This window comes from Paramormyrops kingsleyae, chromosome 13 (assembly GCF_048594095.1).
Source record: "Paramormyrops kingsleyae isolate MSU_618 chromosome 13, PKINGS_0.4, whole genome shotgun sequence".
Classification (NCBI taxonomy): Eukaryota; Metazoa; Chordata; class Actinopteri; order Osteoglossiformes; family Mormyridae; genus Paramormyrops; species Paramormyrops kingsleyae.
In genome coordinates this window covers 23,132,588-23,420,945 of record NC_132809.1, presented here as the reverse complement: position 1 = coordinate 23,420,945, position 288,358 = coordinate 23,132,588, and the positions used below count along the sequence as shown (strand labels likewise).

General features: G+C 43.3%; 9 protein-coding genes and 2 non-coding genes across 22 annotated transcripts; 4 read left to right on the top strand and 7 right to left on the bottom strand.

Moving 5' to 3' along the window:
• Nucleotides 1-1,918: 1,918 nt before the first annotated feature.
• kti12 (KTI12 chromatin associated homolog) lies at nt 1,919-10,322 on the bottom strand. 2 transcript variants are annotated; one of them, XM_023811142.1, is made up of 9 exons: nt 10,109-10,322; nt 8,301-8,352; nt 5,789-5,841; nt 4,275-4,330; nt 4,062-4,141; nt 3,556-3,715; nt 3,403-3,465; nt 3,117-3,185; nt 1,919-2,406 (listed from the first exon to the last, which is right to left on the bottom strand). In XM_023811142.1, exons 1-9 carry the CDS (start codon nt 10,257-10,259, stop codon nt 2,263-2,265), a joined length of 828 nt encoding a protein of 275 aa, XP_023666910.1. In that variant the 5' UTR covers nt 10,260-10,322; the 3' UTR covers nt 1,919-2,262. The 2 variants fall into 2 exon arrangements, with proteins under 2 accessions (XP_023666910.1, XP_072554516.1); XM_072698415.1 differs by lacking the exon at nt 8,301-8,352 and having other exon boundaries at nt 2,404-3,185; nt 10,109-10,309.
• A 9,681-nt stretch (nt 10,323-20,003) lies between these two features.
• On the bottom strand, nt 20,004-21,894 carry sec11a (SEC11 homolog A, signal peptidase complex subunit). The gene is given in 5 exon segments (XM_072698694.1): nt 20,004-20,054; nt 20,167-20,220; nt 20,356-20,509; nt 20,594-20,701; nt 21,727-21,894. Coding segments are annotated over 5 exon segments (417 nt in total). The 5' UTR covers nt 21,777-21,894.
• A 582-nt stretch (nt 21,895-22,476) lies between these two features.
• znf592 (zinc finger protein 592) lies at nt 22,477-34,558 on the bottom strand. Its single transcript, XM_023811202.2, has 9 exons — nt 33,656-34,558; nt 29,714-32,013; nt 29,280-29,458; nt 28,993-29,166; nt 28,676-28,835; nt 28,275-28,550; nt 27,015-27,127; nt 24,673-24,811; nt 22,477-24,533 (listed from the first exon to the last, which is right to left on the bottom strand). Exons 2-9 carry the CDS (start codon nt 31,991-31,993, stop codon nt 24,018-24,020), a joined length of 3,837 nt encoding a protein of 1,278 aa, XP_023666970.2. The 5' UTR covers nt 31,994-32,013; nt 33,656-34,558; the 3' UTR covers nt 22,477-24,017.
• A 13,397-nt stretch (nt 34,559-47,955) lies between these two features.
• On the bottom strand, nt 47,956-65,822 carry alpk3a (alpha-kinase 3a). 4 transcript variants are annotated; one of them, XM_072698411.1, is made up of 14 exons: nt 65,725-65,822; nt 65,251-65,524; nt 62,677-62,798; nt 62,255-62,372; nt 59,927-61,088; nt 54,032-55,739; nt 53,777-53,924; nt 52,841-52,968; nt 52,723-52,758; nt 52,337-52,611; nt 51,369-51,457; nt 50,912-51,129; nt 50,782-50,830; nt 47,956-49,835 (listed from the first exon to the last, which is right to left on the bottom strand). In XM_072698411.1, exons 2-14 carry the CDS (start codon nt 65,385-65,387, stop codon nt 49,502-49,504), a joined length of 4,524 nt encoding a protein of 1,507 aa, XP_072554512.1. In that variant the 5' UTR covers nt 65,388-65,524; nt 65,725-65,822; the 3' UTR covers nt 47,956-49,501. The 4 variants fall into 4 exon arrangements, with proteins under 4 accessions (XP_072554512.1, XP_072554513.1, XP_072554515.1 ...); XM_072698412.1 differs by having other exon boundaries at nt 65,251-65,489; nt 65,725-65,809; XM_072698414.1 differs by lacking the exons at nt 62,677-62,798; nt 65,725-65,822 and having other exon boundaries at nt 65,251-65,387.
• Nucleotides 65,823-67,096: 1,274 nt separating this feature from the next.
• Nucleotides 67,097-84,794, top strand: malt3 (MALT paracaspase 3). 2 transcript variants are annotated; one of them, XM_023811212.2, is made up of 16 exons: nt 67,097-67,185; nt 67,333-67,376; nt 68,356-68,442; nt 68,545-68,669; nt 69,380-69,521; nt 69,719-69,894; nt 71,573-71,663; nt 72,427-72,462; nt 72,740-72,943; nt 74,977-75,154; nt 75,284-75,358; nt 75,584-75,711; nt 77,574-77,723; nt 78,384-78,538; nt 83,244-83,360; nt 83,456-84,794. In XM_023811212.2, the coding sequence occupies exons 3-16, from the start codon at nt 68,391-68,393 to the stop codon at nt 83,786-83,788; spliced, it is 1,962 nt and encodes a 653-aa protein (XP_023666980.2). In that variant the 5' UTR covers nt 67,097-67,185; nt 67,333-67,376; nt 68,356-68,390; the 3' UTR covers nt 83,789-84,794. The 2 variants fall into 2 exon arrangements, with proteins under 2 accessions (XP_023666980.2, XP_023666981.2); XM_023811213.2 differs by lacking the exon at nt 67,333-67,376 and having other exon boundaries at nt 67,148-67,285.
• Nucleotides 84,795-85,171: 377 nt separating this feature from the next.
• On the top strand, nt 85,172-85,243 carry trnah-gug (transfer RNA histidin (anticodon GUG)). Its single transcript has one exon. It is a non-coding gene; the product is annotated as a tRNA-His (tRNA).
• A 692-nt stretch (nt 85,244-85,935) lies between these two features.
• On the top strand, nt 85,936-86,007 carry trnah-gug (transfer RNA histidin (anticodon GUG)). Its single transcript has one exon. It is a non-coding gene; the product is annotated as a tRNA-His (tRNA).
• A 3,106-nt stretch (nt 86,008-89,113) lies between these two features.
• frmd5a (FERM domain containing 5a) lies at nt 89,114-182,121 on the top strand. Of its 4 annotated transcripts, none has more exons than XM_023811138.2 (14): nt 89,114-89,468; nt 157,120-157,224; nt 161,134-161,176; nt 161,459-161,537; nt 166,232-166,329; nt 167,692-167,815; nt 171,474-171,561; nt 172,278-172,366; nt 172,800-172,863; nt 173,121-173,212; nt 174,126-174,200; nt 174,703-174,771; nt 175,357-175,463; nt 177,207-182,121. In XM_023811138.2, exons 1-14 carry the CDS (start codon nt 89,367-89,369, stop codon nt 177,788-177,790), a joined length of 1,719 nt encoding a protein of 572 aa, XP_023666906.1. In that variant the 5' UTR covers nt 89,114-89,366; the 3' UTR covers nt 177,791-182,121. The 4 variants fall into 4 exon arrangements, with proteins under 4 accessions (XP_023666906.1, XP_023666904.1, XP_023666905.1 ...); XM_023811136.2 differs by having other exon boundaries at nt 173,085-173,212; XM_023811137.2 differs by having other exon boundaries at nt 171,474-171,573.
• Nucleotides 182,122-185,990: 3,869 nt separating this feature from the next.
• Nucleotides 185,991-196,386, bottom strand: blm (BLM RecQ like helicase). Of its 2 annotated transcripts, XM_023811146.2 has the most exons (23): nt 196,297-196,386; nt 195,868-196,008; nt 195,319-195,379; nt 194,616-195,231; nt 194,381-194,507; nt 194,120-194,229; nt 193,842-193,974; nt 193,028-193,749; nt 192,762-192,938; nt 192,390-192,508; nt 192,149-192,262; nt 191,933-192,031; nt 190,802-190,950; nt 190,591-190,697; nt 190,351-190,511; nt 189,544-189,739; nt 189,193-189,383; nt 188,956-189,100; nt 188,656-188,855; nt 188,193-188,388; nt 187,978-188,100; nt 186,805-187,021; nt 185,991-186,311 (listed from the first exon to the last, which is right to left on the bottom strand). In XM_023811146.2, exons 2-23 carry the CDS (start codon nt 195,957-195,959, stop codon nt 186,125-186,127), a joined length of 4,242 nt encoding a protein of 1,413 aa, XP_023666914.2. In that variant the 5' UTR covers nt 195,960-196,008; nt 196,297-196,386; the 3' UTR covers nt 185,991-186,124. The 2 variants fall into 2 exon arrangements, with proteins under 2 accessions (XP_023666914.2, XP_023666913.2); XM_023811145.2 differs by having other exon boundaries at nt 194,616-195,379.
• A 320-nt stretch (nt 196,387-196,706) lies between these two features.
• On the bottom strand, nt 196,707-201,435 carry ctsh (cathepsin H). Its single transcript, XM_023811140.2, has 12 exons — nt 201,271-201,435; nt 200,696-200,727; nt 200,140-200,245; nt 199,984-200,054; nt 199,548-199,652; nt 199,259-199,345; nt 198,305-198,360; nt 198,130-198,211; nt 197,917-197,985; nt 197,710-197,816; nt 197,318-197,443; nt 196,707-197,150 (listed from the first exon to the last, which is right to left on the bottom strand). The coding sequence occupies exons 1-12, from the start codon at nt 201,341-201,343 to the stop codon at nt 197,075-197,077; spliced, it is 990 nt and encodes a 329-aa protein (XP_023666908.1). The 5' UTR covers nt 201,344-201,435; the 3' UTR covers nt 196,707-197,074.
• A 1,025-nt stretch (nt 201,436-202,460) lies between these two features.
• On the bottom strand, nt 202,461-232,876 carry rasgrf1 (Ras protein specific guanine nucleotide releasing factor 1). 3 transcript variants are annotated; one of them, XR_002838195.2, is made up of 28 exons: nt 232,270-232,876; nt 224,668-224,774; nt 221,193-221,340; nt 220,028-220,120; nt 219,502-219,755; nt 219,302-219,381; nt 218,749-218,942; nt 218,068-218,177; nt 217,773-217,891; nt 216,528-216,688; nt 215,258-215,321; nt 215,001-215,143; nt 214,374-214,456; nt 213,403-213,654; nt 212,481-212,851; nt 212,195-212,314; nt 209,650-209,820; nt 209,449-209,555; nt 209,240-209,352; nt 209,013-209,073; nt 208,665-208,768; nt 207,993-208,077; nt 206,765-206,962; nt 205,980-206,059; nt 205,865-205,902; nt 205,647-205,764; nt 205,444-205,512; nt 204,959-205,026 (listed from the first exon to the last, which is right to left on the bottom strand). XR_002838195.2 is itself a non-coding variant. In XM_023811248.2 (27 exons), exons 1-27 carry the CDS (start codon nt 232,543-232,545, stop codon nt 204,934-204,936), a joined length of 3,774 nt encoding a protein of 1,257 aa, XP_023667016.1. In that variant the 5' UTR covers nt 232,546-232,874; the 3' UTR covers nt 202,461-204,933. The 3 variants fall into 3 exon arrangements, 2 of the variants coding, with proteins under 2 accessions (XP_023667016.1, XP_023667017.1); XM_023811248.2 differs by lacking the exon at nt 205,865-205,902 and having other exon boundaries at nt 202,461-205,026; nt 232,270-232,874; XM_023811249.2 differs by lacking the exon at nt 205,865-205,902 and having other exon boundaries at nt 202,461-205,026; nt 213,403-213,651; nt 232,270-232,874.
• Nucleotides 232,877-288,358: the final 55,482 nt, after the last annotated feature.

The window sequence follows — 288,358 nt, the reverse complement described above, 5'->3', positions numbered from 1 at the left end:
TAGTATAGTGAGGAATTAGGGTTAGGAGTTAGGGTTAGGGATGAAAACTTCTGACCTTGTATTTTCACTGGGGATGTGGGGAGGAACGTTAGAGCGTTGCTGGACATCAGTACATCCAGTACATCGAAGGGTTTGCTGATATGGCCTCATGTCAGAAACAGTGTTACCTAACCTGCTGATATCCAGGACAAATTCCAAATTTAACGAAAACCTTTCTTACACGAGCCCTGTAGTCTATCCCTGCCAGAAGGAGTTAAAAAAAAAGTATTTTCAGTAGCAGAGTGAACAATTCATCCACTATCTCGAGCTCTCGACTGTCTCTAACCATGAGGACTGATAGGTTTGTGTTCCTAAGTGCTGTCTGACAGGGCATTCCAGGCAGGGTCTGTGGTGAATGCAGTTTCTTCATCAACTCTGATGTGCAGGCTGGGTTTGGCTGGTAACCCATATTTTGGGGGCTCATCTGGCTCTGACATGACAGAAACCTATCACTGGAAAATTATTACTGAAAATACCCTGAAAGATTTCTTGCATTATTAGTACATATGTGGCAAAACTTAAAGTGCTTTGCTGATAATCGAAGCAGTGCACAATCTCAGTTGTCCTGCTTTGATTCTTCTATACAAAAATGTTAACAGGTCATTCTGAAATGTAGTATTTGCTGAATCAGATTTGAAAACTGGAATCTTGAAAGGTAGGGGAACACTGACTATGATGTGAATAGAATGTTTAAAAACAAAATGCCAATCAAACCACTCAACAGCCTTTTTCCATCTGCCACAGTGGTGATAACATGTTATGGGGCTACTTGTCAGCTCCAGGGACTTTTCAGGATGATGAGAAAAGAAGAGGCCAACTTTACAATCATGTCTGAAGAATGTGTTTCAATCTGCTATACAACACCCCCCCCCCTTAAAGAGAACCCCAGGCAGCACAGGGCGTTAGGGAGGTAAACTCACTGGAAAGGATTCCAGTCCATTGCAGCACATGTATCACTACATAATACAGTTTACATTATATGTACATTTTGCTGTATTTGTTCAATGAAATATCAAATATGTTCAAACTAAATACAAACATGCATTGTGTGGTTCAACGGGTTAGGATTCTGTGCCTGTGACCACAAGGTTGCTGGTTCAAAGCCCAGGGGCAGCAGAGTAATTTCACTGCAGGCCCCCTGAGTAAGGCCCTTAAATCCCAACTGCTCCAGTGACTGGCTGCCCTCCTTTCTTAGTTGTATATAGCTTTCAATTAAACATTTAGTAAATTAAATGCTTTGTCTACAGACTGGATTCAACCAATTAATATATTTTAATAAAAAGGCCGGTGTATGGCTCAGTGCTTGTAAACCGAAGGTAATGGATCAAATCCTGTGACTGGCAGAGTTACGTTACCGTTGAGCGTGGCCCTCAACCCCAACTGCGGCAGGGACACCGTTTGATCCTATTCTCTGATCCTTATTTGTAAGTCACTTTGGACAAAGGTATCTGCTGCATAAGTAAACAGAGGAAGGTATTCTGATGGTAGTTTCTAGCATATAAAATTATTCAGTTCATTTCAAAAAGTTTCACTAAGTTCGAAGTTCTCTTATAAAACATTAACTTTTGGAGTGTGGACTTTTTCACCCCCCCAAGATGCACTTCACTTCAATCATTTTGATTCTCTATCAGTTTCGAAGTCAAGAGGGGGAGGTTTAAAAAAGTATGATGAGAGAGACACAGGGTGCATAAAAGGTCTTGGGAATCATGAACCCCAGTAAATCTAAACAGAGCTAAGCCCAGTAATCTGCCTGCATTTATGTAAGCATATATGTATCAAAATATGCTGGCTAAAGACCCTAAAGAAACCTATTTCATAATTGACACGTAGAAACTACGCACATTATACTTCCGCAGGTCTAATGAGCTTTTACACCAGGTAGATTCCAAACAACCTTTTAATACTTTACAATTCAGGCAATAGGGCAATTTATAATAGTAAAAAAAATAATAATTTATCTAATAAAATAAATACCTGACACAAAAGTTGGCAAATGTGATTATGCAAATTTGTGCCATTTAACAATTATCAGTAATTGTATCAAAGTAACTTATAAAATTGCCAAAAATCTAGATGCAGCATAAGGAAAACTCCATGACCAATAGAGACTGATCCTTTAAGGGAGACCGTATGTGGATACGGCAGTAAAACTAAGGGAAGTGGCAGTAAATGAAAAGGAGCATTAAAACTGCCTTAAAAAGGAGGCCCGCTGGGAGAGAGGCGTCAGCACGTGCTTTTGTTCAGGTACTGCACAAACATGTTGGCGATCAGGCCCTTGTCTTCAGTCGGATGCATCTTGGAGTAGCTGATGAACTGGCGCCGCAGCTTGCGCAGCTCTGCCATGCCGAGACTCCGGGTTGTCTGCACGTGCGCATGGGTTAAGGGAACGGCGCTCGGCACGAGAGGCTAACTTGGATCCTACAGGGACCTTATCGCAAACCTTTCCCCATGAAGACAAGGCTTATGCTGGCCATGTACCTCAAACAAAACCGATGTCATTTTAGCAATATCGCCATGGTGATCACCGTTTCAGCACACTTACTGTACAGGGTCCCCAAGGTGAACTTTATGGTTTGTTTATGGTCCACCCGCTGTCCATGCCAAGCTGGCATAATGTGACGCCACAGGGCTGGTGAGCAGGACTAAATTACACAGCTACATGCAAGTGTGCACCACACTACACTTGAAATATTGTACATTTGTACAAGCATTTCTGTTAACAGTAAATGCCATAAACGTGTAATGTTTGCCATGGAATGAGTGCATTTCTTGAGTGTGCAAAGGAGTATTGTGTAAACTGTTCGCTTCTCTGTCTGTCCCACTGCTCGCCAATGTGTTCGATTTCGTTTTCTCTGGACGTCGTGTGAAGTGCATGGCCACCTTTAGAACAGAGACGTATGTACATGGTAATCTAGCATACTGCCTGCTTTTAAAAGCATGCATTACAAATGAAACTGCCAGCCGCACACGCCGTGAGGGTAAAGTTTTGAGTCAGGAAGCACAACTCTTCCAGCAACAGGTGAAATGGCCCGAAATAAACAGGTAAGCTGAATGCACCCACACACCCAGAAGGATATCTTTTCAGAAGCTGCAGGCACTGCGATCACATCTCCAGGGACCGATGTCTTCTGTGCGTTTAGGATAGCCTGGTAGGAAGGCAAGTTCAAATGTGGGCAACATTTACAGACCTCAGACAATAGGAATATTCTAAGTGCTGGGGGTAAATAAGTATGAAATGATTACTTCTGGGAGCAAATAAAACATTTACTTAAGTCATATACAAATTGGCACGATAAAAGAACAGAAGGTGCCCTGAAAAAAGGTATATTGATAAAAGGAAAATAAGATGAAAAAACAGCCTACCGTCAGTATGTCTTGAGTAACTTTGTCCAACTCATGCAAGAAGTTTGTGGAAGACAGAGGTTGCTGTGGTTGGCGACAGTGGAGGACAGAGTGAGTAACGAACACAGAGAATCAACGTTTGCATGTGCACACAGGTGTACAGACATCCCTCACACTCTGTGTCGACTGATTTGGGGGCGGGGCCTTCCTATGGAAGATTGCATCTGAAATGGCTTCAAACGGCAGGCTGTCGTCATGCTGGACCGTGAAAAGGGGGCTGTCCCAGCGGTTCCGAGAGTCTGGGGCCTCGAACCTCATCACGAGGGCATCCAAGCTACAGATTCACACAGTCCAACATGAACATCTGAAACTGGCTCGCTCAACAGAGACAGCTAGAGTGGAAGACTGGAGCAGATATGCATTAATGATAGTATTAATTGCAGGTTCCCAAGTAATTCTCACAAGGGAAAGTCCATTTTAATGGGGATGAAGAGAGCTTTATCAGGAAGCAAGGCAAATAAAATTAAAGCATTTAATTTACACTCAGTTTGAACGCTGTACAGGATCTTATGGTAAGTTGCATTACAGTCATGTTTGAAAGTTTTCATATTTACGCATTTTTAACCCAATGTCAACATGATAAACAAAAAGGCCAGCAGAAAACAGGAAGCACAGCGTACATTTCCTGGGCATACCGCTCCTCAGGGCCTCTGCTCGCGTTCCACTGGGCACTAATCTCCGGTGATGTCAGACAGTAAACCTGAATGCGTTCATGTTCGCCAATAAAAAGATGAAGACGTTAAATCAGAGCAGAAGCCAAGGTTGACACAGAATGACGCATGAACAAATACAACTGAAAGAAAAAAGCTAAAACACAGAAGTTGTTCACCTACCAGACAATGAGGTGTTTGAGCATGTTTGATAAGGCAGAACAGCTCATATCTGTAACCTGGAAGTAAAACATCAGTTTAGCTCTAGCAGCATCTCCACACTGATTCCTGAATGGTATCACATCATTTCCTGCCCAGGGGGACAACAGAGTTTTACTTCCCTAAATCTATCGGGAGCTTTAGCTTCTTCTTCTAGGGGTGGGCCGATCCACATTTTTTAGTTTCAATCCGATTCTGATACAAGAGTTCTTTTTACTTTAATATTTTAATATATTATATACACATACTTTATATTAAATATTTTAAATTAGTAAATAAAGACGAAAAAATGTATGCAAAAAAATATTTAATTGGGTTATTAGAAGCATACATAACGTACTGCTCCACCTCGTTGCTTGAAGCGTTTTTGAGGTATTTGCAGTTCAATCCGAATATCTTCCAGGAAAGTAACCTCTAGTAGCTAATGCTTTAAATTCCTCACAATTTTTCTCCCACAGGCAACAGTTTGATACGATAGCAGCTCATGTACCCTCATGTATCAGAAGCTGTATCGAGTGCGGAAAACAGCCGAAGCTCGTGAAACCCGAATCATCCATTGCGTTCGCATTATTCCGTGGGATTTTCCACTAAATGCTACTCCCACCTGTCAAAACTGTGTTTTTAGAATGATTGCGAATCGCTGTGCTACGAGTTGCTGTTAAAAGTGGAAAATACTTTGATCGCCACCCTCTTGTCTGACGTTCTCAGCAAAGGGTATGAGTATGACATCATAGCAGGGAGAAATCACTGCGCTCACACCCGCTGAGTAGCAAAAAACACGAGTAGCAGCATTAGCGTTTAGCTCGAATGCCGCAAAAACACATTTAACATGAGAAAGAGCTGTAAAAAGTGCGATTGTACAAATCGATTTAACATGAAATTGGAGCTCTCTTTTTACAGACTGCTGAAAACTAAATAAGTCAGTATAGGACGTAGACTGGTCACATATGGCTAATACCCGATCCCTCGAATAAGTCTGGATCGGCGCCAATACCGATCCAAATATCATATCGGTGCATCTCTACTTTCCGCTGTCATCCTCTGGCTCACATTTGTGCTGTGGTGCAAAAGGTCCTTATCAGACCTTTGTCAAGTAATTTGGGACAATTGTGCTCAGGAGGTCATGATGTAAAAATCAGATAAGACTGAAGGAAATACGCACATAACAAAATAGTTTATGATATGAGAAGGGAGTTCTTAAATATTATTTTAATGTTTTACAAACTTAAGGGGATTAAACTTCCCTTAATGGGATGAGAGTCATCTATGATTTATGGGCCTTATAATGATTCGCCTATCTTCAATCGGCTTATGCTTGTTATAGCTGTGGGCAGAATAATGATATCTAACGTAAATTAATTATACAGCTGTAAAGAAAACAATATTATGACAACAACAGACAGACAAATGACGTTCAATGTAATACGTTAGGATAGTCACACAGCATGCTGAATATATATGCTTATGTCAAAGTTTACCTTTAATGTAATTCATGGAATCCAAGATGATGACATCATCTTTATTGACCGTCCTAGTAACAGACAAACAAAGAAGCAAAAGCGCTCAAAATGCAATCAATACATCACCCAGGAGTTATTCAAGTTGCCTACTGATAATAAATACAAATAATACATTTACATTTATTTACTTAGACAGGTAATTGATAACAAACATTCTACTGTCAAGCAGTCAACTTAGAGTGAAGTTCTGGGAGGATAATACTCTAGTGACTGACCAATAATAATGCAAGATAATTTTGGGAAAACAGCAATGTGAATACTGCGGAACACCTTAAATTAGAGAGCACCGATTGACTGGCCAGGGACCGAAATCAGCCGATTTTCAGTGTGCTGGGCCCAGACTGGAGGCTGGCCGGTCAAGTCTCAAGTATTTCAGATATCAAACCGGTCCATTTTATGCATGCACCAAACGTCAAGCGCAGAGTCGCACAGGCAATAGCCTCACAGTCTCGTGCACATTTACATCCACGAGAAAAACGTCATTAGCATGGAAGTTCTTCACTTTGAGTGAAGACGACACAAAGACTGCAATCTGTAACACAGGTAAAGCCAAAGTAATTCATGAGGGAACCACCACAAAAACGTGGTGAAACATCAGAGGTGAACTTTAAACTGATTCTTAAACATATACTACATAATTTTGAAAAAGAATAATCATTAAAATTGCAAAGCTAGTTAAGGTTTTTTCCTAAGAAAAAGTATAAATGTTTTAATGAAATTTTAACCCCCTACGCTGTAATGTCCGCATGAAAGGTATGAAAAAGCCTGATCTTGATCTAGCTTACTAGCGATGTAAGAACTGTATGCGCATAACGGAGAACAGGAATTGGAATTGGCAAATATTGGGATTGGCAGGTCACGCTTGCAAAAATTGCAGTCTTTGCACCTCTCCCTTAAATCAGAAATGCTAGACATAAAAATATCCCCCTAGAGAGACTCCCAAAGGGAACAAAGTCTAAGTGCAATTTACAGAGACAAAAAGCATCCAGTAGTGTCAAGAAAACATTTACATTTAGATTTATCTTGCGGATATTTTTATCTAAAGCAACGTGCAGGTGAGAACGCAGGATTAGCCAGTCCCTGGATCAATTGGGATTAAGGGTTAGTCTGGGGGAAAAAATAATCCTCAAAAATTATGTGAGGCTAAAACCAATAACAACATTCAATAAATCAGTAAATATTTTATCATGATTTTTTCCCCCAAATTGGTCAATATCGATAATTATCATGATATGATTCATAAATCGATATATTCAACAATTCATTAATTCTTTCCTATGAGGATCCATTTATGCTTAAAGTTCCCTTAGGATTCACCCTAAACAGACAAATTGAATGGAAGGCAAACTGAAATCTAACTTTAATAAACAAATCATATAATAATATTTTTTTGTCGTCGATAGTATGGTTTTGCTGGGCTTTCTCTCTGACTGCCTCACTGCTCATTACAGGGGACGGGTTAAACATGGCTGTGTCCCATTTTGAATCACTACTCGATGCGACTGAAAGTTACAACAATCACTGCTGATGTCTCTGACTGTACGTGCTTGCATTCTGAATGATGTACTTCGCAGTATTTCCAGCTTCGGTTGGCACAAGATTTCGGCAGAGATTACAACACACAGAGCAAGTCTCACTGGCTTCTTTAAATTGCCAAAGTACGGCCACACCACTACCGTACCGCCTTTTTACCTGGTTTATCCACAATCTCTCCACATTAAAATGATGTTGTGGCTGCTGCGCTTTCTTCACCAACAAGTTTCGTCTGAGGAGCCGCTCATCTCTTCCATGACGTTCACTTACAGTACAAACCTATAGCATGTACTGTACTCCGCTAACTCAAGCAACCTTGCCGTTTGTTGTGCATAGGTTGTCTCTAAACACTGTGACTGGTGGCAGACCACGTTATTTTAGCTGACAAAACTCCGCCACACGCATTCTTCCTAGCGTTTCCAAACTCTCTTATGGATTTCTCATGGACTGAATTTTACTGCACACTTTCGTTTCGGATTTTGCTGGATTCCCCTTATTAGACAGGTTGCTTTGGACTAACCTGCTCTCCCAGTGAGTTTCCCTGTTGTTTTGACAGCTTTGTCTTTTGTCTGCCTGCCTGTTCTATTGCATTCTCTTATTTGTTCAATGAATGCCCTGAGTTTTTACGGCTGTGTCTGCACTTGTGCTCCATTTCTGGTCCTGACAAGCTGCCACAGAGGAAGTGACGTCATTAAACTGGGCCTTAAAATATATCAAACTTTTATTGAGCATTTGTTATATTGATGTTGAAGAAAATGATATTATAAAAATGATATATAAAATGATTATTGCTCAGCACCAACATTAATATTTAGGCAGCACATAGGTGTCATCAGCAATCAATAGCAAACCAATCGTCAACCCTTTCTACTCTAAATCAAAGGAAAACTAGTGACCTTGTACATTTAGCATCCTAAAAGCAAAAAGACAAACACACCTCTCTACTTCAGCTCTTAAAGACGCCCTCAGACTTTTTTCCATTTGGGAGTCTGCCAAGAAACACAATTTTAAAAGGTCATTATTAACAGTGATGAGTAATTGTGCAAACACTTACTGTAAACTGGAATGTTACTGTAAAAGTACACTGGTAAGTAGTTCTCTGTAGAAAATATTAAACAAAAACTTAAAATCTTTATACAACTTGTATAATTTTGCATGTTTTTTCAAAATATTAAATTTTCGTGCAATATCAAATTTTTTTTTGTTTAAATTAGAATGAGCAAGCTGCTTGCTTGTATGTATCCAGCTGCCCATCTATCTATCCATCAAGGGCCCAAGAGCGAAATCACTCTACCCACAGTTCCATCATCCATTATCCAAATATTCAGGTTTCACAGCCAGTCAAGCTGTATGATCACAGGGTCATTCCATTTTATAACCCAAGAAACGGCCTTTACATCTTTTCTGTCTTCTTAGTTTTCTCAGGAGAGCACAAGGAAAATGTCATTCATGTATGTAATCGGAGCAACACCTGAACATGCAAACAGGAGTAAAGATCGGCTGTAAGGTGGCCTGCCTGGACTTCACCTTGCAAGACAAGGGAGATATTCTCTGATAAGTCCCCCAAACACTTCAGGTAGAGTATTTTTACTCTACAGAGCCTCATAACTCCTACAACTGGACAGCACATAAAGAGTACTTTCTTCCCAATTCAGTGAATTTTTTTTTTTTTTAACTACTCCTACCACATGCCATTTTTTTGGGGTTCGATAATAGCATTTTTTAATAATATGTACGGTTTTAGGGTTCTTATCACATGAAAGGGACCAAGTAATAGATCAAGGTTTTACATAAGCCACATGTGCAAGTAGTGCTCATACATATGTACTGTAAATTATAAAAAAAAACCTGGCTTGTTATACCAGGCTTTCAATGTTTTTAATAACCCAAATAGTAAAAAAAAAAAAATGCAGTTTAAGGGATGAACTTTGACCTCGAAGAAAGAAACTTAAATTTATGCAAAAGTTAAATAAGGCATGAAAAAACAACTCTTTCTGAGCTTTCCAAAGAGCTACAGCAGACCAGGATGACCAGACAATCCATGTCAGGAGGGTCACTATGAGCTACGACATGGTTTGTAGTCATTTCAATTAAAAGGACCTGGATTTCACATAAGCCCTGATTGGTTAGTCTCTGAAAATCATGCTTGTGTCAATAATTTACATGTGAAACAGCAGGATGATACTTTTAATCAAGGAAACAAAACTAGAAAAAGTACAAGACGAGCCAAACAATTCAGCCGAGCACAGGAGACGTTCAGTTAAAGTAGTTTGTAAAACCTGTCCTGAAGTAGCCCATAGTGTCCCTCCTGACGTGGATTAGGTGATCGCCCTACAGCAGACCCATGTTGCTGTATATATAACAGTATATATAAAAAGTTGGTGCCTCTTCCTGTCCGCGGTGCAGAAAATGCGTTATATCTCAAATGTATTTTTTTTAATAAACAATAAACATTTTTGAGCTTTGGAATTTATGTATAATTCACATGCCAGATATCTTCAAAATGAAAAATGTAATGACACCACATTTAATTCCTACAGATATGGCAACAGATGCGACAAACTGGTACCTGCTCTAGTTGTTCTTTTCTTTTTCGCAAAAGGAGTTCTGGTACTATCTGGTTTATGTATCGACTGCCACATAAGTGATCTCGAAATCATAATTTGTGACTCGTCCTATATGTTAAAGAGGTTTGAGTTTGGAGACACACGCTAAATGCTGCTAGCATGTACTCAGAAGTCTCACCTGCATATGCGGTGTTCTTGGCCATTCCCACAGTTTCGTCCCCAACTACAATCACCTTTCTTTCGGTACATCTTAGAAAATATTCCTTTAATTCCTTCGTTCTACGGCTTTTGCCACTACTGGGGAAACCACACATCACAATTAACGGCATGTTCCACTTTTGCCATGAGATGCAGCTTTGGAAATAGAGTCCTGACTACAGTGAACCGGAAGTGAAAAACGATTGGTTACGCATAATACGTAGAATGACGTTCGCAAGCTTATATTAACGTATTCGGCGTTGTCCTTACGAATGGAATGTCTCCTGGAATTTTCCTTGGGATATAAAGCTGCGTTCCTCGTTTTAGAATTCTTTATATACGCCACCGTTATTGCTTGTTTATATTTTTCATGTGCAGTGCTTGAAGTGGGCCAGTACTCACACCGGGAACCTTTTCTGCATACCGGCAGCGCTCATAATCTACCGGCACTGAATAGCAGGAGAAGTACTGGCACCCGTTTTTCCAACTTAAAGCATTGTTCATGCGAAAATTGAAAATCTTGGGTTTTTTCCCCCAAATTTGTGTAGAAGATTGTATTCCATTAAACAACATTTAACACATCAGAGTGGCTATTTTGTTTCAGAATAATCAATGGCATACAGAGGATTATTAAAACAGTAAAAACAATATGAGAAAGACAACTCACAGAAGATACGTTTAAATGGAACTTCTGTGCTACTGAGACGACTGGAATCGCATTAAGGCTACTTGTCCTGTTCGCACAGCGTAACGATGGGATTCAAACTTCGACAAGCCCCTGTGTGGCTGCATAATTTGTCTTGATTGTACCACGCCCCCCGGACACACACAGACAAATATTACGCGTTTAATTAATTTTATTTGCTAGCGTCATATTCTGTACAGGCACACAATGTGTTCACATTATTTTTCATATTTCTAAAGGTAGCGCACAGTTCTTTCCCCTCACCTGAACCCCCGTGCAATTCATTCGTACCCCACTAGGGGGCTGTGCTCCCCAGTTTGAATAACTCCGGCACAGAGGTTGTATTTGAGTTTGATGATTAATATATCACTCGCTCCACAGTCTAGTCGGCGAGGCATTTTCTTTATTGACGTACTACTTGTAGTACATGTGGTCATAATGAAATGCTACCGACAGAAAGTTTATTAACATGACGTTTCAATGATAAAGCAGGTAATGTAAGATAAAATGTGAAACAATAATCAGACTGGTGCTGATGTCACTTTCTTCTGCTCCTTAAGTAATTTTCCAATATCTTCGTCAATGAGTCTGCTTCCTGCAAAATAAACACAGCAGTGGAAACCAATTTTGCGGCAGTTCATTTCTTGAGGCAATTATACAGTTTCACACAATGATCAGAAAGGGATCTTTATCAGTTGTATTGCTACATACAGCGTAAACTGGTTTAGGGTCTTTTTTGTTGGTACAGTATCTTGTAGCTTATCGTAAAATTAGGTAATTGCTCTCAGACATTTTATCACATTATTATCATTTAACTGAAACGGTCACACAGCTTTCTTTGTATCTCTTATTTGTTGATATAATGCTTGTAGTAACGTGCTGGAAAATACAAATGCATAATTATAACCCACTATTCTATAACAAATCTGGAATTACAACAGACGCACTCCCGCGGCTTTGACTTCCATATGCTTTACTAGAACTCTTAATATAATAATACAATTCTTTAAATATTAATAGTAATTCGATTTACAAAAACCAATGCATGGGCATTTTCACACTGAATTATACCACAGCATTTCAATTGTAGGCCTATAAATGAGTTCACTCACCGGTTCATTGTTATCAATTTTCTCCCCAGGCTCCTGCAGATGGTCCTGCACGGCAACTTTGATCATCTGCTCTACAATGAACTCCCTCCAGTCCTGCGCCTTTTGCTCGGGCATTAGAGCTACCCGAATTGCGTTCAGCGCCAGCTTATTTGGAGACTCAAGCGATGAGCTGTCCACAGCATTTTTCTTTCCCATGAAATGACCTAATAGATAGATAAAATATCAGTAAGCTTCACAGGCAGTAAAAGTACATGCGAAAGTAAAAACAGATATGCCCGTCCAGTACTACGCCCATACCTCGTTTATATTCTCACTTCTGTAAACATATTCTTGCGCATCAGACAGTTTTGTTAAATGGACAAGTGTTCCCTAAATGGTGGGATTAATTAGTTTGCCTAATACGACAATAATAGCCTACATCTAGTTGCTCATTAATTTCAATACGATCGTCCTTTGTAAAGGCAGAAGGAGACGCATTTTGTTTCGAACGGTGACAGGAGATGTATTGCCTCACCTGTCGCCCACAGATTTCCTCTTGGATTTACTTTGATTTTTGACACCCTGTTTCTCAGTTCTGTCAAATCAAGACTCACTGAACTGGTCACAGAAATATAAGAGAAAACGATGAAATAAGTGAGGAATCCGAACTGAAGGATATGTCTCCACGCAGTTTCTGCCATCTTTCCAAAATGTGCCTGTCGAATTTCCCCCCTATTTTCTATGACCCCTGGATATTTCTCCTATGTAGAGACCGAAGTTCTCTCCTCCAGACCTTCAGAGTCGCTTGCTGTTTCATATCTGCATATCTACCCATGTATTTATATGTGGCTGGGGGCGGGGGGGGGACGGGGGTGGGGTGGGGGGTGGAGGGCTTCTGAAATAAAGTCATAAGTTTGGACGCCCGGAATTGATCTACATAAAGCATGAGGTTATTGTACATGAATTACAAGCTTATTATTATTATTATTATTAGTAGTAGTAGTAGTAGTAGTAGTATAGTAGTAGTAGATGGATGAGCAAAAATTCCCACAGACACAATCCTAAAACTTGCAGAAAGCCTTCCCAGAACAGTGGCAGCTGTTATAGCTGCAAAGGGGGACCAACTCCATATTGATGCCTATGGATTTAGAATGGGATGTCATAAAAGTTCCTGTAGGTGTAATGGCCAGGTGTCCCGATACTTTTGTCTATGTGTGTGCGTGGTTAGATCAGGCAGAGGATGTGCTGTTGAGAGGCAAATAGACTTTTCTTTCTCATTCTATCTCTTTGTTGCTCCAGGTCATTTTAAAACTGATTTTATATATATATAATTACTTCCTACTAATAAATCAAGGGGAAATTAAGGGTAAACAAAACATAGTAGATGCTTTTAAGACACATTTCATTAATGCAGGAATTATTACTCAATCCAGTCTTCCAGTAGATTCTGGGGATAGTGCAGTTATCAATTCTAACTGTTCTGCGAACTTTAACTTTTCTACGATTCCTGCCTCCCAAGTTCACAATGCCTTATTAACCTGGATTGCAAAAAGGCTGCTGGTCCAGATGAGATTGAGCCTTATTTTTTAAAGATAGCGGCAGATCTGATTGCTGGTCCTATTGCCTCTGTTTTTAATTGTGGTCTCTGTAGTGGGTTAATCTCTGGCTCCTGGAAGTCAGCCTTTGTCCTTCCACTATTAAAAGGAAGTGATCCCTCCTCTTTGGATAATTATCGCCCCATTTCCAGATTGTCAGTCACAGCCAAATTATTTGAATCTTTTGTTAATGACCAACTTAAAGCATTTTTATCTGATAATATTTTATGTCATACTCAGTCTGGGTTTAGACAGGGCCACAGTACCATAACTGCAATAACTAATGTTACAAATGATATAATTACTGCTTTGGATAACAAAAAATCATGCGCTGCTCTTTTTATAGATTTAACAAAAGCATTTGACACTGTTGATTATGCTTGTCTTTTGCGAAGATTGCAGAGTATAGGATTACGTGACACTATTGGACTGGTTCTCCAATTACTTGACTGGGAGAACACAGTGTGTAGCTATAGATAACTGTAACTCTACCTCACAAATAGTAAAAACTGGTGTGCCTCAAGGTTCTATTTTAGGACCTGTTTTATTCTCTATTTATATAAACAATATTAGTTTAGGGTTAGAACCAGCAAAAATACACTCATATGCTGATGATACAATTCTGTAAGCTATATGAGATGGTGGAGTGGACATCATTACATCTTAGAAGGAAAATGCATTGCCTGGTTTTTATTGCAAAGGCTTTAATGGGCAGATTACCTCAGTACATATGTAGTTTGCTGACATTCCGCACTAATACAAACAGAACCCGTTCATCAGTTAAACTTCTCCTTCAACCTCCCACCACATGCAGAGAACTGAGGAAATCCACCTTTTGTTCTTATGCACCACATGAGTGGAATATATTACGAAATATATAGAATTTAGACTCCTTGCCTTCTCTGAATGTGTTTGAAAATCTCTTAAACTCTGAGCTTAAAGAACAGTGTCATTGTTTCATATAAATTAATTTTATTCTACGTGTTTTGGAGAGTATGAGTATTTGTATGTGTTTTAGTCTGTGTTCATATTAATCATCTCTGTATGTATGTATATGAAACTTTTGTCTTATTTTTCTTATCTGCTGCCATATTGGCCAGGACTTCCTGGAAGAAATATTGTATCTCAATGGAACCTTCCTGGTAAAACAAAGGATAAATAAACAAAAAACAAACAAAAAAAAAATAATAATAATAATAAACAAAATATATATATATATATATATAATTGTGTGTATGTGTGTGTGTGTAGTTCAGTCTGTAGTGGAATATTGTTGCCAAATGAATTGTTATGGGGCTGGCCCACCTGGTTTTATGGCGCCACACCTACACGATGATTTCTGGCTGTGCTATAGGTGTAAAAAGGCTTGTGCCCTGTGCTCCACTGGCATATGCTCCAGGCCCCATTCCATCCTAAACAGGATAAGCGGGTGCAAGACGAATGAGCCACCGCACTGCTCATAATAACAACAATAAACCTTTTAATTGAATCCAGCATGAGCTGTAGAGATGAGCTGTTAGAGATAAGTGGCTGGAAGATATTTGAGGCTTAATGAGGTGTAAGATGGAAGTGGTTCCGGACTCAATATAACAGTGTTTCAGTCCCTGAAGAGACCTTACTGCTACAATGTATCCCATTTCAATTACCAAAGGCGGTAGAGATACAGCAAGGGGACTCGGTTAAAACTTTTAACAATAAAATCCAATAATTCAATGGCAAATGAAGCAGACCTACATTTTTGGTCGCTATTCATTTTCAGGTAGGCCTATTCATTCCCGTTACATTTAGATTTCTGTGTGTGACATTTCTATGAGCTGATTTTGATGTGCTTTTCTTTCCCACAGGTCTAGTAATATAGTGTGATGCAGCGTTCTCGATTCACGCTGCTAGTCCACAATAGAGCCAAAGTGCTCCGTGTACTTTGCCTGTAATTGTGATATTTTAACAGTCCCAATAATTTTTAAATATAATTTACTGTAGTTTACTTTATTATGCTTGTCGAAAAATAAGGTTTCTTATTAAACGAGATTTCTTTTCGGGATATAGGATTGAGAAGGTTAAGGCTGATTAAATCCATAGATGCAGTAGCTATAGTGCATAAATCTCCTGTTTATATTTCTGTGTTATTAAATTTTTGAATGAATGAACATTTATATAGTGCTTTTACTGAACCAATGGGGAGCCACTTCAACCGTCACCACTGTGTAGCCCTCACCTGGATGATGCGACACCAACCATTCTGCACCAGTACGTTCACCACACAGTAGCTAAGGTGCTGAAGGGACAGACCCTAAGCCAGTCATTAGTTCACCAGTTAGATATAGGGGATGATTATGAGGCCAGATTTGAAAGGGCCACAGCGGGCAATTTTAGCCAGGACATCGGGCTACCACACCTACTCTTTCAAAGGATGCCCAGGGACCTTTTATCACCTCAGAGAGTCAGGACCTCGGTTTTACGCTTCATCCGAAGGGTGGCACCATTTTTACAGCACAGTGTCCCCTTCACTGCACTGAGGCACTGGGATCCACACAGACCACAGGATGGGCCGACCTGCCACCCACACTGCCACCTCTTCCAGCTGCAGCCCAGCTTTCCCAGTTAGTCTGCCATTTACAGTATGTACTGGCCAGACCCAAACCTGTTTAGCTTCAGATGGAATACCCAGTCTGAAACTGCAGGTGGTATGGCTGCTAGCAAATAGAATGGAATTTTTATAGCACACTCTGGCATGGTCTTATTCAATTTTTTTCTTCTTTGGCTGTTATCTTATTATTATCATCATCATTATTTTGTCATCATTTGTTCAGCACTTACATGTTAAACGCCTCATTGCTACACTTACCTATGAAATACCTACTTTACCACTTGTTGTCACTGTATTATTGTTTGTTTGTTTGTTCCTTTATTTATTTATCTTTTTGCTTGCTTTTTGGGTTGATTTTATTATTGTTTTTTCTCTTTCTTTTGTTCTATCTTTCCTTTCCACAATTTGATGAGACCTTGTTGTATGTCTTTGACCCTTTGTTAAAAAGAAAGAAAGAAAGAAATGCAGTACAGTCTAGACATTGTTAATGTTGTAATGACTATTATAGCTGGCTGGTTTTAATGGACAATCTACAAAGGCTTCGTTACTCCTGTGTTCCAATGGCACATTGTGTAAACTAGTGCTGAGTTATTTTAAAAGACTAATTCATCTTTAGATAATCCTTGTGCAATTATGTTAGCACAGCTGAAGACCATTGTACTTGTGGAAGAAATAATGCTCATTTTCTTTGGGCCGCTTGGGTATCTGGAGTATCAGCATTTCCGCACTTGATTATGGTCTCAGAACGGCCAGAAAGAGTGAACTTTCTTCGGAAACTCATCTACTGATTTGAGAAATGATAGCTATTTCTCGTGAGAAATCGGAACGCCATTCTAATACTGAGGAAACTGAATGTGTGCTCTACTCCCTTCACAGAACAGCACAGACACGCTCTAAATAGGACAGAAAGAGAAGTGGGAGGCTTTGGTATGCAGGGGGTTATGATCATCAGAGGAGCTCAGTTTGCAGCTCTATTAACCTCCCGCCACCCATTTTCTATACCTGCTTGTCCTATGCAGGGTTTCCGGGTCTGGAGTCTGTCTCAGAAACTATAGGCACAAGGCAAGAAACAACTCAGGACAGGGCAGCAAGTTCTGCCAACCCATCACAGGGCACACACAACATTAATAATTTAGAATCTTCAAGTTGCCTTAGCATGTTCTGGATATGGAGTGGGGGGCCTGGCAGGGACACGCAAACTTCACATGTAGAGCCACAGCAGATACTCAAACGCTGCCCCCGGTGGTGGGAGGCAACAATGCCACAATGTGCCACCGTGCTTTATTATTTGTCAACCAGCAGCCACAGAACATCAGATTCTGGTCTTCTAAGAAGTGTTTCAAAGAAGAAAGCCATATCTGAGACAGGAAAGGATCAAAATGAGTAAAGGACACAGACATTGGACAGAGGATGATTGGGCAAAAAAAAAGTGTTATAAAATCTAAGTTTGAGGTGTTTGGATCAGATAGAAGAACATTTGTGAGACACAGGACAAATGAAAAGATGCTGGAGGAATGTTTGATGCCATCTGTCAAGCATGTTGGAGGAAATATGATGGTGGTGGGGGGGCAGGATATTTGTACGGTGTGACAGGAATCCTACAATTCCACCGTACAACAGTGACCAAAGCTCTGCTCCAAATTATGCAAAACCTTTTTGGGGGAGAAGCAGTAAGCTGGTTTTCGGTCTGTAATAGACGAGCCAGAATAGTCACCGGAGACCAACCCTATTGAGCTATTGTGGGAGCAGCTTGACTGTACAAATACCCATCAAGTCAATCCAACTGGTGGGAGGTGTTTTAGAAAACATGGAGTGAATTTTCTGCAGATTACCTAAAAAAATCAACAGTGGGAATGTCAGAGGTCTGCAAAGCTATCAATGCTGCAAATGAAGGATTCTTTGATGAAAGCAAATTTGAAGCACATAATTAATTCAAGCGAAAAACCATTATTTCTAACCTTATCAATATCTTGATATTTTCCATTCATTTTGTAACTTATCTGATGAATGAAAGTGTTTCATGGAAAACGTGAAATATTCTGAGTGATACCAAACTTCTGAGAGGTAGGGTCTCTCTGTGTAATGTTTACCCTGCGTTGTTTGTCTCCCCTGTTCATAGCCAAGTCACCCTACTAATCCACAAAAGCTTGGTTCACAGTATAGCTACTGTGACATGTTTAATTCAGCAATATCATTCTGACAGCTAAAATGACACATTTTAAATCAAATGCAAAATAGCTATAAAATATAGTTCCTGCAGATATCCAAAACAAATCAACTGTAGAAGAAACGTTCATCTAGTATAGCACTTTGTGCATCCATGTAATACACACATCCATCCATCCATCCATCCAGGGCCCAGATCCTGTCCCGTGTAATACAGTAACTGTTTATAAACAAACCTTCCCAAAGATACAGTAAACACCCATAGGGAAGCTGGCTGAGTTACATTTGACCAAGTGAGTTCTACATTCGAGTTTATTTTGTAATGCTAGCTGCAGCTTTGCCAGATTTCTATGCTTATCTTATGCTTGTAAAACATAATGAAAATTTTGTGCGTTGCCTAAGGCCTTCTGACAAGGCTTGTCCTTTCCAGCTATTGGCAGGTCAGTCCTGCATCTGACCTCTGTTCATATTTACCAAAGATATGCCTCCTGGGGTGTATGGGTCTCCAAACATATAACGGCACTGCAGAATAAGCTGCTGATCACTTGCGCAATCTCAAAAACACTCCCAATTAGCTATTCATTTTAGCCATACAATTCCTTTCCAGTTATTCTATTCATCTTCTAATATTCCTGCTCAGGGTTGGGGGGGGGGGGGACAATATGTTAGTCAGGATCTAATGCACATACAGACGTAATCAAACGCTAAGGGCAATCTACATGTCCTGGGACTGCAAACCAGGAAACCCAAAGGAAAGCCACGTAACATGAGGAGCACAAGCACTCCAGAGACACAGAGGAGGGACTCGAACCGCTAGGCCTGGAGGTGCGAGGCAACAGTATTACCATCTGGGCCACAATCATATTTATCTTTTTTCACTATATACCGTCTGTGTTACTTAATATGCCAGTTGACATTATCGTCTGATGTAGCTGCTCACTGTTACGCTACACGCACTTGATGTGGCGCGTGTTTAAAAATGTATAACGGGTGGCTTGGGGTGCATTTACCCGCTTATACCACGGTCACTACACATTTGTACCTAAAGACATTATTGTTACATTTACGAGCTAAAAATGGATTTATTAGTAAAACTACTTCTTCTGCCAATGATTAGCTGCAACGCAAGTCACTGTCATTCATTTGAAATTTGTCCGTCGCTAAGACCCTAAGCCAGTCATTACTTCCAAATTGCCTGTTGCTAAGGCCAATGGCCAATTCCAAAGCGTTACAATAGAGAAAAGTTCAGAAATGCTGGGGGTAAGATCTCTACACAAAATTACCACTGAAATCTCCCTGGATGATCTTATGCATTTCAGCTCCTAAATGTGAAGATAATGTCCTGTGACACAAACATATATGACAAATGCGTTGCAACTGTGGTTTTATTTTTTATGTGTTCAAAAACGTATAATGCATGGCTTGTCTGGCATTGACCCTTTACTTAAATAGACTTGAAGATTATAGTAGCACGTTGATTTATTACCGTGAAATTTGCTTGGCTGGCACTGCATGTGCATTTATAGAAAATGAATTAACACTCTTCAGACCAATCAGAGGTAGTCAATGTAGTTTAAAACAATCATTAATGGGCAGGACCTGACACCATTTATGAATGTTAAAGTCTAATTTCTCCTATTATCACTGACCAATAAGTGCAACAGTAGCAAGTACAAAGAGCAAATGTTCCAATTTGTAACCCCTCCTGGATTATAGAAGAATGCAGTAAAGCCTGGTGTTTTCCCAGTTGTTCAGTCACGATGTACCAGCACGAAAAGGCCCAGCAGGAAGAGGACGGCATACTGAGGACAGGAAACAATCAACTTTACAACTCCACAGTTTATGCTAAGGCGACATGTATTACGTCAGTACAACATGTATTCAGAATTGTTGTTCGAATGGAGAAAATTTTACCTTGAATTTTGGACAATCATTCATTAGAATTGTAACAATACCTATGTGTGGATTCTCACAATACTCATAACTCGCTGGATCTTGCCTAATTAATCAGGCCTGACTAATTATTATTATTTTTAATTTTTTTTGGGGGGGGTCACATCCTGGAATCGCCCCTGCTGCTGTACATTCCTGTGATGTCCGGACTTAATTCTCGTGAATTTTGAGCACTCCCTTAACTATAGGGGTTTCCCTCCCCTCGATCCTGAAGACCACGGTTTCTCCAGCTCTGATGGGACTTTCCGTGTTGTTGGTCAGGAACAGGTCGTCTCCATGATGGAAGGCTGGCTCCACGCTCCCACTGCCAACAAAATACATTTACGCACAGACCTAAATTAATACCAAACATGTTATTTGTGGGGAGGATATGGAATTAAATACTGACCTGAGAACAACAACTGAGCTCTCAGTGCCAGTTACAACCATCAAGCCTTTCAAGATCATAATTGCAGAGGATACAATCACACTAAAGTTCAGTACCTGGTAATAAAGCCGAAATTCAAATACAGACAAGTTATCAGTAGAAACACAACAGCAACCCGCTACAGACAGGATCGTAATAACCAGCTTTAGATTTAGATCGGTATTTAATTGTTTGAATCTATAACATTTGAGAGAATCAGACTTAGAATAAATAAATTATGACTTTAATTGAGCGATTAAAGAGAAGTTATTAAAATGTCTGAATACACATGTCTGCGTGATTGGTTGCAAATAGCTTAATATCGTTACAATAAACTAGCCATCTCTCTAACAGCGTTAAATATTAAATATTCAACATTCATTTGACATTAAAAAATAAGGAACTATTACGCGATTCAACCATTTTAGTGGATGATGTCAATCCAACTGTGCAGTATAGAGACTACTCTGCGTATTTTTGAAATACTCCTGTACACACATGAAGCATTGTCTTTATGCGGTACAGCGCTGGCTTGACAACATGAGGTGACATGGTTAGGGAGCATAATAGAATAATGTACATGTATATGTCATTAATTCTGAAAAAATGTACAAGAGAAAACAATTGTACAAGACTAGCCTTGAGACACATGAAGCAGAGAAGTCTTTTATAATTTATATTACAAAACTATTAGGCCTATAACTCTGAACTATTAGCTAAATTAAACGCTAATTAACACAATAGTCGACTTACCAACCCAATATTTGCTCATTTTGTGCATATTAAGTAAGTTATTTTGGTTCTTGGTACATTTGACATAAATTCAGAGCACCATCCAAAGGTGACATATGCCATTTTAAAAATATATATCATCCTATATTCGTGCATGAATGAGACTAGTTAACTTACGACTTTAGTGATTTTATTGTTAGCGATGCTACACCATGAGCTGATGGTCGTTAATAGACGTTTCCAGTTATGCATCATTCCACATTTACTTCTTTTCGGCGGTGCAGCTCCCCGCACTGTACGCTCCGACCTTCCCGGAAAACAGCGCCAAATGAGCCAGCTGAACACCCCAAGCACACCGCTTAACTAAGTTAATTACCCATACCTGGCGCTTTTGTATCCGCGGCGCATCGTCCAGGAGACCCAAGGACAGCATGGTCGGTGTCTGCCGGGACCAGACAGCGCTGAGCCCCGACAAAGTGAGCGTGCGGGGGAGGGTGCAGACCGAGCTGCCGGTGCTTGCACGCCGGATACACTTTATTAACTCTATTTCGCTCGTCGGCACAGACAGAAATACACCGATTCGATATTGCAAAGATACCTATATTTAGAAACAGATTAAATGCGTGTTCCTTGCCATTCGGGACTAATGGTCTGGTTTCCAGTTGTCTTCTAGGGACCTATGCTAGGCGTCTTAAAAATCAGGTCAAAGGTGCGCGTATCAGCGAAATGTGTTAGCTGGCTAAAATAGTCTCTCTCCAAGTTGAGCGTTTGTACTTTTTCCATGTGAAACCAATTTATGGACGCTAAAATACAGACTATACACAAATATGATCCTTTTTAATACCTGCTAATGATGGATAGATTTTCCTGCTGCCAATTTCATGGCAAAACGCAGATTAACTGATATCACCTGATTAAAAAGAATTAGCCGAAAACTTTATGTACAAGGTTGAATCCGCAAAAAATTACGGTGCTCAGGCTTCCACAAACAAGGTAATACAATGAGCTTTTAAAAAATAGCCCACTAATAAATCATTTTAGCAGCAATACCTCAATATCGCTTTCAGTTATAGAAAAGGCAATGGAAAATGGTTAACAATTCATAATAAAGAAATACTATCTTGCCCACACAATCCAGACATACGCATTTTATTTGAAATAATCAAAAGTAAACATAACAGCAAGGCACAAAGGCCAATACCGGTTAAATAGATGTGTAATGGCTTGGGAAAAATAAACCCTGATATAGACATGTGAAATTTATTAGCTATGTACATGGGGTTTGCCTGTACCAGAACTTTCATACTACCACACATTATCAAAAAGTACAAAGTTGCTCTGAATAGAGGCTGTATCAAAAAACACTGATATTTAAAGGAGTATAATTTCTGTTCAAGATATCTTAAATTAGCCACTCTTCAGTAAACTGGGGAGGACTTAAGGAAAATAACATTTACTACAAACATGAAAAGGAATACGTGTCATACAGCTTTTAAATGGAAATTTCACATGGAAAGAAGTCAATATGACTAGATAAATCTCCAAAGTAAATTTATAAAATTGAGTAATATGGGAGATAATATATTAAGGAAAATCATTCCTTTTAAAATGTAGCAGTACAATAGTTAATTATCTGCAAAAACCTCATTCAAGAGTCTCCACAGTTCAGGTGAGGTGGAAATGATTTTTGTTCTCACCAACGATAGCTCATCACACACCCACCCCAATCATAACCATTTCATTTTTTTTGATCTCCTTTTACAAATGACAACGGACATTTAAAATGACAATATTAGTTTATAACTGCCGCATCCTGATTATATTCAGCTTATCAGTGAAATAAGCAAACAATTCCCCAAAGTACCCACTGCATGCTTCATAGCTGTCACGCAACTTCCCACACATTAAATATTTAATTTGCGTAAACACGTGAAACAGACCTGTGATATACAATTTCAATTGTATGCTAAATATTCAGACATCAGTCAAGTCCATGTCAAAATTAAAAGTAAACATTTGTTACAGATGTGTTATGCAATCCATACACAATCACCTTGCAGGGGAAGTGAGACTTCGGTTCAAAGGATGGTTCACTGAATTACCGTTAAAATTAAAACAGCCACACATTCTTTTTGGTATGGAACAGATATTAAAATACATTTCCTTTGATCGCCAATGGAGGGATATGCAAAGAAATTGCTACTTTGGGATGCAGATAATCGCCAAATCTGCAATACTGCTTACATTTCCAATGGGTGAACACATTCAGCTCCAAGTCTGCAAGAGCACCGTCTGAGTGACTGGGCACATTTAGAACCAGCCATTATCCTTAACGTGGTTTTCAGCTCAACCAAAATCACTGGGTCTATCTAGTCTTTATCATCTAACAGTCTTGTGTGTCCAAGAGGGAAAAATGACCTAACATGTCAACAACGACCCAACTGGACGAAGTTCGAAATGTATCTATATTTGGTGTAGGTGTTTGCGGCTAAAGTAAGTGATTTGTGATTTGTAGCGTGGCAGAATACATGTAGAAGAATAAGGCAAATTCCACTGAGGTACAAGAGTTTAAAGCCGCTGTGATGCTGATTGAGCATTTTGAGGGTCCTCATCCTCCCAGGACGCAGGGGCAATAGCAGCTTTTTTGGGGGGAGGGGGGGATCGGTGTTTACCATCATTGCTCAGGGACCGCCTTTGGGTGCGAGGTGCTGTGAGTCTGCATGTGGGAGCTGTAAGCAGATTCACAGCCAAAGGCCTCGCTGCAGGTGTCACAATGAAACCTCTTAGGTTCCTCAGCTAAAGAGGAGCCACCTTGTCCAGCATGGAGGGGATCGACCTCTTCGTCACTGGCCTGAGGTGATGACTCCTGCTCCCTTTCCTCCTCATCCTCCTCTTCTTCTTCTTCCTCCTCATCCTGCTGCAGTTCCTCCTCTGGCTCCTTAATCTTATGGACAATGAGGAGGTGCCTGCTGAGGGCCAGCGGGGAGGTAAAGCACAGGCCGCAGTGTGAGCACTGGGGGGTGCTGTCATCGGCCTTGTGCTGAGGTATGTGCTCCTGGAAGCGTCCACTGTCCTCTGTGGTGAAGCCACACTTGGAGCAGCGGAACTGGGGTGTGGGCCTCTTGGCGGGGGGGGTGTCGGGTGCCCCCACAATCAGGGCTTCATCGGAAGGTCTCTTCACCACAGGACCCTGTGCATGGGTGTAGAGGCATTATGCACAATTCAGCCTGCATCACGCCTTTGTAAGCTGACAATTTACAACAGTGGCAGTTAAAAAGAAAAAGGCGGGGGGGGGGGGCAATGACACGTCACAATTTTCCGGTCACTACCTCTCCAGAGGCTTTCCTGTTCTCAGGGGCTGCCTGTAGCATCTGGCTGAAGTCGGGGTTTTTAATGCCGTGCATCAGGCTGATGTGATTCTTCAGCATGAAGTGTTTGGTAAAAGTCATCGTCTTGTCTGTGCAGTACCTTCAATAGGAAGAGCACACAGAGGAGAGAATGTATATAAAATACAGGGCACTAAAAATCGACTTCCGTAAATGCAGCTACTCCCGTATCCTACTCGTGAGCATAGCTCCACTGCACGAACAGCACGTGCTCCAAAAAGCAAGAGGTTTCAGCTTCAATGTCACAATGAGGAAAACATAACACTTCACTTAATTCCTTTCTAATTATGTAATTACCTGCACTCTGGATACTTAAAAAAAGTACTACAATATTTCAATGTTAAAGCACAGTATTCAAGTCATTAGATCTGGCTCAGAGACAAGCACAGTACATGTTCAGTTACAGTGATAATGATGATTAAGCTAGCATGTTGAAAAACTAAGCTGGATTGAAGTTTAAAAAAAACTTCATGTACAAAATAAACCAGTATGATAGCAAGCTAGCAATTACTAAACAATATAAAAATTAGGTCTGCGTGATGAATTGTGTGCATCTCAGTAATCACATGGCATTTATCGACATTGCTTTGTGTCTGTTGACAACTCACAACTAGGGCTGCAAGGATTCATTGGGTAACAACTCGATTGCAAAAAATCCGATGCAAATTCTTTGCTTCGATGTTTCGTTTAATCCACGCGACTATGTACCGCTCAGTGATCACCGTGTTTCACTCGGAGGATCATTACTGTCGCAGTGTGCTTACGCTGTATTACGTGTAGCAGAGCGGTAGAAGAAAACAGTGGCAAAACTCCCATTGGGACCCCTTGTGAAAAATGCCGGAGAAATTTCCGGCAGACTTCTGGGTCTTGGGGATGGTAAATAGTTCAAACGTTGACATTCGCGGCATTGAATCATGTTCATTTCCATTGCTTACCAAGCACTTTAAGTGGTATGTTGATAAAATATTTTTAAAAAACATTTAATACGTTAGGTGTTATTAATATACAAAATATGTTTTTATATGTGGTCAGCATTAGCTGTTAAGTTTATCATAATTAACAGAAGGTAGCTTAGCGGCTATCGAGGCTAATGTTCCCATTACACTGATGATTTTGTCAGCTGCTACAGATGCAAGGTAACTTCATATATTGTTGTTCTAGTTATCAGCGGTTTCATGATCAGTTAGTTGCACTACTACCACGTTAATAAACCTGATTAAAATATCAGTTTACAGCTCTCCGCCAGTCACATGGTTCAGTGTGCTCACTACCAAATTTAAGCTATTTCACCATAAATTATTTTGTGGCGATTTGTAAAAAAATTTTACAAATTACCCCCCCAAAGCTGTAAACCTAGGGGAAACACTGAACACATTACTGAGAAATGTAGCTTTCTGCAAATGACTGCAACTTTGGGGCACTCTCATCCATGAGGAAATTGTTACAACAGAATGTACAATCCCTGTGTCCACTTCACATAGCGATTTCGTGTCTGGCCATTGTACCCCTGAACATCATCTCTTGTAGCACTAAGTTTCCATCCAAACATGCCTACACAAATTCCATCATAATGCATGGCTTAATTTTTGTACAACTAAAACTACTTAACTGTGGACCACAAATGATTCATTCCACATGCAACATCTAACTAACATCACCCACACACCACTGGTTACATTTACATATGGAAGAATTTCGTTATGGCACAAAATCGGCTTTTAAGGTTAATACTGAAGTGAGGTTAAATTTCCAGCATCTTGATAAACTATTTTAGTTTGTGATGTGAGATTTAATTGCCGGCTATAGCAGAATTAACTTGAGCTGGATGTTTTCTTGAAAATTGGAAATGCAAATAGATAGCAATTCTGGATTTATGCTGCACAATGTGTCAATGTATACATCTCAGTGAAGATAAATGTATCCTTTGAAGGTAATCGTTTAATAACACCATTAAACAATGCATATGTATCAGGGTTGGGGCCATTCTGGAATGCATTCATCAATTCCAATCCAAATCAGGAAATGGAACTGGAGTTGGGGTTGGAAAAAAATGAAGGGGAACAGAACGGGAATTGAATTCAAATATCAGGGGGATTTAAATTCCAACTATGTATAATATTCCATATATTCCAGATATGTATAAACCCTGAAGTAACGTAAATAATGCATTTACTGTGGAATCTAAACATTCCATTGGTAGAGAACGAAATGTTTTTTTTCCAAGCAGACAGCACTTGCTCAGAGTAGCCAAGGGAAAAACTGGATTGTAAAAAGCTGCAACTAACCAGCAGGTGAAGGTTCTCTTCTTCCCGCCATGGTCGTTGCGAATGTGTCTCCTGAGACTTGTAGTGGAATTAAAGGACCTCTCGCAATTCCGGCAAGGATATCTCTTCACTGACTGCAGACAATGAACAACAGAGATCAGCATCTGGATTGAATATATGGTAGTTATATTAAACATTAACAACAGAACAACTGAAACAGTGTTTTCTGTTTTTCCAACAGCTATTTATTTATTTATTTATTATATATATATATATATATATATATATATATATATATATATATATATATATATATATATATATATCATACTGCGAGACCATTACTTGTCAGGATTCTGTTCACAAATCCACGAGTGTTAAATTGCAGAACTTGAATTATCAATCTAAGAGTCTCTTCAGTCATGCTCAAAAGCAGAACCAGATAAGCTACGACCACATCCCATGCAGCTATCGAAATATCTAGAAACACAGTAAGCCGAGTTCTCTTTAGGGCAACATGAACAAGCCATATCGTAGTGAATAAAAGTCCATTTTTCCACTAATGTCAAAAGATTTGTTGTTAACAGACCATCTCCCATGAATTCTCCTATTGCTGTAATGCACATACCCCATTTGCCATTCCCCATACCTGCATTGACCTCCAATATGCCAGCTACAATAATTAATTTTGAGTACTGATAGAAACAGCAGAGAATAACCAGGAATTTAACTGACCTCAAACAATGGCTTCCAGCTTTTACTAAACCCATCTGCACTAAACAACTTAAGCTTTCTTTCAGTGCCCTACTTAAAAACATGGAGGCTGTTACTATCAAAACATGCAGCCACTCTCTCCACAGTAAGTGATGCCAAAAGCGAGGCTTCAAAACCATCAGTGAGTGAGGCTACCATGCACCATCAATCGCAGTGGTTTAACCAACTTCCCATTGGTTATTAATTCGGTATTCAGTGAGCTAAACTGAGTAATAAGAGACAGGCCTCCCACTGTGGGTGTCAAATCCTCAGCTCCTCCATCACTTCACGTGGTCATGACAGAGGCAGCAAATGCCAGCCTGACATGCTCTAAGGTAGCATTACACAGAAGGATAAACTTCAATTCACAGGGAGAGAATGTCATCCTCTCATTAATCCCAATCTTCTGTAATTCAATTCCTGTCTATGCGACAATGTAACACTCAGCTTAGTCTAAGATGACATTAGCTTTAAAAAGAAATAATGATCAGGGTGCAGTCCAATGCTGGATGGTGCTGCTCGCCTTACCCTCCCATGGCTGGTCTTCATGTGAGACAGATAGGCATCGCGATCAGGAAGCCACTGCAGACACTCTCCACAGGTCAAGCCTGCATTCTTCAGATTGGTCTGACTTGGCTTTTGGGAAGCTGGGTCCTTCTGGTCATCTGAGGCCACACATCGGAGAAGCCGGCTTGTCGGCGGCCGACTGGGGGTCAGCGACGTGCCCTGCGGGTGCGGTGAAGGCTCTTCAGACAGTTTGGCACTTTCATCCACAGCTGCCCTGAGGACACTCCTGTGGACTCCCTGAAATGCAGAGGAGGACTGTGACACTACAGCAGGCATAAGTTCAGCCAACAAAGCAGCTTGAAATACAGCTTAGAGAACAGAATGTTAAACATCTACCAGGCCTTAAAAACGGGGTCTCCAACCTTGAAATGTTGCATTAGCATTTGCTTCTGTGTGAAGACCACTGGACACTCAGGGCACTTGAAGACACAGGTAGTGAGCTTTTTGCTGCTCTGCTGGAAGTGTTGGAAGAGCAACTGCTTCTTCTTAAAAACCATTTCACAGGAGCACCTATAGATCATTCTAGAGAATCAAACATATCAAACAAAATCACTCTGACAGACTGAGACAACGTGCAATAAGAATTCAAATATGTGGATATTCAACAATTTCATTTTTGTACTCCAAAAAAAGATTCAGCCATCATGGAAAATAAAGATACTCTGGGAGTCAAACTCACTGCGGAGACACACTACTGTCGTCATGTTTGTTTTTGACGTGTGTCAGGCAGCCATCTGAAGACTTGAAGGCGACCGGACAGAGAGAGCACTTATAGAAAATCTCACAGTGTTTCTCCATAATGTGGCTCTTTTGAACATGAAAGGACAAGTGAAACATATCACAGTGTGAGCACCTAGGAGAACAAAAGAAGACCAAGGGGCTTTATTATTAATAAGGCATAGCGAGTAATGCTGCAGCATCACGCGAAGCCCCAACACACCGACCCCAGGCTGCTCATTCACATACTTGTTGCCGATCTTGCGTGCATAGTGGAGGCAGTTCTCCTTGATGTGTTTCTGGATGTCCGTGGAGTGGCTGACTGCTCCGCACTCGGGGCAGCAGTATGGGGACTTGTGTGTGTGGATGCGCTGGTGAGCCCTGTAGCTGCACTTGTTGGGCAGTGTCATCATGCACAGCTTACAGACCTGAAAGACAGGAGCAGAAATTAAAGGGGGGGACACTTCATGATACCAATAAAGACTCGAACACTCAAACTTATAGCTAACTGGTACGAAACAAAAGACTTTCAACCTCAGTCCCTCAACCAATAACCAAAGTCTTGACAAAGGCTACAAGAATAAGACAATACCTCATTTTGGCCTATAGTTCTTCGAGAACTGAAATTGACAGTGACCTTCATATTAGTTCTGATATGACGATAAGACGACAAGATACTTTACCAGTCTCTCCATTTCTTCGGAAAGTCTCTGGAAATGACCTGCCAGTGACCTGTCATCTGACATCTGCTTGTTGCATTCCAGACACTTGAGTCCATGCGGTATCACTTTGTCTGGATATAAAGGCATGGCTGGTGCGTTCTTTGCTGGGCCTGGGAAGACCTGGGACCCCACAGGCACTGGTGGCATGGCCACAGTGGGGGTGGGCACAGCCAGGGAGAACATCTGGTCGGCGGCAACGGGCTTCATGAAGAGCTGAGTACACTGCATGATAGCGCCCTGACTCTTGTGCTGCCGGGCGTGGGCCAGCAGACTGCACTTGTTGAAGAAGACGAGTGTCTTGGCGCAGTGCATGCATGCCACCTCGATGTGCACACTCCTCCTGCTGTAATGCTGAGCCAAACTGGCCTCCAGACAGAAGGCGTCCCCACACTCCAGGCACCGGTGGCCCCGAGCCGGCAGGCTTATCTGAGACTCTGGAGGGGGGTTCAGGTTGGGCACATACGTCGGTATGGGATTGGAGGCGTTCAGAAGTCTGTTCAGGGTCCCCACAGCACCGCAGGAAATGGTGGTGCCCAGCGCGGGGGCGGGGCTTTTGACCTGGTGCACGAGCGGAACCGTGCTGCACACCATGGACCCGGGAAGCTGGGGCGGCCGTGGCGTGGTAGATCTGGCCGTAACCGACGCTGCAACGCTATGAGGGACCAAGTTTAGATTGGCCAAGTGTACCGCTTTGGGGAGGAAATTGGTGTTGGGGGGCTTCATAGATCTGACAGAGACCCCCTTTTGCTGCTGCAATGTCTTTACAACCCTCAGGTTAGAGCTGTTAGTTTTCTGTGAAGAGGTGCCTGAATGTGCCTTGACCCTCTTCTTTGAGCTGCAATCTGATGTGATGGGAATAACCTTTGAGGGCTGGGACACAAGTGCTGTGGATTTGTCAAATGTTTTATTCCTTCCATTTTCGAAGACAATGTCATTCACTGTATGATGTGACAGGTGCAGCGGAGACGCTTTGGTCGGTGGCTCTTCGACAGCGGTGATCTGCGGGGGAGAGGAACCGGTTGGAGACTGGAGTTCATCCAGCTCTGAATCAGGCAACACGCTTGTCACTGTTCGCTTTATTTGCCCAGATGAGGTTTTAATAGTCTTTATCCGAACTCTCGGAATTGCTGGGGGCGAACCTGTAGTCACAGAGGGGGATGCTTTACCACTGCTGTCACTGCAGATGCTCATCGGACTGTCTGGAGGCTTGATAAACCTCTTTACGACCTCCAGTGGACTCCGAGGGCTCTTCGGAGATTTGGGCACTTTTGGGCTTTCTTTCATGGACACTAACGGATCTCTAGAGTTTACATCATCTTTAGAATCTTCCATGACCTTCCTGGAATTCAAAGCCACAAGTGCTGCAAGGCAGGATGACAGTTTGGAGCTTGAACTTTTGATGCATTGCTGGGATAAGCCAATACTGGACTCCAAAGGAAAATAATTTTGAGTCTCTCCGAGATTGTCACCATGAAGGTCACCCATAGGTAACACCGGACTGCTAAAGCTAGATTGTTCAACATGGCCATCATTAGAGCAAACAGAATTTTCCTCTGAGTAGGACTGTTCTGTTTTGCAAAATTCCCTGTTTCTGTCCGTGATATTACAAATTTCGCTCCCAGCAACTAATTTACGGCACATGCTGGTCCCATGCAATTTTCTTTGACTGTCCAACATGGACTGCTCTTCTGACCCAAATACAGAGCCAGAGGGAAAATAGGGCCTCTCGTCTTGTTTTGGACGTCCAACAATCCCATCTGCTGGGATATCCTCAGGTTCTGGACTTGAGATAGGACTAAATTGGGTGAAGGATGCCCCACAAGGCTGATGGGGTGCCATTGGCAAATCCGGGCAGTCACCTGAACGATCTCCATTTACAAAAGTGGTCTCAAACTTCCCGTAATTTCCGTGTACCATGTGATGGGAATCTAGGATGGTTCCTGAGCCCCGAAATCCATTCTGCAGGAGGTGTCCAAGGTGGACCCCTTCTCTCTCTGTGCCAGATTCGCATGACTCCTGACGACTGGTGTTCTTCACTATCACACTGACAGCAGGAACATCAGGGGCCTGGGCAATATTGTGGGTGGAGATGTCTTCCAAGCAGATCCCTACAGATTTTGGCTGGCCCTCACATTCATCGTGGTTGTCTGGGATGGCTTCCTTAGCATCCAACCCAGTGGCATCAGGGATATCAAAAGCAGCCAAAAGATCATCAAAATCTGGGGTCTTCATGTCACCCATGTTCGAAAACGTAGAAAAACCTGAAAGAAACAAACAGTTTTTATAATCATAAATGTGCAGAACACCCAAACTAGAAGACGCATGCAAAATTGAACCGCATGCATTTCTTTTTTTGTTTATTTAATGATGACGGCAATGATGACAGCATAAGCAAAGATTGCTTTAAGGTGTTATTTAAAAATAAGTGAAAGCTGGGAGTGTTAGAAAAAATTACTAGAAATGCAATCACACTTTTCCAGCAGCAAAAACAGAAGATAAACTTCACAAATTCTATAAAATGCAAAATGATTAGGGTGCCCATCAGACTCAAAGCTAACATCTACCAATATACTGTGCACCCGATACCTTTTACTTACATCACTTCCCCTAATCCCTGAATGGTGTACACAGGTACTACCATCTGTTACATTAACATTATCATGACCCTTCTCATGCTTTCACTCTGCAAGATCAAAATAATATGATTAAAAACAGGCAGCTCAACGGTCAGTTTGGGAGGTTAGTTATAACAATTTCAATTTTAACAATTAAATTTATATCGTCTGATTTGAGTTTTTGAAAAACTGCCAATCAGTGCATCCAAAGTTACATTTAAAGATTTTAAAACATTGTTAAACGGTTAACCTATACTAACTGCTTCCCCTGACCACTGGCACCGGCTAATATGTGCACTACAGTTGGCTACTGAACTATTTCAATGCTTGTAAACACTGGTCACATGACCAAGGCTGACTTCCATAACACAAATATTTAGGAAACCCAGAGATCATGCCACAGATCTAAGGCATCAGAGCAGCATTAAGCTTTACCTGGCGCTGTGAGATATCCCCTAAATAATCCAACTTGCTGGTTAACATTCTTAAAACCTGGAGTTTTATCCAGGAATATCCCAGTTTTTGTCAACATATTCATAAGAGGCTCGAACCAAAAATACCCAAATTTGGAGTCGGCTAAACAAGCATTAATTTCAGACCGCGTTAAACAGGCACAGAGATTGTGAAACATTGGCACGAAACTTACCAACAGTATTGTTTTTTTCTTTACTCTTTTGTTAATCTGAATAATCATAACTTTTTACTAAAAGTACGACAGATTTTTCATTCAATAAGGAAACTGCATAACTAGAAAAATTAATCTATGAAAATTAAAACGCTCAATTTATTCCAGTGGGACATGACATTTTATGAATTTATAATGTCCAGAAAGAATTTGCTAAAAATATAATTACCTTACTTATTCCCTGAACTATTAATTTACGTATTTATATTTGCATTGATTTTATTTTAACGTGTTAAGTTACTACCTTCGTCTTTATTACGGATTACCGATTACCTACTAAACATGATAATTGAATATTATATTCCAAATTTCCAAAGACCGATTTACGGCACTTAAGACCCATAATACTTTTATCAGGGCTCAATCGACATGCCACTGACCTGTAATCACATAAAGCTCACAGGGGTCATGAGGAATTATGGCTTACGGAGATAGGTAAAATTAAAAGACCTCCGACTGAAAGTTTATATATAACTTTGTAAACAAATCGCAACACCGGACGTCTAAGATATTAAATGGATAACGGATTTATACATAAGCAAGATATACATCTCAGGAGCTACACGTGTGTGTGACAACACAGAAAACAAAAGCATTATTTACCATTTGGGTTCCGTATATTCACCGTGGCGGCTCCTTAAGGGTAGGCGATTTCATGGCTAACTACTTTTTGACGTTTACGTCCAGAGGAAACGTGGAAGCCTGGCGCCAGGTTTCACCGCGTTTATAACTCAGATGGAGCGACGGGACACTTTTCCGGACATTTTCTCCACTGTTCCGCCAACCTCTCGCTTAAATAAAAAATGTTTTAGGGCGAACGATGCTAATAAGACGCTGGTATGTCCCCACTTTCGCCAGCAAGCGCCTCGTCGGCAACCAGTTGGTTGTAATTCAACTATCCAGTATAAAACGCATTTCTTTCTCTCCCCCCAAATGAGATAAATTAAATTTTGTACGAATACAATACTAAATGCGTCACTGCTCCAAAGGTAGCAGATATTTTAACCTGCAGGCAGGGTGGCCTGCCACCTGAGCTATCGGCAGTTATAGCAGGTAGCTTATACTTAGTGTTACTGGCATCTCACACACGCGTATTTACATGGAGTAACGTTTAAACTTTTATTAGCCACCTAGCACAGCTTTAAGTCGGTAAATTTAATTACAAGTCCACCGACACTCGGCTAACGTTAGAAAACAACGTTAGCTAGCTAACATCCCCTTCCCCGAGGCCCGGCCTTTCTCGGCCGGGTGTTTCTTGTGCTTAGCAAACCGTTTTTCTTAACTGGATGCAGACGGTTTGAACACAACGCACCCGGTAATGCCGGATACCGCAAACAACCCCAGCTAGGACTAAAAACTCGCCGACCAGCAACGCCAGCCGTTGCGACCGACCCACGCAGCCGAGAAGAGTATAGGCGCCAGTAACATAGCCGCAGCTTGGGTCCAGGCTCGCCCGTCTGCAAACCGCTTCCTGTGCGGGCGGCCGCGCGACTGCCTCCCGTCAGGACCCCGCTCCCTCAGCGCCGTATGGGCACATTACTGCAAAAAATATATATAAATGTAAATCACAATGCGGTGCATGTGCCTCTTGTGCATGTCAGGTATAAGTATAAGGGTCAGTAGGGAGCGTTGTTTCAGTACGGTGTATCAGTAAATTGTCTTAATATGTTAATTGCTAGGGATGTCCGACGTACTGCCTGATTATAAAAAGGTAAGCGCTGTTAAAATAAAGAAACGACACCCGCAGTTCTTTTGTCTTGTGTATTACTTAGAACGTATGTGTTATTACAGACTGTGTTATGTGTAGCTGTCCAATAACGACGGCTGCGGCTATTTCGTTAACGCACGTTTGTCGGACGTGGTGTCCTTTAAACTACTGCTGCGCATTGTAAATTAGTTTTTGTTTGTTTAGAATGCCTGAAATACCAGGTTTACGTTTTTAGCTGGACAGTACACAGTCACTAGTAGAGTGAGCCAAACTGCGCTCGCTGTTCTCAATCTAGGAGGATGGATACAATGCATCGAGTGGTATAAAATTACAAGGAAAAAAAACCTTACCCAAGAGTGAGTAGGTGTGTGCGTGCGAAACTGTATCTATCTAGATCAGCAGTTCAGCATTAACTGAAAAGTGTGTTTGATCACTGTAATTATTTATATCGAGGCCATGTCTAGAATTCTGTAGTGCATCCGTTATGAACACAGCATAATTTATTAGAGAGGAATGTGTGACAAAATTTAAGAAGATTGACAGGTAAGGCTAAGAGCTGTGTTCAGATCAACAATGTAATCTTTAATAAGCACGCCTGGGGCATTTTGCCAAATTTTGGGAGGAAACCCACACAATACTGCGGAAGCATGCGCACTCAACACACGCAGAGTAAGGCCCGACCTCACAACGGTGATGCTGGGAGATAGCAACGTTACTGACTTAGCCACATCGCTCCCTAAATGCTGTTACTGTGCTACAAAAGTAATCATTACACACCTGAAACAAATTTGTCAACATGACACCATACGGTATTGAAATAGTTATGCATCGGCTATATCTGTCTATCATGTTCACTTATGCATACTTGTCAACATTGCAAAATACCGGAGTTTTTTTTTTTTTGAGTGTGTGTGTGTGTGTGTGTGGGGGGGGGGGGTTATTAAGTACTGTAAGTAATAAATGATAATAAGCAGGATCATGCGGAGTTTAATTAATGGAATGGGAAAATCCTAATTCAGTTAAGTAGTAATTATTTTACCATACACCAGCTCAGGAAAATGAACTGTATGAATAGCCATCATGCATAATAACATAGTAGTAATATGTCATTTAATTAGAATATTGATCTTTATAATAGAGTATCCTGAAATGCATTCTAACCCTAACCCTAACGCTGCTTTGTGCCCTTGAGCTGGGGACCAGCAGGTCTGACGTGTTGCGGCTCTCTCTTGCTTTCTCCACTTCCTCCTATCACCTCTCCTCTGTTACTATTGCTGTTCACTTTTTCCTTCCTGTTTGTCAAAATTGGCAGCATCCGTTCAAGCTAAAATGGTGGAATGACTTTAAATTGACCTTTGTGGCCATGTATTTGTGATTTCAATCATAACGGTAAACGAATATAATTACTAAACAATCTTCTACAGCTTCAGAATTTTTTATCATTATTTTAAGACACGTTTGATGGGAATGGACGGGAAAATGTGCTACACCGTAAGAATGACCTACATGTAACCTTCATTTGAAGAGGCTGGAGCTGAACCTACAGCCCTTGAGGTGGGCGGTTATAACACTAACCACTAAGCTACTGCCCTGTCTGGCTGGTACCGCTATTTAAACATCTCAGAGCATCTCAATGTATTCTAACTGGAATTATCTCTCACACGTCCATTACACATATAAATTATGGTTTTTAATTCTACTTTAATCACATTTTAAATTTAACATGGACAAGTATAATGTATAAACGCACAACCTTTTCCGTTCTGTATGAATCTCATTTATGTGGTCTCTCAGTCACTCAGTAAATCTTGTATGTGGAGAAAGATAAGAAAATGTTTGATTTTCACTTTGTCCTTTCTCACTGTTATGGAAATGACAATGTGGTTTAGTGGGTTAATTTTTACTTATACAAAACATTAATGCAGATTTTGGTACAAATGACTTGATGGGATGATAGGGTTTCTTTGTTAAATGTTAAATGTTTGTTAAATCCTAACTCTACATCAGTGGGGCTCCAGTTGAGAGGGTAAGTAACTTTAAGTACCTTGGGGTTCAGCTCACAGAAGACCTCACCTGGTTCACGCACATTCATGGACAGATTACTAAGGCAAGGCAACGCCTTTATCATTTGAGGCAACTAAGGAGGTATAAGGGTTCTTCTATGATCCTCAAGACCTTCTACACAGGTGCTGTGGGATTCAAACCACTATGCATGAAGGTGGTTCACTCACTATGCAAGTCCAGGAACGTATCTATAGGGGGCAGTGTGAAAGAATATACACATGGTTACACAACCAAGGCAAGAAGCTAGCATTGGTCCTACTGTCTTGTGTTTCTAGAACGAAGTGGAAATTAATCCAAAGTATCACATTGGTCATGTAGTATGAATGTACATACTCAGAAATGCACAACCCCAGCCACACAAAAGCCATAGAAATTGACAACCTGGCAGGTTGAAGGTATCTGCCTCGTTCTTTAGACAGTCTCGTCAAAATATCAGATGAGCCCTAAGATTTTAACAAACGTGTTACTGATATTATCTGGATTTGGCTGCAAATGGTGCTCAGTCACTTAAGCATGTTTTCAATCGGACTTATTCTGATAAGTTTTACACTGATACATTCATGCATCAGCTTTATTTGCTGTGACCCCAGAAACAGTTCAAATTATTAATTGTTTCTAGATTGCACTTGCTTTAGTGGGTTAATTTAAATGGCAGGATCTGTTTACTTGTTTGTAGCAGGAATATTTTAAGGTGGGGGTTTCAACCCTTATTAATTAAACTAAGAACTTAGGACTGGGTGGGGTCTTTTATATTTCTTCAGGGGGGAGAATATTTTTTAATTCATCCATATAACCATGTTTAAACTAGTTCCACCGCTCCACATACAAGTACCAAAAAACACAAGACAACCTACAAAGAATAGTCAGAGTAAAATGAAATGGATGCACAAAAAAATGATGGCTGACGTCAGCTGGGCTCCCGAGACAAACGGTATTTACACATATACCGAGTTTTGGGAAAACTGGCAGACGAGCATCTTAGAGAATAATTCACTTTTTCTAAGGACAAACAGAACATTAATAGCTGTCCTATACGTGTTAATGTCCGCTGTTTGGTAATCATCATCTGATCATCTAATCTGGAGACAAAAAGGGTGGACATTTTTTTCGTTGCGATGTTTTGGAACTATAAAACCCATATGCTGTGACTTGTAATATCAGTCACAATTTGTCAATTTGTTTATGAAATGCTTGTAATAGCCACAATATTTCCAATCTTAATAGTGCCGTATCTTCAATCAAATTGTGATAGAATCCATTCGTGACTTGTGTTGTTTTATAAAACAATCTAATTCTTAGCCAAACCCACAGCAGAACCCTGCAAAATGGATTCCATAAACACATCGAAACGTACATATTAATAATTAAACTAAAATAATAATTATAATAATTGAGTGCTAATAAATAATATTAAAAAAAAAAAACATTTCCCCTATAAATGATCTGTTCTTTTCCTTATATGACTTGTTTGCCACCTGAAGATAATGCCTCGGGTTTATGGACCTTGCCAGCACGCTATCATTTTGCAGCGGACAAAGGGCGCCTCATCACCGCGTTTTATCGCACACGCAGACGCCGCTTTCGGCTTTTAGTGGACCTGATATTAAAAAGTTGCTGAAATGCCATCTGCCCCTGAGGTAATTGTAAAGGCTCAACATGCTTTTCACACCGTCGGTTTGACTGGTCAGACTGCACCTCCGAATCCATTTATGAACGGTCTCTCACAAATCGTTTGTGATATCTTATTAACAGAAATGTAGTAAGACATTTGCACGGCCATCATTTGGTCTTGGTTGGTATTTGTTAAGGTGACTCGGCAAACGGCGGTCTTTTGTATTATAGAATCGTTTGTCCTGATAAGTAGCTGTAAATGTTACTTAATTTGACACAGAATCAATTCATTTTTAATGTCGGATACCAAAATCTGCATGGTCTTTCAGTTAATAGCCTACTTGATACATGGCCTTGCAAACAGATTTTTAAACGGGAGCTATGCATCGTCGTTATGATGAGAAACACAGTTGGCGTCATAGTTATGATTATTTGTAATTTTTTGTGTTTATACGGTTGTGTATACGTGGACTTACGGATTGTAGGCTATGTAAACTATGTGGTGGCATATGGTGGTGCAGTGATTAGCACTGTGGTCTCACACCTCTAGGACCAGGGTCCATGGCTCGGTGTGGGGACTGTTCGCCCGCCCCCCCAGTCCAAAAACATGTTGAGGGTAACTGCAGTTTTCCAAATGGTGAGTGAGCCCTGCAGTTGGGTGGCACCCCATCCTGGGTTGTTCCCTGCTTTGTACTTGTAAGTTCCAAACCCCTGTGACTCTGCACAGGACAAGCGGTTGTTGAAAATGGATGAATACCTGAATATTTTCTAGCAGTTTTAAAACCTCACAGCAGCAGTCTTTTTAAAGAAAACGGAACAGGCTAACCCAGGAAATTTTGTGTCCCGAGGAAATATTTAGTTCTAATGGTCACCTGACTTTAATTTCTATTTTGATTATGTTGCTAGCCAACCCCTACGCTCCACAGAGGCTGGCTTTAATTAGAGACTGTCCACACATGCGGGGTCTTGGTGTGACTCTTTATTTCCTGAGCATGATAATTGACGTGGATGGAAACCCTTCACACTCCAGTCATTCGTGTCCACATAAACGACATTGTTAGCACTCATCTCAGCACGCGTGTGGTAACAGCCCTGATCAGTGTGCCGCAGCAGATCTGGAATTTAAGACTTTAGGGGTTTGATGAAAACATTTCATTCATGCACTGTGTTAAGGGAAGTAGCCGAGAGACACGTATTTAACTGTGGAATATACATTTAAAAAGTATTTGATGCATTCTGATCTTCTGAAGTGATAAAAATTTGCCAAAATTTAGTGAGACAGCTACATACTCATTTCATGTATTTCAAAGCCTGGCCACGTAATATAATGAATCATCATGCAGTGTTCCATAGCCATTTATTAATCAAAGCAGGATACAGATGTCATAAACAGATAATTAGCCCGAAGAAGTGTGACTGGGCAGAATTAAAAAGACGAAGTCAAGAAACAGGCAGTAGGTGAACAAAAGGTAGCGATCAGTTGTAACTATAGTGAGGGGACAGACAATAATGAGACTTCGGTAAAGCAGTAAAGCAAATTAAAGCAGGTAGTCTTGAGGTTTTTTCCCCCACATATGCAGTATCACGTGACTAATGACTTCGGAAGTGTCCTGGTTTTTTGCATTTGGCGAGATTGATTGTGATGTAATTTGTACTACATACAACGCCTTTGTATTCATTATGGCAAATTACTCTGGAATGAGTATATTTAAGTTGAATTCTCGGAATAAGACGATTGAATATTAGTACAGCAGGTAACAGTTACATACTGCCTTTACATAAACCTTTGTGAACTACTAAAAGCATATTAAATACTGATCTCATGTTTGTTCATCATTGTTCTTCATGACACCTATTTCATCTCTAGTAGCCACAATATTTGTTCATAATTTATGCTTCAGTAATGAGTCATTAAAAAGTATTTGTGCCCCGTCAAGTAATTATAGCCCAAATAAGGCTCCCTTTTGCTACTTAAAAATGGCCGTAACTCGTTAATAAAAAAAAACTTTGAAATTTGTTTATAATTGTCTATCAATGATTTACAAAGCTTACAAAATTTGATTGTAAACCATTCATAAGAGTAGTCTTATTATAAAGTGGTACTGTGTTACCATATTGAAATATGCTATTATGTAGAAAGACATAATTAATTTCATTGTTAATTGGTTGTTGTTGCTTTATTATTTATTATTATAGTTGGTCCCATTTAGTGGTTTACTGGGAGAATTCTAACCTGATATGTGAAGCCACTGTTTGTTTCCCTTGTATTAAGTCACTTTGGATAAATGCATCTTCCAAATGAATCTAAATTATTATTATATATTTATAATATTCTTATATTATTATATTATCATTAATGAACACCCAAAATGGCATTTTTATAACTCATAACAAAAAGAGATTAACACTTTAGTTATTGAAACACTAAATTTCAATATTTTATAAGAGTATATTTAGGATGATCCAGTTAAACCCTACTGTCATACCAGCAACATCATTCATTCAATGCAAACACAAAGACTTCATCGTCAGATTGTTCAAACCATTGCTGCACATTTTAAAACTAATGGACTAAGTCAGTGTTTCTCACTGCAGTCGTCAGGGAGCCCCAGATTGCCCACATTTTTGCTCCCTCCTATAGCTCCCGGTACTCTGGAGGTCCTCGTTTGAGAAACAATGCACTAAGTGTCTCTTTAGGTTTGAAAAAAGGCTTGAAGCGTTGAAATACAATATGGGCAATGCCTCAAAAGCTTCACCAGCCCATCACTAATTGTAATAATAAGGTGCTGAGTTCAGTAGAACGTGGCATTCAAAATACCTCACAAAGAACTGAGTCAAACAGCCTGTATTTAACTGCTCAAACAGGAAATGTAACACGGGTGGATACAACTGGTAAGGATGACTGGTGAAGGGTAACTGGATCTGTTGATGACCGAGCTGGATCCTGAATAGAGACTTGGACTGGGACCCAGACACTTAAAGAAAAGCGTTTTAAGGATCCACCCACCCACCCATCCATCTATTATTCATTTACCCTTCAGCTACTTCCCTCTGGTCCAGGTTGTGGGAAAGAGAATACCTTTTCAGACACAAGTAAAATTTTGTTGTTACTTATCATCTATGTACTTCGGACTGAATTTCCGGCACTTTTCCACTGGCGTATGGGAACCGGCGCGTACCGCGAAGAGAGACTATAGTTACAGCATGGCTGGTTCCAGCTCGCTCCAGTTTTCTGACATAAAACCCAAGAGACGCATATGTACTGTCCACATGGTGCACGTCACGGTTTACTACGTGCATTTTTTTCTTTTTTTGTTGTTTGTTCCGTAAGATCTCGCAAATGTTTATCTTTTTTTCTCCCGTGTCCCCTCCCGGGGTCCGTAAATTTCCGCTAGCACGTCTGTGTGAATCGCGGTGTTAGCATCAAACGCATTGGCTTAGGTAAATTTGCATTACGAATCCATTCCGTTTAGTTGTTCTGTGGTACTTTTTAAGTAGGAGGTTGGACTTTTTTTACGTTTCGAGTTGTCGGGAATGCATCAAAACACGGCGATGTGAGAAACCACTAATAATTAATGATATACAGAATATGTCGTTTTTTCCTTCTGATAATCCATGTGTATCTTCGCAGGCCAGCTTTCAACCAATCTGATGGTGGTGACGCAACCAGCTGGGTTTGGTGACTCTTTTACTAACAGGCCCAGATCAGCTAGGGTACCGTTCAGTACATAGTGGCAGTGGAAAAACCTCATTGGTAAATTAAGGTGTAAAGGTTATAAGCCAAGAGATAGATATACTTTTATAGGCTTTATAATTGTCATTCCAATAGAGAGAGAGAGTATATGAAATAATAATACATTCTCTGTACGCTGGTAGCGAGTAACTTGCAGTCTGTGAACAAAGCCCAGTTTAACAACAAAACACAAGAGTATACTTGATGTATTGTTTGAACAGATCATCTCTCTCTTTTTGTTTCAAGGCTAACAAGAAAACCCAGGTCTTTGTAGAAGTGTCTGCGTGTTCATTTTGTGAAATTCATTTTATGGAGGTGTTTCCCCTGATTTCAAAACGCATCTGGTGTGCAAAAAATCCTTTGTGTCGAAAAAGGAAGTTTAATTTACACCAGACCTGATGCTAATAGAATACACGAGTGAGGCAGAAGGGTGCATTGTCAAGTTCTGTGAGGGTGAGTATGAATTGGAGTTTCGTGGGTTTGTAGGCTGCAAAAGAAAAGCTAGATTATGAAACATGGGTGGGGTGAGTTAGAGGAAATAATTTGCAACATATTAAGAACCGTCGAAGATTATTGTATTGAATACAGGCTTCCCTTTAACGGACATTCTGTCCTTCTGTAATGAGAGGGTTTGAGGACAATTAAGAAAGCTGCATAAGTGTCATGTGCTTCTGAGGGCCAGTTCCTATGATGGATTCACACAGTATTTGCTCACACCTTTCTGCTGCTCTGACAGCCAATCCCAGCCCTCTACCGAACCTGCACCGTGGGGGGGAGGCGGCTGCTGGCCCTGCAGCCCCAATTAGCACCCCGTTCACAACAGCGCCACCAGATGACTTATCTCTCAAAAAATAACCCAAGTCACATATTTAAAGGCTGGGCGATGGGATGTGGCGTGTGCAGGCTTAGGGACGCCCACTCTGTCCTGCTGCCCGTCTGTGACAGCACACACACACATGCTCCGATTGCATTTTCCGCAGAAATCCTTGGCTCCTCCAAGATGCCACATTTTTCTGCCGTCCACCAAATTGACCCTTGTAGCTTGTACAGTGATTAGCAGACATCTTGGTTACATAATGCAGAAAATTATATAATAAAATGCCCAAAATATAAAACTAATACCCACGATTCACAGTTGTGTGGTTCAAATGTTAGGGAGTGATGAAAGGCTGAAAGTTAATTTTCATCATGTTATAAAACCGTACGCGTTATTGATTGAGAGCTTATTAAATGCAGGCGTAACCCTTTGTCGAAGAGACTGCAGATTCAGTTTGGAGGGTTTCCAAGACAGGATGAGGAATATCAAGAAGTACAACAATACTAAGAAAGAAGAAAGTTCATCAAAAAAAAAATCTCTGGCTGGAAATGCACTGAGAATTGACAAGTCATGAATAAAAGTTTGAATCGCCCTTAAGGTTTCTGTCATCAGGGGAAGGGGAAGACAGACAGTATCCAGAGATGGCAAGGAAGAAGGAAGGAGCAGAGGTCAAGATAATCTGTATTCAGATATAGAACATGCAAGCATCTGAATTCCGAAGCAGATAGAATTGCTTTGCATATAATATTGTGGTTTTACAGTTTTTGTTAGCTTCTGAAAATTAAAAACATAACATGGTAAATGGGAATAAAATGACAGATTCTTTTCCCCAACTGATCTCAACATGTTAGTCATTAGCTAAATCCTCGCCTTGATCTGGATAATATTGGATCTCATTTTAATTGCAGTTTACTTGATCTAATTTCAATATTGAGGTACTGGGGCAGTGTGTGGCTCAGCGGGCTAAGCCTCACTGCCTGTGATTGGGTCACTGCCGGCTTTGGCAAACGAGTCACCTGTCTGTGGGCCCTTGAGCAGGGTCCCCAACCCTAAACTATAGGTGCTATTGTTGGTGGCTGCCCTTCACTGCCAAGCTTATGTGTGTCATGGAGAGCAAGACAGGGTAAGCAAAAAGAGAATTTCCCCACAGCAATCAATAAAGTGTCATTATTATTGTCTCATCATAATATAATCATTATTCAAATAAGTTCATTTTAAAAACTGAATCAACTGATACTAAAGAAAGACTGAAAAATCAAGTGAAACCACTTTTTAAAATGTTTTATGTCACTAACTTAAATTATTTTATTCTGTGTTCAAATTGAGGTGATTAGTGCTTCAGTATTACTAATTTATGACTCTCAATGGCATGAATGCAAATGAATATTGGCTGGTTTTAAAATGCTTCACTGCGGAGTGAAGACACTGCAGTCTTTACGGCACTGTAGTCAGACGTCATTAGTTTCACTCTGTAGACTTGAGTTTCGCTTTTTAAATGACATGTTCTAGAAGCTTCGGGTCGTCATGGTTTCAGTAAAGAATAAAACTCGCATTCGTCAGATATGCTAAATTTACTTAGTTTCACACTCTTTAAACTTTTGTATTTCATCTTCGTATGAGATTGTATTTGTCATGTCGTTGCAAGCGGTTGAAATTCATATCAAATTCATAACATTGATCCAGATTTACGTAAACATGGAGTCATACCTAGCAGTTTTCGAGCCCTGAACCTCAACAAAATCACTCATAGTCCAGATCGTCAGATTGTAAAATAATATTGTTATTAAAGGAACCGTCTGGGCTACAGAATGGCTTCTGATCGTCATAACTCAAACCCTGAATCTTTAAACTGAAATTATTTGGCTTGCATTCTACTAGTTAAATGTGATTTTGCGTCATGCACGCAAACGTAACGCCGCGCTAAATGTGGCTGCGTTGCAGATGTTCCTGCGGTAGCTCTGAGGGCGGCGCTGTTGCGGCATTTGTGGGGTTCGCAGGTTTCCCCCGAGTCTCTGCGGTTTCCTCCCGCAGTACAAAGACATTCGTTGAGGAACTGGCCAAGGCTTTTTAAAAGAGAGTTGTATAGCGCTGACACCTAGTGGGAAAAAAGTACTGTAGAAGTTAAAATGCGTGAACAAAGCCTTAAATAAAAGTTCTAGGCTCCTGACAAAATGTCACTTTACATTTTACGTATTTAATATCCCCTGCCAAGCGATGTTCCAGGGTATCCATAACCCTCTGAAGGCCCAGAGTTACTTTAATAAACTTTATTGATTCTAGCGGGAAATGTAATTTACGCTTCGGGTAAAAAAAAATAAAAGTAAAATGTATAATTTGGTCTTGTTGTCATCATTATTAAGAAGTTTTTAATAATCTTCAACCAGCCAAATTTGTCTCTTTTTAACAGATAGCATTGTGTGTTTCATAACTCATAAGTGTTCTATTCTTTATTTTAACACTGCTTTATCCGCAATGAAAGTAAAGTTTTAATAATATTTTATCAAATATTGATAATATTGTGCTGATCAGCTAGCTGGGGTGCTAATAAACATCTGTAATCTGTCTCTGCAGGAGCATAAAGTCCACACATGCCAAAAAACCACTACCATCGTCCCAGTGCCCGAAAAGCAAGCAGTCACATGTCTGAACGATTATCGTCCTGTTGCTCTAACACCGATTGCTATGAACTGCTTTGAGAGGCTTGTTCTCGCGCACATCAAGGCCAGAATTCCCACTGATCTGGACAGCTATCAGTTTGCTTACTGGGGAAACAGGTCAACAGAAGATGCAATTTCAGTCGCACTTCACGCTACCCTGTCTCATCTGGAGCATCCCGACACATACGCCAGAATGTTATTTATTGACTTCAGCTCCGCCTTTAACTCAATAATCCCTCACAAACTGATTACCAAGCTCACCAACCTGGGGCTAACCACCACTCTCTGCTCATGGATTCTGAACTTTCTCACCAACAGACCACAAAATGTCAGGGTGGGAAACCGCATATCATCCACTCTCACACTGAGCACAGGAGCACCACAGGGCTGTGTCCTCAGCCCAGCCCTTTTCACCCGATTCACACACGACTGCACACCCATCCGCACCTCCAACACCATAATGAAATTTGCAGATGACACCACGGTAGTGGGACTGATAACAGGAGACGATGAGACCTACTACAGGGAGGAAGTGCAACACTTGGCACAGTGGTGCTCAGACAGCAACCCTGTCTTGAATACATCCAAGACAAAGGAGATTGTTATGGACTTTCTTCCCAATCAGCTCCTTGTTAAGTTCTACAGGAGCACAACAGAGAGCATTCTCTGCTGCGGTGCTACAGTGTGGTACTCCAGCTGCATGGCAGAGAACCGGAGAGACTTGGAACGGATAGTTAAGATTGCGCAGAGGATCGTGGGTCTCAAGCTCCCTGATCTGAACAATGCCAACTATGTAGGAAGGCTAGCAACATCATCAAGGACCCCACCCACTCGGGTTACAAACTGTTTGCCCCCCTCCCATCGGGCAAAAGATTCAGGACCATCAAGTCACGAACAAACAGACTGAGGAACAGCTTTTTCCTGAGAGCAGCGGCCTCCGTCACGCCCCTTCCCACTACAGAACACTGACCATTAAGTCACTTCCACACCTCTGTATTGCTGCTGATAAGCACTTGGTCACTTTAAATCACACTGACTTATAAATACCTAAATCTGTAAATAATTTAAGACTTTTTCATCCAGCATACTGTAGACTGCACTAGGTAATATATTTTTTCTATTGTATTTTACCAATAATTACATTAGGTTTATTTATATTTATACCACGTCTATGAGACTGTATTTCATATTAATGTGGTACATTAATGTACCTCTTTGCTGCTGAGCCGTAAGCTGCCAAACAAATTTCATTGTATTTCTGAGACAATGACAATAAAGTCTCTTATTCTTATCCTTAATCCTAGTAAAATGTTCACTCTGGATTAAAAAGTACACATTTGATGGAAAGTAATGTAATATGACAGACAGAGACTGGACACAGATCAAAACTGGAGTTATTGTTGTCATTACTGGAGTTTCCAGACTTTAAATACACAATGAGTTAAAATATACATTATACAAAATTCTCAAAATAAATCTTAAATCCAATGTTTAATAGTTAGTTAGTCTTTTAGGCAATTAATACAAATGAGACATTTTAAGTTATCTGCCTGTCCAGTATTTAGTTATTTTGTAATATATCATCAAGCTGTATCATGGTAGCTATATCATCAATAAGATGAGGGCATTGTCCTGTGTCATGTTTTTTTCCCCAGCTGTCACTCTCTGTTGCACCAGATCACATAATAGAGAAATTGGGAAGTTGATGAGCAGGAAAGAGACCTTCTATCTTCGCAAGAAAAACGACACACCTACAGGGGCTGCAGTTCCTTTGTACAGAGTACCTTACAATGGCCTACCTGTTTAAACTATCTGCTCTTTTTTTAGCAGAATTTCATCACCTATGAGTCATAACAATGGGTTCACACAAGGCCCTGTTAAGGAGAAGCATTTCTAAGTACAGACGTCAGACTGAGGCACATCTGTTTAATGCCCATTTCCGCTCACTGTTCAGTCTCTTTCCGTTCCTTTTTTCCCATTCTACTCTCACTCCTTGCAACCTGTGGGCTGCGTTGCAGACAGACCAAGTCCCATCACAGCCTACTGGTTAATAAATGATTTATCTTTACCGTTCGTTTAAATATTTAAAATTACAGCAGTTCATCACAATCAGGATCTTGGGGAAACATGGAGCCTATCACAGACAGCATGGGAACAAAGCAGAAGTACACCCTCAAAGGGATCTATTACAATAAGTGACTATTCCTTATAATTAGTATATAATAAACAATTGAATCAGTGAGTACTGAGTATAATGAGACATTTGCCAGGTTTAAAAGAATAACCAGTTTTATGTTACACACACAGTCCCTCTATGGTTAAAATATTTTATTTTCTGTTTATCGTTATCTATATTTAAGAACTGAGTTCTTATATTTAGAAAATAAGAGCATGTTTATGGTAGTTCAATGTTTTCAATAAAGAGATAAAAACAATGGAAATGAAAAATGTATCATTATTTTCGTATCAGAAATGATGCTTACACAAAACATTATTCATTTTTAAGACATTTGCTATATTGCCACAGTTTCACAAATGACAAGTTGGTATGTACAAGATTACAGAAAGAGGCAACAATGTTCATTTCCACAGAGGACAGGAAAGTCAGTCCTGACCCCACACACTCACCCAGACAAATAACAAGCAGCTGTAACACCTGCCACAAACACCAGGCCTGAACTATCCCCCCAGTCTATACATTCAGGAGAAAACTTCATGGTGACTTCAATGTTACTAACTCAGTGCCATGAAAGTGCACATTTAAGGGTTTACATGCCATTATGGGACAGTTATTTAATTTCCCCATTGTTTTTATTGTACAGCAAAAAAAAAATCAAAAATACTAAATTTTAAAATGCTTTGAGTTTGGTGCAAAACAAAACAAAAACAGTTTTAACTAGACAAGCTTTTAAAACATTAAAGATTTTTCCAAACATTTCCATTGCTATACAGTATGTTCAGTGGTCCTGCAGTAGAACCACATAATCATGACAATTTTAAATGCAGTTTTTTACAGGACAAATTTCATTAATCAAAGGAAACTTTAAATCCCTATTTATGATTAAATCTAAATCAATCAGATTTCTGTTCATTTCCATCTATCCTGCTTATCCTGGAAAGGATTATGGCTGCTTTCTTTTGATAGTAGGAATTCAATTAACATGGAAATGGGAGCAGTTAGAAAATCAAAATGTCACATGAGAAAAGCACAACATTTTTTACAGGAAAAGAGAAACTTCCATGTCAGGTCATTTAGTCCTGAGCATAAATTTCCAGCATGCACCTGGTCTGACATTGAGAACTCTTCATTAAAGATTATCTTCAATTAGCAGTTGACTCAACCGGAGACCAACAAACAAAAGAAAATGGTCGCTATTAATGTCCTAGTACTGTCACAGACAATCAAAAGTCTTGGAATTACTATTACTGTATTGTGTCATATTCTGTTCTTTATGTGACTTCTAAATGTTTTTACACTTTACCTAGATATACAGGTTTATAGTACACTGAAGGGTTTCTTCTAAACATCTTTCTTTCGGTTACAAGAGCGTCATCTCTCCCAGACTTAAATCAATTTTGATGCCATTTGATACCAGGTTTGTGTCCTTTTCCAATATGCCATCTGCTACTCAACACCACAGTCTAGTTTCAGCTGTCGATGAGATGGCCTCTTTCATTACACGCTCTAACATTCGGTATTTGCCTAATTTTCTCCAGTTAAAGGCAGCCAAAGGCTGACCCCCCTCCCAGCTCACAACCATCTTCCATTAATGAATAAAAGGCCAATGTGTGAAAAATCCAGTCCAGTAAACAGTTCAGTCTGTGCTGGGTTCTTATCTGAGAGATCAGTGATGCTGCATTACTCGTCTTGCGTTGCCTCTGCTGTTATCTGTTTAGTGGCTTTTCCCTCCCCTGATTCCCCCGCTTTCCTCACCACCTTTGGGCTAGAGGTACTCTTCCTGGCGGTCTGGGGGCTATGTGAGCCTTTTCTCTGCTGCTGGGGGCTTGACGTGCCCCCCATCTTGCGAGCGATAAGGGGGCTTCTGGAGGGCTTTGCCTTGGCAGACTGCTGCACGGACTCCATGGAGCGGAGGGTCCTTAGGCCGAGAAGGCCGCAGTAGTAGTTACACTGGTGTAAGGAGGGGAACTGCTCAAACACCTGCGGGGAAGCCTCCTCCGACAGGCCCTGGTACCTGCAACACAATGCCATCCTTTAGGGCAGGGATGGCGAACCTGGTCCATGGAGAGCCGCTGTGGATGCGGGTCTTTGGGATGGCCTCTCAATCAGCCAATAGTAAAGCAGTGGTTCTCAACTCCAGTCCTGGGGACCTTCTGTTATTGGATGACTGAGAGGCCGTCCCAAAGATCCGCACCCACAGCGGCTCTCTATGGATCAGGTTCGCCACCCCTGCTTTAGGGGCTTATCGATTCTCTCCCAGAGCAAACAGAGAATTAAATAAACAGTCCTCTGAAAATGCCTGGAATACCTCTGCAATTGCTGACAATAATGGTGATAATACACTATGATTGTTCATTATTGTCCCATTACAAATATTTGACACAAAATTATATCTTAACTACAGTATACAGATGTTTCCCCTATAACGGGGGTCCCCAACATGTTACACACGTGTGACCATTGCACTTTGAGCCTTTCTAAGGCGCACGTTTAAAACTCACAAGAAGCAGTACAATTTAAATCTGACAAAACTCAGAAAGAAAATCTGACAAACTGTGCTCAATAACCCTGTGTTAATGACATCGAAGACACAGATGTCCCTCCCCTTTCCAGCAGACAACCAATGGGAAATCATCTGTCAATAACACAGATCATTTTTTTAAGCTGATCTGGATATAAGATGTTTTTTTCCTAAAATGTGAAGCATGTAATATGATATAACATGCCAGTAGAACAAGACCACTTTCATTTTTTTCAATGTAGCACTTGAATGAAAACAAGTTGGACACCCCACAGTGAAACATTGTGTTGATTTTTTTTTCCTGAAGACGTAAGAAAATGTGCGCCATATCATCCAAAATCTCAAAAGTGTGCCAATGATAAATAATAATAATAATAATAATAATAATAATAATAATAATAAATGAATAAATAAAATCTGTATTAAAAACAAGATTTACCCCCTTGATTTGGTGGCCACAGAAACATTTGTGATCTTCATATCAACACCTGCAACATAAAATACAGAGATTTTAGCCAATGGGAGAGGTGCCCTGAGGCGAGCGTCTCGGGGCGATCAGCCTGTTCTACCTTCCAGTTGGGTGACCAGCAGGTTGCCGCTGGTCCACTGGTGGATCCAGTGCTGAAAGGCACAACACTTCTGCTCCGTCTCGGACGAGTTTCTCATCACAAGCCTCCCGGCGCTGTCCTGTCGGCAGTATCTCACGTACGTGCCCTGGAGGTCGGTCTCCACTGTGGCGTAGGGAACCATGTTGCCAGGCCGATACATTAGATACACAGGATTCACTCTGCACAGGTGCAAACAGGCAGAAGAGCATCAATTTCAGGACCTAACTGAACTGTATAACAGCAATAAAAATTAAATTGTGAATTAAATGACTCTGCTTACTGTTTCAGGTTAAAACTTGGTATTTATCCTTAATTATTATTATTAGTTAGCTTTATCATTGTTTTTTTAAATTTGAGTCCATGATGCAAAAACTTGTATCACCATTATTTGCACCACTGGCATTGTGATCATACTCACTCCAACGAGGGGCCGAAGCTCTCTTTCGTTCTTGCCTCTGCGGCGAATATTTTGCAATACTCTCGCATCGTGTTCTGTATTTTACACTCCTGAGAGGGAGAGAGGGCTGACGTTCACCCAGGCTTGAGATAAGATAAGGCAGCCGGCCCAGGCTTTCCCTTTCTACGGATCTCTCCATGTGGTACGGTTGAACACAGGCGGACCCCTCGCACGCTAAGAGGTCATGTTAGCCAAGATATCCACCAGATTTTACAGAAGACTTTGCATAGTGGCGTATAACAATAATGGCTTCCTGAGCCTAAACAGCAATAATTACCTTCACCGACATCAACTGAGTTCTGCATGAACACTTACTCTGTTCCATCTTGATAGCCAGCTCATTTTCACACTTTGTTTTAAACCAGTTATCATCTCCTCCACGTCCCCTAAATCCAATTCTGACACATGTAGAATACAAAGACTCAACACTGAGCTCAAGGCCACAGCTAACACTCGCAAAATCAAAGATTCAAACCTTGTATGAGAAGCTTATGGGATCCAGAGGTGAATTGATCAGACCACTGACTATCATATATAGTCAGTTATATACAGTGAGGTACATACAGTAAAAGTTTTATCTTTATCTTGTGTTGTCTCTTAAATCACACAGTAAATGAACTGCTGGGCTCAATTTGTTTATGCAGTTTAAAACAACATCCTGATCACTTTCATATTTAAAGACCGTGATCCCAAGCCTTTTTTTAGCTTCCTGTCTTTTAAAAGCTATTAAAAGGTGCAGTGCAGATGATGACATGTTGACTGATCCACACACCAAGAAAGAAGAAATGCCAATTTTAGCACCGTAATTAATCTATACTCACTCCTACTTCATTAAAAATCATGAATATAATTCATCAATCAGATGCAGATGGAGGTCCCCCTTACTGTGCAGGGCTCTCATAACTCGGATCGTATTCCGTGACGCTGACCTGCTTCGTGATCTCCATGTTCCTCTCCGTCAGGGCACTCTCCTCCTGGCTCCCGTAAGCGATGGGGTTGCGTACTTTGAGCATGCAGGTGGTCCCTGACACAAAGATGGGCTCCAGGCCATAAATGGCCTTCACCCGGCTGGTCTTGCGACCGCAGCCTTCGCCCACATGGGACTCCTCACTCATGATGCGCCCAAATAGCTTGGCACCCCAGCACCCGGCGTCTGCCAGGCCTCTGGCGAACAGTAATGGGGTCATTTCCACCTCCTCTCCAACTGCAGTAGACATGAGACAACACAACCTCAGGGCGCAGATAGAGTAACAATGTCCCGTTTGACCTGGGTTTACTGTTTGGAAAAAACTTCAGGACAAGAAAATCTGTTTACCTTCTACATCTTGCCTGAAGAAGAACTGAGACAGTACTGTAATAAGCAAGAGACAGTCAAATTAACCTCTGTACGTCAAAACAAGAAGCACATGCTGAATGGACTGAGGAAGTCGTACTATCTGCGCTGAGCAGGTAGTCCGTGGAGTCGCTCCCGTACTCGTTCTTTATGGAGCAGCCATACACACCACAGTCCCAACTGTTCACCTGCACAATGGCCAGTGCCAGGGGCCTCTCGTCACCTGCACTGGGGAATCAAGATGAGAGAACCAGTCATGTTCCAGTAAGATTCAGCATGCTACCCATTCCTGTCCTCCAGGGGTCGCTGGCGCACAGGAGCCCACCGTGAGCATGAGCTTTTAGCTGACACAGCAGCCGACAGAACAGATTTAGATATTAACTAGAGCCGCCAGGCTGGGATGGTGCAATCAAGCAGCATTGGCTTACATGGCCTGGGTATGTACCTCTCAGTGTCACCGATGTGGGTTTCATAATCACATGGCCAAGGGTTTGCAAGCTGCAAATAACTGTGAAACACCAAGAGCCTGGGGATACGCTTAAAGCTTACTGCAAAGTTTTCGATGCTGTAATAGCCTCTATCACGTGCCTTATAATATTATTCAATTCAATTTGATTTGATTTGATTTCACAACATGACATCGGCTCAAAGCGCTTTACATTATCCCCGCCCGAAGCCCCCAGTGAGCAAGCCAGAGATGACAGTAGTAAGGAAAAACTCCCTAGAAGGAGGAAACCTTGGGAGGAACCAGACTCAAAGGGGGAGCCCATCCTCCAGGGGGCAGCAGAGGAAATAAATGACTGCATTGTTGCATGATGTGACAATGCAGGTTGCAAGCATCATTTGAAAAAAATCAATCTAGTGGAGAAATAAAACACAGATGATCCGTGATGAAATGAACACAGACACACACACACACACCCTCCACGAGTGAAATGTTGCCCAAATTGTTTGGGAGCTATTGATGAGCATGCTGACTCTACAGCTGGGGCAGTTTTATTGTGGGTGTAGGTCTTTTGGTCGCTTCAGTTATTACCTCCTCTTCACCTCTATGATCTCCACTTCATCTCTGTACCACTTAATAGTGGAGTCACTGAGCACATTGAAGAACTGGCACCAAAGCTTCAGGTGTCCCGAGGCATCAGAATAGAGCTCTCCTCTAATCTTGCGGATAACCTGTGGAGCTGTCATGAAAGAGACGAACTTTCCGTTTAGCATGACTTTCAGTTCCTCTTTCCTTACAGGTAAAAGTTTGCCATTAAGTGCTAAAAGCAACCACTTAAAAAATTACCTTTGAAGGGGTTTAGCTTCTCCTTCTCTGCTGGTTTGGTATCAGTCTTGGGAGTTTCAGTTTCCCTGAGTGTCTCCTCGTGGTTTTTGGGTACCTCAAGGGTGCTTTTCCTGCGACTCAGGAAAGGGGAGCGCCTCTCAGTTGGAGGAGTGTTCAGGGTGGATCCTCTGCGAGTTTGGGGAGGTGACCTGCAGGAGGGCTCCTGCTCCTTCTTCCCTGGGGCCTCGTGCTCTTCTGCCCCGCCAGGGTCCTCTCCTTTAGCTTTGTGGGCAAAGATCTTCCTACGTGCCCCAGATGCGAGTTCCTCTGGGGTGGCTGATGGGATGCCGCCCAGACTGTCCCTCCTCCTCATCTTCGGGCTGCTCTCGCAGGACGGGATGGTGGATGGGGTCTGTGATGGCTCCGTGCTTTCCAGTGAGATGCTGTCAACCTGAATTGCAGGGACCGTTGTAAAATCTGGAGTCCCCAGATCATCAGCTCTCTGAGAAGCAAATCGTCGCAAAGTTGTGGGACTCAACAGAGGTGTTTTGAGGTTGGTAGGACTGAGCACTTCAACTGAAGGCTTATCTGTATGGTGTTCATCAAAAACAGACCTCGAGTCCACGGTAGCTTCTTGGGGTACTTTCGCATTGTCTGGAGCCAGTGGAAGTTTGCTGTGGAACTCATCTTTTGCATCTATAATCTTCTCAGTATTATGTGGCAGTGTTGAAGTTGTTAAGGTAGAGCGACTCACATTACTGGGGTCAGAGTTAGCACTACTGGGCAAAACAGAATCTTCGAAGAAGACATTTATAAAAGGCACATTATTGCTGGTGCGTGTCTCAAGCAGCTTTTTATCTTCCATTCCGTCTTTCTCACCTTGCCGTGTTATTTCTGGTTTGTCTTCATTTGATAGTGAAGGTGCTACATCATTCCGCATGTTCTGTAGGTTGGGAGCAACACCAGGGGCCACTGGAGCAACCAGTACATGACTCTCCTTTGCCACCAGCTCAGAAACCTCCCTCTCCTGTAAATGGGATTGATCTGCATCCTTAGCTGTCAACGGCTTGTTTTTGGTTTCCATCACAACGTCTACCTTTGGAACAATCACAGACAATTCTGCTTGAGGTGCTTCAGGTATAAATAGTTCAAGGTTAGGAGAGACTGCATTTAGATTATCACTTTCATGAATAACTTTAATCTGGATTCCTGTGTCTTTCACCTCATTTTGGATGACTTCTTCTACATCTTGCTGAATCTGAGGTTTCAGCTGCAAAAATACTGGTGTCTGAATAAAGTATCTAGTGCCCGGTTCATCACTATTGATGACAGTTTCCTTCATTTCCATCTCATTCTTCCCATCCCCAATGGAGCCAGCATCTCCACGGGTTTCAGACATATTATTTGCATTTTTGTCTAGACCCTCGTTAATATGAAAGTCGTCCCTGTCAAGAAGATCCAAGGTCACACGGTTATTTACAAGATCAGTCTTCAGTGGCTCTGCTGTTGGCTCAAAATTATCTGCCACTTCTTTGAAATACACTGGCGTGCTCTCTGTCTGCTCACTCAAGGCTGACAGACCAACCCCACGCGATTTGTCCGTTTCCATCTCTTGGATTGTGGCCCACTTTCCTGCTGGAGTGACCTCTTGCATCACTTGCATGGCCAGTTCCATCTCACTGGCCACATGTGTGTCGTGCCCCTCTGTCTGCAATGGGTCATCTAGAACCTTGAGGCACAAACAAACAGTATGTACTAGAACACTGTAAAACACTGTAAACAAATAAATACATTGCACACATTGATGGTGTCATTTGATTTAAAACTTCTTGTTTTTCGGCTGGACAGACGCATGTTGAGGCTAAAGTTAGTAGCTGCATATCATACACATAAACAAACACAGTGCTTGCTAATCACAGGCATTTGAACATCATAAGTATAATTTTATTAGTGTCGGATGGCATTATTTTATGAAATGCTAGTTGAAGAACAGTATATATAGTCAAACATTATATAATGGTCCTAGGATATTTAGTATGTTTGGCAGTTTTGACAAGTGTTTAGTTTGGGTGATTACGTCGGGGATTGTGTTTAGGTCGAGGGATTGTGGGGGCCAGATCCTCTGTCACTCCATCTCTTTCCTTGTTCACAGGATAATACTACATAACCTCAAGATGTGCTTAAGATCATTATCTTGTTGAAAAATTAATAATTTCCAGACTTTTCACTGGTACCAAGGGAAAAATACCAATAATAACAGAATGTATGTACAGAACAAACACCTTGTTATTTCATTTGAGTTTGTTTTCAAGGTTTTGGTACGCTGCTGTTTCGCAACAGATTGATTAATGGAAACAAAATGGAAAAACTTTAATATTTATGACCTGTCATATGCAGATCACATACTGCTCTTGACATCTGATGCACATATTAAAGATGTCACTGGAAAAGCTGTTCTCAAGTATCACAATATCTTTTAAAAGCATTCTCAGTTCCTGCGCTCGCTGAAGTCATACATCTCTCGCACAATCAGAAATAGTGCGGCAAGACGAGCTAAAAATAGCCAGTTTACACTGTTACACGATTACCGGCAGACATCTCTGAGTGATTCAGTCTATTGCTGCTTCCTCTCTGTATGAATCTTAACAGCTGTACAGTTACTGAGGGAGTCAGGAATCTCTGTCATGGGTGAAGAAGCAGGGGCCCCGTCTGACCTTTGACCCCTTCATGTCATCTCAGTTACTGACAACTCACTATCTACCTCTAATTGTGCCATCTGCCCATCTGCTGAAGCTCAGAGGCATCAGAGCTTCTGTGAGAGGTCTGCAGACCTCTTGATGCCGGTGTTCACTAGATTCACAGACATAGAAGACGTCAAAGCCTAAAGAGGCAAAATGGAGATTGTGGCCCTATATATAGTGCAATGACTGTCCTTTTCCACCTTGGCCCCTGACGCCGAGAGCCGCTGCAGCTGGTCACGCTGGCAGGATGGAACCAGGCTGGTGCTGAGCCAGGTGCTTGGACAGCATGTGCACCTTCTTGCCTGTGTCTGAGGTGTGTTCCTATGCTGCTGATGGCACTCAGCAAAAATTTCTTGTGATGAAACAGCAGCCCCCCCCCCCTACCCCCCGTCCCTAGCATGTGATCAATCATGCACAGAAATGGGGGGGGGATCATTTTTAAGAGATATCTTATCATTCGTAGTCTGAACCTTAAGAAAATGACAAAATACCAGCAATCCAAACTGATTTATACGTCATAAATTTCAGTTTGTCCAGCTGCACTTTGTTACTGGAGGAATGCAGATTAATCACTTTGTTCCAGAAAGCAAAACCTCTGCTAGGGACCACAAGATTTTAAAGTAGCAGTTTCTTTAACCAAAATAACACCTGCTTCCCCTGCTGTTCTTGATCTTGAGTTGTCGAGAAAACACTCAACACCCAAACATGTGGCAGAAATCTAAAATCTTCACCAGGCATTTGACTTTAACTTCTGATTCATGCGATAACATAGATATACTTTAACCAGATATGAGAAAAAGCTGACTTAGATAGCAATTAATATACGCCCGCCGGACTAGTTTGAACTGGATTCAGCAACATTCTGCAGTGATGCTCACTCTCTGTCTTTGCGGTATAAGATTATTAATGGAGTTGAACATGGAAGAAGATGCTGAAACGAATACAGGAATTTCATGGGAGGAAAGAGGCAGCTTCCCGCATCAATCAGTCTCCGTTTTGCAGAAGTTAGATGTTCACATGCATATATGCACAGCGAAGATGTAGTTCCACCCACCACGTGGCCACAGGGATCGACCTGTTGCAGTTCCCCATTAAAGGGAAAACCGCAGGGGGGGGGGGGGGGGGGTCACGGCACAGGTGTGAGCTCTGTCAGAATTTAAGAATCGAACCTAGAGGCTGTCATCAGACCGAAACTCAAACATACCAGCATCGCGACACAAACTGCAGGAGGAAACTGTTACCACATCTACTATTACTGAAAAGATCACACTCACAACCTTTGTGCAAAACAGGAAGCACTTTTACAAGCTGAACCGCCACTAGCATTTTTCGGATAACATCGAATTCAAAACAAAAGCATTTGTTTATATGTGTATTATTTATTATGTCGATTCACTCAAGTCAGTATTTCTCAACCCGGTCCTCGGGAAACCCCCAGACTGTCCACATTTTTGCTCCCTCCCAGCTCCCATAGCTCCCATAAACATGGACTTTCTGGTGGTCCCCGAGCACTAGGTTGAGAAACACTGCTCTAAATGTGACTCAGTGTGGAGCACTGCAGTCCTACACCTCAAGGGCCGGCGGTTTGAATCCCATTTTCACTCTGTGGGCTGTAGCATGTTCTCCCCATGAGTTTTCCAACCATTTATTCCATATTAGCCATAGGATGTGAATGTTCCCCACGTCTACCAACCGGTAGCAGGATAAGTGGTTTGAAAGTGGACAGATGGATGTTTCTCTCAAATTTTTATATGTAAAGTATAATAATGATCAGGGCATGCAGATAATGTATGATTACAAACAAAGCTAGTTAACGAACGTCCTCATATCTTCATTATTTCTATTAATCAAATAGATGATAATGTTTAAAATAGGATAGATACATTTGTACTAATATATCTCAGCCTTTTATTCTTTTATATTATTAATTAGGAAACCAACAAACAGAATAAATTTGCATTCAGATTAACTTCATATTAAGACTGGAGTCCTCATCCAATGCTTTCAGCTGTCTGGATCGCCAATGGATTTATATATTACTCTAGTTAATTAATTATAAGGTCATCTGAATATAAATGGCAACCAGGACCAGGAAACTGGTATTTACTTATTTTTCCCATGACATATGGAGTTGGTATGTACTCAATGGTCTGTATTTACCATATTAACTGAAGTATTTGCTCCCTAGGAAGTTCCCCTCCTGCAATTTGGGAAAGCAGCATTTTTTTAGCCATTGACATTAGCTCTTTATATTAATGTATGGGACCTTGACATTGACAGCAGTAACCATAAGAGGCACCAATTCACACTGACCCTCATTATGGTCAGACTGAGACCAGCCCAGCATTTGGACAGAGGTCTATTTTAAGGTATCAAAGTCAAGATTAGGGAATGTCTCCACTACACTGACTAAAACCACGCTACACTGACCAATGATCCCTCGGATCATTTAAGATAGGATCAACACTCAGGTGTGACGGATACCAAAATCACAGTGGATGCCCAAGTAAAAAAAAAAAACAGGCCGGATTCTCCCTCCGTATTCTGAGCTATCCATAGAACTCTGCTTCTTCTGCTGTCCTCATTTCTCAGCAATTCCTGCCCAGATCTTTTGAGCAATATATCTAGATCAGCGGTGGCCAGTCTTACCCACAAAGGGCCAGTGTGTGTGCAGGTTTTTGATATAAACTTTAGGTCACCTGTTCCAAACCAGGTGTGAGGAGTCTTCAGTCAATCAGTCTTCTAATTAGTAATCTAATTAGGGATTTGAAGTGAAAACAAGCATATATACAGCGACCCTTTTGGGTAGGATTGGCCGCCCGTGATCTAAATGGAATGAATCCAATGCAATGAATCATTTAAAAGTCATATGTATCGGGTTTTCATGCTAGTCATAAGTATCTGGTATGTCCCAGCATTAGCCTTGCGAATTCATGTTAACATGTTTGTTTGCAAATAAACGGCTGGAGCTTGCGTGTACTTGAGTTTGGGTTGTATGATATGTGCTGCTGGTGTAACTATGTGTTGTTGTCAGTTGGAGCTTGTGTCACATGGTGGCGTTCCACAGACGCAGATTTCTATAAATACCCTCCAAGTGCCCATCATGTTTCTTTTCCTAACTAGAGTTGGAGATAAAACTCCTGAGCTCAGGCAAAAAAAAACACAGCATGCTCACCGTAGATTCCTGCAATGGCTGAGGGACAGGATCTGGCATGATGATTTCGTCCTTCACGGACGCCATAATTTTGTCCTGTTCGTTCTCCCACTGGGTTGAGGTGGCCTGGTTCTCAGAAAGTATTTGTGTAGATTCCTCCCTACTCATGAGTCCTTGCATGAGGCCATGTGGGACATCAGGGCAGACGGCCTTTGAGGTCGATTGGGTCACATGTGTGTCAGTTGGCTGATGTTCCATCTCTTCCGGCTCCACCAATTCCCCATCCTCCGCAACCTGGTTAGAGTCCACTGGGATGCCAACTGGCAGGGAATCAGTACCCGGGGGCAATGGGCCAGCAGTGCCATCCTGCACTACGTCTTCAGCGTTCTTCTTACCACGAAAGAAAATGTCCCTCAAAGAGAAGAAGACCGAGGTAAGAGGAGACTGTGTGTTGTGCTGTTCCGGCTCCTTACTGGTCGCCCTGCCCTTTGCTGGTGAGCTGTTAGAGCTCGATGGCAGCTGCCCCACACCCTCCCGTCTCTCTTTGCTCCTCTTCAGTGTCTCCTCTGGTGACACCTGAGCCTGCTGGGACTCAGCAGCCAGATACTGGGACAGACTCATTCCTCCATCTCTAGGTTCTTTCTCGGGTCCAGATCCTGGTGCTGATTTCTGGAAGGTGGTCTCGCTGGCTGTCCCGTTAGTAGTTTTGATTTTTTTTTTGGCCAGGGGCTCTTTGATTGGGCTGCCCATGTTCCGGAAGAACTGGCCACCTTCCTCCTTCCTCGCATCACTGGGCACGTCCACTGGGGTATTTCCAGCTGTAGCGGGATACCCATTGGGTATCTCTGCCTCCACAACCGGACCCCCTGTGCCTTCGGGCTCCGCTGGCACACCTGCCTTTCGGGGCAGGGGGGGCACCCCAGGGTGCACCTCTCCTGGGGAGCGGCGTTTCCTCTGCACGCGCTCAGGGCTGCCCACCCTCGGCGGGACCTTCTCCCCCCTCAGCCGACTCTCCTCCCTCTCTCTACGCTTGGCCTCAGCCTTCTGTTTCAGCTTGTTGAAGAAGCGCTGGTGGATGCAGTATTCGTTCATGGAGCCCACCTCCAGCACCCCCGAGCAGGACACGATGCCCTTGGAGTTCCTGGCTGAGGCCTGGTATATGGCTGCGTCCTCCTCAGTGCAGCTGGACGAAAAAGTACAGTAAAGCAAGCAGATCATCTCAGGACTGTATGTTTGTTTAGGAAGTTTTACAATGCCAATGGATTCATACAATACAGAAGTTTCTCAATTTAGGGGGGGGAGGAGCTGTGCCTATTTTAAACACCCCTCACTGAGAAATAAAATGCATAAAAATGGAATAACTACGCAATTCATGTGTTTTTGACTCACTCAGCAGAATTTAAACAGAATGGGGGGATACATGATGTTTTAGAATGGTATATAATGAGAACTGACTATCCATCCATCCATCCATCCATTTTCTAATCCCGCTTGTCCTATTCAGGGTCATGGGTGTCCTGAGCCTACTCCAGATGAGGCGCCAACCAGAGGTGGAAAGTTCTGGTCCAGATAGTACAAATCCAGATCATGGTTTTCTGTCAACCAACCACTTGAGTACTACACTAAACTGGTTGGTTGAAACAAAACCTTGGTCTGGATTTGTACTTTCCGGACCTGAACATTCCAGCCATGGCGCCAACCCACCACCTGGCACACTCACACTCCATTCCACACCTAACATCTGAATATAGTTATTGTAATTATTATTATCTTTTTGGTAACGCTTTACATTAGCTGCACCTTCATAATGCATTCATAGAACATTCAGTGTGCCTTCATAATGCATTCATAATGGATTCACAGAACATTCAAAAGCAACATGTAAGTATACCTTAACATCCATAGCGTTTGTTTCTAATGCATATTACAAGAACAACAACAAATGTATTTGTTATCACAACATTATATCGTCTCAAAGCACTTAACTGCATCCCCACCCAAAGCCCCCAGTGAGTAAGCCATAGGCGACAGTGGCAAGGAATAACTCCCTAGAAGGAAGAAACCTTGGGAGGGACAAGACTCAAAGGGGGAGCCCATCCTCCAGGGGCTGGCAGGGACATTAAAGCTGTTAATGTATGTTAGGATGGTAAGGTGTACTTATATGCTGCTTATGAACATGCTTTAAATGCATTATAAAGGTATATGAAGGTGCAGTTAATATAAAGTGTTACCAAAAATAGTGTATAATGAAAACTGAGTACATTTATTGCTATTATTATCTGTCTTTTCCCACTGTCAATAATATATGAATTCTTCATTAGAATCTTTCATAGCCAAGCCTGGACTTACTTGTAGATGTGGAGAGTGTGGGTTTTCCCATGGCGGAATATCTCATATTTGGGAAGGCCGCAATATCGGTCCAGCTCCATGTCATCTTTGTACCATGTGAGCTCGGGGACTGGGTAGCCTGAGAGAGAGACAATGTGGATGGCATATTAACAATAGCTACTGCTGCTGTGGGTAAACCGAATCTGCATTTATAATATAAATGCAGCACATAATTATGATACATAGCGGCGTAGTATGTTCACATATTTGCTAAAAAAAATACATACAGGATCTTTATCTTTAAAATAAGTGTTGTTTAAACTCCACACAGCTTTAGATGTTAGAAAGTCAGCTTCGAAACACACATGCAGGTGTATATGTCTGAAATAATACAAGCAAGGATTCAGTCAGTTGCCGTATTCACATTCGCATTGAAGCTTAACCTGAGATGACACAGGTGAACTTCACGTTGGCAGTCTCTGACACTGCCCTGGATTTTAAGGTGGTCTCAAACAAGGGCTGCGTCTCCTCAGTCAGATGGGACATCACACTGGACAATGTACTCCTGCAGAACCCAGGAAGATCCACCTTAAATACTTTTGTTACAGCACGCCTTGTCAACTATGAAGAAGTACTGGATGAAAATTATTTTAAGATATTACCAAATCACTACTGTGATGGAAAAATTAAATCCAACTTGCCACAGTCTGTTGACATATTTACTATTATTAAAATTCAAATGTATATGAATTATATATGCCCACAACAAGCCCGCAATTTTAATTAACTAGCTATTAATGTTTAAGGAAATGCAGTTTTGAGAAGTATGAACCGAAACAACTGTAATCACTGGGCAGCACAGTGACTTCACACCTCCGAAGGCTGATTTATACGACTGCATAGAATCTACGCTGTCGTTACGGCATCAGTACGGCATACCCACGTGCCCTGTGCCATAGTCTGACGGGCATCTCCCCAGAAATTTAACTACACAGCACGGCAATGTAGACAGCGCACAAGTATAAATGCTTGCAGGGGCGTTGGCTACTTACTGTACATAGGCCATGGCGTAAGCTCTGCGTAGGCCCGACATGGCAGTATAAATCAGCCGTAAGGTTGGTGGTTTGAATCCCAGCCCGCTCTGTTTATGGAGTCAGCATGTTCTGCCTGTGTCGTGCAGGATTCCTCCAAGTAATTCAGTCTCCTCCCGCAGCCCAAAGACATGCAATTAGGCTAATAGGTGTCTCTAAATTGCCCATAGTGTGTGAAGGATGAATCAGAACTGTTTAGTTTTTATTGACAGGGGTAACTGAAGTAGCACATAATACAAATACAACCGTGGAAAAAATGTAGAGACCACAGCTCAGTTTTTTGTTTTTCTCATTTCGCAATTTATGGCCTGCTTCACCTTATTCTTGTGTGCTGCTGTCTTAGAAATTTCGAACCTGGAAGCAACCTGCTGCTCAGTGTAGCTTCTGCCAGCAGAACAATGATTAAAATAGGATCTAAAAATGCAGATTTGTTTAAAAGAATAGAGTGGTCTCTTAATTTTATTCATGGCTGTAAGTGCTCAAGGAAGATCACAAGCGATAAATGTGTTTGTAAATATTGTCTTCATACATTCACAATACCAACATTTCGTAATATTGATCCTCATCCTTATCTAGTAAAGCATGACACAGAGCTTGGCTCTTATCCAAGTGATCATAGGGAAGATAGCAGCCGATTCCCTGCATGGATGCAGACTCTCACACACCGGGGGCAATTCAGAGACTCGGGTTCACCTATATCACATTTTTTTTTGCTCTGCGGGGAGGAAGCTCACACAACCACAGGGTCGCGTATAGACTCCACGGGCATAGGGCTGGGAGTCACATGCACTACCTCAGAGGCGAGAGGCGATCACCACGCCGCCACGATGTAGTCAGAATGTCTTAATTTTTTTAATATTTAGAAAAAAATTCATTGACCTCAGAACAGCTGGAAGGATGTTTTAGCGTTTTATGTCTGAAGACAGAATTCCTTTGATTATATCAGCCATGCAAAAAAAGGATAAAACTGATTTCTAAAATAATCTGGTATAATGTGCCCTATATAGGCACTGGTGTATGACAGCATAACGCAAATTGTTTTCAGTATTAAATCACCACACGATATAGCAATTTTCACACTTTATGTATACTAGTTTTGGGAAATATTCAACTAGTTAACTATAACTTACATGCGAATGATAAAAGGGGCTTTTTTGGTACAAAAGTAATATAAACCTAAAATTCTAGATTTAACCTATAACCAGTGGTGAAGACAGCAAGATCCAACATCAACGACCCAGTCAATTCTGTTGCGATCCTGACCCGGTGGGCGGGGCGCACCCAGGATCACGGGGTCTGCACGCATACATATGTGTTCATACGTGCACATACAGTGACTATGGAGTCCATTTCACAGGATTACGTAGAGGAATCCCATGCAAACGACGTAATCTACAAGCTCCTGCAAACAACCAACTAGGACATATCAACTCAGCCTTCTGAGACACGATATTATACACGCGGTTCTTTGTCTAAAACTAATATAATACGATTTTTAAATGCAGTTAGCCTGTGGAGGGCTACAATTCTCATGAAATTACATTTTGCTTTTAAACTTTTAACTTTTGCGCTGGAGAGTATTTGGTAACTGTACTTCCAAAAGCTAATTTTAGTGTGATACTGTTTATTTTTAACCAGATGCTCTTCATGGCCAGTTTTTAAACCAACCAATAAGCTTCTGCTAACGACGGTGATTCACCTTTTATGCAGTTCTTCGTAGGAACAGTATTAAATTTAGGGACTCAGTGGAATTATGTGATCACAGACAGCCCATGCCAAAATTACTATTTGAAAATATTATTATTTTAAAAAGTTAACTCTAACCAAATGTTTTTGATTACATATATCCTATTGATATTTAAATAAACGTCGCTTCAGCTTGGTCTCATCGTTATAATTAACCTAGAAAGTGAGGGGAGGCTCTACCGATTCTCGGGTCTGACGTTAATCAGGTAGTTCCTGTTGTCCGCCCTGATAGCCGGGACCATCGCATCCTCTTCATTCTCGCTGCCGCTCCTCCCGTTCAAAGAGAAGGAGCGGCCGATAGGTCTCCTGGAGCTCATGGTGCCCTGGATCAGCCTCTCGCACGGATCACAGTTTAGGGCAGAAACTCAAGCCTCTCGGTGCTGCGGCTCACCGCCTCCGTGATGCGCCGAAACTAAGTCCTATTACAAAAACGGCGTCCGTATTACAATTGTTGCTGAAAAAAAGAACACGTGTCTAGTCATACAAAGTACAAGTAACATACATATACTGTTACCGAAACAAACAAATCTCTTGAAAATAAGGAGTCTTGTTTTCAGAATTTCCATCATCCACGTAACTTGAATAACTTTGCTCTGAACTAATTCGTTTATTTTACACCACGTTTTCTTGCGTTTTTTTTGTTGTTAAACTTACCAATCGTATGTTTCTTACTGTCCTTTGGAGAGGCTGATATTCCGAGGGGGTTCGCAATTATCAATCAAACATGTGCACACGCTCCCCCAAGAGCTGACCCTATTTATAGGAGGCCCATAAATAGACACAAGACCATATCACATTCTACACTACTTGCCTCATACCAGTGTCCTCACTAGGGAGAACTCAAAGGAATGGACAGAAAGCCAAAAAAAAAAAAGTAAATTCATATAGGCCTACGCATCAAAATAAAATTATTGTGCATAATCAGGAAGTGACAACTTAAAAATAACATCGATATATATTTGTATGCTGGTATTTTTCTTTTTTTTACTGCTGTTTGTTTATGGGTGTTGTTTGGTTGTGGGCTTTCAAACTAAAGGCGCTGCTGATGAAAAGACCTGTCATAACAAATGTTTTGAAAGGATCTTGTTAATTAGGCCTGGATTCTGCCCTTGAAAATCCACTTATAAACGCAATAAGTTCTACTCTAATAAGTCTACTGTCACCTTGGTTTGCTTGACAAACATAAAATTTCTTTAGTTACACGCTGCCCTCGAAAAGGACGGGCAATGGTTGCACAGAACGAACCCTGTCACACCTTTTTATGGGCCTATAAGTTGTTTTTTTTGTAAAATATTAATTAGTGGGCTTATATTTTTATGAATCAAATTATATCCAATTGTCCAATTAAACGATCATTTAAAAGAAACACAAGAAACGTAAAATTATTCTTTGAAGAAATAACTTTTTTTTCTGAAATTTATAACAAAACATTTTTCTTTTGCAAGCGAAACACGTACTGCTCTTGGACTTGTAGTTTCTGCTATAAAGCATCAAGTTTTCATGTCAAGATTGTCATCTTCATAACAAGAACAAATGTTAATAAATAATTCATAAATAGGCAAATAAACAAATGAATAAATTAGCAAATGAACATATATATGTATATAAAGACATATTTAGATAGATAGATAGATAGATAGATAGATAGATAGATAGATAGATAGATAGATAGATAGTCGTAGTCTGATTTTGTAATCCTTATATAATACAGATGCCACCAGGAATAACAAGAATCCTGGTTGACGTTCAGGAAAAAATGATCTGAAGACTTTTCGCCTCATTTTAACTGGTGAAATCATGCCCTGAATCATAATACAGGACACATCAATGTTTTCTATACTAAACCGTTTAACGAAGTACTACTGTTTTAGAGAAAGCGTCTCGAATATAAATATGACACATGAAATAAAACACTGAGTCTTGTTCCACGTTTCTTTGTGAGTTTTGGTATAACAAAAATATAACTTTTTGGCACCAATATACAAGATGATACGGTAATAGGAGTGGTTACACATGGTTTCCGGAAAGGGGAGGTTTTTTTTTGGGTGAGAGAAGAGATTTGTGTTAGTTGTTGGTTGTTCTATAACCAACTGTACTGGAAGTTTCAGTAGAAAGGTAAATTAATTTCACCTGAATATACTGCCGTATAGTAGCGCAGACGTAACAGTAATGCTTTTAATAATGTCTCCTTGTGTGCTGTGGCGTCTTGCAGCTGGTATGTATTGAGAAAAATATTTACCAAGTTTGTTTCTGACTGTGCAGGTGTACTTCGCTAACTTTCTAACTTTCAACGTCAGACGTGTGAAGTAAGTAGAAGTCGAATAATAAAATTGTTACCTGCTGCGTGTGTCTTTTTTAGGGTTGTTCAGTGTTGTTTCGTTTGCTGTCTGCGGGATTTAGTATCTATCATATTCCACTGAACATATAGGGTATTTATTGGTAATGAGAATAAAGCCGAAAATCTATAACATTTAAAATGTTTTGTTAAATTTCGTTGAATTCAATTTTGGGTTTGATGTTAGTAATGTAATATTTGGTTGTAAAGATACATTGTATACATCTATAAACCCTATTATAATATTTATATATTGGATATAAAATGGTTATATGATTATAAATACTAGCAACGCACTTATGTATTTTTATTTGTGTGTGTTACTATTATATAATGATATTTAAGCTTTTTTGAGTATATAAATGAGTCATAAAATTTTAATTTTAAATTTAGCTATTCAATATTCCATAGAAAATGGCATAAAAGTTTGAAAGTTAAATGATCTGCACAGCTGAGTGAGGGAACTCATTAACCCAAGGTGACACATATCTGAGTACAGCGAGAGAGCTGTTGGGCTTTTGTGAATAGAAAGTCTCTATTGTCTGCGTGTGACTGTGTTGTTGGGCAACAAGACCAAAGAAGATACAAGTCAAAGTCTGACTGTAGATGGGGAACCGTCAAGTCTTCAGCATTCAGATATCAATATTAAATATGAGTTGTGTACATTACAGTATGTGTAAAGGCATCTGTAACAAAATGCAGAAGAAGAAAGGATATTTTCATGAAGTGTCATGTTTGTTTGTGTGATGCAATTTTGGAATGTAATTTATGAAAAAATGCTGAGTGAAGGATTTTTCACATAAAAGGATGTTTCTGTGATGGTAACCATGGAACACTGTGGAAAGTACAGTATGTCACATAAACCCAAATATTGCCTTTCTAACTGTACAGTTGAGTGAGTGTGTAGTTTGTGCTGTAAATGCATTGCATATATTTCTTTGTTTTGACAGGTGGCACAATGTAGTGACATCTGAGGCTGGTGTTCATGGTCCAGTGTCTCTCATTCCACAGCAAAGTGCTGAAAATCATGATAAATGGTAGGCATTCCTCCATAATAATCTGTGCACTGAGCGTTTCAACTAATACAAAAGGAAACCCAATGCAGATGAATATTGTCCTCCTTTACCGTCTTTTGGCAGAAATTGTGATAGTTCAGCAGCCCCTGTCCGTGTGTGTCCCATACAATTACACGGTCACTCTGAGTGTTCGGGCTGTGGGACTGGACCCATTACAGTACCAGTGGTTCCAGTCTGAAGAGGAAGTGGTGAGTTACCAAAAAAATTCTGCAATAGTCATAAGCCTGGAACGCACCAAGCCGATCTTTGGCCTTTGGAAGCTGTTGGGGTGGCCGTGAGAGTCGGTGACTGCCCATCGTGCCCGCATGAGCGGCATGGTCGCCGTGAGAGTCGGTGACTGAACATCGTGCCCGCGTGAGCCGCATGGTCGGACACAGTTGGTCACAGTTGGCACTGTTTTGCCCGACTTAGCATGTTGAATTAGCATCAGAGCTAGTAGGAGAAACTGAGCTCTCTGATTGGGCTGTATGTCAACCACCACTTCTAGGCATGCTTATGTGTTCCAGTAGAGATTTTCACAATCAACAGATGCCGACCAGTCATCGGTATTGGTTGGTGTTAGCGTTTTGCCATCGGCTTGATGTGTACCCAGATTTTTATGCGTGACATTCATTAATCATCATGCAGAATATATCAATGCTCTTTCTCATCTATCTGTCAGTGGCTTTTCCCTGGTCAGGGTCGTATTCCAGGTAGCTTAGGGCACCAATCAGGGGTAGATCCCAGATGGCATGCCAGTCCCTCATATGGCACACACATGCTTACACATGCACACACATACACACAATCTGGGCAGTTTAGAGAAGCATAATGCACTGTACTGGTTGTTGGGAGCCTAACCCTGACTTGCTGTCTCTTTGCAAGTGGAGAACTTAATGGCTTGGGCTGTTTTTCCAAGGTTCCCGGTGGTACAAGGTCAGATTTGGTCATCAGCGCTCACAGGAAGCAGTACTTCGTGTGCCGAATCAACGACCAGCAGAACAACTTCGTGTTCAGCAACTGGGTGAAAGTGAAGGTGTTAAAGGCTGAAGTTTCTCCAGGTATTGATCCTGGATCTTGGTGTTCCAAGCGAGTTTTTCTTAAAGCTGAGAACAGTAACAAGGCATCGCATAAACATTTGTTTTTATGTTGGTCTGTCCAGTCAAAGACCAAACCAGGTTTCATTTAAAATGTTAAAGTCTGTAGGGTTCTTTGATCATGCTGATCTCTCAGTATCTGTGTGACACCTCTTCCACAGGCCTTCATGCATCGTGGCGGGGGGAACCCCATATCGCTCTGCAGCCTGAGTCGCAGAGGGTCCAACGCAGGGGCCGCGTCACACTGCAGTGCTGGGCTTTCGGGATCCCAGCTCCGCAGTTACAGTGGTACCACAATGGGCTGTTAATGCCGGGAGCGACAGCTGAGACCCTGGAGGTAAGACTGCTTTGGTCGGGAGATCCTGCCGGAGAGACTGCAGTAGCACGTGGAGGAGCAGCATTTGAGGTGTGAAGTAATGAAGTGCAAGTACTTCATTACTGTACTTAAGTAGGTTTTTTTTCCTGGATTTGTTCTTAACTCTTGCATCTTCTCCTTTCACTTCGCCCTTCACTATATTTCTGAGTCAAATAATGACTTTTAGTCCAGTATAGTCTGCATGAGATCATTGTTTCTCATTTAATTAAAAACCTTACAGTAGGGCTGCACGATTCTGGGCGAATCACGATTTGTTTCTGTTTTACTCAGGAGTATATCACTTTCTTTTATTGTTTTGCATTGCATATTCTCTTTATGGAGATGGAACAAACAATATGTAGAGAGAGACAATATATATCGATTAATATACTTATATTTCAGAGTTAGCACCACCAGAGGTAAAGACACAACTACTAATGTAATGGAGATGACAGCATTGGACAATCAGCCATTTTCTATAGTGTAGGAGGAGGATTTTCTTCAGCTCAATCACAGCTTATAAGGCGTCTAAAAATACCAGCCTGCGAAATGTTTATAATTCCTTATTAAATCTGGCGTGTAGATCGATCTTGAACTTTCTAGAGAATAAAAATGTCACTCTGCTTATCTGCACCAGCAAGCTTGACACATTCAACTGCTTTTCCGGAATAAAAAGAAAATATTCGCTTATCCTCTTGCAGTTCAGTTTTGCTTATTGTGATGCACTGTAACTTGCACAACATTGTTATATTCAAACTTGTCTTTAATGCATTTAAAAGGATAAGTTGTTTTTTTGTAAGGTAAATAGATTTGAAAGAATTTTACTTTTTACTTTTGATATTTCAAAAACAAGGCATTTGCTACTTTTGGTAAATTACTGGATAATTTACTTGAGTAATATTTTGGTGGAGTGTCTGTAATTTTACTTATGTATGGAAATTGAGTAAATTGAGAAATTGGACGGGTATAGATGTCACTGAGATGGTGCAGGTGAGACTGATGTAGGATGGGGAAGGACGTCACTGAGACTACATGTGAGACGTAGGTTGAGGTTCAAAGTCATTGGGACGGTACAGGTGAAACTGGTGTAGCATGGGGATGGATGTCAATGAGACGGTCTAGGTGAGCATGGTGTAGGTTGGGGATGGACGTCAATCAGACGGTACAAGTGAGACTGATGTAGAATGAGGAGGGACGTCAATCAGATGGTACAGGTGAGCATGGTGTAGGTTGGGATTCAAAGCCATTGAGACGGTACAGGTGAGACTGGTGTAGAACAACAGAGACATCACTGAAGCTGTACAGGTGACATTGATGTAGGATGGGGATGGACGTCAATGAGACCATTTTGCATTATTAATCAGACAAAATAAGCTGCATCAAATCAAGAGTGACATTTTCAAATTCTCTAACTGGTTTTAGTTGCTGTTGTATTATTGTTTACGTTTTTGTTGTTTTGCTTGTTGTTAGGTGGTAATGATAGTAATAATTTAAGAATTAGGTAGTCCAATAGAATATCCAATTATCTAATGTCCAGGTGAGTTTGATGCTAAAGATATGTAGTATGTATAGTAGCAGTATATGTGAAATATTATAATTCACTAAATTTGTTACTGAGCAAATCCTTGTATTTTATTGTAATGTATTTTTTTGCTTGCAGATTGAAAACGCAGATGAAGAGCATGCAGGGTCTTACCTCTGCTGTGCATCAAATGTCCTTGGAGAGAAGTGGACAGAGTCAGCTGAGATAGGTAGGAAATGTGCAGGATATCTGGTCAGTTTGGGGCCCAGTGACATCATGGGGGAACCCGAGTATGTGTGGCCCCCGACCGCACGGCTACCTTGAGGGGGCCCCCTGGTCGTGGTTTGACTGGCTGATTCTCTGGTGGATTATGTTCCTGGGAACGTATTTGGGGCTGGAATAGCAGATGACTGACCCCACATTTGTCGGAGGGAGGAAAGAAACTCTCTGGCTTGCCATTTTGTTTCCTTAATTGGGGGAACTTATTTTAAAATGGGCAAAAAGCCAAGCATGCATATTTAGTCCCCTTTTGCTAGGAGCAGCTGAGGACAGCAGTCAGTCCATTAAACTGACCTTTTCTGCGAAGAATTAAGAGCAAAGCTGTTGTGAAAACGTTTACGCTGCGTACATCACGTGATGTGTTGTTTTTTTATAATGCCATTTAATGGGTATTTCCACCAGAAGCCATGAGGGTACTTTCCCTTTAAGGTCTTGCAGTATCAGGGAACACTGGAATAGTTTATTCAGATCTGTGAATATTTGCACAGCAGGGTGATGCAAAGTGAAAACGGCACTTAAAATATGTACTTCCCCAATTTCAGCCTTATATTATTTTGTACTCTGTCAAGTACATGCAATACAGATTTACTAGAGTCACGCCACAGCTGATCACTTTCTCCAGGTTATTGGTCAAAATCACTGGTTTCTGAAAAGAGGTAAATAGTTACACTGTGAAGTTTGACCGGATGTTTCTCTCATTTATTGTCCCTTAGTGCTTCCTGAAAACATCACCTTAAAGAGACTCGCTGGTAAGTTAGCTGCTATTAGTGGCCTAAATTTCATACAGGAAAAGTGACAGTGCAATATATATTCAGTGTGTGTATATATATATATAAAATATTTATTTCCCCCTCCATTAGTCACTGCATAGCTATAGTCTGATGCAAGATTTAATAATTATTCCCATCTGCCATCTGTATTGTTCCACATTTTTTGTTGGTTAAAGGCCAGTCTTGGATAAAGATTTGAATTAGACGTTGCGTAGGGTCTAGGTAACCTGGTTGCCCTTATTCTTACCTACTGTAGCGACTGACAAAGTGGCTTTGCTGATCGGCAACCTAAACTACCAGCACCATCCTGTGCTGATGGCCCCCGTGGTGGATGTGCACGAGCTGTCCAACCTCCTGCGGGGGCTTGGCTTCAGGGTGGTGTCTCTGCTGGACCTCACCAAGGCCGAGATGCTGGCGTCCATCGAGAAGTTCCTGCAGCTGCTGGACAGGGGGGTATACGGTACGTTTTAACGACAGGACGCAAACGGAGCCTTTCCCACTGCACAGGAAGTAATGCATTTGTCAAGAAGGCAAGCCGATTCATTGATGTAGATTTGTTTTTTTTTTGTTTGGTTTGTTTGTTAAGGGTTGTGAAACCTTTTCTCACCTCCTGTAATAGTAGCAGTTCTGTTGTGATGTCACATACAGGGAAATGTCAAAACTTCCTTTTGCCATTCTTGTTGGTATAATACTTCTGTGATTTTAAAGGCATGAATCAGCTGGTATGTACTGCAGTGTTAGCACTGGCACTGTGTCAGTCTGGGACCCCCCCCCCCCCCCCATTCCCTGAGAAAGGGCACAGCCTTTATCATGCCTGTTTAAAATGGCAGTTTTTGCCATTAAAGATTATTTCACTTGTGTTCAGAGAAATAGTGGCAGTTCCTTTTAATGAGAAATCAGTTTGGTTGGATTCCATGAATTTTTTGCAGTAGCTCTCTGTGTGGGAGACTTCTTTCGAGGCTTTTGGTGAGTTTGGCGACCAAAAATGGAAAATATAAGTGAGAAGAAAAAAGCACCAGACTGCTTCTGTCATGTGCTTGCTAAAAAATGCTGAATATACTGAATTTTGTGTGTGTGTGTGTGTGTGTGTGTGTGAGAGAGAGAGGGGGGAGGGGAGAGATATATTCTTTCACAATATCAGTTCCTACTCTTGTAGTAATCTTTACATAATACAAAGTAACAGGTTTTGAGACAAACCCTCCATTATTATTTATAGCGCCTTTCACAACAGAGTCACCCCAAGGCGCTGTACATGGGTGTGCTGATACAACATCATTAAGAGAGAATCATACAAAAACAGGGAAAAGGAAAGACAAAGAAATGAGAGATCATAAAGTAAAATGAAGCCACCAGTTGTTACAGATCATACTAAGAGCATTTCTACTCCTGGTGTTTCGTCTGTGAAAATAAAGCCCATTGACTGTATTTTCCCTTTTGAAAACATGGGGACACACTGAAATGAATACGATGCGAACAGACATATCAATATATCAGCATATAGCTATCAGAGAGATCCTTTGGATGCTTGTGCCTTAGGGTCAGTGGAATACCAGTAAGATCCAGATATATGGCAGACCCTAAGTGAGTGTCTCCAATTAGTGAAAACGTTTTGGTTTGAAAATGTCCGTAACAGAGCTTCTGCAATACATGCCGATGTGACATGACCATAAATAGTTCTTGTCATTTCCTCTGAGTCAGTAGCTCACTAAATCGCTACTACAGAGTGATTCTGCTTTGATACGGTTGCACGCTACTGAGCTCTTCTGACTGGCTGTTCTCGGGGCTTGTGCTATGCAGCAGAGCTGAACTGATTGGCTCTTTTAGGTCCTTTGCTCTGCCGCAGTACCATTCTAAAGCAGTTATGAGCAAACATACCTGTTTTTTGTGTAATCCGGCAGTGACGTCAAACAAAATGTCAGAACTGAAAGCATGATTTAGAAATAAAAGGTAATGTATATGTGACTATATTTGTGTTTTCTATCATCAGGTAATTGCGCAATAAGAATGCAGCACTTTGCATTGAAGTTGCACAGTATCCTGTGTAATTATTACTGAATATTAAATATTTCTGGAAAAGAATTGCAAATTCAAAATTCTTCCCTTATGATACTAATCTTGGCTTTAAAAATGGCAGCACTCCCTCCCAGGAGTAACCCCCCCCCGCCCCTCGATGGGCATATTTACCGCATTGTTAACTGCATATTACATGATTGGTTTTATTACATTTCTGAATCATGAGCTGAACTTAATAGATGCTGGGATTGGCTCCAGCTTCCCTGTGACCCAGATGGATAAAGCAGTATAGATAATGGATGGATGGAGCTGAACTTAATAATTAATGACGACTGTTATTCTGACACACGGAAATAAAAGGAGACGGGCTTCAAAATGACAGTGACATGCAGATGTCCGGGCCTTTGTGGTTATTTTGTGTGCATCTGTGTTTCAACACTTCAACCAACCTTCCTCCACCGATATGCCCCCCCCCCCCAGCCCTCTTCTACTACGCAGGGCATGGGTACGAGTGCTCGGGGAGAAATTACTTGGTGCCCATTGATGCCCCGCAGCCGTACCGCCCTGAGAACTGCATCAGCGTGCAGCGGGTGATGCGGCGCATGCAGGAGAAGCACACGGCACTCAACGTGGTCCTGCTGGACACCTGCAGGAAGTGGTACGTGGCGCTGTCCGCAGAGCGTTTCCAGCCGCCGCCACTGACGTGACCACCCCCTTTGATTAACTCCCAGTCCTCGTCTTATTGGTAACTGTGGCATGTGTCTGACAGGCATTTTGGTTTTCTCAGGTATAACCAGCACTGTGTCCCATCAGAAATTAAGTCCCTTGACCCTTTGGGCAACACTGTGTATGGATTTGCCACGTGAGTGAAAGGAGGGGAAGTGATGCCTTGGATATGCTTTGGGAGACAATTTCATGGGGGGGTGGAGCTTTGGCCAGGTGGGCCGCTACATACGTTATATATATATATATATATATATATATATATATATATATATATATATATATATATATGGTCAGCTACTAAATATTAGAGGGGGTGTGAGGCTCACAAGAGGGAGGTATTAGATGTGTGCTCTGCTTCCAGGTGCGAGGGTGCAGAGGCATTCGAGGTGCAGGACGGCAGCCGGAGCACAGGAGTGTTCACCAAGTACCTGAACATGAACATCCTGCGTCCTGAGAAGATCACGCGTGTCCTGGAGCGGGTGTCCGAGGGTCAGTCTCCTCATCCGGCCTTCTGTACTCACGAAGCTGAACCCGCCCGCCCATCTCGGGGGCAACCTGTGCGTCTGTAAGCTGGGCGACACGCACGATCGCAGCGCGATAGGGGGAAGCACAGCAATGATAGTGGCCTGCCTTCGTCGTCTGCGTTCTCTTTGACCTGTCCTGCCGTTTACGCGGTATGTTAATTCCCCTCCGTATCACGGTTTACAGGGGTGACTCCAGGGTTATTTGTGGAACTTGTGTTTTATGATTTCCTTTTTTTGCCGGATGTTTACATTTTAAAATTGTTATACCACTGTTTAGGCACTGTGTTTTTTTCATTTTTACTTTCTCTGTGGGTGTCATCCATTTTTACAGCCGGCTCCTTATCGGGGGCTACCCAGGTTTAGTGTCCGCAGCAGTTAACAGGGCAGTTAGGGTGGGACAGCAGGAGGTCATGGACTGTGTGTGTTTTTGGATCTGCTTTGGCAGTTGGAGTGGAGTGACTGGTCTTGGCTCGTCCATCCTTATGGAGGTGCGAGACTGGCGGGTTGGGAGAAGATTTTGTTGCTGTTTTCTGAGTCTCTATGGTTACGTGGCTGCATGCCGGGAACAGGGGCGTTGTGACCTCATCTCCTGGTTATTCACACCCCCCATCCTCCTTGCTGTTGAAACCCGAGCCCCCGCGTCCCAGGGACAGCTGCTCTCGCTCACTCCATGGTCGCCACACGGGGGCCACGGACCGGGCACCGGGCACAGCTCAGAGCACGGTGCAGTGCCAAGGACGCGGCCCGCGTGGGCATCCGGAACCTGAACCTCCATTCCGGAGCCGCTCCCAGGTCCAGATGCTTCAACGATGATTAAAAGGCCAAGGTTCCCCCAAGCCGCACTTACCTCTGACGTTAACGAGTTCGTAAGAGAAAACGCCGGTGTTCAGGCTCCTCGTTTATCAGGCTGCTCGGCACACATTTTTTCTAGAGCTTAACACACAATAGTACGTTTTATCTTATCCAGATTCATATTGCACTGATATAAGCTCTACAGCCCTTCCGGATTCCAGCCGTTTCTCTGTTGCAAGCTGCTTGACCAGTTTGCTCGTCCCTTATGATGCCTATAATTATTCCATTCATTTTTTTTTTTTCTTTGTCAAGAGAGCCGCAAGATTCCGAAGATTTTTTTTTCCCTTTTTTGGCCAAAGTTACATCACCCTACATGATTGTATTATTTAAATGTTTATTTAAAGAGAGTAAAACTAGCGCAATCTTTTAGCGTTCATGGTAAAATGAGAAACTCATCGCTGGGCACTTGCCTGTCAGTACACTTTGTGAACTCGGAGGAGCTGTGTCCTTAAAATGAGGCCTGAATGGAGAGAGGTTGCTGGGTGTCCATTGTGGTGCACTGTGGGACAACCCTGCTGCTCTGTCAGAGCCGATCCCACCCGGGGAAATGTACCCATGGGGGGGGGGGAGCTGCTTCTCAGTTTGCTTAAAATATCTGTAAACCAGGGAGTAGATTTTCCACTGAGCTGCTTGTCATCTTTCAAAATGACAAATGTGACTCAAGCAAGAGGATCCTGTATCATTAAGGAAATATACTTTATTTTTTTCCCATTTTTTTAGAGGTCAAACAGATTAACATTTCACTGTCTAAGGAAGTGTGCTTAGATGTCAAGTGTGGTTTGCAGTTACTTCTGCCCCCTGAGCCCCCGTGTCATGGATGACCGTGTGTTTGAGGTGAGCCACAGGGGAACGCTCAGGCTTAACTACGAATCAGGAAGGAAGCATCTCCACCACCTCCCCCCACTAGTGACGCCCACATCGTGTTCCTCCACAGCACCGCGGACGATGACGTAATCGCTGTCCCTCCTCCTCCAGATCTGGGTAGGGACCCCCTGGTAACTGGGAAGCAGGTGATGGAGATCCGCCACACGCTGAAGGACCCACGCTCGCTGGCGGACCCCATCAGCGCCGCGGGGCACACGGGCGAGCTGCTTCTGCGGGACCTGTGCTGGAAGCAGGCCAACGGTGGGTCTGTGGGTCTTCAGCCCCGGGGGAGCTTCCCGACCCGGGCTGGGCTTGGCGTCGAAGCTGTGGTTCCTGTAGCCCTGAACTGGCGAGTAGCTTAGGCTGAGAAAGTCTCAGCCTAAGCTGTGTGTCTGTCACTATTATGCCCCCCCCCTTGGTAGACCACTTAACCACATGCTTTGTTTACTAAGCACAAACCCTGAGAAGCTTGTAAAAAGTCAAAACGACCGCCGCCAACTCCATGCCCTAAATGATGACCCGGGAGATTCCCAGGACTGGGGATTATAGAGTCCGCTTCAAATGAAAGGTTGAAGAGCACCACCCCTTCTAAGGGCCCTGATCAGACACCCCCACATTACACTTTGATCTTGAACCGAGGTATATGCAGCGATTTCTGGGTTGAGTCATGGTGAAAGTTGTGGGAGGAGGGCCAGCATGGAAATGGGGGCATTTGGCATGACAGGGAATTTTCATTTATTTTTATTTGTATGTAGAAATTGATTTTTAAGACCATGCACTCGGCTGGTGGACTTGGAAGTGTCACCTGTACAGAGGGAGACCCAGCGAGCCGTTTGGATGAACCCGAAATCTCCTCCGTTTGCCTGCTTATCACCTCAATGTTGACCTCTGATGGTCGTGCCGTGGTCTCGTCCTCCTCAGATTTACCAGCCCAGCGTTTAGTGAGCTTCCCATGTGGCGCAGTGGTGGAGCTCAGCTTCTCTGCACTCTTCTCCAACGTCCTGGTGGTGTTCGCCACGGTGAAGGACACTGGATCCCAGGCCCAAGACTGCTCCGTTGCCCTGAGAAGTTCCCCTGTAAGTGCAGCTCTGCTGTCCACTTCCTGTTGTGAGTCAAAGCAGGAGAAACATGTAGAAGAAACAACAATATGTTGTGATTATAACCCTAGATGTTGCTCCCTGTGCTTGCAGTGTTGCTTTGACCAAGCTCATGTGTTTTTCATGAGCTTCACAGTCAGTATGAAAAGCCAGATAGGAGATTAAGTTTTGATATTTCAGAAAGTGCATTTTCCCAGCTCTTCTGCTTCTGCTGTGGCCCACATCATTGCGGTTTGCTTGGCAGTAAACAAGCAGACATGGTCACTAAGAAGCACTCAGTTCACATACACAGAAATTTTTACCTCCACTGTCTGACCTCTAACCTGTCTTGTATGATCATGTAATAAGTGTGACAAAGTGAATGACACAATTACATTAATAACAAATGATGAAATTATCCCTTTTGCAAATGGTGCAACAGTCAGTTTTAAAAGCCGGTAGGACCAGATCATTTATACAAGGTGTCCTATTGGGCATAATGGGCTGACCCACCTTCCTTTAGTTGTATTGTCTCTCTTTGAGCTCCCTTTGTCATGTTTATCATCTTCCTGGCTATTTAACTAAGGCTTTTGTATTGAAATCTAATCTTAAAAACATTTTGATTATTTTGACTGTTTGTAACAATTTATAATAATGTATGAAGTTTAAACCTTGTTATTTGTTCAGTCCATTTCGGTGTCCTGTTTTCCGCCATGAATATAGCTCTGATTGCTGGCATGGCGATAAAAGTCAATGTAACTAATCTCAGCTGTTTGGTGGCAATATTCTGAGATTCGGGTTAATTCTGCGCTGCTTTGCTCTGATTCTCCTGTGCTGTGGCATTGATATCTGCAGACCTGGGCTTCAATTTGAGTTTCTTTTCTTCTTTTTCAGTACTTGTGTAGCTTTTAGGGGTTTTGGCTTTTTTTAAGGAATGAAGAACTGCCCGATTATCTTCAAAAAACCTTTTTGAATGGCATGTCTTTGAAGTTTGGTATAAGAGCCATGCTGGTTTAGGTTGCTGTGGATGTAGTAATTGATAACCAGCTCCTTCCAGTAGAAGAGCAGCTCCAGTCCATTACACAGCCTCTTCTCCTCTGTGTCTGGCAGGACACCACACCTGCGCAGCTCCTGCACATTTATATGCAGTATAAATACAAGGAAGCCCAAATATATAAAATTTTAACTCCTTATTTCGAGAAAGTTACATGCAGTTGTTTTAAAACACAAGTTTATGCAGTGTGTGACATTAATACTTCCAAGCACGTGTAATTGACTGTGTAATCTTTAATATATATATATATATATATATATATATATATATATATATATATATATATATATATATATATATAACATTAAATATAGTAACTATATAAAGTAAAGCTGAAAACTTTCTCAGCAGCACTGATATAGAAAAGGAAAACGAAAGCAGGATATTGCTCAACGCTATGGTTAAACTGTTAAAAACATCAGATAATGCTATCATTTCCTCCTGCATACTGACCCCTAGCGGAGAGATAAATGTACAACAGTTTGGCGATGACGGTGATTTAAAAAGTTAAGTTATTGTGGTTGTTCCAAAACAAACACAAAGGCAGGACGAGATTATTCAGAACCTGTACTGTCCTGTACACAGACACCCCACACATGTGGTAGAGCATGATTCTCAACCTGCAGCATCTATATAGTAAAGCAGAAAAATTTGCAAAACTGGCCAGCTCCCTCAAATACAACATCATGCCCACTACAATTTGACAATTGAAAATAATGTGATTGACGTATTTAAAATCAGAAACATTCTAACATTTAATTTTAACTATGAAATATAATTGTCAGCTTACATTTTATGATTTACTTATTCTTAATGAGGAACTTGGCAGCCTCCTTTTAATAACTTTGGTGTAAATGCCTACATTTTCTAAATGCCTCTAACTTTGAGAGCAGTTCATTGCACAGGACACACACAGCTTGCGCTCACCATGTCTAACCGTGTAGGTAAATCCATAGTTGCGAAAATGTGGGTCTTATGTCAGTTATATTGGAGGGACGTTCCCCTGGGCCGGTGCTGCTGGGGCTGGAGGCGGCTTGCCAGTAGAACTTAAAAAAAATTGTCCATTTTCCTAATTGTGCTAGCTAATGTTGTCAGTGGGACCAACATGCAAGAGCTTAGCAGAGCAATCAAGTGTGCAGTGCATTCTGCAGTCAATGCCAGTCAACGCATACCGAATGAGTCTGGCTTGGGATGCCAGTGCATTGAAATTAAACATCTGCGGATCGGTTTGTATGACAGTAAGTTAGTAAGTAAGTAAATAAGTGCTTTATAAATACAGTTTTTTCTCAGACAAAAGTGCTGTACAAGTCAAATACAGTAAAAAAAAACTGTACAGTTCATGTACAATGACATCTACAGTATGGATTTAAAAAAAAAAAAACTTGTTTAAATAAAGTTTTACGGCTACAGTTACAAGAATCATCTGTATCAGCTGCACGGACAAAAGGAAAAGGATGATTCCAATTCCTCGGGGCAAGAGACTGGAAGGCATGACACCACGAGTCTTTAACCTGGTGTGTGGAACAACTAACAGCCCTTCTGAGATCTGAGCACTTGAGCGGTTTTATAATTTAGTGTGAGTGGTTGAGTATTCAATAGTTTTGCGCTAACCAACTGCAGATTCGTTTTATATTGGTTAAATTGGGGGAACCGGGATCGGCATTTAGGAAATGGCTATTTAAGAAATGTTTGGATTTCCAACTCGTGACCCTTTCAGAACTTGCCACGACCCAAATTTAGTTTGCGACCCATGAGTTGAGAAACAATGTGGTAGAGCTTGCGGGCCCTGATGGACTACAAGACTGGACCTGACAATCTTCCCAGTTCCCGGGGAAAGTGCATCCCAGTTGGCAGATGTCCTTATAGACATCTTCAACATTTTCTTGAGTCATGTTGTTCTTTCATCCCTCAAAACAGCCAAAAGAAAAAGTCATCAATATCAGCACTAAACAGCTACTGTCCTGTGGTACTTACACTTGTCATCTCTAAGTGCTTTGAAGGACTGGTCATGATCCAGATCAAAGGCTGCCTCCCCACCTGATTATACTGCCTCCAGTTTGCCTACTGTTGCAGCCGGTCCACAGAGAACCCCATGTCCAGTGCGTTCCAACTAGCACTGACCCAGCAGGACCACAAGAACAATTACGTCAGAATGCCCTTCATAGACTTTAGCTCAGCATTCAACATTGTTGACACACAGAAGCTCATCAGAAATCTGGACACACTTGGTCTCAACGAATCTCTCTAACTGGATACAGGACTTTCTAACTCATAGACAACGGTCTGTCCCCAGAACAGGATTTACAGAGTCCTCCTCAAATGAAAGCTTGAATGGTGACAGGATATCCAGACCTCCCACACTCAGCACCGCTGCCCCGCGGGGACGTGTCATCAGCCCACTGCTATTTACCCCGCTGACACATGACCGCTCCACTGCTCAAGGCTTCAGGAAGTTCAGCATAGCACACACTGTTCATCGATGGCTCCACTGTGGAAGTACTAAAAGGCGCCAAGTTCCTCAGGGCATATATATGCAGATGACCTCACACGAACCAGCTATATTACCTACCAGACCAAGAAGGCACACTTCCTCTGTCACCTGCACTTCCTCCTTCGATTGAGAAGAGAATGTCTCCTTCCTCCAGTTCTCATAGCTTTCTGCAGAGGAACCATAAGCAGCTACATCACCATCTGGTACAGGAACCACCAAGCCTCAGACTGCAACACCTTCCAGTGAGGAAGCAGAGAAGGTCATTGGACCCTCTCTACCCACTGTCATGGACATATACAACAAACGCAGCAGCAACAGGGGCCTTTCAATCACACATGACCCGTCAAACCGCCTGCTCACCCCCTTTCATCTGGAAGAAGGTTCCGGAGCATTCGGTCCACCATCACCAAGCTCGCGGCAGTGATTCCTCCAGGCTATCAGGCTCCCTTCTACCCAAAAAATGCTGATACAGAAAAGTCTCCACCTGCATATTAGCACTGCAATGTGGTGATTTTTTTTGGATTATTTTTGTTTTATATATATTTTGCACTGAGTACTGTCTTGCACTTCCGTTTTCTAGTACTAATTGCATGGGATCATCCTTGTTGTTGTGTGCTCTTGTGTGATTTTATTATTTTTTAGTATCCCACAGTGTTTGTTGTTCAGCTGTTCTTTATTCTAGCTGCCAACGCTCTGGACAATCACTTTTTCCTTTCATGCGTGAAATGACAGTGAAGTGATTTGACTTGAATAATTGAAAACCATTAGTTTACTGTAGTAAAGCATCCCATTTTAAATCATCTGCTTACAGTATATGAACACATAATTAGCCTGATATAGGGGGGAAGAACCTCAGACTGCTCATGGGTCCAAATGAAATAATTGGTCTTATTTTGGCAAGCATTTCAAAACCAGCGGCATCCTGCATAACGATGACACTGCCCATCACATGAATACCCCTTGTTAATATATTTCTTTTTGTATTTCTGCACAGCCTTACTTGTCTTGGCACTTTGTCTTGAGTTTTGTGTTGTGTGTTTGTATCTGCACTCTTTATGTTCCTTTGCTGATGCATGCAAACAAATGCACACCGTGACCAATACAGTAAGTCGTTCTAAGTGGGATTTTAACGCTTCCTGCTGCTTTTGTGCTCACTGCAGGCACTGGAGGATATCTTCTCCATCGCTGGGTGGTCTGATGAAATGAACACTCTGCTGCTAACCAATACTGACGCTCCAGACTGCTGCCTGCGGTTGTGTGGCCTGCAGAAGCTCCAGGTGCGTAAGGAGACGTCTGCACACCCCTAATGCTTTCTGGTTCGGCTGGGTGTTTTTTTTTATTATTATTATTATTTGTTTTCTCCTTTTCACAGAAACCCCTGATGCTCACCGTGGAGCTGCACTACTCTCGCGTCAGGCAGCACCAACGGCTCACGGAGAGCAGGCAGCAGAACATAGGGCGCCCCCTGGTGGCCCGCTGCGAGTTGTATAAGAGGACAGTGGCGGAGGGGGCTGCAGCAGCGGCGGCGGTGGGCACCGTGCACACAGACTACAGGCCACGGCCCCGCCCACCATCATCACAGCCCTGTCGGCCTTCCACCCGGAAGGCGGAGAATGCTGTGACTAGGCCCGCTCAGAGTTCCTCCCCCAGGGACAATGAGCCAGAGGAAAATGATGAAAGTGAACCGTTGGGCTGGGCCCTCTGAAAGACGCTCAGGCATAGGGTCTGTACTGGAACCCTGTGTCAGTTCACTAAATACAAGGTTCATGTGCCACCTGGAAACCTTCTTCTTTATCTCCTCAAGAAACACCAGCACATTCAAAGTTGCTCATTGAGATACTCTTTTTGTCACTGAAATATGACTGTCAAGCTTCCCCCCCATGATTCTTATTTAAATCATTCCATTTAAAATTGAAATTAAATTATTTAGAGTAGTAACTTTTCTCAGATGTTTGTAATCTACATAAAATGTCTGCCCTTATAACACTGCTGTTATATGTGAATATAATCAGTTGTGTGTATATATATATTAGTGACTGATTTAATCATAGTATTTCATAGCTTGAACTGTGACTTAATCACAAATGTTTACAGAGATGTATCCTAGTTGGAGAGCCTTTATATGCACTTAATCGCAATGTTTGACAACTAATCTTAAACTTTTGTATGCCATTATTATCTGTAGCTAATTGCATACAATGATTTTAAACAAATTAGGTAGTAGGCAGTGTGCTATATTAAAGTGCGCCAACTGAAAAGTTTTTTTTTTTTTTTTTCGACGAGGATTTTTTGTGCCGTAGAGCTGGCCAGTTAACTTGAATCGGTCCACCGTAATATTAAGCCACAGAAATGGGTAAAAATGTATATGGCTTTAAAAAAAATTTTAAGTATCAGCTAAGCAACTACGAATGCAAAATACTTCATTGATATAAGTAATCCACTCAGTCTGTTCTCAATATATTTAGCATGTTTACTAAGGTCTACTCTGTGAAATGAGTATGATTTCAGAGAAACTCTAATGATCAGCTTACCTACCTTATTTCAATTCCATTTTGTGCACTCATCTCAGTGTTTTGTCTGAGATTTCAGCTGGATTTTTTTATTATTTCGGTATTGTAATATTTAGTGTTCGCATCTCAATGCAGAATGTATTTTTAAAATATTTGTTAGCTTTTCTTTGCAAAAATAAAAAGCCGTTTGCTCTTTCTAAAGTATCACTCATTTCTTTTTCTCTGTTCACCACCTCAGTAAAATACCATGCAGCTAGGTACTCAAATGACTCCGGTCCGCAGCCATACCGAAGCGCTATTTAACCTCCTCCCCCCCCCCCAGTTCACCGAAGCAGCACCTTGACTTTGCGACGTCGCTGATGGAATTGAAATCGTGGTAGACTTCTGTGCAATTCGAAGGAGGAGCCCTCTTTTCGAAAAAGCTGAATTATATGAGCAAATCAATACGAGCTTCGTAGTATTTCTTAATATCAATGAATTAAAAAATATAATTAATGATTTCATAAGTAAATCAAAATGTAACCCATGATGTCTTCAGCTGCAAAAAGAGCGCAGCTGCTCGCAAGCCTATGTAGCTCGCCGTGATCGTATAGTGGTTAGTACTCTGCGTTGTGGCCGCAGCAACCTCGGTTCGAATCCGAGTCACGGCATTGTGGAACAATGTCACGGCAATAGGCTTCATTTTAGTTTCTGAGATGTGTAAATTTAAGATTTCTTTCATAAGCATTTTAAATGAATAGTATAATTTAAGTTACAGTTCTTTTTTTCTAAACTGGACACTTGATGGCTCAGACCTTTTCTTATGCATTTGTGTTAATTTTCCACTAGAGCTTCAGTACATTACCAATCCCCCAACACTGTCAAAACTGAACAAAGTAGCTTAGGTGGGGTGCAGACTGGCTCTATATTTTTCTTAACGATTTCACACAAACCGGAAAAGTGCAACTCTGTATTTGTGAACTTATATATTCCCAGTATAATGGATTAATTGTAGTTTATTTGGTAGCATTTCATAGTGTAATTGCTTTTACTAATTGCATTAGTACTGTACAAAGTCAGAGATGCGATGTTTGATAGATTATCCCGCTCCCCCAACCTTCATCTATCAGGGGGCCGACCTGAGGTCACCCCCTCCCCCGCGCATCTTGTACTTCCGAGAGTCAATCTGCATAGCTCACAAACTATTTTCAGGGCCCAAACGGTGACACTGACGTGACATGCAAATGAGCGATAGAAAACCGATTACACCGATATCATTTCGATATCACCCAGTAAGATGCCCTGGTGGGCTGTTGCCTATGTCACCCTCACCCTGTGGCTGTTTGTTGTGCCTATGTAGCTCGCCGTGATCGTATAGTGGTTAGTACTCTGCGTTGTGGCCGCAGCAACCTCGGTTCGAATCCGAGTCACGGCATTGTGGGACAATGTCACGGCAATAGGCTTAGTTTTGTGTTCACATGGTTCAGTAGGTCAAGATGCTGTGATCTGATGACCAGCAGAGTTGCATCACAATTGTGCACCTGGATCAAGGCCCTAAACCTCCAAATGGTCCATGAACTTACAGGGTCTAATGCAACTGAAAGTATGACAGGTAATCAGTGCTGCTGAAACCCCCAAAATCTATTTGCCAGGAGTATCTGCTTACACCATATTTATCCAAATGATGCGTAGTGCCTACACTAGTGGACACTTGATTTAACAGTATTTTAGTCAAATGTGCAATGATATTACTGACCACTGTGTCCGTGGAGAAGCACAGCCAAGTTTAATTTATGCTTCGAAGGACAGGAGTCAGGTCACTATTAGTTATAAAATCCAGTATTTTGCACAAAAACATAGACCGAGAAGTGCTGTGACATGTTGCTATGACATGTGCAAAAGGAAAATGTTAATGAACTAACTAAACGTGAAAAATTTTATAGCTTTGTGTGCAAAGAAAGAAAGAATTACAAAGCATCTTAAAAATCTGGATCTATCTTTTTATATTTCAAAGGTAAATCTAGCAGTAAAGGGTTATTAGTTCTTTACCAACAGACCTTTGAGGTACATTTCCAGGTATACGTTTATTTATATAATTAGTATATTTATATACTGTTACTAGTATTCCCAAAGATTTAATGTCAATTTGGTAACATTTTACTTGAGGGGGCACAAATATAGTATAGTACACTCTTACTTAATGAATTAATTAGCCAGAAACTAAGTTTTAGTTACATACTGATCCCATGCTCGTTCACCATTAATCAATCATCACTGTTCATGTGTTTCATGCAGTTACTACATGTGCTCATGAGTTCTTCTTTAGTAGTAACTTAGTTACCAAGTTACTTGTGTCCCTTAAAGTAAAGTGTTACCTTCAATTTTGAAAAATTCACTGATTTTCACATGGAACCCCTAGTCATTTTCGTAGTTTAAACCGTTACATTCACAATGTGATTAGGAGATGACACGTCCCGTTGCCCTTGTAGACTTTGTAGAAGAGAGGGGTCAAATTTCAGATCTCAAGGGTCCTGTGCTAAACTCAATGACTACATTTGTTCTTGTGACTTGAGTCTAAACTGGCGCCTCTTTATGTTCTTTGAATGTTCTTATGTCGTACCTCTGGCCCTTGAATAGTCTTATTAGATTACTACTTTGTTAATAGTTGTATGTGTCATTATTTTGCAGCTGTTGGGTCGCTCCTGATTCAGTACTGCTTACACCTGAACCTGGGCATTCAATCTAACCTCAGCCTAGCTGTGCTTAGGCATAGCTGACTCCTTGACAGGATTAATGTTTGCAATGTGCGATTTGACTCACTTCACCGTCACTTTGGACAAAAATGTCTGCTAAATATGTAAATGTAAATGTGTCCAGTCATTCATTTGGATTTCAGGTGAACTGCTAATGAATAATTAATTCGCCAGAGGACTTCCAGATTCAATATTCTTTATTTCCCTTTGGTACATCAACACATAGGAAATCTTACTTGCACCATGCAGCAACGTTTAACAGAATTAGACAACATAAAACAAAGGCAATCTCAAAACATCAATCAAGAATACATAATATCGGACTCTTTCCCGTGTAAAAGGCAGCTCTTTCATCTTATGGTTCCAAAGCTTACAATATTACGTCTGTCAGTAACAAAGACTTGTTTCAAAGGGAAAAAATATCCCTATAAACTAAGGTATATGTATGGAGAAAGAGTACATTTAACCGTACCAGTTCTGTAATATATTTGTAGTAGTAGGAACTCCGCGTTAAATGTTACTCGTCCTGCTTGTATAGAGCTCTGGGATCCTTTATCACGAAGCGATATTTGTTGGTTACCTAGATAACTTGTCGGATTGAAGGTACCCTAGCCGAGGCTACCTTAAATCCGACAACCCAAAAATCGATCTTCGCCATCCAGGCCCAAGCAGGATAAACGCTGGCTTCCCTTTATCGTTTATCTTACGTCAGCTATACTGAAGAGAAACCAGGTAGATGCATTTACAGCACGAAGGCCACAGGGGGCGCTCGATCCCGTTGTAAGGAGATGCAATGAACATATTTCTGATCAGCCAGTAGCACTGGCTACTCTGCCGCCTCCTTCATGTTAAGGAGTACTATTTATTTTACTATTTATTTTTCTGTGCTGTTAGTATCAAGGAAAACCACTGCGTAAGCAGTTCTAGTGCAAAATGGGTATAACCCTAATTTGATATTTATTCATGATTTAACTGTTTTAAAAATAAGGAGTGAGTGGTGCATCCCTGTGTGTGGGACGTGGGACTGGCATCCTGTCAAGGATGTACCTGTGCTGACCGAGTTATGCTGCAGGTGACCCTGACCCAGGATAAGCGTTTGGGGGGGAAAAAAAAACAAGCATTTAGAAGGGATGTGTGAGAGTATACGAAAGTATATATCAAAGTCTAATAAAAATGCACAAATGCAAAAAAAAAAATTCTGAAATGCCATAAAATTCTCCATTAAACTGTAATTTTATTTTGGAGTGGTGTTATACGCCCATTTCGTTATATGCAGTTTTTACGCAAACAGAGAAACTGTTAAGTGTCGTTCAGTGTCATCGAATGAACGTCTGAAGTCCGCGGCGCAGCACTGCGCCTCCTCTGCGACACGCGGCCGCGTTTGAGCCGCAGAAAACGTTCCGGCGTCCGTATCAAAACACGCTTCATACAAGCTTAACGCGATGTAAAAATGTATTATCCTAAAGGACATAAAAAATACATTAACATAACCTGTAAAATAATCACCGATTTGAAGAATGGGGAAAACATGCACTTATGACACAATACCGCAATTTCGGTTCGTTGTCTCAAACATCTTTCATGAAATCGGGATGACGGAGAAGGGCTCCAAAACATCTACGGCCAATCCCCACTCCTATAGGCGCAAATGAGCCCAAAAGGGGGAAATATGCTAAATTCCGTGTTGTTGGTTAAAATGTCTTTTTGAGAAGCCCAGCCTTCTCGGGTTTCGCCTACGTCATCGTGCGCCCCTATCCCCGCCCACTTTTTTTAAGTAACAAGCGATGAATGGTGAAAGGTGCCATGCAGCTACGATACAGTGGCCAGCCTTGGGATGGGGGCATGACAGGCTTGTGATACAGCACAGTCACCTAGGAAGCAGCATGTCCGCATCCACCTGGTAGCGATGCTCAAACCTTGCGCCTCAGTCCCCCTTCAGCCCGGTGGCCGAAGAAGCTGATCAATGTGACATTACTTTCTATGGTGTGCGCTCGGCTTATTGTTCTGGTCCCAGACGCAGACCCAGCAATCGTGTGAGAAGATGTTGAGTCGTCTGATGAGCGGCAGCATCAGGAACCTGGAAAGAGAATGCAATTGTACCGTGAGGCTTCTGGACGATACGGAATATACCTGCACGATCCAGGTCAGTCGCTGTGCACGTACTTACCAAGCAGCTTCTGTATGCATTTGCTGCAACAAATATCTCCTAGTTAAAAACGGTGGAATTGTTTGTTGGTTATGCGCCGACCCGAATCCCCCAAAAATTCAACTTGCGTCGACAACACAGGATCGTTCATTGATAATTACGGGGACAGTTGGCCGCGCTGTATTTCATTGTTGTGATATTTTATTCGTTTAGTTTTTATACTTACATGGGGCCTTTTACAAAGGGTGCATGAACATTTTTGTCGAGGGGAATGATTTGTAAGTATTTGTGGCTTAAGACCCGGGAGCCTTTTAAAGCCACAAAACAAATTAGCTGCACAGTTGATGGGGAATTTAAATTTACAGCCTTGTACACGGTGAAATCCCCAAACAAGGAAGAGATAATTACGAATTTAGTAGCCTGTGTAACTTGCACCGGCTGCCGAAAACAGTTAGTTCTCGTCAAATGTATGAATAAATAAGGACCGGGCACTTCTCGGCTGCTGAAGCATGTTCAAGTTGTCTTGCATAAATCAGATAAACATCTGATCCGATCGTATTGACTGGTCACATGAGAGAAATAATGTAACGTGTACCTGCACAGAGGTCTACATTTATACATGCGATGGTTTTAGTTTTTTTTCCCTATTCAGTCTTTCCACGGGCAATTAAACATATGTATGCATACTTGCAGGACATTTTCTGTCCCTGAAAGGTTTGACCTTGTCGGATTTTCCCATCAGAAAGTGCCCACTGTATTGTTCGTAACAATTAATAATTGCAGTGATTCCAACTGAAAGCGAGCTCATTTACCGCCGTCGACAGGCGCGCCGCTGTGCGCGGTTTATTGCTCAGGTTCGTCCCTTGATGGTCTGTCACAATCCGAGTCCTGAAAACACATTATTTTTCAGGAAAAGGGATAGTTAGTTTACATTTACAAGGAAACTAGATCCCAGGCGGCGCATAGGGACAGGCTCGTGGGCTTATTGCTATTCAACAGGCATCCCAAAGTGCCTCTATTAAGATTCATTCTGCTGGCTGTGCGCATGCAGTGACTCCTCTGAAGGGCAGTACGGCAGCAGAGCGCCGGTGCGCCTCCGGCTCGGTTCGGCTCAGCCCTGCTGTGTTTGACTACATCTCATTATTTTCATATGATATAGCCTACTTATACATTTAAGGAGCACCCTCAACATTTTTTACAAATACAAGTAAGAGTGTTCACTCACGCAGTGCCCAATTTCATTTTCTAATGGCATAATAATTGCGCGCCGTCAGGCGAGCGTGGTCTTGGTTATACCTTACTTACCGGGGGCTGTTTCTGGGTAGTGTGTTTAAATGTTGTGATTTATATTTTTTCTTAATTTATTTGTAATGGAGGTATTCAGCAGCATGTATTTTCTCATAATATTCAGTCACTGAGCAGACAAGATTGACAGAACGAGAGATGAGGAGAGAAAGCTCTAGAGGAAGACATTCTGGGGTATTCCACAGACCTCATAATATGAGAGCTGTTATGTACTCTTGTGACATTGTGCCGTGCTGTTATGATGGTCCCATGAATGGTATCGAAAATTATCGAGTAAAATCCCAATTTCCCAGTGGGATTCAATCTGCTGAATTCCCATTCCAGGAATCTGTAAGTAACCCAATATAAGACAAATTTTGACGATGATTTTCTTACATTTTCACAAAGAAACAATCAATATTTTATTGATTCTTTAGTTTTATTCAGCCCAATATATTTTCAATCTAACTAAGATGCTTTTAATAGGTACCTAAGCAACCCCAAAATGCTGTTAAAGAATTGGGGGGGAATCCTGTGGTATCTGTAGATAGGTTGTAGGGAAAGGGGTGTGGTGAGGCGTTTAAGGACAGGGGCTGTTAACCTCAAGGTTGTTGGTTCAGTTCCCCCACTGTACCCTGCCGTATCATTAGTGATTAAGGTCCTTAACATAATATCTGGTTGTATTGATGCCAGAGCATTACGAATCAGCTTGGATGATAGTGTCCTCATTGGTCGGCTTGGGAGACAGGAGTATTTTGCACGAATGAGAGGGTTTTTTTTGGAGGAATATGTACATATGTTCACAATCGGTGTGGATGTCAAGACTGGCCAGGGCAGGTTTAACCCCCAGTTATGGAATGTTATGCAGTTATCAAGTGTTTGTGTTGGTAGGATCTTACTAATGCTATCACTACACATAACAACAGTGGTAAGAGAAAATATGACTGCAGAAAAACTGCTTAACAATAAGTGCTGTGCTGTATTGCATCCTTTTTGTGATCTGTGGAGGGCTGTTCATTTATCATCCGTTTATGCAGTTTGCATGAATAATCACAGCTGGTTTCAGGTTTCTGGGGTTGCTTACAGAACTGGCAATCGCTAAATGTGCGCTGAGGCATTTTGGTGAATGAGAAAACGCGGAAGTCATTGGATGCAAGCAGCAGCAGCACTAAGGTGAACAGATTTAATGAGATTCCTTTCATTCGCAGTGTCGCTTTGTTCGCACTGCTCTGAACGAGAGGGCAGGGGCTGATCTGAATCCATTACAATCAGGTGTTTTTTTTTTTTTATCTGTACATTTTGATTATATGGGTGGTGCAGGTCTTGACCGCTTTCTTTGTTTTTGCTTTTAGCTGTGAATGATCCTCCACCATTTTGACAGTGCCTTGATGTGTCCCCCTTGGGGCGGCGCTCACTTGTGCTTTTCGCATTAATTCTGCCTTTCTTGTGCTCCTTTGAGGCAAACGTGTTTTCCAGAGATGCGCCCGAATCTGCATAAACGACACAAAGCTGGGTAGTTGTACACAGGGAATTATGTGGCTGGATGAGTGGCCCAGCACCCCCCTGTGGTTAGTGTTGTTGAAATAGCCTGTAGGGCATCATCAGGATGAGGTCCTGTGCGGCCGGGCACAGCAGCAGCAGCGGGAACAACGTTCTCCTGTCTGGGAGGATGACGTCATGGAAGCAGAGAGAGCCAGTCTGCAACCGATGCAGTCTGGAGCAATGACTGGGTTTATTTTGGCCACACCCCTTTCAGGTGCTGACTGGTGATTGGTCTGTTTGATCAACGTCAACATCAATAGGGAACAGCAGCTCACAATCCACAGTCACAGACATGCACATTGAATTTTTTTTTAATGCTGATATTCCGCCAGAAAATGTCCACCAGGGTTTTAGGCCTTTAGATGAAAAGTAGAACTAGGTCATTTTTTTTTTCCTATGCTGTATTTTGTTGCCACTAACTGCCGGCCATTCCCTGTAGGATCTCCTTTCCATGCTGTTAAGCGCTTTTTCACCTGGCTCCACGTTCCAACCGTCTGCACTGATCCATGATTTGTAAGATCGAGGAACCCACAGCCTGTGGTGTTGGCCTGTGTCATGATCATAATAATGATTACGGCGATGATTATCATCATGATCATCATGTAGCAAATGCAGCACAGCCAAACAGAGAACGAACCCTCATTGTCTTTTTAGTCATAATGAAACTGAAGCGAGGGCTTTCGACACAAATAATCACGCTGTTTGTTCTTCTTTGTGACATGATTGGCTCTCAGTGATTTTGGAGTGGGGATTACGCGCCTCTGCTTTCCTCGGGAAGGTTGATTATTAAAACGGCCGGGTGTATCTCCCAGATGCATTTATCTCCCAGATGCAAGCCACGCCTCACTCAGCACGGACTCCGCCTACCTGCAGGAGACCCCGCCCCTCTGCATCGGTGGTCGCGTTGTCTTCACTTTCAGGAAGTTTGCTTCCCTGGACGGCCTGATCTTCTAAGCCAGTATGGTGTCCCTCTCTGCTGTCACTGTCACTGCGCAGTGCAGTTAGATTCATGTCACTGCTTTCCTGGCTGTGTGTTTTTTTTTTTGGGCTCTTTGGATTGCTGGCCAGTGATGTGGCGCCCCCCAGTGTGTCTCTTAGGAATGGACTTTGTGAAGGAAAGTGGACTGTGGTGACTGGATCTGTGCCATGCCTGGGTCATGCCTGTGCCATGCCTGTGCCATGCCTGTTTTCAGTTCCTTCACCCTTATGGCAGGATTACGCAAACAGGTTGTATGGTCATTTCCTTCCCAGAATGCTGTGGGGCCGTATCTTTGCTCTCTACAGTACACATACTATGGGATTGCCCAATACTGCCTCGCCACTATGTTTCACTGCACACTGTATGAGCTCATGGTGCTATAGTCATATCATTCATATTCTGTTTTTAATGCTTCCTGTGGAATTATGGGATAGGGTCATGTGCTAAACAGCTTTGGGTCTGATGCTTGTGTAATGACAGTTTGTCATACCGCGTGTGTGGTTTGGGGGCAGCGTTCTGATGAGGAGCACAGAGCTATAGGACAGCTCCTCTTCTATAAAAAAAGCCTTTAGCATGTTAGCTTAGCAGCATCATATCCCATGGGTTACCATTTTATACTTTGCATTTGTTTATATTCATTTCAGGTGCACTTCCCTGACCCCTGGGACTGAGTTAGAGGTTCGTGTTTCTGCTGACCCTGACTGTCCTCGTGTGAGTTCCCACCCGGGTGGGAGTGAGCTTCGCCGGCTGATAATGAACCTGAAGGCCTGATCCCTAAAGCGGGCTCACGGTCTAATTTGGTCCTCGGGCGATGCATTATTCAGAGCGAGCCACCGGCTGGGTCGTCCCGAGCGGGACCGCACGCGGAGATGCTGCAGTGCGCGGCGCAGAACGCAGCTGAAGTTCCGGGGGAAATCGGCATCAGCTCAGGTTAGCATCTGATAGGTGGCGCGCATCACTACCCCCCCTGCCGAGGCTGATGGGGGTGCTACGCCGGCTGGGCCTGGTGGAACCGTCACCTAGCGTGCTCAGAAAGTCAGGTTCCGGGGGGAGCGGTCGCGGAGCTGCCTAATAATGTGCTTTTTGAGACGGCCGCCCTGCTACCGGAACCAATGCTAAGATGGATTTTGGTTGTCTCCCATTTCTCATGAAATGTCTCCTAGTCGGAATGAAATGGCACTAGAGAAGCCTCTGTTGTGGATTTCTTTTTGAACAGGTGTCGCCATCCCAGATATCCCAGAGTGCCTGGATCATTTTAAGGAGATTCGTTTAAGGAGCGGTCAAGTTGCAGAGACCCGGCCAGAAAAAGATGAACCTTTAGCCGAAACTGATCCCAATGCGCAAAAATGCGTTAATCTGTGGCCTGAAATATTATCATCAGAAATGAGATATGGACCCGTATTTAATTAAAGCATTTCACCTCATCAGGAATAAGTGTGATGCAAATACAGCCAGTATTATGGTTGTGTGGCTGTGGGTATATGTCAGCTGTATTTTACTTTAGTGATATATTATACTAAGCATGCAAACGAGATCTCATTGTGAGCAGGAAGATTAAGCTCATTTAATCTTTGTGGGATTTCTCTCCAAAAATAAATCCTGTCAATCTAAGGTTATAATTGCTCACATTTAAAATATCATTAATCTCTCAGACTGACTGATTGGTACATTCTATAAAGAGTGCAAGTGCGTAGTACACATGTAACAATCACATTAGTGATTTTGCAGTCAGAGACTTGATTAATTAGGATTAAGTATGTTTTATCTGTGATCTACTAAATATTTTCTTCTGAGGCTTTAGGGGGAAATTTTAAACAATCCTCCCCTAATGAAATGCGAACAAATCTGTCCCAGAAAGATTTGATTCACTGAGGAAGGAAATTAATTTACAGGTCCCTGAGGGTCATTTTTAAAAACACACAATTTACCTGCATTTTTTGTTGCACATTTTAAAGCCAAGCCTTTCATGCGTACCGTATAATCCTGTACAGTCAGATCTTTATACATGCAGCTGTTCGCAGTTACGGTAGGGCACTCATCTTTCCCAAGAGCGATGGAATGAGAGACAGTATCGTCATGGACTTTCACAGAAAAGTGGGACTGTAATTTTTTTAGAGCTTACTCCTTTAAAAGGTACTTTTTTCTCTCATTATACTGAAACCTCCTTTACACTTTCTTTTAAGGTGCTCATACATTTTTCGCATCACTTACTTGGAATCCTGATGGGATATGAGAAGGCAGAGGTTGGTCCCACTGCCCCTAGGTGCAAAGCGTCTCCTAGGTGACTAGCAATGGGGGCTGGGGGTGGGGGGGGGGTGATTCAAATATGGGAAAGGGTAAGAGGAGGAGGGGGAGGTGACAGCTGATCACACAGACTAAGATCACATTTGTACCGTTGCCACAGTGACTTCCTGGAGACGTTGCAAACATTTAGTGTCGACCTGGATTTACACGTCCTATACAACTAAGACGTGTAGAAGCTGGAAGATTCAGTCGCTAGTGTATTATGGGAAGGAGAGCATGATTCACAAGACGCCTTCCGATTCTGACCGTTTGGGTTTTTTTTTTGCTGTCTATATTGACACTTTTTGACTGTAACATTGCTTTGTGCCGCACCTCCTGGTTTCCTGCTCCCTGAGCCGTACCCAGAGTTTAACTTCATCTGAGGCAACAAGGCCTCAGCTTTTTCCTTTTACTGCCACTGTTTTTGTTTAGAAAGTAACTGGCTCCTAGTACTGAATAGTGTCTGTGGCCTACGAATGAAACGGCCGCACCTCGGCGGCGGTCATGTGCTCCCAGGCGGCGTTTCGATTGGCTGAGACCTGAGAGTGGGCAGCATTTGGAAACCGGTGATTTGTGTGCGGAGCAGCCGTGAATTTGGTCACTGTTGAGTCCTTTGTGTCTAGTTTAAATGGATGCCCATTTGGAAAGCGACTGTAAGACCTGCTCCCTCAGGCACAGTGTGGGTCTCGTGTAACGCAGCAGCAGCACCTTATAGTTGGTAAAGCCTTTTACATGATAATCTTTTGTTCTTCTAACCCACAAATGACTATGGTGAATTTTATACATTTAGTATATTTCTCACTTTTTCCCCTTCTCCTGTTTAAGCCCAATGAGGCACTGGCTTCCCATACGGCTGGGGGGGTGGTTGTGTAATCGCTGGCCAAGATGGCCGACCCTGGCTTCACCTGTCCGGCTGGGCTGCAGTGAGGAGCAGCTGCCGTGCGGACTGCAGTGTGTCTGGGCTGCGTGCCGCCAGCCTGCGCCGGGTTCTGCGGGGTGCTGTGCTCTTACTGCCACACGCAAAGCTCGCGCCACTGCAGCAGAGCCGTTGCTGAACAGCTATTCGGTGCGGGGAAGTTTCCGCGGAGCACAGCGGTGAGGCTCCCGGCGGGCTGTGCGCGTCCCCGTGCAGTGTACGCAGTGGTCAGCCCCCTGACTCCCCTCACCTCTCCTGTCTGCACACACAGAAGATTAGACGGGTGTTGATCAAGCACTGATGAGCGTTTACTGGTCACCATGGGAGAAAACATGGAAGGGTGTTAAACTGCTTTTGCCTTCAGAAAGAAGTCATCTAACGTGAAGCTTTTCTTAGTGTCACCTCTCTGTTTCATCATCTTTGCATGTGTACTAATTGCCATTTATATAGACATTTATGTAATTTTTCAGGGGATAAACCCTTAAATGTACCAAAGGTGTTTTGTGCCAGATCATGCACTTATGGGTATAAGATAATAATAATAATTATTAATAATAATAATAATAATAACCTTTAAAAACAAGATAAGACGTCCTTTATCTATCCCAGGGGGCCACGTTGTATCAGCTTGATGAGGTAAGAAATAATTTATGTACAAAGGATGACCTGCTCAACATCGGACAAATGATCTTTCAGAATTATTCCTTGAAAATAGATGTCCAAACATCGTCTAGTTTACCATGCCTTGGGAAAGTGTGCATCCCCATTGATTATATCTTGTTTTGCTATGTTCGAGTCAAGTATAAAATATGGAAAGGGATTGTTTTTCATCCATCCATACTTTCGCCGCTTGCCCTGGTCAGGGTCGTGTAACCCTGCCTGGTGCTTAGTGCTGCTTGGGATGGGTTCTAGGTCCCACATGACCTTGACAAGGATAAACAACCGGACAACTGATGGGTAGATAAGAAATTAAAACAAAAAGCACTGGAAGGTCACCAGTTGAAATCCTGTGGCCGGCAGAGTGATGTCACCATTGGTCCCTTGAGCAAGTCGCTCCAGGGACAGTGACTGAGCCTGTCCTCTGTTATGTTGCTTTGGATCAAAAGTGTCTTATAAAATATAACGATGAGTAAAAGATCAAGAATCTAGAAAAGTTAAAATGTTGAAAAGAATAAAAAGCCGGACTGCAGTATTGAAATATTACTAAAGCTTGTAAACGAATACAAGTCAGTCTGCTGTAAGAAACTGGCCCAGACACTTGACATGCATCTGTCCAAAATGAGCATCCTACTGAGAATGTTCATACGGTAACCAGTAGGGCAGTTACAACACTGACAGAGCTGATTAACCGATGCGAGAATCTCTATCTCGAGATGAGCAGACTCTGCAGTACCACATGGACTCGTGACTCCTTTAGGAAGGCGGCTTTGTGGTGTAACTGATTTCAAGCTCTATACAAAGATCTATGTTTGGAACAAAGCAAACACAGCTAATCGCCAAGGTAACGGCGTGCACTCAAGCATGGGGGATGTACCCCTTCCTGGGGGTATTTATCAGCAGGAAGTACTGGGAGGTGCGACATCAGTGCGGTCAAACTGAGACAAATGCTGAAGGAGAAACCAGTTTATTCTATGTGAGATCTATGTTTGAGCATCATGTACCAACAGTGTGATGATTTAGTGACTGAAAACATTTTTGCCCCTTGTTCATGTTCTGGATGACTTCTGAACTTGAAGGTTCTTCTGAACTTCAGAAGGTTGTGATTTTCCCTCCCAGAAGTGTGTGTGTGAGGTTTGCTTGTTCCCTGTGTGTGTGCGCGTGTGTGTGGTTTGGTTGTTCCCTGTGTGTGTGTGTGTGTGTGTGTGTGTGTGTGAGGTTTGCTTGTTCCCTGTGTGTGTGTGTGTGTGTGTGTGTGTGAGGTTTGCTTGTTCCCTGTGTGTGTGTGTGTGTGTGTGCGTGTGAGGTTTGCTTTTTCCCTGTGTGTTCCCCTGTGTGTTCCCTGTGTGTTCCCTGTGTGTGTGTGTGTGTGTGTGGTTTGGTTGTTCCCTGTGTGTGTGTGTGTGTGTGAGGTTTGCTTGTTCCCTGTGTGTGTGTGTGTGTGTGTGTGTGTGTGTGAGGTTTGCTTGTTCCCTGTGTGTGTGTGTGTGTGCGTGTGAGGTTTGCTTTTTCCCTGTGTGTTCCCCTGTGTGTTCCCTGTGTGTTCCCTGTGTGTGTGTGTGTGTGGTTTGCTTGTTCCCTGTGTGTGTGTGTGTGTGCGTGTGTGAGGTTTGCTTGTTCCCTGTGTGTGTGTGTGTGCGTGTGTGTGTGAGGTTTGCTTGTTCCCTGTGTGTTCCCCTGTGTGTTCCCCTGTGTGTTCCCCTCTGTTCTTATTGGAGGAAACCGGAGTCCCTGGAATCTCAGGGCATATACGGGTGGATGGATGTGAATGTGTGAGCGAGGGTTTGCCGTGACTTTTATCCCTTCCAGTTCTCTCCTGGCCCGCGCTGGGGATGCTGGGATAGGCCCAGGGCTCCATGTGAGACCGCATGAGCTTAAGGGCTGGAAAATAGATTAATTTATTATGAAGGTATAAAAACCCCTTTATGCATTACTTCATGAATTTTAAGGTGTGACTGAACAAAATGTGAAAACCTACAGGGTGGGGGCAGTAGGATGTGGAGGGGTGGTTGTAAGGTGGTATCATACGACAAAATATAGCAGCAGAGTGATCAGCATTATAAACTGACTTTTGTACAATTTACAGTGTACAGTTTGTGGCTGTCACAGAAAGGCAATATTGCTGCTTTGCTTCTGTTGAGTGTATCGCATGTTCAGACACACGGAAGATGCAACCGAACAACCCTTAAATTTACACTCTCTTTACATGGAAACCTCAAGATACTTATGACGGTGCAGAGTTACTTGTTTAGTTTGCAGCAGGCACTCGCGCCTAGTCGGATCCTCGACTTTGCTTTCTGCTTCACTTGTCCGTCGCTTTTGAACTCTAACCCTTGATTTAAACAAATCAGCTAAATTCCAGTGCATACTTGAACTAAGTTAACTTGCGTAAATGAGGAAAACGTCCAGTTAAATTCTGAAGCACTGAGGCATAATTACACAAAAGCCGATGCCTCAGAAAGGCAGGTAAATTAGGCCAAGACATCACATTGATCTTTTTTTCATCACCCCCAGATTTTCTCATTTAACTTTGGAGTTTAACCCATTTAACTTTTTAGCTTGTAGGGTATTTGTGAGCCATCAGGGATGTAGCCTAATTTTTGTCATGGTACCATATAATATGAAAAGGAAATATAAGAACTAAGAAGAAATATTAAACAATGTCTTCCGGTTAATGTGAAATGTTTATACAACCAGCTAGCAAACGGCAACCGCAGAGCTAACTGCATATTTATAACTGCAATATTGTAAAATATTTAATATTTATAGTATTTTCACAAGATCGTCTAATCACACACGTAAAATATATTTCTGTGCTGACTAGAAGTTGAGTAATACCAAGTTAAAGTAATATCAAGTAGACTTAATTATAATATATGGTATACAGGGCTGCACTTAACTGGTACACAAGTACGCATTTGCCGTATAAAGTGTCACTCATGGCAGTTTCTTGTGATTGCAGCGCAAATGCGGAATTATTTTATGTTCATTTGCGTTGTTATGACAAGAAATGATTATTTTAACCTTTATACCGCAAAAGAAGTACAAATTAGCTACATAAAGGTTAAAATGCACAGTGAATGCACATAAAATAGATACACATTTGCGCTTCTGTGCCTGGAACTCACCGTGCGTATTGCTTTATAGGGTGGATGCGTACTTGCGTACCAGTTATGTGAACCCCTGACTATGTACATAGACAATAAATAGGCAAAGGAAGCTGAGGCTGCCACACTGGTAGAGCATACCAACTGGATGGATATCAGGCCACCATACTGGAGAAGCATATCAACTGGATGGATATCAGGCCACCTTACTGGAGAAGTGTATCAACTGGATGGATATCAGGCCACCATACTGGAGAAGCATACCAACTGGATGGATATCAGGCCACCACACTGGAGAAGCATACCAACTGGATGGATATCAGGCCACCATACTGGAGAAGCATACCAACTGGATGGATATCAGGCCACCATACTGGAGGAGCGTACCAACTGGATGGATATCAGGCCACCATACTGGAGAAGCGTATCAACTGGATGGATATCAGGCCACCACACTGGTAGAGCATACCAACTGGATGGATATCAGGCCACCATACTGGAGGAGCGTACCTACTGGATGGGTATCAGTGTATGTAGTATTTCTGTACCCATGATGCATGCAAAAATCCACAGTGACAGATACAACAACTTTGCCAGTTTTCAGTATTTCTGATTCTGCGTGTCTTTTGTGATCCATCCATTTACTTTCCATATCTCCTTAACTGCTAGAAGGTTATGTTGACAAACTCAGTGCATGCGATGCCCCTCTCGATGCTGGCATCGCTCACTGGAGCAAAGACAGCTGCTGCGGTCCTTGCCTCACACAGCCTGTAACTCCTAAGCACTTGGTGGACCGGGGGGACCTTTTAGCTGCAGACTGCTAAGGTACTGCGCCAAATTTAGCATTGACCCTTCCCGGTGAGATCGCATATTCTGCCTCAGATTTTTGGGCAGATCCAGACAACGCCGACCCGCGTCACGGTTTTGGGATTCATCTAGCCCAGCTCTTCTAGTGGCTAAGTGAATTTTGCCCACTGTCAATAAAGCAGCGGTTTCATGGTTTCTGGGCAAGATCCAGTGCCTTGTTCACCGGGGCCGAGCTAAATATTGGCTGGGGGTGTCCAGCGCCACTCTAACCTGAGGTATAGCCACCCCATTGGCCACCCAAATATTATTATTGTTTCATAACAATAAGCGTAATTTCTGTAGTTAGTATAATTGTTAATTTTATCAAATTTATTTAAATTTTTCACCCTTGTGCTGTCATCAGTGCTATATATAACTCCTAACTGAACATCGTTGTATGTCTCTGACATGAATGGCACCTGCCAGCAGACCATTGATTACATTTCCCTAGTCGCTGGTGTCGGGGCACTTGAACATCTTCCCCTTTCTCCCCCCTGTTTCCGCACTATAATGAGATCAAACAACTGATAAAAATCAAGATGAAACATTCAATAATAATAAAAAAAGAATCTGTATTTTGGAATCGATCCTCACAACCTTATTGCGTAACTCAGCCTGACTCCAGTTTGACTGCAACAAATGAATGTGGGCCTATATCACAAAGCCAGATTTCTTGCTTAGCCAGATAACTTTGAGGCTAAGTAACTCTGACTTTCCGATATCACAACACTGGTTTATTTCTTAGCAGGATACCTCACCCTGGTAACTACATGCATAACCTGCTCTGGAGTAGGTTAGATTTCAGGGTCACGGATCTCAAACAGTGCCCGAACCAAACAGCCACGGCGTTGCTTTTCGTCATTATTGTACTTCAGAATTCTTCATATTTTACTATGATTCTCTGTTCCACTTCATTGAAATACTTAGTCCTGTTGTGAACAAAGTTTATGTGATTGGCTGATCGTTGGGCACGGCACGCTATTGTGTTTCAGTAAAAAACCCTGGCTTGACACATTGCTGATTGTCAGTGATGACATTTTAGAATTTTTGGAGATTTCTTTCAGCATCTTGCGGTCGGTTCTGGGGCTAAACTTGCTAGGGCGGCCTGACCTGGCCGTGCTGGCAGTTATTTTCAATGTTCTCCACTTGTAAATTATTTTCCGGACGGTGGAATGGCCGATTCCAACCTCTCTTGAGATCTTTTTATATCCTTCCCAGACTCATATACATCTATAAGCTACTTTCTGAAGGCCTCAACAATCAAGAGGGCCAGACTAAATGTCTGTGATTTAAAGAAAGTCAGCACCCTCCCAAAAAGCTCTGTAACAATGTTCTAATCATTTTCACCTGATGTGGTGCATTTGAATCTAATTAGGCTTTGTAAACAGTAATGCAGGGGTCTCCAACTCCGGTCCTGGAGAGCTACCGTCCAGTAGGTTTTCTATCCTACCCGGCTTCTGATGAGCCACACCTGTTCTCAGGTAAATACCAGGAGCAGGTGTGGCTCATCAGAAGCCAAGTGGGACAGAAAACCTACTGGATAGTAGCTCTCCAGGACCGGAGTTGGAGACCCCTGCAGTAATGGATGTGAGGGTGTCCTAACTTTTTCTCAGTAGAAATTGGTATCTTAGTTAATTCACTTATTTAATAAAAGAAATTTGTTTCTTGCTTTGGCAAAAATGAGGCAATTACATCACCTTTATCTACAAATATAATTTTAAAGATGATTTAATATTGAAATGCTGATATTTTTTAATAACAAACTAAAAATTTGTGCTTTACAATTCGTCCTAATTTGACTGTAGTATCATACTGTTACTTATGTATTAAACCACAAACTAAATCGTAGTTACATACTGATCTCATCATTAATGAATCATGATGCATCTTTTATCTCAAGCAGTTACTATATTTGTTACTTTATCTGCTATTTTTGTAAACCTTTGTTAACTACTGAAGGAACTAATGAAGGAACAAATAATTAACAACACAAGTGAAATACTGATGTCGTATTTGTTCATCATTAATGAATTGTGACATCTTTTCTGAAGTAGCTATAACTTGTTCATAATTTGTACTTCAGTAGTAAATTAGTTATTACTAAGTATTTGTGCCCCGTTGGGTGAAGTGTTACCTAATCTACTAACATTATCGTGAATGCATAAGAACTTGGGAAGGATCGCTGTGAAATAAATTAAATATTAGTTCTGTTTGCAAGTGGTCACTGCAAGCAAATTATTTATTTTCTGCTTTCAAATAATTCTTCTGTTGGCTGTTGTGATAAATCAGTTCCATGATTCAGATAGCTTTTTTTGTCGGTATTAAAAATAATACCTTTGGGATTTTAAAGTACCGGCGTGTTCAGTGATACAGTCATACTGCCCAAGCCTAGTGTGAATGACCAAAACCGAACAGTGGATGAAGAGGAGCCTGTCCAGTGACAGGAAAACGATAATGATCTATCAGGATTTTGTGAGAGAAAACAAATTACTAGCAGCTGTTGTACTATATTGTACCACTTATTTTATATGTAAAGCCACACTGTGGGTTTCCATGCAGTGGTAGCCACTGGGTGACTCTGAAACTGGTTTCCAGTTACTGCTGTATTCCCTCTGTACTTCATTGCTTGCTTAGCACCAGGCACAGACCATAACTTGAAGCCATCCCTGGGTTTTACAAAATGTGGAATTCCAGTTGCTTCCAGTCAGTGTTGATGCTCATTGGCTACTGGAGAACGGACGGCATGTTGTCATTGGTCACTGGAATCAGGATGGTGCTTCTAAGAAGAGAGAGACAGATCAGCTGTCCGTCACCTGTCTCGTCTGAGGCTCCTCATGTGCATGTGTGTGTTGTGTTGCCCTGTTGACTTTCGAATAAAGAGCGTTTGATTCCCGTGACACTGTTGCCGGGGCCTTCCTCTCCGTGATCACCAGCCTCTCCGTGATCACCAGCTTCTCCGTGATCACCAGCCTCTCCGTGATCACCAGCTTCTCCGTGATCACCAGCCTCTCCGTGATCACCAGCTTCTCCGTGATCACCAGCCTCTCCGTGATCACCAGCCTCTCTGCGATTCATCACTCCCGTTCCTCCCCGCTCCCTCCTCAGGGCCTGGCTGTGGAGTTAAGCTCTCGGCCCCGGGGTCGCGTCCCTACAGCAGGCCGGCGACAAGCGCCACCTGGAGATCGTTTCCCGGGAGACGGCGGATGGCAGCGCAGGGAACGGGCGGCCTGGGTCTGTGGATGTAAACGAGTCGTCCGCGTGATGGACCGCTTAACGAGGTGTGAGGGGCCCGGGAAAGAGACCCCCCCAGGAGGAAGTGGTGAGACGTGAAGCCAGCAGGTGTGGCGGGAGCCCATGTTTGGGGAGGCATGACTGAGGCCGCCGCGCAGCCAGGTGGCTGATTACCTCCGGAATGTGCCGGATGGTTTCCTGACGTGTAATCATGCATTCCGGGGTTTCTGTGCTGTTCCTGTGTCTCGGTGTTCAGTGGTAGTCGGTCTGCGTTCGGCTGCTGTGGCCGCAGTCCCTGGGCTTTCGTTTGTTAGCTGTATCGCTTCAATCACTGGTGTGCAGAGAGTTAGTGCCCCTGGCTGCTTCCTCTTGAGAGCGGGCTGCCCCCCCCCCCACCACAACCAACACCGGAGCAGCGTTGCCAGCCCCCCCCCCCCCGAGTAGAGCAAACCGGGCTGCTTCTCCAGCACTGGCCTTCACTGTGGTCGACTGCTTCCTGCACCCCTGGGCCTAGCAGATGGGCTCTGCCCATCCCCACAGCGCAGAAACAAAAACCCAGAAACGGCCACGGCCACCAAGCCGGGGAGTGAGTGTCTCGTTACTGGAGGGGATAAATGTGTGTGAATGTCAACCACCGAGCCAGTTCAGGGGGTGAATAGGGCTGCGTTTATGGGGCAGGCCACTGTCACACAGGACGGGCTTCTTGTGTGGGACTAAGTGTCGCTCCTGCTGCTGTTGAAGGGCTTGCCTTCTTCCTGAAGTCTCGCTGGTGTGATTCCACAGCTCTGGGTTTACTGGAGCACTTTCAGATCATACTCCCCCTTCACACTACACCAGTAGGACCCTTGCAGCACTTGAATTCGAGATTAGCGTGTGTCCTTATCATCCGCGCTAGCTGCTACCTCGTTTAAGTGCTAATTAGACGAATGAAGTCATCATAAGGGGTTTGCGTGAACCCCAGGAGACGTGAATGGCTGTGGACAAACAGCTTGTTCAATGGAGCCAGACCAGGAGGTGTGACGAGGGTTTCAAGGAGGTGTGACAAAGACTTTCCCCCTCCCTGAAACGGCAGCATGTCTGCCGGCCCGCTCCTCCTCAGCGCCTCCTTTCATCATACCTCTCCTTCCACTCCTCCTCTGTCCCATCGTGACTCTGCACACTCCACCTTCCTGCCCCCCATGTGGCTTCTCCTTCCTAATGGAGATGCAGGTCTTTGTCAACACAGATGGAAGAAAAGGTGATGTTTCCTGCAGGAGCATGTGGGAGGAGGGGGGGAGTTGTGTTTGGAGCCGCTGCTCATCGTCCTCATCGTCCTCATCGTCGCGTGCAAAGAGACTTTTTACTGATCTTTTGTTTTTGTGTTCTGATTCTGGAAAAGAGCTAAAGCGGTTCTTGTATAGTGGATTGCTTGTGGGAATTTTACTTGCACAAAAATGTTCTGAGGGGAGTACAAAAAAAATGATTAATTCAAAGATATAACCAATCAGATTGTAGAGGAAGCAGGACATCTGATTGGTTAGTCCCACCTCCCCCAGTCACTTGGACCCGCCTCCTCTACAATCTGATTAGTGATTTCTCTGAATCATTTTTCTTTCTGCCCTCAGAACATTTTTATGTTACTAAAACTCCCATGAGCTAGGTGAGTAGCTTAAAATGAGATTAGTTTGATTAATCAAGTCTTATTCTGAAGCTAATATATTTTTCCTAGAGTAATGTACGAGTTGGGAATCAGATATTAGGGAAGCAGGGGTGAATGGAATAGTTTGCATTCATGCATCTGTATGCCTCTGTGTCATCTTGTGTGACTGGATGGCTTACCTTATTTGTCCATAAATATTATTAATCAATGACATTCTTCTAGTGTTTGGTGAACCTTGATCGTGATTGGGCGTGGGGCCGATGCAAATTCTGACCTTCCCAATGGGCTGCGTGTAGCAGTCGTCGTGTCAGTCTTGGGTCTCTGATGTTCTCTTGAGGGAGGCAGTTAGGAGGAAGTTCGGTCGCAGACAGAGAGTGGACTCAGCGCGGCGTTTGAAACTCACACCATGAAAGGGATTCTCCACCGAAACCGCAGACTACCGTCTGTGCGCCAAATGAAAAGGCAGAGGCTTGAAGCTGATGAATATTTCATTGTTTATTTGCTTTGCCTTTACTCTAAGTGACTGGCACAGACGACACTTATACTCATTTACGCAGCCGAATATTTGCATAACGGTTTCGCCTGACTGCTTTTCTGCTGTGTGAAATTAGGATTTGAGCCCAACACCTCCTGGTCCCCTTGCTTCCCTTCTCGACTGCTGCTGAGGATCTTTTCAGTGGGATCAGAGGCTGCTCGTCCACCACACTGACCACACTCTTCTTTGTGTAAGAGGAGATTATTTCCCTCTGTACTGTGGCCCTGGGGAGACTTCGAGTGTCTGGTCTACGGGTGTGTACAGGCTGCAGGCCCCTCGTGGTGATTGGATGGAGAGTTTCTCAGCACGCCACCCCCCCCGTGTAGCGCCACTTCTCACGTTCAGCTCTGGCAAAGCGGCTTGGGTGGAGCGAGCTCACCGTGACTCACCAAAGACCCCCCCCCTCCTACCCCCCGCTGTGCTGTAAGCAATGAATCAAAGCCCATATGAGGATTGGATGTGGGGGTGGTGGTGGGGGGGGTGTTGTAAGCAGCTGGTGCCTATTGGCCATGCATACAGCCGGGGGGGGGGTCCTCATTGTTTGGAATGGCTGATTTGGGCTGGGGTGTGTCCTGGTCTGGCTCTGTCAGGCTTGGGGATAACCAGCGCCCACATTTATCTCCCTACGCAAATTCATCGCTGCATAACAATAGAATCTGGCCCTAAAATGGGGGGGGGGGTGGTTCGAAACACCAGCCGGTTCCCCTCCGCGTCCTGCTGTCCCCCCCCAGCGTCATTGTGCTCGGAGACGGGGGGACGTCACAAAAGCCCTGAGCTTACGCTGTGTTTCAGCTAATGAATGTAAAGCAGCAGAACGCGCGGAAGTGAGGAAGTGAGGCCGCTCAGCTCTGCCTCTTTGTTATTCCTTATTGTCTCCGCTAGACTGGCTCCCCTAATGATGATGGGAGAATAACGTTTATTTTGTCCCACACATTAGATGGGGTAACGCTCAGAAAACGTGCTCGGCGTGCCTAATGGGATCTGCGGGTGGGGGTGGTGATTCAGCGCGCGTTCATTAACTACTTCATCACCTTACCTGTTCGCTCAGTTGTGTTTGTGTCAGGATGGGTGAGGCTGCCCCCCCCGCCCCCCCACACACACGGCCCTCCGGCAGTATCCAGGAAGCTGATGTCCTTCCAGGTTCGTCACCCGTCATCCGTGTCGTTGGACACTGAAAGGCACCGGTAATGGTGTAGGTGAAACATGCACTCTATACCGGCTTTGTTGAGACCCTTCTTCCACTGCCGTGTGTGTGTGCATGTGTCTATGTGTGTGTGTGTGTGTATGTGTGTGTCTGTGTGTGTGTGTGTGTGTCTGTGTGTGTGTGTGTGTGTGTGTGTTATGCACTGAACATGCAGTTGTGACACTGTGTGCTGTGTGTCACACAGGGGGAGCTTACGGCTCATGCATGCATGTGGGGTTGAGGGGGGGGGAGGGGGGGGTCCTGTGCTTGACACTCACAAAACCGGCAGCTGTTCATCCCTCTAACCCCCCCCCCCGCCGGTGAGGCGCTCTGCATCTTAGCAGAAACGGACGTATTTGCTGCTATTTATATTGCTGTACCCGTACGTGCTGCCGGTACTATGGCTGTCCTCGTTCCCTGTTCGCGACTTGCACTGTCCTCTTCTGCCACATCGTCCGGGTTGAGGAGTCGGAGCGGCGATTAAAAAGCGCTGCGGGGGATGAGTAGGTTGGGGCCATGGTGTGGGGGGTGGGGGGTTGAGGGAAAGCGACTTTGGTTAGTCCTGACACACCTGGGCCCAGCGTTGGACTTTGTCTCTGAGCAGGCCATCCAGTCAGCCAGTGGACACTCAGCTATCTTGGGGTAGAATGTGACCCCACCAAAAGGGGGCGCTATGACCCAAAATTTCCACAGCTGTGTGGCAAGGAGACACAAAGAAGGACGTGTGCTTCACTCTGGAGGGAGGGCTGAGAAACGCCCTTTTCCCTCATCTCTATCTGTGTGATTCTGAAGGACTGAGCTCCGTGGATCCTGGGTGTTACAGCCGACATGATTCCCGCGACAGAACTGAGACTGAAAGTGAAGTACGGCGTGTCACTCCACATTTCTGTCCAATTTGGTGCAGACTTGGCAGTTTTTCGTGCTGAGAGGTGCCTGAAAATAGCAATGTCACGAGGGCCCGTATGGAGAGAGTTAAATAAGGAAAAGGAGTCATTGTGTCAGACTTGGGCTCTAGTGTTGTCCAGCTGTTTGCCGTGAAGGGGGGGGGGGGGGGCACAGGGCATTATTCATCCATCTGGCTGCCCAGCCAACTTCCATCTGATTGTCCCGGTCAAGGTCTCAGGGACGCATCATGTTGGCTTAAAAAGTTACGGTCTGCTTCCTTTGACTTGCACTGTTTCTTTATTTATATGGTCAGTCTTCTTTAACTGTTGATGATCCAGTTTGACAGGAGGCTCATTAAGAGAGGCCTGGGGGTCTGCTTTTCCGTCACGGAGTCGCCCCCCTGTGCTGGGGGAGCGTGGTTTAGATTCGGGGGGTGGTGTGATGGGTGGTCATTCCTGGGGGAGTGTGCTGTGCTCCCATTGAAGCCGGGGTGTCAGCAGATGGCGGGAGAATGGGTGTCCACTGGGGGCACGGTCAACAGCAGCGGGAAAGGGAGTCCTCATAGAGCCTCCGGACGGGCTACGGTGTGTGTGTGTGTGTGTGTGTGTGTGTGTGTGTGTGCGTCATGTATATATTACCCTGTGGGGATTTGAGGTCCCCACAATGTCATAAAAACCTCTTATTTTGACCATTTTTTCAGTCCCCACAAGGGGGCATTCAGTTTTATAACAGTGTGTGACTGTAGTCAAAAAAACTAAAAATACCAAATCTGTATGTCGTACTTTGTTTGGTTACTTGTGGTTAAGGTGAGGGCTGGGTTGGGGTTAAGGTTGTCGTTGGTGGGATTAGAGTTTTCCTCATAGAAATGAATAGAGAGTCCCCACAAAGATATAATTACAAATCTATGTGTGTGTGTGTGTGTGTGTGTGTGAGAGAGAGAGAGAGAGAGAGAAGTCTTTTTTTGCTCAGTCACCCTAACAAACGATCCCTTCTGATGATGTGCAGGAATAGCGTGATGCCTTTCCTTAGGACATCCAGGGGAGCCCCCTCCGGCCCATTAAAATCCCGTGTGCAGAAGCCCCTCGGCCCCTTTCTGCTCCCACACCCTGCTGCTGCTCTCTTCTGCTCATTATAAGGGGCGTGGCCAGTTGACGTTGACATCAAATCCAGTATCTTTACCGGATTTCAGTTCTATGGCAATATGACAATAACTTCTTAGTTTTAAGTATTGTATTAAAATTCTGCTATTCTCTGGACATTTAATTCACTTAATTATGCTTCTGGTCCTTTTGTGTTCTGTGTTGTTATTGATGTGATGGAAGACCAGCCATTTTTGAGTAGACTGCCCCATCGGTTTGAGTCATCATACGGTGGGTGCAGCATTGATCAGTTATTTACTCCATCCTTCAAGCCAGTATAAAGGTTTTTGCTTTTGAAATGTATTTCAATGTCTGGAGCATTCTGCAGAGCATCCGTAGTACGTTTTGAAGAAGCTGGCCATGTCGATGTGAGGGTTTTAAAGCCTCTTACGGGTGGGATTTTTGTTCACTGTTAATCACTGAATGCTTTACTATGCGTCCCCATTGGCTTAAAGCAGCCAGTCACTGACAGTGTGCATCACTCCCATCTGCCGAGGGTCTCAAAGCCTCTTACACTGGAGATTTTCCAGCCTTTTAGCCGTCCTTCTACCGGCCGACCAAAGGGGGCGCCGCTGATTCGTTATTGCTGGGCTCATTCCCGATGCTGTGACCAGGTTCAAAGCAGCCTCACCACGGTGTTATCTTCTGCTGAACGCTGAGTCAGCCTTCCCCCAGGCTCGTCCCACGGCACGACTGACGAGCTGTTAACTGGGATGGAGATGCCCGCAGCACCTGGTATCTCCGCAGCTACCTAATACTGATCCTGGAATGAACAGAAATCCCAGTGTTGAAGGGAATGAGAAATGCATTCTATCTGTAATGGATCTATGATAACAGTTTGTATGCAAAAGGATTATGATGGATTATACTTTATAAATTTATCATCAAAAGCGATACATATGAAGATGTGGTGTTTTGCAACCTATCACTGGGGCTCAATAGACAGCAGATGACATTAAACGTTTGCAAAGAAGCTGAATTACAGACAGATCATTTGCGTAGCACTGAAGCAGCTGTTGGTTTGCCTGTAAGGTTTGCTGTATCGTGCGGCAGGTCTTACGGTCCGTTAGGGCTCAAACCCGCGTGACCTTGATGTTCGCCATCATATATATTGGGGATTGGTGGATCTCAGGTTCTCTTTATTCACTGGAAGGTTCTTGATGTCACCTCATGTGGAAGCATCCAGGAGACTGAGGGAGGGGAGCATGAAGCAAGTAAGGGGCCTGAAATAGCAGATTGGAAATATTTTTCTATGATGGACTGGTTGCACACTTGGGTGTCCCCTGCCTTCAGCCCTGTGCTCCTGGCTCACTGAGTCTCTCTTCTGGTCAGGATGGACGGATGGATAAATGAATAAAAGGTACTTTTCAGGGACAGTTGAGGCTAGCCTTTGCATGACTGGTCATCTGCTTTAGTTTTCTTTCTTATTTATTTATAATTACTTCTTGGTGACCGTTGTCAGCTGACACGGTCGACCTGGGTTCCTCCGTTAGTATGGAAAAGAGCGCCCCCTGGTGGGCGCCGAGGTGATGGCTTCTCCAGCACGCTGGTCTACGGCTGAGCCTCTCCAGTGAGCTGGGAGCACTGCGACCTTCAGCTCTGCATGCTGCCGATGCCACGTGAAGGGCTCTCTCTCAGACTGTAGCCTACATGCTGGTATGGGACCAGGCTCTACAAACAACGGTCCCAGATCTGAGGTGTAGTTGACCTCTGATGTCACTGGGATCTCATCATCGTTTGCCATGACACCATGAAATGTTAGCAGGCTAGCAGCACATCTACGTCGTACCACTGCAGTCAGTCTTGTATTATTTTTCTCTCCTGCTGTATAATGATTGTTGGTATCCAATGCACTGCATTTACATAAATGGACATAGATTAATAAATACGTAATAGTAGGTAAAGCATGTTTCACAGCAGTGATCACAGCGGTGCAGGAACGTGGGATGTGCGGAGGCTCATTCCGGATGTCCCCAAAGGCTTCTTTCAGGTATCTTTCTCTTCCTCCTGTGCCAGCCACTGAAACAGCTGTCACCCAAGATATCAGATCATCAGATCATTCATTTCTATAATGGGGCTTTAAAATGTATTTTTGCCTGATAGTAACTGTCTCAAAAAGATGTACAGTTACGGACCTATTACTGTTAGCCTCTGTGCTTGATACGGGCAAGAATCCCCTTTTAAAGTGCTTTTAGTTTGTTTAACGTTTTCACAATGATTGTGAAGATCCAATTAAATAGTAAAATCTGATATAAAGGAAGTTGTCAAGAAGCACTTTGGGATCACTCTGTTGTGAAAGGCACTATATAAAAATAAGTTGAATTGAATTGAAAGGAGGTAGAGTTGGATCGCAGATTTAGTGCTTTTGTTCATCTTTATATCCTGCAAGGGGGGGTATGTTTGCTGTTGTGACATGATTTGTTCTTCTTGTGTTATAAATCATTCTGATTTCCTTTCATAGTTTCATCTGAGAAAACCTGATGAATTATAAATGTGTTCCGATGTCGTTGCCTCTTTAGGGGTGTATTACATTGTGTCTCTGAAGCTAAATCACATGTTTTTGCTCAGTATTGTTTCTATGGAGTCCAAAATTTCCACATCCAAGCGGAAGGTAAAGGTGTTTCAGTGACCTGACCTTGTTTGCTTTTCTCCTCCTCAGTCATTTTTGTTAAATTTCTCACAGATGCCCCACACTGTCTATGTCTCTCTCCCCCCCCCCCCCCCACCTGCTCGATGAATTTCACCCACCCAGTTGACTATCGCAGTCCTTGTTAGGTGCCTAGCTGGCAAATATGGAGAAGTCAGGTAATAATGCTAATGGATGTTCCCAGGCCCACATATGAGCTGGGAGACCCGGGAGGAGAGTCACTTCACTAACAGCTGCTTGCCTGTATGTTGTAGGTCTGTGTCAGCTCTGATACGGGGAGCTCTTGTTTTGGAAAGTAAACTGTCAAATGTGTGTGTGGAGCTTTTAAGAGTTGGGCTTGCAAACTTAGAAACTTCGTAATTTATGTCCCAATACTTAAACTGCAGGAGCAGATGGCACCATCTAATATTGATAAAGATTTGGACCCAGTTATCAGTTAAACTTGTTGGCTTTGGTATGATAGGAGTTTCAGTAGTTTAACCTAATTGCTAGTTTTATATACAACAACGAATGATGATGTCTCTTGCATTTTACAATTGCATGTCCATTTCGGATTGCAGGAGACCAGAACCAAGAACAGTTTCTAAGGGGTCCTGAGCAGGTATTTTACGGGTACTTATCTTACGGGTACTTATCTAGTGAAAGCCTAGTTTGCTATGTTGTGCTTTTCTCCCCCCTCGTCCTTTAAGTGCATCACCTGCTTCCAGATGTTGGAGTTGGACACTCCTTTTGGGTTTCTGCGCTGTAATGACTGCCTTAACCATGTACAGTGAAACTGTAGTCAATTAGGGGACTAATGCCATGAATTTCTCAGAGAAACAGGAATATTAGTTCATGATAAAGAAACAAGGGAGTTTTGGTTTAATGTTTAAGGGTAGAAACTATAGTGGAAACATGCTTAATGTGCGATTTTTGATGAAATGCATTATTCTGAGTATTTGCCATGCAATCAAGTCCGGTGCATGTTACAGATACCATCAAGTAGAAAGCGGTCATTGGAAAATATCTGAAGGATTCATTAATATCTGATTTTCTAACACAGTTGCACCAACAAAATGTGGTTATCAAACTTTTCTAATGACTTATTTTCACTGGAAAAGTCTTCAAATTTATATTTGCACTGGCAGTTTAACGTATAAGAACCTGTCTGCCTTATGTTTTAGACGAAATTCTGCCTCAAAACCCTGCTTCAGGTCTTTCCACACGTCTATTGACTTGAAAACTGACTCAGCTGTTCCTCCCTCCTGATCCATTCTGGGGTGGTTTTCTGGAACATGTGGAACTTGCTGGACTGTTGTCACGCAGCAGCACCCGTTCTTGGTGTCATTCTTCATTTGTCCTCTAGCGTATTGTGAGTCACTCGGATTTTACAGTTCCACCAGTCGCCTCGAGTGTTTCGCTGTATGTGACGTTTAATAATACCATTATTTTGGTGGTAAGAGAGCATTTTCAGAAAATGTGCTTAGAATAAATCTATTTTAGACTCATCCATAAACATAGTAACCTTCCAGAAAACTGCAGCATCATCCTGTTGGTTTTTGCAAACTTAAGAGAAGTATGTTTTCCTCCTGGATGACCTCACATGACTGCCATCATGAATCAGCTTGAATCGTCTTCTGCAGGTATTAAGTTGGACAGTCGACTACATGACGGGGATCCTTGTTGCTGAATTTAAAGCTCATTCCCGTTTGTAGTAACCATACACACTATCCTCCGTTTGTGTCTCCCAGATGGATTGGACTGCAAAATCCCAATAAAACGAATATATAGGGCTTTTATGGCTGATGAACTTTGCAGCTCTGAAGATTAGATTTTGGGATGTTGTATTTCACTAAACCACAAAGAGAGGGCAAGACTCACAAAAATTCAAATTTTGGCTTATTGGCTCTGACTAATTAACTTGATACCCAAGTATTAATTCGCCTGAATATCTGAGTTAATTCATTGCAATTCCTTTTTACTGCTCCTTTTTTATCCTGTTACGTGCAAGTCGGCTAAACAGCTTTGTGTATATAAATGGTGCTGAACCTCTAATCTGATGCTGGGTCAGAGGGACCCCGGCCTCTTTCTAAGAAAGAGCAGAGGACCCTGCATGGGGATGCCAGTGAGATCTGCTACAGGCACATGTTCGGGTTCACGGAGAAACGTCAGCCCACGCGGACACACCCCTATGCACAAGGCTGGGAGCAAAAACGTGGACTGGGGGGTCCCTAAGGCCCGGGTTGGCAAAAGCTGATCTAGGGAGAGACTAGCCTGACTTTCTGAGCCAAGGTTACCTGGAGGAAAAGACAGCAGAGAATCAGCATGAGGAAGCCTTGTTTGGACCCTTGCTCAGTATTGTTGTGTTTTTGTTATTTAATCACTGTAGGGCTTGTGTTTAGTTTTGATTTCTCTTTAAAATTGTCACTCTCTCCGCATCTCTCGTGTGAGGAAGCCTCAGTGCTGTTTCTGAAGCTGTACAGCGCATTTCAGCAGATCCTCTACTTCATGCAACATACTGCAGGTGGCGCCGTCTCCTGTCCCGCTACGGGGCCTGTTTGTGTTCCGCTGTACGTGGCTCCGATTTTACACGTAAGTCTGGAGAAGAATGAAAAAGGAAACGATTCTCATCACTCCGTAAGCAGCATTCCTCTTAATTGCTGTATTTCAGATCAGCTTAGTTGCAGACAAGTGGAAAAACACTTTCGGTTGTGCCTTTTCTCAGTTTCGCTTGACACCTTGGCTTCGTAACACCTCGTAGTACTGCTGCATTTTTTTGGGATGTAATTGCCAAATGGCAGCTGTAGATAGAGATAATAAGGATTACGTGTAGAATCTGTGAAGGACCCATTCAGATTCTCATAATGAGGGGGGCTGTCAGGTATCTCCTGCCGGGACTGTTGGCATTCCCATCATGCACTGCGTCGTGGCAACAGAGTGTGAAGGTGTGGCTACACCATAGCTTGTAGGAATGTGATCTACATGTGCCTTTGCTGAATGGATGTGTGTGGCTTCATAACTAAAGAGGAAATTTTCAAAACTCAGTTAATCAACAAGATCTGTAAATAGGATAAGTATGTAAGTTAGTACCATGTTTATGGAGCTAGTGAGTTTTGCAAATATAATCAAAGTTCTTTGTTGGGTTACATGAGGACTGCACAAGTTTTTTGGTTACTGACACTGTAATATATGATGAGGAAGCCTGACTTTAGGTCACTGGTGATCTCATCACAAAACAACCAAAACAGGACTGGGTGAATTTTGCAAATTCGCTCTTCAATTAAGAACAAAGTTGCTGAAGTAGCCCTTCCCTGGAATCCATAACGAGCCAGTGTGTCTGAGGAAACCATTGTGGCCCTGGGTTTGAAGGCAGCATGTAGCTGAAGGTCCTCCCTATGGGTGCTGGATCCCTTGTTGGTGGGTTGGTGCTCAGTGTTCAGGTGTCTTCAGAGACGGAGTCCCTGCACATTGCTCATTGCAGTGTTTGGGTGGGGGGGGTTATGCTTTAAAATGGGTGTAAATGTATGTAAAGAGGAAACTTAATTGGAATTATAAGCACAACAGGTGTAGACTGTGGAACACATGCTATTACAAACTGTGTCACAACTGTGGAATAGGATCTCACTGGCTGAGTAAGTTGTTTTCTTTCTCTGACTTTATAGGCTGCAAAAACACATTTTTTAAATTATGCTACTGATTGTTTACCTGTCCTCTATTTGTCACCGTCTCTGATTGGGATTAGCAGAGGGCGCCCTATCTTAAGGGTCGCGTAAAACGCTGCAATCTATCTCCGTGGCGACGGCGTTTCTCGGGGGACCTGCCGCAATCTTCCATTTTCTGTAATCCCCTGCAAGCCTGCGCTCTGGCTCCGTGGCTAATTCCTGAGCAACGAGGGGGAGGAAATGCCATCTGAGAATGAGAGCCGCACAAACACAGCCATTCGCCAGTGGTATTACAGACAGCGATATCACAGCTGTGTTAATTGCATAATATCAAGGGTAATTAACTTTGGGAATATGAGCAGAGTTGCTTTACTTTTTGTTGCAGGCTAAAAAGCAGTAGCCGTGTTACACAAAGTATTGATTTTCTCAGACAGGACACTGTGTTCTTAATGCATTTAATTAATATTTGGGTAACACTTTACTTGACAGGGTACAATACATAATATAATAATATGTTATTACTTGTGTATTAATTAACCACAAAGTCTTTGTTACTTACTGATGTCATGTAAACACATCATTAAGGAATTGTGATTGCATGTTTAATCTCAAGCAGTTACTATATTTACTATATCTTAATTCTGTAAACCTTTGTGAACTACTTAAGGAACCACTGAAGGAGCAAGTAATGAATAACACAAGTGAAATACTTATCCCACGTTTGTTCATCATTAATGAATCTTGACGCATCTTTTATCTAAAGTTGCAACTATGTTTGTCCATGATTTGTTTATGATTTGCATTTCAGTAGTAATTTAGTAAGTTATTAAGCATTTGTGCCCAATCAAGTGTTAACAATATTTGTTCTTGAAGAATTTATAGAATTTTTCTGTTTTTGTGTAAATGGGCTGATGAAAATTAACTAAAAGTTATCCATCCATCCATCCCTCCCTCCCTCCCTCCATCCATCCATCCATCACTGCTGATCCAGTCCAGGGTGATAGATGTGCTATTTTGAATGGCCAGTTCATTGTAGGACAAGTTTTACATTGATTTCTTTTTACATTTCATTAACAGCAGCACTGAGGTCAATAACAAATATGTTCTATAATTTCATTTCTGTGTATTGATCATGAACAGTGAGTGGCCCACCTGTGGTGTTAAAAATACTTACGACCGAGGTGGAATGATCGTCTTGTACACTTTGTCACCACTAATTACTGATGCAGCAAAATCCATTTGTGGAGCCATTTTTTCCAGTCAAAGCCTAGAAGATAATATCCAGTAAAGAAGGAGTCATCTGAGTACAGTGGCTGCCAGCCGCTGTCTGGTGCTACTCTCCTCATGTGCTGTGAGCACAGCGCCTCATGGTGGAGCGCTTCAGTCCCTGCAGTGGCTTCATGTACTTGGCTTGAGTGGTCAGTGCCTCCTGATCACTAAAGTAACATGCATGTCATAACGTGAGCATCAGTGAATGGTGTTAGGTTGACCACTCTCATTGGAGGACGTAAACGCTTATTCGCTGGTGCATGACGTTCATATGATATCATCACTGGTGCTGGAACGGGCCCAGCTCCAGCTCTGGGACTTTCTGGATGGGCCGGGGCCGGGTGTCCAGGTTCAAGAAGCCCATGGTAAAGAACATGGCTTGCTTTCTATTTACAATAATAAAGGAAATCTGTGATTGGTTGACGTTTACCCAGCCTTGCGGTGGGGCAGGCTCATGATTGGGTGGGCCAGACCTGCCCTGACGCCCCCGTTGAGCTTGGCCTGATTCTGAAAGTATGTCAGCATGATACAATTTATGGGATTTATGAAAAATTCTAAAGATGGAACAAGGAGAAGGTACCAGATCCCTATGTGTGGTCCTCTCTGCTCAAATAATTCATGAATAATACTTCACCTCGTACATCAGGTCTTAATGGAAGGTACAGGATGGAAAATGTTCCTGGTTAGACATTTCTGAGATTATTAAAAGCCTGCAAGACACCCAGGTGAGGAGGTGTAGGTGCACCGGTGACTGGGGGTGATGACAGAAGCCTGGACTGTGAGATTTTCAGAGACAATATTCATGTATAATCAAGCTATATGCACCACATAAGCAGTTTGTACTGGTTTACATGTGCTTCTGGTGAATCAGTCATCCAGATGAAGTAATAATCAAATACAGAAGCTTCTCTACCTACGAACTTTCAACTTGCGAACTTTCACACATACGAACGAAGAGGACTGTAAGTCCAAATTGTGTTCATTTGGACTTACTGGTTTTATTTTACAACGTGTCCCGTTTTTTTTTCTGCGCGCCAATTCCGCCTAGTACAACTTCTGGCCGCTACTCCCGCCGCGTAGCAGCGTAGCGTGCGTACTCCCAGCATCCTAGTTCTTGGAACTTGCGTATACCCTTAATATGATGTTTAATAACGACTTACGAACATTTCAGGTTGCGAACGGGCATTCGGAACGTATCTCGTTCGTAAGTAGAGGAGCGGCTGTAATCAGATGCTGCTCTACAGAGAATATAAATGCAGATTTGTAGTGACAGGGTTTTGTGTGTTTGGTTTGCCAGATGCTGTTATAAAGGTGGCATCTCTCTGCCAGTCATTGGATTTGAACTAGTGACCTTCTGATTACAGGCACAGAGTCTAGCCCGCAGAGCTACGTGATGCCCAGTGTCACATGGTGAATCCATCCAGGTTCCAGTCCTGGTCAATAATTGCCCAGAGCCTGTCCTCAGCAGCATTGGCCCCACGGTGGCGGTTCCCCACTGGACAGGATGGGTGCCACGTATAGAATTAGGGGTGTAACAGTAAGACGGTATATCCTGATTAGGACTGTCGCGATCGCGATTGTATGGCGCATGCGCAATCATCACGAGGGCTTTAAATGACAGGTGAAACATTTGTCTGGACACTGGCTTTTCGGTACTGTACGGACGTTTACTTACACTCACAGTTTGGTAAGCGGTTTAGTAGTGTACCTAAAAAATTAATGAGATAAGTATTGTGATGCCCAAAAGTCAGTGATCTGTATAAATTCTGCGTATCCTCATGTTTAATAAACATGTCGGACTTTAAACTGCAAAAAGTACCACCACACCACTGACGTCTTTTTACCTTGTTTATCCATAATATTTCCTCTTTCAAAAGATGCTGTACGCAGCTGTCGAGCCTTTCTTTTCTTCAGTGCTTATCGCTTCCATGATTTCCTAACACAATAGCATGTGGCGTAGTCTGCTAACTGAATTTAATAAGCATACGGATACTCTGAAATTATACACACTACTGACTTTTGGGCGTCACAATACGCATCTCATTAATATCTTTGGCACACTATTAATCTGCTTACCAAATTGTGGGCGTAAGTAAACGTCCGTAAAGTACCGGAAACCCGGCGTCCGGACAAATGTTTCTAAATCCCTGGTGATGATTGCGCATGCGGCATATAATCGCGATTACATCGCGACGTGATCGCGACAGCCTTAACCTTGATTATTATTGGAGCTGCTCTGTATCACGGTTTAAACGATGACATCATATGTTAATATCTTTGACACACGCATATATGCTAATAATGTATTATTCACACCTGAAATATCTGTTACGTTTAATATTGCCAATGTGCATTAATTCAGATTTTAATCCTAAAATTGTTACAGTTACTGTTGCATACCTACTAAAAATGTAACTAAGAATGGGAAAATAAAATAATTACCAAAACTATGCTAAAATGCTTTTGCAGGGCAAATTAAAGGACTGACTTGAGGGCTGAGTCTATGATTTGATGTGAAGTTCATTTAAAGTCAAAGTATAAGGAGAAAGTTAATAACAGTCATAGTAGGGGAAACTTGCACCTCCAAACTGAAGCCTGTGACAATGACATTCTCCCGTCCTTGGTTTTATGCGATGCTGTGGTGCTTCCCGTTTCCACGGCAACAGCTTGTTTCTTCATTCCCTCCCTGTCGCCGTCACCATGCATTGACCCTTTCGGAGCCAGGAGGTGAGAGATCAGCTTAACAAAGGTGTCTCTGCGGCACCCCGAATTAAGTAAATCACAGTGGTCATGCACGTGTCAGTTTTCGAGAAGCGCTCTGCAAAGATGCCTGTCTAGCCTGTTTCCCTTGAGAGCCACGATAACGACACGTGTTCCTGCCTACGCATCTAATGAATCTGCTTTGTTATCGCTGCCTTCAGAGGCATGTCGCGCTGAGGTGTCCTGCTCGTGCTCGCCGCGGTCGTGTTCAACAAAGCCTGCTGTCAGCGTTTCGGAGGCGGCGTGAAATCCAGCGAGACGGCTCCGTGCTGAAGGCCCGTAGGCTTGCCCTCCATGGGGTTCGGAGAGGACCTTTCCGAGGTTTCGGAAGTGCAGGTGAAGAGGGGCCCTGCTGAGCTCCCCAAGGGGTTCTGCATGGGACAGTATCCGGCCCAAAGCCCAATGCAGAAAGGTGTATGGAGAAATGAGTCAGAAGCCCTTCTTATGTGGTGTCACAGATAGGACAAAGACCCCCCCCCCCCCCACTACCCTGTCAAGCTTTTGGTGGTCACGGTGACTTTGACATTCCTCCTGGAATGTAGAGACGGTGCTCACTGCCCTGGAGACGGTGTCTGGCCTAGATTTTCCTGTGGCCTGAGGGGAGGTGAGATGCAGAGCGGCGCGGCCGTATCTGCGGGACAGCCAGCCGCCTGCCCCGTGATGCGGTGTCCACACTCATGCCTGCTGCCCTGCAACGCCGCATGCCATTCTGCCTGCGTGTGCTGTGTGTTTACAAACCGTGGCTGCACATGCTTCAGGGAGAGCTAGTAGGCTCCCATCCAGGTTAGTGCTGACATGGTGAGGACCGTGGCTTAGGCTTAATGATTAAATCTGTACAATAAGAGAGCGGAGGTATGTATGGGGGTGGAGCCACTGGCCCCAGCTGAAGGCCGATTGGCCCCTGGATTACCACCTCCCCTGTCATTCACCGATTCAAAATATATCATTGGCTAATGAATGTCAGGAGTTTAGCCCCTCTTGTGTCCCCTACCTTGAAAATTTCTAGCATTGCTCCTGTAAGAGAGCCTTTGCTGTGGGTGTAGCTGAATAGTGGGTGTGGCAGCTGATTCTGTGTGGCAGGACCACTGGATGGGGCGCTAAGAAGCCAGGGCTGTGCCCCCTCCCTGGGCGGGCCTCGGTGGCTGAGCCATACCCAGCATCCTCCAGTATTTACTCCCGTCTTCCTGCCAGCATGTTTAGTGCCCTCTAGACTCCTACTGTATGGCAGCTGCTGGCGGTAGCTAACCATGCAGGTGACCTTAAGGTGGCAGCATCACAGTGAGTCCCAGGGCGAGGGCAACGGCAGGGTTGTAGACATGGGGATGGAGTGGTCGGGGAGCTGAATCGGGGGGAGGCTTCGGGTGTAGGCTGCCAACACGGCAGACCACGGAAGGCGTGGGCCGGACCTGGAGAGTTGGGCTCGTCCCACGGCGAGGATGAAATCCACCCCGACATGGCGATGCCGGCGTGCCCTGTTCGCACTCCTGTTCCCACGCTGCCTTCTCCGCAGCAGCCGCGAGGGACAGAGCCGTGACGCCCATCCCACACGCCGTCCGCGCTCTCGGCGTCGCTCCCAGAGCCTCAAGGCCCCTTCAAAGCCACTCTGTCTCGCAGCGCCTCCGCGGTGTCACTACTGACTAACGCGCCAGCACTCCTTTTGTCTGTTTCACCCTGTCAGTTCTGCTCATAAACATAAGGGTAAAAACTGGTTTTTTTATTCCAGGGACAAAACTAGATGTTTTACTTGATGTATGCTGGCAAGTAGATCCACTCTCTGAACTCTTGAGACAAAGCTGATGGTCTGATTTAACGGTTCAGTCCAGGAAATCGCTTTATGCGGTCCCCTTCTGCCATAAATCCTGGGATTGACTGGACCAATCCATCTGGTTTTGGCCTGGTCAGTTGTGATGAAGCTACTTTTAAATCCAGTTTTGTCCTTTTGGCTGGAGATTTGGTTCTGTACATCACTGAGTTATCACACAGTCAGTCTTTCTTCGAGCCCTTCTTCTTCATAAGATCAGTCTGTCAAAGGAGTGATTGGTCTACCTATAATATCTTCCAGTACCACTTCGAGAACTTCCATAATCAGAAGCTTTGCTGGGATTAGCAAAACTAATTTTAGAGGACATTATCCTTTAAGAAGATTTATCCGTTTGTGACCTGTATCACATCAGTGATTTTGTGTACTTTTGCAGTCTGGATTTCGTTGCTTACTGCGCCATATTCCAATGTGTTTCAGAGGAAATTTAGTCTGTTTATGCTGGGAGAGCTGCACCCAGAATGGTGCTGCTGTTCCAGCCTAGAATTGCACAGAGCTATTTACTCTGTGATTTTCATCACGTATTTTACAGTTCTGCTGCATTCATAAAAACAGCATGATTTTTTTGACCTGGGAGTTAAATTAGAGAAATTAGACTAGGATTGTGAGTGGATAAGCAAGGTGTAAGCCTTCCTGTAGGCAGGAAGGTGAACAGATCCTTGCAGAACTGATGGATGGATGGATGGATGGAAAATGGATACTTAATTTATCCCAAAGTAATGGCTGCCTTATTTGAGTTGAACAAACTAAGGAGTGAGGGGCAGATACAAAATACTGTCATTTTGCTTTCAGAAAAGAGACTTGGGCCTAGCTCTGGGTCTACAGATGGAACGACAAATTCTATGCTTGTGGATTCCAGCTGAGAAGCCAAGCAGATGGGTGATGTCATCAGCTCCATGAACATTAAGGGTCTTGTCACCCTTTCTCCCCTTCCCTCCCGGTACATCCACACCCAGGAAGTGCTGTCCTTCTCTGACTTATTTAGCGCATGACCTGCTGGTTACTATATTTGGTGTGTTTGGGTGGAGCTGCAGAAATTTGCCAGGCCATAGACAGCATAATGGCTTACAGGGCACAGTGTCCCTAAATGGTGAGCCGTCACGGAACCTGAATGAGTGTGTTGTGATAATAAGCCCGAGAGCAGCCGTGACATTGCTCAGGGCTGTTAGTCCCCTCCCTGGGGGGGGCCCTCTAACAGCACAGTGATGAATAGGGGGGCGCTGCTCTGCTGGGGCCTTCGCAGGGGTGACATTGGAGCCCCATCAGCTTCGGAGTGAACCAGCTGACTGGTTCAGCATCTCGCTGCAGTCTGCTGGACTCTGTGCGAGTGCAGGACTCCCTGACAGGTCGTCCCAGGATAGCAAGGCAGCTCCTTACTTCCTCGCTTCTCCGGAATGGTGAGATAACTGAATTGGCTGGCTGGGCATTTTCACACAGTGCTGCTGTCTGTTTATGTTCTTTAGTGTAACAATCCCTTGTTTAATTCCTCCTTTTGCCCATTACTTTCTATTTTTGTGTGCTGCACGGATATTTTGATCTTAGTGGCATGTAATCAGACACTCATTAGCATATATGGATATATTTTGTTTTGAATACAATGGCTGTTGGCTTTTGAATGAAATAAGCAGTGAGTTTGTTCAGTGAAGCCTTTTGAAACAAACACATTAACATTAATGTGCTTAGCAGATGCTTCAGTGCAAAGATAATTGTTTTACCCATGTATGTAGTGGAAGATTTCTGTGACCTTACTCAAGGGTGCTACAACAAAGCGACCCAGAGAAAGAGAGTTTCTGAGTGACAAGACCACACTCTTAAATGTCATGTTTTGATGTTGCGGTCTTCAGTGTCACGTGAAACATTCTTAGACCCGCATGTATGCATTTCACAGATGGAGTCCTGGGGTGAATCTCAATACCAGGAACACAAAGACCGTTGCTAACTTGCCTTCCAAGAACAAACTTGGGCCGCAATGAATCATGGGATTGGCCTCATACAGCGAGGATGCAACCGATGCATCCTTGATATTCGGGGAAGAGCAGGACCAACATCTGCGAATTTTTACCGAACTCTGTACTCCTGTTCTTGAGTATTCAAAGTGGTCTTCGGCAATGGAAGATGATGTAAAACGGGTACGAGAACACAAGTACAGTCAAGTACGCATATCGTGATTCACCCCCCTACTCTTTCCCAGTTGCTAATTGTCCTCGTTATCGTACGAGGTGAGCGGTACGGGATCTAGATGACGCCGTATAGCTCACCGGAAAGTGTGCAACTGCCTACCAGCCATGATTAATGAAGCGAAGCCTCGTGCACGAGCTCAGGTTTCACTCTGAGAAAAAGCGACACAGAGGTATGTACCGCGGTGAAAAAGGGGGACGGCTGTAAAATGACAGTGTCAGTACCAGCGGGACCCAGAGCCATTCCGGGATCCATTCCTCTTGTCCTTGAAGACTTTGGCAGGTAAGGGGGAGTCAAGGTGGCGATAACGAGGACGTCCCTCCCAACTGGGAGTTCAGCCGATGGACGATTTCGTCTGCTGTGAGGGTGGCCCGATACCCCCCCACATCCCTGTTGCTTCAACACCTCTGTTTTATAATAATACACAGTACACAGCTCGAGGAGGCTCTCCAAACCCTTCACAGTGACACAATGCAGCTCCAAAAGGATCCAGTGTCCAGGAATGACAGTGCACTGCATTTTCACATCCCTCTTTGGACTGTTTACACCTCAGATGCTCCTCTTGCTTTTCTCTGCATTAATAATCTTATACATAAGAAAGATAATTAATCACCGGCACTTCTGCACTGATCAGTCACCGGAAGAGCAATCGCAGATGCCTCAGCTAGAAAAGCAGCATCTCCAGTTCTTCATGGTGACAGGAGGGTGTTGAGAATGGTAATGCTGCTGCCGCCAGTTTATTGGGAAGGTCTCTGCCATTCCTGCATTATTTCCTCTTGCTGGTTTCAGGCTTTGTTGCAGTACCTTTAATGAGACTTTTCACTGTCTTGTTGCTGAAGTTAGTTTTCGCCATTTGAAGATCACTTTGTGTCAAGCTCAGTTCCATGAAAACTATAGAGAGATGGGGAAGTAGACAGTTAATATTCTAGTAGGAAACTTGTCAAGAGAGCTTCAGAGCCTTGCTTTAGATTGGCTGTAATGGGTAGGAATAGCTTTCTCATTAGATTAGCTGATATCTGCAATTAGCTTAGCTGAAATTACATCACATGATGGTGATATATAGAATATGTACAGAAGAACAATGGAACATCTCACAATTTTCTAACCTTTCAATCCAGCCATGGACATATTTGAGGATTAGCCATGATCAATGTGAGGGGCATTCAAAGAGGCCTGTCAAAGCCTATACCTTTTGTTTCATATGACATGTGACTGGTGATCTCACAACTTTTTCCAACTATGATGTCTGTCTTAGTCTTTTTCAACTTTTTGAAAGTAATATTTGCAGGTACATTTGTGGTCAGTGGTCCATCGTTGCATGTATGGTTGATGCTTTATTGCTGTGCCTCCCGACACAAAGCCTAAATCGTGCCGTGTCCCATTCTTGGGGACTTCTGTGTCACACAGGATTTGTCATTTCTTGTTTTATTTTTGCATGATTAGTTTCACCTGGCTGTGGAACAGGGCATGTACAGTGCTTTTGTTAAGGTGGGGGGGGGAAATCACCATTTTTATAACAAGCAAAGGGGTCACCACAAGATACCCTCCATTCAGAATTACCCAACACAGCATAATCTGTCCATCTTAAGGCTTCTCCTGTTCAGAGTGATGAGGAGGGTGAGCTGGAAGAGCAGCCTATGCCGCGAGGTTGAGTACGTGACGGACAGGACGGCAGTCCAATTACCTGTTGTCTCACACCGTCAGCATCACTTGCTCCCCCTCACTTGCTCATGGTCTTGCAGGTGATGGTGATCCAGGGCCTGTTAGCTCCTCAGCCTAAACCCATTAGAAGAAAAGGTCCAAGAATGCACAAGGCCTTTCTGGCCACACCTGAGCTGTATGTAGAGTAACCTTTTTACACACAGCCACACAGTGTAATTAGCTGCAGACAGTGAGCTGAAGATGCCGGTACTGTGTGGGACTGCAGTGAAGCCTCCGGGGACAGAATGAGGAAGTGACCGCAGGAGCTGCTGTTTTCATCTCATTCGTGGTATTTTGCCTCTTTCTCTGCAAAGTGAGCCAGTGCTTGTGAGAAGAAAGGGTTAATATTTATCCTCCTAAAATGGGGGTGTAGGAAGCTTTTAGTGAATTATTCCTGTTATTCAGATCATAGTAATCTTCAAACCTTTGGCAACTCCTTTTGCAAGAGTTTGAAGGCATTGTGTACCTGGGAACAGCCTCCTAAGGCCGGGCCGGGCCGGGTCAGGCAGACTGCGGGGAGAACCGAGCCGCCTGGAACCTGCATCAGCGGGTCGAGCCTCATCTTCTGACAAAACGCTGGCTAGATGTAGGCTTTTGGAAGGAAGGGAGCGGAAACCATGCTGCGGCCAGTTAATATTGATGCAGACAGATGGTGTTCAATTTTAATAAGGATGGACGGTTTTTGAGGAGTGTGTGTTAGGCGGCAGAGTGCATCAGATTACTTAAGGATGCACTGAAATTTCAGTCACTGGAGTCTCAAAGAGGCTGAGGCCCTTCAAGTGGACAAGAGAGTACGTGCAGATCAGTGACTCACCCTAATAAACTCAGACACAAATAAAATACATTTAATGTGCGAAATGTGACATTTTCAGCAGATATTGGGTATTAACCAATTAGCGGATTTGTTTGCTAATATGGCAGGTGTGAGGCAGCAGGGGTGTGGGGGGGGGGGGGGTGGGGGTTGATCAGCTCTGAGAGCTGTGCTTGTGTTCACATTTGAGATGGCACTGAAACGCTCCAATCACGCTTACCTGTTCTGAGTGTCGGGTGAGAGGAGACAGGCTATAGCTTCCCAGCTGCTTGGGATTCTCAGCCCTAATTATGAATGTAAGATTAGCTGTATACTGGCAGGAGAAAAGAGAAGCACTCACTGAGAATATTGTGTTTTTCTGGAGAAATCTAATGGTTTCCTGCAGGCGAACAGTCCTGCGTATTTTCATTGTTGCATTTTGATGAAAAGAGAGTGGGACCCATTAGCGAAAGTCTGCAGCATACAGTATGAATGCCTGCAAAGCAGAAATGTTTTCTTTATAGAAAAGGTTTAACAGAGAGCGTTTTATCCGGGATCCATGCTGGTGCTCAGTTGTTATGCTTCTGTTCATGAAGATAATGTCAGCTTAAGTGTTTAACTTCAGGATGGTTATCTTCCCTGAGTGATGCCACGTTAAAACCCTCCTTATATTTCCTGAGAAATAGCAGTGTTATAAGCATAAGTGATTTGTCCTTAAAACATTATACGCTCCTTATAAACTTAAATTGCTTTGGTTGAAATAAATATGAGAGATCTTGGGTATTTTGGACGGCCTTCGGATGAAGAGCTCGATGATGCAGTGTGATGTGTCTCAGTGTGACAGTAATGCACCCCGACTCACACCCCAACTCACTCCAGGACAAAACGCCTGTGGACTGCGACCCCCTCCCTGGCAGAAATGATAGATGACGAGGAGCAGCTGCAGCATTATGGGTTATGACGTTTACACTCATATTAGCAAACAAGACGCCTCGGCCTGGAGAAGCTGAGCATCAATGAGGCAGCTTGTATATTTTTTCTTGTCACCTTTTGAGTAGATTATTGACAAATATTCAGAATTCATATAATAATTTACATGTTTATATGTAGTAATTCATATAATTTTGTTAGCATTATGGACCTTTGCAAGGACCTTCGTGGACAACTTACTCTACAAAGAGCAAGCTGAGGGAGGCGTAAAAACAATAAAGTATCAATTATTAGTATTATTATTATTTATTAAATCACCCTGTGATTGAACACCACTAGTTCACTGTGACCTTGTATGGATAAATGGAAGATGGATGGATGGATAGATAACATTTAATTAATTATTTTAAGTTGAACTGCCTATTTACAGAATAACAAAAACATTGTATAAAATCTTTGAAAGCAAAATATTGGTATCACTTGATGGGGCACAAACACCTAGTAATAACTCATTTACTACTGAAGTACAAATCATGAACAAATCATGAACAAATATAGTCATTGAGAAAAAATATGCATCATTATTCATTAATGATGTACAAACATGAGATCAGTATTTCACTAGTGTTATTCATGGCTTGTTCCTCCAGTAGTTCAGTAGCACTTAAACATGGACGTGGTCATTGTGCATCTGAAACTGCTTTGTGGCCAGAGAGCGGACATCAGCGGTTCTCCCCTCCCACCTTTGGCTGGACCTGGGAGCTGTACGCAAACAGCAGCATCGTCGTGTACAGATTTACATTTTCGGGGTGGGGGAGTATTTGGGAGTTGAGGTTGTGGGGGGTGAACTAACATACACCTGCATAAGCCAGCAAAATGCAGCTGCTGCTTCCACGGCGGCACATGGACATTCACTTGTTTTGCGCTCCTGGTAAATGGGGCAGAGTGATGGCCCTGATCCACAGGGGACCACACATCACCCCACCTGCACACCTGAGCTCCTTCTAGCTTCTGGCAGCTGGGGGGTCTGTATTTGGAGGCTGTGTGACTCTGGCTATTAGGACTATGATCTGTTTCTGTGATCAGAAGGTTGCTAGTTTACATCCCTTGGCTGGCCGATCCCCGATTTCTCTGATCCTCATTTGAACAGCGCTTTGCTAAATATCTGTAAATGTAAAAGTATGTGATATGTGTGAACAGGGGAGAGGGTGTAATGGTGGGCGTGGCCTCCATCATCTTGAAAGTAGAGTTCATCATGTGATTGTTGCATGGTGGAGACCGTGAAAGGGCATGGTGAAGTTAATGATCTGCTACAGCGTTAAAGCCCTTTCCACAGTGAGAAATGGAGCTTAATACTAGTAGATTCACTGTCATTGTGCTTCTCTTGGGGAAATAGTTACATTGTCCCAGAAATTAAACCAAAAACTTTCTAAATTGAAATGCCATTTTTAAAACTGTAATGTCTATTTTTGCTGTCTTTCTGTTTTGGGAGTTTAGAGAGCATTCAGTCCATTATCAGATCAGCGTTTAAAATGCTTTTAATGAAGCGCCCTGACCAATTAAACGGCTTTCTCCTCATGCAGCCGTCGCTCCCATAGGCTCAGATGCCGTCTAAGCCGTGATTGGCTGCTCCTATCTCCGTGCACCTGCTTGTGCCCTCGGAGTGACTCCCCTGTGCTGTTGCAGCTCTTGGGTGGTTTACTCAGCCAGTGCAATGTATCTGATGATACTCAGACAACGTGGGAACACTTTACTGTACTGGCTGTGTTGGTGTTATACTGTACATGACCGGCACTAGGACCTGCCCCGTACCGTGCGCCATCAGCTGATCTGTCATATTCTGCGATGGGGGGCAGTGGACATTAAGGGCAAGGGACAGCATTCAGACAGTCTCTCAGCACCCTTTGGCGTTCACGTTACTTACCACTGTATGTCCCCTACATCACTCTGCTCCCTGCTTTTAATTTACTTATGCCAGATATCCACGATGGACTGTTTTTTGGACTATTAAATTCAGTGTCTTTCTACATAAGCAATTAATATAATGTCTTTGCTTGTTTTCTTCATTCTGACTGTGTTTAAGTTAAGAGTGTACCTCTTCATCTCTGTCCTTTTCATCAGCTTCATTAAAATAACTTTTTGTGAAATTAAAATTTTCTGTATTTTTGGGGGGGGGTCTGAATAAAAGGGAATGTATTCGTCTTACAGGTGACTTCGGCCAATGTGTTTAATGGCACGAAACTAATACGGTTCAGTGTTATTAAGATGTTTTTGTCTGCGAAGCGAATCAACACGGCGAAGACGACGTGGAGGGGAAGGGATCAGAGCTCGGCTATGGAAATTCTTGTAGCATCGCCCAGAATCTCTAATTGGCCGCCAATGACGCTGTAACAGCTGTGAAGCATGCAATCAATGTCTTTGGCTGGTGTGTGTGTGTTGGGGGGGGGGGGGGGGAAGGGATCAGTTAATAATTTGGACACACCTATTCATAGAAAGGTTTAATTGTACTATTCTGTACATTTTTAAATAATTATAAAGACATATAAAAGACTGCAAAATAACATACGGAATTATGCACTGACCAAAAAAAATAGTATTAAACAAAAATATTAATTTGTTGGATTAAGGGGGCTGCTCTGTGGGTTGCTGGTTCAAATCCCATGGTTGTCAGTGTGATGCCACCATTTGGCCCTTCAGCTAGGCCCTTAACCCCAAGTGCTCCAGGGATTGGCTGCCCCTGCTGTCTCCTCTATGCCAGTTTCATGAGGTGGCCTCCTGAGATGCTTCTCCAGCTGTCCTGAAGGAGGTTCCTCATATATGCTGAGCTCTCATTGGCCGCTTTTCCTTCACTGTCTGACCAAACTCCTCCAAAACCAATTCTGTGTTTAGGTCAGATGGCCAGGTCACTATCACCCTCCTTTATATGTGGCTTGGTGTGCCCAAACTTGACTGGTACTGTTACTGTATGTTACGTTGTGGAGGCCAAATGTCCCCACAATGTGATTATTTTGACATTGTAGGGACCAACTTTTCAGTCCTCACAAGTGGAAGCTTAATTTTATAAAAAACTGTGACTGCAATCAAATAACTAAAAATGCCAAAAGGCTTGTATTTTGTTTGGTTGTTTATGGTTAAGGTCAGGGCTGGGTAGGGGTTAAGGTCATCAATGCTGGGATTAGGGTTTTTCCTCATAGAAATGAATGGAGGGTCGCCACAAAGATATGAATACCAGTGTGTGTGTGTGTGTGAGAGAGAGAGAGAGGGGGAGAGAGAGAGCATTTGAGAGAGAGAGAGTATGTGGTTCACTGGCTGGAAGGCCAGTGGTTTTAATCCCAAGGTCCCCAGTTAGATGCTGCCCTTGGGCCCTTGACCAAGGCCCTTAACCCCCAGCTCCAGGGGTTCTGCACGCCAGATAACCCTGTGCTGTGACCCCCAAACTTGCTCTCTGAAAGGGGGCCACTCGGTTGATCGTTTTTACTGTCGCACCCCCTTCTCCCTCAACAATGTACAACTGCACCATCAAAGAAATTGGTGGGGGGGGGGGGGGGGCGACATGTGAATATGTTCTACTCTTGCTGTTCTGGTTATGGGCCCATATGCAGGATCACGATGCCTCTCGAATGTTAATCACCAACTTGAAGCCCGTATCCTTAGTCACTCGTACTGCCAGCCTTCCTACTGCCATGACTGATATCTTTGGGGTCTTTATCTGCAGCCATCGAGAGCCACCATGTCAAATTATTGATTCCTGCCTTATAAAAGCAGCCTTTTGACCCCAGACTGGTGTTATACATTTTCCCTCCTGTATGAATTGCAATCTGAAACTCAGTGAAGTTGGGATTTGGACTAAGACTGATGTTTCATCCAATCCAAATGTCTGCATGAGGTTAGTGCTCCAGTACTGTCACTGGACGGTAGGAAGCACTCGTGTGGTTTTGAAGGTCACATTGGAAAAGTAAATCAGTCTCAAAGGGTGGATTTAAAACATAACATTCTAAATGCGTCTTTGACGCTTTTGACTGAAGCACGGGTGTGTTTTGTCTGTCACATATTGTACCAATTGATGCTACAGGATATGGAGGTTTTATGTAACTGAAAATGACACTGACGTTTTTATCCTCGGCTTGTTCCCAGCGCAATCAGAAGAGCATGTTCTGCCCTCATCTGGCTGCCGTCTCTGTCCCGTCTCTCCCATCACGCTACTGGTGGAGGGCGTTTCCTCACGTCCTTCACAAACATGCAGCCCTTTGCTCCAGCTGCTGGACGTCGAGGGGTGCCATCGCCTGTCTGACAGACCTTTGGAATCCATTTGCGGCAAATGTTTGTCGCCGGGGAAACGGCGAGCGCTGATCACCATCTGGCCAATCAGTGCCGACGCATCCTGGGGGGTGTGGCTTTCATCATCTCCTGACTGCAGGAAGCAGAAACGCTCACGTTAGACAATGTTTCTCAACTCCAATTCTCAAGTAACCCCCAGATAGCTCACATTTTCGCTCCCTCCCAGCTCACAAGACACCTGTCCCAGGTATTTGATGTTCTCGACTGACTGGTTCTTTCTTGATTGTTCCGGTGTGCTGGGCGTGAGCAAAATGTGGACCGGCCAGGGGTCCTAAATCACCGGGTTGTGAAACACTACACCAGACAGCCGTATCATGACCTGTATTTTGAAATATTTCAGTAGCTAAGGCTTCAATAATGAAGGTAGTAATTTCTTCCCTGATCCGTTATGGAACAGGATTATGGGACTGAACTCTTTTAGGTTTTAAGGGTCCCCATGCTAAGTGAGTTTTGCTTCCTGTTTTTGTTGGGTACTAAGCTGATCAGACTGGTGATTGGGCGATGACCTAATGTTGTGCAGCAGATGACAAACCGCGTCACGTTTCCCTTGGGCTGCCTTGTCTCATACGATTTAATGACTCTACACAAATGTCCCAGGGCGAGTTCCACAGAGGACACAGTCCTGATTACAAAAAAAAAAAAACTGGGTGCAAAAACTTCCCAGCTTCCCCATAAGCATGAACAAAGTATCACTATTACTGTTACATACGGTCCCCAAATTATGAATGGATTGCATTCCAACAGTCGTGAAAATGAACGTATGTAGGAACAGGATAATCACACAGACTTTTAGGTGTGAGGATGAGACTGGGAGATGCATGTGAGGCTGGGATGGTCACACTGCCACACAGTGCAGCATTTTCCCGTGACAGCTATTGTACAGCGTGTAGCGCACACAGGTAGTGTAGCACTTCTGGGCCGACGGCCGCCCAAAATTCACATACATTTACATATATTTACTTGCCTTTTTTTTATCTTCAGTCATATGTGATCCTTATTATTTGACATTTTATTATGGGCCCAAGCAGCATAACTGCTGCTTCCCTATTGTTTTTTAATTCATTTGGAATGCCCAGATTAATCTTCCTCTGAATTCTGCCCAAGGAGGATGTGACTGTCCAGATACTGTCAGTGACCTTTATGGTGGAATGGCAAACCTGCAGAATCACTGTATGTGCTCCTGTTTCAGCTATGAGCTGCTGCTGAGTACCTTGATTGACCCCACGCCCCCCCCCCCAACCTCACATGCACCCATGAAACTGACATTGATGAGTTCCCCAGTATGAATGACAAATTATATTAATGCTGGAGACACTGTGTGTCAAAACACTCCGTGCCTCTCAGGTCTGGGCGTTACAGCTGAAATGCGGAAGCTTGGACTGCAAGAGAGGTCTCTGTGGCTGCAAGGGCCCCACGCTCGGAGAGGTCTCTGTGGCTGCAAGGGCCCCACGCTCTGAGAGGTCTCTGTGGCTGCAAGGGCCCCACGCTCGGAGAGGTCTCTGTGGCTGCAAGGGCCCCACGCTCTGAGAGGTCTCTGTGGCTGCAAGGGCCCCACGCTCGGAGAGGTCTCTGTGGCTGCAAGGGCCCCACGCTCTGAGAGGTCTCTGTGGCTGCAAGGGCCCCACGCTCGGAGAGGTCTCTGTGGCTGCAAGGGCCCCACGCTCTGAGAGGTCTCTGTGGCTGCAAGGGCCCCACGCTCGGAGAGGTCTCTGTGGCTGCAAGGGCCCCACGCTCGGAGAGGTCTCTGTGGCCGCACTAGGAATGGGGGCTATGATAGATCCAAGAAAACCCAGCCTCTGTTTTCTCAGGATGTCGGGGTTAATGCTGTTTAGCCGAGCTTTAAGGATTATAAAACTAGTGAAGATCTTAAATGGGGAATTATGGAAGCATATTGTTACGTTTTGAAAGTAGAGAGTGCCACAGACACGTTTTAATACCGAACAAATGGACGATTGTTTTGTACTGCATGGCTTTCTACGATTACATTGTTAGTTTCTGTTCCCACCGTCAGGCCTGTCACATGTCATTGTATCTTTCAGAAATCATTGTTGTTATGCAAAGAGATGAGAAAATCGGCGGGACAAAGAAATGAACGGCAGGGCTGGAGCAGGTGTGACTTTTCCCATGATGCTTTGCATAGTCTCAGAGAAATTAATGTTTCGATTGAGGTTTGCTCCACAGTTAGTCCAGAGAAGAATCAGATACCAGCTACAATGCTGGCCCAACGTCTGCTGTAGGCCATAATGATTCTTTATTCTTTATTTATTAAATTTAAATTCTAGCCATGTAAGATACTGATTTTATGCAACGCAAAGGCCTTATGCAGCAGAGGTTTGTGCATCGCTGTATTGCACGGGTTGTTAGGACCCAGTCGTGTTCTTTGTAATGTTTTTTTTGCTGACAAGCTGAAAATACTGACTAAAGTTTTTGCATCCGCATAAATATCCCTTCCTACAAGGTACACTGTCTAGTTATTGCATTTCTTATCTACTATGAAATAGGGCTGCATGATTAATCATTTTTGAACTGTGATCTGGATGTGTAGTTAAAATCCAGAATAAGATTTTGTTTTAACCATCTAGTTGAGTACTCTGTGACTGTGACTCTTTATACTCAACTGGTTGGTTGAAGCAAAATCTTGGTCTGGGATTTTTACTTTCTGGATCTGAACTATCCGCCTATTAGTTTGCATATGGGAATGTAACATTTAGAAGCATCCAAGGTATGGGATGCAGAACAATGAATGTTCTGGTTTGATTCCGTAATGAGGCATCGAATAGTTTGAGTTTTTATGCGGTTCCTTTCTGGTGTGTTGTCAGAATTTCCACCAGCTTTAACCTGAGTCTGGACTGTGAAGCAGCTCAGCACTGTAGATGTGAGTCATACCTGTGTGCATGAATACGTATGACGTCACTTTATTTTCAAATGAAGCCATTGATGTGCCTGATATTTGCCTGTAGTCAGCATAGAACTCCTGAGAATAGTCTCCTAATAACTGTTTTTTCCCCAAACAATTTATTGCCAAAATCGGCCTTTAAAATATTCAGTAAAAAACTATTAAAAAGCTTTTCACTCTAACAAACCTGAGATCTACTTTGTTAGGATGGACAGTTAGAATTTAAAATTGGTCTGACAACAGTGACCTAAGGGCAGTGAAATTTCCTCTGATTAAGTTGCACTTTAAATAAGTTCCCAATCTAATAGAATTCTCCATTTTCTTTTTAGCTCCTAAAACGCAGCCTCCACTCTAGATAACATGCTTTTGCCCTATTAACAAAGGGCATTCTGGCAATTCATAAATTACTCCTTGCACTGGAGAATAAACTCATTCAATTTGTGTGTCTTGGGGGAGGGTTTAGTTCTGCCGCATGATGTGCATTGCCTTGGTAATATCCTGTAATAGTTTGTTTTTTAGGGAAGTCTGGGGGGTATGGTTCTTCATTATTGTAAACCTCTCCCCTCTCTTTGTTACAATGCTAGATTTTTCATATATTTTAAACATCCATTATAAACAGAGAAACACAGCCAATATCCTTGGAGCAGAATATGTTTAGTGTGGTAAGGCTGTTCAACGAATTACCATAGAAACGATGGCAAATTCCATGGCATCTGGGCGGCCTTAATACTGATTTTACTACTTCGGATCATTTAACATGACGTCATCACGGCCATGCAGTGACATTACAACAAAGAAATGAAGGCGACAGCAAAGAGCATGAGCCCATGTCCATATATGGTCACGGGCAAGGTGGTACCTGCTCAGATTCTTGTTTGATTGGCCTTACTGTAGTTGGGCGGGGCTGCACATCTGGAATGACCAATATGATGATGCCTCATTTAGCATGTGATGTGCGGTGTACTAAAAGCATGGTGAATCTACAGGGCATGAAGCAGTCAGGATGTAGGCTTTGTATTTAGGGCTTGTTGGTTTTCCTTAGTGACTGTGGGATTTCAGTGGTATAAAATACAGGGAGGTTCAATGCAGGTCTTGTTCAAATTGTAAAGTGGGTGTGTCTCTGTTTCACATTTTTAACGCAATCAAAATATCAGTTCATCAGTCTTAGGGATTCAGCTTCAGTTTTACACGTTCAGCTGTTTACTGTGTGCAGCAGAAGGATTCTGTATATAATCCATCGCACCCAAGTCCTTGACAACCAGGCCACCTGCCTCACAACACAGCCCCTGCCGACAGGGCCTAGCTTTCCCCACTCTCTTGGCCTACCTTTCCCCACTCTCTTGGCCTAGCTTTCCCCACTCTCTTCCCCTTTTGACCTGAACACTTCTCTTTCACTCTGACGTAGCCTGAGGTGTCGCGCCTCCCACCTTACAGGTCAGTAAGCTTCACATCTTAGGTTACTTTGTGTAAAGTAATGCATCTTGGTGACGCGCATGAATCAGATGGTGAAGCTTTTGTGTGCCTCTCTCTTGAAACATGAGCCTTCAGACCCTCACGTAACAGCAAGGAAAATGGAGGAATCCGAGCGTGCTCCTCTTATGAAGGTCTAAAGTATGCGCTTCATTCAGCCCCCCCTCTGGGGGGAGGAAATGTTGCAGTAAATTGATGTTTTCTGTTGATGGGTAGAAGAACACATCATGCAATGTATTCTGGTTCTATATCTATATAGGATACAAAATTATTTGCTCTTAATTGTTCCATAGTTAAACTGACAATTTAAATTTTACATCCAGAGCTTTCTAATCTAAGGCTCTCCTCTCTTTTGGAGGAACATTGGTCTCCTTCCTTCATGCCAGCAAACAATAATGAAGTCCTGGACCAGCATGAAAATTTTAGGTCCAGATTGAGACTGATTTAATTAGCGTGCCCAGTGTAGAATGTTAATGGCGTTCATCTGTCATGGTGGCGGGAATTCATAGCAACTATAAGACTTCCAAGGATAAAGATTTTCAACTTTGCAGAACCTTTTTATTTTAAAGAAGAAGTGAGGATAACAGGTTCTGCCTCAGTGCTCTTCCTTCACTGTCTGTCTTTTTGGTTCTCAGTGTGTTGTCAGAATATCCTACCACCTTAACCTGAGACTGAACTGTGAAGCAATTCAGTGGCGTAGATGAATGGGTATAAATACCCATTCTGTCACTTTATTTTGAAATGAAACCATTAACGTGTTTGATATTTGTCTGTCGTCACGGTTCACAGACTTGCCATGTTTTGGGTGGTTGAAACTTGTCTCTTGTTGGGACACATTTGCAGAAATGTTGCGGGGGGCAACTTTTTCACCGGGGCTGCTCTTCTCCTCAGAAAGAATCGCTGAGTCATCGTGGTTGTGTAAGATCCCCTTTTCCACCTAGGAGTGACAATGCATGACTTGCAGTAGGGTTTGTGGTCCAAAAAATATACCACCAGCCATTGTTATTAGCCAATGAGAGGCTGTTTTAGGCCTTTGTGGTTCAATGAATTAGTCCAGGGGTGGCCAATCTTATCCGCAAAGGGCCGGTGTGTATGCAGGTTTTTGGGATATCCTTTAGGTCAGCTGTTCAAACCCAGGTGTGAGGACTCTTCAGTCAATCAGTACTCTAATTAGTAATCTAATTAGGGAGTTGCAGCGAAAGCCTGCATACACACCGGGCCTTTGCAGATAAGATTGGCCACCCCTGAATTAGTGACTTATTTTCGTGGCCCAATGAGAACCACCGGGGCTTTTGCTGTACAATAAGGGATGTTTGCTGGCTTCTGTAGCCCAATGACTCATTCTTCGGTGGTGCAACTTACAGTAAACTCCATTCCTGAAGGTTCAGCAAAAACTTGGCTTGTGTCATGGTCTGCGTGGCTCCTGTACCCCCTGCGGGAAGGGCTCCGTGATGGTGAGCTGTTCTGTCTCTTGCGCGTAGCCTAGCTGGTCATCCTGATGTTTGGGATTGATGTGCTCTGACAGCGCCACTCTCACCAGAGGTACTCTCACATCCACTCTCACATCCACCTTGCCGTGACATTGGGCCGTGAGTTTATGCACCTGTTCTATGCTTCTGCTGCCATCTAAGGGCATTTTGCTGCAGTATTTCGCCTGGCTCAGTGGTACAGCAACAGGCCCTTGGGACTCAAAGAGAAAATCTTTAGTTTTAAGTCAATTAATGCACAATAGCTGTTGTTTACTGTACAGAACATTCTGTTACTATCAATCATCCACAAAATCTTACTTTTGTATGTTAAGATAGATGTGTGCTTAGAGGAATCTGTAACAAACATTAGATACAACCATGGAAGGTAATGAGGTAAGACTGTGCCCTCTTATATGCAGAAAAGAATGCAGTAATTCAAATGTGTTGTACGCATTGTGCCGTAGATCTAGAGTGCTAGACTCAGGTCTCAGGTTGCCTTTTGTAACTGGCTGGTAGACCCCAGTTAATCTCCTTGCTGTTCTCTGCATGTTTCAATTCTCCCCGAATCCCTGAGCATCTCATCATTGTGACTGCATTTCCTCATCAGGCTGTGTAGCTGGCCAGCAACAGGAGAAATATTCCGGTGAGTGTGGCGCAGAGCAGTGAGTGTGATTAGCTTCACATACCGAAGGGGTCTCTTAAGCGACGTGGTTTCCTGGGTGTCCCATTAAAGAGTATGGGAAGGCTGCACTGAAGTACGGGCCGACGCTGTGGAGCGTCCCTTCCGAGGCCCCCCCACGCCCCCTGGGGGAGGCGTAGCCAGATCTGCCCGGGGTTCTCCGTCACGGTGTCTCCCATCCCTGTTGCGTGTTTATTCAGTGCGCTGTGCTCATCTGCAGATGTCTGTCTGCTCGCTCGCCAGCGTGTTCATACCGAGTCTAAAAAAAGACCAATGCAGCCCAGGATCCCACAGAGAGCCTCGCTCAGGTACTTTCTGCTACGAAGCAGTCTGAGGAAGCGTCTATTTATTCTGTGCGAAAAACGAAGGTGCCACTCTATAAAAACTTCACAGGATTCTCTGGAAATACCACAGTTGGTGCTCCATAAACAGCACATAGGCGGATCTACAAAGACCATAAGCTGCTGCTTTTACCCCGCAGAGGGTAGGTTCTTCATGAAGACCATACAAGTTGTTCTACAAAGACGACAAAGATGCTATTTATGTAACATAGACGGTGCTTCATAAGGACCATATGGACATGTTGTTCTCTGAAATACAGCAGGACATATTCCACAAAGACATCCACAGAATCTAGAGATGCCTCTTAACTTTCTGCCAATTATGATTAATGAGGCTCTGCAAGTATCCCTGTGCAAATTAGTCATTACAGAACTGGACCCAGTCAGAAATAATTTTAGGCCAGAAATAACTCCATTAAGTTAAACAAGTCGCACCTTATATAGGACCAATCGTCTATATAATACTGAATGTACTATTATTCTTGATTGATTGATGTACTTCAGCAATGATAACTATATTGATTTTATTGTCCTGAAATGTTCATTCAGCTATCTGGATTTTACAGCGCACCCTAACCACTGTCCATCAGCTGTAGACCACTGCAAATGTTACCTTTCCTTTCTTAACCCAGATTTTTTTCCATCTTCTTTTTCCACTTAAATGCTATTGAGTGCAACATATTTCCATCATTTTGAAGGAGCAAACTCAGTTGGATCTTGCTGAATGTTCTCTTCAGCCGTGCCCACCAGCCGTCCTTTTTAGGGGTCCTAGGGGGGTGTGCCAGTGGAAGCAGGCGCGGGGTGATGGGGTCGGTGCTTAGATGTATCCTCATCCTTCTGAGGAAAGCACTGGAAATTGTGCATTAACCAAAGAGCCCAAGAGATCTGCGGGTGGGAACAACCATCATTATTTTCTACAGTGTCTGAATATCAAAAGACAGAATATTTTACTTAGAAGCTAAAGCATGAGTACAAGCTTCTGTGAAGCTCCAATATGTTCCAATTGTCGGGTAGGGTTTCCTACTTAACTACAAATAGCAGGCTTCACTTGCGTGAACTTGTGCCGCCCTCCATTGTTAAGGCAATGGTCAAACGCCCGGGATGCCTGCTGTCATGGTTCTGGGGCAGATCTGTATTCTATCCTATTTTTACCTCTGTAGATGACCCAGTTAATGTCTGGCTAGCTTGCATATCCACCCGTTTTTTGGTTTGATGATGTCTGTGGGAATCCTCACTGCTCCTGGGGGAGGAGCTCTGTCTATGGCACAGACAGTCTCTGCTCTATATGCGGAGAGGTGTTCACTCCATGATCTATGCCCAGACACTGTTTTCCTGCGCGACACATTCTGCAGCACTCAGATGGGGAGTGACCCTTAAACTGTTTGTATCATTCATTATCTATCCTTATATTTATGGACTGTTTACAGGCTGCCTAATGTGAGCCCCAAACTACAGACAGCAATATCATTCTGCCAGCATTGGGAATGCCTGGATTAATTCAGATCATGTTTGCCGTATTCTCTGTCACAAAGAGCTTACCACGAGTAGGCTGTGTTTTTCGCATATCCAGTGATTGGTTTATTTAATATTGCATTTTATCATTTATCTATAACGGGACATGCAAATTATATTATGCAGCTGATGGAATTTTTAATTCCCTTCCTGTGGATTCCTGTCAGATACATCAATCTGTGCTGATTCTGTATTTGTCAGGTTTGCGTTCGGTAATCAGAGTCACCTCAAAGGGACACGTAGCATAAATCTCATGGAAGGTCATGTTCTTAACGTCTGTGGAAATCTGCCATTATTATAGAAAAAAAAATAAGATATTGTATAATGCTTGGACATTAATCATATATCCAACCATAAATATCACTGGATAATTTCTTTGACGTAGCGGGGATGATGATGGTGTAAGTGGCGAATATTTCGTAATATAGGTTCATGTGATCTTATTACTTTTTGAGTAAAGAAGGATTATTGGACAGCAAAGTATTGTGTAGGGATGTTGAGTTGCCCTGTATGAATTGTGTTTGTTCCGGTCCATTCTAAACATTGCTGGGACCTGTTTGGTGGGAGCTGTGTAAAGGTAGACCTAAGAGTATTATGTACAGGATTACCTTCCTCGCAGCTATCTAGTGTTTCAGGAATGATGCCATGCTGAGGTGTTTGTTCTCCATTCTCCTCCAGCTGAAGTTCCTCTGACATGGTCTGTCTGTCACCATGGCTTGTTCCTTGGCTGAGGGCATGTTTCACAGCTGTTCTCCAAGAAGATCAGTGAAGAGCATATTGGGCTTATTTAGCTTTATTTTTAATCCTGTAAATCCCCCAAACTCACAGCACATTCTCACCGATACCTCCCGGCCTGCAGTAATGTGCCTCATGGGAATCGTTTGCGTGTGTTGTTGCGATTTGACAGAAATATGATGTATGTCAAGACTGTTCTTTTATTGCTGGGATTCTTCTCATATCTACCTTCATTCATGCACTGCCTGCTCTGCCAGTCTTGCACAAAACTGAACTGTTTGGCCTAAATTCTTCCTCCCTCGCATCTCTGTTGCCACCTCGCTGCTAAGTTACCGGTTCTCCATATTGCCGCACCCTACTTACTGCCTGCCAGTCAGCTCTTGCTAATCTGGAACATTCCCTCACACCTGTGTCTTGCATATTGAAATGTCTTCATTTATACCTCTTATTGCTCCTTGCAGCAGGTCAGGGCCTTTGTGTAACATGCTAACTTAGAAAGGTAGAGCTCATTTTGAAGGCTTCCCATCACAGCTACTTTCCTCCCTTTTCTCTTGTGCCAGACAGGAAAGGACCTGAAGCACTCAGTCCATAAGGTTCAGGGATTCTGCTGCTTGCCCGCGTTCAATTAGGTTACTCAGCAAACGCTAATTGCATAACAAATCCTGCTACAGATGACAATTCAGCTTAGCTCTTGCACACGTATCCGCTGACTTTGTCTGGGCTGGTGTTATTCTTTATTTAATGCCGGCTGCTGTAGCTCTTGTCTTGTAATTATTATACTTATTTAGCATTGAGATTTGCAGGAAGAAAAAATTTTATTGAGCCATGTACACATGAAAAAAACCTTAAACCTTGATTTCCAAAATGGTTTATTTAAAGTTTTTTTTTTCCTATTTTTTATTCAGCTGAAGGTAACATCTCTGTGAGTTGTGACCTTATCGAGCTGAAGAAGCTCATGTGCTTTGCTGCTCCAGAGGTATCTCCTCTAAAGCTTGAAGTATGATCTCCTAGCAGGACCTCCTTTGACAAACAGGTCAGACAAACTACGATCCATAAAACAACCCTGTGGAAGGTATCAAAAAAGGAGAGTAACATCCCAGAAATAGGCTTACTGGGCCCCACGCCAGGAGCCAGGCCTGGAGGTGTTGCTTGGCAGTGAGCGCCTGGGGGACAGGCCACCCACATGGTCCAACCGGGCTGTGAGGAGTCATCTTGTGGGCTCGGCACATAGCGGCGAGATGCAGTGCCGTTTGGGCTGCAAGCGTGACTGAGAAGGACTCATGGATCACACCTTGGAAATGAATAGCAGATCTGGAAACATGGAGTGTTACCTTTAAGGTAGGGTAGGAGCCCGGGGATGGAAAGGTATCGACTGGATGTAATCAGTTTTACCTCCACATAGAGTGTAAACCAGACCTCTTGGTCAGGGCTGGAGTCTCTTCTTCTCGGAGGGGCCTTTGGTGAAGGGCCTGAGGCAGGGATACTCACAAGTCCCCGGGCTGTGGGTTGAGCAGCTGGAGTTTTCCCAGTGGACAACAGGGTTTCCTCTATGTGACTGTGAGTTATATAGAGGAGAACTTGCACCGAATGGTAATTTGGAGTATGCAGCTGCCTTCAAGAAAGTTCATGAGGGGCCTGAAAAGGTCCTCCCTATATTTAAACTTTGTGGTCATACTAGGAGACTTCAGTGCACATAGGGGGATGAAGGAATTACCCGAAGGGATCTGGAGCCCTGTGATGAGGGAAGCTGTCAAGCTGAAAAACAAGGTTTTTGGGGCACTGAAAGTGGTATTGGGGGAGTTTGGAGGGGCTATTGAGAGATGGCCCCGTTTGACAACTCATGAGGGGGTGGTACTATCTTGCTCAGCCAGTGTTATCCGGGGTGGGGAAGTTCTATGGAGATATTGTTAAATAGTAGAAGGATCATCTTGAGGAACTCCTCAACCCAGCCCTCAACCCCAGGAGGCAGTGTTGGAAACTCTGGTAGATTAGAGTAGCACAGCAGTTGAAGCTGCTATGAAGGTCAGGGACTTCCATAGTGGAGAGACCTCAGGGGTGGGTGTAATTTGTTGTTGAAAGCACTGAATGGTGTTGTAGTATTGTGGCTGAGGTAACTCTTGAGCATTGAATGGAAAGCATGTAAAGTACTTCTGGCCTGGCAAGCAGGGCTGGTGAGACCACAGGATGCATTCCGACTACAGAGTATTGTGTTTCCCAGCCTCCTTGGGAAGGTCTATGCCAGCCTCCTTGAGAGGTGGTTGAACATCAGATTCAGGGGGATCAGCACAGATCTGCGGACTAACGCTTTTCCTTCACACAGTGTGGGTGGGTTCGTAGGAATATACTAAGACGGTCTACATGTCCTTTGTGGAACTGGAGAAGGTACTGTATATGATCAAATGCTTCAGTTCATACATCAGGTGCTGCAGGTATATGGGTCACTGGGGCAACTGATGGGTGCTGTTTGATTCATCTATGAACGTAGCAAGAATTATACCTGCATACAAAATATGACTAAAGTGCATGTTGGGCTCTGAAAAAGGTGCCTCTTTGTCCAGACTCCTGTTTGTGATTTTTATGGGCAGGATGGCCATGCGGATGTTCGGGAAGGATGGCTAGTGGTGACATCAGTGCTGTTTGTGGAAGACGTTCTTCTGGCCACATCTAACTAGGACCCCCAGCACACACCTCAGTGGTCTGATGCCAAATGTGAAGCGGCGGGTATGAGAATCAGCATCTCTGCTCTCTCGAAAAAGAGAGGGATTCTCCTTTTAGCAAACCCTTGTGGTCATTGAACAGCTCTGTGGTGATGAAGTTGTCAGATGAAGCTCACAGCTTCCCAGTCAGTCTTTCCTCAGTGTGCTTATGACTGAAATTACAAGGTTAAGAGTATTTACAAGTGGCCTCTCATTGTGCTGGTCTCACTCTCTGTGATAAGGTGAGGAGATCGAGAAGGACCTTGAAAAATAGTCCCTGTTCCTTTGGAATGAGAGGGGCCAGCTGTGGTACTTTATTAAGATGCTACTTGGTTGGCTACCAAAGAAGCTGTTCCAGGCATGTCCCACTGGATGGTGGCCCTGGGACAGACCCAGGTCATGCTGGAGGGAATGTATCTCCCAGCTGGCTGGAGAAGGTCTGGGGTTCCCCCAGAAAGAGCTAAAATCTGTGGCCTAAATGTGGGAGGTCTGGTCTGACCAGCTTAGCATGCTACCACCACAACCTCTCTCACCAAGAGAAGAAATGTGAAGAAAATGAGAAAATGAAGATGTATCTTACCATGATCTCCTAAAATGCCTCTCCATGGCTCTATATGTAGATTTCTAACATATTTCACAGGACTCCTTTCTTTTTTATTTTTTATTTTCTCGCGCTTAAGCCTCATTAAATGCCCCCATTTGCACCTGGCTCTTGTATGCTTATAACAACCCTAGTGATTTGGCATTTAATTAACTGAATTGCTCTTCCTTCCCTTACTTCTAAATTGCTATGTGAATGTAGTAACTCATTTACTTCCAGGAGCCACAAAGGACCAAGTAAGCATGTTAGAGTGTGATCCCATTGAAGAATGAGTCTCCTTCGGATCTCTTTGGATGAGTAAGGATACGATGGCTGTACCATCGCTATTGTAATGAATACAGATTTTGCATACGAATACAGGTTTTATGGGGATGTAGGATGTGAACGATGAGGTCACAGCCCTGTGTGGGAGTAGCTGGTGTACGTAGGCTGTGTGTCGTGTCTCCGTTGCACACATACATGCACCCTCACACATTTGGCAGGCTGTCAGATTCTCAGATGGTTCTTTTCTGTGCATATGTGTCTATCTGGCGATGGGCGTCATATTGTGCTGCTCTGTGTGTCCTGACAGCTGATCATTGGAGCCTGTAGGACTGTCAGTCATGGCTCAGCTCTGCTGTGGCCATGAGCAGAAACACATACGGTGCCACTGTCTCTTGCAGATATGCGCAAACACGCATGCATGTCCCTGACTGCACGCATGCTGACACACAAAGATGCATATTTCTATTCATGTCTTCTATTCATGACTCTCCATTCATTTCTAACGGAAAAACCCTAATCCCAAATACAACCTTAACCCCTACCCAGCCCTAACCTTAACCATTAGTAACCAAACTAAATACTTTTGGCATTTTTAGTTTTTTGATTGCAGTCACAGATTTTTTTAAAATTGAGTTTCCCTTCTAGGGACTGGAAAAAGTGGTCCCCACAACATCAAAATAACAGGTTTTTATGACATTGTGGGGACGTTTGGTCCCCAAAATGTGATATACTGTATGTATACTGCAACCTAAACACACACACACACTAACACACACATACTGTACTAAACTAAGCTTCTTAGTCAGACCCAGTTCTGTGTCACTAGAAGTGTTTCACTATTTCGATGGTGCCTGTTTAGTTGGCAGATTGTGTTGAGTAAATCATAAGTTTGGTTTCCCGATCATTTGCAGAAGGATTTTTGTCACACTGTGTCTGTCAGGGATTGCTGGGCTACCCTAATGGTGCTGTAAGCCATGCCTCCAACCGCTCTGTTAAACTCCCAGCTGCTTCCTGTTTCCTTGTCCATTTTGAGATGGAGTGGGTGCGGTTACTCATATTGCTCAGGAATGGGTGAGTCAGTAGGGTTTTGGCGACATCACTAAGAATAATTGTCACGATTAAAAATTATTTTGGGAGATATAGATCATACATTAAATAACACTTATTCTATAAGAGATTCTATAATATATCATATAATCTAATATAGCATGATCATGATCTTTGGCTTCTGGTTTGTGTTTGCAGAACCACCTTTCCTGTATGGCGACAGGGGATTTGCACTTGTATGAAACTATGCATTCAGGGCTTTGGGGATCTCTGCAGTGATACAGGCTAGGGTTGGGCGATGTCGACCAATTTGGCATCGTACGATGTCTAATGTGAAACATCGTGATGGACGATGGCATCGTCGTCGTAGGCGGCGGGTTGGGGGGGGGGATGGTTGTTGTTAAATAATTAATTCATAACGAATTAATTAATTGTAGCCTACCGTTTCCACTACCTGACCCGCATGGTCTTTGTTTTACCCATAACCAAACCATAAATAAATAAAGATAAGTTACACACAAATTACCACCTGTCAATCACTTTTTCCGCGGGACTATGGCATGAATAGGCACAGTGATCTGTGTCGTTATAATGGCGTCGACAAACTTGGTTGGTAATTCACCTATCTGCCAATACTTTGGCTTGAAAGAGGACAGCCACGATATACGTCTTTAGTGGTGTCTAGGATTTGCGGTCAAGTTATCCGCGTAAAAGATGCGCTGACGACAAATGTACATGACCATTTGCGTGTTCACCATCCCGCGGAATACAGCTCATTGCCAGTGTCATCACGCACAACTGAACATCGCAGGAACCAACCAACAGTATCTGAGGTTTTCGCTAAAATTACTAAGTACAAGCGTGAAAGCGAAAGATGGAAGCAGTGTACTGACGCTGTGACCGGCTTACCTAGCAAAAGAAATGGTTTCTTTTAATACGTTAGAGAAGAGCGCATTTAAGGCTATATAGTGTGATTAAGTGTGTGTTTTTCGCGAGCTGGTTGCTGCTGCGGCGGGGGCGGGGCGAAGGATCGCGATGCCGACTCAGCATCGTGATGTCTATCGGCCATCGGCGATGGACGATGGCATCGTATATCGACCCAACCCTAATACAGGCTTAAATCATAAAACAGTGCATCCTCCAGCCTTGCAATGACTGTTGACTTGTACACTGTTGGACTTTAAATAGTCAAGCAGTCTCCATACCACTGGATGAGGGCTTTTCCTGTAAACACTTTCATCCTACCCTTGCTGTTTTTTCCCAGACGGTTTGTCGCACCTACGGTGAGTTTCTCCCTGTGACATGAGGGGTTCTATAGCATTTCGCTTACACAACTTAGCCAGAAGCACACATACCAACACAGACCTTTAATTGGCTGTCACTCGCACCAAATCAAGAGACATAAACACAGATACAAATACAGAAAACAGCCAACTGGTATCTGTACCAAGTGCTACATTTTAACTATTCACAATATTGTTATTTTCCACCAAAGTGTCATTCTGCCTGAAGTGATACACATGCAGCAGAGATCATGGGAAATGAAGGAAGTCCTTGGCAAAGCAGAAGTCAATTGATGCCTTTCTGCTGGCCAGCAGGATCAAAGCTGTACCCAAGCCGTACCACAACGAGACACGGTTCCGGCTCACTTCCATTTTCCACTGCAGAAAGATCGGCTCGGTAAAGGCGTTACTGGGTTTGGAGAACAACCGTGACACCAAACTGAAGAGACCCTTATTGATCGTTCACACGGTGTACATGATTTACTACGTGCTCATTTCTGCTAGAACTGTCTGCGAGAATCACTGTCTTAGGTTAAACGCTTGTGCAACTAGCAGTCGTGTGAATTTGCATTACAAATCCATTCTGTTCAGCTGTTCTGTGGTACTTTTTTAAGTAGGAGGTTGGAAGTTTTCAAGTTTAAAGTTATCAGCAATGAATCAATAAATCATGATGTGCGATACTACTAATTATGAATAATAAATTAAATATATGCCTTTTCCTTCAGATAATCCATTTTCAGAACATTGGTTGTAATCCACGGAGATACCAATCAGATGATGGTGACACAACCGGCTGAGTTTGGTCACACTTTCGGCCCTGCTGGTGAGCCATTACTGATTAAGGCTCTCATACGTTGGAGAGGTTGGATGGAAAACCCCATTAGTAACAGACAGCTGGGACCCATAAGCAGGTTTCCGCTCTGCCTTTCCTCTTTTCCTTTTTGGTTAATGTGTCCAGTTTAAAATGCTCACTTGACGTGAGTCGTGCGGTTTGAGTGACTTGCTCTTTGACAGGTTGCGTGTCGGAGCTGGAAGTGGAGAGTAAAGGGAAAGGCGCTCTGCTCTTTGACAGGCTCTCTACGCGCCGAACGAGAAGTAGCGTTGCCTTTCATGTACTTTGACAGGCTGTTTGTTAGTGCTTTATGGTGTAGACAGAATAAGCTGTAACAAAGACCACAGTAACACATAACATCAGAAGTTCCTTACAGAATTTTATATCTAGTGCTTTGATAAGGTCTTTTTCCTTTCTGTCTCCCCCCCCAAAGGGAATATAGCCACCAATCCCTCAGCCATGTGTCCTGGTCTGGAACATGGGTGGAAGCTGGAGACTCTCCCTGACGAAACAGGGGAAAAGCACTGGGATACACGCTGGATGGAATGCCAGTCCATCACAGGGCACACACACATACACACACACACACACACACGCTCAAGTTGGTCTTCCTATCTAAATGGGGACCGTCCATTCATTTCTATGGGAAAAACCCTAATCCCAGTCACGACACCCTTAACCCCTACCCAGCCATAACCTTAACCATAAGTAACCAAACAAAATACAATAGTTTTTGCATTTCTAGTTTTATTTATTGCAGTCACTGATTTTTATAAAATAGAGTATTCCCAGGAAACTGGTCCCCATAAGGTAAAAAAAATGGATATTCATCACGTTGTGGGGACATTTGGTCTCCACAAGGTAAGGTATACCTGGACCACACACACACACACACACACACACACACAAAGAGAGACAGACACTGCAGGCAATTTGGAGACACCAATTAGCTTAACTGCATGTCTTTGGATTGCGGGGGTGAAGTTCCTGGAGAAGACCCACGTAACATTAAGAACTCTACATGCACAGAGGGGGGGGCTGGGATCTGAACCCCCAAGCTGGAGGCATGAGGCCACGTGCTGCCACTCACTCTGGTGCTGCTCTTAGCCAATCAGTGCTTGTGGGAGTGTCTAATGATATCCCCGCCCTCTGTCTAACCTCCAGGATGGAGGATGAACCCGCAAGCATGCATGGCTGGGTGGTCCTTTTAGAGACACAGACCCTTAACCACCAACGGGCTCATGGGGGTGTGTGTGCATGTGTTTTGGTGGGAAGTGCGGTCGGGGTTCTTCTTAAATGATCCGTTGAAACTTCTGAATGCTGAAACTTCCTGAGCTTAACACACACATTTACATATGACACGTGTTCAGAGTGGCTTTGGTTTCCTGCTCCTCACAACATCATGATTTATTCATGCTCTGGTTTCCTCGCCGATACGGAAACCATCTGAATAATTAATGTAAAGCGAAAGCCATCCAGCAGAGTCGTGGTGTAGAGGGACCCGGGGGCCGCCGGTGTGATGCTGCTTCTCGTTTAGCCCTCACACCTTCTGTGGGTCTTTTCCTCCTGCTTTTTTTTTTAATTGCACGTGGGGTTCGGTCGCAGACAGGCCTCTACCCAGCATATCAGTGTCTTCCCCCACAATCCCTCTGCAGCTGTTAGCACATTAGCCCATGATCCTTAGTCCACACTAGACATCTCATTGGATGGTGAATCCCTTTGAATAGGGGGCATGGGGACCTCAAGTTTCAGGCATGGTCTGGGTGCTGCCTTGGAGGTACTTTGGGATGGCCGTGGCTGTGGTTTGAGATAACGATCGACGTGCACCGTCCTCATGGCCAACTTAAACACTCTCCTTGCGCATGGAGTCCTGCTTACCGATTTGGGGTTGGAATCTGCGCCGTGTGGCAGTTTTTCAGTTGTGACAAAAGGGCCACAAGCAGAGAAGCAAACGACACAGCAGAAAAGAACCAGAATAAAATTGCTGTCTGCAGCTAAGCAGCCCCACTGGTCTATCAGGTGCTTGCGAGTTGCAGGCTGCTGGAAGGAGGGATTGTAGCAGGTTCTCCATTTGGCACACGATGCTCAGCGCAGGAATCCGAAGGGCTCATGTCCACCGACTCCTGCTCCCTGGTGGGTAGAGTGTCCTTGGATGGTCGCCCATGCTAGTATTGGGTTCACAAACATTGGGAGTCGCTACACCGAGTAGTAAAATCTGGGGAAATTAAATAAATAAAATAATAAATAGTAAATAAAGTAGTGTTTTAAATATTCCAGAGGAAGTGAGATTCAGAGAATCCAAGCAGGCGGGTGATGGCACAGAGGTTGCAGACACACGCTTCACTTAATTTGCTTACACTCTGAGAATCGCCCGTCCCCCAGTGAACCTTATTTATTTATGCACATTTAACTGTAAATGAATACGAGAAAATTTCCTGATGTCGGAGTGGGAACTGGTTGGCGAGCTTTATGGAATCGACCCGTGGTTCAGAAGCACGCTAATCAATAGCCTGCAGATGTTTTGTTGATGATGTTTTTCTCCAGGTTAGTCCAGTTTATGGAAAAGGCCTCCAGGCTTCTGCTGCAGGTGTTTCGAATGCATCATCCACAAACGAGCGCCTGCGATGTCTCATTGAGTCAGGAAGATGAGGAACCTGAAAGTCTTTGCTTCTCCTATACGGAGATGCATTTGTCTTCTGACCACTTTTCCTCGATGAGGTTATTGAGGCAGCACTGCACCCCAGGGGGGGTCACAGCTTGGATGGGATGCCAGTCCCTGTCGGCATGTCTTTGGACTACAGGAGAAAATTGGAGTATGTGAAAGAAACCTACACGTCACTAGGAAAAATATACTAATTCCTCAGATAATGGAGGAGGGGTTCCCCAACCCTGACGATGTGTGGCCAGTTTCAGCTACAATGGATGCATGTGATGGGCTTCAGTGAGGAAGGAGATAATATATCATACAACAATGACTAGGCTTCCAAAGAGTCTTCTATCGTGCATGTCATGAACTGACAACTGACCCTTTGTTTTCCAAAATATCAGTCCCTGACATACCTGGGGTAGCTTCTATTATGATATGTGTTTAAAAATCAACATGGAAAGACATATAAATGCTTCAAGTTCCTTAAACTTGGGCACATATATCCTGGAGTTCCCTGAATGATGAATGTTGGAACTCCAGTGCCCTGACATCAAATAGCAAATCCGCGAATCCCTGCTGCTGTCATACGATGAGGAGTAATCTAGGTGGAACATTGAAATGATACAAATTGCTGAGATCTGGAAGTCTGCTGCACTGTAGGAAATGAAAGATAAAAATCCATCCATCTGCTTCCCAAATTAGGCTTGCAGGGAACATCCTGGCCAGGATGCTCATTATTCACACACACACATGCTGTAAGGACAGTGTAGAGTTACCAGTTCTATTCGGTTTTGTAATTATTTCTTTGTGGGGACTCTCCATTCATTTCTATGGGGAAAACCCTAATCCCAACATGACGACCTTAACCACTACCCAGCCCTGACCTTAACCCTAGGTATCCAAAACAAAACATGAGACTTTTGGCATTTTTAGTTTTTTGATTGCATTGATTGCATAGATCTTTGCGGGGACCGGAAAAATGGTCCCCACAATGTCAAAATAACAGGTTTTTATCACATTGTGGTGGACATTTGGTCCCCACAATGTAATATGAACCTAATCCACACACACACACACACACACACACACACACACACACACACACACAGAGGATTCCTACCCACAACCTCTGTCAACAAACAACTCCACTGGCTTAGCCATTGTACAATCCCACAGAATTCTGATTTCTGAGTAGATTCTGATGTAGTAAACAGTGAATATCACATTAAACTAATCAGTAATGAAGTGGTTTTCAACATAATGGTTTGGTATTAAATAATGCATCCTGGGGTGGAAAAAAGGGTTTGTCTTGAGGAGAGAAGTGCTTTGGGGTCCCATTATATAAATATTTTGTTGTATAATAAAAATGTTATTGCAGTAAATGCAACTTTTAACATGAATGGATATGTAATACCCACTATATCTGTTTAACAGCCATATAACGTCCACATAGCAAGAGCGACAAACCAAAAACAATATTGATATTTGCGTTCAGCAATTTCTCAAATCGGGGACCACACAGGAACATAAATGCTGTCAGTTTAGTGGGTTTAAATCCCTCCCTGCTACAACAAAAAGATTCTTCTCAGAGTCTTGGCTTTCCTCTGCAGTTCCTACAACCACTCTGTTTACGTTTATTTCCTCTTCATATTAGCTCATTTCTTGTAGGTGAATATGTAAGTAGTTGATATCACAGTATTTATTTCCCTAACAGGAAATGACAGAATGAAACAAATATTGGCAGTCAAATTCCTACAGAATATATATATACAACAAATACGTTTTGATGTATTAATTTGGATTAGTAAAAAATTATTACTACTAAAATTAAAAATTAAATTGCATGATATATATATATATAATTTCAGTAGTAATACTTTTTTACTAATCCAAATTAATATAATACATTGAAACGTATTTCTTGTTATGCTGTGAAAAGTAAAGACACCTTAATGTTTAAAATTTTTCCACAGTAATTTGTAGAATTCAGCGTTTTGCACTGTGTTGGTTTAGCTTTTACCCACAGCCGATGAGGGTGCTTTAACGAGGTCCTCGGCAAACCCATTCGTTAGGCTTCATGCTGCTGCAGTGCCATCCTCCTGAAGTGGATTATCTGTGCTGAATGATATTGCTGAGCAGTGCAAGTGATGCTCAGCAGATTAAACAGTGTGTGTGTGTGCGTCTGTGTGTGTGTGTGTGTGTGTGTGTTCATATATCCATACCTGATAGCGCCATAAAAGCTAATATTAGCTTTCAGTTCCGGCCTCACGAGCAGAGAGCTGTAACCCGTGTCTTTATTGGTTCCTTCCTAATAAGCTCAAGCACAGCAGCAGAAGGATTTTTCCAGTCCTCGTGTCTTTGTGTAAGGGGCCATTTACAAGGCGGTCAGGAGTGACAATTTGCCAGTCTCCCCATGATTAATTACAGTTTTCTTCTCTGGGTGTTTGTGGTTCCCCTTCTATTAAACCATTTCCTGTGGGAGGAACTAAGCGTGTGTGTGGAGATGAGGGCTGTGCTGTAAGCACAGTGCAGGGCAGTCGAAAGGCCCTTCATTTGGGCAATAAAGCTAGTTTGAGACCCAGGTGTGTAATTCATGGCGCTTTTCCTCCGAGCTGTACCCTAGCTGTACCCGGGCCGTAGCCTCGTTGACATGGCCTTGCAGGGCCCATTGCGTGACCAAGCAGAGTTGGTTGCATCACCACCGTCTGATCGAAAAGCATGGAGATACCAGTGGTGTGCATGGATATGCATGGATTGTCTGAAGGAAAAAGGGTATATTCTATATATTATTACTTTTAGTAATATCACATATTGTAATGCATTGATGGACTCCTGATAACTAGGAACCTGAAAATTTCCAACTCCCTTATTTAAAAAAGTACTGTAGAATGAAATGGATCCATAATGCAAATTTATGATAATAACACCCATCACCACATACTCCCAACTGGGGTCATGAGGGGGACCAGAGCCTATCCCAGGAACAAGGGGCACAGGCAGGAACCAACCCTGGGCAGCCGCCAACACACCTCAGGGTACACACACACACACACACACACTGCCAAGTTAGACTCACCACTCAACCTGCTCTGCACACTTTTGGACCGTGAGAGGAAACCGGAGCCCCCAGTGGAAACTCATGCGAGTTCCACACAGAACCGAACCCAGGACCTTCTGGCTGCGAGGTAGCAGCACTAAGCACTGCACCACCATGCCGCCCATTGATGATCGCATAAGACGGCAATTCTTACTTGCTAGGTGAAATTAGCACAGAGTAAACCGTGATATACACCGTGTGAACAGTAAATAAGCGTCTCTTCAGTTTTACATCACTGTCGCTCTCCAAACCCAGCAGCGCCTTTACCGAGCCGACCCTCCTGCAGTAAAAAGCTGAAGCAAGCTGGAACCGCACTGGAACCGCACTGTAACCGCACTGTAATGAGTGTCTCTCATGGTACAGCTGAGGTGTGGGTCAGTTCTTGTATGGCAGTTGAAAAGTGCATGAAGAGTGCACCTACATCCCAAATGCTTTGTCAGAGCTTTTATCAAATCAGTACGCTGATGTCTAGCAGATGTCTTGGATCCTGCGATAAACAGGACGGTGTCCAAACTTAGTCTCGTTCTGAGCAGTCAGAGGTATGGCAGAACCATGGAACACGTCCTCCATGTGCCGATCATGGAGTATCAGGCGCCCTCTTCTGTGGGACTTTTCTGTCACCTTATTGGGTGAGCTCTGCTTAATTCACTGTGCTGGGCTGTTACTGCAGTAAGATCTTCCTAGTTGTTCCTGGTGCCAGCACCTCCCGTTCAGGTTGAGTCACTCCTTAGTCATGCCCCTCTGTGTGGTCACCGAGCCTTCAATGACTGACTGTTTCATCACTCGTTTGAATTCCTTCTGGCTTAAACACTTTACGTGAGAGCATTATGTTAAGTCAGACTTATCCATCCATCCAGCCAGCCAGACAGTATCAGACATTGACATAATACCATCCTTGGCTTGTGTCACAGAAGTGGATTAGAAATGAACTCTGTCTGGTAAACACATGCAGACCCACAGCTTTGGAAGCCCAAGAACGCCCTCACAGATGAAGGTGCATTTGTTCAAAGGGCAGCTGTGGTATTTGAAGGGATGTTCGTCAAAGAGCAACACACTTTGAAAGTCGTGGCACTGCACTGTTGGTGGACTTTATTGTGTGATGGGTCTGTAGGTGGTCAGGGCTGCCCAGTGGTTCCGTAGCCCTGTGCCCAGTGGGTGAGTCGGTCCGGGTTTTAATCTGTGATGCCAGCTGCCAGACGTCTCTGTCTTGGAAGTGGAGCTTAATGGATTTCGCCTGTCATCTCTGCTGAACATCAGAACTCCAGTGGCGTGGTGATGGCAGATTCTGGCTCCCTCATTACCACCACCAGTACAGATTCTGGGTTCTAGATCTTGCCTGTCTTAGGCTTAGCTAACTTCCCTTCCATGAGTTAAACAAAAAGCCTAAATGTAATTCACTTCCTGTCTGCACTAATGAAACCCCAAAGAAAACCGCTGTGAAATGGGATCTTGTTTACCAGATGCATTAAACCAGAGATATTCTATTTTTTTGCTCTTACACATTATACGCCTTATCTGCTTATGTGGCTGGATATCAGTGTACAATTTGTTGCTTAGCAACTAGTCTGGTTACTCAAGGCTACAAAGTACTATGGGCGTTTTCTACTTGCAAGTGCACTATGTCACTTGTGCCTAATTGACAAAGAGATATTAGGCTTGAGTTTCCTTCGCAAAAACAGCTCCATGCTTGACAGCAGGCTCATGTTTGACACTGGATTGTGTGCAGCTGCACCCATTGACCAGTGTAATTGAACGGACTAGTTTAAGTGGCTGCCACTTAATTTTTTGTGCCTCAGGTGGCCTGGCACAGACTGTCGCTGCTTCTGATAAAGGAGAGAGGAATGAACACTGGAGCAACACTGTGATTAAGCCAAACCCTCAGTCCGTCATTGATTCAGGCTTGTTGCGTGAATGAGATTTATGGAGAGATGCGCACGCTGCAGTCACATGACTCTGCACTTTGATTCCATTGTTCAGAAGTGACTTTAAATGTCTGCCTTCTCAAAGCATTTCCCCTCCACAGCAAATACAGCTCATCAGCAATATCGGGTGCCCATGAAAATGCGAATTCGCACCATAAAGTCTAAGGTGCCAGCTGAGTTTTGATCGATGACCCACATTTCATCATTTCTTCATATGTATGTTCGTTGTGAAGCCTGTAATTAATTTATTTTTATTCAAGCCCTTTTGGTTGAACAAGCAGAGCTTTGTGACTGACATATTTGTGTTAAAGTTACCAGGTTGGGCCACATGTTGCCTTCTCTGACTGGACGTTCCTAGTCCATCATACGGTTCCCCTGTGTGGCTTTTCGGGGGGAGTCCGACTCAGGGCGGCCCGGGGCAGACCTTTCCCTCTCAGTCTTCTCACAGGTTACTGCACAGTCCCTCCTTCTGCATCTACAAACAGTGCTGTAGCCTTATGCATACTAATCAGAGAAAGCACTTTTGTATGCTAGGAATTGTAGCTTGTGTGTGTGTGTTTGGATTATGTATATATTACAATGTGGGGGACCAAATGTCCCCCACAATTGAATAAAAATCTGTTATTTTATCATTGTGAGGACCATTTTGCAGGTCCCCACAAAGATCTGTGACTGCAACCAAAAAACTAAAAATACCAAAAGTCTCGTATTTTGTCTGGTTATTTATGGTTACGGTGAAGGCTGGGTAGGGGTTAAGGTCGTCATGTTGGGATTAAAGTTATCCCCATAGAAATGAATGGAGAGTCCCCACAAAGATGTAACTACAAACCTGTGTGTGTGTGTGTCTGTCTGTCTGTCTGTGTCTGAGTGTGTTTATAGGTTTTGCTATTTTGAGAAAAGGTATAAACTCAGAAGACAAACATTGTCATCCCTTTTCTTCTGTAATGATGTTGTGTTAGAGAGGGAGGGTATGGCTGATTGCATTTAAGTGAGAGTGTAAAACTCCCCTCGGAGACATAAATGCTCCCCAGTGTCTGTTTGTACCAAAACAGGAGAGAAGAAATGGTGTCTTCTTGCCAAACCCCAAACCGACTCCACCAAATCAATGCCATCAATCCCGACGGTAGTAGACTGTCAATGAGGCTTCCTTTGCTGGGGAAGCATATCCTGCGTGAACCCCCACCCCATCTCTCTCTAGGCTGCAGGCCAAGCCACCAGCCTGCAAGGCTTCAGACAGGGATTGCAAAACTATATCTGCCATCTGTATGAGACTTCATTCCCCGATCTTTTTATCTTGCCTCGAATCCGTGTCTGCTGCCGAGTTTCTGTGAACGACATTTAGGACAGCCATACCTGCACATTAATGTTTGATAAGGATGGGAGTGTTCGGGTTGGGGGGGCAATGCAAATGTTGTTCAAACTTTAACCGCCTTCTAGTGCAGCGTATCCTAACCCAGTCCGCAAGGACTACCAGACAGTCCACATTTTTGCTCCTGGAAGGGAGCAAAAATGTGGACTGTCTGGTAGGAAGCTGGGAGGTAGCAAAAATGTGGACTGTCTGGTAGGAAGCTGGGAGGTAGCAAAAATGTGGACTGTCTGGTAGGAAGCTGGGAGGTAGCAAAAATGTGGACTGTCTAGGGGTCCCTAAGGACTGGGTTGGGAAACACTGTTCTATTGTATGTAATTCTAATCTGTTTCTTGCCAGATCCTATCTACCGCTTCCCCAGGGCACTGTTACATTCTTGTCCCATCATTTCGCCATGTTGAAATGGCATTTAGCCATGAGTTTGTGTTGTATAATACGCATTTAAATTTTATTGTTGTTTTATTCTCCTTGTCGCTTTTATTTCCCTCACAGCGAGATGCTAAAGGCCAATACCTGTTTGACCTCATCTGTCACCACCTGAACCTCCTGGAAAAGGACTACTTCGGCATCAGATATGTGGACCCTGACAAGCAGAGGGTGAGCTTCCTTCATCGGACCCGGCGACGCAGGGAAATACACTTTCACTCTTAAATTTGTTTACTAGATCAGAGTGATGCACACAGAGTCAACAAAACGGGTCATCAGGAAACCGGCATCGATAGTGTGTATGGTAAAAACAGGATGTTAGTCATTGAATAAAGATGTTTAATTACAATTGCGGTCAAGTACTAAAATCATTTAACCGAACATAAAAATGCTATAACCAAATGCCACCGTAATAGAGGTTAATTTCTGGAAGGTGCCCCCGGCTTTGCAAGCTACACCAGTCCTTGAGTTTGTGTCCAGTAGATTAGTCTTCCTGGTGCCGGATTCAAACTGGGCCACTCCCAGTACAGTAAGCGTAGGCTGTTGCTATTAGGAGACTCCTCACAGTGATACTGGGAAGCAGCCGCCTGCCAGCTCTGGCACAAACCGGCTGAGGATTTTGTGCTTACGGAGGCTCGCTGCCCCCTCCCCCTCGCTCTTGTCAGAGTACCAGCACCGTGCGGCATCCAGCTGTAACCTCTGCAGGGCGGCAGGACTTTCCACCGCTGTCACCGGTGCCTACCTTACCGGTGTATCCCCCGTCTCCCAATTATTCCTTCTGCCTTTCCCATGAAACACCTAAATTAAAAAAATAAACCAGTGGTCACATTTTGGGGGAATCACTTCTTCAGGTTTCTTTCTAGATGCGTTCAGAGAGGGCCTCAGATTTCCATTCACAATCAGGTGCGTCATCACAGTGTAGAATTTATATTCTCGACTGTTTTTTTTTAAAAAATGCCACGGTGTGATTCCGGAACATCGTTTAGATCGTATCAGTGTTTTTAGACAGTAATCCCAGCAAGGTGGTCTGCACTTCGCCACGTAATGTGACGATGTAATGATGTAAACGGGTGTATCATTTAAAAAGACAGCCTTATATTATAACCGTAATTCTCTGAACACATGATAAGAGGCTCATGTAGTTATTATAAAAGCTCTTTTATTTATTGTTAAAATTGCTGAGATTCTGAAACCTAGCAAAAAAATGGAAGAAATTTCACTTAAGTATCATAATAAACATGTTTTATGGACATTTCTACAGTTTTTATGAGGTTATATGTGCTTCTTCCGCACACTCGTGGAGTATGTGCAGTATGAAGAATTGATGAAAAATTGTTGTGATTTACAATGTGCTACTTACCCAGAATTCATCAGCGCTCTGTGTCACAGCCCGTCTGAATTGTGAATCATTTCCACACATTGCTTCAGCATTCCTTTCCTTTTTAAAATTCTTAATATTTTTAGCTGTCACTTTACCGTATGTAGCTAGCTTTCTATATGCATCCAATATGTCTGAATAGAGGTGAAAAGTAAATAGTTAAATAGTATTCATTGTAAACTGGCATTAAATCTAAGTACATTGGCAAAAAAGATTGATGTTAGATTCATGCTCAGGCCTTTTGTTTCACTGGTATTTCAAATAATAGTCGTTAAAATATTTAAATATTAAAATTGTATTGTTGTTTGTTCTGATTGATATGAAAATTGTCATGAAATTAATAAGATTACCTCGGGTAGACATTTCTTCACCTCATTATGCAACTCATGGCAGGGCTGTAGAAGTGTAAGGTCTTTGGTCAGGAGGACCAACCCTGACCTTCAGCATACAGCCCCCCCCCCATCCCCCCCCCACCATCATGCTTCTCAATGCCCCTGTTTGTTTATGTTCTCACAGAGGCATTAAGCCCTCATTGACCTCCTTCTTCCATTAAATGTGAAAAACTGGGGTCCCGCAGCTGGGATTCCCCTCAGATCATCAGTGGTCCTCACAGGAGCCTCTTCTGCTTGACATTATAATAGAAGTGACTGTGTGTTCCAAGGCAGCCCATAGGGGGCAGTGTCCCGAGGGCAGTGGGAGCAAGAGGCCTGTGTCAATCTGGCTCCTTCCCATTGGCAACCTGAAAGCATCCACTTACATTTAAAAATATTTTGTCAGACAAGCCCCCCCACCCCTGTATCCTAATGAACCCCCATCCAATTAAAGCAATTTAAATAAATGTGAGGTTGTAATCCTTTTGGAATAATTTTGATTTCCACTTTAAGTGGAAAAGTAGAATCCCCAAAGAAACACTATGCTTTATTACTGTGTAGTCTTGGTGTATCACTGGGAGTTTGCTTGTGGGGGGTATGTACAGGGGCGTGGCTAGAAATTCTGGGCCTCCTTCACCTTGTGCTGAACTCCCTGAATCTGCCAGGGTGTCTGTGCCCCTACTGTGGCCCCTGTAAAGTGCGGGGCCCCCTGAATCTGCCAGGGTATCCGTGCCCCTACTGTGGCCCCCTGAATCTGCCTGGGTATCCGTGCCCCTACTGTGGCCCCTGTAAAGTGCTGGGCCCCCTAAATCTGCCAGGGTATCCGTGCCCCTACTGTGGCCCCTGTAAAGTGCTGGGCCCCCTAAATCTGCCAGGGTATCCGTGCCCCTACTGTGGCCCCTGTAAAGTGCTGGGCCCCCTAAATCTGCCAGGGTATCCGTGCCCCTACTGTGGCCCCTGTAATGCGCTGTGCCCCCTGAATCTGCCAGGGTATCCGTGCCCATACTGTGGCCCCTGTAATGCGCTGTGCCCCCTGAATCTGCCAGGGTATCCATGCCCCTACTGTGGCCCCTGTAAAGTGCTGGGCCCCCTAAATCTGCCAGGGTATCCGTGCCCCTACTGTGGCCCCTGTAAAGTGCCAGACCCCCTAAATCTGCCAGGGTATCCGTGCCCCTACTGTGGCCCCTGTAAAGTGCTGGGCCCCCTAAATCTGCCAGGGTGTCTGTGCCCCTACTGTGGCCCCCTGAATCTGCCAGGGTATCCGTGCCCCTACTGTGGCCCCTGTAAAGTGCTGGGCCCCCTAAATCTGCCAGGGTATCCGTGCCCATACTGTGGCCCCTGTAAAGTGCTGGGCCCCCTAAATCTGCCAGGGTATCCGTGCCCCTACTGTGGCCCCTGTAATGCGCTGTGCCCCCTGAATCTGCCAGGGTATCCGTGCCCATACTGTGGCCCCTGTAATGCGCTGTGCCCCCTGAATCTGCCAGGGTATCCGTGCCCATACTGTGGCCCCTGTAAAGTGCGGGGCCCCCTGAATCTGCCAGGGTATCCGTGCCCCTACTGTGGCCCCTGTAAAGTGCGGGGCTCCTAAATCTGCCAGGGTATCCGTGCCCCTACTGCACCCGTGGGTATATCTGAATATTCAAGGTCACTGATTTACCTGATGGAAGCTTAACACAAATGGTAATTTGCACATTAATTGAAATGGTTCCACTTTACAATAAGGCTCACTTTTGCCTTGTATAAACTGTAGTGAGTCATTAATAAAAAGAAAACAGTTATAACATATAATTGACTATTAATAATTAAATAAATTATTATAAATTATCTATTAATAATTATCCTGATAATAAACCACCCATAAACCCTTTATAAGAAAATGCTAATGATTCTTTTCTCATTTTTGTGTGCTATTGGTGTTGCCAAATAAATTCGAACAATTGGTTATTCAAAATAATGATAAGAAAACATCCATCCATCCATCCATCCATTCATCCATCTTATCCTGTTTGAGCCTATTCTGCTCTTGAGGTAATTAGAAACCTTGAGAAAAGCATTCATTAAAAATCGATGTGAACAAGGGTCTGCAGGCCTGGTCCTGCTGGTCTGACTAATATACAGGAGTTCTAGTGCTCCACTAACAAACCACTGACGATGTCATTATAAAGACAGATGTCTGCATTAGTTAACTGCCGCAATTGGTAAACGATCAGTTATGCATGAAAAACCTGCATGTAATCTGCCTGGGAAGTGGTGGCCTGCTTGTGGAACAGATGTAGCAGGAATTGGATGGAAGCTGGTCTGGGACCAATGGAGTTTGTGTTGTTCTTTCAGCACTGGTTGGAGTTCACCAAATCCATCGCCAAACAAATGAAGTGTAAGTATTATCAGGCACTGCATCATTTTCAGCTCAGTTGACTGTCTTTGTGTTTTTGATCAAGTTATTACAGGTTAGTCTCATGCATCATCTGCTGTTTTATTCTCTCAGATGAGCAGAATATACAGTATTTACCAAGCACAGCATTTTGAATTCATCTACATGGATTGTAGAGTTTCCTTCCTATGTATTAATCACCGAGACGCGGCGTGTGATTTTAGCTCGGCTCAGACAGCCGCCTGACGACGTGCCTCCAGTTCTGACCCAGTTTTGCCCTCGTAGCCCAGCCCCCGTTCACCATGTGTTTGCGTGTCAAGTTCTACCCACCGGATCCTGCTGCCCTGAAAGAGGAAATCACAAGGTAAGAAACAAGGGTCTTCATGTCCAACCAGACAATATCTGTACTGAGTGAGATGCTGCTTGTCTGCTCTTGCCTTCAGTATTGTACCATCAAAGCCACCCAGGTTTTCTTCTTGGTGCCATCTTGGTTCTGATTCATAGGCCTTTCCTCCAGCCTAGCCTGTAAACCCTGGATGGCCCAGAGAGGCTGAGACGCCTGCTGAGCCAGAGCTATTGTTAGCCTTGTGTGAGGCCTTGGTAGGATGAATCTAAGCCTGAATGGAACTGCCCTGGATGGTAAAACGGCTTTTGGGAGTGTGGTGGAGTCCGGGGTTAATCAGAGAGGAGGGAGAGCCTTGTCAGGTGGGGGGGGGGGGGCATGAATAAGCCTCTCTGTATATTAGTTTATTACTTATGATCTGCAGTTATGAATACAGTGTTAAAGATGTTTTTGTTCATTTGTTGGCATGTTTTACCTCATTAAAGCAATATAAAATAAACCAAAAAATGAGATCAAAAATTATTTTTATTCGATATGAGTATTGTACATATAGAGTAGTTAAATAGTACTTGGATTTTTGGAAACATTACACGTAAATGAAACTTAAAAATGCACCAGAACGGCTACAAGTAATATTCTTGCTTCATTTGTGATGGTCCCATGGAAATGCATTAAAACGTCAAGTTATTCATGGGCTGCTTCTAACGCGTCAAACCTTTAGCGGAGTCTAGCTAAGTGAAGTTTTGGCAGCAGTATGGTAAGCGAAATAAGTCAAAACACAAAAACATGCGACAGGAATCTAAACATCATGTAGGAATGTGTCATGCGCTCGGAAAATTAATTTTTGATCAGAGCTACTAATGAAAATTACGTCTTTTTTATCTATTACGAAAAATATTTTTACGTTGAAAGAGGCGGAGCTGCACTCCAGCCAGGTTTGATTTGGACATAAGGAGGCAGAGGTGGGCTCTGTGTTTTAACCCTGGGTGGAGTGAACCTTGGCTGGATATAGGGATGTAAATAAAATGCTAGGTTGTTCAGCGTGGACGTCAAACCCTGGTGCAGACATGAAGACATTTTCCCATGTCTCGCAAATACATGGGACCTGCAGAAATATTTTCTGTTACACTCTATGTATTTGGATGTGTTAATGATTGTTTTTTTTAAGATGGACTTCAAGAAGTGATATTACCTGGCCAGTATTGCTCTGAGCCTCTGGGCCCAGTCTGCTAAACTTTCTGAGAGAGAGAGAAAGAGAGAGAGCAAGATATATAAGGGCAAGATTCCATTTGGGTGTTAAAAAGCCATTTCAGAAACATCAGAATTTATGAGAACAAGCTCAAAACTGGGAATTCTCAAATATTTAAATATGTATTCTGGAAACTAAGCCTAGGATAACACAAAAACCTCCTGGACCCTTTTCATCCAAACAAGGTCTCATAATCCCTAAGCATTTCCTTTTAGTACAAATCCTTCTTCTTCGGGGCTTGAGGAAAGGCGGATTGGAGGTTTTCCCAATGGACCGCATGCAAGTGGCTGGGTCATTATAATTAAAGTTGACAGAGTGCTTTTAAACTCATTACAAGAGTCAGAAGTATGACTATAATGGCTGATTGAAGTTTGATTTCCAGTGGATACTTTTTGTCCTGTGGCTATGACAAAATTGTCTACGAAAAGTCTTCCCGAGTTACTATTTGATTATATTAAGCTAATGGGGGGTTAGAATCTCTAGTGATTCTTGGCCCAAACATTTTGACAGTCTGTTGATAGCTTCAGGGGAATCATACAGGTCACTGTTTGATTGCGATCAGCGTGTGGCTCAGTGGGCTAAACCTGGGTGTTTGTAATCAGTAGGTCACTGGTTCAAAACCCTGCCTCAGCATGTCTGTGGGTCCTTGAACAAGGCCCTTAACCCCCAGCTCCTTGGGTGCCCCGACAGGTGGCTGCCCTTTCTGGACAGCTTACTCTACAAAGGCCAAGCTAAGGGAGGTGTAAAGACAATTTGCCCACGGAGATCAATGAAGTATGAATTATTATTATTAACTGAACCGTAACATGTTCTGTACCGATTAGGCCTCCAACAGTTAGCAAGAATTATTTCAGACAACCGTCATTAGTGCCTAGGAAAGACAACTCTGACCTCCTTATATTCCAAATGTAGCAGGGACAGAAAAATACAAGAATTTGATCTTCATGGGTTTGGGTGTCCATGATGGGAGATGCGTTTGTTAGGGTTAGAGATAAAGAAAACCTTTAAAGGAACTCTTAGCTGAGTCTTCTGAGGCTTCATAATAAAATAGCTGGATATTCTAGAGGTTTTATCTAATTATGCAAATGTCTATATCACTTTCATTGAGGGTTAGGGTCAATCAGCATAGTCAAAGCTGACCATTTCAATGAGGTAACAGTATGTTGAGGATTTTTCCAGTAAAATCATGCCCTTTAGGAACATGCACTAAAGCTCTGACACCATCACGTTTAATAGTAATTTTGTGCACTTTAAATACTTTGTGATGGCATTTAAGTCCCACCTCCTGTAAGCATCCCAAACAGGGATTGACATAACTGGTACGCAAGTACACATGCACGATAATTTCTTGTCATATCAGCGCAAATGTACATAAAATACGTACGCATTCACACTGATACAACAATCGATTGCCGCACGTATCGCTTCTTAAGGTGAATGCGTACTTGCGTACCAGTTATGCCAATCCCTGATCCCAAAGACCCGAGGAAAGTCATCTTGCTCTCTCAGTAAGGCTAGTCCATCGTAGGTGTGCTAGATTTTAGAGGCCATTTCATATGTCATGGACTGGATGGAGTTAAGCTGGGTTGTATTAAAGGTGTCTGGTGATAAGGGACATGAAATATAGGGCAGGAATTGACTGGTGGATATAGCAATAGCCTCCTTGCTGCTGTCAAGAGAGAATAGAGGAACCATAATTGCTTTTCTTTTCTTTCCCCTAACCCCATATGGCACCTTAAGTGAAGTACTATTAGCGTTCATAGTGGTGCTCTACTTGTGAAGCTCAAGATGAGCATGTGTCCTGAGCAACAGGGGGCCACTCGCTCTGGGGGCCGGAAACCCGTGCAGGAACCCGTCAGAGACCCAAACTGACGTGTCCGCCTGCTGGCCGGCGCTGCATGGGGGGGTGAGGGGCACCTCCATGCCAACGCTGGCACTTCAGGGGTCTCCAGTTCAGTCCCCAGAGGGCCATGCAAGTGGGTTTGCAGACCAATTTCACTGGCTTAATAGGTCCAATTAGCAATTCATTATCTGCTATTTATAGCTGTGCACTTACATTCAAGCACTGCAGTGGTCTTTGCTATGTCTCAAATGCTAAAAAAAATGTTTATGTTCTTTATACGTAAAACGGGAATTTAAAAGATGGGTTTAAAACCAGTTAAATAAACCCAAGGATGCCTAATGTTGTTTTGTACCTTACTTCTAATTACCTTTTTGGACAGATTCTACTTAACGTAATTAAGATTATTGTGTCAAAACTACTGGCAGTACAATAATTCCTGGACCCAGTTTAAGCACCACTAAGGTACACTATTTAGTTCTGATAACGCTGGAATACTTTTTAAGACTAAAAAAACAATAAAACTATTGCCAATCAAATCTGGACAGTTCCTTATAATCAGTTATTCCTAATGATCAGTTCACTGTTCTGCAAACGGGTAATTCGGAGTCATATAAAAAGCAAAATTGGTTTGAGCTCCAGTCTACTTGAACATATAAGCACTCAGTTGAACCGATTATGATGTTCCCCGAGCCGGTGAGGCCCTCACGCTTGCGGCTGAGGTTGTTGACAGTTCAGAAATCCTGGGTGGAAACTGGCTGGCAGGGAGCTCAGGTGCTGCACCTCGGTGTTCAAAAACCGCAAATTACATCGTTTCGGGATTTTTGCATTTGAAAAGTGTACAAAAACAGAAACATACTGCCGGAGTGCTGTGCTCTTTCCTAAGCTCTGCATTTAATTTTCTGTACCTCTTGTAGACCAAGGAAAGGTTGCTAACAGAGTAAGTGTTATATTATGAGAGAAATTAAGAAAAACTTACATGTTTCTTTTCTACTTTGAGTATTCTGCTGAGTACTCTGCTGAGTACTCTGCTGGGTCATTAGGTTAAGCCCTTTTGTATGAATGATTTATTTCTAGTTTGGCTTCCTTGTAGTGGCAAGGGAGTCTGATGTGAAATTGAATATCTTGTCTGAAATTGAAGAAATAGAGCAATCTCAGTCAGGAAAATCTAAGAATGGAGATTTTTTTTCTAGAATGTGAGAGAGATTGTTAGCCATGCCCTGAGTCTACAGTGATCTCAAAGTGTTACAGCTTGAACTGTCTCCATCCTCTAAGTTCCCTCTGCAGATGTGCAGAGACCTGGAGCAGGCAAGTAATTGTAAGCCTCTGGGACACTTGGACTGAACAGCACCATTCAACGTAATGTCAGTTCACCTCTCAAATGCACAACAATAAAACAAAGGAAAACCTCTTCAGCTCCCAAGGATACAAACTTAAAATCACAATAAACCATTATAAGAGGTCTCTGATTAAATCAGTGTCCTTTTGAGACTCTCACAGGTGACATTCGCTGTTCCATTCTGAGACAACAACAAAGAGGATCCCAGAATTCTTGGGTCTTTATTTCTTGGTAGGTCAAGAAAGATGCTGAGCTCTGATTGGCCGTTTTCCCTCATTGTGTTGCAGGTATCTCGTCTTCCTGCAGATCAAGAGGGATCTGTACCATGGCCGCCTTCTGTGCAAGACGTCAGACGCCGCCATGCTGGCCGCGTACATTCTGCAAGGTGAAGGTTCACTCTATCATTCCAGCTAAGCTTGTCACGCCAGGCCACTTGAATGGAAACATACCGCAGACCACAGACATAAAACCCACCAGAGTCTCTCTATTGTACTGTAATGTATGAAATTACCTATCTAAGGCCAGTGAGAAATTCCGGGAGAATTTCCTGTGGGTTTTTTTTTCAACTGAAAAAGTCTGCATTATAAACCATTATATGTATAGACTTGGATTTGAGAAAAGGATGCACTACTTCATTTGCAATAGAATAATTCAGACCAGTTCAACTGTCCAAGAACTAATATAAAAACAGTCAAAAAATAGTCTGCTGGTTTCATCTGGAGTTTTCCGTGGGGTCTGCTGAGCACAGCTTTATGTTTGGCCCGAGATCCGCACCCCTAGCCTGCGGCAGGATGTCACTGGGTGGGTGGGTGGGCGTGGCTTTCTGCCTCAGGCCTTGTTGCCGTTCGGGTCGGGCTGTGGCTTCTGTCCACTGTGTACCGTGTGACCTGTGCTGATGGTTATTACTGGCCCTACGTTATCTCAGGGGTGTCGCATTCCGTCCCATGTGTGTTTCGCAGGGTGACCAAACGCCTCCCTTGGGACTGGAGTCCCAGAACTACATGAACATGCTAGAGACTCAAAAGTGGTGCCGGCTCACTGACATCTCTGTCTAATTAATGGATATTTACGGAACTAATCTTGCATGGGGTAACTAGATGGAGGATTTCAGGAATCTCAGAGCAATAACCCAGCACCAGTGAAACACTGTTAGAAAAACGAAAAATTCAGTGCAGTGCTGTTTATGTCTGCTTTTAACACTTAGTCATATACTGATTTTATTTATTTAAGCTGCCATTGCTCCTTGCCTGGATGTCAGTTCCTTTGCATTTCTGCTTATGTTGGTACAGTGCAGGACAGCATTCTGCTGATTCAGAAATTAGCCAGTTGCTTAGAAAGATCATTTACATAATGCTAATGTTGAGTGTCTGCAATGGTACCTTGTCCAGGGTGTCCCCTGCCTTGTGCCCTGCCCCTTCTAAGAGCCACGCTCCAGGCTCACTGTGACCCTGAACTGGATAAGTGACTTTGGATGGATGGTGTTGGATGTATGATGCAGTGTGGTTCACCCATATTGAATTGCAGCAAATGTGGATTTACTTGCTGTGAGACCTGCTACCATAACTAAGTTTCTGCTTGAGTTTTTGCTAAATGAGGCCAGATTGAGGGATATCAGGGCTGCCTGCTTGTCCTTGTGCCTGAATGTACGTGAGATCCATAAAGAGAGGCTGTACTGCGCCCGCTTCTGCAGCATGTGCAGGACAGCATGTGCCGAGTCCCGCACTGACGCTTCTCTCTCCCCCCTCAGCTGAGATCGGAGACTATGACCCCGGGAAGCACCCGGAAGGATACAGCTCCAAGTTCCAGTTCTTCCCCAAGCACTCGGAGAAGCTGGAGCGGCGAATTGCCGAAATCCACAAGACGGAGTTGATGTAAGGACACCTGTGTCCCCTGGGCTGGGGGGCGTGCTCCGCTCGCACTCTCTCGCCCCACATCCGCCCCCCTCTCTCGCTGCACAGTTACCCTGCTTGGTCCGCTTTGGCCCCATCATTAACCTCGTTTGCCTGCTTGTGCTCCACCCCTTCTCCTGGCTTGTCTGCGGAGTTGGTGTGTTGACTTTGATCTTCTTTCTCTGGTGTGTTTCAAAGGGATGGAGGAACCATTTCAATAGGAAACATAAAACCTTTAAAATCTGAAGCTGAATTATACTGGTGCCTCTTTTACTTACCTTGCTGGTGCTGTTTAAGGAGAGAAGGGTGACAGTATGCAGTGTGCAGTATATGGCCCCCCAATTAAAAAAAATATATATTTTGATGTTGTGAGGACCATTTTTTTGTTCCCCTTAAGCAGAAAGTCAATTTTATAAAAATACAATCAAAAACTAAAAATTCCAAAAGTCTTGTATTTTGTTTGGCTCTTTATGCTTAAGGTTAGGGCTGGGTCAGGGTCAGGGTTGTCATTTGGGATTTTTCCATAGAAATGAATGGAGAGTCCCTGCGTTTGTTTGTGTGTGTGTGTGTGTGTGTGTGGATTAGTTTTATAATACATTGTAAGGACCAAATTTTCCCCACAATGTGGTAAAAATCTGTTATTTTGACATTGTGGAGACATTTTTCAGGTCCCCACAAAGATCTGAGAATGAAATAAAAAAAATTAAAATGCCAAAAATACAGATGCTCCTCTGCTTAAGAACTTTCAACTTACGAACGAAGAGGACTGTAATTCCAAATTGCGTTCCTTGGGTTCCCATTTCCTGTCCACAACATCAATTTTTTTTTCTGGGCTAAGTGTCAGTTTTCATGTGTCCATGGGCTTTTCCTTTAACCAATTCATTGGGTTGTTGCTTGAATAGTGCCTGTTATTATTATGCATCGATGACCTATTTTATAAGGAACCTTTTCAGATATATGTTTGAACCAATAATACTGAAAGAGAATTCACTTCCAAATAAAAAACAAGAAGATATTTCCTAATAAATGGAAAATTGTAGTTTTTGTACTAAATGTAAGCAACATTGTGCAGGTGTGGCAGCGTTTATGCTAAATGCTAATTAATGCTTTGGTACATCATAGCCAGCACATGTGCGCTATATTCATCTAAAGCTAGATTTTCTGATTTCCTGATGTATGATTATAGTTCGATCATCATCATTCTTCATATTGTACTGTCTGGGGCTTATTGATTGTGTGCTGTGTGTTTATGCTAGACCAGAGTCCCAAATCCCAGTTCTGACAGGCTGATGTATATGCAAATTTCCATTCCATCTAAAACACTGTTGAACTAATACTTTCCCCAAATGAGCTAATTTAGTCTTTGAATTGAATATTGAGGTTGGTAGTGGCTTGTGCAAAGCTGGGAATATAACAAATTACTTCCTTGCACAAAAAAAGAAAGGATTTGATTAGAGTGAGCTATGATATTGCTAGCGTAGAACAGTGCAACAATAGCAAGGTGGGTCATTTCAAATGTAATGTTTTATTGTATATCCATTTACTCCCCTAACGCATTGCCCTAATAACCGTTACACAGACTTATGAATTGGGTTAATAATCCCCCTAATCACCACCTAACACAAATCCCTGTACGCAGAATTCCCAGTGTATTCCCCGATTAGTGTGGTCCTTAGCATGGTTGCTGTGGCCCCTATTCTGATAGGCCAATACGCATAAGGAAATCATTCCAGAACTCCACCGTCGCTCTTGTATAAACGTTTCCATGCTATTAGAATAGGCAGGGAAATTTCCTGCTTCTCCAGTTGGTGCTTGTTCTTCAGGCATCATGTGACCTACAGTACAAAGGCAGCAATCTGCTCAGCAACCTGCTTTTGGGGCCTATAGCCTACATGCAAACCACTGTGGGGTGAGATCTGAGTGAAAAAATACAATCATGAGGAATAGTTGTCAAAATATTAGTTGAGTGTTTTGGACATGCCTCAGATGTAAATATTATTACTATCTTATATATTCTGAAATGAGTATCACAGATAGGCGTGAGTCAGAGCTGGGTTGCTTACGGCTGGGCTGAGCTCCTACCTCCCTGACAGTATGTGCTCTCATGGGAGGTCTTTGAATATACATCTCCTGAAACCGTTCACCAGCCAGTGCAGAACCAGAAGGTAGCAAGATAGTTATGACTGCAGCGAGCAAAACTGCACAATCGCTGCAAATGATGTGTACACTGATAATCAAAACCTGTGCTGCCCTCTAGTGGCTAACAACCCTAAAAAATACAATATATGTAATTATTCCACTAACTACAGGCAACATATCAGAATGGTAATTTGAATCCTTCCCATAATATTTCAATGTGTTTTTTTTTTATTTTTAAATATTTTATATTTTTTATTGCTTTTGAAAGAGTTTCTTGCAAATGTATTTGAAAAGTGTTACTGTTATACAGTCACTGGCCTCTTTGGGTACGGTACACCTTGCTAGTACCGCATTGGACCTCCTGCCCGTAGAGCTACCCTAATTCTTCGTGGCACATTCAACAAGGCGCTTGAAACATTCCTCGGAGATTTTGGTCCATGTGGAGATGCTGTACCTAATAAAGTGGCCAGTGAGTGTATATAAAACTAATTTGCATTTTGGGGGGGCGGCATGTTGGCTCAGCAGGTAGCACTGTTTCCTCACACCTCCTGGGTTGGGGGTTTAACTCGGTCTTTGCTCTGCGTGTACAGTTTGTCTCTTGGTAATGAAAGCGGCATTATGCCTGCAGCCCACTGACATCAATTGTGTATTCACTTGAGATTCTTTGTTTAGTCACGTGTTCCACAGCCATGAATCGGCCCACTGCTGTGTGTGCACTTTCCCTGCCTCAGCACTGCAAAGGTAAATTAGTGTAATAATGAGTTAGATAGTGCTGAAGTGGACTGACTCCCTACACATATCGTGGCGTGAAAGTACCAGGGTTAAAAGCCACTAGTCCATACTGTGGCGCATTCTGACTTCATCCCTTACTTCTGAATCAGCTTATGCTCCATGAGACCTGAATGTGTGAGATTTTGCATGTTTTTCTTCAGGGGCTGGTAGCTTTTGTGTTGTTGCCATGTTGAGAGGAGGTGACGAGCGTTGAGTCTGGAATCATTTTTTTTCTGTGTAGACAAGCAAAGAATTCCTGTTGGCTTTTCAGTCCATTATGTTGCTGTCATCTGTGGTTATGTCTGCAGCCCCAGCAAACAAGTGCGTTTCCGATTGGGCTGTGCATCTGGCAGGTCGTGACACTGCCGCCACCGTTCTTCACGGCCCTGGAAGTACTCTCTGAAGTACTGCTCTTTGCTTCACTTCAGCTTTTCTTGTCACTTGCAATTTATCTGACTCTGAATTCATCCATGTACAGCTCCTTCGTCTTTGTATACAGATGCTCAATCCTAAGGCTGCTTCTGGGCAAATTTGCATCTGGATTTCTGTTATTAGTGCTGAAGTAATCCCTTTTTTAGAAATTGACTTTTTTAGAAATTGAGTTACTGTAGCAGTAAGTTCTTTTTAACAATAATGTGTTCCTGTCAAAATTTTGTCTTTGCCTTTGCAGATTGACTGTATGTTTTTTTTCTTTCTTCACGGCACATGTTGTCTTTCGGTTTTTGTTTAGAGGGCAGACGCCTGAGACATCAGAGCGGAATTTCTTGCAGAAGGCGCAGATGCTAGAGACCTATGGAGTGGATCCTCACCCATGCAAGGTCAGCGCACAGGTGCTGTTGCATGTCGGTCACTATGACCCTGAAACACTAAGTATTCAGGGGAATTAATTCTTTAGAATTTTTCATATGTAGTCTAAAATGTGGAGAGATGAGTACTTATTCTTCATAGTATTTATATTATTTGATATTTACTAGAGTATTTTTAAGTACTGATTCATCAGCAGTTGTGCTCCAGATATTTAATTCTGTTTTACTGCAGTACTTTACATTTTATATCCCAGATATTACAGATGTTCTGTGTCCCGTCCACCATGTACCGCAGCCCCTCCCAGGATTGGATGGATGGATGGATATTTGTTTGTTTGTTTGTTTGCTTGTTTTGGAATGAAATGGAACACACAGTTTATGAAAGGTTATCATTTGTAGGAGGCCATTCTAAGCGTACCAGTCCGGGCCAGGACAGGGTTAGCACACCCTGGTTCTAATAGGGAAGTTGCCTTCCATAAACGACCCTTGACCATCTGGCTTTGTGTATAACCTCAGGGACCACAGTATAGAGAGTGCGCTTATGGCCAAAACGTTTCTGGTTCCGCCCCCAAGCGGGACCATGCTGTTCTTGAGTCCTTGAGGAAGGTAGTCAAGCAGAAGGGCTCCAGTACTTCATCTAACATGGAAATGGGTTAAATGTGCAACACTAAGACCTGTGGAAGAGAGGATCCTCTTTCTGTTGTGCAAATGTGAATATTTCTCACCAGGATGTGTCTGGAAACCCCGCCTTCTTGGCCTTCACCCCTTTTGGGTTTGTGGTGCTTCAGGGGAACAAGAGAGTGCATTTCCTCAAGTGGTGAGTGATGTGCCCCAAACATGTTCTTCTGTTCAGATATCATAGGAAGAGACATGGAAAGGGAACAGCGGGAAGGACTAGAGACTTAGTTTCTCTGAACAAAATCACTTTATCATATTGTGGGTTGGGTTGTAAACTGACCTCAGTGCAGAGGTAGGATCCCATAGTGAAGCTGCTGTCCATTGAGGAGTCAGACCATGATATTCAGGTGTTGGCATATACATCTGCACAACACCTCACAGGTTATCAGACTGCCTTCTAGTTTATGGTATGGAAACCTATGAAAATGATACATTTTTTCAAAAACCTTCCCAGTGTTCTGCTATTTTCTAAATGCTGCCACTTCTGTATAATTAACATGACACAGTCCCCAGAAGGTGATACTGATGAATATTTCAAGATGATATACCAACAGTTGTCTCTGTGTGGACAGGAACGAGGTGACCAAACTAAAGTTTGAAGGAAAGACATTCCATATATATGCAAATCAGAAGGAGGTGAGATATTAAATTATTGAAATCCTTACTTGTCTTTACTTGGGCTGAATAAAGACACAAACCTAATGTATATTATGAAGCCATAATCGACTATACCATTATACCCATTATTCCTTTTCTTCCAGAACATTACAGTCTACCAGAATTGGACATGCAAATTCATTGTTAGACAAAGAAGTAGGTCTGTGCTGTTGATTCTTAGGTTGTGAATGACTTATCAGGCAGAATCACCCCTCACCCGGCTCTCCTGTGGGCAGGATAAAAAGATCATCTTGACCTACTTTGCTCCCACGCCGGAGGCCTGCAAGCACTTGTGGAAGTGCGGTGTGGAGAATCAAGCCTTCTACAAGTGAGTCCCAGCTGAAGATCTAATGTGTTCTCCTCTCGTTCGCATGGGAGCTTCTTCTGAGAAAGCCACTCATAGACAGCAGAAGAAGCCCTGAAAATGTAGGGCACATTTTGATGAGGCCTCCGCCTTGATATGGAGATTCTTCAGTCCTGTTGTTATGAGAACACTCCTATGTTTGTGGAAGGTAACAGTTTGTCTAGAGTAGCGGTAATGTTTTCTTGCTGTCACTTTTCATAGCTGGGTGTCTGATAGCGATGCCACTGAAAGTGGTTCCCCTGTCATTAAAAATGTGGTCTTTGCATTTGGAAGGATACTTGTCAAGTTGCAGGGTTTGTGGACAGAGCTTTGCTGCTGTTTGATCCACCGACCAGTGGTCTGGCTGGGCTCTCTGTGTCAGTAAGATTGAGGCTATTAAAGTGATGGATGTTTTTAATGTCGGAAACAGACGAAAAGGACTGTAGGGCTGCTTCAAACAACATTGTCAGGGAAGCTTCTGAAAGAGGTTGTGTGATTTGCCAGCAGGCAGGTCAAGAGGACTGGGCTATTAGAAAGGACAAAGGAGGAAGAACAGACTGAAAGTATCTACCTCATTAGTTTAATATGCCCCTAATAAAGTACTTAAAGAATGCTGTCTCCCCACTGTGATATGGTTGCCAGGAGACAGTCAACAAGTTCGGTTTGATTACCACAGAACACAGGGTGCTGACCCCCACATGTCTGAGAAAAGGCTATCCGTGGGTCCTGAAGCAGGATAGTAACTGTGGGCCTTTTGAGGATAATGATACATGACGAGACAGACTCAGCGGAGTCCTTCCGCTTCCATTGTTAGGAAAACAGCAGAAATAACCTGATACGCAGAGCTGTTAGTATCATTTTGCATTTGACCTGTTCTTTCCGCTTTTGGCTCTGGCAGGTTGGAGAAGTCAAGCCAAGTGAGGACCGTCTCCAGCAGTAACCTTTTCTTTAAGGGGAGTCGATTCCGATACAGGTAACAGCTGACAGCAAGTAGAGCACTTTCAGATATTCTGCAGAGGAACAGGTGTTTGTCTGTGGTAATAGACTAATGTCAGTTCTATAGCAATGAATAATTTAGGTATTCTCTGTGCTCTACCCTCATATTTTTACCTGAATGTGCCATTGGCTACAGACTGTATTATTTGTTAGAAATGCTATTGTACTCTTGGTTTTCTCTTGCTTTCCTTGTCCTGTGATGCTGTGCTTATAAAGAAAGCACCTGATCAAATGCAAAGAAAACACATCATATTTAGCCTGACATTTGTGTGTTTGTTCTTTCGTTGAATCAGAGGATAACACCTGTGAAGACAGTTATTTTGAGAATGTTTATTCGTTAAATTAGAAGAGGAATCACAGTTGCCAGTCCTGGGAGACTTGTGGATCATGCATTGTGTCCTCAGAGTGCTTTGGGTGTAGACGAGCCCAGTGGATGACAGATGACCTTCACGATCATGTCTGTCTTTGTCTCTGCATAGTGGGCGGGTTGCAAAAGAGGTGATGGAGCAGAGTGCCAAGATCAAGCGGGACCCTCCGGAGATCCACAGGTGAGGGACTTGGAGCAATTTCTGTCCTGTCGTGGTTGAGGACCAGCTGTGTTTTGATGTGATGAGAAATGCATGAGGACAGTTGCTGTGAGCCGCCAGTTCTGTAATTGTAGTCTGTCCTTTAAGGAATGTTTCATAAAAGCAGTAAGGACCAGCGGATGGTGTTTAATTACTCGGGCTTGCGGTTTTATTAAATGAGTGACCAAGCTTACACTTTTAAGGTCCTTTAAGAAGAACGTCATGGTGCTCCACTGGCTAAGGCATTTCATCTGGTTGCTGCTTCATCACCTTCTAAATCCCTGAAAAATGGTGGTTGGCAGGTGTCAGAGAGATCCCATATCCTACTATAACTCCGTGTTGACCTTGTTGAGCCTGTTAGCAGCGGATCTGGAAGGTGGTGTGTTTGGAGGTGATGTGCAATTCAGACTAGCTGACTGAAGCTATAAAGATTTGCCGACGATGCTGTATGGTGTGGGTCTTGGCCTCGGCTCTGAGCGCTAACGTCGGTCACCACGCACCTCCTGTCCAGCCTGTCCCCAAGCGTATCACCCACAGACTGAGATCCCTTCTCTTCCTTGTCTACAGAGCCGGCCTGGTGCCCAGTCGCAGCTGTCCGTCCATCACCCATGGGCCGCGGCTCAGCAGCGTGCCCAGAACACGCCGGAGAGCCGTGCACATCTCCATCATGGAGGGTGAGGCTGCCCACTTCCTCATTTGGACTGGTTATACTGGTCACCTGAGACCTGAGTGAAAAGTCCTGTCAGATCTGTAACAGCCTTAAAATCACTCTGGCATTCATAGTCCTGTCAGATCTGTAACAACCTTAAAATCACTCTAGTGTTGATAGTCCTGTCAGATCTGTAACAGCCTTAAAATCACTCTGGCATTCATAGTCCTGTCAGATCTGTAACAGCCTTAAAATCACTCTGGCATTCATAGTCCTGTCAGATCTGTAACAGCCTTAAAATCACTCTGGTGTTGATAGTCCTGTCAGATCTGTAACAGCCTTAAAATCACTTTGGTGTTGACAGACCTGTCAGATCTGTAACAGCCTTAAAATCACTCTGGTATTCATAGTCCTGTCAGATCTGTAACAGCCTTAAAATCACTCTGGTATTCATAGTCCTGTCAGATCTGTAACAGCCTTAAAATCACTCTGTTTGTTCTTGAGCTTTGGAAGGAAGCCTGCAGACATGTAAACACCACACACACAGAGCCAAAGACTGGCATTGAACCCCAAACCTGGAAGGGTGAGGTTGCACTTCTAAGCACTGAGCTACTGTTTTTGTTATTATAGATATTATTGTTTAATTTGCAAAAAGGATAAAAATTTAGCACAGTAATCCTGACCTCGAGAACCTCTTATGTGACCCTTGGAACATGATCAGTCTCTTAATGAAAGGGGACTATTCCTTCAATTAAAATCCCAATGAAGAATCACATTTGTCCATTATAATACATGGATTACAATTTTCATCATTTCTGTATTTATATTTGTGTGCCATCCCCAGCTTCGTGACCTAACCCTGTCCTCCCAGTCTCACTATTTCGCTTGGATGCCCATCAGTGAGCTGGAATGGTTTTTCTCGTGTGTTTAGAGCAGCCTGGTATTTGCCATAGGTCTGCAATCAATGTGTTTGTTCTTTGAATAATCCTTTAGTGGTGAGAGCGGATCTCTGCTTTTACTCACCGTCTCTCTCTTGGCATGCCGTGTAAACATCCATCACATGAAACGCAAGTTCACTTGGTTTAATTATTCATTATATCTTCACCAAATTGCTTTTAGTGTGAAGGTTTAGCGTGAACACATTTTAATAGCCCCATTTATTTTTCATTGACATTTAGGCCTAGGAATATATATGTGCAAACATTTAATAACTGGCGAAGAATTAGTTTTCTTCACACTTGCTAGACTTAATTGTCTGCCTAACAGAACTATTACAGCGACCAGTCGAGTGTCCCAATATGTAGCTAATTTTGGCCATTTGCTTGGTCACGTGACACTTTCACTTAAGCGACTTACATAAATTAACATACATAACCTAGCCATCCATCTTCCAAATGCACATCCTGGTCATGTTCATAGGGTTCAAGGGTCTGTCCCACGCAGCACAGGCCACAAGGCGTGCCCCAGCTCAGACAGGATGCCATGGCAGGGCACATAAACACACTACGGGCAGTTGCATGTTTTTCGGATTAAGCTGGAGTACCTGAGAGAAACCAGCATAATATACAGAGATGGGTTTAAAGTCCAGACCGGTAGAGTCCATGGAGCCTTCAGCAGCAAACTTTTTTGTTTAGCTCTTAGCCATGTGATAATAAAGGCTTTTTATATATTCAATCCTTCCTGAGTACCTGTGACTTTTGCCATTTTAAGGCTTCTGCAATCATTTGAACATGGGGGTGATTTATTCCCCTTCCCTTTCCCTCTCAAGGTCTGGAGTCGCTGCGGGATAGTGCCCACTCCACGCCGGTGCGCTCGGTGTCACACGGCGACTCCTTTGTGCCGCGGATGCGCGGGATGGCAATGGACGGTGCCGACGGGTCGGCGGTCATCGCCGACGACTCCTACAGCCCCTCCGATAGCGTGCAGCCCACACCGACTGCGGAACACGGCCTGGAACTGGCCCCGTCACGCCAGATCAACGGCGCCCCCTGCAGCATCGAGGAGGAGAAGGAGTCAGAGGCAGGCACCCCCTCTGTGGGGGACATGTCTGAGCTCGGGCCAGATGGTAGAGTTCTAAACCCCTGGGCGCGCAAGGCTTCCTCCAAGGGCGAGACGGAACAGGTGAATAAGTTTGTTTTAAGTGTCCTCCGCCTGCTCCTCGTGACCGTTGGACTCCTTTTTGTCTTGCTCCTCCTCCTCATCATCCTCACTGAGTCCGACCTCGACGTGGCGTTTCTGCGCGATATCCGGCAGACGCCCGAGTTCGAGCAGTTCCATTACGAATACTTTTGTCCCCTCAGACGATGGTTTGCCTGCAAGCTCCGCTGGCTGGGCGGGCCGCTCGTTAAGTGAGCGCGAGGGAGGGGGACGTGCAGGCCCTCCCCCCCCCCAGCCTGGCCCACGAGGGGACTTTGGGAAGACGGTATGTCAAGCGAGCAAAGGAGAGCAGCCTCATTCTGGCACTGAACCCAGCATCTCTCATGAAACACCTACAGACTCTCGCCATGGATCCTCTCAAAAGACTCTGCACTTCCTGCTATTTGCTTCCTATTTATTTCGGGCTTCTTTTTTTAATTTTTATCTTTTGACTTTTTTTATATAATGCCAGAGAACTTTTTTTTTTTATTTTCCTCTCCGGAATTTCAGGTCATTTCAGATTTCAGGTATTTTATTTTTACAAAAAATTGGGCAGGGGAGGGGGAGAAGCGACGTGAAAGAATGGGTATGCCTCACATCGTCACACCGGCGAAAAAGGAGCGAGGCTTCTGCTGCGAACCAGCGGGGAAAATGCCGTCATTTTCCATTAAGAATCATTGTAATGTTGGCATCAGAAAGAGAATGAATATGTGACAGAATCACCCTGAACTTGCCAAATATGAAACGAAATGGTTCTTTAATAAGTTCTAAGTTGTGATACCGACATCTATGCCAGTTCTTTAAACACTATAATATTTGCTTTCTTTATGGTGGGGGGCTGTGGTACAGTAGGTGAGTGTAAACAAAGTGAGACTTAAGTGAACCTGTTTGAAAAGGTTGACTAAGCTGCAAGTAAGGTGAAGGTTTTTTCTTTATCTATTCAACAAATCGTTAGTGGCAAGGAAGGTTGTTGCTATCATGGCAAAGGTATTCAGTTCTGTAGAAAATTCAGTTAGGTGTGAGCGTTAGTGAGCTCTGTTGCAGAGTTCTGTTTCTTAATAATTTAGTTTCTCAAAAAGTTAAATAAAATAGACATCATTGTGTTGTGTGACCTAGCAATGTAAGTAATTGATTAGGGACGTGATTATGGTCGACCTCTTGAAAAATCTCACTAGCTCCCATAGGTCAAGCTAGATGTGCTGTTTACTTTATGAACAGTGTTATTATCTCAAGCTGAGAATTTAAAACAATTTTCACGTGTGCATTTTTGCTGTATTTTCAGTAATTCTGTTCCAGTTTATTTTATTCCAAGTTCCAAGCTTTCGAGTATTTTTTTTTTTAAATCACGCAAAAACAGTTATTTGGGAGTTTAGTTCCGTATCAGCTACGATGTTTCTAATTATAGAAAGCACTAAAATATAGTATGAAAATAATAACGCTGTACTTTTGTACCAAGTAGTTTGTTTCCTAATATATTAACAGTTTTTCCATGTATATTTTAAGAGAACCAAAATGTTATTTTGTTATTAAAAATTAAATTATACGTTTTTTAAGTCTGGATTAGGTGAGGTGAAGCGTCTGTGGGATAAATGGCAGGGAAGACAGCTAAAACAGGGATGGATCCAGTCACGCTCCCCGAGACATGGTTTCAATGGTTTAGCATGGTTTGTGTTTCCATGCTACTCGACTTTCCTCCATTCATGTTGTGCTGTAAGTTGATGGTGTTCTGTTCACGCGAACAGCGTATCCCTTGTAAGGTCTAAAGGCTTGAGGAAGGACATTGTGATCAGTGTAGATGAGTTCTGGCCCAACAGAGCTGAAGTGTCTGTCCGCCCAAAGGCAATAATTATGCTGTTACACCCTGTGTATTCTGGATACAACCCTGTTTTAATTTTATATTCCCTCCCCCAAGCACTGATGTGTTTACCAGTTTGTGTGTGTCTGTGTGTGAGAGAGTGTGCAAAAAAAAAAACCATGATGATGAATGGTTCATGAAGGAGTAACTGGATGGTTTATTTAAAAAATAAAATTAATATTTAAATCAAGGTAAATGTGCTAAATACAGCCCCCCCCCCACCCCCGAAGAAGCTGACAGGACATGAAAAGATAAGGTTCTGTGTGCATTGCCTGCTTGTAATTCCCATTATGTACTGGGCTCCGCAAGATGTCTGTGTACGAGTAGCGGTTTGCTATTTGCAGTGACTGGAGTCTTCAGAGAGACCACCCATTCACCAAGTCACTGTGAAATACCGGTCTGGCAAACACTATGCTTGGGAAATTTGCTGGGAATTGCTAAATCTCTCATGTTTAATGCTGGTGCTGCGAGCAGAAAATGCACACTATCAGCCAGAATCAAAATCGGAATCTCGACAAAGCATGTGGATTTGTTTGACACTCACGCATGCAAGCTAGAAGCTCAGAGAAACCAAAAATGAACAGCAGACTATTTTTCATGTAAACATGAATCTTTTTATTTTTTGGTTAACTTGAAGGTAGTTTACCCTACAAATATATTTTACGAGCACATAATTGTACAGACGGTTTTAATATTTTCTTTCTAAAAAGGATGTCAGATTTTTTTTTGTTGATAAAAAAGCAGGCGATTAATATGTCACTCTACTTGGTCTAAAGGGATTTAAAAGGGGGAAGTGTTGTTAATGATCTTATGATGATCGACATTTTTACTGCTTTAATAGCATTATGTAGCTAAATCAGTCTTTCCATGCGTGAAACAAACAGCAGCATTATTCAATGAGCAATAATGGTTAAAATAAAAAAAATATCATAACAATAAAAATGTGACACGCGATCTCATAGGTCACTGGATATGGCTTCTGCAGTGACAGCTGCGGATTGTAGGTCATGGATGCTTCTCTGTCATTAGAGGTCGTCCTGTCATTTCATTTGTAAATGGGTGAACCTCAATATAGCTGCTTAAATTAATTTTATTTAATGATTTATTTTGATGTGTTTTTATTTTCATTGCTTGGCATTTGTCTGGCGTTTTTAAAAAAATAATTTTTGCATCGTTTCACAAAAGAGACGACACAGTTACAGACATTTCACCATAACCCAGACACTCGTTTGCAATAAATGGACCCTGACATTAATTTATTCAGTTCACAAAGGAAAGTGATAGTTACACTGTTACTTTGAATAGTGTTTGATCATCCTTGATAGTCGTGACCCTAATAATACCTGCTGTTTGTTAAACGATTCTCAGTTTCTCTTGACACACCGTAAGTAGAGCACAATGCGTAACCCCCCCCCCCCCCCGGCACGTGTGTACGTGCTTGCCTGTGTTTGCCTGATGCTTTTTCTGCCTGAATTTCAATCTGATTACCTTGGTTGCTGGGTGACCAGTGAGGGCTGTGGACAGTAAGCTGACTAGGTTCTGTTGACAGGTGGATCATTCCTTTCAACCAACTTGTTTCTGCAGCAGGTTAAGGATATAGACATATCACTGAAGGAGGAGCTTAACCTGACGTGGAGCAGGAAAATGTTCTGTTGTATAAATGGTTAATAAATGTTGATATTGGAAGTTTGATGTATATCATTCAGATGGCCAATAGTCAAGGGTTCACTGTTCGACAGAAATTGATGTCTCAACTGTTAGCATTCACCAAGAAAGCATTACAGTGATATGTTGTTGATGTATTGATGATGTTAATTAGGGTGCAGTTGTGGACACTGAGGAATATATTGTCTCCTTATACACAAAGATATTTAACGTGACGAGCAGGTACTGACCTAGGACAGAAACACCCATACCTACGCACCAGAACCAGTAGCAGAAATAACAGTGGTGGATTCCATTTGCCGTCAGTTCAAGAAGTGAGATGGATGGCTGATTACTTCAGCATGATGATCAATGATTAAAAAATTGATAAGGATGAGCACATATCCAAGAAAGGCTATGACAAATGCCAGCATTCATTACGCAGCTCTGCGTTCTGGTTGCGGGGTGGTTGGATCACAGTGTGTCACAGCCCCTCTGACCTCTAGGTGGAGCCCTAATGTAGAAGAAATACGATACGTGCACAGTGATCCAAGTGGAATCCTCCTTTAGAGGAGCTTCAAGTTGTCCTGCTGTTTTGTTTTTTGTTTTGTTTTTTTTTTCCCAGCCAGTGAATGCTTAAAGATTCAGTGAAGGCCCGGCCAGGCTGACCCTTGTGAAGAATAGTGCTTTTATCATATCAGCATCTGCAAAGCATACGGCACACTCGCGCTCACACACATAAGCCGTCAAGTGTCAGCTGACGTGGCCGGGCTATTCCTGTCATCGACAAAACTTCATCTTTTTAACGTGGGATTGGAGATTGCTGTTCATGTACTTAATGTATAAATATATACATACATATATATATATACAAACTTGTGTGCCAAATCCAGCTCCTGGTCAGTCCTATTCATTCCAAACCATCTTTGTATGGTAGGAAACCTTCCATCCATATGAAACAGTATGAGATATTGTTTCCTTCTGATAGTCCCTTGTAACCGGTGCCATAAGAATATAAAAACTTGAAATAAACATTGAAAACTGAAAAGTTAGTCTCCTCTTAAGCTCTGGAAATGCCATCCATCTTCTTGTTACCCACTCATCCTGTACAGGGCCGTGACCAGAAGCGTATCCTGGGACGCAAGACAAGAGGCCAACTCACTCTCCACGGAGTCTGTCACAGGGCATTTTGGGAATCTCCTGGGGAAACGCACACGCACACGCACACGGGGAGGACATGCATACTCCACATACGGAGAGCTGGGAGCAGGGAGACAGACTCCCTGCCCTGGCATGGCTGTGGTGCTAAATATTAAGCCACCATCTCTGGAACTGGTTTTGAATAGTGCGATGCAACACTGCCATCAAGAGTCAGCATATTACACTGCAAGCATATTATACATTCAATAAGGGTCCTTTGGCAGTGTTCGAAGGACATTTATATGATATTCATTTAAAAAAAAAAAGTTTATTGAGGGAATTGCATTGCCAGTTTAACAGTATTAATATGCAATAATGTAACAAGCACAGAAATGAAAAAGCAACATAAACTATATTCATTCTGCAGTATTGAAGGACTATATTATATTATTAATTTTTATTATAGTATTAATATATTTAACACAGGTATTGTTCTGAAAAGAATTACACACACAGGTTTGTAATTATATATTTGTCGGGACTCTCCATTCATTGGTATGCGGAAAATCCCTATGACGACCTTAACCCCTACCCAGCCCTAACCTTAACCACCAGTTGAGAAACACTGCTCTATGAATTATGAACCAGTGACAAGGATGCAAAAGTACTTCTCTGAAACCATTAGAACCACGAACAGCCTCATAATGCAGAGCACAGAAAAATGTCATGTGTTCTAATGGGGAGTAAGATCTATTTCCAGAATACATTAGGAGGTTAGATTCCACAGGCACCAAACTGATTGAGCCTGATTGCTGTATATTACACACAATATATGTTCTGTTTTGTATATATTTTATGCATAGCTGTAATTGTATTTTCTATCTGTGTCGATTTGTATGCAACCTTTCTGCAGTAGTTATAATTGGTTACATTTAAGCAATGGCTCAAGATAGAAATGGCAATGGATATTTTTGTCAAATCCAAATTGAATCTTTCTGATTTATACTGACATTTTTTTTTTAAATCATTTTACATTGTTATACATCATTGATTTATCCTATGCCTTTAATTCTTTTCAGCTGACAAACGAAATTGTATACATCTGGCATTACCATTACACTGTGTGTGTGTGTGTGTGTGTGTGTGTGTGTGTGTGTGTGTGTGTGTGTGTGTGTGTGTGTGTGTGTGTGTGTGTGTGTGTGTGTGTAAAGATTAAATCAATTCTTTAAATTAAAATCACATTGTTTCAATGACAGACTGCAAGGAATATTAACATTCCAGTCTTTGCAAGAGCTGATTTCAGAGGAAGCAGCCCAGTAATGGTAACACTACTCTCTAAAAAGAGATGAGTAACTCCTTCTGATTTTGTTATTAAAATGCTGATCTGGCTTGTGAAAGCACCTCACACCTGCACTTCCCTTTACTGCGACTTGTATCATAGATATTCAGCATCTGCTGTTGTTTGCAGGACTGCACTCAGTCGTCTCCAGGGCAATCGAATGCACATTTAAATATTTACCTTTATTTAACAAGTACTTGCAGCCAAAGCAGCCAAAGCAGGCTCAGTCAGTCCCTGGAGAAATGATGAAGTCAGTGAAAATGTGGCTGTCCCTTCATTGGGGATTCTTTCTTGTGTAGCTTGCGTATATTTTTTAAACAATATCTTCAGTTCAAATTTTATATAGTACCTTTCCCAAACATGATTGGTCCAAAGTGCCTAGTACTAAAGCTGGATTAAGTGTCATCTAAATGTAAACAAAAATGTGGGTGGAGAAACACTGCTCTCTGCATGTTGAGCCGTCAAACATTTTGTCCTTACTTATGCCACAACTAAGGGCTTGAGTATGACTGGCAGAAAGGGGAAGCTGGGAAATCCGTGCAAAGCACTGAACTCCGCAGCATAAGCTATACAACATAAACCTACATCGCCCACATACTGAACTCAAGTTCTTCATTTAAAAATAATTAAGCAACCCTTGCTGTAGCTATTTTTATTTTATTGAGAAAAAATCCTTCCTTTTTTTTCTTTTTTCTTTTAAAATGGTCGCTGGTTTTTGGCTCCGTGATTAGTGTGAAGGGGGCAGTGAGGGCTTTGAGGGCTTCCGGAACAGCCCCTAATGAGGGAGTGTCAGGCTGCCGCCGGCCGGCCATGATGCTACCCTCACTCTGCTGGCGTTTTAATTAGGCAAAGACGTCTCAGCAGCTTCTGTCTGCTTTCCATTAGACATGGTTTAATATTTATTACTAAGGCAGCAGCTGAATCTATAATTTTGGCAGTATGTTAATGAACCTGTCAGAGCCCACAGCTGTTTTAGTGGACCAGTTTTTCCATTATGGAAAGTGCAGCTCCTCTGTTGTGGTTATATTAACATAATACAGGTAAATTGTAATCTTTATAAAGTTTACATTTTCGTAGTAGTTGTGGTGTGGTTTCACAGTGGCAGGAATTGCACGTGCTGTCGAGCATCATCAGGGACAAAGGAAAAAACTAGCACTTCCCACTGACACTGGACACTAGAGCTCAACGAGAAACAATGCAGGATAAACAACTCTGAGCTATTAGTTAAGTTCCCCCCAAACGAGTTCGATGGGCCGAGTGGTCCCCTCTCGTTTGTAAATTTCTTATGTTCTTATGTAAACGGTGAGACGCAAACCTCAGATTTATTGCATGGATGGAGTGAGACTGGAGTACCTCCTCATCTCTGCATTTCTATTCTTCCATTGACTACTATAATTTGAGATGTCAAAAACAGGCTTAGAATCCCCTTAGAATGTTGTTTAAATGCTTAGAAGTTAAAAAAAAATACTTTAGAATGTACAGGCCATGCCAGGAGAGGAACGAATGCAGCACAAATGTGTAATTTACACGCCCCTCACACGAGCCTTATGCATGTCCTGGAAGCAGACTATGCTCAGCCTCTCGGAAAATAAGGACATCCTAATCTAATCGGCTGGGGCAAAATCGGCAAAGTACAACACATCTGGCATTTCTAATTTTTCATTTGCATGCACAGATTTTGGTCCCCACAATGTAACATACATAACCCACATACACACACAAATAGGATTCCATTGCCAATGTTTGTTTCTGGACTTATTTGAAATACCTGCATAATCAATCAGAGCAGTACTATACTATATTGAGTAATAATAATTGTACCCCCCCCCCCCCAATCCAAATAAATGGAGTTGGCATATTGCCTGTGATGGGTTAGCACCCCATCCTGGGTCATTCCCTGCCTTGCACCCATAGCCTCTGTGATAAGCTCCAGACCCCTGTGACTGTGCATAGGACAAGTACGTATGGAAAAGGGATGGATCCCAAACAAATACAAAGGGTACTATCGATTCTAACTTGCATAAAACATTTTTCTTTCTTTTTCTGGGTGAATCAAAATTTCATATGAACACATAAGAATAAGAGAGCAGGGCCTCACCCTGGGCTGGGGAGGGAGCTGGAAGCCGAGCCCCCACCCATGAGCATAGACCGAAGGGGTCACATGGACTCACTCTCCTGTGGGCCCACCAGCTGCAGGGGGGGTCATACGGGTTGGATACAATGGAGATCGGCTAGCAGTCGAAGGCAGGGGCTCCATGGACCGGATAAGCAGCAGAAAATGGATGGATGGACATTAGAATGATCTATGTATGAGTCACATTCGCAGCCTGACTGACAAAATACATAGCAGTGTACAATTTTGACTGTTAAACCCGTAACCTGTTATACTGGTTAAATAAAGGAGTTACTGTATTTTAAAATATTTAAGAAAACTCAGATAAAAATGTAATTTTAGTTTAATTAAAAAGTATTCAGAAAGCTTTACATACAAACTGGTAAAACACATACATAGTTCACAAGTATTTACAAATACTGAAGCTGACTGGTAAGTTCTGCATGGCTTAGCGAAGCACTAGCCCAGGTGTGAAAAGGCGGGCTTGAGGAAGGGCCGCTGGTGGGACCGGGGCGTGGGCAGGGCCATCATGCCCGGCCTCCTCACCGCAGAGGCTGCCGCTTGCGACCCGCATCCCCTGCCCGTGTTTGTGGGCCTGGCTTTGGCCTTTCCTCTGTAACTCCAAGAAGCCCAGGGCTTGTCACCGCTGTCGCCGACCCAGGATGGGGAAAAAAAAAGTCAATAATGTCAAAATCCTCATCTGGATGATGGCCGTATTCACAGTACGGTAGCTCTGGTCTATGTGACAAGCAGCAATTAAAACAATTTTATAGGAAATTATATCCACAACCACTGCTTTCCAATGTGAACATTAACAGCAGACTATGCTTCATACTGATGAGTGTAAAATTTATAATTTTGTGAATTATATTTTTATTTTATTGTTATAATGATATACATCAACCCAGGTGGACCTGATTAGCCAACAGGTCAATGTTATTACATTTTTAAAACACCATTCATTATCAGCAAAAAGCCTAAATTTATATGGTATAAACTTCTATTATTCCATCACAAAATGGATGAATACATTTTCACACCCAGCCAGGTCAGCATTTGGGGGAGGAATCGCCAGCTTTTGCAGATGAGGTGAAAGCAAGGTAAACTACTCAGGTACGTAACGGCAAGCTAGCACTTACCCACTGGAGGAGGCCTGCCCGCTCGCAGAGCTTCCTCTCTGCCTCTTGGGCTTCCGGAAACAGGAGGCCTGCTTTCGCTTCTGTCCCCGGGCGGCTCTTCTTCTGAAATAGCCCGATGTTCCTTCCTCATCGCCCCCATACTCACCATCGTCTACTCGGCCGGATGATGTGTCGATCCAGCCCTGGGCGTCGCTGGGACCCTCACCCTGCTCCCCCACTGCGGGGGACGGAGATGAAGCAGAGATGAAGCAGAGATGCGTGTAGGAAGGAAGCCAGCGCCGCAGACTCCTGGGCTAAAAGCTTAAAGCTAATCAAGGACTCCCACTGTTTAGTGGGGACTCTCACCCGACACCCAACAAAGCATATCAGCATTAAAGACCAGCATGGACAAAAAGAAATAAACCATGCACTGGTACAGTTAAGCACTGGTACAGTTAAGCACTGGTGCCTCCTGACTGGTGTCCCTGCCTTGCGCCCTATTTGTATGATATCAGGCTCTTTGTCGGGAATTTTCTGCTCGACACACGAACCGCCCGGTACCTGAGCCGTACCTTGAAGAAAAACTAGTTACAGCACGGTTCCTGCTTGCTACAGAGGGGTCGACTCGGTAAAGGCGCTGCCAGTTTGACGAGCGACTGTCAAAAAAAACTGACGAGGCGCATATTTATGTTCACACGGTATACATCGTGATTTACTATGCTATTTTTTTTTTTGTATGTGTGCTAATTTCTGCTACCGCGTCTGTGAAAATCATAGTGCTATGTCAGCATCAACCAATTTGCATTATGAATCCATTCCATTGAGCTGTTTTTAAGTAGGAGGTCGGACATTTGAATGAGTTATCGGGAATGCATCAATATATTGCGATGTGCGATACTACTAAATAATGAATCATATAGAATATACGCTTTTTCCTTTAGATAATCCATGTGCAGAACACCAGTATCTCCTGTGCACTGGTGCATTTCGACTAATCAGATGGTGGTGACGCAACCAGCTTGGCCAGAAGGAAAGGCCATGTGACCACGGGTAAGGCTCAAACAACTCGGTTTTTGGTGGCAGTGGAAAAGAGTCACCAACTGTACCAGGGGTACAATGGATGGATGGATGGATGGATGGATGGAGAGAGACAGACAGATAAACTGTAAAGCACAGTGTCCTCCGTCTGCTCACCTGGCAGCTGCCATTCCGAGTACTTCTGCAGCAGCTCGATTAGCTCAGCTCCGTACTTATCCAGCTTGTCCTCGGTCACGCCGTCGATCTGCAGCAGCACCTCAGGGTCGGCAGACAAGGTCTCTGCAGAGAGGCCACACTGTCAGGTTCAGGCGCAGTAAGGGACACATCACATCTGTCACCGAAACACTTCAGGGGGAAAAAGTTCTGCTCACCGGCAATTTTCTTGAGAGTGCCAGTAGAAAATATATTGTAGTAGTGTATCCCGAAGATTTTGCCCAGCTTCTTGCACAGCTCGTTGAGCTCCTGCAGGCACTTCTGGACCATCTCCTCCCTCTGGGAGACTGCTTTGGTCACGGCAGCTTTGTGCTTCCGGATACTGGAGGCACTCTCTGTCTCCTGGAACTCCACCTGCAGCGGATGACGTCCCCAAGCAAAGGTGAGATGACAGTGAAACCTAAACAGGAAGTGACATCATCCAAATGGTTTGGACCCAAAGCATTATAGATTTTGCTAGCAACCCCTTAAGCTTTCGGAAATATATTGGTGTGGAACTTTTGCATGTCTCAGCAACTGCATGTTTCTTGATCCAAGTATTTTGCCTTGCTGAAAACTGATAAAGCCGAACAAGTCAGTTCAGGACAGAAGTTGGTTGCAAACGACGGCCCCGCCTCTCACCTGCATGAAGCCGTTAAGGACACTGCCTGCGTTCCGCCCCAGTGAGATATAGGCCACAGCCTGGCCGTTAGCCGTGATGTACAGGTCTTCTTCTAGGATGTAATCCAGCACTAGCTTCTTGAAGAGCCGCTCAGCATTGAGTCTGGAGTACGCACTGCCTACCCCAAACATTCCTGACTGGATCCGAGCGCTTTTCGCTCCTGTGAGAGGGTCACATCATAAACAATTAGGATTTAAAAAAGGAAGAAAAAAAAGACCTACACTGAAAATAAAAGTACTCACCACATTAACAAAACGTACCTAAGAAAATATCAACCAGCATGTTGAGAGTCAGTCGGTTCTGCTGTGCAGTTTTGCTGTATCTTGCTCCAACCTTTTCGCAGTTCTCCTGCACGAACTTCACGATCCTTTTCACATCTTCGGTCACGTTTCTGGACTTGTATTGCTAAAGAAACCAAAACTTCACTTAATCGATTTCAAACAAGACACCTGAGGGTTGCATCCTGTGAATTCGCAGAGAGTAAGAGCTCCACTAACGTTGGGCCGTGCACAGTTATCGCAGATGACTTCCGGATGGTTCTTGCAGAAACTGGGATTGAAGTTCTTCTCCCCAAAGTATGCCATGAGCTGTATTCTTCGGCACTCCATTATATTCTCGCAAAAATGTACCATGCTGTGGAGGTTGTTGAAGTGGATGGTTTTGGACTGATGGTTTCCTTCTTTGTCCACTGTGTGTGAAAAGAGCAATTAAAACTGTACTGGTCGGGTTCCAGACTGTAGCCAAAGTGCACAACTGACCGCTTACTGGAGCAGGTCAGGGTGTGCTTTCGGGGAACATAGTGCCAGATCACGTAAGCCCCCCCTCCCCCACTACCCTGAAATACATACTGGTGATGAGCCTCTTGATGCGAATGACGTCCGTATAGGAGTAGAAGAGCACGCAGTGGGAGACCTCGCCATCTCGGCCGGCTCTGCCGGACTCCTGATAGTAACCCTCCACAGACTTGGGCAGGCTGGCGTGGATTACATAGCGCACGTCCGGCTTGTCGATGCCCATGCCGAACGCGATGGTGGCACAGATCACCTGGTGGGCGGGGGGTGTCGGCCATATGAACGGAGCAGCAAAGACGCCACGACACTGATCAAGGACAATGTTTCCGCCCCCCCCCCCCCCAGACGGTCCATATTTCTGCTCCCTCTCCGCTACCCCTGCCTGACGGTTCACATGGACCGGGTTACGAAAACACTCATCTAAAACTTCATTTCCAGAGAAGAGAGTGTGGCTTGGTCAGCCGAAGACCTCAGCATGGACACTATATTTTACATTCATTCAGTCAGAAGCATAATTCTATCACATTCTCAGACATAACACTAATGGGTAAATGAGGTGACAAAACAAAAAACGATAGTAAAATAGAATTTTTTTTAAATAAAATTTCAAGGACTTTAATGAACCATCTGTTGTATTAACACAATTGAGCATTAAGCATCAACAAATGACTAGCTGTCAAATGTCAACAGGTGTGTAATGTACCTGAAGCACGAGAGTGGTGATAAAGAGGGGGGGGGGGGGTATTGGGCAAACTGGGAAAGTGGATACAGGCTGAAGGAGTGCGGCCGTGCATCGAGCTGAAGCGGAGTGACATACAGCTCCGGATCCGGGGCGCCAAAAGCACAGAGAGGCCCCACGCTTACCTGACAGCCGTCCTGGTTGATCCACTTGCTCTGGACGTACTCCCGGTCGCCGTCGTTCAGACCCGCGTGGTAGGACAGCGCTGCCAGGCCAGCCTTCTGCAGGCTCTCTGCCATCGAGTCGCAGTCGTTGCGTGACAAGCAGTAGATTATGCCAGAGTCCCCTGAAGGAGGCACATATACGAGAGCTCAGCTTGGCAGTCGATATAACAGCAGCTTAAACTGGCCTCAGTGTGCACATACGTGGATAGTGCTTCTTGATCCATTCTACGCAGTCAACATCGACCTTCTTAGGTTTTTTTGGCAGGATGGTGTACTTCAAGTTATCCCTGTTAAAGCTCATCGTAAACCTGTCGAAGTAATGAAGACATGAGGAAGTCAATGCATTAATTATATCTGAAGGCACGGCTCTCAGGCGCCACCTGGTGGCCATCGAGCGCCAGCTCACACTTACACCTGCGGCTTGCTCATCTGCAGCTGGTTGAGGATGTCCTTCTGGACGCGGGGCGTCGCCGTCGCCGTGAGGGCCATGATGGGCACTTTGGGAAACTTCTGCCGGAGCTCGTACATCCGCTTGTAGTCAGGCCGGAAGTCATGGCCCCACTGGAACAGCAAACGTTATGGGAACAGAAGCACATGAAACAGCCTGACAGGCCTGTTTAAACACAGCCATCTAATATATAGATATAAAACTCAAGAGTATGCATGTTTATTTTTATCCACATAACATGCAACAACCGCAATAATGCGCAAGAGCGAGTCGCAAATTCTTTAAATGCCAATACTTATCAGCCTCTGCTATCTTCTGAATAACTGGCACACAAACTAGCTTGCGTGCTACAGATCTGTGTGTCTCGCATGAGCTGCTCCCATCACGTCTGCCGCCATGACCCATGACCTGGCAGCTAACACACACATCATTTCTCCCTCCTAATGCACCTGCTGGCGGATTAGCTGGCATGTGGGGCACGGGCAGGATGGTTGGCATGCCCGTTCTCAGCCTGATTTCAGCTGACATTTCTGTCATTCCCTCAGCATCACAAAGATCCACGGATAAAGCAAAGGTTTCCTCCTGAATAACCTCCTGAATGCCATCTGCTCCGTTTGATCATTTTTAAGCACATTTCGTAGCCAAAGCTCTTGAAATGTACATTTCCCTGGCATGTTCGCCTTGGTTAGCAGCTACAGGACACTGCGCACCTTGACTGAAGTGATTTCCCATTGTGACGAGCAGGGAGGGTATAGATGGGTGCAACAAAATTAAATAACCAATAACAACCACTCATGCAATATGAGAAACGAGTGGAATAACCTTTTAAAGATAAATACTGCACGGAAAGTATTACATTCTGACGACACACATTTCGATCAAACAAAATTCCCAGATATTGGCCCCAAAAAAAAAAAAAAATCAGATCCCCTGACTTTCCACGTCAGGAACAGACATAAAAATTCCATGATTTTCCAGAAATTTCATGTCCTGTGGGATCCCTGGTGAAGCCGAATGAAAAAGATCTGAGTACGCGGCAGCAGGAGGTGCATGACGGAGCCTTCGGGGTACTGCCGCCTCGCGCTGGGCACATACCTGACTGACGCAGTGGGCTTCGTCGATGACAAAGCGAGCCAGGAGGCCCCTCTCATAGAGATTCTGCAGTGCGCTTATCATCCGGCCACTGGCACACACCTGCAGGAGCGTTTCAGAGGCTAATCAGAGACAGACTCAGCAAGTGGCGTCGTTGTGGCTAGAAAGCACAAACACCAAAATGAAAAACCGACAGTATGAGGCGTGAAAGGACGTCACCTTCTCCGGTGTGGCGTAGAGCAGCTTAATGATGGGATCCTTCTTGGACAGCTGCATATAAATCTTCCCAGCTTCACTGTCACTCCTATCTCTCGATAAACTGGTGGCTGGAATCTGCACAGTAATCAGACAGACAGAGGGGTGACCGGCCCTGGCAGCCAAAGCACAGGAGACCAGACAAAATGCAGCACAGCAGACGACAAAAAAGGAAAAAAAAAGAAAAGAAAAAAAAAAAACTTACATCCAGTGTCGTCAGCTTTTGCACCTGGTCAACAATGAGTGAGCGCAGAGGGGAAATGACCACAGTCACTCCCTGGGAGACACACGCAGGCAGCTGGTAGCAGAGGCTTTTACCCCCCCCTATAACAACACAGCAATGACATGTGACTCGTCACGCAGATTTCAGAGTGATCATTCTGCCAGCGTAAACCGATATTACAGGACAACATGCCCATCTGCAGAGGACTGTTTAAAGACCAACATGCATCAGCTAGCTTTTGTTATAGAAACATTCTAATTTAAAACCAAAGAAGACATTTATATGATGGCTTCTGCATAGTATAATATGACAAATGCACCTCAAGGTAGTGTCTATTTATTTTTCTGCACAGACCTGTAGGCATTAAGACAAAGGTGTCCTCGCCCAGCAACGTGGCATTGATGGCCTCCAGCTGATTAAAACGAAACTGATGCAGGCCAAAGCGCTTGTGGAAGACCTTCATCATCTCGGCGCAGTGGGGGAAGCTGAAGCCCCGGAAGCGGTCGTGGGCCGGGTTTGGAGCCGTGGGCTCTGGTGGGGTCGGGGGGGGGGGAGAGAGCTGACATATGCGGACCAAGATGCACCCACTACCCATGGCCGCCGACGTCACGCACACTCACCTGGAGAACGAAGCTTGCCTGGCTTTGCCGCTGAAGCGGGAGGCATGTACTGCTTTTCCCGAGGCGTCCTGGTCGGCCCTCCCTCTCTTATCGGCCCAGTCGTGGCCCTAGACGGCTGGTTCGGCGGACTCTCAAAGTATTTTGGGATGTCTGACTCGTCAAAGTCATCAATGTCAAAGTCGTCGATGAAGATATCATCTGGGTCCATGTCCGCTGAGGCGTGAGAACTCCCCAGAACCTGGACGTTTGTGTCCATCCTGCTCTCAGGGCTACTCACTGACCTCTCTGTGGACCAGAAGTGGGTAGAGTTCATCTCAGACTCATGAGTTTGATCGGCGGGGAAGCTGCAGCGTGTGGCGGAGCTGCAATCCAAAGGGGAGCCTCCATAGCTTTTGTGGGTGGGTTCCGTCCCCTTTCCCACTGTGATGGTCAGGCTGGACAGTGAAGCAGCTCTTCTGGAAGTTTCTGTTTGAACGCTGCTAATAAAGCAGTCAGAATCGTTGAAGACTGTGTTGTCACCAATGGACGGAGCAGACGAGGACCCCCTGAACTGGAAGGAGTTCCCAGAAAGCCCCGTACTGGAAGCAGACAGTGCATGCTGCGGAGTGGTAAACAAAAAATTGCCGCTTTCCCGAAATCTGTCAAGTTTGGTTGCCGAAGTGGCTTCACAGCTGGATTGCCATCTCAGTGGAGTGTCAGCAGACATTGAGAGTAATTTCTTCCTGGAAGGAGAATGAAAACAGCCTCAGCATCTCATGGTGACCAAAGCTATCCAGTTACACTGCACTGACATTTATTTATTTATTTATTTTACCTGCGAGCTCGTTGCAGCAGGAGCTCTGTTCCAGACGGCAGCGCTATGAGCTCTTCCTCAGGGATGGAATCTACAAGTCGGCAGATGGACTCCATGATGCTGAACAGCTGTCCCCCCATTTCTGATCCTCCACCTTTATGGGAGCATGGTAGAGACCTAAACAACCTGCATGAATCTACTTGCACAATCAGTACAAAGGAAGCACAAGCAGCTAATTTCTAAAGAGAGACTTATTCCACAGTGGAAGAGGTAAGAAAAAAAATAGAAAAACAACTTACATTTTCCCTCTTCAAAAATGAAAGGCTTCTTGGTGTTCCCTGATAGGCTACAGCTGGATCTCTTTGGTGACACATGGCTGATGTCACTAGAGTTCTGGGCATCAGATTTGCTGCAATTACACTGAGTATTAGTACAAACAAAATTCTTTGGTCCTTCTTGATACATACATGCTTGTATAAAACATATCTCAGCTATAGGTTAAAAAATAAAGTGCCGATTAAAGAGTTAAAATAAAAAAAAAATGAATAATGTTTTTTTACCTAAAACAAAAAGGTGACTTTGATGAGTACCCCTCTGGTGAAGGGGGAATAAAGTCTCTATCTTCTGGAATGTCAGGTGGAGCATCGACATCTATAACACATGGATCAATCTCTGAACTTCCGTTGCCTAGTCAAAGAAAAATAGCGGGCACAATTTTAACTCATATAAACACAAACATTGTAGTAAATCAACCAAAGATGAATTCTACCAGAGCTAAGATGGGAGAATGCCAACCTGTCTTTTTGTCGGGTGACCTGGGCTCAGCTGCAGCCTCGTCCCTGTAGCTTAGTGGTGACTTGAGATGAAGGGAGGGGTGTCCCGTCACCGGCATCACCCCAGACTCCCCCTGATCCTTCTCACACGCTGGATGCTCGTTCACTACAGTGACATCATCCTCTCTCCATGTGTCCTGCATGCCTATTGGGCGAAGTGATGCTCCTAGCATTAACTCCCCACCTTGCAGAGCCCCAGAGGCCTTGGCACATGGAGACCTTTTCCGAATGTCCTTGTCAGCTGTATCAGTCTTAACATCCTGTTTAGTCACAGAGGAAGCACCCTCCTTTCTAACGGCTCTTCTTGAATCCCCAGGGCTGGACAGCGAGCTTGTCTTTATTTGGACAGGGGACTCAAAGTCATCGAAATCATCCCATTCTTCGATACCTAAAGAGGCATCCAGCACAGGTTTCCCACCTCCACTGAATCCAGCGCTGGCAATTTTGACTCCTGCAGCAGGATCTGCGGGTGACTGAGGTCTGAATTTGCACTGGGACGATCCACCTGATCCCAGAGAGTGTGTTTGCGACCCGCTGTCACTCAAGACACTGTTGGCTTTTGCTGGATCTCTTTCAGGCTTGGTTAAAAACGTCAGAGGTTTAAACACAGTGCTGCTATAAGGAATGTTGACATTCCTGCTTGCTAAAGCGTTTGGATGTGTTACCTTTGATGAAACCGTAACTTTATTAACACCACATTCTGACTTCTTCTTAAAGGAGAAAGTTCTGTGCCAAAACAAAAACAATATTTTCTCATTAAGGTAGGAAACAACTCCACAAATTGAGATAAACACATTTCACTCACTACTTCATTTTTAGTGTTAACGGAGTACAAACCATCACCATTCAAAGAGACACCAATGTCAAGAACCAAGTGAACTTTTAATACTAGTCGTGAAAAGGACACTAAAAACAGTACTTGCCTCAGTTGCTGATAAATAGTTATTGTGCTGTTCTAGTGAACGTTATTACAAACATGTCAAACAGCATGGAACAAGAAATTAATTAAAAATATATACTGTAACTGGGGAAAAACATTTTTCTCAACAGATTTTTGTCATTATACTTTGAAATATCATCGTTACGTTTTTTTGCTCTTCTCAGGTTGACACGGACTATAGTCAATACTATAGGCTGGCCTGAATTCCCGAGTGTGTCATTTCTGACAGCATACAAACTACAGCCCATCTGAAACAGAGGTCGGTTCATCTTACCCTGTTTTGGCTTTTGAAAGCGAAAGTTTGTTCTGGGCAGCATTGTGCCGTTCAAGATGTTCCTTCAAATTATTTTGTGGAAGAGCCGGCATTGCGAAGATAAATCATCTAGCACATCAACGTCGACGTAAAAAACTGAACCTTGAAACAACGTAACATTGTTACAATTATGATACTGACATTAATAGGGTCAATTGATAAACAAATCGATACATTATACATAAAAGAAATATCAATGCTAAAAAAATTCAGCCATAAAAATAAGTTAGGTGTTTGCTCGTTGTTACCTAATGTAACTAGCCAACGCTGCATTTAATAACAAAACAGAGATGAAATGCGAAGTTACGGTAAAAGACCTTGGTGACCATACTATTTTTAATATCACAAAACGCCAAATACATTTATACTTCTTAATTCTAACGGGCTTACCAAAAAACGTGTGTTAGGAAAACAAATGAGTTCCATAACAAGAAGTGCCTTCGCTCAATTTGTCCGCTTCTTTTTGGACGCCACCGATTGGTTGAAAAAAATGCTTCCGGGTCAGAGCTTCGATGCGTCAACAAGTCACCTGACTAATCGGCCCTGGTAGCGTAGACCGTCTATTGCAGTGGTTCTTAACCCAGTCCTCGGCGAACCACAGACGGTCCACGTTTTTGTTTCCTCTCAGCTCCCAGCGCACCTGTAGCAGGCATTTGGTGATCCTGATTGGCTGGGAGCTGGGAGGGAGCAAAAACGTGGACCGTCTGGGGTTCGCCGAGGACTGGGTTAAGAACCACTGGTCTATTGAGTATGTTTTGATATTTTAGGAAGTACGGAAAAAGCACACATGCTAAATGAAATATGTAAATTATGTATTTATTAAGTAAACATCAGTTAGCAACACTGGTGCAACCTGTAATTATTTTAACAAACGGGATGTTAGAGAAAAAAACTGTATCCCAAAACTATGTCGCATACATTTTTGTATGTCTCGTGTTCCATTATTAAAGATTTAACATCAGTATTTTCTTGTATTATCAATCTCATTTTTATCATGTAATCATGTCGCGTATAAAAATAAACTGATTGGTTACTGTTCCCTTTTGTATCATAAATCTGGAAAGGCATCAACAACAACATAAAAAAATTGTTTAAACTCAACATTGTTATAACAATGATGCAGACATGATTCATCCATTCATTATCTCCTTCATAACGATTTCACATTTTACACCAGAAGAAGGGGGTAAGATGAGCAAGCTGCCAGGCCGCACATGTTTTTCCCACGTTCGATGTAAAAATATCTGTGAACAAAAGGTATTGGTCAGATCAGTATACTGTCTTTTAACGATCTCCTTTTTTGTTGCCTTTTTTATTTCTACACACACTAGGTGTGTCTGTTATTAATATAAAGTTATATCGAGGTACTACATTTTATATTTCGGAAATAAAATTATTTTATATAATGTACCCCTTTTGTCCCCAGTAAGTTCCCCATGAGTTCTTCACGATCCAGTAGGGGGTGCCATTGTCTTCACCGTAACCCACGGCGAGCACAGCATGGTTCACCATGTCGGTAGTATTATGACATTCAGTGCTACAGAGAATAAACATCGTTAGTGACTTATCCGTTTTTCAATTAATAATGAGGAAATGAGAAATAATCTCTCAGATCATGTTTATTGAAAAAGAAATTACACTATGAGCACCAGATTTATGAAATAGTTGGATGTCAATTCCTTGTTAACAGATGTTTGTCTTGTTCCCAGTCGCAACTGGCACTTGGAAATGTCAAGTAATCTGTCACAACACTGGCAGTGCGTGACCTGAACATACAGCCCCCTCCTGGTTATTGATTCTCACCTGGTGTATATACCATCCTTGTAGTGCATAAAATCAGAAGTCACCTCGTATGCAAAACTGACAGGGTTCAGTCTCGCCACGGCGTCCACCATTTCCATCTCAGCATACTGACACAAATGGAATATAAAGTGTTAACGTTTTAATCCTAGACTGATTGACTGCTCTGTCAAACATGCAGAGGCACCTAGGCAATCTCCACCCACTCACTTTGGTTATGTTCACAACTTCCTTTACAAAAACAGCCGCCTTTCCAGGATTAAACTTGCAGGTGCCATCCTTCAAAGAGCACAGAAAAAAAACACAAGGCTTTAACAATCACTGTCGTCTTAAACGGCAACTTTTTACAAGTGCTACTGAATCGTATTCTGACATCATAATCAGCTACATGGCTTATCAAACTCAGCAGTGGTACTATCTCACTCGTCCTGTGTATGGGTAGTCATCCTCCGTCATGAGTCCTTTGTTATACTTGATGTATTCAAAGGCCTGACTTGGAAGTCCACTGTTGGGAAATGCTGTGAGTTAGACACATGCAGAGCCTTGAAGATACCAAGGGGTATAAAAAACATGGCTATCTTCTCCATGCATCACTCACCCATTGCAGCCGTGGTTATTGAACGCTTGGGCACAATCCACCAGCTGCTGCTCAGACTGTAAAAAAAAGAGATGTACATGGGGTGGGGGTGGGGGAGCTGGGGGTTAAAGGCCTTGCTCAAGGGCCCACAGACATGTGAATATTCTGCCAAAGTGCCTCTCTTTAAATTTACAGAGTGTCGCTTTAATGTTTGTGTCAAAAGCTTAGAGTACCTGCCCCTTAAAATGTCTCTGCACAGTACCAGTAATAGCACAGAACAGTATTATCGTGGTATTGTTAAAATCTGCTGAAAGTGTTCAAAAAGTACTGATACACAAACTAAAATCAGTTCACCAATTTTTATATTGAGTACCACAAATAAAATTGGCAGCACTATTGACTTTTTGTTTGCATAAACATAAAAATAAAAACATAACCTATACCTACGTAAACATATGAAAACTATATCAAATGCGTATTGACATTTAAAAATCTCTGGAGCACTGTCACTGCTTTCCGCCATGTTTCCATTGACAAAAAAATGTTGAACAAACCCACACTGCAAGCTACACCTGGGCACCTGTGTGTGGGAGACTGTTGCTAACTTTAGTTAATGCTGGAAAGGATTTAACGTGAGTTTTTCAAAGCGTACGTGGTAATCAACCATGGTTTTAATGATAATTCAAACTTGAAACAGTAATACTAACCGTCAGGAATGTTACTGTGGTTTACCGTGAAATCAGTAACTGTTTCATCCCTAGTGCAGACTGAGCACACACAAGAAGGAAGCAAGATCAAGCAACTTATTTGTGTTGCAATAAGCCGAAAGAGTGCAGAGAGGAGCAAAGGCTTTCGAAGCACTCCAGCATAACTGAACTGAAAATGAAAAACTAATCATCAGATTATTTCCCAATACAAATAGAAATGTGTAAATGGTGGAAAGGATCAAAGCTGAGGTACAACTACATGTCTCACCAAAAAGGGGAGTTTTCCTGTAGATATTGCAGTGACGGATTCAAGACATCCCGTGGTAGAGAAGGTCCAGCAACTACCACAGGGACCCTATATATGAACATTTGTTATTTTTTATTCGTCAGTGTTCAGTGTTAATGTAAAAAACGCACAGCATTATTTTGCAGTTTAACTATGGAGATGCTGCCTTAAGATAATACAAACACCAGTGTGGTGAAATATACATATACTAATGCTAATATTTATTAGCATCATTAACACACGACAACCAATGTAAGAACTGTCTGCCTACCTGATTTTTTACAGGTGTCACATAGTTCCCTTTCTTTCTCCAGTCCACTGAATCTGGGTAAGGACCATCTCTGGTCATGTGACCACCCTTTGTGGCAGAGCAGTTCTGACAAAAAGAAACAGCCACCAACCAATGTGAGTGTCTGCATGTCGGTAAATGACAGCCACCGGCCAATGGAAGTATCTGCATGTCGGTAAACGACAGCCAACGACCAATGGAAGTGTCTGCATGTCGGTAAATGACAGCCAACGACCAATGGGAATGTCTGCATGTCGGCAGGCGACAGCCACCGACCAATGGGAGTGTCTACATGTTGGTAAGCGACAGCCATCAACCATAGAGAATGTCTGTGTGTCTGTAAATGACAGCCGCCAGCCATTGTGAGTGTCTGCAAGTTTGTAAACGACAGCCACCTCCAATAACAGGGGCATCATACCTGTGGCTCAGTTAGAAGGAAGGATTTCTTGAATTCAGCAAATGTCATATCAGAAAAGTGATTCAATCCCACTGTGGAGCAATACAATGCAGAAAATAAGATAAAGTAAAACCAAGTTGAATCAAACAGAATCTAACAAAGTCACACAAACTGTACTTGTGAATTTGTGGTTTTCTGCATTGTGAAAGTCAATTTTTTTCTTGTTCTCTGTGAATATCTGTAGTCGGTAGTAATATTCCTCCAGGTCATAAGCTCTGTTGTGCTGCACAAGAAAAGAAACAGGTCAATCACACTGCCTAAGATGGACACGCAATATAGTGAAGTCCACGGTTTAAAGAAAAATGTTTTATCATAGATTGTGTCACATGTTGCCTATAAAACAACTGCAGAAGTGAACAGGTGATCTAAAGGTGTTTTTTTTGCAGAAGTTTATTTTTATGTAAATCTATAGAAAGTGAAACTAACTACGAACTAATAATAGTTTTACATGGTCCCTTATACAATACGATTATTATGTTCTTTAACCTTATTCTTTGTTTGTTTATCCTACTGTATCACAAACCAGTACTGTTCGTTGGATTCTCTGTTGTTTGAGTTGATTAAAAAAATAGTTAAAAAACCCAGTGGTTCAGACGACTTTTATATTCGATTCTACTTGGTGAGAATCCGGCCGACAGCAACCTCCTAACCACATTTTGCGATTTTTTTTTACCTGTGACATCCATGACTTAAAATGATACTCATCTGAAAAAGAACAACAAAGACAAAAAAATGCTATCTTTTAGTGTTTTTGGTTGTATGTACCCAGTATGAAAAAGTATGATCTGGTGAACAAAATATCAGCCGCAGCCTTCCTGTAATACGTAGGAAAGTACCGCAAATAACAGCAGAGTAGCCGGTGGGGAAGTCACACTGGCAAGGCGACAAATCCGAATAAATTAATGTCAGTACTGAAAGATGTATATGCAAAACATTATTTAAAGAATTATTGCTATTCCTTTTATAGTTTAACAAAATCATTAGTTTCTGAGTCGTTTCCTCGAAAAGCCGTTACATTCCCTAGCAAAACTTACAAGCGAAGGCAAAACGATTCAAAGGGAACACAAACACAATTGCGAAGAACGCAAAACTGTTATGAAAGTAATATTCTCCAACCCTGTCTACTTAGGGGATCCGTAAGTGTCCATAATTGTACCACAGACTGATCATTTCTGATACGTGTATTTGTATAATAACATGAACACAGTTTTGCAAAAGGCAAAACTTCTTTAACAGTTAATAACTCACCTTTCTCCGAAAACAACGGAGAAAAATCCGCATAGTGCAGAAAAGAGAGGAGAAAAAGTACAGCAGCTTTCATCGTTGCCCTCCGCTCGAAGCACAAGGAAGTGAACCAGTCTTTTTCGTTCAGGTCACATGACCCTGTTATTTTTGGACCCTGTCACCCGCGTGTCGGTTCTCAGATCCTTTTAGGCGGGACTTTTTCAGAACCAGGGACCCCAAAAGAGTATGAACCTCCATATTACGCATGCGTGGATCGTACGCTCTTGATTAATCTTATGACAATGCGGGCATTTATACAATGTCTCTGCCCAATCCCGGCAACTACTGTACTAGACGTTAGATAGACATCTGCCATAACTATTTAATTAGGTAATGAATTATAATGTCTGTCACCGAGACATAGCGGCAGCGGTAAAATACGAGAAAACTGAAAAAAACCCACTTTTATTAAACCCACTAAACGACCAAACACAAACTTCCAACACCAACCCACTCACCACTCTGCCCACTGCATGGCATCCCGACCGCCTCAACAACACAAGGTGGGCGCACGCGAAAAATTTATACAACATAGCATTTATCACCACACCAGATATAACACAATACACGCTAATTACATACAACTATTTAGAATAACACAAAGAGGCGGTATGTACAAGGCTAGCGAGCAAGCCGGGAAATGCAAATAGGCTCCGCTATGCGGAGCCATGTCACTGGTGTTACAGGTTCAGGGGGCCGCCAACCTGCATCGGACTGGCAGGTACAAGAAACGGTTTGATGTATGGATGATAGGCCTATTAACATATGTGTCACTTAAGATTACCTCGGTAAGTCTTGTTATATATATATTTATATATATAAATGCACATAACACTCTACATAACTTCGCGGAATCTACGACAATTGAAAGAGTTAGGATTGTCAGTATCTTATTTTTATAAATCTGCAACTCATTTCCCCCTGTAGTCTGTGGTTAGCAATATGTCTGAAACTTTAAATAACTTCCACTTTTCAGAGGTAGGCTACCCGCTCTCTCGGATTCATCACAAGCAGCACTTCCCTCTAGCGGTCTGGACAAAAACGCTGGCGCTGTTTTTGGCTTTAGGTACCTGATACATTGAATATAGGCTTTTAATTGAAAGCAGTCTGCGAAAGTGAACAGATACTAATGTAAAAAATGCATAACGACAACGTTCCCCCTGAGATAGAATAGATTTATTAGCAAGAGGTAATCAGGAAACATACATTTTAATACAAAACTGAAAATATTTCTCGAGCTGTGGAAATAAACTTGAAGAATTGAAAGATAATTCTCATACCAGTGGGTATTGCTCACAGCAAAACGTTAGTTTATATGTGAATATAGAAGTAGATGTGCATGTATACGTGTGTTTAGTATGTATATCTATATATAGTTTTATTTTAAAGACTGTTACAGTAGAGCATGCCTGGCACGTGAGCGTCGAGTGTCTTCCTATACTGTACATTGTAAAAATCCTACAAATATTAACAGAAGAAGCACTACGTTACTATATTCCTGCTAAGAGAGTACTTATAGACAGGATTACAGTATATGCAAAACACTTGAAAGTCATCGTCTACTTCTAAATCATAGTTCTAAATATCACAAACTGCTCAGCATTTTGGGTTTTAAGCTTGTTAGGAGACACTACTGTAAAGAGATGTGCTTCACACTGTTACACATTAAGAAATATATAAGGCTGCATGTACAAAATATACAGCATGACATTTCTATCAGGTGGATCGCAAAGTGTGTACAAAATATTCGCCCAAAGACGTAGAATCTATTCTATTATCCAGACTTCAGCCTCGTTATAAATGACATTTCAAATGCTGCTTAAGAAGGACTCATTAATTGATCGATAGTGTTCTCTGATAACCCATTTGGCGACGTGAGTCATTATTTGTGTTATTGGAAGAACAATTACAAACAGCAGATTGTCTTTCAGATTTTGTCTTTCGTACATAGATATTTATACATACATATGTATGTATACTCGGTACTCCATAGTCATGTTATTATAAATGTGTTAATGATTTAATTTTTCTATACTTTTACATATATTTCTCCCCCCATACAAATAAGAAAATGAGTTTGGACAATGTTAGAAAAACTACAGATTAAATATATTTATGTATTCTGCTTCACAAACAAACATTTCCTGAAAATAATTATGGAAAAAACACATTATTGCCAAAAAAGAAATACTTCATCATCACTTATTTACCTATTTTTCTAAGTGGCATTTTTTAAAATGATTTTGACTTTGGCTGTTTCAATGTCCCAAATGAAGACAACATAAGGACATTGTGATGATCAACTGTGTCTTAAATAACCAAACTGTTTTACAGCTCATTAACAAATTTAACTGGGTTCATTTGGGACAAAAGAATCACTTGTCAACACATCAGACATGCAAAACCCTTGAAACACTTCGTCACAAGAAACAGGCATTTTTAGTCCAGCTAGTTACAATGTATATTAAAATTGTCAGCGTGCCCAGTGAAACCAAGGACTTTGATCTGCTGGTTAATGCAGTCCTTGTTTCGCAATACATTTACAGTTCTCATCAGTTCAATGAGATGATTTTCACATATGCATACAGCTGAATGTTTTACTGAAGCGATTCAGACTCAGGACCTTGCTTAAGGGTACTATAGCAGGGCATCTTCTGGGAAACGGCAGCCATTCATGCCCCTAACTACTGTACGACACCACCTGTTGCCCTACACCAAACTGCAAGTAGGTAAAATACCTCCATAGGAAGGTGTATTACAAGAATAAAAAAAAAAATCAAGTAAAAAAAAAAAAAACGTGAGTAGCAACAACCTATGATGTGGATCCAGAAAAAAACATAATAGGCATGTATCTGAAAATTATATGATTTAATATCCCAACCAGCTGGGACTGACAGAGAAATATAAATAGTGTGATTTTTACAGATTACATATCACAGCTGACTCAGTGATAAGCAGTAAATCACAAGAACAGCAAATTAGTTGGTGGAGATTTCACCAGCTGCTTCTGAGTGTTTATTCTGGGCATGTACATGTTTTGGTATCACTCGGTTTATTTATTTGTATAAATATATCTTCATAGTTTATCTTGGTTTTAAACTTTTTTCTTTTCTAAATTGCTACATTGGCTGCAGTAACTTGATTAAACACTTAAAATAAAAATAAGGAAACCAATTAACATGCAAGGTTGTGTCCTACATAAAAGAATGTGGTGTAAAAAATAATTTTTAAAGTGGTCGAATATTAAAATACACATTTTGCAAACTAAATTTAAAGATACACTGCTGGGACCCATTAATAACTGCCATGATTGGTAACATTTATGTTTCCCTTTGGAATTTTAACTGTGGTTAAAACAAGAAAAAGGAAAGGATACGGCAGACTATATGATAAAAAGCAGGCAAACAATATACAGGAAATAAGCTTCGAAATGATTTCCTCAGCTCCCCTGCCTCCATGTGTACAAAAGCATGTTCTTCTACACAAGTTTTATTAAGAAGGATACAGGGGTCCTTTCAGACACACAGTAAAAGGATGTCTAAGATGATCTAACACAAAGAAACAGTTTATGTACATATGATATAGTGTCTGTACAGTGAACAGGCTTCAGAGAAAGCATCACCCTTCCTAGGTTGGCATTTTGGGCTCAATCCTCAGCGATTCTTCATACAAGCTTTCTTCATCCAGCACTGAGCTCTGGTCCAGCAGATACTGAGCAGTCTGCAACGCAATATGGTTTGATCTCAGTGCCAGCATTGTCTCCGTATGCACACATGCACCCTGTCTTTCTGTACTTTGTAAACTGTATTTGGCTCGAAGTCTCTTGAACGATTAGAAAAAACATCCCGGTATCTTAACGAAATAATTCTGTGATGAGCCGTTTTTTTTGCGCATGAGCATTTCTGCAGAAAGCCCTCAAGTCATTGTTTTGTTACTGAATCCTGCCTGTTAACTGTCTGTCAGGCAGGTTTATACTAGTGGCATATTGCTCTTAACTTTAATATAATGCAATGTATTTAGGCCTAATGTCCATGACAGTGCTGCCTGACACGTCTGTGTATTCACCATTTCTCTGCACAGAACAACTGTTACAGCACAAAAGACTTTTTAATTAAATGAGAGGATAAAAGGCATTACCTTTGGCTGGTAATCAATCTTATAAGCAGTCTGCTGAAACTGTCTGATTTCTCTTATAATGTGGGAAATCTGGACAGGAGAAACCAAAAACGAGTGTTTAACAGCATGTAAAATGGCTGCTGATAATATGCCTTCATACTGCTACAGCCAATTTTGTACAGACACCATGTTTATTGGGCTCAGTAAGCTCTGGTCTGACTGACCATCCTCATCTTGGAGAAGTTGACCAGGTTGTCCTCTATGTAGTTTGGTGTCCCCTCTTCAATGAAGGCCAGATCTGTGAGGTACATCCCCAGATAGGGGACGCAGGGAGGGTCACAGCTGACAGACAGGACATACAGAGGCAGTTAGGATACACATGTGCCTTTCAAGATAACCTTAGTTAGCCCTGACATCACTGAAATCGCCCCATGAGACCTACCTTGTTTTGATACAGGAGTGTTACACTGAACCTTGCATCTAGAGTTATGAAGACAACAAAAACGACCATTGATATATTCAATACATCAAACAGATCAAGGCACCTTGACACTTACTTCTTCAAAGCCTCTCTCAGGTTCTTGAACCTTCCCTCAGACGATACCAGCCTCTGTAGCTTGTCGATCACTGTCTTTGTCTAATGGAAATAATATAAGCCTTGAGTTTCAGGCATTAAAAATCTCAGCAGCTGTAATATCTGGTAACACTTTACTGAAGGCCATGTTTTTAGTCATTTATAAACACGTTCATAATGCATTATAATGCATTCATGTATCATTATAAACATGGCTATAAATATTTATAAAAAGGCATAACACATTATACTCATGCTTATAATGCATTATGACTGCCTTATGAAGCTCTCATCTATAACGCACTATAGGTACTTTAATAATGCAGTACAAAGCATCCTTAATGTTTATACCGACCATTATCTTGCATTATAAAGGTATGTATAGTGCGTTATAGATGAGAGCCTCATAAAGCTTTCATAATGCATAATACACGTTTGTAATGTATTATGCATTTTGATACATATTTATAGCCATGTTTATAATGCTTTATGAATGCATTATTATTTGTTATGAATGTGTTTGTAAATTACTAAAAACATGGCCTTAAGTAAAGTATTACCCAATATCCATTAACAATTCACCTTCATTAAATGAAGTAAAGGCCTGCTGTCTGCACCTTCTAGCCATTAGCTAGAATAGTCTAATGTATGCAGTGAGGAACAGTCTGTCATTGTCATTACGCCGAGAAGTACACAGGCATTGACAGGAACAGTTCTGTAGGGAGGAACTTCATATTTTTGGTCTTCAGCCAAAGTATGGTGACCCACCTGCTTGGACACCTTCAGCCAGGTCTTCTTCAAGCGGAAGATGGGGCTGCGGTTGAGGGACGAGGTGATCTCCAGCACGGCGTTGTAGTTGTGCAGGCAGCGGCAGATGTCGGCCACCGCCACCCACTTCTCCATCACCGCCACCCGCGTGTTCACCTCGTCACAGCGCAGGATCTCCGTGGCGATCAGATTGCTTATCTTCCAGGACAGCGGCACAGAGAGAGGAACATGAGCGATGCCTCACATGGGATGACAGACGCACTTCACTCAGTGCGCAGTGGGCAGAATAACTGCAGCTCCTGCTGAACTACTGAAAAATATTGTTTACTGTATATCTGCTGCACTGCAGACTTTAAGCATGGACAGCTCTTCCATGCACTAATCTCCCAGAATAATGTAGTATGCCTGTTTGTTGCTTCTTTAATGTGAAATGTATGTTGTGTGCCCTGGCTTTTATCACTGCAATGTCTGTCCCGTCATAAATGTTGTTTCATTATTTCGTTTCACTGTGTACTGTACATGGCTGAGATGACAATTAAGCTTTATCTGACTATGTAACTCCTGCTGTCACATTAATGCTTTTCACGGGCTCATGCCTGTCATGTGTGCCATTTATTAATAATAGACTGGCTTATTTCACAGGTCTCACGTTTCCTATTTCCTTTGAAAATCTAAGATGAAGATCATCTTAATAAATACATGAAATCGATGGTTCCTCAGCGTCGATGCACCCAAGGCCACACAGATGGAAAAACCATGGCCTTGAGAAAGAACCTCTACTTCTACACAATTTCCATGGACATGATACCATCCATAACTGCTTATTCGGTACAGAGGTGTGGTGCTATTGAGTGTCAGTTTTAATAATGAATTGCCCAAGCAAAGTGCACTGGGGAGGTGCTGAATTTGAATGACCAAAATAAAGAACTAAAACAGGAAACACTAAGCTTTTGTTACACTTAAGCAGTTGATGGGTGCTGGAGTAACGATTTAGCGGCATGTAGGTAGAATCTTTGTACTTACCAGCATCACTTAAAAATTAGTACCGTAATTTAAATAACCATTAAAATGGATGTCATTAAAATGGAATATTAAATTGCAAATACGAATCTAAAACATCACATCTCCCGGAAAGTATTCAGAAGGTCCAAAAAATAGCACGGCAATTATTATGATAATTATTTTGCAGGTTGCTTTTTGATGTGTTAATAGGGCAGGCCGTACGTACATCATTGAAATGTTTCGTGGTCTTCATGATGAAGGGGGTTCGCTCACTTTTGTCATTCTTCATCCAGCCTTGTCCAAAGAACTCCCTGTGAAAGGGCACAATGATGAAATCACACGCAAACACCAAGTGCAGTAAATCCAAACACATTTCAGTGGTATGAATTTGATATGACCGTGACTGAAACTATACTAACCAAATTCTACTCGGAATGTCCCAGAAGAGCCCCCTATGGCCGCGAGGTGGGGGTGGTTACCTGATTTTGAAAATATTTTTATTGTTCTGCTGCCTTATAACCTGTGGAGCTGGCATGTTTCTTGATGGATGGAGCAAGATATCGTCCTAAGAACTGTGTTGATCAAGTTTGAATGGCTGAAGAATCTGCAAATCATTTCCATGTGCAGTATTAGAACTAAAAAATGTGCCGTGGACATGTCTGAGCCATACGTATAAAAACACTCAGCTTGGGAGCTCTGATCCACTGAGGAGATGTATGTAGCTAATAGTATGGAGCAATATGGATTCATGCTGGGGCCACTGTGATGTCCTGGCATCTTCCCTCTTGAATTCTCCTGCATAGCCCCCCCCCCATGTGACTTTATCTCCTTCCTCATTCCCTATCCCGATGAGCATGTTGTTCCATTTCTCCTAGTGACAGCCCTCCAGTCCACTTACTCATAAGGGATGACCTTGAAGACCAGGTGATCGAGCAGGGTGAGCTGCTCGGCGATCTCCAGGGCGGAGTGGTTCTCAAAGGGCTCCGCCTTCCCAGCCTCCGCCTGTCAGATGCGCGACAGACATGCATGGTTACCGGTTGTCATACGTGCCGCCCATGGCTCAGCCCCATAAATAGTGTCTGTAGATCCCCGCTAACAGCGTGAAGAGGAAGCAGACCACCAGCAGAACCGAGTCGAGGAGAGGAGAAATGTACTGTCCTTCTATTAATACGATCTGGGTTCCAAACACGACAGAAATGTGTCAGAATTTCGGTGCCTGACTCTAGTGTGCTGGAGTCACACTCACCAGCTGTGTCACCTCCTCCAGACTAATCTGGCTGTCCCCCGGGTCCTCTTGGGTCAGTGTTCTGCAAGGACAACACAGGCGTAAATCACTCAAAGACTGTCCTGTGTGGTTTTAAATCCCTGATCCCCTGTAGGCTTAACACAGAACTGCCACTGACAAGTGTTTGGAAACAATCTCTTAGTCATCTCTGGAGTGGAGGCTGTGGTGAATTTTGGAAAGGGTGTGACCTGATGATGTTGGCCGCCGCTTTCCTCTCCTGGGTCAGGAGCTCAGGGTCGTGGATGACCTCCTCCAGGAAGCTGATCACCTTCTGTTTCAGCTCTGTGTTGCTGTCAAAGTCCTAGGTGCAGCACAGAACCCCGGAAGGTGCCCTCAGCTGCATGTCAACACCAGAAACAGGCACCACCGTGCCAGTGGCTCAGCATAAGTGCTCTACCTGCGAGTGCTTGGACACCCAGTGCCGGAGAACGTTGAGGACCCGGTTGGTGGCGGCCCGTCGGATCACGAATTCCTTGTCGCCGTTTCTCTGGTCGGTGGGAAAACCTGATGGTGAGGGATAGATGATGAGCAGGTGAGCTGGGGAGTCTGGGATGACACCCTGCCGTCTCCTAAGGCTGGCGTGTCCGTGCCGGCTTACCCGTGCTGGCCAGCGACATGCGGCGGTACTTCTCCTTGGTGGGCGTGCCCTCGTTGGCTCCCGCGGTGGCAATGGCGAAGGCCGAGGCAGCGGACAGGGCGCTGCGCGTGTTGTCCAGCTCGCGGCAGGATGACACCACCATGCCATTGTTGTAGGAGAACAGAGAGAATTCTGGGAGAAAAACAGCAGGCTTACAAACAGGCAGGATAACGTAAGCAGAACATGCTTACAAACAGGCGTGTGATGAAAAACAGCAATGTTAAAGCATGCCAGAAATGACTTCACTTACTAACTAGTTGTCAAAAAAGAATATTTGACTAAGATGTTTTATAAATTAAGGTAAAATATATTTAATAATAATTCAATCTATTCATGTATTGTTGAGAGCTGCTTGTCTAGTGCAGAGTCACAGTAAATCTGGAGCCTATCCCACAATGCACAAAGTTAGGGAACAGAGAGGGGACAGGGGACACCCATCTGAAGGGCAGCACCTGCAAAATCAGCATGAGCAACTGTGAGACAGCAGTCCACCCAAATGGAGAACTCCACACACAGGGGTGGGCTGCTACTGTACTTAAAATATATTAACGTAAAGTCTGTTATATAAAACATGCCCTAGAATAAATGCTACTTCCCCTCCCCTTACTGTTTAGAAAAAAAATGGTTTTAGTTCTGAACTCACATTTGCATATACACCAGCATTTATGGCGATATGATTTGCATGGATAATGGTAGTAATTAAAGCCACATCTTTGTGGTGAGTTGACCGGTAGTTAATCTAAAAGGAATGTTAATAATGTTCAGGTGTTCTGTCAACAGCAGGCAAGTGCTAATCATATTTTAAATCACGTATGAAATAAATTAATAAACAATAGGACCACATGCTGAACATTGTGCGTGCGTGTGATTGCGTGTTCTATGCATCACCAGCAGGGGTCGCCAAAAGAACACAGATTATTAACTGTAGCACACTGCCTCTGCATTTGTCTAAATAAAACTCGTAATTCTGCCAGGATGGGGGGACTCTGCTTAACGCAGCGCTAAAGGTGAAAAGGGAGTATCGGCCCAGTGAATGATTTACAGCAGTGGAGGGAGGTGAAGATCTCTGTGTTCAATTCATCTTCAGCTATTGACAGACTCTTATATGTTGATCATGGTGCCCCAGCTCCTAGTCTCCCATATTACCAAAAGTGTGTTATTGGAGATCTATGGAGATCATAAACATAGTCACAGTCATCCAAAGCAGTACCTTTATCCTACGACGTACTGCGCTTAAAAAAGCAGTGGACTGAACTGTTGCCCCTTTTTGACAATGCAGAAGCAAACTGCTTACAGTTTACCAGGAGCATAGTGCCAATTATCAGACAGCCATTCAGGAGCAGCTAACAAATACAGAGACCATGTATTAACCATCAAGGACAGTGTCCCAGCTAACAGAACACCACCCATCTGAGATAGTGTATAGACCACCAGGGACAGTGTCCAAGCTAACAGAACACCACCCATCAGAGACAGTGTATAGACCACCATGGACAGTGTCCAAGCTAACAGAACACCTCCCATCAGAGACAGTGTATAGACCACCAGGGACAGTGTCCAAGTTAACAGAACACCTCCCATCAGAGACAGTGTATAGACCACCAGGGACAGTGTCCAAGTTAACAGAACACCTCCCATCAGAGACAGTGCATAGATCATCAGGGACAGTGTCCCAGCTAACAGAACACCACCCATCAGAGACAGTGTATAGACCACCAGGGACAGTGTCCAAGTTAACAGAACACCTCCCATCAGAGACAGTGTATAGATCATCAGGGACAGTGTCCCAGCTAACAGAACACCTCCCATCAGAGACAGTGTATAGACCACCAGGGACAGTGTCCAAGTTAACAGAACACCTCCCATCAGAGACAGTGTATAGACCACCAGGGACAGTGTCCAAGTTAACAGAACACCTCCCATCAGAGACAGTGTATAGATCATCAGGGACAGTATCCCAGCTAACAGAACACCACCCATCAGAGACAGTGTATTACCGAGATAGTGATATCAGTACATCAGCTAACGGAACACCACCCTTTGGGAACAGTGTACCGCCCACGGCCGACAGTGTTCCACGCTCTAATACGTCTACCTTTGGGGGTGGCAGAGAAGCACACAGATGGTTGCTAAGGTACAAGCCTTCCTGCCACCTACTCACAGATGGCTCTGGAGTTCCCTGCGCTGAGTGGGCTCTTGACGCAGGGCAAAGGGAATCTGCATAAATCGTGCTTTACCGAGGTCTGTTCCCACAGCACACCAGTGCATCTTCCTTCGTGTTTCTGCAAGCTGCGAGGCCGTGGAGACACCACCGACACAGCTACGAGATCCCTTATCGACAGGGATCGCAGATTCGACGCTAGACGTCAGCAACTCAGCTTACCCTGAGTGCAATGAGGAGATCTGAATTATGCAAATTCATAAGTGCAGGAAAAGATATTGGGGTTCTGTTGTGTTCTGCTTAGGGGTCAGAGGCAGATTTTCTGGCTTCTTTATGAACTCCTACCTGAGGAACTTTTGCTTTTGACGTTTTTGGGAGTAGTGGGCGACTTGGTGGGCGACGTGTCCGTCTCCGCATCATCGCTCTGGTTTTGGTCGATGTCGCACTCCTCTCTAACTGAGTTATCTGCGTTAGGTTCAAAACACACTTCTCACTCATTGGAAGTAGGAAGCTGCATCTGAAGTACATTTTGTATCACTGACTTCAAACGTGTTTACAGCTTTTACTGAGTAGCATCCTACAGATTTGTAATAAAACTCATTTGTTTTCTTAACTCCCTCTTGGCACCAACCCTGTTTGCAGCGGGACGAGTCTTCGGTCCTGTCAGCTTTGGCCTCGCCCTCATCAGGGATCTTGCTGGACGCGCTGCTGGAGATGTAGAGCTTGCTGATATCCAGCGTGGTCTTGCTGAAGGGCGACACGGAGGAGTACATGCTGGTGTAGCCGTTGGGAGAGCAGCTGAGAGCGGCCAGGTCCAGGGCCTTCCCTCCCGTGATGATGGGGATGTTGAGCGAGAGCTTGCGCCGGCGATTCGGTGACGAGGACTTGCCGATGGACAGCGGAGGAGGGGAGGAGAACTTGCGGCTAGCCCGTGGAGATTTTGGAGGCTCTCCGTAGAGGAGTTTGTTGTTCTGGCTGCTGGCAAAGAACAGTTCTAGGGATCTGGGTAGAGGGGAGACAGCACAGTTTTCAGCGCAGCTAATGGGAATGATTAGACATAGATAGGCTGCCAGTGAGGGATGAAGGAGTGAATACGAGAAGGGAGCCGGCTTGCGAGGGCGAGCCCTCAAAAGCAGCACGCTAATTTCAGTGGCGAAACACAATGCGGAGAGGGAGGATTGGAGGGCTGCTCAAGTCTCGAGGCGTTTGTTTGAGACGCGCTGTTGCAGAAAAGCGCTCCCACACAGAGAGAGTCCCCGCTCATGAGCGGCTATAAATAGCCCGACGAGTGACAGTGCCGGAGGCTCGGGCCACTAGCAGCGGCAGCCAAACGGGGGCGGGCTGTGCTGTTCGAGGGCAGTTGCACGGAACGGGAAGGCGCTGAGTCGGAGCTGGGGGCTGGGCGCTAAGAGCTGAGATCAATAATTTAACACTTTAGGTCCTCTGTGGAAAGCGGACCGGTTTGGGCAGGGCTCTGCCGCATAGAGTGGCCCGTTGCTATGGTAACAGAACCAGGAGAGAGATGGGGGGGGGAGGGCTACTATGGCACGCACCTGGCTGGGATGGCGCTGATGGGCTTCTTGTAGATGGCGATGAGCTTGTCCAGCACCACGTCTGCGGTGGTGAAGACGCGGTAGGAATGCAGGAAGGTGTTGAGGAAGTCGATGGAGAGGAAGCGCAGGTCCGTCAGCCGCTCGAGCAGCCGCTCCACACTGGCGTAGCGGATCTGCAGCACCTTGCAGGAGTTCATCATCTTGCTGAAGCGGATGTCCACGTCGTCACAGTACAGGCTAGCATCAGACCTGCTTGTTAGACAGCAGAGGGTGTCACGAATGCACATGCACACGGTTCTAGGCAAATGCGCAAAAATGCGCAGTGAAGGACTGTAACCTAAACACACAAAAGAACGCACATATAGAGACAGATGTCCAGAGTCCTTGTGGGAACCAGATATACACACACACACAGGTTTGCTATAATGAGTGACTGAAAAGGCCAAAAGTCTTGTTTTTTTTTTGGGTTACTTATGGTTAAGTACTTATGGGCTTAAGGTTCGGGCTGGGTAGGGGTTAGGGTTGACATCCATCCATCCATCCATTTCTATGGGCATAACCCTCATCCCAATGGCAACCTTAACCCAACCTGAACCTTATCCATAAGTAACCAAAAAAAAAAAAAGACTTTTGGCATTTTTAGTTTCTGGACTGTAGTTACAGATGTTTTATAAAATTGAGGTTAACCTTGTGGGGACCAAAAAAGTCTCACAAGGTAAAAAGTTTGGATCCCCACGATGTAATAATTTTATAATTACACACACACAATTATTCTCCTCCACCACACACACCCTCACACAAACAAGCACCTGTGAGCTATACTCGCATTTGAAAACACAGAAAAATAAAAATAGATAAAGATTTAGGCCCACACACACACACACACACACAGACACACGAGGTCTCTCTCTCTCTCTCAGTCACACACACACCACAGAACAGCCACTGGCACAATCGCAACAAGGACTCACTTGATCATCTGTGGAACGGTGACTTTAGAGTTTTCCTCAAAGGCGTTCATCATGAGCCCATTGCAGCGGATGTTGTCGATGCACTGCGTTTGGGACAGAGTGGCAAGACATCAGCAAAAGACAGGAAGTGCCGCGACATTATGGGCCGAACTGGGCCCAGCCAGTAGGCATGAATAAAGCTAAAATTATAATATTCCAGAGCCCTACATATGAAGCAAGTGGATGGAAGGTTATTCTGGGAAACTGAAGACAACCATACATATCTCTCTGAATAAAATTTTGGTCAGCAGGGAAATGGCATTAGATTAAATGAAATGAGAACAGAAATCACAAACTCAATAAAAAGCTAAATTGAACTACCCATAATGCAAAGGTATGAAAATCTTTGAATCCATTAAACATCCCCTTTGCCCTATACGACAGTGTGGGGGCCAGTTGTTACACAGAGACTTTATAAAACTGGAGAAGTACAATAGAAACCATGCATTAGGAAATGTTTCTGGAGTTTACGAAGGACTGGCTGATAAGCTAATCTAGGGCACCCAGGATGTAACGGCAGTCCCTGAAGCCATGCAGTGACAGAGAGGTGACCCTGTGACAGTGGGTTACTGGGCTGCGCACACATGCCTGGCTAATGTCACTAGTCCAGGCTGACTTCTCCTGACGCGAGGAAGCCACCAGGATGACCGTGAACGACTGGCCGTCTTTGGGCTCCACGATGACCTTGAAGTCGAGGTGCTCCATGTCCTGCCCGCTCTTGTCCGGTTTTGCTAAAGGGGCGGAGCCACGAGACAATCACGTCACACTCCCCTGCCGTGCCAATGCCAGCTTCCGTGGCACTAGGCGGAGCTTTGACCGCCAGGACGGTATCAGACAGGGCTTACACTCATCGTCGGTGCCCTCTGGCTCCTCCATCAGGGTGCAGTCGATGAGAGACACCACGCCATTCTAGGACAGACAAGTGTGGGGAAAGTGATTGCTGGTATTCAGGGCATGTTAGCGGTAACAAGAGCATCACACTGCTGCTACCTGCATCCCTCTTCAGGCATCTGCTGGTGCCTCAACACTGGACTACCCACATCTACAGCATCCTACCCACATCTACAGCATCCTACCCACATCTACAGCATCCTCCATGAAGACGCTGCTCGTTTACAGAATGTGGGGCTGGATCCCAAATAGAACACAAGAGTGATACTTCCAAGAGTGATCCTCTTTATCACTTTTCCCGCCATTTTACACTCCATGAAGCTTGGGTGGGGTGGGGGGAGGTCACAGCAAAGGGGCAACATCCAAGGAGCTGGGGGTTAAGGGCCTTGCTGAAGGAGCTCATGGATGTGTGACTACTCTGCTGAGGTGGGACTCAAACCAGCGACCTGCCGATCATGGCCACAAAGGCTCACTGACCCACACAACAATCCTCAATGATGTGCTATTCCCATGCCTGACTCTTACTATAAAATACAGCAGCTGGAACATTTTTTATGAATATCAAACAGAATATAAAGAGTAACTATGTCTGTCTACCCCAAACTCCACACACCAATCGTATCACTCCACAGAAGATACGACCACGAGCACCACAGTGCCCGATTGGTGTGTGGAGTTTGGTAGAGCGGAATATTAAACTGCTCACTACAAAGTCAAAGTAACCGGATCATGATTTCTGGTAAGAGACATTGCTGTTGAATTTTTCAAATGTATTTTTCTGGCGCTTTAATCACCACAGAAAGAATGTCATTCACACCCATTTATATTCCAGAGAAGCCCGACATTTTTATGGGCAATATCTCCAGAACTAGGCAACTCCCAGCAGAAGCCAGATGGATAGATACACTAACCCCCCCTATCGTCTAAAACATATCTTTTTCAATTTTGGAATGAAATGCCCCTTAGCACTGACATTTGAAAAGAAGGCCTGCTCCGATGCTTACACACACAAACACACACACACGCACTCGCGCGCACATCTCGGGTAAACATATCTTTACGGGGACTGCTCATTCATTTCTATGGGAATAATACTAATGGTAACTATGACAACCTTAACCCCTACCCAGCCCTAACCATAACCATAAGTTAACCAAGCAAAATATAAGAGTTTTTGCACACACACACACACACACACACACGCGCACACACAGGTTTCTCCACCTTGGTGAGGTGTAGCTTGCCCCCAGAGCCTCTGGTGCAGATGATCAGGTGTTTGGAGAAGAGGAAGCACTGCCTTTCGCCCTCCTTCCTCAGCGACAGCGAGCCCAGACGCCCCCGAGGAATCTTGCCTTTCTCAGTCATAGGCACCTGGATCAGCGAGCCTGTCGCGCGACGGGGAAAGAAACTTCATAGAGACAGACAGTCGCAAGTAGCAGGCAGGTGTGTGTGTGTGTGTGTGTGTGTGTGTGTGTGTGTGTATCTGGTTCCCACAAGGGGAAATTCAGTTCTATAAAGATCTGTGACTGCAGTAAATAATCTACAAATGAAAAATGTCTTGTGTTTTGTTTGGTTACTTTGGTTAAGGTTAGGGCTCGGTAGGGGTTAAGGTTGTCATTGTTAGGATTAGGGTGATGCCCATAGAAATCAATGGAGAGTCCTCACTAAGATATAGATGCCTAAACTCTCTCTCTCTCTCTCTCTCTCTCTTTCTCTCTGTATGTGTGTGTGTGTGTGGATTAGGTTTATATTACATTATGGGGGACCAAATGTCCCATTTTTCAGGTCCCCACAAAGATCTGAGAATGTAATCAAAAAACTAAAAATGCCAAAGCCCTCATATTTTGTTTGGTTACTTGTGGTTAAGGTTGGAGCTGGGTTGGGGTTAGAGTTGGAGCTGGGTTGGGGTTAGGGTTGGAGCTGGGTTGGGGTTAGGGTTGGAGCTGGGTTGGGGTTAAGGTTGTCATGTTCGGATTAGAGTTTTCCCCATAGAAATGAATGATTCCCCCGAAAGATAAAATTACAATCCTGTGTATGTGCGTGTGTGTGTGTGTGTATGTGTGTGTGTGCGTGTGTTTGTGTGTGTGTGTGTATGGGACATATACAAATTCCTGGCAGGGTGTCTATGGAGTTAAATGACTCCTGTATTTTTTTGCCTCTCTCATTAGACGTCTCCAGAAGCCTATTGAAGAGCTATGACATTAGCTGTCCTTGACTCACAACTGATTTGACTTGCAACTGTCTAATTATGTTTGGAGATGAGACAATCAGTCCACCAATACACTTTCGGAACGCACTGTTCCACGGACCCATACAAGACTGTTTAGTATGACCTTAAGTGTTGTGGCTCTCCAGGTAACAGCTCAGGAGTATGGATGGAGTATGGATTGCTACAGGTCGGTGTACCTTCCATATTACTACTGGGTCTTTGCAAGGAGGAGTATAAAAGCAGCACTGGGAAGCTTTTACCTTGTCTGACAAACGTCTGGCTGGTGTCCAGGAGGACCTCGCAGCCTTCAATGATCATGCGCTCGATGGCCAGGTTCTTCCTGATATTCTCTGTCTCGCTGACCTCGTCATGCATAATCCTGTGGTGAAACATTTCACATTGAGACCATTCTCTGACCCTATGAGTCCTAAGCACAAACACCGATGGAAACTGTAAGGGAACGAGCCCTTGGTTTGATACAATGAAACATTAAGGGTCATGTGACCGATGGCCTGTTTGTGAGGTGAGGAGGATGAGCGTGTATGGGCCGCCTACCTGGATAGCTCTTCCAGTTTGGATTTGGCATATTCCAGGCTGTTCCTCTCCACGTGCTCATGTGGGGTGTGCGCCAGCAGCTCGTGGAGAGTTAGGATGTAGCGAGGGATCTGCAGAGTGTGGGGGACGTGAGTGGTGGATGAAGGAAGATGCTAAGATAGAGAGCTCATCTCTATGACTGTATCTGTGGGAATGTGTAAAATGACATGTGAAGCATCTAAATCGTGACACCAAGTGCATCTCAGACTGGAGAAACAGTTTATCACTACAGCAAACAAGTTCAGAACATGGCCCAGAAACACCCTGATTAGGACCCAGAAATGCCCGGATTAGACCCCAGAAATGCTCAGAGCCCCATAGGAATGCAAAGCAAATGAGGGCCTTGGCAGGAAAAACAGATCATTATACAACAGCGGGCCCCTGAACAGCTGCTAGACAGCTTATGAAAGAGACAGCTGGGTAGATGCAACTGGCCAGTTACATGCACCGGTCCTAGAAGAGAAGCAAGTGAGAAATGTGCTGGGCAGTGGGTGGCTTCATCTGGGATGACGTGCTGAATGCACATGGCCACAAAAGCGATGGGGTATTTAGGAACAGGGAAGTTCACTGATTGCATTGAGGTATGGAACTGATTTACAAGCCTTAACTGAAGCATGGGATGGATAAGGAGGAGGTGCTCACCTGGAACATAGGGTAGGTGAGGAAGGTCTCCAGCGTGCGCTCCTCGCAGTCCGGCTTGGCCTCGTACTGCTTCAGAAGCTTGTCGAAGTCCCGGTTCTGCTTGCAGTGGGCCAGGATCTGCAGGCTGTACTGGTGGTTCCTCACAAACTCCTGGTAGATGTTCAGCATGGGCAGCAGGATGTCAAAGAGGTCAGCTGGACGGAGAGACACGACGATCCAAAACATTACATGGTATCTTGCGATCCTTTAGTGTAGATTTATTCACATACATTCATCCAATCATCTACTGGAGAAATACATCATGTTCTTCTATTTGGTAAAGAAAGAGTAAATAAAAAGCTCAGAAACTGGGGTATTATTCTTGTTTCATAGGTTCATAGAAATTCCAGAATTTCCACCTGGGATCAATAAAGTCAATGTTAGATTTGAAAATTCAACGTTTACAAGCAAGTGGTCAGTCCCCCTCAGTGACTCCTGACAGATGTGTCCCCAGCTGGAGCAGGAGAAGGCCAGGCAGATATGGTGGCACAGAAGAAGAACAGGTTCCTCTCACCCAGCACAAGGGTAGGCCAGCTGGCAATCCTTGCTTTCAGACCCTGGTAGAAGATCTGGTGCAGGAACATGATGGTTTCACTGAAATAAACAAAGAAAACGAGCACTGGCTTCAAGTCCATCTCCAAGAATGAATGACGGCCATCAAAAACAGAAACTCAGCATCTGAGATGAATGTGAAGATGACTGTGCAACCTGTACCTGTTGAGGAAGATGCTGCTGACGTCGTCGTGGGTGATGGGCGGCTTCTTGGAGCTGGCGGCCATGCGCAGAGGCCTCAGGAAGTTGTTGACGAGGATGTGCAGCTGCTGCACATACTCAGCCTCGGCCTCCAGCATGCTGAACACGACTTGGTTGCGCTTGCGCATGCTCTCCGCATGCGGCGAGCGGATGTAGTCCTGGATGATGGTCTTCCACTTCCTCCTGCACATCCAACCGCGCAGGAAGCTCTGCACCTGGGGGCAGGAAAAGGACTGTGTCACGCATCCACCTGCACCAATTCCTGGTACTTTTCGTTCTTGGCAAATAAAAGGATTCTGATTCTTGATCAAATAAAGTTTGATGTTGTGTGGATGTGTGTGAGTGTGCGTGTGCGTGTGCGTGTGCGTGTTCACAGCTATGTAGTGAGCGTGCCAGACCAGATCCAGCTCAGCGAGGTTCCCAAGCCAGGCTGTGCAACTCAACCACAAGACCATCTGTGGCCTGGTTAACAGCCGCCATAACGCACTTTTTTGATTTTCTTGATTTCTGAGTCGTCTTCGCTGGGAGCCGTCGCTGGGTTGGCCTGGATCTTCTCATTGTCTTTCAGCAGCCCAGCAATCTGTCGAGAGACAAGCAGAACATTGGCAAAGTTAACATTTTGCAAGTTCTCCCTCCCCTCCATCACCCCCCCCCCCCATGGTTTCACTGCGATTTAGTCCTTTTCAGCTGCATCAGCACCCCCTTACATCAGCACAGCTACCCAGAAAGCACTATGCCATCGATACATTCCTGCAAGCTACTTGATCATTATACACCCAAGATGCCATGCAGAGAACTACACTACCCACTAGTACTGGCAACCCAGAAACCTGCAACTAACTGGCTAACCAGTAGAGGTGCCCAGAAACCTACCCACCCGTCCCGACCCGCCCCACCCCATGCACACACACCAAGGCTTCATATTTAGCTTCCATTACCCCAAGCTAAGCGACCACGGGCCTGGTCATATTAGCAGGGTGCTGTAGCATTAGCACAAATATATATGCATTTCCTCCATATTTACCACAGATCTGCTTTGAAAGAGAAACAAATGCAGCGCCTCATTGGATTTACATAGTACACGGTGCAGTGTGTGCAGGCTACACTCATCTCCATTGAGAAGGTGCATCGCTAATGCTATAAAGGAGGCGAGAGCGGCCGAGTGCCCCATTTATTTTGTATTGGCTGAGAGAGTTTATTATGTTTCACAGAGGGCTGAGACAGGTACAATGGGGCCGGCCTCATGCATATTCAGCCTAGGGTTGTACTGGCCGCTACACATTTGCACATTAAAGCAGAATCACTATTTGATCTGCCCAGTAAAGGACACAGCCAGGAAAATAAAATGACTGGAGTGATTTTATATTAGCGGAGATATAAAGTTGGGTCTATCTATTCCCTGTCCAGCAAAACAGAACTCTGTGGAACCAAACCAGAACTGAAGTCCCGCTTCCTGGTCCTGCTGATCCATGAACTTCATTTCCACTTAAATGGTTGTTCTGGTACAAATTCACTTTTATCTAATTAATGGATGGTGACACTCTGAGATCAGCTTTATCTATATTCTCTTTCTGCCTGGTTGGCTAATGTAGCTTTTAGCATCTGACCAACCTGGAGTTTACTGGGCTAAGCAAACATGACGAGTGAGTTACCTCCGATTTTAGGCGCTCGATTTCGATTTCCCCGTCCTCTATTTGTTGTCGAAGTTGCTTGGCAACTGTTTTCTCCGTGTCCACAATCTGGAGTAGATGGAGGTATTTCTGCATGAGAGCCTCATGTTCCGTGGCCAGGTTCCTGTAGCTGAAAACACACATCCGTCCAATGCATCATGGGCAAGCAACTCCAAATGTGGATGTGACCAGAACTGACAAGACAGACCCTGAATGTACAAATATAAGGATTCTGGCTAAATTTAGTTTACAATAAGGAGATGACATTAAATGTTATGAAACTCTGTGTATCTTGAATCCATTGGTTGTATCAGACCTTAAAACTTGACAAACCGCAACACAGTAACATCGAAAGGTACCTCTCAGTGCTTGAATGCAGCAGATCCAATGTGCTTAAAGCACCTGGTTGAAAAACAAGTAATTTGTAGACCCAGACAGATCCGATAGGCTGCTTGAACAGATGTGTGTGCTTGCTGGAGTATGTACGCCACTGTACCTGCAGTGCATACCCTTCCTACTTCATTTGATTCTAAATGTGTCCTGACTTTTTTATTTGCTTGGTGGTTCAATATCCAGGCCCTCAGCTGTGGATGTGAGGGCCCAGTTCACTCTGCTTTATTTTGCCTACATTTTTGAATGCTGACATGCAGGCCTTGACTGCCTCTATATCGGTCTCAGATCCGTGTGTGTGTTTGCGTTTCTGCTGGTATGTGGGGCCTTTGCATGTATCTTAGGTACAGTCATGTGTGTTGGCTGAATCTAACTATGCGTACTTGACCATACTTGTGTTCTCACGTACTCGTTTTATGTCATCTTCCATTGCCGAAGACCAGTACCGATACTAAGATCACAAGATCACGGTAAAAATCCCCGGATGTTGGTCTTGTTCCATCCCAAATATCAAGAATGCATTGGGTGCATCCTTGCCAAACAAAAACAATCCCATGATTCATTGCGTGCTGTAGTGATGGCGGAGGAAGAAGGCGTGAACCGTAACTGTACTACCGTAATCAGAGTTACCTTAATCAAGGTAATGTTTCCATCGCTCCAGTCAGATAGTATTTTTCCCTGTCTTTTTCACTTGCAAGAATGCTGAACTGGAATGGTTAATTTATTTTTATTTGTGAAAAAAGCACAAGTAATCAAACCAGGAATAAATTTAAACTGGACATTTCTATTATGTGTCATTTATTAAGTACAATGAAATTACAGCCAGGGTAATCATCTGGGTGTATAGAATAGTGGAACAGCAAGTACACAAGTACTCATCACTATCAATCCACAATCGGTGTGTTCTCTGTCCTCATGATCATGCGATCGTTCTTGGAAGGCAAATTCACATGACTGGTCTTGCCAAGATCACAAGTACAGTCTTTGCATCTTTGGTATTGAGTTTCACTGTTTGGTTTTGTGGGCAATGGCTGTCTGTTTGTGTTAGCGCTTTTGTACATTTGTTTTGGTGTGTGATTGCAAGTATAATTTTGTGTTTGTCTTTCTGTACATGTTGCGGAGAAGTTGTGTGGATGTACATGTTTAATATGGAAGTGGCCCTGCTGGTAGAGGTACTGTGTTTCTATGCCTAGTCCCAAATATAAATTATACAGACGCTCCTCTACTTGCGAACTTTCAGACATACGAACGAAGAGGACTCTAAGTCCAAATTGTGTTTATTTGGGCTCCTGTTCCCTGTCTGCAACATCAATCTTTTTTTCTGTGCGCCAATTCCTCCTAGTATGACTTCTGGCCGCTACTCCCGCCGTGCAGCAGCGTAGCGTGCGTACTCCCAGCATCCTAGTTCTTTGTACTTGCGTATACTCTTAAAATGATGCTAAATAACGACTTACGAACATTTCAAGTTACGAATGGCCATTTGGAACGTATCTCATTTGTAAGTAGAGAAGCGTCTGTATTTCTAACTGCAACTAAGCATTGCATTGTACAGACTATAGAGGGTGCTAACAATCATCGAATTTCCCCAGCCAGCGTAATGGTTACTGCAGCTCAAATTACTCTATAAAGGCATTCCAGTTTTTTAAGGTCCTTTGGAAAGTATTACAATGGGGGAGTACACTTTGAAATATATTATTTTAAAACTGCATTTAAAGCTGTAGACCTACGTTTTTAGTGATAAGAAGCTGTGTAATTTATGTAAAATACACCTTACTGTGCTAAATCTGAATCGCCAGAGGAGGGAACCAATTAAAATCTCTTGACTATAGGATATGCCCCTGTTGGCCAAACTGGTATAACATGCTCGGTGATTATCACATAACAACATGGCCCATTGCTAGGTAACAACCCCAAGTGCCACAGAGTGTCACAGGGACCTATGGAATAGGAGCATCCTCAAAAACCGCACCTACTTTGTAACCACAAGGGATAAAATTAGCTTGTGACTCCCAAGAAATAAACGAACCAAACAAGCTCCAAAGAGTGACATCATAGCTAACTGTGGATGAACACAATGAGCCCAACAAACTCCGAAGGGTGACATAATCACAGACAGTGGATCTACACAATGAGGTAAACAAAATTTGAAGGGTAACATCATAGCCAACTGTGGATGTACACAATGAGCCAAACAAACTATGAATAGTGACATCATCGCAGACAGTGAATGTACACAATGAGCCAAACAAACTCCAAAGGGTGACATCATCACCAACAGTTGATGTATTCCATTAGCCAAACAAACTCCGAAGGGTGACATCATCGCCGAAAGTGAATGTACACAATGAGCCAAACAAGCTCTGAAGGGCGATAACATCAGCGACAGTGGATGTACATAATAAGCCAAACAAACTCCGAAGGGTGACATCATTACTGACAGTGGATGTACACAATGAGCCAAACAAACTCCGCAGGGTGACATCATCGTTGACAGTGGATGTACCCAGTGAGTCAAACAAACTCTGACAGGTGACATCATCGCCGACAGTGGATGCACACAATGAGCCAAACAAACTCCGAAGGTTGACATCATCGGCAACAGTGGATGTACTCAGTGAGCTAAACAAACTCTGAGGGGTGACATCATCGCCGACAGTGGATGTACTCAATGAGCCAAACTTGGCAAATGAGTCCAAACAGAAGGGGGAAAACCACTAGGAGGGACACGGCTTATTGTGTTTTTTTCTTTATTTTTTAGTCAAAGCATTTCATATATCTATTTAAGCACTAAAGGACAGTTGCTGTCTTTTCCTGGTCGGCAAAACTTTCCGCTTCCATAGATTCTTACTGTAGACATTGTGTGTTTATTGCTAATTGGAAGCAGGAAAAAGAAAGAATGATGCTGTGATTCTCTAAGGACTAGTCAGGGAGAGTTCTGCCAATGAGAGGCACCCCATCAGTCCCCATCGACGGCCAAATCAGAATGACCTGACATGAGGCGCCACCTACAGGTGAGTGTGTGTATTTGTGGGCCCCAACCTCCTCGCTCCCGGACGAGCTGCCCTACCTGGCGTGTGTGATGGCCGCCACCCATTCGTCGCAGTCCTTGGCATCCTCCGTGCGCAGTTCCAGGGGCTTCTGGCTCTCGTGGTTGAAGCTGATCGTAAAGTAGTACTGAACCAGTGAAAGGAAAGAGGGAAACGAAGGAGAAGAGGATGAGACTGCGGCAGCAGGGTGATGCAGAAGCAACCACCCAGACCTTCATTTGCACAGGACGCCGACAGAAAAACTGCATTGATTTAGTGAACCTGAAGATCGACTTGTGAGATCCTGGAAATGTGACCTGGAAATATAAGTTCTTAAGGTTCCTTAGTTGACTGGGTCCTTTATGAGACAAAGGTCTTGGCTGAGATATTTAAAGTTCTAGCTGCACAGGAAGGTGCTTCTGGTTGTTTCCTGCAACCTTCTCAACCATCTTCATTAATAAATTATTAACGTTCATTGGACTCCTGTCACAATGGCATCGCTCTAGGTGCTCTGCTACTCTTGGACTCTTCACTACGACGCTGCTACTTTCCCCTTTTTCGGTCTTCAGCGGGACACACATCTGACAGTGAGTGGCGACTTATTTTCTCAAAAACTTGCAACCTGATCCTTTGATTCGTTATCATCCGTCGACCCAAAGAATTGGAACTGTTTCAAAATATTACTCCAGGTCTAATTCATCAGAACCGCGGGGAAAATGCATAACGAGACAATAACCCTGAAAGTACCATACAGTAGGTGACATGTCTTGATGAACCGTGTGCAGTGGGTGATGCTGCCCCCCCTCCACCCCCCCTTGCCCATAGTAGAATAGGTTGTCTGCATTATGCATGAGAGCCTGCAGGAATAGTTGTCATTTATCAGCAGCTGTTGGTTCTTACACTGCTTTAGACGGTAAAGAAGGAGAAAATAAAGAGTCGTATCTTTCCCCGTCGTCCAGCCCTATTATAAAGCTTCTGTTAACCCACAGAGCACTCAGCTCCCACGAGTAACCCTATAGGGTACATAAGCTGCAAGCTCAGTTCTGGGATGCACTACCTGTTACCTAGCAACTCCTCTCTGCCAATGGCTGTGCTTCCTCCATTTTACACAGGCCCTCCTCTCCATCCCCTGCTCGGAGCTTCCCGCCGACTCGCGGGCAGGTCTCCACGGACAGACCGTACCTTCTCCCATTGCGGGACATTCTGTGCACCAGCACGCAGATGGCAGGAAAAGGGCAGAGTTCGTGGTATTTTCATACCTGAGAGAGGCCCTGCTTTTTAACATCACAGCAACTTCTTGCCTTGATACAGTTCCAAAAAAAACCAAGAAAACACTGTGTTTTTAGATAAAAGCCATAGCAGGAAGCTGACTGGGCATAAAAAAGATGGTGAAAAGGTTACGACCCGAGTTAACTCTTCCTCTCTCTCTCTCTCTCACACACACACACACACACACACACAAACACTCACTCTCTCTTCTTTTCTCAATCTCTCCCCCCTCTCTTACTCACCCTCTCCTTCTCTCTCCCCCTGTCTCACTGCCCCCCCCCCCCAAGGGACGTCTGTAACGGGGGGGGGGCATGGCTAGCCTGCCCAATGGGGAAAGGTATAGGACTCGGCTGCCAAAAAAATGCCAGCCTTCAAAAATGAAACCTCTTCAATAGTTTATTTTTGTTAAGCACTACTTTAGTAGCCCAGTCCACTCAGTGCCTCCCCCAACAAGCTAACTAACCCCACCTCCTAGAAAAGATCTTGAGTCAGTTAATATATTCTAAGTCACCCCCCCCCCACCCCCCATATGGTGAATCCCAGTTCAACAAGCTAAATGAACACTGCTCTTCGGCTGAAGCGTTTCAATAAACGATTACTTCACAATTTACTTGAGTCGCGTTTGCTTCTTTCATAATACCACTTCCATAATCCTTCCATTCTGCAAGCAAAACATCCACCAAACTGTTTCTCCATTATCTATTGTTAAGGAATTCTGTTTTCCCAAACAAAATGGTGGCTGTCCCTTCCAGGTACGCATTCTTCCAGGAACATTTGTCTGTTAAAATGCCACTAAATGTGACAGACTCCCGGCACACATTCTGCTGCGGCTCTTTTGAGCCAAGGCAGACTAATCTAAGAGAGAAAGTGTGAATGTAAGGTTTCCCTTCCACAGTGTCCCCAGCGTCATCCATCCTCGTTCACTGCTAGCAGGTTTTTTTCCAGCCGCTGCCTGCCTCTGTGTGTGAGGCCACGCCCCCTCATCACGGCAGTATATAAGTGCTGATGGCATCAGAAAGGAAACTCTCAGCGGTACGATTTCCTCCTGTCCTATCTGACCACATGTGTTACTTCCCCGGCGTTTGTGCAGATGTTAGCTTTAACCTGACAGGGCAGCACCGTCCGGCCCAAACCCCGTCCCGTCCGGCAGGGCCGTGTCTGGATGGCTTGCTCTGATACTGTCCGAAGCTGTGGGAACCCTCCTTAGGAATTGCATGCCCCCCCCCCCCCCCCGTTAGAAAGCTGGTAGCAAGTTATCGGGCTGCGTCTGGCGCTGTTGTCAAACTGCAAGGTCATGCTGTGCTGGCAGACACTTACACATTTATATTTTATTATTCATTATGGTTTTATTTCAGATTTTCAAAATTCAATTTTCTTTTTGAGGTTTGATTGGATATGGTGCACATTCTCGTGTAAAAATTGTTTAACTGATGATAATCGCACCAATAATGTGTGTGGTGCTCCTGTGTGATGGACTATGGGAATGATCCGGACTGGTCCTTCAAGCTGGGCCACGATACGGGATGTCAAAGATTTCCACAGAAAGTAAAAAGATACGGTTTCATGGAGGTTCCAGGCCACATTGGTCAAGCACAGCTCTGGTGATAAACGCCGGCACTCGGTGAAAGCGCCCTAATCTTCATCATCCAGATGGCCCTGGTGTCGACACACACGTCCATCATCCTCATTGGGATCTCAGCGCAGTATTACAGATTCACCCACCCGTCATGAGAGATGGACGGGGGCCGCTGCAGTCAGCTCATGCTGTTGTTTTCCCATTTGGGAAGGGAAAAGGTAAACAGTGTCTTTGTTGGGTTTCTCGGTAACATTTTATTTAAAGCTGTCATCTATAATGCATTTTAGATGCCTTCATAATGCCTTACAATGGTCGGTATAAGAATTAATATAGCCCTACAGCATCTTCTATTGTCATAAGGCATTATAGTGTTGATTATAATATTTCCTAAGCTCCAATGCAACTCTCATCTACAATGCACTATAGATACCATCATAATGCATTAAAATGGTTGTTATAAGAATTAAGGATTCTTTATACTGCATTATGAAGATATCTATAATGCAAGATTATGGATGAGAGCTTCATAAAGCATACAATGCATAATACTCATGGCTTTAATGTGTTGTGTCTTTATAATGTGTTATGAATGTGTTGATGGATTCGTACAGCATGACATTCATAGAAAACCATTTTTTACTTGAAAATACTGGGCCATCACGTCTCACTCGGCCTCAACACAGGAGGATTTTGGATTATTATTGTTTGTCAACTAAATATCATGAGATTCATATATGACGTGTTAAATAATATCACTATTTCGTTAAGCAAGGTGAGCACTACACAAAGGACTACAATGATTCATCAGAGAATTGTAATTAGAGTTATTGATATATGCATACATTTGCATATGATTTCAACAATGCATACCATTTTTGGTGTCTTTTCCACGTTTATTATTAATTAGAATGAAACTATTTGAGAAAGAAAAAAGCTTTCACTCTTTGATTGGCTGTCACAGAGCACTCAAATCAAACAATAAATTAGTGAATAATTTAAAACTGTGACTTTGCCCAATGCTAGAGTTATTACAATGGCAGCACAAAGAAAGGAATATTCAACGTTGTTACTTATTCATGATGAAAGTGCGGTTTTGTGGCGTTTCCCCTGCTTTGCTGGACTGTTCTGCCAGAGATCCTCTTCCTCGCAGACCAGCAAAGCATAATCCTGGCGGAGATGCCAAGGAAACCACGATTTCTCGTTTTCTCCTCAATGGCACGTCATGGAAAGCAGCATTAGCATTAGCATTAGCATTATTTATAAGCTGTCATTATGTCAAGAGCATGTTCTTCTGAAAAAATGTCAGTTTGAGTGAGGAATTGTGTAAATGCTTCCCTCCACCTCTGTTTCAGCCAGATTCCAAGGCTTTTTGTTTTTCTACGCACCTCAGTCCACAGGTACAGATACATGGGCGAGTATTACTGCCTCATCCACTGCCACAAGTGTGATGTAATGTAAATAACTGGCCCAGCTGGTTGTTCCGCTTGCTGGACTAAGTCTGCCTCATTACCTACTAGGTCCACAACCTAAAGCTGTGCCCAGAACCAACCTGATACGCAGCCATGTTCAAATAAGCCACACAATCAGACCCAGTTCAGAACCAGACCATATATTTCTGAGCCCTTCTTCACGTAAGTTTCCCTTATGCAAATACAGGTTGCCATGGTAACTGTATGCTCAAACCATAGTTATTTTTAAATAGGGAATAAGCATGTTTGAAAAGTAGAACACTCTGTCCAAGAATATAAGTTTAAAAAATGGGAGAAACAAGAAATCATATAAGATGAAGAAAAATGATCGAAGGCCTTCTAGCGTCGGGCTTCGAGGTGCCATCGGAGTCTCCACCACCCATTTAGAAGACAATCTGGCCACAGTGGTTTTCTAAACATGCAGACTGACACACCTGGGCCATTTCAGGGGGTGCAGGAGCGACGTGACACGGACGCCAGCAGAAAGCTTCCCTGCATTTCGTTCCATCCCGAGTCTCCCTTAGTGATTCCTCTCAGCTGAGGTCATGCTGACCATCTCTGATCCGAGGGCCCCGGTCTCTGCTGAGACTCGCTCCACGAGCGCCACTCTCTGATCCGAGGGCCCCGGTCCCTGCTGAGACTCGCTCCACGAGCGCCACTCTCTGATCCGAGGGCCCTGGTCTCTGCTGAGACTCGCTCCACGAGCGCCACTCTCTGATCCGAGGGCCCCGGTCTCTGCTGAGACTCGCTCCACGAGCGTCATTCTCTGATCCGAGGGCCCCGGTCTCTGCTGAGACTCGCTCCACGAGCGTCACTCTCTGATCCGAGGGCCCCGGTCTCTGCTGAGACTCGCTCCACGAGCGTCACTCTCTGATCCCTGCCATGATAATGAATCCACAGCGTGGCCCCAAAGTCCCGTTGCTCTTTAATACTCAATACTTACACTTAGAGAATAAGAAGAAACATTTCTCAGCGATACTAAAGTGAAAATACCGGTGTTTCATGAGGGGGGGGGAGGTGTCAGATAGGCCATATGTCCTGATACTCTGGTTCAGACGAATGGCTTTTCTCTGTGTGCAAAGCTGAACTGACAAAGCAAACTCAGCACTGCTAACACGGCCAGTGCTCAGAGCTACCAAACTCAACGGACCTTTCAGACATAGGCATTACATTAGCTTTAAAATAGGGGCCTGGACTCGATGTTTCGGTCTTATTTTGAAGCTTGTAGATATTGTCAGCAGCCCCTGCTATGTAGAGGGATCTAGTTTATAGACGTAAAAGACATACCTGTAACTATATCACTGACTTTCTGCTCAACTCTCCTATTTTCTCTTTTTTTTATATATAACAGGTAGCAAGGACATAACTTTGGGATGAACATCAGGATGGTTGAGCTTTCCACCCATTTATGGGGGTCCAGAGGGTTGTATTGGCTGGTTTTGATTATTGGGGGAGGGGCTTACAACCCTCCCATAATTTATGCCCATTGCAGGTAGCATAGTCAATATCCAATTAGCATAGGCTACACCACGAATATGTTCCAGCTATTAGGTTGAGCACTAATGTAGTCATTTTACCAAAGTAAAAAAACATGCCTTTGATATTGATAAGACCTTTCCATGAGCAATGAAATCCACTGGCAAACTTAACAGCACCGGTCACGGCGAGCAGCACCCTAAGGCTCCTGACTGCTGCTTTGGGAGTTCTGTACGGTACTGGACGGTACAACGGGTGAGCGTCCTGCGCAGACCGGCCCCGGTGGGGAGCGCGGGGGGAGCGGCGCCGCGGCCAGGAGGCGCAGCGTGGGGAGCGCCGGCTCCTCCTGGCAGGAGCACAGTCAAAACAAACAGGGAGCAGAGTCTGAGCGGCTGGCCCGCACCGATCCGACTGTTAAACCCTCTGCTGCCGGGACATGACCAGGCACAGGATCGGCGGAAACGACGCGGATTGCCATCAGAGACAGACAGGGTGCCATTTCGCCCAGAAAAAAATACGGACTTATACTTAAGTATTGGCTGACAAGGACAATGTGTGCATATTATTGCAATATTCCATGTATGCTGTTCAATTTCCGCTGTAGATTTTTTCAACTATACGATTTTGCTACACGATCTTTAAGTTCCCAAAAAGTATATACCTTTCTGCTAAGTTTAACTAAAGATTTGTCGCATACTCAATGTTTCATTTGTGTAATAACAAAATTGTAACAAAATTATGTGAAAACATCTGATTCATGCTGTCTGTTTCTTTTCTGTAACAATTAGTGCAATCGATCATTTCCCGCAGCTGATAGCCTACCTGACCGATGTATTACACTTTTTGTACAGTCTGCGTTTACACTTTCTTTACGGAAAGCGAGGCGGCTTTTGCCGTCTCATTTACTGGTGATGAAAAAAACATCAATTTAAAAGCGCGTTTATTTCAAAGCTTTCAAAGGGGCCTGCACTTACCGCATTGCTATTTTTAAAGTAAAATGCCAATGTCGGCTTAAAATGTATCGACACTCCCAAATAAAAAAAATAACTGCGACTATACGCAGTTGCCAAGGTAGGATGCTATTAATATCAACATGCTGAATTAAATCAATACGTCAAGCTGACAGTGACATTGCGCCCGTTATCCGCAAGATGGCGACGTCGAAGCTGCGCTCTCTTTAGCTTAATTTGTTCCTTGAAGAAAATAAGCAAAACAAATATCCTTGCACGTCAACATCGGCCGAACGAAATCTAGCTTCATATATTTGGGTTATTTTTGAATGACTTTTAAATTATACTATAATCATAAAGGCTTAAAAATGCCGTATAATATTCAAATGTAACATTTTCTATTAAATTTAAAGTTGGTACGTTTATGTTGTATTTATATTGCAGATTTTCTGACTACAATGAAAAAACTGATCTGATAATTCACTAACGGCTAGTCTGATGCCGCTATTACATAACACCCAACACAGTGTTAAAGGCTGAGCACCTCTTACTGGCTGCGATTCCAGCTACTGGTGCAAGAATCGCAGGAAAACACAACGGTGTATTTTAAACATCTTGTTAATAAAGGATAGGTAGAAATTGACTTCAGAGTACTTGATCACACATGCAGAGCTGGTGTACATGATACGAAGCTGATATCTCCCGCGGTTCTGCTCTGTTCTGCGTCTCGTCCGCATATGATGCACGGATGGATGCATGACCGGACACACTGTGCGCATCCACTGGCACTCTTGTTATTGCATTATCACCGGTCTGTCGTGAACATTTCTTCCTTCCCATTTGCCTTTGGTGCTTTTAAAATAAACCCACTTAGGTGACATAAAACGGACAGGTTGCCCCTACCTGTTTTTCTAAGCATTCCTTAGCTGTCAGCGAGGGTTTGGGTGACGGTGCCCGGTCACACACACATCCTTCCAACAGGTATAATCCCGAGGGTCGAGAGCTGGACTCGTTCTCGAAATAAAACAACATGTTCTGCAGCAATGCGAACCACTTGGTGTGCCATTTTGTGTTATCCGAGCTCTTTTTGCTCAAACATCCCCGTCTCGTTCCATCCTTTTTTGCCAAAAGACCCAAGTAGGTGACATGGCCATCATTGAGTCGCACTCCTTTCTGCATTTTTTTTATTCTGGAGCCACTGGGGAAATGATGTCGTTAATCTTACATCTTCTCAGTGCTGAACCCCCAAGCAGGCGTGCACTTTCTCGTTCAGCCACGAACTAAAGTACGCTCTACCCATACGCTGCAATTACGCTTTTGTCTCACGGTAAAAAAGGGTGAAAAAGAACAGGAAGACTCCAGCATCCTAAATTTTACCGTTAAAACTTATTTTCTGTTTTAGACGCTGTATTTGCAAACGAGCGTGCTGTCGCATGCAAGTGCAGGCGCTGGATAGAGGCGAATGCTGCACTCCGCCTCACGTGCAAAGCGAACAGCGTCCAAAGCGCGCCGCGCGGTCACGTGACGCGCCCCGGGAAAGAGGCTTATTTCAGCACCGCGGACAGAAGCTGGACCGGCACCCGGCGTACTACAGTACAGCGCGCCTACAGTTAAAGCATTAACCCCCTGTCTGTCTATGCATTTCAATTGCTTTTCCCCGTTTTAATCCGGGGGGCATCAGAAGCGGAAAACAATTTAATTTTTTCCTAAGCCTCTGGCGCGCGGGAGGTTTCCACATTCAGGTAGTAAACATGCTATTAATAGTTATTAATACTAAAAAACAATCCCAGTTTACTAGATAGCTGTATTTACCACAGATTGGTGCAAAATATGTGTGTGCATGCAGAAGTATATGCATTTATGTATTGTCTGGTTCTAACGCATATGCACGTACGTATATGCCAGTGTCTAATTAGAGTACAGTAGGAATGTCTACTAACTGAAAATATTAAAAATCCATAATTATATGGAATGAAAAGAATTTGGAGCAAGACGCAATGACAATATTACAGTGTTCTTCAGCAGTTTAGCATAGAATATCCTACAAATGCTTCGCAAAAAGACAACCCATCAACCGTAATCGGTTCATCTCAGTTAACTGCATAGGCATCTATGAAACGGCTAATTGGAAGCATTTACATACTTAAATGATCAATGCGGGTGAATTATGTGTTGTTGCGTGGTGTTGCTAGCATTGTAGGCAATAATCTGTCATTTCACTTGCTGCGGATCAAAGTGCTTATTCTGACAGAATAAAAGGAAATCCATTTTCTCTACTTCACACACAGGACAAGGAGCTCGGAGCTTTGGCTGCAAACAGCGTCTCCATGCCTGAGCTTGGCCTCCCGTGCAGTCGGCACTTAAGATTATGCTAATGAGAGGTCGCTGCCGGCTCTCCGGCGGTAAACTCTCCTTGTTCGCTCAGCAGGTGTGTGCGCACCTAGAGGAGGGGAAACTCATGTCACACAGGTGGCGTAGGGTTGGAGGGGGCATTTGTTTTTGTGCCCCCTTTGATCTGAACGGTGACGACACTAACTCTTCTCTCAGCCTGTGACTCCATGACTGCATTCCGCAGACAAACCCCGGACAAACTGTCTGTGCTCTAGAAACGCTGCTTCTGGTTATCTTCAAGGGCGTCTCCTTGTTTTTATAACCTTTGCCCCCAGTCCCCCACCCCCAGACAAAGGCTTGATCTTTGCATCCTGAATATGAATGTTATTTCATCACATTTCTCACTGAAAGTTCAGTGCTTATAAAGACATGGAGACAGAACCAGAGGCATGTAAATGTTTATGTGTATTTATAGGCAAGATAATCAAACCTTTCAGCAATTGCAAGCATTTTATTTGGAGCAAAAATGTTTAACTCATAAGGGGAGTTTTTGATATTTACATGTCTGTTAGGGGTTTAAATTAAAGTGGAACTGAGAAGGTTTTTTTTTTCTCTTTAAGAAGCTGTTTTGGTCCCAGGCCTTGGAACGACAGAATGTTCGGGAATGATCTGGACTGTGATGCGAGTCCTTTCCCCAGTGGGGTGTGTTATTGGATCTGGGGAGGGGGCCGAGGTCTTTCCCCTGTAGGGGGCGCACCCTGCACTATTGGGTCAGCCAGTGCTTTCGCAGCTGGAGTCAGTGGTGTCGTGCCCGGCGGCTGGGAGCAGCACACGGACGCGCAGGCAGGCAGTGGGGGACGCCGATGCCACATTCATCTTCCGTCATCTGGAAACGACACGAGCCGCCAAACACGAAACGGCTACGGGAAACCATGATATTAATATCCAGTCCTCGTTTGGGGCGGTATTGATTACCGGCGTAACGGCCTGTGCTGCGGTGACCGTCGGTGTGATGTTTGCGTGCTCTTTCCCGCAGGGACTCCAGCTCCTTTCCTGCATTCCAAAAACGTGCAATTAGGTGAACAGGCATTTCTCTGTTGCCCATAGTGTCTGCATGTATGCTCTGTAAGGCCCCACGCCTCCATCTGCTGTCCCGTACCCTGCGATCTCTGGGATGAGGTCCAAACTCACTGCGACCACATACTGGATAAGTATTGGATTATGGAAGATTTTAAAAACATGATCAGTGACAGTGTCGTCAGGCATTGTGATATTTAAGGACCTATTGCCATGTGAGTGATGAGATCACCCTTCGCTCTGTGATGGTGGATGAGCCTTCGGCCCCGTATTCCGCTGCCCGTCCTCACGTCTCCTCTCACATTTACGGCACAATAGACGGAGGAGATGGAACTGAGCTCATTCTGGCCGCCCGTCGTGTCATTTATCATTTATCCAGTTTGAGAAAGTCTGCAGAAAAATGAATGCTCCCCCCGCCCCCCGAAATGTGGCCAGTCCGTGAGTTTGTGATACATTCCTACCGGCAGCTGATTCGTTTAAAAGGAGAAGCCATTGAATCTGTCGCAGTCAGTCGACTGATGGTCTCGTGGGGCCACATCAGTCATTAATGACCTTCCCTCCCCCAGACTCATAAGATAATCCCCCCCCCCCCCAACTCAAGGAGCTATTCAGGCACAATAAGCCTTTTTCTATTTCTCATTCTGACTGCTATTTATGGAATTAATATTCCACTATTCTGTGGCTTACATAAGCTCCGGTGTTCATGCAGAACCGGGAGTGGCGTGGTTCCGTGTGCCAGGCCTGAGAACGTTCCCCAGGCTCCGGGCCCTGCCCCTTCCGCTCGGAATACACTCGCATCGGTCCTGCGTCCACAGTGCCCGTAGCAAAAACGCGGGCGAGCCCTGCCCGGCGCCGCCGGCCTGGCTGGGAAGAGCCGCCGCTCGCAGGAAGGGCCTGAATCAGCAGCCCCCCCTGCGGCTATAGCAACTGGCGCCGCGGAGCGGCAATCTGTCGAGCCGCGTGGAAACGCGTGCCGAGGAGAGGACTGGCAGCCCTGGCGGAAGTCACCCCTGCTCCCGGCCTGTGAGCAGAAGCCACAGGGAAACGCGTGGGACCAGAGTGTGTGTGTGCATGCGTGTGTCTGAGAAGCCCATGTTTCGCCTTAAATATTAAGTTTTAAGGCTTTTTTGTGTATTTTTGCACTAATGTGTTTAAGCAGTGTGCACACATGCGTGTGTGTGCGTGCGTGTGAGCGTACATGTGTATTTCGGTGCGTGCATACCTGCGTCAGTGTGCCAGGCATGTTACAAGCACCGCCTGCCACCCCCTGTCTGGGCAGAAAAGAAAATAGCTGCCACCTGTTTTGAGGCAACGGCGCTGAAGTTGCATTATACAACACACAAGCCAAAGCGCCTTCATGTCACATACACTCTTTACAGCCCCCCACATTAACACAGTTAAAACCGAGGCTTAAAGTTTGATGATATTGGATGTATCTGCTGTTTTATGGACAACAGGCTGATTCTGTTGCTCTTAGGCAATTCAGCCCCACGGCGAAGATGTTCGGGATGAAGAAAATCCGCGCAGAAACAGCCAGCCGTGCCCGACCGCTGAAACATATGAATGGCAGACCCCTAATTGTACAATCCAGTGGGCTCCTAATTGTCTGTGTCCTATCAGAAAACACTCACTAATTACCTTTTCCTTTTTTAGCAACCCTTCTGCTGTACTCCATTACATTCCCCTCGCCTGTGCAGGTCTTTGTCCTGTTTCCTTTGCACTTAGACGTGCATAAACAGAGGGGGTCGCCTGCGTCGGGGGGGGGGGTCCCGCATATAAGACCCCGTGGAGGTGCCCAAAAGCTTGGGTAGATCTGCAGGATGGGGGGGATGGGAGGGTGGGGAAGAGAAGATGGAGCTGTGTGTGTGAGAGGGAGGGGGGCGGGGGGGGGGAGAAGAGAGAGATGGGGGGCCGGCAGAGTGAGGAAGAGAGCTGCATTGCAGCAATAACTGGGTGTCATAATGTGTCTGAATGCCCCCTCTCCCGTGTCTGGATGCAGACCAGCTCTGCTGGCGGTGGGGGGGATGGGGGAGGGGGGGTGCTGCCGTGACATTTGCATAGCTGCAAGAGAAGGCGCCGGGGCTCCACCGTTAACCCCATCCTGCCCATTCAGGAGCCACAGGCCTCCTGCCTGCCCCCCCCCCTCCTTGTGTATCAACAGACAGCGGGAGGTGACAGTGTCAGTGAGGACGACAGTATGGGGGGGGGGGGGATGGGACTGCAGGAGCGGGGCCTGATGAGACAACCACCCAACTTCCGTATGTTAAAAATCAAAATATAAAATGAAGATGCTGCTCTTTGCCTTTTAGCGAAGTGCTTCTTTAAGTGGAGCGACCTTAATAATGTAACAAGTACAAGGTGAAGAAAAGCATGAAAATGAAGCAAAAACTCTCCGAAACTGTAAACAAACAGGAGTACGGCAGCCAGTAAGCGAACCGAAAAATGAGAACGCGAGAGAGAGAAACGGCATTGTTATTAAATACAGAAACAAAACAATGGCAGCTAAGCAGTTAGAGAGACACGCACTGCACCATCAGGAGGGTTTGTGTGTGTAATTGTTCCACTGCAGGGGGCGTTTTGTGGCAGGTGAGGAGTATCCAGTCACCCCTCCTCAATCACATTAATGCAATCTGACCAAACAAACAATCTGGCTCTGAAACAGGAAGGAAAACATCACCCACACCCTCAAACAGCCTACATTTTTTCAGAAGGTTATGTTTACCATGTCCAAAGCTTTTAACATCATGTATGGGGGCCTCCTGGGAGACAAAATACAACAAAAATCAAAGAGTTTTGTTGCTACAAAGTTAGTAGATGTCCTTTTGCCAGTGTGGCGAGGTTCAGTGATGGTGTCCTTTTCTCAGTCTGCCCCCGTTTGCTGCTTGGTCAGTCAGAGTGAAGGTAGGGGACCTGTAGGGCCTTAGATTCGAGGGGGGGGGGGGGGGGGCGCTGCTTACTAAAGAGGTTTTGCAGAAGTGCAGCTTCACTGGATGGTCTCCCTCTTTCGCCAAAACCAAGGATACAAACGATTGGCTCAATCTGTCCTTTACAACCTTAACAGCATCTCTAATGTGTGCCTCGCCTGAAATACTTCTGGCCGATCTGCACAGGCCACAAGAAGAATGATGGCGGTTTTGTGGTTCGGCTATTTTGATTGATGGCTACTTGGTCAACAGCAGCATGTGGACAAGGGCTGTCCTGTGTATGGTTATGAAGACAGCCAATCAGGTGGCTTTATAGAGACAGACTAAGATAAGCCATGCTAGGCTGAACTAACGTAAGGTACAACAGCAAGGTACATATAGGCCATAGATATAAACATATAGTGCAAAACAAAGTGCAAAGACAGTGTATATAGTGTAGACAAGTATATAAACAGAATACTGTGCAACAAATAATGACGTGTGTGGAATCAAAGTCTGATGGTATTTGTCTTAAAGATAAAATGCGTATTTGTAATTGAGGGTTATTTTGCTCACAGATCCATGCACTTCCTGGCCTTCCTGTTATTTTACTTCCTATGTATTTGCACTTGCCATTCATAACAGGCACAGTCAACCTCAGTCATGCAATGTGCTTGGGGTAGCAGTGGATTCAGGGTAGTAGGGCTTGCACTCACAGGCAGTGACTTTGTCCCCCGGAATGCATCTGTTTGGACTGTGGGAAAAAACCTGGAGAAGCCATATAAATGGGCATTCCAATCTGTACCCCTGAAAGGATACATACAAAATGTTACTTTCCCAATAGTCTTTAACTCACCAGAAAAAAGAAAAAATCTCACACAAGCTCAGAACTTCTTTCTTGCCTAGTCTTTCCTTAAAACTGATTTCTAAACTTGATTTCTTTTCACTTCGACCAAGTAACAATGCAGTCCAAAGTGTGATGTCCTTCTATTGCTACCCACGTAGATTAATTCACCAAACGAGTCTATTATGAGTTTTGAGATTAGCTCGGAACTCTTGCCTAGAAGCTGCCTTGCAGCGGGCCCACTTTAATGAAAAAGAAGAGGTCCAATTTCTCAGAAAGCTTCCCGTTCTCCTTGTGTCCTGGCTACTAATGATGGAGATAACCAGCCAAGCACCTCAGACCAGGCCTCACAGTGGGGAGAACTGGCTGGCAGCGCTGTGGAACATCGCTGGCGTCGTCTCCATCATATGGGACACCCAGTGGAAGTTACCAAGCATATTTAATTAAGCCATTTGGCTGGACATTTTGAGGTCATAACTCTGTTCTTGCTATAACTCGACCGAAAACACAGCATAGAGCAGACTAGGGGAAAATCAAAGGAATCCAATGATATTCGGAAAAATAAAACTCAAACAACAAGGTAAGATTTCAAATTTTTTTCTCCTCTCAATGGAGAGACAAAGAATTTTCAGTTTACTATCTGACAGGATGAGTTGGGTTTTGTTATGTGATCTAACTCTTAAATTAATTTTGCATGGGACTTGAGATTCGGAAATATTATGCTGCACATATTTAAAAACGTACATATTTCTTGTTATAATGTGTAAAACTGATCATGAGTTACACAGCAAACTGAAACACCTTATAAGACCATTAAGCAATGGCACACTATGGGATATTGTAGAGAACAGTAGAAATATCAGTTACATTAATGACAATAGCAGTAAGTAAGGATTCCAAAAAGCTTTGTAAAACAAACATGTACAAATCCAAACTTCCCATCAAAGAACAATCACTTTTCTGGTTTTCCGTAACTACTGAACTCTTTACTTCTCCTATGATTTAAGGCCTCAGTGATGTGTTTTCAATCAATAGTGCCAGATTATCATATCTTCGTTTATGCCTTTTTGTGACAAACATACTTGCAATTCATACACACATACCTCTGTTAGTCTGGGGAAGTGTGTGGCTCTTTGGGTTATGCCTGTGATAGGAAAGTCGAGGGTTTGAATACCCTGTTGGGTCTTTGAGCAAAGTCCTTAATGTAAAACCACCCCGCCCAGCTTCAGGAGAGCTGTATAAATGTCTGGCCCCAAACTTCACTCTCTCTTCTCTCTCTGTGTCTCATAGGAGAGGTGGTACGTGCAAACCACAAACATAAAAACTTACTTACAAATTCTTGATTGTCCATTCTCTTTTATAACCGTCATCTACTGTTAATCAGGTGCAGGAATTTTCCTGGTGGGCCGGTCTAAGAGAGGTAGTCTTTCTTCCTCAACCTCAACATTGTATAACTATTACAACGCGGCGTGGCAACAAAAGAGGGAAAAGAGGGACAATCTACGGGTCGGCTGCAGTAAAAAAGGCTTTATTAACAAAACAGAAAGTAGAAACCAGAAAAGGAAGGGATCACGAGGGGTCAAAACAAAACAGAAAAAATAAAAACTAATTAAAAGTAACCACAAGGAAACACAACTAGGGAACAGAGCAAAACAGGAAGCAGGACTAGGAATCAACAAATAGGAAACAACCACTAGGAAACAACCAATAGGAAATAACTACTAACACGCAGTAACAACTACAATGACTGACCGAGGAACAGAATAAAGGCAATACATATGGATAACAAGGCTAACAAGGGGCAGGTGTAGACCATAACAAAATCAACCAATCAGTACAGACACAGGGCAACAAGAAAACAGGTGGAATACATCACAATTAACAAGCACAGGAATTAGGAAACATTATCAAACACAGAGGTTAACACTAAGAAAAGACTAGGAACAAAATAAAACAAGGCACAAGCAGTGTAAACCAAAAGAGGGACACAAAGATAAACCATAACTGATAATAAGAAAAAAATAATTATTAAATTACAGTACTGGAGGGGAACAGCCTCTGAGCTGCATGCTCGACCGATTGAGCTATTTGGTGGATCAGGGAGCAGGGAAACACTCCTTTATGTGGTGTTTTTAATATTTTGTAATTGGCTTTTCTTCTAATCATAATGATAATAATAACAGTAATAATAATAATATATTTTATTTATATAGTGCTTTTCATGTTCTCAAAGATGCTTATGTAGAATAAAGTAAACAGATAAGGAAACTCATTATTTTACTGTTAATGACTCTAGCCGTTCTCCTCTGACCTCCTTCATTCTCCCCTGACCTCCTTCATTCTCCTCTGACCTCCATCATTAGCGAGGAGTTTTCTGCCACATATATGCCATTGACTGTCAGGGTCTTTTGTTCACCACATCACTCTCTGTAAGCCCTGGACACTGTGGTATATGAGAATCCCAGGAGGGTAGCTGTTTCCATAACCACCAATCACACCAACTTTCAAAATTGCTTCTTAACCGTTTTAATGCTCAGTCAAACAGTAAGTATGTATTTAGTTGCAGACACATGATTCTCTGTTCTGAGAGGCAGGCTGTTTGCATTGGCCAGTCGGTGCCTGATTAAATGGCCACTCAGTAGAAAGACATATAAATGCACAGATATATGTCCATATATACTTCATAGTACAGGCAGCATGGATGAGATTTGTGTTGCTGATAAGATCCTGATGTGCTTCATCAAAGGGTCAGTCAAAGGTTAGAATCCCCCCCACTGCTTTCTGTGTGTGGGGTTCAACATGCTTCGTTAGTATCAGGGTACTCTGCTTTGTGTGTGTGGGGTTCAACATGCTTCGTTAGTATCAGGGTACTCTGCTTTGTGTGTGTGGGGTTCAGCATGCTTCGTGAGGTACCCGGGTACTCTGCTTTGTATATGTAGGGTTCAGCATGCTGCGTCAGTACCCGGGTACTCTGCTTTGTATGTATAGGGTTCGGCATGCTGCGCCAGTACCCGGGTGCTCTGCTTTGTATGTATAGGGTTCAGCATGCTGCGTCAGTTTCCATGTACTTTGCTTTGTGTGTCTGGGGTTCAGTATGCTGCATTAGTACTCAGGTACTCTGCTTTGTACGTGTGGGGTTCAGCATGCTGCAGGAGTACCCGGGTACTCTGCTTTGTGTGTATAGGGTTCAGCATGCTGCGTCAGTACCCATGTACTTTGCTTTGTGTGTCTGGGGTTCAGTATGCTGCATTAGTACTCAGGTACTCTGCTTTGTACGTGTGGGGTTCAGCATGCTGCAGGAGTACCCGGGTACTCTGCTTTGTGCGTAAGGAGTTCAACATGCTGTGAGAGTACCCAGCTACTCTGCTTTCAACCATCTGCCCAAAGATGTGCAGTTAGTTTACCTGGTGTCTCTAAATGGCCCTTAGTGTGGGACGGTATGTGCAGGAACGTGTCCTGTGATGAACTGGCGTCTGATGTGGACCCCTGCCTTGTGCACTGTGTTGCCTGGGATAGGCTCCAGGCCCCCAGATGACCCTGTCCAGGATAAGCATTTGGTGGGTGGATGGATCTTTGTTTAATCCTCTGTTACTATTTTCAAGGCCAGTAAAGTATAATGGCTTTGAAATATGCTGTGTCACTGGCCCACATGTTAATTTGTGGGGGTTTGTCTCCCCACCACTGCCTTTAAAAATTTGCACATCCATCTGGTCACAGTTTAATTGAACAAAGTTTTCTATTTTCTGTTGTGTACATTGATCTGAAATTCTGTTATAATTAAGAATTCCATGGTTATTATGACTAATACTAATGGTTGCTTTTGCAAGACATCTGTATTCGCTTTCGTTGTCAACATCTATGCATAATAGATTAGTTACTGTGTGCACAATAATGTACCACTGGAATGCTATAATGCAATACTGTATCACTGTAATGCAGTAATGCAATACTGTACCACTGGAATGCAGTAATGCAATACTGTACCACTGGAATGCAGTAATGCAATACTGTACCACTGGAATGCAGTAATGCAATACTCCAATGAGGCTTGAAATTACCTGATTTGCTGTAGCAGCTTGATTTCAGTTTCTTAAGCAAATCTCTATGGCACACATTCTAGTAATAATGTGGTATTTCCATTTATCCTAAGAAACAAAAGCACTTCTCCTTAAATAAACCAGTCCACCCTTAACTCTTTAATGTTGCTCTGCATTGCAGATGGGGATATTGTTCTATTATCTGGTTCTTAAGTACAGCTTTTCAAACCACAGTTTGAACAGATGCAGTCACCATTTGGACAAAACACACATCGGTCCTTGATATTTCCAAGGTTTCCATCCGTCTTCCATAACTGCTGAGTCAGAGCAAGGTTGTTGCAAACTTGGAGTTTATCCCAGAAAGCAAAGAGCGTCAGGCAGAGGACACCGCCAATGGTAAGCTGATTTTTTACTGTTTGATCTAGACCACTGTTTCCCAATCTGATCCTTGGAGACCCACAGACAGTCCACGTTTTTGCTCCCGCCCAGCTCCCTACTTTTGGGAGGGAGCAAAAACGTGGAGTGTCTGGCAGGGAGCTGAGAGGGAGCAAAAACGTGGAGTGTCTGGCAGGGAGCTGAGAGGGAGCAAAAACATGGACTGTCTGGCAGGGAGCTGAGAGGGAGCAAAAACGTGGAGTGTCTGGCAGGGAGCTGAGAGGGAGCAAAAACATGGACTGTCTGGCAGGGAGCTGAGAGGGAGCAAAAACATGGACTGTCTGGCAGGGAGCTGAGAGGGAGCAAAATTGTGGATCAGATTATAAAACACTGATCAAGACTAAATTTCTGTCCTTAGGAACATTTTTATATGTTTTATAATAGATATAGTGCACAGCCCCAGAAAAGACTCAGGGTGACAGGGATGTGGCATGTAGTAGATAATTATTTGTGTTCCTTTTCACGCTCTAATCACTCTGGGAGGTGGTGTTTTGCAGAAATAACAGCCCCAGGGTTCATCTTCAACTCCTGTCGTGAACCGCGGAGATCTCGTCTGGCCTCACCTCCCATCTGGGCATGACACCTGTGGAGCGTGACGCCTTGAGCTCCATCAGGTGAGAGTGCCCCCCAGTGGACCAGTTTCGGTGCTGCATTCTCATCGCTGTGCCTTTAGAGTCCAAGGCACGTAGTTAACTGAAAAGGCACCACAATTCTGTGTATGGAAAAAATAAGTTTCATTGTTAATGTTCCTTTCTAAGCTGTGATGCAGTAATGTGAAAATTTATCACTGTTTACAGTCACGGGCATTCTGGCATTCATGCTCCCTTATGGAATAATCGACCTGCACGTGCCCCCCCCTCCAAGGCCCCCCCGGGCAATGCGGTTGGTGTGAGGTGTCCACTGCCTGGGCAGATCTTTCTCCACACCCACGAGGCTTGAACCACACCTCAGCGGTGCGTCCGTAATTGAATTTCGCACATGTGCCGCAGAGCCACTCCCGCTCGGGGCTGGAGAGAGTGAGGGATGCAGTCCAACAGATCGTCTGATCTGGGCTCTGTAGTCAGAACCGAATCGAAATGATGCTCATCGCCTCAGAGGTGCCAAGCAAATTCAGCCTGGAGAAGGACCATAGGATAAATTTAGTCATTTAATCATGATTATGCCGCATGGATAATGGACCGGTAACAACTTAGTTAAAATCCGGTTCTGTGGCCAAATGCAATTTGAACCTGCTGAGTGGAGAAATTACCTATAAGGCTCTCACCTTTAAACAGAAAGTAATTAAAATATATGAGATATATAATAATATATGGATATGAAGAATAATACACAGATAATCATGCCTGTTTTATTACTAGAATTTTTCTAATTATATATCCAGTAATATATCCAAAATATATAAAATATAGAATTTAAAAATGTACCTTAAAAAAGAGGGAATAGGAAGTCTCAAGAATGAATCATTTAAATAAATTTGGTTTAATTGTCTTTTTCATTTAGTATTTATTTTATTTAATCTTATGGTTAGCAGTGCAGTAATTAAGATTATTATGCTATGAACATGGCAAGCTTACACAAACTGCAGCTGACCGTATCTGGCGAAAGTGGTTTAGGAGTTTAATAAATTCAGTTATTATGTGGCACGCTTGAAGCAGTGTGTGTGTGTGTGTGTGTGTGTGTGTGTGCTGCTCTATAAATTCAATGGTGTCATAGAGTTCTTCTCAACAGTTCTGTCAAATTGTATTTTTTATTTAAAATCCACTGCATTTGTGCTGTATTTGTGAATCCTTAGTGAACTTTAGGTACTTTGTTTACATGCCTGTGTTTTTTTTTTACCCAGAATTCCAGTTTTCCTGCACTCTCCAGTCGTTTTGTGGCTCTCAGGCCTGACTGTGCACAATGTAGCAGCCAATGGCCAGAGTGCTGTCACAAGCATATGGCAACACAGTGAAAACAGCACTGTCCCCCTGAAGGACTACCACAGTGTCTCGCCTCATGCCATTTCTTCCCCAAATGCTTCCTCTTCTCCTCTTCAAACTCTGAAAAGAAATCGCTTCTCCCAAACAGCCGGCAGCTGCAAGCACTCTGTCAGCCTGCATCCCAGATCTGCTGAAACCCTGTGTTTAAATGCAAAGTGGTGGACCGAACTTTGTACAAAATGTGAAACACTTTCGCGTGGCTGTTGCTTTATTTGGAAAGATGGATGCACTGTCTGAAAAAAACAGTGTAAAAAGCTAAGGTCTAATCCTCAAAATATATGGCAGGATTTAAATAGAAATGACACTGATACAATATAAGGACACGAAGTGTGACATTAGTGATGGATGTGAAAAAAGTAGAAACTAAGTGTATGTGTCTGTGGGGGGGGGGCGCAGTGCTCAGGAGATACAGACAACAAGCCGAGGAATTCAATGGACGGGGTTCAGTGGGAGCCCTGGCGTTCCACATCATCCCACAGTGATCCTCCATCTTCATTCAGTCAAGAATTTCCTAGAAATGTGCAGTAGCTCCCAATCTGTCAATCAGAATGTTGTGAGTGAGCTGATCGTACTTAATAAAGACTCATGTGTGGCAAAATCAAATGGGGAGAGTTTAAAAAACTGCTTGAATACAGACATAGGAAGGAATAGTGATAAAACATTTGTTTAGTTAGACTGACCGATTGAAAAATGAGCTTTCGGCTATGAAAACAGCAGACATGGAGTAATGCCGTAAGCTAGAACTTCTACCTGAGCTTCTAAGTGCAGAAGATCCCTGAATTGAATTCATATACACTATATTCTGTGTTACACTGGACTGATTATGCCTCTACTAGTGTATGACTAATGTGTAAACTCTTCCTGTGGGAGGAACTGAAGAAATATGAGGGTTATTGCTGCATGCTATTTGGTTCCTATATGAATGCAGTAAGAATTGTTTCTGCATCCTTGGCAGTGGCACAAGTAATTTATAGTGAGTGTTGACCTCTGGAAAGAGTGTATTTTGTCTTCAATCTTGTTCTTCATGAATTGGATAACAGGGCACAGCTGGGGCTGGAAGTAGTGATGTAGTCAAGACCACCTAAACTGAGACTAAGTCATTACCAAGACCAGAGCGTATTGAGACCGAGACAAGACTAAGACCAAGGCAGAGCTAGACCAAGAACAGAAACATAATGTTTGAGTCTACATAACACAACTTTCTATAAAATGTGAAGCATAGGCACCACCTTGGGGCAAGGCAGTATTGTGCTTCTGTACAAATTTAACATCTTTTCAACTAAGATGCACCTTATTGGTTGATTTTGAGCTTTGAAGCATGACGTTTTACACCCAATCAAAAAACTGTGTTAATAAACAAATGAATATTAAGCCATTATGATAAATATAGAGGTGTTTTGATGCGAGGTCTTGACTGGTCTAGAAATAAAACCTTGAGATCTCTATGTCCGAGACTGAGACAAGACCAAGTCAAAATAATCGATTCTGAGACGAGCCCAAGACCGCAAAATAGTGGTCTCGAGACCAATCTCAAGACCAAGAGGGGGCTGGGGAGGGTACTGTAGGTCACTGCTAGTCATAGTTGATGTTGTGCTTCTGGTTTCATCCAACCAGGACCTCCAGCCAACTTGAGCTGTTTGACGCCAAGTGTGAAGTTGGGGGGGGGGGGGGGTTAGGGTGTTGGGGAGGGGACTGTATGTCTCTGCTAGTCATAGCTGATGTTGTGTTTCTGGTTTCATCCAACCTGGACCTCCGGCCAACTTGAGCTGTTTGATGCCAAATGTAAAGTGGCAGGGTTGAGAATCAGCAGCTTCAAATCAGAGGCCATGGTGCTCTCTTGGAAAAGAGTGGGTTGGTCCCTTCGGGTGAGGGGGACAATTTGCTCTTAGTGAAGGAATTGTTTATTTACCTTCACTAATTACTTAGTGAAGTACCTCATGATCTTAACAAGTGATGGCAAGAGGGAACGTGACATTGATGGGCAACTCAGTTTTGAGGCACTGCAGTGGTGAGCCCTTTGCACAAGGTCTCCGGATGGTCTATGACCTTGTTCTTACAGATGGTCATGAATTGTGGGTAATGACTGAAAGATAAAGGTTGTACAGGTGGCTGAAATGACTCCTTGGAACAGGGTGAGGAGTTTGGAAATCTGGGGGGACACCAAAATAGAGCCATGGCTCAGTCAGATGTAGAGGAGCCAGTTGAGATGGCATCTTATTAGGATGCCAACTGGTCAGAGGCCGAGAGGCAGACCAAGGACATGCAGCTGGCTCAAGAAGGTCTAGAGTCTTTAGTTTTGGGAAAGTAGGTCTGGTCTGACCTGCTTAGCATCTGGTATCTCGATACTCACCAGGAAATTTGTGATCAAGATGAACGTGTTTCTGATTAACCTGTTTATCATTTATTTTATTGACTGGAATTTTTTATTTGGGGGAGCAGCACAGGTCCTGTACAGTTTAAGAAAAATATATGAGAAAACAGATTAAACAACAAACTACTATTGTGGAAGGTATCAAGGGACTTTTTACTTGAGAAATAATCTTGTCACGGTTTGTCTCTGTCACTCCTGCCATGATCTGTTTTGGCCAGCAGGGGTCTCAGGTGGCCATCCTGTTTCCTCCCCTTTGGCTCCTAATGCCTGGCACTTGTCCCTCATCTGGTCCTCGTCACCCCTGTATATAGTACCCACTTCTGTGGTGTTCCTTAGCTAAGTCATTGTAAATGTTAATCATTATCAAAGTTAGTGTTGACGCTGCTGGTTTCCTTTCATTATTTATGTTCCTTCTGCCCTGTTGGCCTGAACCTTATCCTCATGTCAGGTTTAGCCCTGGAGCCTCCTGATTGTCCTTCTTGTCTTTTGTTTTGATCCCTCGAGGTCCTATTGTTTCGGTTTGTGTGTGTATTTTTGTTCTCCCTCAAAGACTGCATGTGGATTGTTCCTCCTTCCCACCAAGACAAATCTGACCGGTGTTAAAATCGGATCAAAGAAACTGATCTCTTCCGGATCGTGAGGAGATCTCTTTATATTGCTATTCCAAGGATCTCATTTTGAATTTAGATCATTCCAAGATTACTACTGACTAGACTCATTATTCAAAAGAAGACAAGATCCACATTCAAAACAAGAAATAGAACAATAAAGTTTTAAATGTAAATGACTGCCAGTAATGTCCCAGGGAGAAGGGTGGGGTGATGGAGATGATTAGTATAACGGGGCAACACAAGGTACAGGCAGCACTGTCCTGAAGTATCCTGGAGCTTTTGTGCTTCTGATAGGCATTGGTCTGCTACCTTCATTAAGTATGAGGAGAAACAAAAAAGTTACATCAGTACTCCCCTTGGTAGGAAGGTGGATCTCCTCTTTTATGCATTTAATAACATGTTTTAATGCTTTTAAGGCTTTTAATACTTTTGGTAACATGTTTTACTGTTATTTTTAGAAGCATTTCTGTTCCAGTACACAGCCAGGTTTTAATAATCCAGTTATAGTAGATTGCAGTTAATTATGTGTGATTCTAAGAAGTGCTTCCAGAGTGCATGACATTAGTTTGTAGAAGGTGTGCAAAATGAGGCATAGCAGTAACCCTCACAGCATGCTGATTGCCACAGTGCCGTCGCATTCAAAGCGCGCTGATGCTACGTCCTCACTGTCACAGGATACAGTCACCGGGCACACACATGCAAGTAAATTAAATGTGACTTTCATGGAAGATTCACATCGCAGGACGAAGTATTCACATCGCAGGATGGAGTATCCACATCGCAGGATGGAGTATTCACATCGCGGGATGGAGTATCCACATCGCGGGATGGAGTATTCACATCGCAGGATGGAGTATTCACATTGCAGAATGCCCAATGTCACTGGCTGTTCAGAATCTCAGGACTCTAACACTGACAGGATGACAGGACGCTTCCCAATTGAAGATGCACCTCATGACAGGAAACAATGGCCGAGGATATAGGACTGTTGCTTTATGTTGACTCCTTGAATTGTGAGGCAGCTTTTTGCCACTCAATTAATTAAATAAGTAAAACATTAAAAAGTTATCTATTTTTGGTGCAGGAACACATAGAGTGCCAAATCAGGAGTTTCACAGCTGTATTCACACATTTGAGCAGGTGGGAATTTAGTCTAAATATTAGCAACCCCAGGCAAAGTACATAGTTCAGCACCTCAGCACACAATTAAACTGAAAGCAATGCATAGTCACCTTTGCACACAATTAAACTGAAAGCAATGCATAAGCAATGCAATACAACCATATGAAATGAGACTACATTCATTTTATTACACATTATCACAGATAGTTCCATCAAACCAAAGTCCTGTAATGATTAAAGCTGTTCAAAAAATGTCTAACAAAGCACTGTGCCAAACAACACCACCCTAACAAAGCACTGTGCCAAGTAACACCACCTTAACAAAGCACTGTGTCAAACAACATCACCCTAACAAAGCACTGTGTCAAACAACGCCACCCTAACAAAGCACTGTGCCAAACAACATCACCCTACCAAAGCACTGTGCCAAACAACACCAACCTAACAAACTACTGTGCCAAGTAACACCACCCTAACAAAGCACTGTGCCAAACAACATCACCCTAACAAAGCACTGTGTTAAACAACGCCACCCTAACAAAGCACTGTGCCAAACAACACCACCCTAACAAAGCACTGTGCCAAACAACATCACCCTAACAAAGCACTGTGCCAAACAACACCACCCTAACAAAGCACTGTGCCAAACAACACCACCCTAACAAAGTACTGTGCCAAACAACACCACCCTAACAAAGCACTGTGCCAAACAACACCACCCTAACAAAGCACTGTGCCAAACAACATCACCCTAACAAAGCACTGTGCCAAACAACACCACCCTAACAAAGCACTGTGCCAAACAACGCCACCCTAACAAAGCACTGTGCCAAACAACACCACCCTAACAAAGCACTGTGCCAAACAACGCCACCCTAACAAAGTACTGTGCCAAACAACACCACCCTAACAAACTACTGTGCCAAACAACGCCACGCTAACAAAGCACTGTGCCAAACAACACCAACCTAACAAACTACTGTGCCAAGTAACACCACCCTAACAAAGCACTGTGCCAAACAACACCACCCTAACAAACTACTGTGCCAAACAACGCCACCCTAACAAAGCACTGTGCCAAACAACGCCACCCTAACAAAGCACTGTGCCAAACAACGCCACGCTAACAAAGCACTGTGCCAAACAACACCAACCTAACAAACTACTGTGCCAAGTAACACCACCCTAACAAAGCACTGTGCCAAACAACACCACCCTAACAAACTACTGTGCCAAACAACGCCACCCTAACAAAGCACTGTGCCAAACAACACCACCCTAACAAAGCACTGTGCCAAACAACACCACCCTAACAAAGCACTGTGCCAAACAACACCACCCGTAGGTCAGTAAAAGTAACTTCGATGAAGCAAAACATTTTCTGTCTTCACTAAACTCTTAGACTTCAATGTCTGTTTCATCACCTTCTATTTAGCAGTTGATTGGATAATTCTGGAATATGACAATTTTTTTAAGCCCAACCAGTGAAGCTTTCTTCACCTAGTCTTTCCAATTACGGGCGTCCTTAGCACAAAGATGACTGACACACATTTAATCATTCAGAACAGTTCAGCCACCGGGCAAGACAAATTCACTTATTCACCAACATTTCTTGTTGGATTGTGAACAAGGAATATACGTATACTCTAAGTGAAAGAGAGAAACATTCTTTGATTTGTATATACTGTACTGTTCTTGTTTGTTGCAGCTAATCCAGTGTATATACTGTATATAAGAATGTGTTTTTTTACCATTTTTTATTATACAGGAGGAACATATATTATTCGATCACGCCTGCAAACAAGCTAACAGCAAGGACACTTCCCTCAAATTAATAAAAACTGCTTGGTCTGAAAACTCATAACTACTGACCAAACTGCTCTTGAAAACAATGATTGAAAAGTTCATAGTGCTGGACATTTTCAGTTGAAAAGTTGCATTCAACAATCAAGGATTGTGGAATGAGTGTGTGTGAGTTCATAGGAGATTTTATAAGGGAGCTACTATACCTTGATTCATTTAAAAACCAGGGGAAGTAGTTAAAATACATTTTAAATGACGCCACCCCCTTAAACAGTAATATTACATAGATGTCTTGATTTTAATACATATCAGTAAGTTAACAATGGTTCTTCTGTGAGGGGTTTTAATGATCATACTGTAGCACTATAGTGCTTCTGGGAGAAGTTATTTCATGCAGAATAATAGAATAGTACATTGCAGAATAATAGAGGCCAGAGTAAACCTTGCCCAAAAATCTCATCATTTCAAGTCAAACTTAGATCCACATTCCTTTTTCACTAGTACTGAAACATACAGTAACATTTTACTGAAGGCCATGTTTTTGGTAATTCAAAGACACATTCATAACGCTTTATCATGCATTCATGAATCATTATGAACATGGCTATAAATATTTATAAAAAGGCACAACACATTATAATCATGTATATTATGCATTAGGAATATCTTATGAAGCTCTCTTCTATAATGCACTATAGATACCTTTATAATGCAGTACAACGCATCCTTAATGCTTATACCAACCATTATATTGCATTTTAATGGTATCTGTAGTACATTGTAGGTGAGAGCTATAATGTGTTATGCCTTTTTATAAATCTTCATAGCCATATTCATAATGCTTTATGAATGCATTATTTGTTATGAATGTGTTTATACAGTAAATCGCTGAAACCATGGCCTTAAGTGAGGTGTTTTCCAAACATATTTCTTTAAACCCTTAGTTAACCTGCTGTGGAATGTGCTGGAATGGTGGGGGCAGGAGTCAGAGGTGGGTTTGGTCAGTCTGGCCAGCTATGATGCCCCTGATTAGGGTCGTGCTAGACTATGTACAAGCAGGTATGGTCATTGGCATGTAAGGCACGTGCTCCGGATCTCTAACATACAGGTCTCACTTACAGTATACTGTACATAAAGCAGGGCTTTTCCCCTTCAGGGCTTGGGGTCTAATTCTCCCCATCAGTCCTTCATTTTCCTAAGGCAATACAAAGACATGAAACAGGAGGATGCATGGCTCTATAATTGTATATAGTGTGACAATGTGCCCTGTGGTGGACCAGAACCCTGTCCAAGGTGTTCGTTGTCTCATGTCTAGAGCTTCCCGGGAGACGTTCCAGAATCTGTACAATCGTAAATTGGTTAAGCAATTATGAACAAATGGATGGTTACATTTCTATGTTCTTCAAAAATAATGAAAAACAACAGCACTGCCATCTTGTATCATATCCCACTTTATTGGCCTTCCAGAAATTGGGACAATTCCTCTGGAAGGCACACTTCTGATTGGGTGAATACATACATGCATGAACACCCGTAGCCTCATACTCAGGGTGGGGAGGGAGTGTCACTTTCTGTTAGCGTTCGAGTCTTTCGTTCTCCACGGAACAGCACAGGGCTCATTCCTCTGCCTTGATTTGTACATGAGACGATCCACATTTAGACACCTTTCTGTGATGAAGCCTCAACCCCCCCCGCCCCCCCCCCCCGAGCATGTAGGGCAGCCTTTGGAGGACATGGGACAGGGGGTGGGGGGGAGCTGCCAGGTTTCTCTCAGTCTTCCTTGGTTAGCTTCAAAACCCCAAGACAAAGAAGCTCACACAGTGAACCTACTACAGAACAGATGGAGCTGAACGAGAAGCTGATCCATCACTGATCCCAGGCCAGTTTTTTTACAATACTCTTTAAATGCGAATAACAGGCTTCATATTGCTTCTGATAAAATGACAAAATGTTGGCCTGATGTGACATAGTGTGATCCACTACGTGTGCAACTTTTTAAAAAATTTTGCTGACTGACGAATAAAATTCTAGTGGTTGAAGGAGAGGACAAATTACAAAAGGGTATGACCATCATCCAGTTCTCCATGGCATCCACCAGAGCCTCAAGTGCTGTCAATTCTACCTGCCTTCGAGAGTTCACCTCGGTCATCGGCACGGTGGTCTACATCCCACCCTGGGTGGACACAGGTATGACCCTGTCTGAGCTCCATGACGTGCTGAGTGAGCTCCAAAACAAGTGGCCGTTTTCTTCGGGAAGCTCCGCTCACGAGGGAGGTGAAGCGCTGCTCTGCTCAATCAGAAGCGATGCTGCAGGACACACTCAATGACATAGACTGGGACATGTACCGCGTCTGCGCAGACGATATCAGCGAGGTTGTGGAAGTAGCAGTTAGGCTCGTTAGCATGATTGCCGATGAGATCGTCCCCGCAGTGAGAGTGAGTTTGTTCCCGAACCAGAACCCGTGGGTTGACAGACCGATCCGCCTCACAGTAAACACCAGGACCACTGCTTATAAAGTCGGACTCACTACCGACGATATGAGCACCTACAAAACGGCTTCTTTTGGCGTTCGGTGTGGTGAGAGATGCCAAATGTTGGTACTAGGAGCGTGTGGAGTCTCACTTCTATGTGGGAAACGCATGGAGCATGTGGCATGGACTGTGCATCATCTCCCACTACAAGGTGAAAGACATTGCGATAGTAAGAGCCGACCCTGCTTTCGCCAATGAACCGATCACGTTATATGGCCATTTTGAGGCTAGCCGCGTGGCTAGCACTAGCTACAGCCTGAGAATGTACGATGTGCGTACGGCGCTGAACAGGTGAACTTAAGAAAACAGGACCAGACGGTATCTCCGGGTGCCTGCTGCGCTGATCAGCTCTCAGGAGACTTCACTAGCATCTTCAATGAGTCTCTGGCGCAGTCTGTGGTCTCCACATATTTCAATACATCCACCATCATCCTATTACTGAAGAACAAAAAGCCCTCCTGCCTGAATGACTACCGACTTACATCTGTAGTTATGAAGGTGTTCGAGAAGCTGCTAAAACTCATCATCTCCTCCTCCATCCCCTGCTCCACTGACCTATTCCAGTTCGCCTGCCGCCCCAACAGATCTACAGAGGATGCCATCTCCCATGTCTTGCATACCACCCTCAGCCACGTGGACAAAAAACAGGCAATCTATGTAAGACTGCCGTATGTTAACTGGAGTTCAGCATTCAATACAATAGTACCCAGAAGACAGTTCACTAAACTGACAGATTTAGGATTCAACAACTGTTTGTGTGTGTTGGTGTTGGACTTCCTCACAGGCAGAATACAAGTAGTGAGAGCTGGTAACTGCATTTCCAGCAGTATCCTCACCAACACTGGAGCTCCGCAAGGTTGTGTGCTAAGTCCACTGCTGTACACCCTCTACACCCATGGCTGTATGGCCAATCATTGCTCTACCACCAAGGAGCTGGTGGTACTGTAGACTTTAGCAGGAGACAACAGCGACACCACAAGGCCCTCCTCATCAACAAGATTCCAATGAAGAGGGTGAGGACCTTCAAGTATCTGAGCATCCACATTGCAGAGGACCTAACATGGACTGAACACATTCAAGTTCAGTTCAAAAGGGCAAAGCAGCACCTCAGACAGCTGAGGAAGTTTGGGGTCTCTCCAATGATCCTAAGGACCAGCTGAGGAAGTTTGGGGTCTCTCCAATGATTCTAAGGACCAGCTGAGGAAGTTTGGGGTCTCTCCAATGATCCTAAGGACCAGCTGAGGAAGTTTGGGGTCTCTCCAATGATCCTAAGGACCAGCTGAGGAAGTTTGGGGTCTCTCCAATGATCCTAAGGACAAGCTGAGGAAGTTTGGGTTCTCTCCAATGATCCTAAGGACCAGCTGAGGAAGTTTGGGGTCTCTCCAATGATCCTAAGTGCCAGCTGAGGAAGTTTGGGGTCTCTCCAATGATCCTAAGGACCAGCTGAGGAAGTTCGGGGTCTCTCCAATGATCCTAAGGACCAGCTGAGGAAGTTAGGGGTCTCTCCAGTGATCCTAAGGATAATCTACTCCTGCGCTGTGGAAAGCATCCTCACGCAGAATATTACATTATGGTTGGGGAGCAGCTGTGTTCAGGACTGCAAAGCCCTGCAGAGAGTGATTCGCGTAGCAGAGTGCTGCTGTAGGTCAGCCCTCCCATCTCTGAAGGACATTTACAACAAGAGATGCAGGGCAAGGTCTATAAAAACCATAAAGGACTCGTCCAACCCTGGTAGCAACCTGCTTCAGCTGCTCCACTCAGGGAAAATTTTCAGGAGTATCATGGCCAGGACTGAGAGACTCAGAAGGAGTTTCTATCCTCAGGCCATAAGAGTCCTTAATCAGGACATGCCACCCCATCTTTAATACCCCTTTCATACACTTACTCAAGAACTGACCACTCAACGCCGTCATTGCTGCTGATGTTTTTGGGACTTGGTACATGGTCTTTTTGCGTAATCGTGAATCACTTGCACTTTCTGGTTAAAATTTGTTGTAAATTGTAAAATTGTAAATCTAGGAATACTACTCCTTTTTAAATTGTAACTATAACTTTATTCTTATTTTATTTTTCCTACTAAAAAAACTTACTCTACTTACTTAACTTATCTACTTAACATAGTTAAATTTTTGCACAGTCTCTAAAGTTTGCTTCAGGATGCATTTCACTGCATGTTGTACGTGTATGACTATGCATGTGATGAATCTTGAATCTTGAATCCCATCAGTGCCACCCAGGTGCCCCTGGTCTGTACTTCTGCATGCTTTCCTCGTGGGCTATTTGGCTCCCCCTAGCTGCTACATACATTTGACTCTGATCCTCACTGTAGCATCTCCAGTGAGCAGCACGAGTCAGCTTCTACTTTACAGCAATTGATCACATACAGAAGCAGACCTTCGACCTTAGAAGGAATGTTTTGCCCACTGAAATTCGTTCGTTTCCTCACAAAGCATGTATGTTACAGTCACCTCCAGAAATATTGGAACCCCTCAAGAAAGTGAACAAAAATGTTAATGTTTGGAGAAATGAACTATTTGCTTAATAAAAGGGTGACACTTTACAATAAGGCTACCCCTACAAAGAGTTTATGAATGGTTTATAATCTGGTTATTAATTAGGTTGTAACTCTTTGTAAATTATTAATAGACAATTTTAAACAAGTTGTAACACTTTTCTTTTTATTAATGAGTTACTACCGTTTACAAGTGGCAAAGGGAGCCTTATTGTAAAGTGGCGCCAATAAAAGTTATTACTGGAAATGTGTTGTTTAATCTTCAGCTTAGATTGGGGAATGGCTACAAAAAAATTGGTAGTCAGTTAAAATTACCACTAAGTACAATCAGAGCCATAGTAAAGAAGTTTAAAAAGCATGGAACTGTTGAAAATTTGCCAGGAAGGGGACGCATCCACATGCCGCCTCTGTGCACACTGGCTGTTTTCCTGCCAGTGGTCCAGGGCCTCTTGTTAAGATCAGTGACACACTGGATTTAATTTAATACCAGATCATTTTAACCCGAAATCTGGTTGCCCGTGCCTGAAGGCTGAAACTGGGCCATGGTTGGGACTTCCATAAGGACAACCACCTAAAGCACACATCAAAATTGACAAAGTCTTGCAGCAACCTAAAATCAAGGTATTGTGAAGGCCCTCTCAGTCTCCAGACTTGAACCTAACTGAAAATCTGTGGTCGCAATTTTAGAGGACAGTTCAGAAGAGAAACCCCAAAGAATCTCGATGAGTTGGAAATGTTCTGTATGGAAGAGTGGTTCAGGATCCCTCCATATGTGTTCTCCAACCTTGTTAAACACTGGAGAAAGAGGTAGAGTGATGTCATTCTCGCCAGGGGAGGGTTCACCAAGTACTGAAATTTGGGGTGCCAATATTTTTGAAATCTGCGTTTGCAATGAAAATGTGTGATACTAAAGGAAAACTATATTCCCTATCACACACCTGCAGTCGAATGCAGTCACCATAGCAACAAGATGTGGCAACAGAATGGCAGGAAACATATTGGAGGTTGTGATCTTAAATACCCCCTTCTCTCTCCTTCATCCACTGCAGCTGTGCTCCGAAATGCATTTCAATGCCTTTTCCCAACTTCAGCTTTGTTGCAATCTTAGGGAAGCACATAGACAAACTGCAGCTGCTCGTGCTGTTACTATAAAGGGAAACTGGACCTCCCAGACTTGGGAACACAGCCTTAAAAAATGAAACTTTATATATTGCCTTGCAGTATTTCTCGAATCTTTGTTTTTGTTTTATGCTTAAGCAAATGGTAGCAATGTCTTATCAGGCATTTTGTATACATTAATTCAACCTTTCCGGAGACAATGTGACCGTGTGCCACTTATATCTTCTATTTTTGCTCCCTTTGACAGAATTTCTTTCATTTAGAGCAGCAAGCCAAATTTATCAAAGCAGCAAATTGACTTGCCGGGTCATGCGGCTGTTTTCGAAGCCTGACCGTTAAGTGTGAGGGTTACTGCACTGGAGGAGGTTGATGAGGGGTGGTATGCAGGAGAAGGAGAGGTGATGGGGCGTGCTGGGCGTGGTGTGTCATTTGGTGGGAGGAGCTTGGCCCATGTGGGCGGGGCAAGCAGACGCATCAGAGAGATGCGACCGGGTGATGCGATGCTCATTGGCTTATCAGTCCTCACAGGAACACCTTGCACAGCACCACAGTTCCATTGTTGATGAGCCCAGTGAACTGTATTTCAGTCATTTGAATCTTGAACATTAAAATCCCAGCAGATATAGTTTTGCAACCATTATATGCAATATTTACATTTACATTACATTTCCTTTATGTGGATACTTTTGTCCAAAGTGATGAACATGTGAGGTAAATACCACATTAATACTTATTTTTCTGTCCTCTAGTAATGTTGGATGCTTTGAAATTATATTAATGTTTGTAGCATTGTATCCTTTTAATCGTTTTTTTATATTTACATGTGACATAGTGAACCAGATGTTTTTGTGTTAATGCCCAGTGTATGGATAGAACGATGACAGTCACTTTCCTCCAGCAGAACTCCAACGTGCACTTGGTTGTGTGCCCTTCATGGAGGTTTCACCCGCCTGCTCCTGCACACCACACCTGCAGCAGACCTCCTATGACAGAACATGCCCTCTCGTTTGCGGTGACCTGCTGTCTGTGGCCAGACTCTGCTGCCTCATGCTAAATGATGTGTTTGAGCACCCCCTGGTGGATGGTATAGAGAACAACAGACAAGACATGTAGGCAATTTAGAATAACCTGCAGATTAAGAAGATTCTATATTGTGGTGTGTAGGCATGCGTTAAAAAAAATATCAAATATCGAATGAAAATTGTATATAAAAATAAAAATATATAAATAAAATTTATATAAAAATACTAAAAAAATTGAAAGAAGGAATCTTTGGCAGTTATTAGCTCGGTATAGATTTAAATATTGATTTAAACTAAGTGTGGCACGGTGGCCTGTTGTTTATTACTTTTGCCTTAAACCCTCTGCAATTGAAGGTACTACCTCTGCTGTGTGTGGAGTTAGAATGTTCTCCCTGTGTTGCATGTGTGTGGGCCCTCTGTTGGACTTGCACCCCATGCCTTGTAACCTTTGGGATCTGCTGGATAAATAGCTTGAAGCTGAGGGTAATAAAAACATGCCTTACCCATTATAGGGCTGCCCAGAGCCTGGAATAAGACAGGCAGTGCCCTGGATGGCCAAAATGCCATGCCAGTCCATCTTGTACCTCCAAGGAGGGGGCACATGGTTCGCGGTGCCAAGCCTTCCGGTCATTGCAGAGGGGCCGGTACCAGATCACTATGTCAAACTCCGAGCGACATGAGAACCAGTGTCTGCCTGTTTTGAGCTGTTGGATCTCTTGTCCGCATTGTGTCCGCATTTTCCAGCTCCGGTGGTGGGAAAGACCAGAGAACACAGGTCCCACACTGACTGATGGCGTGGAGGCAGTGAGATACACGTGGCACTGGGAAAAAGCGGATGTTTCATATACTTACATGACAACCAACAGCCAAGGATTTCTCTAGCAGCTGGTTGGCTCTCATGTTATCAACCAAGAGGGATTTTCTGTATGAATTTTTTTTTTTATGATAAAAACATCATTTAAGCTTTCTGTATTAATTAAATGGCCAATGGAAATGCAGACAAGTGTCAAGGACAAATATAAACTGCCTCGTTGCACCTCGAGCATGCTTCCCAGTTAGGTTGCACACATTACAGCTAATTTCGGAGCTTGCTGTTGTTCTAACCGTAGGCCGTCTAGCACTGTGCTCTCTCACTTTTGCACAGATAAGTACAGATATTACTATGGGCTCTTATGCAGAGACATGCCTGCAAAAGCTCTATAAATGCGTAAAATAGAGGCAGCACCCAGAGGATTGTCATACTGTAGCATGCCCAGAAACAGTGAGACAGGAAAGAGATAAAGACATCAGCACATTAAACAGCGGAGTGTGACCTCTAGTGGTCTGGCCTATTAGTAGCAATGCTACTGAATTTTCAGTGTACTGTGCAGTAATGTTATAGTTTGTGTGTTTAAATCCCAATCTCCGTAAGAGATGTGTGCACAGGCTGACGCATCCATCGAAGCTGTCTCGCCAACATGTGACACGGAAGGCGGCCGATGGGTGGGTCTGGATTAAATCTGGGTGGGTCTGGATTAAATCGGGGTGGGCCTGGATTAAATCGGGGTGGGTCTGGATTAAATCGGGGTGGGTCTGGATTAAATCGGGGTGGGCCTGGATTAAATCGGGGTTGGTCTGGATTAAATCGGGGTGGGTCTGGATTAAATCTGGGTGGGCCTGGATTAAATCGGGGTTGGTCTGGATTAAATCTGGGTGGGCCTGAATTAAATCGGGGTTGGTCTGGATTAAATCGGGGTGGGCCTGGATTAAATCGGGGTTGGTCTGGATTAAATCGGGGTGGGTCTGGATTAAATCTGGGTGGGCCTGGATTAAATCGGGGTTGGTCTGGATTAAATCTGGGTGGGCCTGAATTAAATCGGGGTGGGTCTGGATTAAATCGGGGTGGGTCTGGATTAAATCGGGGTGGGTCTGAGTGAAGCTCATTACGACACATTTTCTTAAACAGGCTTAAATATATACAATATGGCGTCTGCAACAATAACACAGCCACAACTGCAGTGTCCTACTGTACCTACAAACAGTGTGAAACTCACATGGAATTAAAGGAGCGTGTTAACATAATGTCAGTCAGCAAATGTAAGAGAGGAAGTTCTGAATTTTATTATCAATAATACATAATACTAATAATTCCTGAGACAAAACAATTCACATTCAGTGTAGTGAAAATTTAAAAAGTGCATTATGCAAATAGTTCTTTTCATTAATCTGAATGGGTGGGCCCAGATGTTAATCTGGGGGGGGGCTGAGCCCACATAGCCCCCCCCCCACAGTTATGCCCATACTCACCAAGGAACAGCCTTGGTGTTAACAACTCTGCACCTACCCCCCACATTGGTCTGCGTATGGCAGTCTGTTATACAGGGGTAACTGAAGAAGTATTTATTGCAGAGAGGAGTAAGTGGTCACTGTGAATAATGTGACTATAACATTTTTGCACAATGTATGAGGTCCAAGGCCATCAAAACCCTCTGTAGATGATTAATAAAGGAATGGAAAATCAAACTAGAAGAACCACTTAGAAAAATGAGGTTCTTGTGTAGCATATGATCCCAGTCATTAATAATAATAATTGATACTTCATTGATCCCTGTGGGGAAATTCTCTTTACACCTCCCCCAACTGGCTCTCTGTAGGTGAGAGTGCGCTGGCTGTGAAGGGCAGCCACCCATAGCAGCACCCAGGGAGCTGGGGGGTAAAGACCTTGCTGAAAGACCTGCAGATGCCCCAAGGCTGGGCTTGAACTGGAGACCATCTGATCACAGGCACAGAGGCTCAGCCCCCTGAGGCTCACGCTCCCCCCCGGTCATTATGTGGCTGCATGGGGGAAAAATAAAAAAAACAACAAGAGAAATCTGCTCATTGACTGTCAGTGAGTCTATGTCCTTTCCGTCTGTATTTCTATACATCCTTCTGAATGTAAGAATGTGGACTTTCAGTGATTCACTTACTGTCTATCTTAAACTTGCTATGGCGTTCTGCATTAGACATGACACTTCATTCTGATGTCACACCTGTGATTAGGGTCCGGTGCAATGACTCTGAATGTGGTCCCCCGAGTGTTAATATGGCTTCACGTGATCCGTGTTTTATGTGTTTTTGGTCTGATTGCATTGATTAGAAAAGCAGCATCATTCCGTGTGCAGTCATGTCATTATAACCACTGACAGGTGAAATGAATAACATTGATTATCTCATTACAATAACACCAGTCAAGAGTGACATTATGTATTAGGCAAGTGAGCAGTCGATTGTTGAAATTGATGTATTGGAAGTGGGAAAAATGGACAAGCATACGGATCTGAACGACTTTCAAACTATGATGGCCAGACGACTAGGTCATCATGTCCAAAGGCGGCAGGTCATGTGGGATGTTCCTAGAACAACAAAAGTGGTCAAAGGAAGTCCAGCTGGTGACCTGGCAACAGGGTCAAGGCTCGTTGATGTACGTGGGGAGCGAAGGCTTGCCTGTCTGCTCCAGTCCCACAGGAGAGCTAATCAGGAACAAATTGCTAAACAAAAAATGAATGCTGGCAATGATTGACAGGTGTCAGAACACACACTGCATCTGCGCAGCTGCAGACCAGTAAGAGTGCCCACGCTGACCCCTGTTCGCTACCGAATGCATCTACACTGGGGAAAGTGAGCGTCAGAACTGGACCATGGAGCAATAAAGAATGTGCTGGTCTGGTCCGATGAGTAATGTTTTCTGTTACATCATGTGCACGGCTGGGTGCGTGTGCATCGTTCACCTGGGCAGGTGGCACCGGCAAGCATAATGGGAATAAGGCGAGTCAGCAGGGGCAGTGTGATGCCCTGGGCAATGTTCTGCTGGGGAACCCTGGGTCCTGGAATTCACGTAATCAGAAAATTGTAATTGTAAATATGTAATCAGAAAATGTATTTACATGCAAGCTATACAAGTGGATTAACACTGGACAAACAAATATTTGTGAAATTCATCTTTAAATAATTTTTCCTTCTTTGAAAATCTATAAATTCCAAAACTACATTTATTAAAATGTTATATTAAAATTATCCCACTTTAATCAATTAAAAATTCCTAGCACTGCTTGTTTAGGTTTCTGTGATTGTCGCATTTCGTTGTCATGGGCACAGTTTTCACAAACCCACGTGATCTGTGTCCATAGCAACAGAGTGCAGTTCACTGCATCCAAAAGCATATTAGGAAAAAGTATGAAAGTCCAGTGCATTATGCGGGCTCACCTGCTGATGGTGGTAGTGAATTTCAGTGATACTGGATATCTTTATGAGATTGATAGAATTAGCATGTTTGCAACTGTTGTTAGAGCAATATTTGCATATAAATTTTCTAACAAAAACTTGAAATGGGGAACACCACATGCATATGAATTAAATTTTAGATAGATAGATAGATAGATAGATAGATAGATAGATAGATGCATAGACATAGATTATAAGAGGTTTAAAAATCAATGTACACTATTTGGACAGATTTCCAGAAGAATGACTTAGCAGCCGACGATCGTTGTATCTCATACTTTGAAATTTGTAGTGGAAGCACGGCATGTCATTTTAAGATGGACTGATTTAGGAACAAGGATACTGCCTTACATCTTGCTGAAGATGCAATGGTGTGCTATCCATCACAGAGAGATACCTGACATCATTTTGCACAAACACAGAAACATACTTTTAACTGAAGTACAAAATTGTTAATGAATATGAAATCAGTTGGTGGATATTTGAAAAGTGAATAATCTTTAGCAAACATTATACTACATCTGTGTTTTGTATTCGTTGGGCTCTATCACCACACATCAGCCTTTGGGTTTGGTCTTTAGTGACAATATAGAATTTCCAGAATATTCTGCAAAAAGGCACTTGCTTTCATTTTCCTGTCCTCTGCCATGCAGCCAAATCTGGGTTAGTGTGAGGAAGTGTGTGACTGATGTAATGAGAAAACAGATGTCTTCCAAGATTAAAGAGCTTTTTGATGGAGAGGGGTGTCTGTCCTTTAATGGATAGTAAGCCAGCACTGATTTGAGCGGCGATAGGGAGCCAGTGAAGAGAGACAACGAGGAGTTTGATAAGAGAACACTTAGGCTGAATGAAAATCAGATGTGCTACCACATTTTGAATCATCTGCAGCAGTCTGACATCACAGGTTGGTTAACCTGCAGTACAATAGTTGCAGTAGTCTAGTTACGAGGTAACAAGAAGCGGAGCTGCATATTCAGACAGACAAGGCCAGATCTTGCGGATACTTTACAAAGTAAATATGCAAGATTGGGAGAGCACCATTATGAAGTCAGTAGGAAGAGACCATGGTCTAGAGCAGGGTTATTCAAATCATGGTCCTCAAGGGCCAAGCATTGCTGATTTTACAGCCTTCCTTTTCCTGTGAGCCTGGTATGAAGCCCCTGACCAATTAGAATCAATAAGTGTCCAATTTATTACCTGGGAGAACTGAAAACAAGGCCTGGATATGTAATTGAGAGCCAGATTTGAATGGAGGGGGTCTAGAGCCTGGGATTACTTTGATTTAATATCCATGGATGAGATAAAGTGTAGAGAGTGTAGTGTAGAGTTAAAATACTATATCAACACCTCTTCTCTGTTTAGATACCTGCAGTCTAAGCATTCGGTTGACCCAAACCGACAAAGTGGTGATGTAGACAAGGTTGCTTGCATTTCCACTCCAGCAAGGCCTGCTGCTGCTCCATATCTAGATATGTTCAGCACTCACCTTTTTCCATTCAGCGGCTGTTTGATCCACTTTGCGTAGTAATGGTGTTCTTTGGTTTATATGACTCGAGAGTGTAACAGTTTTATGCAGTCACAGGTGTTACATTGAGAGTGGATGACTGAAAGATGGAAATAAGCTGGCCAGGTAATGAAATAATTACACAGTTTTTTCCCCCTCTTTGCAAATTATATTTTAAACAGGTGTCATTTCATTTCAAGTAACAGACAAGAGGAGAATCGACTGAAGCACCAGAACGTGGGTCACGTCACGAGGAAGGGACATCTCAAAAGCAGTTGCACAGTGAACTGAAAAGCGACATCATTATTGGAAACACACTTACAGTAGTTGGAAAGTAGGTAATATGCTACTAAAGCATGCTGAATTTTGTTTTCTCATCCGTGTGGGGAGTAGAACTGTCATAAAAACACATGTTGATGTCTGGATATGCCATAGTTTTTCTAACCCTAACCCTAGGTTTAGTTTGCTAACCCTAATTTGGGGCCTTAGGGTGAAGCAACAAGTAGGCAACATGTTACTAAAGCATGTTCAATATTGTTTTCGTATCCAACGGGGGAGCAGACCTGTCATAAAAACACATGTTGATGCCTGAAAATACCATAGTTTTTCGAACCCTAACCTTAGCCTCAGTGTGCTAACCTTAACCCTAATTTGGGGCCTTAGGGTGAAACAACAGGGTGTTGGAAAGTAGGAAATATGCTACTAAAGCATGCTAAACTGTGGTTTGTTATCATATGGGGGAGCAGACCTATCATAAAAACACATGTTGATGCCTGAAAATTCCATACTTTTTCAAACCATAACCTTAGCCTTAGTGTGCTAAGCCTAATTTGGGGGCTTAGGGTGAATCAACAGGTAGTTGGAAAGTAGGCAATATGCTACTAAAGCATGCTGAATTTTGTTTTCTCATCCGTGTGGGGAGCAGAACTGTCATAAAAACACATGTTGATGTCTGTATATGCCATAGTTTTTCTAACCGTAACCCTAGGTTTAGTTTGCTAACCCTAATTTGAGGCCTTAGGGTGAATCAACAGGTAGTTGGAAAGTAGGCAATATACTACTAAAGCATGCTGAATTTTGTTTTCTCATCCGTGTGGGGAGCAGAACTGTCATAAAAACACATGTTGATGTCTGGATATGCCATAGTTTTTCTAACCCTAACCCTAGGTTTAGTTTGCTAACCCTAATTTGGGGCCTTAGGGTGAATCAACAGGTAGTTGGAAAGTAGGCAATATGCTACTAAAGCATGCTGAAATTTGTTTTCTCATCCGTGTGGGGAGCAGAACTGTCATAAAAACACATGTTGATGTCTGGATATGCCATAATTTTTCTAACCCTAACCCTAGGTTTAGTTTGCTAACCCTAATTTGGGGCCTTAGGGTGAATCAACAGGTAGTTGGAAAGTAGGCAATATGCTACTAAAGCATGCTGAATTTTGTTTTCTCATCCGTGTGGGGAGCAGAACTGTCATAAAAACACATGTTGATGTCTGGATATGCCATAGTGTTTCTAACCCTAACCCTAGGTTTAGTTTGCTAACCCTAATTTGGGGCCTTAGGGTGAATCAACAGGTAGTTGGAAAGTAGGCAATATGCTACTAAAGCATGCTGAATTTTGTTTTCTCATCCGTGTGGGGAGCAGAACTGTCATAAAAACACATGTTGATGTCTGGATATGCCATAGTTTTTCTAACCCTAACCCTAGGTTTAGTTTGCTAACCCTAATTTGGGGCCTTAGGGTGAATCAACAGGTAGTTGGAAAGTAGGCAATATGCTACTAAAGCATGCTGAATTTTGTTTTCTCATCCGTGTGGGGAGCATAACTGTCATAAAAACACATGTTGATGTCTGTATATGCCATAGTTTTTCTAACCCTAACCCTAGGTTTAGTTTGCTAACCCTAATTTGAGGCCTTAGGGTGAATCAACAGGTAGTTGGAAAGTAGGCAATATGCTACTAAAGCATGCTGAATTTTGTTTTCTCATCCGTCTGGGGAGCAGAACTGTCATAAAAACACATGTTGATGTCTGGATATGCCATAGTTTTTCTAACCCTAACCCTAGGTTTAGTTTGCTAACCCTAATTTGGGGCCTTAGGGTGAATCAACAGGTAGTTGGAAAGTAGGCAATATGCTACTAAAGCATGCTGAATTTTGTTTTCTCATCCGTCTGGGGAGCAGAACTGTCATAAAAACACATGTTGATGTCTGGATATGCCATAGTTTTTCTAACCCTAACCCTAGGTTTAGTTTGCTAACCCTAATTTGGGGCCTTAGGGTGAATCAACAGGTAGTTGGAAAGTAGGCAATATGCTACTAAAGCATGCTGAATTTTGTTTTCTCATCCGTGTGGGGAGCAGAACTGTCATAAAAACACATGTTGATGTCTGGATATGCCATAGTTTTTCTAACCCTAACCCTAGGTTTAGTTTGCTAACCCTAATTTGGGGCCTTAGGGTGAATCAACAGGTAGTTGGAAAGTAGGCAATATGCTACTAAAGCATGCTGAATTTTGTTTTCTCATCCGTGTGGGGAGCAGAACTGTCATAAAAACACATGTTGATGTCTGGATATGCCATAGTTTTTCTAACCCTAACCCTAGGTTTAGTTTGCTAACCCTAATTTGGGGCCTTAGGGTGAATCAACAGGTAGTTGGAAAGTAGGCAATATGCTACTAAAGCATGCTGAATTTTGTTTTCTCATCCGTGTGGGGAGCAGAACTGTCATAAAAACACATGTTGATGTCTGGATATGCCATAGATTTTCTAACCCTAACCCTAGGTTTAGTTTGCTAACCCTAATTTGGGGCCTTAGGGTGAATCAACAGGTAGTTGGAAAGTAGGCAATATGCTACTAAAGCATGCTGAATTTTGTTTTCTCATCCGTGTGGGGAGCAGAACTGTCATAAAAACACATGTTGATGTCTGGATATGCCATAGTTTTTCTAACCCTAACCCTAGGTTTAGTTTGCTAACCCTAATTTGGGGCCTTAGGGTGAATCAACAGGTAGTTGGAAAGTAGGCAATATGCTACTAAAGCATGCTGAATTTTGTTTTCTCATCCGTGTGGGGAGCAGAACTGTCTAAAAACACATGTTGATGTCTGTATATGCCATAGTTTTTCTAACCGTAACCCTAGGTTTAGTTTGCTAACCCTAATTTGAGGCCTTAGGGTGAATCAACAGGTAGTTGGAAAGTAGGCAATATGCTACTAAAGCATGCTGAATTTTGTTTTCTCATCCGTGTGGGGAGCAGAACTGTCATAAAAACACATGTTGATGTCTGGATATGCCATAGTTTTTCTAACCCTAACCCTAGGTTTAGTTTGCTAACCCTAATTTGGGGCCTTAGGGTGAATCAACAGGTAGTTGGAAAGTAGGCAATATGCTACTAAAGCATGCTGAATTTTGTTTTCTCATCCGTGTGGGGAGCAGAACTGTCATAAAAACACATGTTGATGTCTGGATATGCCATAGTTTTTCTAACCCTAACCCTAGGTTTAGTTTGCTAACCCTAATTTGGGGCCTTAGGGTGAATCAACAGGTAGTTGGAAAGTAGGCAATATGCTACTAAAGCATGCTGAATTTTGTTTTCTCATCCGTGTGGGGAGCAGAACTGTCATAAAAACACATGTTGATGTCTGGATATGCCATAGTTTTTCTAACCCTAACCCTAGGTTTAGTTTGCTAACCCTAATTTGGGGCCTTAGGGTGAATCAACAGGTAGTTGGAAAGTAGGCAATATGCTACTAAAGCATGCTGAATTTTGTTTTCTCATCCGTGTGGGGAGCAGAACTGTCATAAAAACACATGTTGATGTCTGGATATGCCATAGTTTTTCTAACCCTAACCCTAGGTTTAGTTTGCTAACCCTAATTTGGGGCCTTAGGGTGAATCAACAGGTAGTTGGAAAGTAGGCAATATGCTACTAAAGCATGCTGAATTTTGTTTTCTCATCCGTGTGGGGAGCAGAACTGTCATAAAAACACATGTTGATGTCTGGATATGCCATAGTTTTTCTAACCCTAACCCTAGGTTTAGTTTGCTAACCCTAATTTGGGGCCTTAGGGTGAATCAACAGGTAGTTGGAAAGTAGGCAATATGCTACTAAAGCATGCTGAATTTTGTTTTCTCATCCGTGTGGGGAGCAGAACTGTCATAAAAACACATGTTGATGTCTGGATATGCCATAGTTTTTCTAACCCTAACCCTAGGTTTAGTTTGCTAACCCTAATTTGGGGCCTTAGGGTGAATCAACAGGTAGTTGGAAAGTAGGCAATATGCTACTAAAGCATGCTGAATTTTGTTTTCTCATCCGTGTGGGGAGCAGAACTGTCATAAAAACACATGTTGATGTCTGGATATGCCATAGTTTTTCTAACCCTAACCCTAGGTTTAGTTTGCTAACCCTAATTTGGGGCCTTAGGGTGAATCAACAGGTAGTTGGAAAGTAGGCAATATGCTACTAAAGCATGCTGAATTTTGTTTTCTCATCCGTGTGGGGAGCAGAACTGTCATAAAAACACATGTTGATGTCTGGATATGCCATAGTTTTTCTAACCCTAACCCTAGGTTTAGTTTGCTAACCCTAATTTGGGGCCTTAGGGTGAATCAACAGGTAGTTGGAAAGTAGGCAATATGCTACTAAAGCATGCTGAATTTTGTTTTCTCATCCGTGTGGGGAGCAGAACTGTCATAAAAACACATGTTGATGTCTGGATATGCCATAGTTTTTCTAACCCTAACCCTAGGTTTAGTTTGCTAACCCTAATTTGGGGCCTTAGGGTGAATCAACAGGTAGTTGGAAAGTAGGCAATATGCTACTAAAGCATGCTGAATTTTGTTTTCTCATCCGTGTGGGGAGCAGAACTGTCATAAAAACACATGTTGATGTCTGGATATGCCATAGTTTTTCTAACCCTAACCCTAGGTTTAGTTTGCTAACCCTAATTTGGGGCCTTAGGGTGAATCAACAGGTAGTTGGAAAGTAGGCAATATGCTACTAAAGCATGCTGAATTTTGTTTTCTCATCCGTGTGGGGAGCAGAACTGTCATAAAAACACATGTTGATGTCTGGATATGCCATAGTTTTTCTAACCCTAACCCTAGGTTTAGTTTGCTAACCCTAATTTGGGGCCTTAGGGTGAATCAACAGGTAGTTGGAAAGTAGGCAATATGCTACTAAAGCATGCTGAATTTTGTTTTCTCATCCGTGTGGGGAGCAGAACTGTCATAAAAACACATGTTGATGTCTGGATATGCCATAGTTTTTCTAACCCTAACCCTAGGTTTAGTTTGCTAACCCTAATTTGGGGCCTTAGGGTGAATCAACAGGTAGTTGGAAAGTAGGCAATATGCTACTAAAGCATGCTGAATTTTGTTTTCTCATCCGTGTGGGGAGCAGAACTGTCATAAAAACACATGTTGATGTCTGGATATGCCATAGTTTTTCTAACCCTAACCCTAGGTTTAGTTTGCTAACCCTAATTTGGGGCCTTAGGGTGAATCAACAGGTAGTTGGAAAGTAGGCAATATGCTACTAAAGCATGCTGAATTTTGTTTTCTCATCCGTGTGGGGAGCAGAACTGTCATAAAAACACATGTTGATGTCTGGATATGCCATAGTTTTTCTAACCCTAACCCTAGGTTTAGTTTGCTAACCCTAATTTGGGGCCTTAGGGTGAATCAACAGGTAGTTGGAAAGTAGGCAATATGCTACTAAAGCATGCTGAATTTTGTTTTCTCATCCGTGTGGGGAGCAGAACTGTCATAAAAACACATGTTGATGTCTGGATATGCCATAGTTTTTCTAACCCTAACCCTAGGTTTAGTTTGCTAACCCTAATTTGGGGCCTTAGGGTGAATCAACAGGTAGTTGGAAAGTAGGCAATATGCTACTAAAGCATGCTGAATTTTGTTTTCTCATCCGTGTGGGGAGCAGAACTGTCATAAAAACACATGTTGATGTCTGGATATGCCATAGTTTTTCTAACCCTAACCCTAGGTTTAGTTTGCTAACCCTAATTTGGGGCCTTAGGGTGAATCAACAGGTAGTTGGAAAGTAGGCAATATGCTACTAAAGCATGCTGAATTTTGTTTTCTCATCCGTGTGGGGAGCATAACTGTCATAAAAACACATGTTGATGTCTGGATATGCCATAGTTTTTCTAACCCTAACCCTAGGTTTAGTTTGCTAACCCTAATTTGGGGCCTTAGGGTGAATCAACAGGTAGTTGGAAAGTAGGCAATATGCTACTAAAGCATGCTGAATTTTGTTTTCTCATCCGTGTGGGGAGCAGAACTGTCATAAAAACACATGTTGATGTCTGGATATGCCATAGTTTTTCTAACCCTAACCCTAATTTGGGGCCTTCGGGTGAATCAACAGGTAGTTGGAAAGTAGGCAATATGCTACTAAAGCATGCTGAATTTTGTTTTCTCATCCGTGTGGGGAGCAGAACTGTCATAAAAACACATGTTGATGTCTGGATATGCCATAGTTTTTCTAACCCTAACCCTAGGTTTAGTTTGCTAACCCTAATTTGGGGCCTTAGGGTGAATCAACAGGTAGTTGGAAAGTAGGCAATATGCTACTAAAGCATGCTGAATTTTGTTTTCTCATCCGTGTGGGGAGCAGAACTGTCATAAAAACACATGTTGATGTCTGGATATGCCATAGTTTTTCTAACCCTAACCCTAGGTTTAGTTTGCTAACCCTAATTTGGGGCCTTAGGGTGAATCAACAGGTAGTTGGAAAGTAGGCAATATGCTACTAAAGCATGCTGAATTTTGTTTTCTCATCCGTGTGGGGAGCAGAACTGTCATAAAAACACATGTTGATGTCTGGATATGCCATAGTTTTTGTAACCCTAACCCTACTGTAGGTTTAGTTTGCTAACCCTAATTTGGGGCCTTAGGGTGAATCAACAGGTAGTTGGAAAGTAGGCAATATGCTACTAAAGCATGCTGAATTTTGTTTTCTCATCCGTGTGGGGAGCAGAACTGTCATAAAAACACATGTTGATGTCTGGATATGCCATAGTGTTTCTAACCCTAACCCTAGGTTTAGTTTGCTAACCCTAATTTGGGGCCTTAGGGTGAATCAACAGGTAGTTGGAAAGTAGGCAATATGCTACTAAAGCATGCTGAATTTTGTTTTCTCATCCGTGTGGGGAGCAGAACTGTCATAAAAACACATGTTGATGTCTGGATATGCCATAGTTTTTCTAACCCTAACCCTAGGTTTAGTTTGCTAACCCTAATTTGGGGCCTTAGGGTGAATCAACAGGTAGTTGGAAAGTAGGCAATATGCTACTAAAGCATGCTGAATTTTGTTTTCTCATCCGTGTGGGGAGCAGAACTGTCATAAAAACACATGTTGATGTCTGGATATGCCATAGTTTTTCTAACCCTAACCCTAGGTTTAGTTTGCTAACCCTAATTTGGGGCCTTAGGGTGAATCAACAGGTAGTTGGAAAGTAGGCAATATGCTACTAAAGCATGCTGAATTTTGTTTTCTCATCCGTGTGGGGAGCAGAACTGTCATAAAAACACATGTTGATGTCTGGATATGCCATAGTTTTTCTAACCCTAACCCTAGGTTTAGTTTGCTAACCCTAATTTGGGGCCTTAGGGTGAATCAACAGGTAGTTGGAAAGTAGGCAATATGCTACTAAAGCATGCTGAATTTTGTTTTCTCATCCGTGTGGGGAGCAGAACTGTCATAAAAACACATGTTGATGTCTGGATATGCCATAATTTTTCTAACCCTAACCCTAGGTTTAGTTTGCTAACCCTAATTTGGGGCCTTAGGGTGAATCAACAGGTAGTTGGAAAGTAGGCAATATGCTACTAAAGCATGCTGAATTTTGTTTTCTCATCCGTGTGGGGAGCAGAACTGTCATAAAAACACATGTTGATGTCTGGATATGCCATAGTTTTTCTAACCCTAACCCTAGGTTTAGTTTGCTAACCCTAATTTGGGGCCTTAGGGTGAATCAACAGGTAGTTGGAAAGTAGGCAATATGCTACTAAAGCATGCTGAATTTTGTTTTCTCATCCGTGTGGGGAGCAGAACTGTCATAAAAACACATGTTGATGTCTGGATATGCCATAGTTTTTCTAACCCTAACCCTAGGTTTAGTTTGCTAACCCTAATTTGGGGCCTTAGGGTGAATCAACAGGTAGTTGGAAAGTAGGCAATATGCTACTAAAGCATGCTGAATTTTGTTTTCTCATCCGTGTGGGGAGCAGAACTGTCATAAAAACACATGTTGATGTCTGGATATGCCATAGTTTTTCTAACCCTAACCCTAGGTTTAGTTTGCTAACCCTAATTTGGGGCCTTAGGGTGAATCAACAGGTAGTTGGAAAGTAGGCAATATGCTACTAAAGCATGCTGAATTTTGTTTTCTCATCCGTGTGGGGAGCAGAACTGTCATAAAAACACATGTTGATGTCTGGATATGCCATAGTTTTTCTAACCCTAACCCTAGGTTTAGTTTGCTAACCCTAATTTGGGGCCTTAGGGTGAATCAACAGGTAGTTGGAAAGTAGGCAATATGCTACTAAAGCATGCTGAATTTTGTTTTCTCATCCGTGTGGGGAGCAGAACTGTCATAAAAACACATGTTGATGTCTGGATATGCCATAGTTTTTCTAACCCTAACCCTAGGTTTAGTTTGCTAACCCTAATTTGGGGCCTTAGGGTGAATCAACAGGTAGTTGGAAAGTAGGCAATATGCTACTAAAGCATGCTGAATTTTGTTTTCTCATCCGTGTGGGGAGCAGAACTGTCATAAAAACACATGTTGATGTCTGGATATGCCATAGTTTTTCTAACCCTAACCCTAGGTTTAGTTTGCTAACCCTAATTTGGGGCCTTAGGGTGAATCAACAGGTAGTTGGAAAGTAGGCAATATGCTACTAAAGCATGCTGAATTTTGTTTTCTCATCCGTGTGGGGAGCAGAACTGTCATAAAAACACATGTTGATGTCTGGATATGCCATAGTTTTTCTAACCCTAACCCTAGGTTTAGTTTGCTAACCCTAATTTGGGGCCTTAGGGTGAACCAACAGGTAGTTGGAAAGTAGGCAATATGCTACTAAAGCATGCTGAATTTTGTTTTCTCATCCGTGTGGGGAGCAGAACTGTCATAAAAACACATGTTGATGTCTGGATATGCCATAGTTTTTCTAACCCTAACCCTAGGTTTAGTTTGCTAACCCTAATTTGGGGCCTTAGGGTGAATCAACAGGTAGTTGGAAAGTAGGCAATATGCTACTAAAGCATGCTGAATTTTGTTTTCTCATCCGTGTGGGGAGCAGAACTGTCATAAAAACACATGTTGATGTCTGGATATGCCATAGTTTTTCTAACCCTAACCCTAGGTTTAGTTTGCTAACCCTAATTTGGGGCCTTAGGGTGAATCAACAGGTAGTTGGAAAGTAGGCAATATGCTACTAAAGCATGCTGAATTTTGTTTTCTCATCCGTGTGGGGAGCAGAACTGTCATAAAAACACATGTTGATGTCTGGATATGCCATAGTTTTTCTAACCCTAACCCTAGGTTTAGTTTGCTAACCCTAATTTGGGGCCTTAGGGTGAATCAACAGGTAGTTGGAAAGTAGGCAATATGCTACTAAAGCATGCTGAATTTTGTTTTCTCATCCGTGTGGGGAGCAGAACTGTCATAAAAACACATGTTGATGTCTGGATATGCCATAGTTTTTCTAACCCTAACCCTAGGTTTAGTTTGCTAACCCTAATTTGGGGCCTTAGGGTGAATCAACAGGTAGTTGGAAAGTAGGCAATATGCTACTAAAGCATGCTGAATTTTGTTTTCTCATCCGTGTGGGGAGCAGAACTGTCATAAAAACACATGTTGATGTCTGGATATGCCATAGTTTTTCTAACCCTAACCCTAGGTTTAGTTTGCTAACCCTAATTTGGGGCCTTAGGGTGAATCAACAGGTAGTTGGAAAGTAGGCAATATGCTACTAAAGCATGCTGAATTTTGTTTTCTCATCCGTGTGGGGAGCAGAACTGTCATAAAAACACATGTTGATGTCTGGATATGCCATAGTTTTTCTAACCCTAACCCTAGGTTTAGTTTGCTAACCCTAATTTGGGGCCTTAGGGTGAATCAACAGGTAGTTGGAAAGTAGGCAATATGCTACTAAAGCATGCTGAATTTTGTTTTCTCATCCGTGTGGGGAGCAGAACTGTCATAAAAACACATGTTGATGTCTGGATATGCCATAGTTTTTCTAACCCTAACCCTAGGTTTAGTTTGCTAACCCTAATTTGGGGCCTTAGGGTGAATCAACAGGTAGTTGGAAAGTAGGCAATATGCTACTAAAGCATGCTGAATTTTGTTTTCTCATCCGTGTGGGGAGCAGAACTGTCATAAAAACACGTGTTGATGTCTGGATATGCCATAGTTTTTCTAACCCTAACCCTAGGTTTAGTTTGCTAACCCTAATTTGGGGCCTTCGGGTGAATCAACAGGTAGTTGGAAAGTAGGCAATATGCTACTAAAGCATGCTGAATTTTGTTTTCTCATCCGTGTGGGGAGCAGAACTGTCATAAAAACACATGTTGATGTCTGGATATGCCATAGTTTTTCTAACCCTAACCCTAGGTTTAGTTTGCTAACCCTAATTTGGGGCCTTAGGGTGAATCAACAGGTAGTTGGAAAGTAGGCAATATGCTACTAAAGCATGCTGAATTTTGTTTTCTCATCCGTGTGGGGAGCAGAACTGTCATAAAAACACATGTTGATGTCTGGATATGCCATAGTTTTTCTAACCCTAACCCTAGGTTTAGTTTGCTAACCCTAATTTGGGGCCTTAGGGTGAATCAACAGGTAGTTGGAAAGTAGGCAATATGCTACTAAAGCATGCTGAATTTTGTTTTCTCATCCGTGTGGGGAGCAGAACTGTCATAAAAACACGTGTTGATGTCTGGATATGCCATAGTTTTTCTAACCCTAACCCTAGGTTTAGTTTGCTAACCCTAATTTGGGGCCTTCGGGTGAATCAACAGGTAGTTGGAAAGTAGGCAATATGCTACTAAAGCATGCTGAATTTTGTTTTCTCATCCGTGTGGGGAGCAGAACTGTCATAAAAACACATGTTGATGTCTGGATATGCCATAGTTTTTCTAACCCTAACCCTAGGTTTAGTTTGCTAACCCTAATTTGGGGCCTTAGGGTGAATCAACAGGTAGTTGGAAAGTAGGCAATATGCTACTAAAGCATGCTGAATTTTGTTTTCTCATCCGTGTGGGGAGCAGAACTGTCATAAAAACACATGTTGATGTCTGGATATGCCATAGTTTTTCTAACCCTAACCCTAGGTTTAGTTTGCTAACCCTAATTTGGGGCCTTAGGGTGAATCAACAGGTAGTTGGAAAGTAGGCAATATGCTACTAAAGCATGCTGAATTTTGTTTTCTCATCCGTGTGGGGAGCAGAACTGTCATAAAAACACATGTTGATGTCTGGATATGCCATAGTTTTTCTAACCCTAACCCTACTGTAGGTTTAGTTTGCTAACCCTAATTTGGGGCCTTAGGGTGAATCAACAGGTAGTTGGAAAGTAGGCAATATGCTACTAAAGCATGCTGAATTTTGTTTTCTCATCCGTGTGGGGAGCAGAACTGTCATAAAAACACATGTTGATGTCTGGATATGCCATAGTTTTTCTAACCCTAACCCTACTGTAGGTTTAGTTTGCTAACCCTAATTTGGGGCCTTAGGGTGAATCAACAGGTAGTTGGAAAGTAGGCAATATGCTACTAAAGCATGCTGAATTTTGTTTTCTCATCCGTGTGGGGAGCAGAACTGTCATAAAAACACATGTTGATGTCTGGATATGCCATAGTTTTTCTAACCCTAACCCTAGGTTTAGTTTGCTAACCCTAATTTGGGGCCTTAGGGTGAATCAACAGGTAGTTGGAAAGTAGGCAATATGCTACTAAAGCATGCTGAATTTTGTTTTCTCATCCGTGTGGGGAGCAGAACTGTCATAAAAACACATGTTGATGTCTGGATATGCCATAGTTTTTCTAACCCTAACCCTAGGTTTAGTTTGCTAACCCTAATTTGGGGCCTTAGGGTGAATCAACAGGTAGTTGGAAAGTAGGCAATATGCTACTAAAGCATGCTGAATTTTGTTTTCTCATCCGTGTGGGGAGCAGAACTGTCATAAAAACACATGTTGATGTCTGGATATGCCATAGTTTTTCTAACCCTAACCCTAGGTTTAGTTTGCTAACCCTAATTTGGGGCCTTAGGGTGAATCAACAGGTAGTTGGAAAGTAGGCAATATGCTACTAAAGCATGCTGAATTTTGTTTTCTCATCCGTGTGGGGAGCAGAACTGTCATAAAAACACATGTTGATGTCTGGATATGCCATAGTTTTTCTAACCCTAACCCTAGGTTTAGTTTGCTAACCCTAATTTGGGGCCTTAGGGTGAATCAACAGGTAGTTGGAAAGTAGGCAATATGCTACTAAAGCATGCTGAATTTTGTTTTCTCATCCGTGTGGGGAGCAGAACTGTCATAAAAACACATGTTGATGTCTGGATATGCCATAGTTTTTCTAACCCTAACCCTAGGTTTAGTTTGCTAACCCTAATTTGGGGCCTTAGGGTGAATCAACAGGTAGTTGGAAAGTAGGCAATATGCTACTAAAGCATGCTGAATTTTGTTTTCTCATCCGTGTGGGGAGCAGAACTGTCATAAAAACACATGTTGATGTCTGGATATGCCATAGTTTTTCTAACCCTAACCCTAGGTTTAGTTTGCTAACCCTAATTTGGGGGGGCCTTAGGGTGAATCAACAGGTAGTTGGAAAGTTGGCAATATGCTACTAAAGCATGCTGAATTTTGTTTTCTCATCCGTGTGGGGAGCAGAACTGTCATAAAAACACATGTTGATGTCTGGATATGCCATAGTTTTTCTAACCCTAACCCTAGGTTTAGTTTGCTAACCCTAATTTGGGGCCTTAGGGTGAATCAACAGGTAGTTGGAAAGTAGGCAATATGCTACTAAAGCATGCTGAATTTTGTTTTCTCATCCGTGTGGGGAGCAGAACTGTCATAAAAACACATGTTGATGTCTGGATATGCCATAGTTTTTCTAACCCTAACCCTAGGTTTAGTTTGCTAACCCTAATTTGGGGCCTTAGGGTGAATCAACAGGTAGTTGGAAAGTAGGCAATATGCTACTAAAGCATGCTGAATTTTGTTTTCTCATCCGTGTGGGGAGCAGAACTGTCATAAAAACACATGTTGATGTCTGGATATGCCATAGTTTTTCTAACCCTAACCCTAGGTTTAGTTTGCTAACCCTAATTTGGGGCCTTAGGGTGAATCAACAGGTAGTTGGAAAGTAGGCAATATGCTACTAAAGCATGCTGAATTTTGTTTTCTCATCCGTGTGGGGAGCAGAACTGTCATAAAAACACATGTTGATGTCTGGATATGCCATAGTTTTTCTAACCCTAACCCTAGGTTTAGTTTGCTAACCCTAATTTGGGGCCTTAGGGTGAATCAACAGGTAGTTGGAAAGTAGGCAATATGCTACTAAAGCATGCTGAATTTTGTTTTCTCATCCGTGTGGGGAGCAGAACTGTCATAAAAACACATGTTGATGTCTGGATATGCCATAGTTTTTCTAACCCTAACCCTAGGTTTAGTTTGCTAACCCTAATTTGGGGCCTTAGGGTGAATCAACAGGTAGTTGGAAAGTAGGCAATATGCTACTAAAGCATGCTGAATTTTGTTTTCTCATCCGTGTGGGGAGCAGAACTGTCATAAAAACACATGTTGATGTCTGGATATGCCATAGTTTTTCTAACCCTAACCCTAGGTTTAGTTTGCTAACCCTAATTTGGGGCCTTAGGGTGAATCAACAGGTAGTTGGAAAGTAGGCAATATGCTACTAAAGCATGCTGAATTTTGTTTTCTCATCCGTGTGGGGAGCAGAACTGTCATAAAAACACATGTTGATGTCTGGATATGCCATAGTTTTTCTAACCCTAACCCTAGGTTTAGTTTGCTAACCCTAATTTGGGGCCTTAGGGTGAATCAACAGGTAGTTGGAAAGTAGGCAATATGCTACTAAAGCATGCTGAATTTTGTTTTCTCATCCGTGTGGGGAGCAGAACTGTCATAAAAACACATGTTGATGTCTGGATATGCCATAGTTTTTCTAACCCTAACCCTAGGTTTAGTTTGCTAACCCTAATTTGGGGCCTTAGGGTGAATCAACAGGTAGTTGGAAAGTAGGCAATATGCTACTAAAGCATGCTGAATTTTGTTTTCTCATCCGTGTGGGGAGCAGAACTGTCATAAAAACACATGTTGATGTCTGGATATGCCATATTTTTTCTAACCCTAACCCTAGGTTTAGTTTGCTAACCCTAATTTGGGGCCTTAGGGTGAATCAACAGGTAGTTGGAAAGTAGGCAATATGCTACTAAAGCATGCTGAATTTTGTTTTCTCATCCGTGTGGGGAGCAGAACTGTCATAAAAACACATGTTGATGTCTGGATATGCCATAGTTTTTCTAACCCTAACCCTAGGTTTAGTTTGCTAACCCTAATTTGGGGCCTTAGGGTGAATCAACAGGTAGTTGGAAAGTAGGCAATATGCTACTAAAGCATGCTGAATTTTGTTTTCTCATCCGTGTGGGGAGCAGAACTGTCATAAAAACACATGTTGATGTCTGGATATGCCATAGTTTTTCTAACAATAACCCTAGGTTTAGTTTGCTAACCCTAATTTGGGGCCTTAGGGTGAATCAACAGGTAGTTGGAAAGTAGGCAATATGCTACTAAAGCATGCTGAATTTTGTTTTCTCATCCGTGTGGGGAGCAGAACTGTCATAAAAACACATGTTGATGTCTGGATATGCCATAGTTTTTCTAACCCTAACCCTAGGTTTAGTTTGCTAACCCTAATTTGGGGCCTTAGGGTGAATCAACAGGTAGTTGGAAAGTAGGCAATATGCTACTAAAGCATGCTGAATTTTGTTTTCTCATCCGTGTGGGGAGCAGAACTGTCATAAAAACACATGTTGATGTCTGGATATGCCATAGTTTTTCTAACCCTAACCCTAGGTTTAGTTTGCTAACCCTAATTTGGGGCCTTAGGGTGAATCAACAGGTAGTTGGAAAGTAGGCAATATGCTACTAAAGCATGCTGAATTTTGTTTTCTCATCCGTGTGGGGAGCAGAACTGTCATAAAAACACATGTTGATGTCTGGATATGCCATAGTTTTTCTAACCCTAACCCTAGGTTTAGTTTGCTAACCCTAATTTGGGGCCTTAGGGTGAATCAACAGGTAGTTGGAAAGTAGGCAATATGCTACTAAAGCATGCTGAATTTTGTTTTCTCATCCGTGTGGGGAGCAGAACTGTCATAAAAACACATGTTGATGTCTGGATATGCCATAGTTTTTCTAACCCTAACCCTAGGTTTAGTTTGCTAACCCTAATTTGGGGCCTTAGGGTGAATCAACAGGTAGTTGGAAAGTAGGCAATATGCTACTAAAGCATGCTGAATTTTGTTTTCTCATCCGTGTGGGGAGCAGAACTGTCATAAAAACACATGTTGATGTCTGGATATGCCATATTTTTTCTAACCCTAACCCTAGGTTTAGTTTGCTAACCCTAATTTGGGGCCTTAGGGTGAATCAACAGGTAGTTCGAAAGTAGGCAATATGCTACTAAAGCATGCTGAATTTTGTTTTCTCATCCGTGTGGGGAGCAGCACTGTCATAAAAACACATGTTGATGTCTGGATATGCCATAGTTTTTCTAACCCTAACCCTAGGTTTAGTTTGCTAACCCTAATTTGGGGCCTTAGGGTGAATCAACAGGTAGTTGGAAAGTAGGCAATATGCTACTAAAGCATGCTGAATTTTGTTTTCTCATCCGTGTGGGGAGCAGAACTGTCATAAAAACACATGTTGATGTCTGGATATGCCATAGTTTTTCTAACCCTAACCCTAGGTTTAGTTTGCTAACCCTAATTTGGGGTCTTATGGTGAATCAACAGGTAGTTGGAAAGTAGGCAATATGCTACTAAAGCATGCTGAATTTTGTTTTCTCATCCGTGTGGGGAGCAGAACTGTCATAAAAACACATGTTGATGTCTGGATATGCCATAGTTTTTCTAACCCTAACCCTAGGTTTAGTTTGCTAACCCTAATTTGGGGCCTTAGGGTGAATCAACAGGTAGTTGGAAAGTAGGCAATATGCTACTAAAGCATGCTGAATTTTGTTTTCTCATCCGTGTGGGGAGCAGAACTGTCATAAAAACACATGTTGATGTCTGGATATGCCATAGTTTTTCTAACCCTAACCCTAGGTTTAGTTTGCTAACCCTAATTTGGGGCCTTAGGGTGAATCAACAGGTAGTTGGAAAGTAGGCAATATGCTACTAAAGCATGCTGAATTTTGTTTTCTCATCCGTGTGGGGAGCAGAACTGTCATAAAAACACATGTTGATGTCTGGATATGCCATAGTTTTTCTAACCCTAACCCTAGGTTTAGTTTGCTAACCCTAATTTGGGGCCTTAGGGTGAATCAACAGGTAGTTGGAAAGTAGGCAATATGCTACTAAAGCATGCTGAATTTTGTTTTCTCATCCGTGTGGGGAGCAGAACTGTCATAAAAACACATGTTGATGTCTGGATATGCCATAGTTTTTCTAACCCTAACCCTAGGTTTAGTTTGCTAACCCTAATTTGGGGCCTTAGGGTGAATCAACAGGTAGTTGGAAAGTAGGCAATATGCTACTAAAGCATGCTGAATTTTGTTTTCTCATCCGTGTGGGGAGCAGAACTGTCATAAAAACACATGTTGATGTCTGGATATGCCATAGTTTTTCTAACCCTAACCCTAGGTTTAGTTTGCTAACCCTAATTTGGGGCCTTAGGGTGAATCAACAGGTAGTTGGAAAGTAGGCAATATGCTACTAAAGCATGCTGAATTTTGTTTTCTCATCCGTGTGGGGAGCAGAACTGTCATAAAAACACATGTTGATGTCTGGATATGCCATAGTTTTTCTAACCCTAACCCTAGGTTTAGTTTGCTAACCCTAATTTGGGGCCTTAGGGTGAATCAACAGGTAGTTGGAAAGTAGGCAATATGCTACTAAAGCATGCTGAATTTTGTTTTCTCATCCGTGTGGGGAGCAGAACTGTCATAAAAACACATGTTGATGTCTGGATATGCCATATTTTTTCTAACCCTAACCCTACAGTAGGTTTAGTTTGCTAACCCTAATTTGGGGCCTTAGGGTGAATCAACAGGTAGTTGGAAAGTAGGCAATATGCTACTAAAGCATGCTGAATTTTGTTTTCTCATCCGTGTGGGGAGCAGAACTGTCATAAAAACACATGTTGATGTCTGGATATGCCATAGTTTTTCTAACCCTAACCCTAGGTTTAGTTTGCTAACCCTAATTTGGGGCCTTAGGGTGAATCAACAGGTAGTTGGAAAGTAGGCAATATGCTACTAAAGCATGCTGAATTTTGTTTTCTCATCCGTGTGGGGAGCAGAACTGTCATAAAAACACATGTTGATGTCTGGATATGCCATAGTTTTTCTAACCCTAACCCTAGGTTTAGTTTGCTATCCCTAATTTGGGGCCTTAGGGTGAATCAACAGGTAGTTGGAAAGTAGGCAATATGCTACTAAAGCATGCTGAATTTTGTTTTCTCATCCGTGTGGGGAGCAGAACTGTCATAAAAACACATGTTGATGTCTGGATATGCCATAGTTTTTCTAACCCTAACCCTAGGTTTAGTTTGCTAACCCTAATTTGGGGCCTTAGGGTGAATCAACAGGTAGTTGGAAAGTAGGCAATATGCTACTAAAGCATGCTGAATTTTGTTTTCTCATCCGTGTGGGGAGCAGAACTGTCATAAAAACACATGTTGATGTCTGGATATGCCATAGTTTTTCTAACCCTAACCCTAGGTTTAGTTTGCTAACCCTAATTTGGGGCCTTAGGGTGAATCAACAGGTAGTTGGAAAGTAGGCAATATGCTACTAAAGCATGCTGAATTTTGTTTTCTCATCCGTGTGGGGAGCAGAACTGTCATAAAAACACATGTTGATGTCTGGATATGCCATAGTTTTTCTAACCCTAACCCTAGGTTTAGTTTGCTAACCGTAATTTGGGGCCTTACGGTGAATCAACAGGTACTGTAAACAGAAAACAAAGGAAGCGCACAGGTTACAATGTATATGATGACAACGACCAGACTGAGGAGCACACGGCAGGTAGGTAATGATACACATGGACTAACGAGGATTAAACGAGATGCATGAGTGAGTAATCGACCCAAGAGAAAGGAAACGGGGTGGCCAGCAGCAGCCTCTGCTGGCCAAACGGGAAAATGACAGGCGGGTCCTGACAAATAAACATACTAACATAAATTAAATTATGTTTTATTACACACACTGGACAGTGCGTTACAGCTTCACCACCTTGCAATGTTCTGTTCTGCCATATTTGCTACAGCTGCAGCTCGGGTTTTTGCCAGCAGGGGGAGCACAGTGGAACAGTGGTTGTTTTAAATGTATCAAAACTGAAGCGAAAACTCAAAATTGCTATCGTCAGGAGGGATGGTTCGATCTGGGTGTCACTGGTGTAGTGAACACAGGCAAAAGTCCGAAGAGGGAAATCAGTGCAATAACATCATTTGAAAGACTAGATGAAGATATAGCAAGCAAGCAAGCAAACAGGAGTCAACACAGAGAGCAGCTCAGGAACCAAACTCTCATGCTCAACACTTTACAAGGAGTGGATAGAAAACAGGGGCATTTAACCTCTGCTAATTGATTAATTTGCTACATTACAGATGTGTCTAGCATTCAGGAGAGGTTGGATGTGGCTGGCTGGGTGTTTGGTTTGGTGCAGGTATGACAGCACACAGAATACGTGAGAGTATATCTGTCCTTCTTCTATTCCGAATCCACTGGCATGTAAAAACAGGTGCTCATGGGATTTCTAGAAATATTCCGTCTCACTGGTCCCCAAGACTCCGTCTTCCAGTCATAATCCTCTGTAAGCAATAAACGGTCAAAGCACAGGGAACACTCTTCTAATCTCCTCGGTTTTTAATGGAGAAGAAAAGTGAGTTCATGTTTCACAGATATCACATTTTTTGTCTTTCTCTACACATTTTCAGTTTTTCTACCCTTTTCAAGTCACAAAAAGTTCTGAACTAGATATGCTGGAAACAGAATTAAAATGTTAAAAGTAACAAAAACAGTATAAACTCTGAACTGTTATTACTAGTCGGAGGAAAATAACAAACAAGGACAATTTTTTGGAGCAAAGGAACAATATTGAGCATATTAGTAGGGCTTTAGGCTACCAAGATCTGCTAATGTCTCCCATTCTAGTAAAAAAAAATAATGAGTGATTGACACAGTTAATCACAGTTAATCAGCATAAAGCATTGACACAGTTATGCATGTGATTATGAGCTGTGCATTTTACTTTTTCACATGATAACAGGTCGTTTCAATATTCATTGTAGAACTGAATGATTGGTCTTGGTGTTTGGAATAAATAAGAATAAAGCATTAGAAAAAATCATCAGTATATAAAAGAAAAACAACTGTAATTGCCTTCAGACCTGGGCTCTGTCCATTCTCTGCAGGGGATGTCAAAAATGTTTTCCTCTAGCATTGGGACTGGGAAAAATGTAATTTAACGTTAAATTACTTTTCCAGTATACAGAGAGGGCCTCTTATGAATGCTGCACATCAAGGATGTTCCGATGTCATAAAAGATGGTTTGTGCCAGGATATTCAGCCCTAAATTTTAGATTTGTGCCTTAAAGAAAACAGAACAATATTTTAATGCTACTGATTGTCTAGTTACCTAATGGTGTTCTGTTCCGTCCAAGAAAATTCTGTGTGAGGGTTCCCTCTATAGGAGAAGAAGAGGTAAGGCAACACATGGCAAATTTTTATATCACTTCTTCAGACACATGAGTTATTCAAAGTGCTTTACATAGAATAAAATCCAATAAAAGCAACAGCAGTCAGTGAGGTAGAGTCTCTGCACTATAAGTACATCACTGGGGTCACGGCAACGGGGCAGCTGGGTGTTAGGTACATCCCACGGATGGAGGCTGGAAAGCGGCCGGGATGAGACAACAGGGGGACGCAGTGGGAAGGAGAAAAGGGAAGGATGGTCATATGAGCCACACCTGGGGCCTCATGTATAAACGGTGCTTACGCACGAAAATGTTGCGCACGCCCGTTTCCACGCTCACGTCGAGATGTATAAAAACTAAACTTGGCGTACCGCCACGCACATTCTCACGGCAACCCCAGACAAGGCGTACGCAAGTTTCTGCTCGATTTGGCAAAATGGAGGCACCTACTGGCAAAAGAGTGCTACTGCAGTTTCACTGTGTCAGACTCGCATTCATGACGCGGTCTGCATGAAATACACCGAAATTATTTGGCCATCGGTCACCTGATCGTAATCAATCTGTGACAATAAAACGGTGCAGGGAAAGACAAAAAATATTCCAACCATGGCTGCTCTTGCATTGTTAGAGGACATTGCAAATGGAAGAGTCAGAATAGAGCTGGTATTCAGGGATCATATACTGATTTCCTGGCCCATGATGATGACTGGCTTCTAAGTCGATTCAGATTTCCAAGAGCAATCCTTTTGGAGCTGTGTGCTAAACTGGGGCCAGCATTACAAAAGCAGACGATGAGGAATTGCGCTATAGGCTACCTGTTCCTTTACAAGTTCTGTCCACTCGCGGGTTCTTAGCCACAGGTGCTTTTCAGCGAGAACTTGCGGACTGATCGGGTATTTCTCAGTCAACACTGAGTCGCGCCATGCCGGTGTTGTATGGGACGGCAAAATCTGCTTGTCACCCAGATACATGGGCGTAATTTCCAGGGGGGTCATGACCACCTCCCCCCAATAATCATGTTTCCCCTGTCATGGGTGGAGACTTCCACCCCCCACAATGTTCCAGCCAAAGTTACGCCCTTGCCCAGATATATAAAATTTCCTTACACTGTGGTTGAACAGGCAAATATTAAAGTGCAATTTGCAGCGATGTCCGGTTTTCCCAACGTAGACGAAGCTATCGACTGCGCGCACATTGCTATTAAGTCACCTTCAGAGAACGAATTTGCTTATGTAAATAGAAAGGAACTTTCCCTCTATTAATGTACTCTATTAATGCATTGCGGGCACCTCTTGTACTGTTGTCTGTAAGAATAAACAAACAGAATAAACGAAAGTAACACCGCATCTGCGCCCTACGTGTTATTCATAAACATGCAAGTAATTCAAAGAAGTATGGTACAAGAAAAACTCACCCGCGATGACATCAGCGTCCCCCTCACCCGATAAAAGTGTGTCCCCAATCATCGCAGCAACTAGTTGCTCAAAGGGTGTGAGACCGGGAATTCCGCTACCTCCACCTGTGCTGTTAAGACTCTTACGGTAAGCGGCCGCTCGTTTTTTCACGTCGATTTTAATGTCCGACCACTTCTTTTTAATTTCGGCCACCGTGCGAATTTTGGAACCAGCACTTTTAACTGACTCCGCCACGCTGAGCCACTCCGTCAACTTTCGTTTATTGCTGATGCCACTTATACCACCAAATAATATCACTTTTCTTTTCTCGATTTCTGTTAACATGACCTCCACTTCACACTCGCAGAAATACTTCTTTTTCCCTCGTGGTTTGTCCATTGTTGTTTAAGAAAAACATAGAACAAAGCGGCCATTTATACAGATTTACATATGCAAATATACATAAATATGGGCGGGTCGGGGGAGTGGCTGTGGGCTCGTTCACGTACGTAAAATTTCACGCTCATTGGGATTTATAAAGGGAATGTGCGTAGATCTGTGCTTACGCACAGTTTTATGCATCTGGATTTTTTCTTGCTTACGCACATTCCTAGTTTTGTCTGTACGCCATGTTTTAGTGTGAATTCTACGCACGTTGTTATACATGAGGCCCCTGGTCCCTGGAAGGCAGCAGAATAGGGTTCCTCCTCTCCTCTGCAGTGTCTACAGTATCCATCCAAGCCCCACAAACTTGTTCATCAAGGGGCCAAGAGAAGATGGAGGCTGCAGGCAATGTGGAAAGCCAGCGAATCCTGCACATATATTGTCGTCTTGCAGTACAGCACTAAGGAACGGGAGGTACTGTACTGCTGGAGGCTTGGCAATGGGAAGAGAACACGGAGGAGCCCTATGAGAGGAAGCTGGTGAGAAGGGATGGATAGCAAAGTTCCTGCCTGTGGAGGCCAGAGCAAGAGGTTTCCCAGGACAGTCCCATTAAAGATGCTGGGAACCAGGGGGCAACTGCAGTGTGGCAGGGCCAAGAGGAGGAGAAAGCATCTCAGTGGCTGCATATACACCCGGCCTGATTGGTCCAGCCGGCGCAGAGGATGCTGTGACAAGCACTGAAACCCCCAATGATGAAGGAAGTCCCCTGATGATCAGCCAGCAGATCATATAATTATCTTGCACACACAAAATAATTATGCTGTGCAAACAATATATTATCCTGAGCACTCAAGATATTATATATCATGCTTAGTGTATTGAGCACACTTCTGTGAACATGGAGCGGAGAACACAGCTCGTAAAATTTTACTTCAATCTTAGAATGTCTTAAAAAGACATTCTTGTTAGACCACGATAAAGTTAGAACACATGCGTCAAAGGCCAGTTATTTTCTAAGCCCAGCTCTGGCTGATGTTTTTTATTTTTTCATTCTTTTACTTAAAATTTAGAAATCACACGTTTAGGCAACAATCACAGTCGGGACAGAAACAATAGACAAATTAAAGTGGAACATATTATTATTACTACTCTTCTTAATCATAAGTATGATAAAAAAACACATTATAGATAGATGTAAAAGCCTTGTATAGCATATTGAGAATGCAGTTCAGTTCCTCTTATTCTATGTTCAGTTCGCCAGCTATAATATCTTTTAATGAAAGCATGACATATGGTTTTTAATCACATATTCTTGATGTCCGGTATACAAATACCAATTCACACCGACTATTCTTGTGATTTGACCCCTTTTCAGTATTATGTGTTGAATTTCCTGATTATCTAGTACACACAGCATAATTTCTTGTTTGCTCATGATAGGCCTAATATATTCCGTGCAGAAGAGAATAATGTCCTGCGGCAAGATAAATGTATTGTGTGCAGAAGCTAATTTATTGTTTGTTCAAGAAAATACCTTTTGTGAACAATGCAATTTTTCTGTGCACACAAGATAAAAATATATATATATTTTTGGGACTTTGTGGGGCCCAAATTCATCAATAATTTTCTCTTTGTGTTATTTTTTAATAGGAAAACCAAAATGTTGCTAAACAGCAGACTTAAAATACAATGGGACATCCTCAGTTTTGACTTTGACTACATTTTTAGTTACTGCATGCTTAGCTGTACAAACACAAGCTTATTTTAGCTGCTTTGTCAATATATGTACTTCATGGTGCCCCTGATATTAATAAAGAACATTTAAGAAGAAGAGAGAACAAGTGACTTTTTAAAGAGAAGCAGACTACACATTATTACAACCCTTATTTATACAGTATATCCATGATAAATATCATCATATTTTTGAATTGTGAAATTTAATGACAAAATATTGTTACATTTTAAGGACCACACTGTCCAGCTTCATAATTAATTCCCTGTTCTATGTTTTGCATCTGTATGCTTTCCTGTCAAGTCTGTCAACATGAACAGATGTTGCTAGTGATCAGCACCTTGTTTGATATGGTCAGTACACTTTCACTGTATTATTTATGGTAATCTACGTTCATCATAGTCAGCACTATGTACCTATGTCAAATACTAAATATCTACAGTATGTCTGAAAAAAATGCATTAGTAGTATTTATAATACTTGAAAATAGTATGTTTAGTATGGTTCATATCTTTTAGATTTTGAACAGTTACGATACATTGATTGTGCTTCCTGCAAATTCTGTTTTTTTTTTTTTTTAAAGTAAAATGAACAGAAAGTTCTTTCTTCGTAAAATAAAGTCCTTCCAGTATACTACATTTATGTTTATTTAATAGGTACTGTTGTACTTACTGACAAACTGTTCAAATTACCCGAAATGAAAGTTTGTGTGCATTATGTGGTTTGAAGTTGCAATCTCAGGCATGGGAGGCAGGCAAGGAAGATACAACCCATGGGTGCTGGCGTCTGTCGCTAACATGTCTCTTAATGTGTCAGGGAATGAGGTTTACTCACTGCACCCCACTGTATCCACTGGCTACCATTACTTTGAATACAGCCAATAGGTGGCATATTAATTAATGAATAAAATGAATTAACATTTCTTAACTGATGATTAGTTCATGGTGAGCAACAGGAATTCATGATACATCTTATATTAATTCATTCATTAAATCATCATGAGTCATGAATTAGTTAAGCATTACTTAAGTATACATATATATTGTTTCCAGTGTTGGAGAGCATCT

Bases quoted from the DNA above. Each gene is read 5' to 3' on its own strand.
- kti12 (XM_023811142.1), bottom strand. From the start codon at position 10,259: ATGCCGTTAATTGTGATGTGTGGTTTCCCCAGTAGTGGCAAAAGCCGT. The intron at 5,842-8,300 runs GTGTGTTTGTCT...GTCTGTTACTAG, and splicing joins TTAAGAGCTGAAGTAGAGAG to GACGGTCAATAAAGATGATG. The intron at 3,716-4,061 runs GTACGCTGTGCT...GTGAATCTGTAG, and splicing joins GAGCGGTATGCCCAGGAAAT to CTTGGATGCCCTCGTGATGA.
- znf592 (XM_023811202.2), bottom strand. From the start codon at position 31,993: ATGGGTGACATGAAGACCCCAGATTTTGATGATCTTTTGGCTGCTTTT. The intron at 27,128-28,274 runs GTAAGGCGAGCA...CATTGTCTGCAG, and splicing joins TGAAGACCAGCCATGGGAGG to TCAGTGAAGAGATATCCTTG. The intron at 24,812-27,014 runs GTTAGTTGCAGC...TTCCTATTGAAG, and splicing joins AAGAGAACCTTCACCTGCTG to GTACTGCACAGACAAGACGA.
- alpk3a (XM_072698411.1), bottom strand. From the start codon at position 65,387: ATGAGCTCCAGGAGACCTATCGGCCGCTCCTTCTCTTTGAACGGGAGG. The intron at 51,458-52,336 runs GTCAGCGTCACG...TCTCCCTCTCAG, and splicing joins ACATGGAGATCACGAAGCAG to GAGTGTAAAATACAGAACAC. The intron at 49,836-50,781 runs GTAAATCTTGTT...ATTGTGTTGCAG, and splicing joins GTGGCCACCAAATCAAGGGG to GTACCAGGGCCTGTCGGAGG.
- malt3 (XM_023811212.2), top strand. From the start codon at position 68,391: ATGGTCCAGTGTCTCTCATTCCACAGCAAAGTGCTGAAAATCATGATA. The intron at 72,944-74,976 runs GTACGTTTTAAC...CCCCCCCCCCAG, and splicing joins GCTGGACAGGGGGGTATACG to CCCTCTTCTACTACGCAGGG. The intron at 77,724-78,383 runs GTGGGTCTGTGG...CGTCCTCCTCAG, and splicing joins GTGCTGGAAGCAGGCCAACG to ATTTACCAGCCCAGCGTTTA.
- frmd5a (XM_023811135.2), top strand. From the start codon at position 89,367: ATGTTGAGTCGTCTGATGAGCGGCAGCATCAGGAACCTGGAAAGAGAA. The intron at 167,816-171,473 runs GTAAGGACACCT...GTTTTTGTTTAG, and splicing joins ATCCACAAGACGGAGTTGAT to AGGGCAGACGCCTGAGACAT. The intron at 173,213-174,125 runs GTGAGTCCCAGC...TGGCTCTGGCAG, and splicing joins GAGAATCAAGCCTTCTACAA to GTTGGAGAAGTCAAGCCAAG.
- blm (XM_023811145.2), bottom strand. From the start codon at position 195,959: ATGCCGGCTCTTCCACAAAATAATTTGAAGGAACATCTTGAACGGCAC. The intron at 193,975-194,119 runs GTAAGTTGTTTT...GCTCCCATAAAG, and splicing joins CATTTTTGAAGAGGGAAAAT to GTGGAGGATCAGAAATGGGG. The intron at 188,101-188,192 runs GTGAGCAGAACT...GCCTCTCTGCAG, and splicing joins CACTCTCAAGAAAATTGCCG to AGACCTTGTCTGCCGACCCT.
- ctsh (XM_023811140.2), bottom strand. From the start codon at position 201,343: ATGAAAGCTGCTGTACTTTTTCTCCTCTCTTTTCTGCACTATGCGGAT. The intron at 200,246-200,695 runs GTAAAAAAAAAT...TTTCTTGTGCAG, and splicing joins TTAAGTCATGGATGTCACAG to CACAACAGAGCTTATGACCT. The intron at 197,986-198,129 runs GTGAGATAGTAC...TGCTCTTTGAAG, and splicing joins ACTACCCATACACAGGACGA to GATGGCACCTGCAAGTTTAA.
- rasgrf1 (XM_023811248.2), bottom strand. From the start codon at position 232,545: ATGCAGAAAGGAGTGCGACTCAATGATGGCCATGTCACCTACTTGGGT. The intron at 213,655-214,373 runs GTGAGTCCTTGT...CTGTCTAACAAG, and splicing joins ACCGTTCCACAGATGATCAA to CAGGTCTGATGCTAGCCTGT. The intron at 208,769-209,012 runs GTGAGTGTGACT...CGCATCTGACAG, and splicing joins TGGAGGAGGTGACACAGCTG to GCGGAGGCTGGGAAGGCGGA.